The sequence below is a fragment of the Saccopteryx leptura genome, chromosome 10 (assembly GCF_036850995.1).
Source record: "Saccopteryx leptura isolate mSacLep1 chromosome 10, mSacLep1_pri_phased_curated, whole genome shotgun sequence".
NCBI classification, from domain to species: domain Eukaryota; kingdom Metazoa; phylum Chordata; class Mammalia; order Chiroptera; family Emballonuridae; genus Saccopteryx; species Saccopteryx leptura.
In genome coordinates, this window is record NC_089512.1 from 37551142 (window position 1) to 37772528 (window position 221387).

The following is a 221387-nucleotide window of genomic DNA, read 5'->3' on the forward strand; positions in this document are numbered from 1 at the left end:
GACGCTGTCTTTGGAAGAGTCTGAGGACCCTTGAGAACTGTGTTAGAAACACACTTTATAACGTGTGCACACGCTTTCCTGGCAGAAGGATCCAGTTTTCACCCTGGGAACTGCCCTCCTCTTCTCCCCAGTCCTGAGGAGTCTGTGTTCAAAACGTTTAAGGGCTGCTTGGCTAGATGAAGGTCCGGAGGTCAAGAAACGTATGGGACCCGGGCGGATCGCTCTGTCTAGTTGAGCGGGCTCCGGCTTGTTTCGGTCTACCGCCGTGGCGCGGCCGCTCGCCGAGAGGTCCAGCCTCGCTGCTGCAGTCTTGCAGCTCGGGGCACTGGGCAGAAGGGGCAGCCTCGGGCAGCAGGCGAGTGGGTGACAACTTGCCACCCTGCAGCCCCAAAGAGGGCCGAGATTGCGGGCGAGCTGCCCCCGCGCGAAGTGGGTGTGGCAACGGCTATCTGCCGGGAAGGGCGAATCCTGCGGAAGAGGCGGATCCGCCCCCGGGAGGAAAGGTAAAGCTGGCCGAGGCCCGTAGGGGCCTGATCGGTGTATTGCTCCGCAGCGGAAGATGAGGCTCGCCATCTGCACCCTGCTGTGCGCCGGGACCCTGGGTGAGTGGCTCACCAGGAGCAGAGGTGGGGGCCGGCCTTCCAGGACTGGGGCCGGGTGCTTCCGAGGGTCAGCTATGGCCGGAACTGCACTGCCTGGGTCTAAGGAGCCCCGAATCGGCCTCGCGCCTGGTGGGCCCCAAAGTGCCTTCGACCCACCTGGGAACCTGACTAACTTTGGTCCTAGCAGGAACCCCTTAACCTACGGCTGGGGTTCACAAAGCGTGACCAGCTGGCCAAATTCTGCCTGCTGCCTGATGTTATATAGCATCAGGATGAGCTAAGAATGGTTTTTACATCTTTGAATGGTTGAAAGAAAGTCAAAAGAATCGTTTTTGACACATGTAAGTTAAATGAAATTCACATTTCAGTGTCCATAACAAAAAATGTATTGGAACACGATAGTGCTCGTTCAGGTGAGCGTTGTCCATGGCTGCTTTCAGGCTTCAAGGGCACAGTTAAGTGGTTGCCACAGAGACTGTGTAGCCCACAAAGCCTAAAATATTGACTTAGGTAATTACAGGAAAAGTTCATAACCCCTGGCCTAGAGGCTGTTGAACCCGCTTACCATGAAGGAAACAGGGACAGAGGAGAAGGAATTTTCCCAGGCCTCACCGATTATTATTAAGAGGGACTAAGACGGAAGGACACGTCAGGAGTGCCTGACTTGTCAGGTGTCTAACCAAAAGGATATTTCCTGCTCTGAACTGCGCAACACCTCCCATCCCTACCACACATCAGGAAGGTAGAAGAATGTAGGAGAAAAACAACCACCCTAGAATGGAATCCACCTGTCATTCTGTGCTGTGTGACTTTAGGCTGTCCCTTGACCTCTCTGAGCTGCTTTCCTCATTAGTTAAGTGGGAATTGCTTTTTCACAGTAAGTACACAGTTGTTGTGAAAGTGGAATGAGATAATGTATCTAATGGCAGAGCTCTGGACACAGGTGAGTTATCACTGATAAAAAATCCTGCACACAAATGTAGGGGGCGCTATCCTGTGTTATTATGGGGTGGGCAGGGCTCTTGGCTGGGTAACTGTAAGGAAGGTAATGGTACAAAGTCAGTGAGTTCCGGCATGTGCAGAGCCCTCCTTGCCTCAGTAACTTGGTTTTGTCAGGTCTCAGGCTGTCTTAAATCATTTTTGGAGCAGGGTATCTTACATGGGGGAGAGGGCTAATCTAGGCAGGGCACAGGAAGAAGGCAGCAAAGGCAAGGAGTCCTGTAGTAGGCCCTCCCTGGCCCAGTACTGCCATAGGGCGTCACAGTGAGCTCTTTGGGGCTGGGGAGGCTGGAAAGGTGGAGTACAGCTCTGGTCCAGCTACCTGCGGCCCCAGGGAAATCCCGAGTGCGGCCCCCAGGCCTGTCCCAAATTCTTCTGGACAGGGTTTGGGCTGTTTGTTCTTCCTCTGTCTTCTCTCCTGGCAACGTCAGGGGCTAACCAAAAGTTTATTTTTCCGAATAGGCTCTGTGTTTACAAACCAATGGTAAGAGCTGCCTCCCGGTCTCTTGCCCTTAGCCTCAGAATGCAATGGAACTTGTACCCTCCATTGATCATGGACAAGTCCCTTAAGAGGGCGCCACTGCCTCTCCCACTAGAACAGAGACCGCCTGCCTTTCTCCCCTAGGGCTGTGTCTGGCTGTCCCTGAGAAAACTGTGAGATGGTGCACCGTCTCAAATCATGAAGCCAGTAAGTGCACCAATTTCCATGACAGTATGCAAAAAGCCCCTCTAGAGGATGGACCTCTTGTCACCTGCGTGAAGAGAACCTCCTACCTTGAATGCATTGAGGCCATCTCGGTAAGTCAGTGCTGCCTAAAGGAAGACGATCCAGACTTCCTCTTGCTCCTGTTGTTCTGGAGCAATTCTGTACTCACATATAGGAGGCTGATGTGTGGGGCAGTTAGCCCCCACTGTTAATACTGTTAATAAAGTCATTTAAGAAATGGAAACAGAGCAGCCATCTTTAACGTATCAAAGCAAAATTCAACATGCTCTGAAAGGGGGGGGACTACTTTGAGGCACTAAGTTCTTTGAAGTCAGGAAAAAAACAAGAATGTTTGTTATCAAAATGGTTATATAACCATGTCTGGAAGTTCCTGATACATCATGGGAAATAGATGAGTGACGCTCACAGGGAAGAGGAATACGGTGTCAGGATTGTGGATGATAGCTGCTCCCCTGGTTTTCGAGGCTTTCCAAAATCCTCTTCACTCCGTCAGCACTGTTCCTGCTCATGTGACCCTTTGTCAGACCCTGTGCTGGGCAGTGGGGCTGCAGTGGTGGATTTAAACACATGTGGTCCTTACTCTTGAGGAGCTTACAAGTTAGTTAGGAGAAAAGAAAAACATGTTAACAAGTAGACATGCAATTTCAGGTTGTGTGATATTCAATGAAAGGGACATGACAGAGCTCTGCTTGTCAGGGACAATCTCCCTGGGTGGGAACAATGAAGCTGAGACCCCAAGGGTATTTTTTTTTTTTTTTTTTTTACAGAGGCAGAGATAGACAGGGACAGACAGACAGGAACGGAGAGAGATGAGAAGCATCAATCATCAGTTTCTCGTTGCGCTTTGCGACTTCTTAGTTGTTCATTGATTGCTTTCTCACATGTGCCTTGACCCGCGGGCCTTCAGCAGACCGAGTAACCCCCTGCTGGAACCAGCGACCTTGGGTCTAAGCTGGTGAGCTCTTTGCTCAAACCAGATGAGCCCATGCTCAAGCTGGCGACCTCGGGGTCTCGAACCTGGGTCCTTCCACATCCCAGTCCGACGCTCTATCCACTGCGCCACCACCTGGTCAGGCCAAGGGTGAGTATTGATAAGCCAAGAGCCATGCTATTCCAGGCAGTGAACAACAGCATGTGCAAAGGGCCTGAGACAGGGGATAGCTGGGCTTGTTTGAGTTGCTATAGGGAAGCCAGTGTGACAGAGCAGAACAAACAAGAGACTAGAAAAAGCAATGAGGCTGGACTCAGCCAGATGGAGCTTGATTAATTCAGGAATCAGTGATTTGGTACAAATACTGAATGTGTTCTGTTTGTTTTTAAATTGGACCACAGTTACTATCATGGCTTAATTATAACCCTTGAATTATCTGTTTAGCCTCTTTATTTTTTAATATGCTAATAATAGAAAATAATACTATTTATGGATCCACCACAAGTTCTCAAAACTTCATTATTGCTAATAGCTTACTTCTAGGGCTACTTTGGAGCAGCACTGGAGTCTGTGGGAATGGCGGCACTTGGGGTGGTATGACCCACTGGCCCTACTTATAATGACCTATGTGTTTCTCCTTCCTGAGCAAACAGAATCCTAAGAATATTCTGCCTTTTATTTTAGTTTTAAGACTTATATGGATGACCGCATAGTTTTACTTCTTAAAAATAATTATAAAATAATATTACTGGATTGTCTTCGGATACTTGCTTTTTTCCTCCAGAATGTTATGCTAAGACTCAACCATGTTGTTGAATATGCTATTGTTCCTTCATTTCCAGAGCTCTACAATATAGTCCATTATGTTAGTATACCACACTTTATTTGTTCTTTTCAGGTCATTAGCCATTTGGACTGTTTTCAGTTTATTTTTAAATTCTAATCAGAGCTTAAGGAATATTCTTATACAAATTTCCTGGGACACAGGAATTAAATGTTTCTCTTGAATATATATGTAGGGGCAGACTTGCTGAGCAATGGGATATGAATTAGACTTTTAAAAAATGCCAGGCTCTGGCCTGTTGGCTCAGTGGTAGAGCGTAGCCTTGGCGTGGGGATGTCCCGGATTTGATTCCTAGTCAGGGTCCACAGAAGTGCCCTTCTGCTTCTCCACCCCACCCCCTCTCGTTTCTCCCTTTCTCTCTTCTCTTCCCCTCCTGCAGCCATGGCTTAATTGGAAAGAGTCACCCCTTTCCCCTCTAGTGCTGAGGATGGCTCCACAGCCTCCCTCAGGCACTAAAAAATGGCTCTGGTTGCAGTGGAGCAAGGACCTCAGATGGGCAGAGCATTGCAGTGGGCTTGCCAGGTGGATCCTGGTCAGGGCACATGCTGGAGTCTGTCTCTATCTCCCCTCCTCTCACTAAATAAAAATAAACAAACAAACAAATAAAATAATGCCAAATATATATATGATTTATAAACAAATACAATATGGTTATTTCAATTTCTACTTCCACCAGCAGTGTATGAGAGAATATCCCTATCATTCTTGGTGAATTTGGTATTTTATCATTATGAAATAATCTCTATCTTTGGCAGTGCTTTTTGACTAAATTCTGATACTAACATATCAATCAACTTATTTTTAGTTAGTATCCTCTTATGCCTTTTTTAATTTCTTTTTTCTTTTCTTTATGTTAAGTGAGAGGCAAGGAGGCAGGGAGGCAAGAAGACAGACTCCTGCATGCGCCCCTCCGAGGATCCACTCAGCAAGCTCCCTACAGGGTGATGCTCTGCCCATGTGGGGCTGCTTCTCCATTGCTTAGCAACAGAGCTCTTTCAGTGCCTGAAGCAAGGCCGTGGTGCCATCCTCAGCACCTGGGGCTAAATTGCTGCAAGAGGGGAGGAGAGAGAGAGGGAGAAAGAGAGAGAGAAAAGAGAGGGGGAGGGATGGAGAAGCAGATAATGGCTTCTCCTGTGCGCCTTGACTGGGAATCAAACCCAGGATTTCCACATGCTGGGCAGACGCTCTACCACTGAGCCAACTGGCCAGGACCTCCATTTCTTTATTTTCAACTTTCTGTGAGCTTATATATCAGGTGTGTTTTTTCAAACTGTCTATTGCTGGATTTTATTTATTTTTATTTTTGTATTTTTCTAAAGTGAGAAGCAGGGATACAGAGAGACAGACACCCGCATGCGCCCAACTTGGATCTATCCAGCAAGCCTGCTATAGGGCAATGCTCTGCCCATCTGGGGCATTGCTCTGTTGAAACTGGAGCCATTCTAGCACCTGAGGCGGAGGCCATGGAGCCATCCCCAGCGCCTGGGCCTACTTTGCTCTAGTGAAGCCTTGGCTGTGGGAGGGGAAGAGAGAGATAGAGAAAAAGGAGAGGGGAAAGGGTGGAGAAGCAGATGGGCACCTCTCCTGTGTGCCCTGGCCGGGAATCGAACTTGGGACTTCTACACTCCTGGCCAACACTCTACCATTGAGCCATCTGGCCAGGGCCTGGATTTTGTTTATTAATACAATCGGACAATCTAAATTTGTCTTATGAAGTAGATTAGACCACTAATAATTATTGTTATTGATAAATTTGAACTTATTTCTGACATTACTTTTTGATTTTTAGTCTTACTTTCCTTCTGATTTCTGATTTTTCCTTTTCTGATATTTAAAAGTTGAGTTTGTATGTGTATGTTCATTTACATTGTTTTCCTTTTATTCTACCACCCCATTGGTAGTGAATGTAAACACTGTATTTATATTCTTTAATTATTCCCTTTAAATTTTTACTGTATACCTTTAGCTTACCAATGCATTATAGTAAAAAAATACTGAGCTCCCCCAACAATAAAGGGATATGAAACATATAGCTCAGACTTCCCTTTTTCCTTTTTAGATATTACTATTTAATATATTATGTCTATTTTAACCTTACAATATAGATACTTCATGTATTTGTAGACACTATATGTAAATATAATTATATTTATGTGTGTGTGTGTGTGTGTGTGTACACACACAAAAACTTAGAAAGGGGTTGGGGAGAAAGAAAAGGAGAATATTTGGATTAGCCTACATTTTGCCATTTAATCTGTTTACCATTGTTTTTGATATTTCAGACCATCCTTCTGGATAGGCTTTCTTCTTGAAGTAGTCATATTGGAGATCCATTAGAGTGAAACTCTTGGTGTTATGCTCTCTCAGCTGCTTGCTTGTTTGTTTTCTCAGCAAATGCTTTAATCTTGCCCTTAATCCTAAATGGTGATTTTGATAAATGTATATTTATAATTTTATGTTTTTACCTTGTTTTAAAATTATTAAGTGACTATTTAGAGTCTTTTGTGGTTCCATACAAATTTTAGGATTAGTTGTTTTAATTCTGAGAAGAATACCATTGTTATTTTAATACGAGATAGTATTAAGTCAGTATATTACTTTAGGTTGTTAGGATATTTTAGCAATATTAATTCTTCCTATCTATGAGCAAGGTATATCTTTCCACTTATTTGTACCTTATTCAATTTCATTCTTCAATGTATTACAATTTTCAGAATATAGGTCTTTCAACTCTATGGTTAAATTTATTCCTAAATATTTTAAACTTTTTAATATGATTGTAAATGGGATTGTTTTCTTAGTTTCTCTTTCTGATAATTATTGGTGTATAGAAATGCAACAGATTTCTATATATTGATCTGTATCCTGCAAATGTATTGAAGTCATTTATTATTTCTAAATGTTTTTTTAGACTTTAAACATGTCTAACTGACTGTTGCCCATTCATTTACTTTTTTATTTCACAGTTACATTTTGAGGTCTAGAAGCATCACTTATTTTTTTTCATTTTATAACTTTCTGTTCTATGCTTACCCCTGTAATCGCAGCCTTCACTTTGTACATAAAATGAAATACCACATAAATAAATTGTAGACCTAGTGGAAAGGTACTTATAATATTTCCAGGTTATATAGTATTAGTTTAAGGTTGAGATTTAGTAGAAGGAGAAACTACAAAAACCCCATAAGACTTCCTCCAAAACTCCAGTAAGTAACAGCATAATGGAAGAAATAAACCCTTACTGCATGGATTCAAATCCTAGTTCTGTGGCTTACCAGGTCAGTGGCCTGAGGAAGTAACCTAAAATTTCTTTGTCTCTATTTTTTAATGTGTAAAATGCTGCTGAGTTAGAGAGGGGTGATCTGTGACATGTCTGAGTAGTCGATTAAGTGAAAATGAGACACAATGGAAGTAATACTCACTTAACACTTAGTTCAGGAGCAAGAAGTTAAACTGAGAGAAATGCTGAATCCATGAATGAAAGACTGCTGAAGTTATATGGGCCCAAACCCAGAAGCAAAAGTACTGAGTATCAAATCAGAGTGGATAAGAATGTCAAAGCTCTCCACTTCCCCATATGGAGGGCTTCACAGTGAGGTCTTTGAAGCCCAAGATAAAGAGGTCACCAAACAAAAGCACCTGTGTTCTCACTATAAACACGTGTAAGAGCATGGCCAATCAGGTGGACCTGAATATGTGACAGCAGCGTCCTTCAGAGCCTGTAGAGCCTGGGCTGTGCACCTAGTCTAGTGTGGGAGAGCCGCTTTCCCTCATGAGGCCTTCTAGGTAAAGCCTCTGTAAATCAAGTTGATCCTAAAGCTCACACATAGATTGCTGGGCCAAAAACTAGACTTCTCCCTAGGGAAAAGAAAAATAACCCAAAGATGATGTCAGAGTAATGGCAGTGTGTGAGAGACTCCTGATTCTCCCCTTGAAATTTCAACAAATTGAACAACTATAACATAGTGAAGGAACCGCAGTTGGGCTTGCAAGTGTGCCTGAAAGATCCATGCACTGAATGGACAAGGAAGAAGAAATCAAATACCATGGCTACACAAGACAGACATGTAGTTCAGAAAGAAAAAAAATATATCCATAAAAAAATCTCAATCACATGGAAACCTTGGAGTTAAATGATAGAGAATTCAAAATTGAAGTTCTGAAAATACTCAACGAGATGTGAGAAGACACCAATAGGCAACTTAATGAGCTCAGAAAACAAATTAATGAACAAAACAAATACCTCATCAAAGAGATTGAAACTTTAAAAACAGATAAAAATCTTGCCTGACCAGGCAGTGGCATAATGGATAGAGCACCAGACTGGAATGCAGAGGACCCAAGTTCAAAACCCCAAGGTCACTGGGTTGCTGGCTTGAGCATGGGATTATAGACATGACCCCATGGTATCTAGCTTGAACTCAAAGGTTGCTGGCTTGAGCAAGGGGTCACTTGCTCTGCTTTAGCCCCCCCCCCCCCAGTCAAAGCACATATGAGAAAGCAATCAATGAAAAACTAAGGTGCCACAAAGAAGAATTGATGCTTCTCATCTCTCTCCCTTCCTGTCTGTCTGTCTCTGTCTGTCCCTCTTTCTTTCTCTCTGTCTCTCTGTCTCTCTCTCTCTCTCTCACACACACACACACACACACATAGGACTCAATACATGAATTGAAGACTGAGGTAGCAAGTTTAGCTAACAGAACAAGCCAGATAGGGGAAAGAATCAGTGATAGTGAAGACAGGAAACTAGATATGGCTACAGAGAGACGAGGAGAGAGACTTATGAATTTAAAAAAACTGAGAGAGCTCTACAAGAATTGTCTGACTCCATCAGAAAGAGCAATATAAGAATAATGGGTATATCAAAGAAGAAGAGAGGGAGAAGGGAATGGAGAGCCTATTCGAACAAATAATTTATGAGAACTTCCTAAGCCTATAGAAAGAGTTAGAGCCTCAAATCCAAGAAGCAAACAGAACGTCGAGTTACTGCAACACAAACAGATCTACTCCAAGGCACATCGTAATAAAATTGTCAAAGGAAGAATCTTCAAGGCAGCTAGGGAAAAAAAGAATATAGCATCTAAAGGAAAGCCCATTAGGTTATCATTAGACTTCTCAGCAGAAACTCTACAAGGCAAAAGAGAGTGGACCCAAACATTCCAAGTATTGAAAGAAAGAATTACTAGCCAAGAATACTATATCCATCAAAGTTATCCTTCAAATATGAAGGAGAAATAAAAACATTTTTGTATATACAGAAACCGAAGGAATTTATCACCAGAAATCCCCCACTTCAGGAAATACTCGACCAGACACAAAGAACAAAACAAATCAAAACTACAAGTAAAAGTTCCAACAAGGTCACAATAAAAAACAAGGATAATCTGTGTCAACAATAACATAAAAGGGGAGAAGATAAGGATCAGCAGTAGCAGAGGGGATGGAGTGCAGAAGCAATCATAAGACAAAGGACTCTGGTACATATGAACATTTTTTTCTTAACCTAATGGTAACCACCCATTAAAAAGCCACAACTGAAACTCACAGCTTAGAAAAGAAGAAACATGGGAAAGAAGTAAAGAATACCACCAAACAAAAACAACTGACAGAAACAAAAAAGAGAAGAACCAAACCAGACAGAAAGCTACCAGAAAATAAAACATAAAATGGCTATAGGAAATCCTCAAGTGTCAACAATTACCTTGAAAGTAAATGGACTGACCTCACCAATGAAGAGGCATAAAGTAGTAGATTGGATCAAAAAGAAAACCCCAACCATATGCTGCCTTCAAGAAACACATCTAAGCTGCAAGGACAAAAGTAGATTCAAAGTAAAAGGTTGGAAAACGATTCTCCAAGCAAATAATATCCAGAGAAAAGCAGGTGTAGCCAAACTCATAACTGACAATGCTGACTTCAAGGCAGCAAAGATAACCAGAAACAAAGATGGACATTTCATAATGATAAAAGGGGACACTGTCTGAAGAAGACATAACACTTCTTAATATATATGCACTGAATTATGGAGCACCAAAATATATAAGACATCTATTAACTGATCTAAAAATAGAAGCAGACAAAAAAACAATCATACTTGGAGATTTCACCACACCATTACAGCTTTAGATAGCCCATCCAAACAGAAAATCAATAAAGAAATATTGGCCTTAAATGACACTCTGGACCAAATGGACATAATAGACATTTATAGGACATTTCACCCCAAAACATCAGATTACACATTTTTCTCTAGTGTGCATGGAACATTCTCAAAGATGGACCATATGTTGGGCCACAAGACTAACATCAACAAATTCAGGAATATTGAAATTATACCAAGCATATTTTCTGATCATAAGGCTTTGAAATTGGAATTCAAGTGTAAAAAAGAAACCCATAAAGATGTGTAAATTAAACAACATACTTCTAAAAATGACTAGATCAAAAGAAGAAATAAAAGCAGAGATCAAAAGATGTATACAAATAAAAAAGACAACATGACATATCAAAATTTCTGGATACAGTGAAAGCTGTAATAAGAGGGAAATTTATATCATTACAGTCTAAAGAAACAAGAGAGATCCCAAGTAAACAACCTAACATCACACCTTAAGGAACTAGAAAAAGAAGAACAAAGGCAACCCAAAGTCAGCGAAAGAAAGGAAATAGTAAAAATTAGAGCAGAACTAAATGAAATTTGGAACAAAAAGAACAGGTTAATTACAAAGAAAAAATTAATACAACAAAGAGCTGGTTCTTTGCAAAGATCAATAAAATCAACAAACCACTGGCTAGACTCACTAAGGAAGAAAGGAGGACTAATATAAACAATTCAAAATGAAAGATGAGAAATTTTAGACATCATAGATATACAAAGGATCATAGTAGAATATTAAGAAAGATTATATGCCACTAAATTCAACAACCCTAGAAAATAGATAAATTCCTAGAACTATACAATCTTCCCAGACTGTGTCATGAAGAACCGGAAAACCTAAATAAACCTATAAGCAGGGAGGAAATAGAAACAATTATAAAAAACTTACCCAAAACCAAAGTCCAGGACCAAATGGCTACACTAGTGAAGTCTACCAAACATTCAAAGATTTGGTACCTATCCTTCTCAAAGTCTTCTAACAAAAAGAAGTAGAAGAAATACTCTCCAACACATTTTATGAGACAACATAACTCTCATACCAAAACCTGGCAAAGATAACACAAAACATGAAAACTATAGACCAATATCTCTAATAAATACAGATACAAAAATCCTAAATAAAATACTAGCAAATCGAATACAACACATTAAAAAAATAATACATACTACTGAAAGTGGGATTCATTCCAGGAGCACAAGAATGGTTCAACATAGGAAAATTGATCAATGTAATACACCATATCAAGAAAACAAAAAACAAAAATCATGATCCTATTAATAGATGCAGAAAAGGCATTCGATAAGATACAACATCTCTTTATGTTTAAAATACTCAATAAAATTGGAATAGAACAGCAGTTCTCAACCTGTGGGTCGCAACCCCCACGGGGTCGCCTAAAGCCATCAGAAAATACATAATGCATATCAGGTATTTACATTCCGAATCATAACTGTAGCAAAATTACAGTTATGAAGTAGCCACCAAAATTATTTTTTGGTTTGGGGTCACCGCAACATGAGGAACTGTATTGCAGGGTCATGGCATTAGAAAGGTTGAGAACCACTGGAATAGAAGGAAAGTACCTCAACAAAATAAAGGCCATATATAACAAACCATAAGCTAATACAGGGGTTGGGAAACTTGTTGGCTGAGAGAGCCATGAACACCACATATTTTAAAATATAATTCTGTGAGAGCCATACAACGACCCGTGTACATTACGCATTATCCAATAAAAACTTGGTGTTGTCCCGGAGGACAGCTGTGATTGGCTCCAGCTACCCACAACCATGAACATGAGCGGTAGGAAATGAATGAATTGTAATACATGAGAATGTTTTATATTTTTAACGTTGTTATTATTTTTATTAAAGATTTGTCTGCGAGCCAGATGCAGCCATCAAAAGAGCCACATCTGGCTCGCGAGCCATAGGTTCCCAACCCCTGAGCTAATATCATACTAACTGATGAAAAAAGAAATGAAGGCTTTTCCTCTAAAATCAAGAACAAAGCCCTGGCTGGTTGGCTCAGTGGTAGAGCGTCGGCCTAGCGTGCGGAGGACCCAGGTTCGATTCCCGGCCAGGGCACACAGGAGAAGCACCCATTTGCTTCTCCACCCCTCCGCCGCGCTTTCCTCTCTGTCTCTCTCTTCCCCTCCCTCAGCCAAGGCTCCATTGGAGCAAAGATGGCCCGGGCGCTGGGGATGGCTCTGTGGCCTCTGCCTCAGGCGCTAGAGTGGCTCTGGTCGCAACATGGCGATGCCCAGGATGGGCAGAGCATCGCCCCCTGGTGGGCCTGCCGGGTGGATCCCGGTCGGGCGCATGCGGGAGTCTGTCAGACTGTCTCTCCCTGTTTCCAGCTTCAGAAAAATGAAAAAAAAAAAAAAAAAAGATAAAATCAAGAACAAGATAAGGTTGCCCACTCTCTCCACTCTTATTCAACATAGTTCTGGAAATTTTAGCCAGAGAAATCAGGCAAGAGGATGAAATAAAAGGCTTCCTTATCAGGAAAGAAGATATAAAGGTATCTTCTTTTTTTGCAGATGACATGATCCTGTATATAGAAAACCCCAAAGACTCCACAAAAAAACTATTAGAAACAATAAACCAATATAGTTAAGTCACAGGATACAAAATCAATATATAGGAGTCTATTGCTTTCCTATTTGCCATCAATGAAACATTAGAAAATGAACTAAAAAAAAAAACTATTCCTTTTACAATTGCAGCAAAGAAAATAAAATACCTAGGAATAAACATAATAAAGGATGTGAAGGACCTACATACTGAAAACTGCAAAACATTACTGAAAGAAATTGTAAAAGACACAATGACATGGAAAGATATTCCGTGTTCATGGATTGGAAGGCTCAACATAGTTAAAATGGCCATATTATGCAAAGCAATATACAAATTTAATGCAATCCCCATCAAGATCCCATTGTTATTTCTTAAAGAAATAGAACAAAAAAATTACCAGGTTTGTATGGAACCTGAATAGTAAAAGCAATCCTGATGAAAAAGAATGAAGCTGGAGGTATCACACTACCTGACTTCAAATGATATTATAGAGCCACGATAATCAAAACAGCCTGGTATTGGCAGAAAAAAGATATACTAACCAAAGGAACAGAACTGAAAGCCCAAAAATAAAACCACATCTACAGTATATGGACAAATCATCTTCAACAAACAGCCAAAAACACACAATGGAGAAAAGAGAGCCTCTTCAGTAAATGGTGGTGGAAAAATTGGAAAGCCACATGCAAATGAATGAAACTTGACTATGGTTTGTCCCCCTGCACAAAAATTAATTAAAAATGGATCAAAGACCTACATATAAGATCCAGAACAATAAATTATATAGAAGAAAACATAAGTAGTAAGTTTATGGACCTTGGCCATAGAGAACAATTTATGAATTTGACCCCAAAGGCAAAGGAAGTAAAGTAAAAAATAAATGAATGGGACTGTGTCATGTCAAACTAAAAAGCTTCTGCACAGCAAAAGAAACTGACAACAAAACAAATATACAGCCAACTAAATGGGAGATGATATTTGCAAACAACAGCTCCCATAAGGGGTTAATATCCAAAGTACAGTGTGTCTGTAAAGTCATGGTGCACTTTTGACTGGTCACAGGAAAGCAACAAAAGATGATAGAAATGTGAAATCGGCACCAAATAAAAGGAAAACCCTCCCAGTTTCTGTAGGATGATGTGGCAGCATATGTGCATGTGCAGATGATGACATAACACCGTGTATACAGCGGAGCAGCCCATGGCCATGCCAGTAGAGATGTGGACGGTACAGAGGAAAGTTCAGTGTGTTCTGTGGCTTGCTAAATTCGAATCCATGACCAAAGTGCAACGTGAATATCGGCGCGTTTATAACGAAGCGCCACCACATAGGAATAACATTACTCTGTGGGATAAGCAGTTGAAGGAAACCGGCATTTTGGTGGAGAAACCCCGTTCCGGCAGGCCATCAGTCAGTGACAAGTCTGTAGAGGCTATACGGCAGGGGTCCCAAACTACGGCCCACGGGCCACATGCGGCCCCCTGAGGCCATTTATCTAGCTCCCACCGCACTTCTGGAAGGGGCACCTGTTTCATTGGTGGTCAATGAGAGGAGCATAGTTCCCATTGAAATACTGGTCAGTTTGTTGATTTAAATTTACTTGTTCTTTATTTTAAATATTGTATTTGTTCCCGTTTTGTTTTTTTACTTAAAAATAAGATATGTGCAGTGTGCATAGGGATTTGTTCATAGTTTTTTTTATACTCCGGCCCTCCAATGGTCTGAGGGACAGAGAACTGGCCTCCTATGTAAAAAGTTTGGGGACCCCTGCTGTAGAGGCTATACGGGATAGCTACATAAGGAGCCCTTAAAAAATCTGTGCGTGAGCCCACATCGAACTGCACTGAACAGGTATGAAACTGGGAGGGTTTTCCTTTTATTTGGTGCAGATTTCAGATTTCTATCGTCTTTTCTTGCTTTCCTGTGACTGGTCAAAAGTGCACCATGACTTTACGGACACACTGTATATAAAGAACTCACAAAGCTCAGCAACAAACAAGCAAACAATCCAATTAAAAAATGGGAAGAAGGCCTGAACAGACACTTCTCCTATGAGGACATACAAATGGTCAACAGATATATGAAAAGATGCTCATCTTCACTAGCTATTAGGAAATGCAAATCAAAACTACAATGAGATACCACCTTATATCTGTTAGATTGGCTGTTATCAACAAGACAGGTAATAACAGGAGTTGGAGAAGCCTTAGAGAAAAAGGAACCCTCATTCACTGCTGGTGAGAATGCAGATTAGTACAACCATTCTGGAAGAAAGTATGGTGGTTCCTCAAAAAATTAAGAATAGAACAGCCATATGACCCAGCAATCCCTCTACTGGGTATCTACCCCCAAAACTTGAAAACATTGTTACATAGACACATGCAGCCTCATGTTCATCGCAGCATTATTCACAGTAGCCAAGACATGGAAACAAGCAAAGTGTCCCTCAATAGAGGACTGGATAAAGAAGATGTGGTACATATATACAATGGAATACTACTCAGCTATAAGAAATGATGACATAGTGACATTTATGATAACATGGATGGACCTTGAGAACATTATACTGAGTGAAATAAGTAAATCAGAAAAGCTAAGAATTGTTATGGTTTTGCACATAGGTGGGATATAAAACTGAGACTCATAGATGTAGATAAAAATGAATTGGTTACCAGGGGGAAGAGAGAGTGGGGGAGGGGGGTACAAAAGGGGGTGGAGGAAAGGGTCCAAAAAGGGAGAAATATACGGTGACAGAAAATGATTTGACTTTGGGTGATGTGTATACAACATAATCAACAGTTCAAATGCTATAGAAATGTTTACCTGAAACCTATGTACTCTTATTGATCAATGTCATTGTGTTAAAGTTAATTTTCTAAATAAAATTTAAAAATTAAAAACAAAAAGAACAAAAAATAACCCATTCCTTCCTCTATGAAGAAGGAATAAGAACATGGTGGCCAAATTCCCTCACGAGGGTGGTGGAGTCAACTGAAACTTGGGATACTGTGTGGTCTGGCCAAATCGATGGTTTCTCCAGCCCAGATACAAGAAGCCCTGCCAGACACCCCCACTTGACTGGGTTTAAGTTGGCTTTCCTAGAACTGAGGGCTTCATTGGTGTCTGGTCTATTCCCTTTCAGGTAAATGAAGCAGATGCTGTGACCTTAGAACCAGGTTTGGTGTTTGAGGCAGGCCTGGCCCCCTTCGACCTGAAACCTGTAGTGTTGGAGATCTATGGGTCAAAGGAAAGTAAGTTCTCCCTGGGGACCCAGGAGAGAGTTTGTGACTGCTGTTCTCTCCTGATAGATGCTTGTTCTCTCCTGGTAGAGTCTTGTCTTGTTTAGGCAGGTAATGGAGGAGCGAGTGGGCATTGAGGGGCCTTCTTGGCCACCACAGGCACAACTCAAGGCCTCTGTGGCTCTGGGCTGGTTATGCAGACTGACCCAAACCATTAGGGTTTAGAGCTGTATATAGACTTCTCCAAGAACCATGGGTGCCTTATTCAGAGGAGAGACCACACTGGAGCACACAGTCAGAGCTCTAACAGCCTGTGTCTTTTCTGAGAGTAACCTGACTGTCCCTGGGCCTGTGTCCCTGCGTCCCAGGACATACTTAGAGGGAGTCAGGACTGTGGCTTCCATGCCACAACTCCAGTTCCTGGTAGGCTTCAGTGGGTAGATGTAGGCAGACAACTTGCAAGGGCAGGGAAGGAAAAATCATTTGGGGCACATGTGCATGTGGCCTCTTGCCTGTGTTGGCCTGGAGGATTATCACAAATGCCCCGTCTGTGATCCTGTCCTTCCCTGAAAGCCTAGGAAAGTTATTCTGATCCCTCCTTCTTTACAACCCAACCTTGTGGGTTCCCCTTCCCTAGTCAGGAGCCCAGCAGTGATGAACAATGTTTCCCCGAGGCCCAGGTTGCGGGTCTTCCATTCACACTACTGCTTTGCAGATCCACAAACCCACTATTATGCTGTGGCCGTGGTGAAGAAGGGCAGCGGCTTCCAGCTGAACCAGCTCCAAGGCAGGAAGTCCTGTCACACAGGCCTTGGCAGGTCCGCTGGGTGGAACATCCCCATGGGCCTACTCTATTGGCAACTGCCTGAGCCACGGGACTCTCTTCAGACAGGTAAGCAGGAGGATGAGTGCCCTCAGGCAGATGTCTGTTTCTTAGGTGCCCACACAGGCCATCTTTTATCTTTTTTTTTTTTAATTTTTTTAATTATAATTTTTTTGTATTTTTCTGAAGCTGGAAAGGGGAGAGACAGTCAGACAGACTCCCGCATGCGCCTGACCAGGATCCACCCGGCACGCCCACCAGGGGCGACGCTCTGCCCACCAGGAGGCGATGCTCTGCCCCTCCGGGGCGTCGCTCTGTTGTGACCAGAGCCACTCCAGCACCTGGGGCAGAGGCCAAGGAGCCATCCCCAGCGCCCGGGCCATCTTTGCTCCAGTGGAGCCTCTGCTGCGGGAGGGGAAGAGAGAGACAGAGAGGAAGGAGAGGGGGAGGGGTGGAGAAGCAGATGGGCGCTTCTCCTGTGTGCCCTGGCCGGGAATCGAACCCGGGACTTCTGCATGCCAGGCCGACGCTCTACCACTGAGCCAACCGGCCAGGGCCCACACAGGCCATCTTGAAGTCATTCAGACACGATCAGGTGGTCAAGTGTGATGGCTCTTGGGGTGGAGGTGGGAGGTGAACTGGTTTTAAACAGCAGCTCTTGGCAGGTGTCAGCTGAGTCTTTTCTTCTCTGAGCCCCCAACACCCCAGCAGAGGCTGTCTGGAGGAGTCGGGGGAAGGGCATCAGGTCCAACAGAGGGTTGTCCACTTCCCTGGGGTGCCTTCTTTTCTGTGGCTCACATGTCTCCCATTCTGCTGAAGCTTTCTCTGGTGGCCATCTGCTGGCCATAGCTTGGCATGCACCTGTCCAGGTGAGTCTGTCATCTTCTGGGCATGGCTTCTAGGTGAGATCTTTCTCTGAGGTGTTCCAATCTGACAAGGCAGGGAAACTGTGACCTGAGACAGGCCGTGGTAGGTGGCAGGCACAGTCCTGGTTTGGGGGAGGGCTGTGGGAGAACAGGCATTAACCTGCCCCTTTTTGGAAACCCTGATCTTGGAGTGTGAACCCACTGAGGGGTTCACCACAGCCTGGTGTGCTGGTTTTGTTCTGGTCACTCTCTGTCCACTCAGGAATCTGGGCTGGGGGCTGTAGTCGTCTCCAGCCAGGCTGGCTCATACCCTGTGTCCACATCTCTGTGTTGAGCAGCAGTGGCCGATTTCTTCGCGGGCAGCTGTGTCCCCTGTGCGGATCGGACAGATTTCCCCAAACTGTGTCAACTGTGTGCTGGGAACGGGACAGACAAGTGTGCCTGCTCCAACCATGAGCCGTACTTTGGCTACTCGGGTGCCTTCAAGTGAGTGAGACTCCCTGCTCCTCCTCTTACTCTGAAGATGGTGAAACTAAGGCGCAGGGAGGGGACAGGGCTGCCCCAGACCACTCAGAGCAGCAGTGTGGAACCCGGGTCCTGAGGGCCTCCTGACCATCCCAAGGAGCGTCTTCCGTGTGCCCTTTTGTCTCTGCAGAGCCGCAGGTCTGCCTGTGTTGTCCCCTTGGACTCTCCTGGAGGGTGGGGTGATAGACCCGTCTCTGGGACTCCAGGATCCACAGACACAGGCTTAGGCTCCTTCTGGGTTAAATGCCAGGACCTCCCAATTTGTTTGTTTCTGCCTGAGCATCTTCCTATGTCTGGGACACGTGCCTGCCTCTCCCCACCTCCTTGTCAACCCTGTGAAGGCACCTCTCCCTGCTCCACGCTCAGTAAGAGAAATGGCCGCCACTCCACACCAGAGCTAAACTGGCCTGGAATCCAAGGCTACCCAGAGTTTTTAATCCTCCACGTAAAAAATTTTAATGCCTCAAAGAGTCGATGCCTTCTGCTCCTCCCTCCCACTCTTTCTCTCTTTCCTCTATCTAAAAATCAATAAATGAAATCTTTTAAATGAAAAATAAGTTTTAAACCTTTATTTTGGCCTGACCTGTGGTGGCGCAGTGGGTAAAGCATTGACCTGGAATGCTGAAGTTGCCAGTTCGAAACCCTCGGCTTGCCCGGTCAAGGCACATACGAGAAGCAACCACTACAAGTTGATGCTTCCTTCTTCTCCCCCCACTCTCTCTCTCTCTCTCTTCCTCTCCCCTCTCCAAAAGTAAATAAATAAAATCTTAAAAAAAACAAACACACAACCTTTATTTTAAAATATATGTTGCTTTTGCCTGTTTTTGAAGAGGAAGAGGGGGCTTCCTACTTTCATACCATTCCTTCCCAGAGTTGCCTGGGATGTAGCTTATGGGGCTCCTATCTGCTTCAGTTTTGGGCTTGGCTCTGGGGGTTCAGATGCCCCTCACACAGGGCCATCACCTCTGTAAGGACAGATGGAAGCCTGGGAAACTGTGGGTAAGGCTCTTCGAGCCTGTGGCCTGGGCAGAACCTCAGGGGGCTGCACGGGGGAGGGGCAAGGCCCTGTCTTGGAGAGTGGCCTGACTGCAGCTGTCCTGTTCCTCAGGTGTCTGCAGGATGGCGTGGGGGATGTGGCCTTCGTGAGACACATGACGGTGCTAGGTAAGTGCTGGATGGAGGAGAATCATGTGAGTCACACCTGGCCAGGGCAACTGGTTTTGCCTGAAAGTTTTCCTACATCTAGCACAGAGATGGGTGATGTCAAGATCTTTAGTGAAATAGGAGAGTGTCTGTATAAAATAATTTTTGTTCTTTGTACATTGTTTAGTGCTCAATTTATTCAGTCTATAAATCTACCAAACAGATTTTCTGAACCTTTAAACATTACTTAGCAACCAGTAAAACAAAATGAGTTTTTTTTTTTTAACAAAATGAGTTTTAATAGTCAAATTCCCTCAGTCACTAAAATACCATTTCAAATTTAATCACAATCTCCTGAATGATTCATTATAAACAGCTCCTAAATGTTCAAATACCTTCAGCAAACACACAAATTATCATAATGATTTCAGAATTCATTAGCACATGATACAATTAAGTTTGTTGCAAAAGCCTTATTACCACAGACAAAAATGTATTTCTTCTTAATATCTATATTAAAAAAACAAACAAAACCTTTCCAGAGTTTGGGTAATTTATCAGAAACAAATAAACAAACCAAAGAGTTTTTCAGACAAGTTGAGGTTATAAATTTCGGGTTTTACAACCAATTAAATTACTATCAGATGTAGAACACACTTGTACCACTCAGGATGTTTAAAACCAGTGTATATTCCCTATTCTAGGTTCATTTTAAAATTAATGTCTGCTACCTCAAGGAAAATTTTAAGTCCTTATTTTTTATGTGGGCCTCAGTTCCTCATAACCTAGTTCTTTTTTTAAAAATTACTAAGAGAGCGGTGGGGAGGCAGAGACAGACTCCTGCATGTACCTCGACCGGGATCCACCCGGCAATCCCCTTACAGGGCGATGCTCTGCCCATCTGGATCCGCTGCTCCGTGTCTTGGCAACTGAGCTATTTTAGTGCCTGAGGCAAGGCCATGGATCCATCCTCAGCCTCCAGGGCCAACTTTACTTAAACCATTAGAGCCATGGCTGTGGGAAGTGAAGAGAGAGAAAAGGGAGGGTGAGGTGGAGAAACAGATAGTCACTTCTTCTGTGTGCCCTGACCAGGAATTGAACCCGGGACGTCCACCTGCCGGGTGGATGCTCTTCTGCTGAGCCAACTGGCCAGGGCCTAGTTCTTTCTCTAACAAAAAATAGGAGTTTTGTGTGTTTTGTTTTCTTGTTCAGCCATTCACAAGTCATGTCTCCTCAATACTCCATGTTGACCTGGTTTGTTAGCATTTTGGTAATTGATGCATGTCTTATTATCAGTACTTTTATTTTAATTTTTGAAAAGATTTTTATTTTATACATTTTTTACTTATTGATTTTAAAGAGAGATGAAAAGAGAGACAGACATATCATCAATTTGTTATTCCACTTATTTATGCATTCATCGGTTGATTCTTGGATGTGCCCCGACTGGAGATCAATCCCACAACTTGGCATATTGGGACAATGCTATAACCAACTGAGCTGCCTGGCCAGGGTTTATTATTAGTAATTTTAATTGGTGGGTTCATCTATGAGTTTCATCTCCCAAGATCAAGTTCTCCCAAATAATTGTCATTGTTACCCGCTCTGGTTGCTCAAGTTACCACAGTTACGTCAGAAGGCAGCATCTTCTACCATTCGCCCTGAAGTCTTTGAACACATGCTCACTTTCAGTCTATGAGGGACTGTCCACTGGGATTTAGCGGTGAAAATGCATGCTGGTGGTGAATGACTAAGGTGGAAAAGTTATTTCTTTCTGAAACTATTATATTGAATGTTTTAATTCTAAATTAATAAATCACTTAAAATTTTTGATAGAAAGATTAAAGTAACATTCACAAGAACTCTCATTGTATTCCTTCTCTTTTGATTTGAGAGGGCTTCCATAACAAAGTACCTTAAGCAACAGAAATTTAGTGTCTCATGGTTCTTTTTTTTTTTTTTTTTCTGAAGTTGGAAACAGGGAGGCAAACAGGCTCCTGCATGCGCCCAACCGGGATCCACCCGGCATGCCCACCGGGGGCGATGCTCTACCCATCTGAGGTGTTGCTCTGTTGCAACCAGAGCCATTCTAGCGCCTGAGGCAGAGGCCACAGAGCCATCCTCACCACCCGGGCCAACTCTGCTCCAATGGAGCCTTGGCTGTGGGAGGGAAAGAGAGAGACAGAGAGGAAGGAGAGGGGGAGGGGTGGAGAAGCAGATGGGCACTTCTCCTGTGTGCCCTGGCTAGGAATCGAACCCAGGACTTCTGCATGCCAGGCCGACACTCTACCACTGAGCCAACCGGCCAGGGCCTGTCTCATGGTTCTTGAGACAAAATTCCAGGAACAAGATTTGGGCAGGGTCAGTTCCTTCTGAAGGTCGTTCGGAAGAATCCGTCCCATGCCTCTCTCCTTGCTTCCAGTAGTTGCTGGTAGTCTGGTGTTCCTTGGCTTATAGTCACATCACCCTGATCTCTGTCTTTCTTTTCTTTTCTTTTCTTTTCTTTTTTTGTATTTTTCTGAAGCTGGAAACGGGGAGAGACAGTCAGACAGACTCCTGCATGCGCCCGACCGGGATCCACCCGGCACGCCCACCAGGGGCGAAGCTCTGCCCACCAGGGGGCGATGCTCTGCCCACCAGGGGGCAATGCTCTGCCCATCCAGGGCGTCACTCTGTTGTGACCAGAGCCACTCTAGCACCTGGGGCAGAGGCCAAGGAGCCATCCCCAGCGCCCGGGCCATCTTTGCTCCAATGGAGCCTCGGCTGCGGGAGGGGAAGAGAGAGACAGAGAGGAAGGAGAGGGGGAGGGGTGGAGAGGCAGATGGGCACCTCTCCTGTGTGCCCTGGCCGGGAATCGAACCCAGGATTTCTGCACACCAGGCCGACGCTCTACCACTGAGCCAACCGGCCAGGGCCTGTCTTTCTTTTCATATGGCATTCCTCCCATGTGCATGTCTGTCTGTGTCCACATGTCCTCTTTTTATAAGGACACCAGTAATAATGGAGTAGAGGTCCATCTTAACTAACTACATCTGCAATGACCCTATTTCTAAATAAGGTCGCATTCTGAAGTCCTAGGGATCAGGACTTCAACATGTGAATCTTGGAGGGGGGACACAACTCAACCCAGAACACCTCTAATAGCTAGACAAGGGGAAACAAAGAGCTTGTTTTCCTTACAAGGCTTTCTGGTCCTTCTCTGTACCGATAGAATGCCCTCCCTGGGCTCCTAGGCCACCACCCATCCCTCAGCTCCTCCATCACCTTTCCCTGGTGGGCTCTGCCCTCAGGGGAGTGTTGCAGAGTGGGGGACCTGGATCGTCCTAGAATGGCCACATGTCAGCCTCAGAGTAGGCAGTTTGATGATTTACCTCAACTTTCTGAATCTGTTTTCTCTTCTCTAGAATGGGTTAATCACATCCCTGGCCTCCTCCAGCTGTTATGAGGATTAAATGACAAACAGCATGGAGGAATTTCAGCACAGTCTCGGTGTGCTGTGAGTCCTCAGTAAACATCTGCAGTCACCTTTCATATCAGCAGAGCCACCAGGACGAGGGGCAGTGGGAAGGCCCCAGGCCAAGTATGCCTCCCTGCCCTGTCCGTCTGCAGTGAGAGCCAGTCATTTCATCTCCTGAGGCCTCAGGCTCCTGATCTATAGAAACTATATTTGGAAAAGATTCTCTTTCAGTCCTCTGAGGGGTGTTAAAAGGATGATTAAAGAAGATAATTTCAGGGCTATAAACGAATGTTATTAACACTTCCTGAAGCAGGCAGTCTCCACTTGGAGAACTGCCAAATGGGGAGGAAGGCAGGAAGCTTTTCTGGGACAAAGAATAAAGGACAAGACAGAGACACAGAGAAAACATCTGATCGGCTGGGGTGGGCCACACTGTCAACCTTGTCTGAGGTGAGAATGGAAGAGAAAGGAGCATAGAGCCCAGAGCTGGCTTGGCGCTGGAGGACTGGCTGGCTACTGTGTGCCGGCCAAGCAGAGCATTATAGGGACATGAAAGTTATTGAAGTTTTGGTTTGTTGACATGGCATTCTGGGCAACAGTGGCTCGTTATTTTAACAAGGTCAAGTAGTTTGTGATTCACTGAGGAGGGAGGATCACCGCTGATGGCTTTGCCTGCAGTCTGTTGGCTCCTCTGGGCTTTCTTCCCCCCAGAGAACCTTGCATCCCAGGCTGACAGGGACCAGTATGAGCTGCTCTGCAGGGACAACACCCGGAAGCCAGTGGACAAATTTGAGGAGTGCCACCTGGCCAGCCTCCCTTCCCATGCCGTTGTGGCCCGAAGTGTTAGCGGCAAGGAGGACTTGATCTGGGAGCTTCTCAACCAGGCCCAGGTACCAAACCCACTGTCTTCCCTCCAGTTCAGTGCTTGGGTTGGGGCATTCTCCTTCATTTCCTTATTGCCACTCTGGAAGTCTTTCTGGGTTCAGGACATGGCCAGGACCACACCACACCTCATCTTCTTTGCTGACAAGCCACTCAGTCTGTGTATGTTATAGACAGCAGAGGCCACAAAACCCTCGCCTGGTATCATCAACCCCGTGGGCCAAAGACTCTGCAGAATTTCCTCGTTGCCCTGTTCAGGATGCAGTGCAGATGTCCCCCCTCCATGAAGTGTCCCCCTATTATCCTACTGGCATGTGATCCCCCCTTCTGACTTCCCTCAGTGACAGGTACTTTCCTATGACATTCCCCTCTCTGTCCTGTGTTGGTGGCAGCCCCCACCCCACCCCCCGCAAGCCAGCCCTCATTCATCACCCAGTCCCATCCTTTTTGGTGCTCTTGGCTCTGCACTGGGGGTTTGGAGATGAACTAGACAAAGACCTGCCTTTGAGCTGTTCACAGAGCAATGTGGACCCGTACAAATTACCACCAGAGGGGAATGCATGACCTTGGGGATATGGATTATGTACTTTGTGGAAGACAGACAGACAGACAGATTTGCAAGGTGTATCTGGGGATTCCTGGGTCCCAGGGAATAAGCTGTGTGTACCCCACAGAAGTGTGGAGGTTTGCCAGGGAAGGCAGCAGGTGACATTTGAATCAGGGCCACTGCGAAAGTAAAATGCAGACAGCTACAGTCGGGACCAGCTTTGGGGCAGTCAGTGGGAGTCATAGGCAAAGGGCCCTTTGCTTTTCTGGAGGCCCAATGATGGAAGGGACTTCTGAAAGCCTCTGGTGGCAGGACGGGGGTGAGAGAGGAGCCCGGGTTTCCTGACTTCCAGCCTCGCCAGCTGCTCCAGGATGAGGACCACCGGAGCCACTGGGGGCAGTCAGAGGCCAGGACTGGGGCAGCTGTCACTGCCCTCTGGGAACACGGCCCTGGAGAGAGGCAGCTGCCTAACCCCTTCGCACAGGTCTGGGGAGCAGCCCCTGGCAGTGTCCCTGAGTCTGCACGAGGCAGTCACGCTAGGATCTGAGTAGAGCATTCTTGAGAAAGACCTGAGAGCCCCATAGCCACAGGGCCGTGGCCACTGTCTTCACTCTGGGGCACTCGTTCCTTTTCCCCTTTTGTTCTCCTTGTCTGGCTTTTGGCTTGTTTCCTTTCGCCTCTCTATGCCAGCCTCCCTCCTTCACTGCATCTTTTACCCTTTTAACAGAAACGTTTTGGAAAAGACAACTCAACAGGATTCCAGCTCTTTGGCTCTTCTCTTGGGAAGGATTTGCTGTTTACAGACGCCGCCTGTGGGTTTTTAAGAGTTCCGCCTAAGATGGATGCCAAGCTGTACCTGGGATATGAGTATTTTGCTGCCATTCGGCCTCTAAGGAAAGGTATGTAAGGTCTGGAAGGGCGGCGGGGGGGGGGGCTTGGGGGGGTCATAGAGGCTTTCCAGTACCTCCAAGCCTCCCCTTCCCCAGCCTGCACTGAGCCGCAGAGCCCAGGGGACCTACCAACAGCACTGGGTTTTAATGAGGGATTTTCTGTTGAGCTGGGGAGAAGACCTGTCTTACCTTCAGTTATAAAGAATTTGAAGTAATGATGGTCTGGTTTCTTTGTATTAACCAGAGGTACCCCACCCCAAAACAGGCCTATTTGACGGGGGAGATGGCCTACCCTAAACTGAAGTGGCCTCTGCACCATCAGAAGAATGAGGATTTCAGGGGGTTTTAATCCAGCTCCTGCCTTCCTCTGGGTCCACAAGGCTCATTTCTTCCTTCCTTCTCTCTCCCCCCCTTTCATCTAGTCAGTCAATAGTTACTGAGCATCTACAGAGCCACTGTGTTAGATATGGGCATACTGTGGTGAGCAAAGCCACTGGGTGAGGGGTGAGCAAGCAGGCCCACCCAGAACAGAACACATGACTACCAGCTGGGGAACATTCCCTAGATGGGAGAGCCCAGCCTGTAAGAGAAAGCCCCAGAAGGCCCTGAGCTGGGCTGGTGCCCAGAGAGGCCTTGCTGGGGAGGCGATGCCCGAGAAGGTGAGGTCAGGAGGGAGGTTAGGGTTGCTCTGGCTTCACTGCTCTTTCTGAGCACCTCCCATGTCTCCTGGAGGGTGACAGGCGGGCATGAGTGGTGGTGCGGGCATGAGACTCCGCTGCTGTCGATGAGGACCCCATTGGGCAGCTGTTCTGCAGCTGGTGGCACTAAACCGCCAGACCCATCTTAGAGCTTCCTTCGGATCCTGGCTCTTCTCCACCCGTCCTAGGTGTGGAAGTCGCCCAGAGGGTGCAGTGGTGTGCAGTGGGAGACCACGAGAAGGACAAGTGTGACGAGTGGAGTGCCGTGAGTGGTGGCATCTTAAGGTGCACCGTGGAGGACACCCCTGAGGACTGCATTGCTGCCATTGTGGTAAGGAAGGCCCTGCCTCCACAGCTGAGCTCGGTCACTGCACGTGGCACTTCTGCCAAAACTTCCCAGACACCTCCCCATCAGCCCCGAGGCTGAGATGCAAGGGCTGTGTGCTGCCCCTACTCTCCAAAGCCCCTCCCCTCCATCCCACGGACCCCTTCAGCTCAGGCTGGGCAAAAACGAAAAGCCAGCCCAAGGCTCAAACTCATTTGGAATTCAGCTCCGGTGACCCGGGAGCCCTGAGCAGTGTCCCGCTGAGGACCTACGGAAAGGGGGGTGACATCCCAGGGTGGGATCAGGGACCTGTGGATTGTGAAAACAAATCAAACTTTTTAGTCCTTTATTTGAAAGTTTAATTTTTTTTTCCTAGTGATAAAAATATTACCTGCTGTAAGAGAAATGAAAAATAAGTAATATCACAACTTCATAACTCAGAGATTATTACTACATAATTTTTGAGTTGTGAAGCTATGCTACTAACTTTCCACTTCTCAATGAACAAGTAATACTTTTGTGATTAAAAAAAATGATAAATAAAGGACTGAAAAATTGATAAACTTAGGAGACACACAGTTTTAGGAAAGAAGATCCTACTTTTGGTAAACCTCCCTGGGACCAGCCCATAAGATTAAAATCTAGTAATTTATATAGTTTCTTCACTGTCAATTATAACGAGTAAATAAATTTATGTGCTTATAATATTGCCCGGCATATAGTAGCAGTCAATACATGTTAGCTGTTGTTATTATTACTTAAATTTTGAGTATAGTTGGTGTACTTTCTTGGGTAATGAAGTATTCACTTAAAATATATCTTAATGGCTGCATAATATTTCATCAAGTATTTCTGCCTCAATTCTAATTGTCCATATTTGAATTATCTCAAAATTCTTTACTATTATAAATATAGGAGTAAAGATTTCTGTTCTCTAATCATTAATATTTCTGAGTATACTTTTAATATTAACGACAGCTTAATATTTCTGTTTATGACCTCTTAACTTGCATTAAACTTATTTAATCCCCATGAGAGGCCTATGAGATAGATGTTTCACTCATTTTATGGATGAAAAAAAAATGTATGTAGAAAAGTACTCAGGGATATGTTCTTTGGAGTAGTCTGTGTGACATAGTGTGAGCAGAAGCTAAGGAATTAAACCACCTAAGTTTAAGTCTTAGTGACCATCTATTGGACAAGTTATTTAACCACTCTGCTTCAGTTTACTAATGTATAAAAGAGGGGAAATTATACTACCTACCTACCGTATTTTTCCAAGTATAAGATGCTCCCATGTATAAGACACACTTTAATTTTGGGGCTTGAAATTTTTTTTTAAATTATTATTAATTTTAATGGGGTGACATTGATAAATCAAGGTACATATGTTCAGAGAAAACATCTCCAGGTTATTTTGACATTTGATTATGTTGTATACCCATCACCCAAAGTCAAATTGTCTTCCGTCACCTTCTATCTGGTTTTCTTTGTGCCCCTCCCTTCCCGCCCTCTCCCACCTCCCCCCCCCCCCCCCCCCGCCCCTAGTAACCACCACCCTCTTGTCCATGTCCCTGAGTCTCATTTTTATGTCCCACCTATGTATGGAATATGTATAGTTCTTAGTTTTTTCTGATTTACTTATTTCACTCAGTATAATGTTATCAAGGTCCATCCATGTTGTTGTAAATGATCTGATGTCATCATTTCTTATGGCTAAGAAGTATTCCATAGTATATATGTACCAAAGCTTTTTAATCCACTTGTCCACTGACAGACACTTGGGCTGTTTCCAGATCTTTGCTATTGTGAACAATGCTGCCATAAACAGCTGGGGCCTGAAATTTGAAAAAAAATGTATTACATAAAGTTATTGAACTCAAGTTTTATTCCTCATAAAACTCATACAACTCTTCATCAAGTACAAAAAAGCAGAAAATGCAAGTAAAAAAATTTACAAGCACTGTATAAGATGCACCCAGTTTTTAGACCCTAAATTTTTCAAAAAAGGGTGTGTCTTATACATGGGGAAATATAGTAACTGGATTTTGTGAGGAATTCATGAAGTAATCACTGTAAAGTGTTTAGAAAAGGCTCTGGCTCTTAGTAGGAGCTTGGCAAGTTTTTCCTTCTACAGTTACTAGTGTCTTTTTTTTTTTTTTTTGTATTTTTCTGAAGCTGGAAATGGGGAGAGACAGTCAGACAGACTCCCGCATGCACCTGACCGGGATCCACCCGGCACGCCCACCAGGGGGCAACGCTCTGCCCACCAGGGGGCGTCACTCTGCTGTGACCAGAGCCACTCTAGCGCCTGGGGCAGAAGGCCAAGGAGCCATCCCCAGCGCCCGGGCCATCTTTGCTCCAATGGAGCCTTGGCTGCGGGAGGGGAAGAGAGAGACAGAGAGGAAGGGGGGGGGTGGAAAAGCAGATGGGCGCTTCTCTTGTGTGTCCTGGCTGGGAATCGAACTCGGGTCCCCCGCACTCCAGGCCGACGCTCTACCGCTGAGCCAACTGGCCAGGGCGAAATAAAGTACTTTTTAATTAAGGTATGTACATTGTTTTTTAGAAATAATGCTGCTTCACACTTAATAGACTACAGTATAGTATAAACGTAAGTTGTTTTGTTTTTTTATTTATTAAGTGAGAGGCAGGGAGGCAGGGAGGCAGAGACAGACTCCCACATGGGCCCTGACCAGGATCCATGTGGCAAGCCCACTAGGGGGGCGATGCTCTGCCCCTCTGGGGCTGTTGCTCCATTGCTCAAAACAGAGCCATTTCAGTGCCTGAGGCGAGATCATGGAGCCATCCTCAGTGCCCAGGGCCAAATTATTCGAACCATTCCAGCCATGGCTGCAGGGGTGGGGGGGGGGGAGAGAGACAGAGAAGTGGATGGGATGGAGAAGCAGATGGTCACTTCTCCTGTGTGCCCTGACCGGGAATCGAATCTGGACTTCCACATGCTGGGCCAGTGCTCTACCATGGAGCCAAATAGCCAGGGCCTTATGTGCAGAGGGAAACCAAAAAAATTGTGTGATTCACTTTATTGTGATATTCAATTTATTGCAGTGGTCTGGAACCAAACCACAGTATCACTGGGGTATGCCTGCAATGAATTATTTAAGTAGAGAAATTAATTAATTTAAAATTTTTTAAATTTATTTATTGACAGAAGACAGAGAATCAGAGAGAGGGACAGATAGGGAGGGAAAGAGATGAGAAGCATCAATTCTTTATTGTAGCAACTTAGTTGTTCATTGGTTGCTTGTTCATTGATTGCTTTCTCATGTATGCCTTGACTGGGGGGCTCCAGCAGAGCGAGTGACCCCTTGCTCAAGCCAGCAACCTTTGGGCTCAAGCCAGTGACCATGGGGTCATGTCTATGATCCCATGCTCAAGCCAGCTACCCTTCACTTAAGCTGGTGAGCCCTTACTCAAGCCAGATGAGCCCGTGCTTAAGCCGGTGATCTTGGGGTTTTGAACCTGGGTCCTCCATGTCCCAGTCTGATGCTCTGTCCACTGTGCCACCTCCTGGTCAGGCAGAGAAATTAATTATTTATTGAAAATATTTGCTGTACCAGGGCTCTAAGTATAATGCTAATGGGGTTATGGGACCAGAATTGAACTCTGCCATACAAAAGAAATCATGTTTCTTTTTTTTTTTTTTTTTAAATAAATTTTTATTAATGGTATTGGGATGACATTAATAAATCAGGGTACATATATTCAAAGAAAACATGTCTAGGTTATTTTGTCATTAAATTGTGTTGCATACCCCTCGCCCAAAGTCAGATTGTCCTTCGCCACCCTCTATCTAGTTCTCTGTGCCCCTCCCCCTCCCCCTAACTCTCCCCCTGTCCTCCCTCCCCCCACCCCTGGTAACCACCACACTCTTGTCCATGTCTCTTAGTCTCATTTTTATGTTCCACCAATGTATGGAATCATGTAGTTCTTGTTTTTTTCTGATTTACTTATTTCACTCCTTATAATGTTATCAAGATCCCACCATTTTGCTGTAAATGATCTGATGTCATCGTTTCTTATGGCTGAGTAGTATTCCATAGTGTATATGTGCCACATCTTCTTTATCCAGTCTTCTATTGAAGGGCTTTTTGGTTGTTTCCATGTCTTGGCCACTGTGAACAGTGCTGCAATGAACATGGGGCTACATGTGTCTTCACGTATCAATGTTTCTGAGGTTTTGGGGTATATACCCAGTAGAGGGATTGCTGGGTCATAAGGTAGTTCTATTTGCAGTTTTTTGAGGAACCACCATACTTTCCTCCATAATGGTTGTACTACTTTACAGTCCCACCAACAGTGAATGAGGGTTCCTTTTTCTCCACAGCCTCTCCAACATTTGCTATTACCCGTCTTGTTGATCATAGCTAATCTAACAGGGGTGAGGTGGTATCTCATTGTAGTTTTGATTTGCATTTCCCTAATAACTAATGAAGCATAGAAACAGATAAGTGTAGTCCTTGAGTCCATGTGGATCGCTGAGTGACAATGATATAGTGAAAGTATAGTGAGGGCACATCCAGCAGTCAGCATGGGTCTCATGAGAGGCCAGGGAGCATGACCTGGGTCGGGCTTTCTCCTGGGTCAACAGGCCAAATGCATGTCCAGTCTTCTAAACCCATGTTTATGTGGCAGGAGCTTTGGGTAAGCCATGATTTGGTTAATCACAGGGACATATGACACGAAGCCAATGAGTTGGAAACCGCTGAGGGTCAGTGGGACAGGATAACAACCTCACTGTTGTGCCCTTGATTTATTTCTTAACTTCAGAAAGGAGAAGCTGATGCCATGAGCTTAGATGGAGGATTTATGTACACAGCCAGCAAGTGTGGTCTGGTGCCTGTCCTGGCAGAGAACTACAGTAAGTGGACGAAGGTGTCTCTCACTGTTTTAGCTCCTCTGGGCCATCGACTTTGAGATGAGGAAAGAATTTAGTTCATTGTTGAGATAGCACTAAGTATTGCTGGAATGTAGGAACTTAGTAGATAAACATCCCCCTTCCCAAATGTCAGAACCAACTAAGATATAGACATAGAATTTAGGCAAATAAAAAGATAAAAATAACACTTTCATTACTGCAATAGTGATATAGGAAGGCATGGTGTAGAGAAGGCCACAGTGCTTGCCAAATTGCCCTAATTCAGGAGAAGAGATCTGTGGGCTTACCCCCTGGTGAAGGCAGAGGAAACATTTTGTCATAGGTGACGAGCTCTAAACCACCCTCTCCCCACTACCCTCAATAAAGAAAGAAGGGGCTGAGCCACGTGTGCTTTAGATCCTTTTGCCAAATTTATTAATCCAAAATTAACTCACGCCAGCTGCACTGGAAGACTGAGGGGTGGGCCACAAGGTCATGTTCTTTAGTGAGGATCCATCCATGTAAAAAAATAAATCCAGAAAAGAGCATTTCACCAGTATCATTTGTTAAACACCTCATCTGTAGGCAGTGAACAGGAAACCATACATTATCCTTTAAAATAAAACAACTCTGTAACACAAATAATGGTATGTCCATTTTACAGATGTAAAAACTAAGGCTAAGAGAAGTTAAATGTCATGTCTAATCTAGAATAAAGACTGCATCCAGGTCTTTCTGACTGAATGAAATGGTTCTTTGCCCTCCAACATATAGAGAATATAATGATTGTCTACCCCAGTCCAGAGCGCTGAAGGGAACAAAGACGTCAGGATGACTTGAATCACACAGCACATCCACAAGGACCTTTGTCAAGATCTTCAGTGGTCTCTGCCTCCCTTTCAGTGGGCATCTGATTTTCTTTCTCTGCATCTGACTAAGTGTTGGGGAGATTCTGGGATGAAACCCGATGTTCAAATGGCAAAGATTAGGGGAAAGAGAAGGCAAAACAGGGCTGCAGAATCTTACCTTGTTAATGATTAATGAAAAAACTGCTTAGTTGGTGTTTTTCCTCATTTTACTTTTAAATCTTATGATTGAGAAGCACATGATTTTGGATGAGTTTGTGACAATTTAATGCAATGTACTTCAATTCTTTTTCTTTTTAGTGTCAACAAATGTTAGTGAGCAGTTTGGGTCTAAGTGTGTGAATACACCCATGGAAGGTGAGTCAGAACCAGTAACACTGGGCCTCAAACATAAAGTCCTGTTCTTGGGAATAGGGTGAGGAACGCCTTAAAAATAAACAAAGCTTACTCGAGTTATAAAAAAAAGTGAAGAAAAAGAAAAGGAAGACACCACAGCTAACTGTTAAGGAGCAGATCTGTCATGAAGCTGTAATAAAAATAACTATTTGTGCCTGACTTGTGGTGGCACAGTGGATAAAGCGTCGACCTGGAACACTGAGGTCGCCAGTTCGAAACCCTGGGCTTGCCTGGTCAAGGCACATATGGGAGTTGATGCTTCCTGCTCCTCCCTCCCCCTTCTCTCTCTCTCTCTCTCTCTCTCTCATTCTATCTCCTCTCTAAAAATTAATTTAAAAAAAAAGAAAAATTAAAAAAAATAACTATTTGTAAGGTACTTTACAGTTGACAGGACTCCTGCTTGCACTATTCTTGTTTGCACTACTCCTGCCTGCTTTTCTCAGCAGTCCTCTGGTGTGCGAGCATCCCTGTTCCCTGCTATGCAGATGGGGAAAGTGAGGCTCAGGGACTGTGTCACTTGACCAGAGCCACACAGCCAGGAAATGGCTGCACGTGGGTTTGAGAAGAGGCAGCCTGACTGGAAACTCTGTGCGCTCCTGACCAACCACAGCGCTCCTGTCATGTGTTGCCTGCCCGTCTCTGCACAAAGATGGGGCAGGAGCCTATTCCTGACATTTCTGGAGCCTTGCTTCTAATGAAGATGAGGAGGATAATGAAATCACTCTTTAGCTTTTAGCCAGCTCAATGTGAATAGCAGAGGAGCCAACCTCATCTTTAGAATAGGAGGCCAGACGACAAGTCCTCTCATCTGTGTCTCCACATAAGCAGAGAGGGTCTGTATCTGTCCCTGAAGTACCGAATCTTGGGCATTATCTAGAGCAGTAATTCTCCATCTAATGTAGTATCTGGACCAGATGCATCAGCATCACCTGAGACCTTGTTAGAAATAAACATTCTTGGGCCCAGTCTAGAGCTACTGAGTCAAACTCCAAGGAGGAGGCCACTGCGCTGTTTTAACAAGCCATCAGCTGGCTCTCATGCCCGTTAAGGTTTGAAAATAACTGTGATGGAGGATCTTTTAGTGATCATTTGGGTTTGGAGTCTCTTTTTAATTTTTTGAATTTAAATATTTAAAAATAAAAACATAACCCCTGGATGGGTGCCTCCAGTGGATAAAGCACATCCTGAGGTCGTGAGTTTGATCCCCGGTCAAAGCACATACGAGAAGCAACCAATGAGTGATGAACTTAATAGAACAACTAAGTGGAGCAATGAGTTGATGCCCCTCTCTCTCTTTCCCTCCTTCCTTTCTTCTCTCTTTTTCTCTTTCTTCCCTCCCTCTGTTTCTCTCTCAAATCAATGGTGAGGGGGAAACAACCCCCCCAAAAAATATAGTTGGCATACAATTTTATATGAGTTTCAAGTATATGACATAGTGATTCGACATTTATGCATCTTACAATATGCTTACCACACTAACTCTAGTGACCACCTGTCACTATGCAAAATTATCACAGTATTATTGACATCTTTATCACCCATCCCTTCACCTTACTCCCGTCTGGCAACCATCAGTTTGTTCTTTATTTCTATGATTCTGTTTTTGTTTGGTTTTTAAAAATTTCACGTATCAATGAAATCATGCAGTATTAGTCTTTCTGTGTCCGACTTATTTCACTTAGCATAATACCCACTAGGTCCCCATATACAATATATATCAATCACATCTTCTTTATCCATTCATCTATCACTGAGACGCAGATGCTTCCATATCTTGGCTGTTGTAAATAATGCTGCAGTGAACATAGGGTGCACGTATCTTTTTGAATTAGTGGGGGTTTTTTGGGGGGTAAAAATGCCTGAAAGTGGAATTGCTGAGTCATATGGTAGTTCTAGTTTTAATTTTTTGAGGAATCTCCATAGTGTTTTCTATACTGGCTGCACAAATTTGTAGTGCCAACAATGCCTAGGGGCTCCTTTTCCTCCACAACCTCACTTGTTATTTGTTGACTTTTTGATAATCATTCTAACCAGTGGTGGGATTCAAATAATTTAACAACTGGGTCTTTGTCCTAATGACTGTGGTAAGTATAAAAAAAGATATACTGAAAGGTAGTTTATTATTGCATGCATTTAATATTTAAATAAAAACAATAAAAGAGATCCACAAAACTAGATTATAAGACTTTTAAAACAGTAATGGAAAAGTATTAAATAATACCTGACAAAAAACAATAAAACTGTTATTTAAGGTATTTCCAATGACAGTTTGTCACACCCTGATTGTTTGGCATTTTTTCTCTTTAAGTTATATGTTTGTTTACTGAAGTAACAAACATGAGGGAATTAAAATGTAGTATTTCATCAAAGGGTTAGTGAGTTTTATGAAATGAATAAATAAATATTACAAGCATAGTTCTGTCAAATTTGTTTCACTTATGGAGGGAATGAACATTACTACGGTGATTAGAATACACTGTTATTCAGATGAAAGTTTAAAAAGAGTAAGGAATGTAAATTTGTGATTTCCACATTGGGCAGCTGCCCAGGTACCCATCTTAAAGAACCCTGATTACAAGTGCCATTTTAACAACCAGTTTGCCAAACTCAACAAAAAATTAGGTATTGTTTCTACTGAACTGGTACGAACCGGCTGAATCCCACCACTGATTCTAACAGGTATGAGGTGATAATCATTGTGATTTTGATCTTCATTTTCCTGATGATTAATAGTATTGAGCATCTTTTCATATGTCTCCTGGCCATTTGTATGTCTTCTTTGGAGAAATGTCTCTTCATATCCTCTGCTCATTTTGATTGGATTACCTATTTTGTTGTTGAGTTGTAGGAATTTCTTATATATTTATCCCCTTATCAGATATATTATTTCTGAATATATTCTCTCATTTAGTAGATGGTATTTTTGTTTCCTTCACTGTGCAGAAACTTTTAGTTTGATGAAGGTCCCTTGGTTTATTTTTGCTTTTGTTTCCCTTGCTCAAGGGGATATATCCAAAAAGATATTACTAAGATTGATGTCAGTTTAATACCTGTGTTTTAAGAGTTTTATGGTTTCAGATCTTATATTTAAGTCTTGAATCCATTTTGAGTTTACTTTTGTATAGGGTATAAGAGAGTGCTTACTTTTATTTTTTGCATATATCTGTTCGATTTTCCCAACACCACTTGTCAAAGAGACTGTCATTCCTTCATTGTATGTATTATACTTGCTTCCTTTGTCATAATTGACTATACAAGTGAGGGTTTCTTTATGGGCTCTCTATTCTGTTGCATTCACTTATGTGTCTGTTTTTTTGTGCCAGTACCATACTGATTTGATTATTATAGTTTTGTAGGATAGTTTGAATCAGGGAGCATGGATTTGGAGTTTCTTGTGAGATAGGTGAGCTGGGGGGGGGGGGTCGGGGGGTTTGGAGCACCAGAGCACACGCTAATCCGGGGTAATCCAGGCCCTTCCCTGTTCACCCTCCACAGAGTGCTCAGGGTGCAAAGCTGCTCACTCTGCAGCAGCTTCCCTTCATGGGCAGCAGGATCCAAGCCCTAGGATGTGCTTCCCTCTCCTCTTTCTGCTTTCATGGCTGGCTTCTCTGAATTGTGTCTTTATCCCCACCCTAAGGGCTGGCATCTCATCAGCCATGCAGTCAATTGTGATTACAGAATGTGTGAAGTCAGAAAGAGCTCTTACTGCTTCAAGAGTGGTTGAAATTTCAGCAATTGCAGTGATACACAAATGCAGGTCAACAAGGATGCTTAGTTCAAAGTGGCTGACTGGGATGGAGAAGGTAGAGATGGAGAGGGGTTAATCCCAGAGCCACACACAAACCCACAAAATGGATGACAATAATTAATGCCATTTGTGCACAAAGAGTTACATCTCCAGAAGGCTCTGTAATAATATGTGGCTGTTGGGATGGTTTAATAGAGCACAGTCTGGTAGGCAGAGGCTTGCTGTAGCCTCAGGAGAAGCTGTTCCACCGAGAGAGGGCTCTGGTACTGCTTCTGCCACTAGCAGCATGGCTGAAAACCAATCGATGTAGCCTCCTCTTGCATTCCTAATGTACAGTATGCTCATATTAGCACATCTGAACTCCTTAAATGACTTTCTGAATGGGTATCACTGTTACTATTTTAATGAGGAGAAATCTAGGCTCCTAAATGTTAAGTGACTTGTCTGAGGTCATTTAGGAAGTAACTGTTGAGGCAGATGTTTGGCCTATTATGTGGACTCCCAACTTTTAGAGGCTCTAATATATGGAGACCTGAGCCACAACAGCAAGAAAGGGAGTGTGTGTGTGTGTGGTGGGGGGTCGGGGGGTGAGGGGGTCTTGGTGATAGGAACCACATTACCTTCATTTTTACTTTTTTAAAACTCTATTTCTTGGGGTGACATTGGTTAATGAAATTATATAGGTTTCAGGTGTACAATTCTATAACACATCACCTGTATATTGTATTGTGTGTTCACCGCCCCAAGTCAGGTCTCTTTCCATTGCACAATATCTTCTAATTCTGAAAGTTTATGATTCTAATCCTATTATAAATTCAGCTTTTCAGTTTAGGACTTACTCAATAAGTACAATTCAGTTCCATAATATTGAGATAGGAGTACATGAAATATTCAATGGTGTTCAATTAGAATCAGGAAGAAAAGAAGAAATCCCACTCCCACCAAAGATATTTGGCATTATTTTGGAAGCGAATGCAGTAAGATTTTCTTTTTAATTCAGTGAAAGGAGGTAAGGCAGAGACAGACTCCTGCATGTGCCCTGACCAGGATCCGCCTGGCAAGTCCACTAGGGGGCCAATGCTCTGCCTATCTGAGGCATTGCTCTGTTGATCAGCAGCTGAGCTCTTCTTAGTGCCTGAGGTGAGGCCATGGAGCCATCCTCAGCGCCAGGGACCATCACACTCCAATCGAGCCATGGCTGCAGGAGGTGAAGAAAGAGGGAAGCAAAAGGGGGAGGGGTGGAGAAGCAGATGGGCATTTCTCCGGTGTGCCCTGACTGGGAATTGAACCTGGGACTTCCACACACTAGACTGACAATGCTTTACCATTGAGCCAACCATCCAGGGCCAATATTATTTTAAGAAAGATTTTTTCTTAAATATTGGGGAAACCTAGATTAAATTGTTATTAGAAAATGCTATTGTGAACCTAGAAAATCAGAGACATAACCTTGTAAAAGAAGTCATTAAAGCTCTTTCTTTTGGACTTCTCTTCAATAGAAATATTTAAACAGGAACATACTCATAAGTACAAAGATTTATACCGATAAGGGGTTTGTAATTGGGAAAAACAGGTTACAACGTAAATGCCCACCAGTAGGGGGATTATAAAATATGGTCCTCCATATAGTGGATCATCACTTAGAGTCAACCAATAAATAGGATGAGAGAGCTATAGTGATTTCCTGAATCAGAAAGGTGTCTACAATATGTCGTTGAAAAAGAATAAAGGAGTTCGCAGAAAAGACTGTATAGCAGGATTCAACTGAGGAAGTATGAAGTGTGTGTGTAACACTTATGAATGTATGTATGTAGACACATCTGGACTGGAAGCGTCAGTCTGTTTGGCCTAGAACCTAATAATGACAGTTATTGCTGGGGCTTCTGCTAGAGTGAGGTGAGAGATTCCAACTATTCCTTTAGGCCAGGGCTGGCTGCAATAGCTCAAGACTACATTTTCAGAGGGCCCTGGAGCTATTGAAACTGCATACTGGTGTCTCTGTTGCAAGGTTACTATGCTGTGGCAGTGGTTAAGAAATCAGATGCCGACCTCACGTGGAGCTCTCTGAGAGGCAAGAAGTCCTGCCACACCGCAGTTGGCACTGCTGCAGGCTGGAACATCCCCATGGGCTTATTACTATACAACCAGACAGGATCCTGTAAATTTGGTAAGTATGTTCTGGGAGGTGCTGTGGCAGCCCCTTCCTCGGGCCTGTGTCTATGGACAGGAGAAATTCAGTTCAGTTAGTGGCAAGGGATGGTGTAAAAGGGCCAGACAGACATTGTGGGTGAGCTTCACACACCCTTCGGCAAGTCCTCCCCTTTCTCCTCACTGCCTTGCTTTGAGGGGATTGGTTTGGCCCAAAGGGCAGATCTTGGGGAGATACCCTATTCGTTAATATAAGTCTTGCAGCTGGCTCAGGAAACAAGCCTGGGGTTGCGAAGCAAGACTGGGGTGTGTGTGTGAGCCTGTGTATTGTTTTCCCAAATAAATTGGCTGCTTTTCAAAATTGAAAATCTTACACAGTAAGTCCTTAAGTGCTTTATCTTTTACTTAGATTCCAGCATTAGTCATTTTAGCAACATTCTTGCCAATCGGAAAAGGCTCCTGCTCTCCTGCTTTCCCCAGCCATCTGAAAAATCCCAGCCCTGTAAGAACCCCACTCCTTGTTCTGTTCTCCCTCTGCACCTGAGCTGTTGAACATGGCGGGAGAATGTCACAGGGAGGAACAATTCATTCCACGGGCAATGCCCCAGCTGCTGGCCTCCATAGGCCCCCAGTACTCAGGAGGCTCCTGCTTCTCTGCTCCATGCCCTGCACTTCCCAGTAGTTATCCTAATGTTACAACTGCCCACACCTCCCTCCCACACCATCTACCTCCCTTTCCCAGCAGATGAACTCATCTGCACCTGTAACTGGCATTTGAAACTGCCAGAAAGGTTCCCCCTCGATATCCCACTGCCACAGCTGTGGCCTCCTGATGGCTGCATCTGCTCCGCTGCCTCCACAACCCAGCCAGTCACGTACCTGCACCCTTGACTCCTCCATCTCCCTTCCTTACTTCCCTCTCCAGAGCCTCAGACCCTCTGTACTTCTCCCCCCTCTGGTATATGCAACAATTTCTTTCAATATGTAAACATACCTAATGTCTTCCATCTTTAAAAATCCTCCCTTTCCCCACAATCTCCTCCAGCTCCTGCCTTCTTTCTCTTCTCCTTTGCTGCTGACTTATTAGAAGCCTTGTCTGAACCACTCACCTCCCACCCACTCCCTGCTCTCTGGCTTTCTGCATCATTTCAATCAAAGAACTCTGTTCAAGGCTACCGGGACCTGCCTGTTGCTTAATTGTAAGGGCATGCTCTAGTCCTTTCCTCCCTGACCTCTATTTCTTCAGCTCAGCTTAAAACACTCTTTCCTAGCTTTTGTGAAAACACACTGGCTTGGTTTTTCTCCTACCCCTACAAAGTCCCCCTTTCCCAACCTGGTTAATAAATATTTGAGTTGCTTACAGCAAGTTTTTTCCCCACTCTAAACTCAGTCCCCAAGCACTCACACCCATGCCTACAGCCTTGATTACCATCTAAACAAATATCATATGTAGAGAGTTAGGCACAGCCCCTGGATGGTTGGCTCAGTGGATAGAGTGTCAGCCCAGTGTGCAGATGTCCCTGGTTCAGTCCCCGGTCAGGGCACATATGAGAAGCAACCATCTGCTTCTCTCCTCCTCCCTCTCCCCCTTTTCTCTCTCTTCCTCTCCCACAGCCAGTGGCTCAATTGGTTTGAGTATCAGCCCGGGGCACTGAGGATAGCTCTGTTGATTCGAGCATTGGCCCCAGACAGGGGCTCCCAGGTGGATCCTGGTTAGGGTGCATGTGGGAGTCTATCTCTCTATCTCCCCTCCTCTCACTCAAAAAAAGAAAGAAAGAAAGCTAGGCACATAATAAGCACTAGATACATGTTTGCTTCTATCACTATTATTAATATGATGTCTATATGTTGATATCAATTTTTTATCCCTATCATAGTTTTCTCATTGACTCCAGACCTGTGTATATTAACCACCTGTTTGACATCATCTACTTAGATATCTCAAAAGCACATTAAGTCCAACCTGTCCAAAACAGAACACATCACCTCCGCTGACGTGTGCCCGGTCTTGACCTGAGCTGCCTCGCTTGGTGGAGGACCCCACATTCCTTTGCCCCAGCTGGAAACCTGGGAGCTGTCGTCCTCCACACACCCACCCATCACTGGTGATCCCAGTTCTCTCCCCTCCACCTCCCTTGCTGCCCTTTGTGCTGCCCTAGTCCACGCTGCTCATCTTCCCTTGACTACTGCAGTGGCCTCTGGCATGCACCACCCCCATCAGCCCTGGATTCCATCCCCCCTGTTGTCATACTATTCTTTGCAAAGAGCCAATCTGACTCTGTCCTGCCTAGCACTGTCTAAAGCCCTTTGGAAGCTTCCTGTTTCTCTAAGGCTAAAGAACAAAATCTACACCAAAGTGTAAAAGGTCACTTGTGGTCTGGGTCCCTGCCTCTTCCCCACTCACTTGCTGTGGGTGGTCCAGCCCCAGGGCCTCCATTAAGATGTCTAGGCAGTTTGTCCCTCACCCTCACCCTAGGCCTTTGCAGATGCTACTTCCTTCACGCTTCACTTGGGTAATTCTTATTTATTCTTCATCTCTCAACTTCAGGCCTCTCCCTGACTGCCAGGTCTGCACCGGGTTCTTTTATCAGCAGCCTGTGGAACTCATGTATTTTTCCGCAGAGCAAGGGGGGAAACATGAACTCACTGTGTGATTGTTTGAGTTTATGACTGGTGCCCCACAACTTGGGTTCCAGGAGGGTGAGTCCTCACCACAGGGCCCTGGAGCCCAGCTCAGGGCTTGGTGACAAGGCCTCTCACACCCCCTTCTTGGACTTGGAGTGATGACGGGTGGACCTTGCAAAGAAGGGCAAGGCAGCAGAAGTTGGAAAACGTGTGGGACAGGTTCAACCAGCCAGGACTTCCCATTTTGTCCACTCTTAGGTTCAATCCTAGGACCTGTGCCCACTCTTCCTGTGCCGGGGCAGGGCAGACTTTCGTGAGCTCACAGACCCTTGTGCCTTCAGCTAGTCCCCCTTTACTTCGCTCCAGCTGTGACTTTTTAAGAACTATTCCATATAGTTCTTATTTAGAATAATATGGTACTAAACACCTGAAAATGTCTTTACATCATTCAGGCAATTCTAGGGACTAGAGTCTGAGGCTTTCCCGCTGACAGAGGCAGGAAGAGCTGACCTCCTGTTTCCTCCTGCACAGATGCATTTTTCAGTCAAAGCTGCGCCCCCGGGTCGGATCCAGGTTCCAATCTCTGTGCTCTGTGCGGCGGCGGCGGCGGCAGCAGTCCGGGCCAGGGATGTGCTCCCAACAGCCGGGAGAAGTACCACGGCTTCAGCGGGGCCCTCAGGCGAGTAGTGTCTGTGCTCCCCCTTTCTCTTTGGCACCAACCCCGTGAGCTTCTTGTCCTTTCACCTGTTCCATCATGCCAGCGTCTGCGTGCTGCGTGTAGGAGGAGCCAGGGTTCAGAGCTAGAACTGCAAATCCCCAGTGGCCCCGAGGACTCCATCCCTTTCTGGAGCACTCTCCCGTAGACCCAGCTGCCTCAGGCACCTGGGAGAGGCGAGATGATTCTGCAGGGTCACAGCCCTCGTTCTACTTTTGTTCCTTTCTTCGGGGTGATTGTGGACACGTCGTGGAATCTTTCAGAGCCCCAGTTTAAAAGCAAAGGAGGAGCACCCTACACGTGCTTCTTACACCTGGCAGTGAGTACATTTTTAAAAATAGACATTCTTGGGTTCCTTTATCCATTCAAGACAGATTTATTGAGTACCTAGTATGTGGCAGGCACTATTCTAGGCACAGGGTTATCGCAGCAACACACAGTCCCTGCCCCGAGCCCCCCAAGAGTAGGACAATAAACACATAGAGGAGAACCACTTTCTGACTGGGTAAGTGCTACAGAGGAACCGAGGTGGGTGATGTGGCAGTGACATGGGTAGGGGACCATCTTGGAAATGGTGGTCCGGGAAGGCCTCAGCAAGCAGAGGGACATGTGAACCGAGGATTACATATTGAGAGGGAATCTGGTCTGAGAAAAGCTGGAGGAAGAGTAATCCAGGAGGAAGGAACAGCAAGGACAAAGGCCTGGGGTGGGACAGATCGCACTGTGTGGGACCAGAGCAGAAGGCCCAAGGAGAGCACAGGAGGGAGGGGATCGGGCGGGTAGGGAGGCTGGGGCTGCAGGCACTGGCTGTCTTGGTGCCCTGCTGGGCTGGCTAGGAAGGTGGATTTCATTCTAAGTATGATGGGCAGTGTGGGACCCTTTGAGGCAACATGGTATGTTGTGTGAATTAGGGTTGTATGGCTGTTGTGTGGAGAATATGAGAACTTCTAGAAGAGACCCTTTTATTCTTCACACTGCCAGACTACCTTGTTCTGCCCTCTCCAATGTGTTGTCTCTTTCATAAGCCATCCATAAATTACATAATTTCACAGATCTCGCTACAACAATATATGCTGAGTGTTAAACCTAGGCTAAAATAGTTAATTTTTCTTTACATCGGAAGGTGCATTGGTATTAGGGTTGATAGTCCCATTTTGATACTATCGCAATATGTCATGGAGGACCTAGAACTGCATTCTGTCTTGAACAACTTCCTCTCTTTCTAAAACAAAGATAAACACACAAAGAACAGTCTTAGCTTCAGACACCTCATTATAGTTTCCCAACTTCAATAGCCCTTCATTCCTACTGACCTGTGACCCTCCAATTCTATGCCGCCTTCCCTGTCCTCACCCCTCTTCATGTCTTTTCCCCTCTCTGCACCCAGTGTGCATTCCACACGCAGCTGTGGTCATTATTCCCCTGCACATATCCTCCAATGCCTCTCCCTTTTCCTGGCTGAACCGCAACCTCGGTCAAGTCCAGCATTCCACTTCTTGGTGCCGGCACTTCCAGGCTGACTGGTCTCCCTTCAAAGGAACGAGAACTCACCTTAAAGGAGCCACATGGCCCTCCGTCCATTCACCATCCCGCTCTTCTAAAAGATGATTGCATACTTCTTCCTCTCACCAATCCTCCCACACTTCCTCCTCCATCTGTCAGACACCTGTTTCCCATTTCACCTGAGGAAATCGAAGCAGTCAAAAGATTGTGTCCCAGTGCCGCACCTGCGCATGTGCTGGCATCTGTGCCGATCTGCGCTGCCTCCCTCATCCTGGAGATGACAGGCTGTCTCCCAGCGCAGCCCAGCCCTGTCCCTGCATCCACTGCCTCCCCTCCAGCCTCTTGCAGGGTACTGCCCCAGCACGCCTCCCTTCTTCCTCCTGCACCACCACATTTTCTTCTCTACTAGCTCATTTCCATCAGCCTACAAACATGTTGATTTTTTTTTTCATGTAAAACATAAATAAATATAAATAAGTAAAACCTCTCTGGATCTCGCTTTCCTCTCCAGCAGCTTCCCAAGTCTCTCCTCTTTGCAACAAAATTCCTCAAAGAAATGCAACATCCTTACTCACTCTAATTTCTCTCCTTTCAGTCTCTTCAGAATCGGTCCACCTCCCCCAACCCCAACCAGTGGAATTGGTTTTATGGTTGTTTTTAAATCGTCTATAGAAAACAGTCCTCCTCATGGTTGGCACATAGGCTGGCTGCTCCCACCACACCTCCCCCGTGATGCACCACCATCCACCACGCAGCTGAAACGGCACTTGGACATCACCAGTGCCTTCTATATCGCTAAATAAACCCAAAGACCGGCTCTCAGTCGTCGCATTACTCGGTCTACCAACATCACTGGATCCACTTCCTCCTCTTGGATGCAGTTTCTTCCTTGGCTTCAGGACACCACACTCCCTTGGATTCCCCCCTCCCTCTCCTGTTACTGCATCGCAGTCTCTTGTTGATTCTACCTCACTGCCCCAGCCTCCAGGGGTCGTCAAACTTTTTATAAAAACCGCCCACTTTTGCAGTGCTGATCGACCTGGTCCCTACCGCCCACTAGTGGGCGTTCCAGCTTTCATGATGGGCCAATCGCGGCGCCGTTTGGTTGTACGGTAGGGACCAGGTTGACCAGCGCTGCAAAAGTGGGTGGTTTTTATAAAAAGTTTGACGACCGTGCGCCCCAGGGGGCTCCATCCTTCGATTTCCCTCTTCATGCCCATGGCTCTTTAGCCTCCATCAATGCATACGCTGACAGTTCCCAAACTGACATTCCTATTCAGCTGTCTCTTCGAAACACCAGATGAGACTCCCGACTGGTATATCCATCTGCCTCTGGGATTTCTCGTCCCTACCTCAAATGTAAATGTCCCAAACTGACCTAATTTCACACACTCCCATCCACACCAGTACCTCTTGCAATCTTCCTCCCAGTGACTCCCTCTCGGTGTCTCTCCCTTCCACGCTTGCTGATCCTCCCTGCTGACCTGACCCTTGGTGTGCAGGTGTCTGGTTGAGAAGGGAGACGTGGCCTTTGTGAAGCACTCCACAGTCCTGCAGAACACAGATGGTACGTGCCTGTTCTGTCCTCCCCTCCCTTGGAAAAATCTGAGTCTCTCATGGGAAATGACTTCCTAGTTGGGCAATCAAGGAAGTTTATTAACTCTTATGAAACTCTAGGGATTTGGTTCCTAACATTTTTTACTTAGGGAATGAGAAAATTCTTCATGCTCCGTCATACTTGACAGGATTGAGTTTTTTTGTTTCTTTGTTTGTTTTCAGTTTCTTTTATTTGTTTTGTTTTGAGAGAGAGAAAGAATGAGAGGAAGGGAGAGAGAGGGTGAAAAGTATCAACTAAGTAGTTGCTTTTTAAAAATTATTTTTTAGTACGTGAGAGGCAGTGAGACAAACAGACAGATTCCGACATGCACCCTGGCCAGGATCTACCCGGCAAGCCCCCTATGGGGTGATGCTCTGCCCATCCGGGGCCACTGCTTTGTTGCTTGGGCAACTGAACTATTTTAGCACCTGAGTCAAGGTCATGGAGCCATCCATGCTCAGCGCCTGGGGCCAACTTGCTTAAACTATTGGAGCTAGGGCTGCAGGAGGGAAGAGAGAGAGAGAGAGAGTGAGTAGCAAGAGGGGAAGGGGTAGAGAAGCAGATGGTTGCTTCTCCTGTCTGCCCTGACTGGGAATCGAAGTTGGGACTTCCAAATGCTAGGCCAATCCTCTACCACTAAGCTAACCTGCCAGGGCCTTGCTTTCACTTTTGTACACAGAGCTTCTTGTATGTATAGCTTTCATCGGGGACGCTGAAGCTAGCAACCTTGGGCTTTTCATACCAGTGACCTTCAGATTCAAGCTTGTAAGCTTTGGGATCCTGTGAATGATCCCCCACTCAAGCCAGTGACCCCCAGACTGACAGACCCATGCTTAGAGCCAGAGACCTTGGGGTTTTGAACCAACAACCTCAGCATTCTGGGCAATGCTTTACCCACTGCACCACCATCGGTCAGGCAGGATTGGTTATCACATTGGCCATGAACCCAGCTGACAAACACACAGAGGATGCAGTCCATCTGAGTACATCTGGCTCTCTTGACTTATAGGTATTCTTGGTATATTCTGGATACTAGTTTTTGACAGTTACATGTATTGAAAAATATTGTCCGTCTCTGAAAAATCTTGCCATTTTACTTTCTTAATGATGTCTTCTGATGAACAGACATTCTTAATTTTAATATAGGTAAATTTATCCATCTTTTCCTTTTTGGCAAATGCTTTTTTCATGCCTGTTGAAGAAATCTTTGATTTTAACAGGACTGAAAAAGCACTGATCAGAAAGGTTATGAATTTATGAGTTTATGAATGTTTCTCTTCTGTTTTATTTTAAAAGTCTATTGTTTAGCTGCTGTGTATCTCTGTAATTCTCCCAGACACTGGTAATTGGTCACATCTCCCCAGGGAGGGGACCTCAGTGAAAGCCATCAGTTGTCCTGGCTTCTCTTTCCCCAGGAAAAAACCCTGAAGACTGGGCTAAGACTCTAAAGCAGGAGGACTTTGAGCTGCTGTGCCTTGATGACACCAGAAAGCCTGTGACCGAGGCTGAGAACTGCCACCTAGCCATCGTCCCAAGTCACGCTGTGGTCTCAAGGGAAGATAAGGCAGATTTTGTTCGCAGAATGCTCTTCAACCAACAGGTACGGGCACCCGGATGCTCCGTTCACGTGCAGACCTGCACAGACACGGCTCAGCCTGGTCTCACACGCTTTCTTCCTGGGCAGTAGAGCTTGACTCTTGCAGCCCTTCCTCCGGTAAAAGTGGAAGTCAGGTGGCTGTGTTCACTTCTTTCTCGAGGGCCATCTAGGATATCAAAGTGGACTGGAAAAGTCTCAGATGCGTGGGCATCTGATGTGTCTTACTGAGACTCACTCAATTCTCTGAGCAGAATCATGGTACCTCTCGGGCTTGTTCTGTCACAGAAATAAGGGAGTTAGCTTAGTGCCCTGCACCCACGGCTGAACCAGTGGTAGGACTCAGCTGGTTCCCACCGGTTTGGCAGAACCAATACCTAATTTTTTGTTGAGTTCAGTAAACCGGTTGTTAAAATGGCACTTGGAATCAGGGTTCTCTCTAAGGAGGGCACCTGGCAGTCGCCCAATGTGGAAATCACAAATTTACGTTCGTTATTCTTTTTTAATGTTGCTCTGTGCATCAGCGTACTCTAAGCACCTGTAGTATTGTTCATTCCGTCCACAGGGGAAAAAAATTGCAAGTGAGGATACCAATCAAGAAGCAATATGGAAATATCTTAAATAACAGTTTTATTATTTTTTGTCAGGTATTGTTGCACTTTTTTCATTAATATTTTAAAACTCTTTCTTATAATCTAGTTTTGTGTACCTTTTTTGTTGTTCTTATTTAAGTATTAAATGCATGAAATAATAAACTACCTTTTGGTATATCATTTTTTATACTTAAAACAGTCATTAGGGCAGAAAATCAGTTGTTTAATTATTTAAATCCCACCACTGGACTGAACTGTATGTGGGAAACACAGAATGGAGATTATGCTATCTGACCTAGGTATATCTCCGTGTGTTTCCTGAACCTGGCCAGCTGCACACTGTTTTAGGCTTCATGAAAATTACAAAGCCAACATCCAGACAATTTATGACCTCTTCAGGCCACCAACAGGGGCTGACCCTATGGGGTGGTGTAAATAAAAAAATTTTATGGAAAACCCAGAGGCTTGTCTGCCTTTTGCATTAGCACACTCCGTTCTTGGAGGTGCTCCAATAGGTGATTTATCTCTTAGCATACACTGTCCACACATATTCTAGTTAAAGCAGTGTTTTTCAACCACCAGTCTGTGGACCGGTCTGCCAGAAATTTCATGCTGGTCCATGAAAGAGTTAACCACCTTGATGTTGTGTGAAGATTATAGATTCAATGATTTTAGTCAAACTCGTTTATGCTCAGGGTGATTTCTAACTTAGTGGTCCTGAAAGTAATCCTCCAATTCTCAGCAGTCTCCATGTATAAAAAGGTTGAGGACCACTGAGTTAAAGGAAAACCCAGGGAGAGCTGGCAAAACCAGAGGCTCATGGTCACAGATTTTTAAAGGGATGAGTCCCCTACAGGGTGAGCTGCCACCTTGGTTACAAGGGAAGTGGACAAAGGAAGAGAGGGGAGTGGAAGGAAAGGATGGAAATGGTCAGGTACCCAGGGAAGACCCAGAGCATAGAAGAGGCAAGGTAGCGAGGGCTCCAGGCAGCAGGAAGACATACAGATATGACCGAGAAAGTTGAAAACACCTGGCAATGACTGGCAGGATAGTGATACATGGCAAACTTGGAGCTCTTTCTATTTAGCACTTGCTTAACATATATCAGCTCACTATTTAGTGTTATTTTCTCCATTTACAAATGAGTTAATGGAGGCTCAATAAGCTCCGTAAAGAACTTCCCTGAGGTCACATGACAAGGAAAAGCTAGGGCCTGGGTTTGAACTCAGAGGCCCTGCTTTTTGCCACTTGAGTGTGGTGCCTCCAAAATTGTTGCTGTGTTCCAAGTTTCCTAGGGGCTGGAGCTGAGCAGTTCAGCAGATTCAGGTTTTTGAGGCCGAATACAACCCTGTGCTCCCTGGCACTGCTGGTCACTCACTGTCTGTCTGTCTGTCTGACTTAGGAGCTATTTGGAAGAAATGGGTTTGAATATATGATGTTCCAGTTGTTCAAATCCTCAGGCAAGGACCTGCTCTTCAGTGATGACACAGAATGTTTGGCTAATCTCCAGGACAAAACAACTTATCAAAAATACTTAGGGCCAGAATATCTTACAGCTATTGCTAACATGAAGCAATGCATATCTTCTGGTGAGTAGAATAAAACACTGAGGAGCAATAACATGGGGTCAGGTAAACATGTTTGTATTAAGGACCATTGCATGCTAAGCCCTGGGCCAGTACTAATAGGAACACAAAGATTCAGAGGGCTTGCTCCTGGCCCTGCAGGAGGATTCAGACTCACCAATAAGGTGACCCAGTTAAACAATAGTATAAGATACCAGTATGAAAAAGGCCAAATCACATGAAGGAGTCAGAGAGTGCAATAGAGCTTGAGATCATTTGGAAATTGAACTTGTTTATGTATGTATTTAATTTTTTTGCTAAAAAAAAAAAAGGTACGTATGTGAGCACTTCAGATGTAGGGAGAAGGTTGGGAAATGATCTCTCAGGGAACCGATTTTTCAAAAAATTTAACTAAGATGTAAAAAGTAATACTAATAGAAACAAATAAAGTATAGTTAACACTATCGTAGGTCCTTTCTAGCTAAAATGGTATAGCTGCCTCAAAGAGAAGTAAGTTAGAGAAATAAAATTAGAGCTTGGATAATCAAATTATTAGGGGTGTACCTGAATTTTTTTTTTTTTTGTATTTTTCTGAAGTTGGAAACGAGGAGGCAGACAGACTCCTGCATGTGCCCGACCGGGATCCACCCGGCATGCCCACCAGGAGGTGATGCTCTGCCCATCTGAGGTGTTGCTCTGTTGCAACCAGAGCCATTCCAGCGCCTGAGGCAGAGGCTATGGAGCCATCCTCAGCGACCGGGCCAACTTTGCTCCAATGGAGCCTTGGCTGCAGGAGGGGAAGAGAGAGTCAGAGAGGAAGGAGAGGGGGAGGGGTGGAGAAGCAGATGGGCACTTCTCCTGTGTGCCCTGGCCAGGAATCAAACCTGGGACTCCTGCACGCCAGGCTGACGCTCTACCACTGAGCTAACCGGCCAGGGCCTGTACCTGAATTTTTGATGAATGATTTAATGTGTTGTAGACAGCAAGAGCAGGGGAAATGGACAGTGTAGGTGGTTAAGGATAGCACTGACATTCCTGAGGGGACAGAGTTTTGTTTGTTTTTTTAAATCTTTGTTTCCTACCATTTACTTTTAGAAAATAGGAACAAAATTGTGTTGAGTGAACACAAGTAGTACCTTAATGTGTGTCTCTTGTATTGTGCTTCACAGAACTTCTCGATGCCTGCACATTCCGTGGAAGTTAAAAACTGATCAAAGCGGGCACTGCGGAGATGCTCAGAGCCTGCGAATATGATGGGGCTGCACTCTCACTTGTCTGCATGTGGCTCTGTGTTAACACTAGTTATCTTTATAAATATGCGCAACAGTTGATGTAAAAAATAAAACGAATAAAAATTGTCTTCTCAGAAAACTTCCTTAAATGTTCTCGCACTTTTGGGAGGGAGAAAACTATTTTTTTTGTGTGCTAGAATTGTGCTTCTGAATTTAATATTTATTCAATTGTACCTTTAAAAATTTATTGATTGATTTTTGAGAGGAAGGGAGAGAAAGAAAGAAACATTAACATGTTTTTCCACTTATTTATGCATTTATTGGTTGACTCTTGTATGTGTCCTGACTGGGCATCACACCCACATCCTTGGCATTATCAGGATGACACTCTAACCAACTGAGCTACCTGGCTACAGTCATGAGTTTGTTTTTAAAATATATTTTAACATGTAAATTTTATATGTCAAGTGAAATCAAACTCCTGATTCAGATTAATTGAAAAATATTAAAAGGACTGCAAGAATATAATTCTATCCTTTTATGGTCAACTTCCTGAAAATGTGATTTATACTCATTTCTTTTTGGTCAGTTTCTTATCAGAGATTTTGTTATATCTATGATTATCATAATTCCAGCTTATGGTAGTACTCAAGGAATGTTGTTGAATGGGAACCTAAGTTATATATTATTATTATTTTTTTTAAATTTTCAAATTTTTTTTTTACTATTTTTATTCATTTATTCATTTTAGAGGAGAGAGAGAGAGATTAAGAGAGAGAGAGAGAGAAAGGGGGAGGAGCAGGAAGCTTCAACTCCTATATGTGCCTTGACCGGGCAAGCCCAGTGTTTTGAACCGGCAACCTCAGCATTCCAGGTCAACGCTTTATCCACTGCGCCACCACAGGTCTGTTATATATTATTAAATGTCAGTTTTATTAGTGTAGACTTCTGCCTGTGAAAGAGTAACGAGCACAGGACTTACTGTCTTTCCATTAACAACTACAAAACTGGACAAAATATACAAAACAATTGTTTTCAAACATCGGACAATAACAGTGCAGGACTATGATCCCTGAAAGAAAGCAAGGAAGAGAGGTGAGTAGAATGTTGGCCTTACTTTTTGCCTAGAGGAAATTTCCAAATCACAGTACAGAGAGTGGGAACACAAGAAAGCTCATCACATTGAGTTGTAACAGAGATAGGAGTTTGGCGAAGCTACAGTGATCGGAATTTATATACAAAGGGATCTAATAAGAATCTCCTTAAGTCTTGGGTGAAATACTAATATCCATGTGTTTATGTGAAATTGAAGTCCATCAGGCTGGGCAAAGAATAACTGTGAGAGACCTATATGCTGACAATTCTCAGGGCTTACACAGGGCCAGGAATCATTCACATTCCTACCAGCCTAAGGATTTCACTCAAGGTCATGCCTTGGACGTGTGTCTAAAATTGCTGTAGATTCAGTGCTGCTCTATAACTGCCCCTTACTGAGAGTGATACTAAACTTGGTAGGATCAAGCCAATCTTCAAGTAACTTAACTGCCCTCTAAAATAAACCTCAGTACTCATTCAAGGGAGACAACACAATTTAAATATTCAACTATGTAGCCTGACCAGGTGGTGGCGCAGTGAATAGAGCGTCAAACTGGGATGCAGAAGGACCCAGGTTCGAGACCCCGAGGTTGCCAGCTTGAGCACGGGCTCATCTGGCTTGAGCCAAAAAAAAACCTCACCAGCTTGGACCCAAGGTCGCTGGCTCGAGCAAGGGGTTACTCGGTCTGCTGAAGGCCCGCGGTCAAGGCACATATGAGAAAGCAATCAATGAACAACTAAGGAGTCCCAACGAAAAACTGATGATTGATGCTTCTCATCTCTCTCCGTTCCTGTCTGTCTGTCCCTATCTATCCCTCTCTCTGACTCTCTCTCTGTCCCTGTAAAAAAATAAAATAAAATAAATAAATATTCAACTATGTAGTATATATAATGTCCAGCATCAAATATAAAAAAGACCAGATATGCAAAGAAGCACAAAAGTGACCTGGAATTAGGAGAAAAATCAACCAATAGAAATACACCTATAAACCACAGAAATTATTGTATTCAGTCAATGAACTTTAAAAAAGTTTACAAATGTTTAAATATGCAAAGGATTTAAATGAAAACATGATCATAACAAAGGAAAAATGTAAAGTTTAACAAAGGACCAGTGAAGCCCTGGCCAGTTGGCTCAGCGGTAGAGCGTCGGCCTAGCGTGCGGAGGACCCAGGTTCAATTCCCGGCCAGGGCACACAGGAGAAGCGCCCATTTGCTTCTCCACCCCTCCGCCGCGCTTTCCTCTCGGTCTCTCTCTTCCCCTCCCGCAGCCAAGGCTCCATTGGAGCAAAGATGGCCCGGGCGCTGGGGATGGCTCTGTGGCCTCTGCCCCAGGCGCTAGAGTGGCTCTGGTCGCAACATGGCGACGCCCAGGATGGGTAGAGCATCGCCCCCTGGTAGGCAGAGCGTCGCCCCTGGTGGGCGTGCCAGGTGGATCCCGGTTGGGCGCATGCGGGAATCTGTCTGACTGTCTCTTCCTGTTTCCAGCTTCGGAAAAGTGAAAAAAAAAAAAAAAAAAAGAACCAGTGAAAAATCTAGAGCTACAAAATTTTTGTTTTTTAAGGAATTTGCCTATTTCTTCTAAATTGTCCATTTTTGCCATAAAACTGTTCAAAATATTTCCTTATTATTCTTTTAATATTTTAGCATGTATCATGGTATCTCTTGTCCCATTCTCAATACTGGTAATTTGCATTTCCACTCTTATTTTTTCTTGATCAGTCTAGTTGAACTTTTCAAAGAACAAATTTTTGGTTTTATAAGACTATTGTTTGTCTATTTTCTATCTAATTTTCTTTTCTTAGCTTTATTTCCTTCTACTTACTTTTCATTTCATTTACTTGTTTTTTTCTTAGATTCTTAAGGTGCAAGCTTAAATTAATTATTTACAACATTCTTGTTTAAGTACTACTTTGGTTGCATTCCACAAAGTAGTATGTTGAATTTTCATTATCATTCAGGTAAAAAAATTTAATACTTCTTCTTTGATTTGTTTATTATTTAAGTTATTTTTAATTTCCAAATACTTTGGCAATTATCCAGATATGCTTGTTTATTGATTTCTAATGTAATTCCTTTGTGGTCAGAAAATATATTCTGTATAACTTCAATCCTCTTAAATTTATTTTTTATGGCTAGTAGATAGTTTATCTTGGTGGATGTTCCATGTATACTTGAAAAAAATATGTATTTTATAATTGTTGGATATAATTCTATAATGTATAGTTTTGTAATACAGAGGTGGGCAAGAGTAGATTTACAGTTGTTCATATAGAAAATGATACAATAACTTAAAAATATAGGCCCTGGCCGGTTGGCTCAGTGGTAGAGCATCGGCCTGGCGTGCAGAAGTCCCGGGTTCGATTCCCGGCCAGGGCACACAGGAGAAGCGCCCATTTGCTTCTCCACCGCTCCCCCTCTCCTTCCTCTCTCTCTCTCTTCCCCTCCCGCAGCCAAGGCTCCATTGGAGCAAAGATGGCCCAGGCGCTGGGGATGGCTCCTTGGCCTCTGCCCCAGGCGCTAGAGTGGCTCTGGTCACGACAGAGCGACGCCCCAGAGGGGCAGAGCATCGCCCCCTGGTGGGCAGAGCGTCGCCCCTGGTGGGCGTGCCGGGTGGATCCCGGTCGGGCGCATGCAGGAGTCTGTCTGACTGTCTCTCTCCCCGTTTCCAGCTTCAGAAAAATACAAAAAAAAAAAAAAATATATATATATATATATAAAATACAAGAATAAACTCTGTTTTGTGTATTCACAACTGTAAACTTATTTTTGCCTACCCTGTATATAGTGTAGCTCTATAAATAGTAGTTAGGTCAGGTTGGTTAATGTTCAAATCCTCTGTCTTAACTTCTCTGTCGACTTTTTTTTTTTTTACATTTTATCACTGAGAGAATAGGATTGAAATCTCCAACTATAAGTATAGTTTTTCTCATTTCTTCTTCCAGTTCTATCAGATTTTGCTTTCTATGTTTTGAGACTCTGTTAGGTGTATACATATTTAGGATGTTAGACTTGACCAATTGACTCCTTTATCAATTTGAAATGTCCCTAGTTGTCTCTGGTAATACTTCTCGTCCTTAGGTATACTTCATTGGATATTAATATAATCACTTCACCTTTTTTTTAAATTAGTGTGTGCTTGGAATATTTTTATTCTTTTACTTTTAATCCATCTGTTTCTTTATATTAAGGTGGGTTTCTCATAAAGAGCATATGGTTGGGTCTTCTTTTGCGCACATGAGATAGAGAGCAAGAGAAGAGGAAATGAGAAAGGAGGGAAAGAGAGAGACAGAAAGGGAGAGAAATGAGAAGCATCAACTCATAGTTGTGTTACTTTAGTTGTTCATTGATTGCTTCTCATATGTGCCTTGACTGGGGGGCTCCAGCTGAGCCAGTGACCCCTTATTCAAGCCAGTAACCTTGTGCCAGGGGTAGTCAACCTTTTTATACCTACTGCCCACTTTTGTTTCTCTGTAGTAAAATTTTCTAACCGCCCACCAGTTCCACAGTAATGGTGATTTATAAAGTAGGGAAGTAACTTTACTTTATAAAATTTATAAAGCAGAGTTACAGCAAGTTAAAGCATATAATAATTACTTACCAAATACTTTATGTCAGCTTTTCGCTAAGTTTGGCAGAATAAATCTTTATAAAACAACTTACTATAGTTAAATATATCTTTTTATTTATACTTTGGTTGCTCCAATACCGCCCACCATGAAAGCTGGAACACCCACTAGTGGGTGGTAAGGACCAGGTGGACTACCACTGCCTGGTGCTCAAACAGTGACCATGGGATCATGTTGGTGATCCCACGCTCAAGCCAGTGACCCTGCACTCAAGCTGATGAGCCTGCACTCGAGCTGGCGACCTCAGAGTTTCAAACCTGGGACCTCAGCATCCCAGGTCGATGCTCTATCCACTGTGCTACCACCGATCAGGCTGATTAGGTCTTTCTTTTTTCATTGAGTGTGACAAATTCTACCCTTTTTTTTTTCTTTTTTTTTTTTACAGAGACAGAGATAGACAGGGACAGACAGACAGGAACGGAGAGAGATGAGAAGCATCAATCATCAGTTTCTCGTTGCGCGTTGCGACTTCTTAGTTGTTCATTGATTGCTTTCCCACACGTGCCCTGACCGTGGGCCTCCAGCAGACCGAGTAACCCCCTGCTGGAGCCAGGGGCCTTGGGTCCAAGCTGGTGAGCTCTTTGCTCAAGCCAGATGAGCCCGCGCTCAAGCTGGCGACCTCGGGGTCTCGAACCTGGGTCCTTCCGCATCCCAGTCCGACGCTCTATCCACTGCGCCACCACCCGGTCAGGCACAAATTCTACCCTTTAAATGATGTGTTTAGTTTGTTTTTATATAATGTGATTATTGATATTTATTTTGTACCTGTCTCATCTGTTCTTGTTCCTTGCTTCTGCTTTGTTGCCTTCTACAGTCATACATCAGTGATATTGTGGGTTCTGTTCCAGACCACTGCAATAAAATGAGTCATAGTATTTTTGCTGATGGAGATCTTGCCTTCAATTTGTAAAAAGAAAAAAAATGCAACATTTGTAAAGTGCAATAAAGTGAAGCACAATAAAACGAGGTATGCCTGTATTAAAATATTTTTATTTATTTTTATTTATTTATTTTTTAATTTTTCTGAAGCTGGAAACGGGGAGAGACAGTCAGACAGACTCCCGCATGCGCCCAACTGGGATCCACCCGGCACGCCCACCAGGGGCAACGCTCTGCCCACCAGGGGGCGATGCTCTGCCCCTCCAGGGCGTTGCTCTGCCTCGACCAGAGCTACTCTAGCGCCTGGGGCAGAGACCAAGGAGCCATCCCCAGCACCCGGGCCATCTTTGCTCCAATGGAGCCTTGGCTGCGGGAGGGGAAGAGAGAGACAGAGAGGAAGGAGGGGGGGGTGGAGAAGCAAATGGGCGCTTCTCCTATGTGCCCTGGCCGGGAATCGAACCTGGGTCCCCCGCACGCCAGGCCGACGCTCTACCGCTGAGCCAACCGGCCAGGGCTTAAAATATTTTTAGTATTTCATTTTACCTTCTCTATTGGCTTATTAGCTATTTTTTATTTTTATTTTTCCATTGATTTGAGAGATCTAGAGTGAGAGAGAGAGAAAGAGAGAGAGAGGAGAGGAGAGAAGGAGGAGAGGAGATGATAGAAAGAAGGAGGGGAAGAGAGAGAGAGAGAAAAAAAAGCATCAACTTCTTGTTTCAATTACTAAATAGTAGCTGTTCCATTTAGTTGTGTACTCATTGATTGCTTCTCGTAAGTGCCCTGACCTGGGGTTGAACCCACAAACTCTAGAATGTCGGTTGATGCTTTAAGCACATAGCAACCTGGTCAGGGTGCTATTCTTTTATTTTTTAACGTCTTCTCCAACATTTGCAATGTATATATATAGCTTAAAACTAATGTCAAATAATGTTATATCACTTTGTGTAGAGTGTAAGATCCTATAATAGTACAATTCCACTTCCCCATTGATGTGTGGATTAGCAACCAGATTTTTAAGGTAAAAAAAATTAAAATAAAAAATTTTAAAGGTCCTTATTTATATCATTTGCCAGTTTCATGGAGTAAATACTTTCACCATGATGACGATTTCAAGCTACCAAATTGATGTCAAGGAATTCAGAGTTGGGAAGAGACGCACACAGTCGGCATTTGCACTCTTTGCACTCTTCCACTGACTTCCCTCTTTATCTCTTGTGCTCTTATTATCAAACATTTTACTTCTACCTGTTAGAAATTCCGCAATACGTTTTTATTATTTTTATCCGAAGCAATCAAGTATGCTTTAAGGAAATTTAAAAATGAAAAAGAAAAACCTTTACTACGTAACCCACATCCTCACTGTTTCTGAGTCACCTCATACCTTTGTGTAGGTTACAGATTTTAGGTGGTTTATGGGCATAGTTTTCTGAAATGCTTTCATTGCAGAGTAATTTCTCCCTTCATTTAATTTCTTTTTTGTAATAACTTTGTATGGCACTTGACCATAAGTACTTTCTGTGGCTCAATTTTAAGTGAAATTCGCTTTCCTAAACTTTAAGAATAGGCTGTTTTTAGGAAAAGTTTTCTGACTTCACAGGTAAACCTCTTCTGTTGTTTTGTGCATTATTCAAAAACGTAGTAGCTTGTTCTCTAGGGTTTCTTGATTGTATTCCTTTGTCCACTTTGGTCTGGATACCTGCTTTTTACTTCATCCTTGTTGTCCTTTTCCTTCACAATTTTGAACCTACTTCTAAATAGTGTCTCCTGCCTGACCTGTGGTGGCGCAGTGGATAAAGTGTCGACCTGGGATACTGAGGTCGCCGGTTCAAAACCCTGGGCTTGCCTGGTCAAGGCACATATGGGAGTTGAAGCTTCCAGCTCCTCCCCCTGTTCTCTCTCTCTTTCTCTCTAATAAAAAAAAAATGAATAAATAAAATTAAAAATAAATAGTGTCTCCTGCTCCAGGTTGCTCCGGGTCCTTTAGTACCTCTTGGGAAAAGTATTTTCACATGTAGTCTTAGGTCATCTCCCTTTAGGCTGCCCCCAGAAAGCCACAGGCATGCTTATCCTTTATGGTGGGGGTTCTAAGAAAACTATCTCCTGGAGTTTCACCTGCTACAGTGCCCTCAGGCTCCCCTGGCCAAAGCCTGGGAGACTGCTGGCTCTGATGGGCTTGATTTGTAAGACTTACAAGTCTCTGCCACCAGACTGCCCTACCAGGAGAACCAAATTTGAAGTCTTGAGTGGCATAGACCTGAGGGAGGAGGCTGAAGACTCTGATCCAACAGGGACCTGGCACTGGTGCTGGGAAAGAGCAGTCTGGTACCCCACCTCCACTTCCTTTCAATTCTAAGAACTTGCAAAGAAGACTACAGCTTCCAGTTAATGTTTAGCACAGGGGGCGGGAACCTATGGCTCGCGAACCAGATGTGGCTCTTTTGATGGCTGCATCTGGCTCGCACACAAATCTTTAATTAAAAAAATGTTAATAATATAAAACATTCTCATGTATTACAATCCATTCATTTCCTACCGCTCATGTTCATGGTTGCGGGTGACTGGAGCCAATCACAGCTGTCCTCCAGGACAACACCAAACTTTTATTGGATAATGTGTAACGTACATGGGTTGTTGTATGGCTCTCATGGAATTACATTTTAAAATATGTGGCGTTCATGGCTCTCTCAGCCAAAAAGGTTGCTGACATTTCAACATATTTGAGATACTAGTGGACCACTTTTGAGGAGTAATAAAAGCATGGGGCTGTCACCCTAGTCACACACACACACACACACACACACACACACACACTACTTGGTGTACAATTTTTGTGTATTCATAGCTCCAGTTCAGTGATTCTCTGAAGCCTTACACCGCCTGCCCCTGGGCTGAAAGAGTGGAGATAGAGGCTGGTTACCTGTTTTTTTTTTAAGGCAGATGCTATAATATGGTGCTAAGTGTTGTTAAATTACACACATAGACGAGTTGGATATATTTATGTCCAAGGTCTATCTGTGGTAACACTTAGAACAAGTAAAATGGTAAGATAACTCAATTGTTAATAGTTGACACCAATTTTCTTACAAATCTGGCGAGGTGAGAGGTTTACTTTGGACCAGCTGAGAAACCAGGTGGAATTTGCTCTTCTCTTCCAGGGGAGAACAGGGACATTAAACAATGGTGTTTGCTCTGGGGGCAATAGAGTGATCAGTCATCTGTTTGCTTTGGCCCCAGGAGCACTAGACTCTGCCCAGCTTAATCAACCAATACTCATAGGCCCACCTAGTGATCTCCAGACTTGGCTTCTCTTGGTGAAAGAGTAATGGGAAGTGAAATCCTTAAATAATCTTGGAAGAAATAGGAATAACACCCCCTAAGAAAGTGTGTCACAGGATGTAGGGACAATTAAAGACACTGAGTCCAAAGTCCTGTTCAAGCTTTGTCTGCCTTCTTGGGCACTTTCCCAGTTTTGTCCTCTGACTGGGCCTGTTTTCCTCTCTGTGAAAATGAGTTCATTGTACAAGGTGGTCTTTCAAGGTGTGTTTTGCTGAAGGTCTCATTAGCAATGGAAGGAGCCATAAAGAAATTATGTGAGGTCACTTCATGAATTCACTAAATGTGTAGTCAGTACTTGGTCCATGCCAGGTGTTCTGTAATAATGATAGTCATTTATATCTATTGATGACTGCTACGTGTTAGACCAGCACATTAACACATCTTCAAAATGACTCTATTCCTATTAGTTATGAGAAAACAAGGCTCAAACAGGTAATTTATCTAGCATCATGCAGCTCCTGAGTGCCTAGAATTCAAACCCAGGAATCTCTGGCTTCAATTTCACCCCCACTTTATTCCATAGATTGCACATACTATCCAGTAGCTTTCTTTGAGAATGGACACGTAATAAAAGGAATACATCGGTAACTTGGTGTATAGAGAAAAAGTGCTGCTAAGATCTGTTTGTTATATTCTCTGTGGTGCACTATCTAGGATCTAGTGGCCAGAGTACTCACAGGGCTTCCTGATGTGGTGTGACCTGCCGCGCTGGGCTCACAGTGCTATGTTCACAGGACTTCAACGGGGAGGATACTCGTTGTGAGACAAAAATAAGAAAGATAATGTGCTGGGCACAGAAATAGGTGGTTTACTATAATTGGTAATTTAGTTCCTGTAATAAACCTTAGAAGTAGGCATTATTATTTCCATTTATGAGATGGGAAACTGAGAATTAAGTAACGTGCTTAATTCACTAAACAACTGAAAGTCTTACTATAAAGAAATGATTGGGCCCTGGCCGGTTGGCTCAGTGGTAGAGCGTCAGCCTGGCGTGCAAGGGGTCCCGGGTTCGATTCCCGGCCAGGGCACACAGGAGAAGCGTCCATCTGCTTCTCCACCCCTCCCCCTCTCCTTCCTCTCTGTCTCTCTCTTCCCCTCCCGCAGCCAAGGCTCCATTGGAGCAAAGATGGCCCGGGCGCTGGGGATGGCTCCTTGGCCTCTGCCCCAGGCGCTAGAGTGGCTCTGATCGGGGCAGAGCGACCCCCCAGAGGGGCAGAGCATCGCCCCCTGGTGGGCAGAGCGTTGCCCCTGGTGGGCGTGCCGGGTGGATCCCGGTCGGGCGCATGCGGGAGTCTGTCTGACTGTCTCTCCCCGTTTCCAGCTTCGGAAAAATACAAAAAAAAAAAAAAAAAAAAAAAAAGAAATGATTGGATAGAAGCAAATTCTAAACCATACTAGCTTAGTGGTAGCCCCGTCTGGGAGAACCAGGGCCATGTTCTCCTCATGTCCTAATCTTTGCAGTTGTGATTATAGCTCATGTTCACTTAATGCCACTTCTACCTCCACCATGTTCCTACTGTGCACTGGGCAGACGATTTCCAATTACAAATCTGGGAATAAACTCTATCTGAGATCTTTATTTTATAATCCAGATTCCTTGACACACCCAGGTGTCCTGGCCCACATTATACCAGGCTCTCAGAATCCCTCAGCCTTCCACTGTGTGGCCTGTGAGAAGTCAACTGCCAGAGGGGCTTCTGGAGTGGGAACCGAAACAGCTCCTGGGACAGATAAGGCCTGTTTCATTTTGCCTGAAATCAACCCTGCCATGGACCTCTGATCTATAGCCCTGGCCCTGACCTCTAACCCTCTTCCCATCTTTGCCAAGACTGTCCAAGTGTTCTGCAAACAGTGTGCCAGAGAAGACAAGCTTTTCCTGCATGCCTACTTTTTATCAGGACTTTGTTCCTTTACACATGAGAGTTTCCAGAGTCTACTCAGCTCCAGGGTCAGTGGCCTCTGAGTTTGTTGGCATAGAGGATGGGTAGGGTTGGATTAAGTTGAACATTATACTACTGAGGAAAGGGTTTTCTTAGGAGGTCCTTTTGCTTGCAGAATGGCTATCGCTGGCTTTTGAAGTGAAGACAAATGGCTTCTAGTCATCCCCAGTACATTTTGGAAGAATGATGGAGTTGAGGGAAAGGAGCCCAAAGCTCTGTAACAGTGAAAGATACTGACCATCTCTGTTCTCTTACTCCTCATTCTGCACACGATCCTGGTATGTGTCTGTGCTTCACAGTCCTGTGTGACAGTGGAGACAGAGAAGAAGGCTTCCCTTTCATATTCCTCTTCCCTTCCCCTACCTTTCTCACTTCTCTTCCTGTTTTTTTTTTTTTCTGTTCTCTTCTTCAGTTAAAATAATATGTATTCACTTTCCTCCCTTCCTTTGCCTTGTGGTGGCCAGGGGCAGTGGAACTTCAGAGACTGGGGCCACGGGGGCAGCTGGAGGTTTAGGAGATTGACTGTGTACAGGGGAAGTGAGCAAAGAGCTGAAAATATTGAGACTCTTGGGACCCACGTTTCTCACAGCCAGAGAAGGGAGTTGCAGATGTGGGGCAGAGACTAGAAGATTTGCTGTGGTGTTCAATTGAAATTGGAGGGATCAGTGTGAACTCAGGGCTGGTCATGTGTTGTGGAAATTTGTTGATTTATTTGTCTATCTACTTATTGATTTCCTAGCTCTGTCTATTGAAAGATACGAGTATCAATTTCTCTCCAATAGCAGTTACCACACCTAGCACTCAGAATTTGGTTCCTAAATGCCATTTTGTTTTAAAAGAATAAAGGGTTTTGTTTTGTTTTGTTTTTAGAGAAATAAGTTTCTAGAAATAGGAACTCTAGAGCTGGTAAAAAGATAGGCCTATTTTATTCTGCCAGAAAGTGAAGTGCTTAAAAAATAATGGGACTTATACAAAATTCACAGGAGCAAGTTTGAAGGCCCACCTGGTTGCCCAATTTACAATAATCTGAACATCAAAATAAAGGAGGAGGATTCTGGGAAGATGGCAGAGTGCCAGGATTCTGTCTCCCCACCCAGACAACAATTGCACTGGTGGAATCTGATGTAAATATTTTGGGACTCTGGAGTCTACTGGAGGCTTTCAAGTTCCAGGGGAAGGCTTGGGAGATAAATTGCCATTATTTTCGATCAACTTCTGTCCTTAGCATGGCAGCAGCTACACATTCAATCAGGCAGCTGTGCATATATTCCAGGAGCAGCTTGCACCCAAGTATGTGGAGCAAAGGTGAGCCATAAGAATTCTGTCATGCAGATGTCAGGGCTCTGTGTTATTGTCACTATTTGCTGCATCTGAACAGGGAGGTGCCTATTCAAAGGAAGGAAACCACCGTTGTTACAATTCCCCTCATTGTTGTAAAACCCTCCCCCTCCAGTGCGAGCAACTTCCAGAGGACTGAAAGAGCTGACATCTTCTTTCCTTACCATTTTTTTCTTTCTTCTTTTTTGAGAACCAGACATTAAGTCTAGAATATTAGAAAACAACTGCATATTCAAAGGAAACTAGAAAGTTACTGCACACACCCAGGGAAAGGAGCAGGATCAAAAAGACCTGGAAAGACCTGAAGTTTACTTCTCAGGCTGATCCTCAGCCTCCAGCAATAAGGTAGCAAAAATAAACCAAACCGTCAACTCTTAGGAAGAAGGAGAATCTGATCTCCAGAGTTACTACATAATTTGATTCAAATGTCCGGTTTTCAACAACAAAAAAAATCACAAGGCATACAAAGAAATAGGAAAGTACGGCCCATTCAAAGGGGAAAAATAAACCAACAGAAACAGTTTCTGAAAAAAAAAAACACCCAACCAACAACCCTGATGATTGATCTACTAGACAAAGACTTTAAAACAACTATCTTAAAAATGCTAAAAAACAAAACTAACGGAAGATGTGAAGAAAGTAAAGAAAATGATGTATAAAAAATGGAAATACAAATAAAGAGATGGAAAGCCTAAAAAGAAACCAAAAAGAAATTCTGAGGCTAAAATATATAGAAACTGAAATGAAAATTCCCCGTTAGGATTCAAAAGTATATTGGAAGAGGCAGAAGAAAAGAGTCAGTGTACTGAAAAACAGGACTATTTAAATGATTGAATTTGAGAAACAGAAATTTGAAAAGATGGAATAAAAGTAAACAGAGACTAATGGAATGTGGGACACCATAACATGAGACATATTATAAGCAAACTGTCAAAAGCCCAAGACTAAAAGAAAAACCTAAACACAACAAAAGAGAAGCTATTCATCAGATCAAGGGAGCTTTAATAAGATTCTAACCAGAGTCCTCTTCAGAAACTTTAGGGGCAAGAAGGCAATGGTGGATGTATTTAAAGTGCTAAAGAAAAAAATGTCATAAGAATCCTATAGCTGGCGAAATTGTCTTTCAAAAGTGAGGGAGAAATTAAGATAGTCCCAGATAAAATCTGAGGGAGTTAGTTACCACTCAACCTGCCCTTCAAGTATTGCTAAAGGGGGTCCTACAGGTTGAAACCAAAGGGCATTAGGCAATACTGTGAAAGTTTATGAGGAAATAAAGTTCACAGTAAATGAAAATACTTGGGCAACTTTGAAAGCTAGTGTTATTATAACTCCACATTTTGTTTTCTACATACATGAGGCTAATGCATTAAAAAATAATTGGGCCCTAGTCGGTTGGCTCAGCGGCAGAGCGGCAGCCCGGCATGTGGAAGTCCCAGGTTTGATTCCCAGCCAGGGCACACAGGAGAAGCGCCCATCTGCTTATCCACCCTTCCCCCTCTCCTTCCTCTCTATCTCTCTCCTCCTTTCCCTCAGCCAAGGCTCAATTGGAGCAAAGTTGGCTCAGGAGCTAAGGAAGGCTCCATGGCCTCCGCCTCAGGCACTAGAATGACTCCAATTGCAGCACAGCAACACCCCAGATGGGCTGAGCATCACCTCCTGGTGGGCATGCTGGGTGAATCCCAGTTGGGCGCACGTGGAAGTCTGTCTGTGCCTCCCCACCCCCGCTTCTCACTTTGGAAAAATACAAAAAACAATTAGTTTATGTTTTTAGATACACATGTATAAAGATGCAATTTTGTGATAGCAACTGAAAGGGGTGGGGAATGGAGCTTTAAAGGAACAGAGTTTTTATAGGCTATTGAAGTGTCGATTTAAATTAGAGTGTTGATATGATTTCAACCTTCTTAAATTTATTGAGACTTTTTCTATGTCACAAAATATGGTCTAGCCTAAGGCAAAAATAAATGAATGGGACTATATCAAACTAAAAAGCTTCTGCACAGCAAAAGAAACCAACAGCAAAACAAAAACCGAATGGGAGATAATATTTACAAACAACAGCTCTAATAAGGGGTTAATAACCAAAAGATATAAAGAACTCACAAAGCTCTGTAACAAACAAGCAAACAATCAAATTAAAAAACGGGGAGCAGACCTGAACAGACTTCTCCCATGAAGACATACAAACAAGTAGATATATGAAAAGATGCTCATCTTCACTAGCTATTAGAGAAATGCAAATCAAAACCACAATGAAATACCACCTCACACCTGTTAGATTGGCTTTTATCAACAAGACAAGTAATAACAAGTGTTGGACAGGCTGTGGAGAAAAAGGAAGCTTCATTCACTGCTGGTGGAAATGTAAACTGGTACAGCCATTATGGAAGACAGTACAGTGTTCCTCAAAAAATTGAAAACAGAATTACCACATGACCTGGCAATCCCTCTACTGGGTAGCTATCCAAAAATCTTGAAAACATTGGTACGCAATGACACATGCACTCCCATGTTCATCACAGCATTATTCATGGTGGCCAACACATGTAAACAACCAAAGTTCCCTTGACAGACGGCTGGATAAAGAAGATGTGGTACATATATACAGTGGAATACTACTCAGCCATAAGAAACGATGATATATTGCCATTTATGACAACATGGATGGACCTTGAGAACATTATACTAAGTGCAATAAGTAAATAAGAAAAAACTAAGAACTATATGATTTTAAACATAGATGGATATAAAACTGAGACTCATGGACATAGATAAAAGTGAAGTGGTTACCAGGGGGAGGAGAGCAAAGAGGTCCAAATATACAATGACAGATAATGATTTGACTTTGGGTGATGGGCACACAACACAATCAATAGTTCAAATGCTATAGAAATGTTTACCTGAAACCTATGTACTTTTATTGATCAATGCCACTCTAATAAATTTAATTTATAATAAATAAATTAAGTAAAACAATATAAAAATACCGTCTATCCTTGAGAATATTAACATGTGCACTTAAAGAATGTGTATGCTGTTGCTTTTGGATAGAATGTTTTATAAATGTCTATTAAATCTCTCTGGTCTAATGTGTCATTTAAGGCCAGTGCTTCTTTATTCACTTTCTGTTTGGATGATCTATTCATTGGATAAGTGAGGTGTTAAAGTCCCCTACTATTATTGTATTGCTGTCTCTTTCTTTAGGCCTGTCGATACTTACTTTATATATTTTGGTGCTCTTAAGTTGGGTGCATATATGTATATATAAATATACTGCTCACAAAAATTAGGGGATATTTCAAAATGAATATGAAGCGATAAAAAAAGCATTTGATTTTTTTTTATTAAACAAGAACATCAGAAAAGCAAACGACAAGTCAAAGAAAGTTGTTTGATTATGCAAATGAGATGCAAAACCAATTTTTATTTCATGGTGAAAATGCACTATACAAAAGGCTGAAAGTACTGGAGTATCTGCACGTTCCCTGATCCCCTAATTTTTGTGAGCAGTCAGCAGAGTATTATATTATGTCTTCTTGATGGATTGTTCCCTTTATCATTCTATAATGTCTATCTTTGTTTCGTGTTACCTTTATTTTGGCCTGAAATCTATTTTGTCTGATATAAGTATGGCTACTTCCACTTTCTTCTGGATACGTTTGCTTGGAGTATCCTATTCTACCCCTTCACTTTGAGCTTATGTTTGTTTTTAGAGCAGAGATGGGTCTTTTGAAGGCAGCATATAGTTGGGTCTTGTTTTTCAATTCATTCAGCTACTTTGTGCCTTTTGGTGAGTTCAGTGCATTTACATTTAGGGTGATTATTGGCATATGATGACTTTCCATAGCCATTTTACCATTTGCTTTCTGATTGCTCTGTATCTCCATTGTTTTGTTGCTCTTCTGTTTCTGTTTGCTATTTTAGTTTGGTGATTTTCCATGATGTTTTTCTGTTTCCTTTTTTTTTGGTTTTGTTTTGTGTTTCAGTTCTGCCTTTTTGTTTTGTGGTTACTATAAGGTTTGTATAAAATGTCTCAAAGATAAAATAGCCCTTTTTCTTCTGATAGCATTCTATCTTCATTGGCCTATAAAAGTTCCATCCTTTTTCTCCTCTCCTCTTACTTTTTTGTCATAAATTATTCCTTTTTTGTTTGTTCATTACTAAATAAAGTAGCTATAGTTATTTTTTCATGTTTTCCTTTAACTATTAAATTATTAATTACACGTTTAACACCTTATACTGAAATAGAGTTGCATTGTCTGCTTCTGTTACCTTACTCGAAATTTTGTGTATTTCTGTCTTTTTGTTTCAAGTAGAAGAGCTCCTTTCAACCATTCTTGTAATGCAAGTCTCATCATGATGAATTCCAACAGCTTTTGTTTGGGAAAGCTTTTATTTCTTCTTCATATCTAAATGGTAACTCTGCTGGGCAGAGCATTCTTAGCTGCTGGTTTTTGTCTTTCAATGTTTTAAATATATGATTGCGGCCCTGGCCGGTTGGCTCAGCGGTAGAGCGTCGGCCTAGCGTGCGGAGGACCCGGGTTCGATTCCCGGCCAGGGCACACAGGAGAAGCGCCCATTTGCTTCTCCACCCCTCCGCCGCGCTTTCCTCTCTGTCTCTCTCTTCCCCTCCCGCAGCCAAGGCTCCACTGGAGCAAAGATGGCCCGGGCGCTGGGGATGGCTCTGTGGCCTCTGCCTCAGGCGCTAGAGTGGCTCTGGTCGCAATATGGCGACGCCCAGGATGGGCAGATTATCGCCCCCTGGTGGGCAGAGCGTCGCCCCATGGTGGGCGTGCCGGGTGGATCCCGGTCGGGCGCATGCGGGAGTCTGTCTGACTGTCTCTCCCCGTTTCCAGCTTCAGAAAAATGAAAAAAAAAAAAAAAAAAAAAAATATATATATATATATATATATGATTGCCCTCTCTCCTGGCCTGTAGAGCTTCTGCTGAGAAACATGCTGGTAGCCTGATGGGGTTTCTTTTGTAGGTTCCTGTCTTTTTTTTTCCTGGCTGCCTTAAGAATTTTTTCTTTGTCATTGACTTTTTGACAGTTTTAGTGTAATCTGTCTTGGAGAAGGTTTTTGTTTGTTTGTTTGTTTGAGAACATTAGGTGTTCTATGAAATTTGTGTACTTATATGTTCACTTCCTAGCCCAGGTTTGGGAAGTTCTCATCTTATTATTTCACTGAGTATGCTCTCTGTTTCTTTCTCTCTCTCTACTCCTTCTAGGATTCCCATTAACCTTATGTCACCCTTTTTAATGGAGTTGGATAATTTTTGTACAGTTTTTAAAAAAAGTTAGTTCTGTCTCTTCTTCCACCTGACTCATTTTTAGATTTCCATTTTTATGCTCACTAATTCTCTCTTCCACGTGGTCTATTCTATTTTCAGTGCTTTCTAATTTCATTACATTTATTGAGTTCTTTAGCTGCATAATTTCTGTTTAGTTCTTTTTTAGAGCTTCAATCTCTTTGGCAAAGTACTCTTCCTGTCCATTAATTTTATTCCAGAACTGTTTGAACTGCCTTTCTGAATTTTCTTGTATCTCATTGAGTTTCTTCAAGATTGCTATTTTGAATTCTCTATCATTTAGATCACAATTTTCCATTACTTTGAGTTTGGTGTCTTGAGAATGGTAATTTTTTTTTTTGTGATACCATCTTACCTTGGTTGTTTATGGTGTTTGATGGGTTGTTTTCTCTGCTGGTGCATATAAGCACTGAACACCATTCCTATTTAGGTAGCATTTTGATTTTAACAAGTCAGTAGGTTGATAATTAGAGGTTTTCATTTATGTTCCAGTAGATGGTGCCATAGTGAAAGACTGTGTTTTCTCTTGCCTGAACTGCTTGTGCCTCAGGGGTTGCTGTTGCCCTGTTGCCCTTGATGTCCCACTGTGCAGGGATGCTGTTGTGTGTGTTGGAGTCTCTCCCTGTATGACTGGGGTGGTGTGTGCTCCTGCTGTTTCTGAGTCATCTGGTTTTGGGGTACTGCCATCATGGTGAGGGAATAGGGTGGTCAAGGGGAACCAGGTTTGCAAGACTGTGGTGTGGCTACCTGGTTCCCTATGTCTGCCAGCACCACTGTGCTATGGCTGGGACACTGGAGACACATCTCACATCTCAGCTACTGTTACTGGCCCTTTTTTTTTTTTCCCTGAAGCTAGAAACGGGGAGAGACAGTCAGACAGACTCCCGCATGCGCCCAACCGGGATCCACCCAGCATGCCCACCAGGGGCCACGCTCTGCCCACCAGGGGGCGATGTTCTGCCCCTCCGGGGCATCGCTCTGTTGTGACCAGAGCCACTCTAGCGCCTGGGGCAGAGGCCAAGGAGCCATCCCCAGCACCCGGGCCATCTTTGCTCCAATGGAGCCTTGGCTGCGGGAGGGGAAGAGAGAGACAGAGAGGAAGGAGGGGGGGTGGGGGGTGAAGAAGCAAATGGGCGCTTCTCCTATGTGCCCTAGCTGGGAATCGAACCCGGGTCCCCCGCACACCAGGCCGACGCTCTACCGCTGAGCCAACCGGCCAGGGCCACTGTTACTGGCCCTTTTAGTGGTATAAGCACCACCAGAACCAGGGAAGGGAGCCAGATTCTTGCTTCCCTTCTTATACCTTTCTGGGCTGTGGTGTGGGGGCTGGATCACAACTCCTCCACTGTACCATGTATACTGGGGTTACGAGCTCAGCTGGGCAGTTGGGGAATCAAGGCAGCCAGAACCTTCCCTGTCCTTCCCCTTGTTCTGCCTCCCCTACAAGTTCCATATGCCCTTCTTTTGATGTATTGATGTGTGAATCTCTCTGGTGTCCCAGTGTGCTGAGCAGAGAAACCTTTTTAGGTTATAGAGGTCCCACTAGTAGTAGATTAAAGGAGAGAGACAAAGGAATATTCTGACTCCACCATGATGCTAATGTCACTTCTATCAGTAATTACTTTAAATGTAAATGGGTAAAATTCTCCCATCAAAAGACAGAAGTTAGGAGAATGGAAAAAGAATGACATGATCTAACTATACACTGAATTTAAGAGACTTCAAAGACACAAATAGATTATAAATTAAATGGAAAAAGATATTCCATGCAAAAGAAGCACAGTTGGTTATAGCAATATCACACAAAATGGTCTTTAAATAATATAAAAGCTTACAGGAGACCAAAAACCCCCCCACCATTATATATTAATAAATGTTTCAATACAGCAAGATGATGTAACAACTGTAAACATTTACACACCTAATAAGAGACCATCATAATACATGAAGCAAAAACCGACAGAATTGAAGGGAGGAATCGTTAGGTCTACAGTAATAGTTGGAGCTTAAATATACCACTCTCAAAATGAAAAGAAAAACCAGACAATAGACAAGGAAGGAAACAAGGACTTGCAAAACCCACGAAAACAACTAGATCAAGTAGAGTACACTGTCAAACAGCAAGAGAACACATATTTTTCTCAAATGCACATGGAACATTAGACCACTCCAGGTTAGGTCACAAATTAAGTATCAATAAATTTTAAAAGATAGATATGATACAAAGTATCATCTCTGACTAAAACAGAATGAAATTAGAAATAAACAACAAAAGGAAAACTGGAAAATTCACAAATTTGTTAATAAACTCAACTACCACAAATGAAATCGGGAAAGAATTAGAAAACATTTATAAATGAATGAAAATAGAAACAAAACATATCCAAACTATGGGACACATTAAAAACAGTGCTAAGTGGGGAATTTATAGTTATAAATACATTTAAAAAGAATAAAGATCTCAAATCAATAGCCTAACTTTACAATTTATAAAACTAAAAAAAAGAATAACTAAACTCAAATCTAGCAAAAGGAAGAAAATAATAAAAATGAAAGTAGAGAGAAATAAAATGAGGAATAAGCCTGACCAGGCGGTGGTGCAGTGGATAGAGCGTCAGACTGGGATGCGGAGGACCCAGGTTCGAAACCCCAAGGTCGCCAGCTTGAGCGTGGGCTCATCTGGTTTGAGCAAAGCTCACCAGCTTGGACCCAAGGTTGCTGGCTTGAGCAAGGAGTTACTCAGTCTGCTGAAGGCCCACAGTCAAAGCACATACGAGAAAGCAATCAATGAACAACTAAGGTGTCGCAATGAAAAACTGATGATTGGTGCTTCTCATCTCTCTCCGTTCCTGTCTGTCCCTATCTATCCCTCTCTCTGACTCTCTGTCTCTGTAAAAAAAATAAATAAATAAATAAATAAAATAAAATGAAGAATAAAATAGAAAAACTAGAGAAATTAATCCAAAAATTGTGTCTTTTTAAAAGATCGACAAAACTGGCAAACCTTTAGCTTGCTTGACTAAAAAAAACCAAAAGACTCAAATTACCAAAATGAGAAAGGAGTATGTAAAAAGAATTGTAAGAGAGTATTATAAACAATAATACTAAGTCATGAGAAGCCTAATCAATGGTGGCACGGTGGGTAGAGCATCAACCCGGGACGTTGAGGTCCCGGGTTCAAAGCCCTGAGGTGGCTGGCTTGAGCGCGGGCTTGCCAGCTTGAGTGTGGGGTCACTGGCTTGGCTTCAGGCCCCCGGTCAAGGCACATATGAGAAAGCAATCAATAACAACTGAAGTGCCACAAGTATGAGTTAATGCTTCTCATCTCTCTCTCTTCGTTTTCTCTTTCTCTCTCTCTCTCTCTCTAAAAAAAAAAAAAAAAAGACTAAGTCATGAAGAAATAGAAAAATCTAAATAGACCTTTAATTAGTAAGGAGACTGAATCAGTAATAAAAAAAATCTCCCAAAAAGGAAAACAACCTGAACCTGCTGACTTCACTGGTGAATTCTACTGAACATTTAAGGAACTAACACCAATTCTTCTTAAACTTTTCCAAAAAGTTAAAGAGGAGGGCACACTTCCTGACTTATTCTATGAGGCCAGCATTACCCTGATACTAAAGCCAGAAAAGAACACTACAGGAAAAGAAACCTATGGGCCAATTACCCTCTGAACATTCACTCAAAAATCCTCAACAAAATTTAGTAAACTGAATTCAGCAGTATAAGGGTTCTACACCGTGACTAAGTGGGATTTATTCCTGGAATGCAATGTGTGAAAGTGGTTCAACATGTGAAAACTGATTAGTGTAATATACCACATTAACACAATGAAAGGGAAAACCCACACGATCATCAAACTGACACAGAAAAAGCATTTAACAAAATCTAACATTCTTTCATGATAAAATAGTAACAAACCAGGAATAGAAGGAAACTACCTCAGCATAATAAAAGCCATAGATGAAAACCCTTAGCAGACATCCTACTCAGGGGTGAAAGACTGAAATCTTATCTCAAAGATCAGGAACAAGGTAAGGATGCTCACTTTTACCACCTTTGTTCAACATAGTACTGAAAGTTCAATTCAGAGCAATTAGACAAAAAATAAAAGTAAAGGCATCCAAATTGGAAAACAAAGTAAAATGATCTCTGTTGGCAGATGTTATATACTCTTATATGTAGAAAACCCTAATGACTCCACAAAAAATTGATAGAACTAATTAACAAATTCAGCTAAGTAATGGTATTGAAATCCAACATGCAAAAATAAGTTGCTTTTCTATATACTAACCGTGAAAATCCAAAAAAGAATTTAAGAAAACAATCCCATTCATGATAGTATTAGAAAGATTCTTAGGAATTATCTTAGCCAAAAAGGCAAAAGTGGCCCTGGCCTGTTGGCTCAGTGGAGAGAGCATTGGCCCAGTGTGCGGACGTCCTGGATTCAATTCCTGGTCAGGGCACACATGAAAACTGATCATCTGCTTATCTTCCCCTTGCTCTCTCCCTTCTCTCTCTTCCCCTCTTACAACCAGTGTCTTCATTGGTTCAAGCATCAGCCCCGGGCACTGATGATAGCTCAGTTGATTCCAGCATCGGCCCCAGACGGAAGTTGCTGGTGGATCCCGGTCAGGGTGCATGCAGGTGTCTGTCTCTCTATCTCTCCTCCCCTCACTTAAAAAAAAAAAAAAGGTAAAAGACTCTAAAACATTGTGGAAAAAAATAGAAGAAGACATAAATAAATATAGACATCCCATGTTTGTGGATTAAAAAATTTAATGTTGTCATGATATGATGCCAATACTACCCAAAGCAATCTATAGATTAAATGCAATTTCTATCAACCCAGTGACTTTTTTATTCAGATATAGAAAAAAAAATTCTAAAAGTCATATGGAATCTCAGTTGATTTTGAATAGCCAAACACTCTTGAAAAAGAACTAACCTGGAAGACTCACACTTCCTGATTTCAAAACTTATGGAACTAACTCATAATGTTACATCTATCAAAAGAGTATGGTACTATTTCTACAACGCCACAGTCCTTTAACCAGTTGTTCTATCTGGGGGATAATAAGCAGTAGTTCTGCTCTGCATTTGTTGCTAAAAAATAAATTCTTCTTCACAAATAATAAAGTTATAGTAAGATAATGCCAAAAAAAAAGTGTATGGTACTAGGATAAAGACAGACACATAGGCGAATGGAATGGAATGGAATAGAATAGTTTTAAACCTAAATATATAAAATTCTTAGAAGAAAATACAGGGCAGAAGCTTCATGGCTTTCGGTTTGACAATGATTTCTCAGATATGATGTCAGGCACAGGCAGCAAAAGCAAAAATAGAAAAACTGGACTTGAAAATTGCAAGTTTTGTGCATCAAAAGACACCATGAAGAGAGAAAAAAGGCAACCCACAGAATGAGAGAAAATATTTGAAAATCAGGTAACTGATAAGGGAGTAATACTGCAAATATTTAGAGAACTCCTAAAACTCTACAACAGAAAAACAACCAATTCAAAAATGTGAAAAAAAGAATTGAATAGACTCTTCAAAAAAAACTACAAGAATGGCCAATAAGCACATAAAAAGATGTTCAAGATCACTAATAATTAGGACAATGCAAATAAAATCTATAGTGAAATACCCTCCCTTACCTATTATCATATCTACTATAAAAAATCAGAAAGTAATAAGTGTTGAGGATGTGGATAAACTAGAATTCGTGCACTGCTGGTGGGGGTATAAAATGGTACAACCATTGTGGAAAACAATATGGAGGTTCCTAAAAATTAAACATAGAATTACCATATGTTCCAGAAATTCTACTTCTGAGTATATAGCCAAAGGAATAGAAAGCAGGGTCTTGAAGACATACTTATGCACCTATGTTTATAGAGAGAAGTATTATTTACAGTAGTAAAATGTGGGAGCAACCTGAGGGTCCATCAATAGATGAACAGATAAGTAAAAATATAATTTACATGTACAATAAAATATTATTCATTCTTAAAAAGGAAAATATTAACATATACTACAACATGAAAGAACCTTGAAGATACTACAGAAAGTGAAGTAAGCCAATCACAAAAAGACAAATATTGTATTGATTCCACTTAAATGAGGTACTTGGAGTAGTCAAAACCATAGAGTCAGAAAGTAGAGTTGTAGTTGCTAGGGACTGGAAGTAGGGCGAAATGAGGAGCTTTAATTTTGCAAGATAAAAAGAGTTCTGGAGATAAATGGTAATGATGGCCACACAACAATATAAATGTACTTAAATTAATATCATGAATTGTATATTTAAAAATGGTTAAGATGGGGCCCTGGCCGGTTGACTCAGTGGTAAAGCATCGGCCCAGCATGTGGATGTCCCAGGTTCGGTTCCCAGTCAGGACACACAGGAGAAGCAACCATCTGCTTCTCCCCTCCTACTCTTCCTCCTTCTCTCTCTCTCTTCCCCTCCTACAGCCATGGTTTGATTGGTTCAAGTGCATCAGCCCAGGGTGCTGAGGATGGCTCTGTGGAGCCTTCACCTCAGGTGCTAAAATAGCTCTGTTGCGAGCATGGTCCCAGATGGGCAAAGCATCAGCCCCAGAAAGGGGTTGCCAGGTAGATCCTGGTCGAGGCACATGCGGGAGTCTGTCTCTCTATCTCCCCTCCTCTCACTTTGAAAGAAGAAAAAAAATGATTAAGATGGGTCTGACCAGGGGTGGTGCAGGGGATAGAACATCAACCTGGGATGCTGAGGTCCCAGGTTTGAAACCTCGAGGTCGCTGGCTTCAGCCCAAAGGTTGCTGGCTTAAAGCCCAAGGTTTCTGGCTTGAGCAAGGGGTCACTGGCCCGGCTAGAGCCCTCCGGACAAGGCATATATGAAAAACAATCAGTGAATAACTAAAGTATCGCAACTATGAGTGGATGCTTCTCATCGCTCTCCCTTCCTGTCTCTCTCTCTTGCAAAAAAAAAAAAAAGGCTAAGATGATAAATTTTGTCATATGTTTTATGCTAAGTGAAATAAGTCAGACAAAGCCAAATACTATATGATTTCACTTATATGTGAAATCCAAAAAGCAAAATAAATGAACAAGCAAAACAGAAACAAACTCATAGATATAGAGAACAAATTGGTGGTCACCAGATGGGAAGAGGATTGGGAGTAGATGAATGGAAAAGGTCAAAGAGATTAAGAAGTACAAATGGTCAGTTATTAAAATAGTCATGGAAATAAATAAATGGAGAAAGAGAAGCACTTGTTTACTTTAGAATGCCAATTGATAAATAATATAATCAGGGGATCACTATTTGACAATATAGAGTAATAATTGATTCAGGCAAGAATCATCAACAGAAAATAAAAAAGAATCATCAATGAATGCTAAAACGGGGGGGGGTAAAATAATTACATAGTCTCCAAGTATCTCCCACAAACTACCCATTAGTTACAAAGGTAAATTTATACTGTAGAAACCTGTCAGACACCACCTGAACCAAGCAAACAAAGTTAACAGAAGCAGTAATGGGAGAAATCACTATTGTGCTCCTTCTAATGAAACACTCTAATGCACTTCTGTTAAGTTGCTGCCAAAAATGCACACCCTGAATCAAATCACAAGGAAACATCAGACAAACCCAAACTGAGGAGCTTTTACCAAATACTGTTAAATACAAAATAACACCATGGAGATATGCATCAGCTGAATTCACATATTCCAAAGGACACATCATGCAGTTTCTTCAGCAAGTAAGTACTATAAAAAGTAGGGGGACTGTTTTAGAGTAAAAGAGATTTAAGAGGTTTAGTCATGCAACACCTAGATCTTGTTTTTTAGACTCTAATTTGAACAAAATAACTTAAAAACTTTTTTAGACAGTTAGGGAAATTGACATTAACTGGGTGTTATGATGATAATATGGAATAGTTGTTCATTTTCACAGGTGTGATAAATGCACTATGATTATGTAAAAAAGAATTCCTTAGCTGTTAGAGATACACAGTGGGTGAAATGATATAATATTTACTATTCCAGAAAAAAAAGTGCAAGTGGAAGGATGGATGAAGTAAGATTGGCAAAATACTGACAATTGTCAAAGCTGGGTAAGGTACGAATAGATGTTTATTACATTATTTTCTCTACTGTTGTATATGTTTGAAAATTTTCATATATATATAAAAGTAGAAGGAGGAAGATGAGAAGAATCTGAAAAAGACCTTAAACCATAGCTAGTCAAGAGCTTACTTCTTAATATGAAAAAAATAGTATAAACACAAGAACTAGACTATATACCAACTGTGGTAGATATATGTCTACAAATCCTGAAGTAGTATTTAGTGGACTGCATATATTGATAATTTTCATTCCATATTACTAGCCCAGTATCGAGTTACAGAAAGCACTTATGTGATACTATTGGTAATTAATACTTGTGTTGTATTCTAGATCTTGGTGCTCAGATTTGGTCAGACAAGGTAAGAAAAACCAAGTACATTCTGTTCTTACCTTGTTATGTTACAGCTTACACAAGCAACCAAATGTCTATTTTAGGACTTTTTCATTTCCATATAAACTTTTGAATTATATTGTCAGTTCCCACCAAAAAATATAAAACACTTACTGGGAGTTAGATGGGGAGTATATTGAATTTACATGTTAATTTAGAGATAACTGACATCTATATAATATTGGGTCTCCACTCTATGTTTTGGGTATAATCCTTCATTAACTTAATGTTACTTTAAATTTTCCCAGTAGTATTTTATAGTTTGGTGTATTTTGAATTTTAGGCACCTTTTGATAAACTAATTCCTAGGTATTGTTATTATTTTACTACTTTAAATAGCATTTTCATGGTCTTTTTTACTTTGGGTATATAAATATAATAGATTTTTGTAAATTTACCTTGTTTCCAGCCTAATATTGCCTAACATTTACCTTTTTAATATTTAATTATTTCTTTAGAATTTCATACATGTATAATCATATATCTGTGAAAATGACAGTTTTATTTTTTCCTCTTCAATTCTTTTACATATTATATATTTTTCTTACCTGCCTGGACTGGCAAGAATTACAAGTAAAGATGTTAATAGAAATGATAATAGTAGACCTTCTGATCTTTTTCATGATCACAAAGGGAAAGCTTTTATTCACCGTTCTACCACTGAGTATGATTCCTTCTGTATACAAAACATTTCTTTTACATATGTTTATATATACACACACACACACACACACACACACATACATACTCTACTAGATTAAGCAAGTTTCCTGGGACAAGTTTGCTAAGAAGCTTTAAACAAATGGATGTTGAATTTTACCAAATGCTATTCTTTTTTTTTTTTTAAACAAATGCTTTTCTTGTACAGATATGATTATATAATTTTTCTTTTATTCTGTTAATGTGATCAATTAATCACACTGATTAATTTTTCAAATGATAACTTGCATTCCTGGAATAAACCAACTTGGCGGTAATTTAGTATCCTTTTTAGATATTGCAGGATTCAATTTGCTAATATTTTGTTTAGGATTTTTTGCATCTATGTTCATAATTTTAAAAATCTTTGTCATGATATCCTTGATGGCTTTTGCTTTCAGACTATACTTATTGGCCTCAAAAATAGCCAGGGAATAATAATCTTTCTTTTTCTGTTCCCTGGATGAGACGTGTAAGATTGTCTCGTTCTTAAATGTTGGTAGAATTCGTTGGTGAAGATATCTGGTCCTGGACTGTTCTTCATGAAGAGAATATTTCTATGGATCCCTTGAGAATCACTGTTAAGGGATGTCTGAGGGGTAAGAGAGAAAGAGCGAAATGTTGGTATATAGCATTTCAAATTGTCTGATGTTTTCCTAAACTGACCTTGCTCTTCGTTCCTGCTCATCTCGCCACACTTCCCCCAAGCCGCAGGTCTATGGAATAACAGGCCTATGAGCATTTGAGTCTGACCCAGACTCAGATCTTTCAGAGAAGGCGCTGGCCCTGTTGTTGGGCAGAGTGCAGCGAGTGGGGGGTGGAGGAGGGACTGCTTTAAGCAGACAGAGAGGCTCTTTGTTTGTTCTGTTTCTTTGTAAATGAGGCAACATTTGGAAACAACAAATATTGGTTCAGAGAACTAAACTAATGCCTTTCTGCCCATCACCCCTGCACGTAGACACAAGTTCAGCTTTCTCTAGAGAAGGGACAATCTTATTAAAATTTAAGTTTCATTCTGTTTATGTTGGAAGATTTGGGTAATGATTTGGTTTATTCTGTAATTGGAAAATCTTTCATATTCATATTCTCTCTTTCCTTCTTTCTTCCTTTCCTCCTCCCATTCTCTCCTCCTGAATAAAGAGAAAATCAGTATCAAGAAGGCAGCTGTGGCCTGACCTGTGGTGGCGCAGTGGATAAAGCGTCGACCTGGAAATGCTGAGGTCGCCGGTTCGAAACCCTGGGCTTGCCTGGTCAAGGCACATATGGGAGTTGATGCTTCCTGCTCCTCCCCCCTTCTCTCTCTCTCTCTTCTTTCTAAAATGAATTAAAAAAAAAAAAAAGAAGGCAGTTGTGCTCTGCAGAAGGCAGGGACACTTGGGAGATTTGAGTTCAAGTTTCAGAGCTCTGTGAATGAGGGGCTGTCCTCTTACTGTAGTGTCCACATTTAAACAATGAGGGGCTGATTTTATCTCGTAAAGGAGTTGGTCAAGATCACAAGATCTTGTCCCAGAACAGCGCGTGGCACACAAAAGGGCTGCAAACATATTTTCTTTCCATCTGAACATAAGCCCGTGTGTGCCTGAGGCTCTGCAGTTGGGGTACTCGATGGACCAGCCCTCTGCAGAGTGAAGCCTGGGGCTGTGTGTCTGTGGAGAAACGGCAGGGCTGGAGTGCCCTCTCAGACCCTCTCTCATATGAGCTCTGGGGCCTTTGTGTGTCCCTGTTTCCTAGGAGAAGGAGCCTCCCTGGTGAATGGGTATATATACTCCAGAACAAGATGCCTGATCTTGCCTCTGACTCAGCTGATTTTGGATAAGTTATTAACCTCTCAGGGCCTCAGTTTCCTCGTTTCATCTGTGAAATGGGGGTTTTAGTGCACCCATCACAGAGGGTTAGCGTCCAGTAAAGCTCTCAGTAAGTGTTAGCCATTATTAAGTGGTAAAAGAGGAACCAGGAGTTTCCTGGCTCCAGAGTGTCTCTGTTGTAGAATTAAACAACATAAGGGAGAGTACAGGCATCAATATCACAGGGCACCAAGGACATGAAACACTGTCATGTTAACCTTCACCTCTGTGCCCCCCCCCACTCATTACAGATGTGGGCACAGCCATACAACCATGGTCCTATATACATGTACACCCCACATTCAGCCTCCCCCCTGCCTCCAAGGAATGGAAGACACAGGGTCTGTTCCTGCCCTTCTCCTGAGCAAAAACTAGGGCTCTGGACCCCTGCCCATGTGAGATGATGTGGGACTTCTGCTGTCCGTGTCTCATCAGACCTTCCTCCAGTTCCCATGGGCTCTGCGCTTCTTCCCCTGCGCTTGTGTGGGCTTGGACTCCACTGAGGCAGGGCACAAGGTTGGCTCGTCTGGAGAGGGCTCAGCCTGGCCACATGGTACCTCCTCTGAGCGGCTCAGGCTAGGCTGTGGGCCTGTTCCCGGAGAAGCTGCCTCAGAAAGGCTCACTGTGTGAGTGCAATAGGGGCCTGGGAAAGAGAATCATGGTTCACTGACCTTCCTGGCCTCCACCAAGCTTCCCTGAGCTTGTGAATTAGCTCAACATTTGGCAACTCTCCTTCTTCCTTCCCGGCAGACTCTGCAAGCTCACTGTGAGGCCTAAGAAAGGCATCAGCTGAACGTAGGCATGCCTGCTCTACAGAATCCCCTCCCAGCCAGCTCTGCCCCTGACTTTTCCCTTCATCTTCACCTCTGTACCTCAAGGTCCTCACATGAAGCCAGACCCCTCCCCTCAATGCCTTTCAATCATGAAAGGGATAGAAATTTATAAAAGGATAAGTTAGTTTATATTAGTTTAGAAAGCTTAAATATATTCATTTGAAAATTCATATATATGGGAGTTGATGCTTCCTGCTCCTCCCCTTTCCCCTTTCTCTCTCTCTCTCTCTCTCTCCCCCCCTCCTCTCTAAAAAAAATAAAAAAATAAAAAGGTTGCACTTTTAAAAAAAAAAAGAAAATCCATATATAGAATACACAACCTCACTATTTTTTTCCTGATAATAATGTGCAATCAAAACTGTTTGGAGACCCCTTAGCTAGAGAGAGCCTGGGATAACCCAGGGCATTGAGGTCAGCCCACATCCTCCCCCGGGCCTTTTTCTTTGTGCTCATGTGTCACTTCGTTCTGAGTCTCACAGTCTTGACCGCATTCCTGGGCAGCTTACAGTGGGAGAGAATTGGTCTCTCCTTTGACTCTGTCCTGAGGCCAAGATGTCCAGCAGGCTGCATGAAAGGAAGAAAGATTTCCGGTCCAGGAGCCTTAGCTCAGCAGGGCACATGGGGGGAGAGCAGCTCTTCAGTGGGGCCGGCTACTAAGAGCCCAGGAGCAGGGGACAGACACCTGGGAACAAGGGAAGGGTGTTGAGCCTGTTGTCTTTGACTCGAAGCCAGCTTTATTCTTTTTGACACCCTGTCCCAGGAAGGTCTTTGCCTGTCATTCTCTCATTCTAGTCTGGTTCTGGGGCACTTCCCTGCCCTCTTCCATCTGCAGAATGAGCACATAGGATTGGTGCCAGACCAGCTCTGCCATTTAAGGATTCAGGAACAGAGCCTCACTCAAATCCCCGCCCCCCGGTTTCAGTTCCGTTCTTGGTACAGAGCGAGCACACATTAACAAGGGAATCTATTTTTCTTTAATTTCCTTCCAATCAGCACTTTTTGTGTGTGTGCTGGATTCCATCCACGGGTCTGACCAAGAGCTCAGGAAATGAGGTGATCGGCGGGGGCAAAGAATGAAAAAGAGGGATGAGGGGTGATTGTGCAAGCGGGCTGTGCAAACACAGGAGGTCAAAGATTGTGCTTGGTCCGCAAGGCCAGGCATAAAGGGGAGAGGGACACGGAGAGGCTGCGCAGAAGCCGGTCGCTCTGTGCCTGCTGCTCCACCTAGCACACCAGAGGATGAGGCTCGCCATCCCCTCCCTGCTGGCCTGCGCGGTCCTGGGTGAGTGCAGGGCAGGGCAGGCCCCTGACAGCCCGACCCCACCACACTGCCCCCTGGTCTCTGTGCTTGGGCTGGAAGCACCGGAGCCTTTCCTCAGCGCCTCCCCGTCAGCCTCTCTGCACCTGCTCTAGCGCTGCCCCCGTCGGCCTCTCTGCACCTGCTCTAACGCTGCCCCCGTCGGCCTCTCTGCACCTGCTCTAACGCTGCCCCCGTCGGCCTCTCTGCACCTGCTCTAGCACTGCCCCCGTCGGCCTCTCTGCACCTGCTCTAGCACTGCCCCCGTCGGCCTCTCTGCACCTGCTCTAGCACTGCCCCCGTCGGCCTCTCTGCACCTGCTCTAGCACTGCCTCCGAGGCAGCTCTGCTCCGGCTCCCGCCTGCTGGTCCTGCTTTGTGCCTCTGTCACTGTTTCATGCTCTTCTTGCTTCTTCCTCTGCCTCTTGGTCCAGTCAATCTTCTAACAGTGGAACACAATAAATTGGAGCACTCCCATCACTGTTTATTATATCCCTCAGCCAGGGCCTCCTTAGTCAAGTCCAAACAGTTAGGCGTGGCATCCAAGGTCTCCCTGGAACTGATCTCCTCCTCCTGGCAGTCCGGTACCTCATGGGAGACACCTATGCTGAAAATGTCCTGCTAATGATGCATGGCTGTCCAGGGGTTTGGAGCAGGGGATTTAAAGCCAGACTTCTTGGGTCCTCACCAGTGAGAAGGGCAGTGTAGCCTGGCCTGGGAGTGCAGATGAGGATAATTAAGGCTATGGACCCAGACACCAGTGGAGTTTGCTGTACACATCCCTGCAATGGGGTCTGTCACTGGATAGCACCTCTCATTCTCATTACCTCCTGAAATTAGTGGGCCCCCTTTGTCCTTTAACTTTTGCCTGCCACTTATGGTGTATTTGTCACACCTTTGGAGACTTCCATGTTTAGTCATTTGTCTCTTTTGAAAAAGTTTACCCTTGAGAGTCGGTCCCACATTTGCCGTTGCTGCCCCTCCCACAGCCCACCCCAGAGGACCTCATAGGGCTGTGCAAATTAAATGCACGACTGAAGACAGACTCCTGCCCACGGGAACACCGGGAGGGGCGGCTTGGGGAAGGTCTGGAGAAGTGGTTTGTGGGAGGGTGTGCCACTGAGTCCTGATGCCTTTTGTGATTTTCCAGGGCAAAGTTGGGATAAGGGATGGCTGGGGCAGTAAGTTACCTGTGGTTCTCTCTTATGCATTCTGGAGAACTGGTCATCCCCCCTCTCCGGCTTTGTGCTTTGTGGATATTCATTGGTTTCCCTGAGTTAGTTGATCCATGGAGAGTGGCAATAACAGAGGGTTTGGAGGACAGTGCCAAAGCTTAGGTGATGGGGTCAACACATCTGCAACCACATGGATTTCAGGAGCTACAGACACGGCTGGCTTTAGCTTCACCTAATTGTAGCCAAAAAGACTGGTGAAAATTGGGGTCATTGGAAAGAGAGAGAACCACTGAATGTGTGGCGTCTCTAGTTATTCCTGAGACAGAATGTGACTGACGAGTGTCACAGGAAAAGTCATTATCTCATCAGTCATTTGCCTCTGTCTACTGGTCAACCAGATGTAAATAAGTCAGAATGTTATCTCTTTTAGTTCCCTGGGCAGAGACCAAAGTCAGGAGGCCTGGTTTCCAGACCACTCTCAGCCACTAATAATAGGCTGGATGACACTGGATAAAACATCTCTCTGAGCACAGTTCCCTTCTCTTTTAAAAATTCCTACCTTGTTAGCTTCCTGAGTTGTGGTGTTGAACCAATGCCCTATCCCACTGGTGAGGCTTATGTCCCACTGCAGTCTCGTGATGGTAAGGGAAGGAGGCACAAAGAACACAAGATTGTGGTCTCCCATTGAGAACTGAAGGTCAAGCAAGCATCTCTCTGGCCAGCAGTTGGTGATAAGTAGAAAAATGAGAGTCATTAGGGTTACCGTCTCTTGTCCTCAGCCAGAATGTAGTGAAATCTGTACCCTTCATTGATCATGGACAGCAGTGGGAGGAGGACAGGTCAGAGGGGATGGAGCCTTCTGGTCCCTTCAGAGGGTGCTTCTGTCTCTCCTACTGGAACAGGGACCTCCTGCCTTTCTCCCCTAGGGCTGTGTCTGGCTGTCCCTGAGAAAACTGTGAGATGGTGCACCGTCTCAAATCATGAAGCCAGTAAGTGCACCAATTTCCGTGACAGTATGCAAAAAGCCCCTCCAGAGGATGGACCTCTTGTCACCTGCGTGAAGAGAACCTCCTACCTTGAGTGCATCAAGGCCATCTCGGTAAGTCAGTGCTGCCTAAAGGAAGACGATCCAGACTTCCTCTTGCTCCTGTTGTTCTGGAGCAATTCTGTACTCACATATAGGAGGCTGATGTGTGGGGTCGTCAGCCCCCACTGTTAAGAAAATCACTTCAGAAATGGAAACAGGGCAGCCATCTTTAACGAGTCAAAGCAAAATCCAATGTGCTCTGAAAGGGGGGAACTACTTTGAGGCACTAAGTTCTTTGAACTCAGGAAAAAAAAACAAGAATGTTTGCTATCAAAATGGTCATATAATCATGTTTGGAAGTTCCTGATACATCATGGGAAATAGATGAGTGACACTCACAGGGAAGAGGAATACAGTGTCAGGATTGTGGATGATAGCTGCTCCCCTGGTTTTCGAGGCTTTCCAAAATCCTCTTCTCTCCATCAGCATTGTTCCTGCTCATGTGGCCCTTTGTCAGACCCTGTGCTGGGCAGTGGGGCTGCAGTGGTGGATTTAAACACATGTGGTCCTGGTCCTGGCTGGCTGGCTCAGCAGTAGAGCATCAGCCTGGTGTGTGGATATGCTGGGTTCAATTCCTGGTCAGGGCACACAGGAGAAGTGACCATCTGCTTCTCCATCCCACCCCCTCTCCTTTCTCTCTCTCTCTTCTCCTCCCATAGCCATGGCTCAGTTGGAGCAAGTTGGCCCCGGGTGCTGAGAATGGCTCTATGGCCTCGCCTCAGGCACTAAAATAGCTCGGTTGCCAGCAACAGAGCAATGGCCCCAGATGGGCAGAGCATTGCCCCACAGGGGGCTTGCCAGGTGGATCCCAGTCAGGACGCATGCAGAAAGGAGTCTGTGTCTCTGCCTCCCTGCTACTCACTTAAGAAAAAAAAATTTAAAATAAATAAATAAATAAATAAACACAGGTGGTCCTTACTCTTGAGGACTAGTCAGGACAGAAGAAAGACATGCAAAGAAGTAGACATGAAATTTCAAATTGTGTGATAGTCAATGAAAGGGAAAGTAGAATGCTATGACAGGGCTCTGGGTGCTCCCTGAGTGGGAGCAATGAAGGGTGAGCATTGGTAAGCCAAGAGTCACAATATTCCAGACAGTGAACAACAGCATGTGCAAAGAGCCTGAGACAGGGGAGAGCTGGGCTTGTTTGAGTTGCTGTAGAGAAACCACGGTGACAAAGCAGAACAAGCAGGAGACTGGAAGGAGCAATGAGGCTGGACTCAGCCACATGGAGCTTGATTAACTCAGGAATCAGTGATTTGGTACAAATACTGAATGTGTTCTGTTTGTTTTTGTTTTTAAATTGGACCTCCGTTACTATCATGGCTTAATTATAACTTGAATTATGACATCTGTTCAGCCCTTCTTTATTCTTTAATATGTTAATAATATAAAATAATACTATCCATGGACCCACCACAAGTTCTCCAAACTTCATTATTGCTAATAGCTTACTTCTAGGGCTACTTTGGAGCAGCACTGGAGTCTGTGGGAATGGCTGCACCTGGGGTGGTGTGACCCACTGGCCCTACTTACAATGACCTATGTGTTTCTTCTTCCTGAGCAAACAGAATCCTAAGAATATTCTGCCTTTTATTTTAGCTTTAAGACTTATTATTTAAGCCTGGCTGGTGGTGGTGCAGTAGATTGAGCATCAGCCTGGGACACTGAAGGTCCCAGTTCAAAATCCTGAGGTTGCTGGCTAAAGCATGGGCTCATCAGCTTGAGAGTGGGTTTGCCAGCTTGAGTGCGGGATCATCGACATGATCCGGAGGTGGCTAGAGCTCAAAGTCACTGATTTGAGCTCAAGGTGGCTTGGAGCCTAAGGTCACTGGCTTGAGCGAGTGGTCACTGGCTTAGCTTGCCCCCTTCTGTCAAGGCACATATGAGAAGTAATCAATAAAAGCAACAAAAGTGAAGCAACTATGAGTTGATGCTTCTCATCTCTTTCCTGCTCCCCACTTCCTGTTTCTCTCTCTCTAAGAAACAAACAAACACTTATTAAGACTTATTTAAGAATGTTGAAGTTTTGCTGCTGCTTCTGATACTCGCTGTTCACTCCTGAATGTTATACTAGGACTCAGCCATGTTGTTGAATATAGCAATTGTTCGTTCATTTCCAGAGCTTTACAATTATATTAGTCCATTATATTAGTATATCACAACTTATTTGTTCTTTTCTGGCCATTAGCCATTTAGTCTGTTTTCAGTCTTTGTTATTCTAATCAGAGTTTAAGAAATATTCTTATACAAATCTCTTGGGACAGAAGAATTTTTTTATAGATTTTTTTTATTCATTTATTTTAGAGAGGGGGAAAAAGAGAGAGAGAAAGAATGAGAGAGAGAGAGAGAGAGAAGGGGGAGGAGCAGGAAGCATCAACTCTCACATGTGCCTTGACCAGGCAAGCCCAGGGTTTCAAACCGGCGACCTCAGTGTTCCAGGTTGACGCTATATCTACTGCGCCACCACAGGTCAGGCGGGACAGAAGAATTAAGTTTCTCTTAAATATATATATATGTCAGGGCAGACTTGCTGAGTCATGGGATATGTATTATTAGACTTTTAAAACAATGCTAAATGTATACAATTTTTATGCAAATACAATATAGTTAGTCAATTTCCACTTCCACCAGCAGTGTATGAGAGAATAATCCCTTCTATTCTTGGTGAATTTGATATTTTATCATTATAAAATAATCTCTATCTCTGGAAGTACTTTTTGACTAAATTCTGATAACTAAAATATCAACTTTCTTTTGGTTAGTATACTCTTATGCCTTTTTCCATTTCTTTATTTTCAACTTTCTGTGTGTTTATGCTTCAGGTGTCTACTGAAACTATCTATTGCTGGATTTTGTTATTAATGCAATCTGACAATCTCATTTATTTTACGTAGTAGATTAGACCATTAATTAGACCATTAATAAGTATTGTTCTTAATAAATTGTGACTTATTTCTGACATATTGCTCTTTAATTTCTCTTAGTCCTACTTTCCCCAATTCTTAATTTTCCTTTCCTGACTTTTAAAAATTTTTTCCCATTTTTTGAGAGAGAGAGAGAGAGAGAGAGGCATCAACTTATTGTTACATTTAGCTGTGTATTCATTGATTGCTTCTCCTACCTGCCCTTACTGGGGTGAACCCTTAACTTCTGTGCACTAGGACAATGCTTTATCCACTGAACCACTCGGCCAGTCTTCCTTTCCTGAATTTTAAAAATTGAGTTTGCACACATGTGTGTTCATTTGCATTGTTTATCTTTTTTTCCCACTTTCCCATCCAACTGGTGGTGAATTCAAAAAAATTATATTCTTTAATTATTTCCCCTAAATTTTTACTATATATACTTATAGTTTACCAAAGTGTTATAGTAAAATAATACTGGCCCCTAACCCCTCACCAAATGATAAAAGGACTCTGGAATATAGTAGCTCAGACTTCCCTCTTCCCTATTTAGGTATTTCTATTTAATGTTTCATGTCAATCGTTATTAATTCCACAATGTAGATACTTCATGTATTTGTAGACACTCTATAAGTGTATATTTGTGTGTATGTGTCTGTGTATGTGTCTATGTTAGGTGTGTGTACACACACCCAAAAACTCAGAAAGGGGAGAAAGATAGAGAGTACTTGGATTAACCTACATTTCTGCCATTTAATCTGTTCACCATTATTTCTCATATTTCAGACCATCCTTCTAGACATGTTTCCTTCTTGAAATATGTCATATTGGAGACCCTTTAGAGTGAATCTCTTGGTGTTAAAATGTCTCAGTGGTTTGCTTGTCTGTTTTCTTTGTATTAGATTTGATTTTCATTTCCCTAATGATTAGTGATCTTGAGCATCTTTTCATGTGCTTAATGGCCAGTCATATAATTTCTTTGAAGAAAACTTTAATCAAGTCCTTTGCTCATTTGAATTGGTTCTTTGTTTTTCCATTGTTAAGTTTTAGGAGTTCTCTAATATATTCTTGAGTGATAATTTTGCTGAATGTAAAATTCTAGTCTGACATTTTCACAGAGTTTAAAAATATTATTCCACTGTGTCCTGACTTCCGCTGTAGTTGTCGAGTGGCTTTGTGTTGTCTTGTCATTCTTTCAATCATCATCTCTAGATAATTTTGAGGTTTCATTTCCTTAGTCTGTAATGTTCCACAGATTCACTATGATATTTCCAGTTGTGAAAATTTTTTTTAAGTGAGAGGAAGGGAGATAGTGAGACAGACTCCTGCATGCACCTGACTGAGATCCACCCAGCAACCCCAGACTAGGTCCTACGCTTGGACCAACTGAGCTATCCTCAGCACCCAGGACCAAGGCTCAAACCAATCTAGCCACTGGCTGTGAGAGCGGAAGAGACAGAAAAAGGGGAGAAGATGGGGAAGAGAAACAGATGGTCACTTCTCATGTGTGCCCTGACTAGGCATCAAACCTGGGACATCCGCACGCTGAGCCGACGCTATGTCCACTGAGTCAACTGGCCAGCACCTGAATCTTGGTACTTATCCTACTTAGGGTATATTGGATCGATGGAGTCATGTTTGTCATCAGTTCTGGAAAACTTTGAGCCACTTTCTCTTTAAATACTGCCTTTTCTTCAGTGTCTCCATTTTTTCTTTTAAATTCTAGGGTTCCAAGATGACACATGTCAGGCTTTCTTTACTCTAGCCTCCATATCTTTTAATCTTTCTTGTATAATTTCCATTATCTGCATCTCTTTTTGCCAGCATCTAGTATTAGATATACGTAGCTTCCATTCCACTTTACTAATTTTCACTTTAAACATGTCTAATCAACTTGTTTCCCATTCATTTACTTTCTGATTTCAACAGACAGGAAGAGAGAGAGATGAGAAGCATCAGCTCATAGTTGTGGCATGTGAATTGTTCACTGATTGCTTCTCATATGTGCCTTGACTGGGGGTGGGGAGCTTCAGCTGAGCCAGTGACCCCTTCCTCAAGCCAGTGACCTCAGGCTTCTAGCCAGAGACCTCTGTGCTCAAGCCAGCAACCATGAGGTCATGTCTATAATCCCACACTAAAGCTGTGACTCTGCACTCAAGCTGGTGAGCCTGCGCTCAAGCCAGCAACTGAGGTCTTGAACCTGAGTCCTCACAAGCCACCAACTGAGGTCTTGAACCTGAGTCCTCAGCATCCCAGGTTGACACTCTATCCACTGTACCACCACCTGGTCAGACAGATATATTTTTTTTGTTTCTAGAAGCACCAGTTAATTTTTTTCTTTTATTTCTGGCAATTTCCTTTCTACAGGCTCAGGCTTGTGATTGCAGCCATCATTGTGTACATAAAACTAAATACCTCAGAGGTAGCTCTTCTCTGTTGCATCTGATAGTTCCAACCTCTACACCCCTTGAGGGCCCAAGTCTATTTTTCCTGTTGATGACCATGCATTGTGCTCTTATGGGTTTGGTTATCCACACCTAGGAGGTCAAGTTTGACTTTTAATGCCCACTCCCCACCCCCCACTGGTCCTCAGAATCCCTGCTGCTCTAGTGGACCCCATGAATTGGGTGTTGGCTCCTTGGTTCCTGAGAGCCTGAGGCTCCGTGATTCTTGCCCAGGATACTGGTATCTTGGCCGAGAAAGGCCCAACCTAATTTTCCTGGGAAAAGCTCCAGTTTGTCTGCTTATTTACTTTTATTGTACAATGTGTGTGGTAGGTAGAGAGAGTCTCTGCAGGTTTCCTTGTGATACTAAGGAAGCCTCAAAGATTGTTTCCTATCTGTGTCTAGTTATGGAATGAAAGTGAATGTATTTAGTGGCACTGAAATGTACATGTAAAAATGGCTAAACAGTAAATTTTGTTATGTATTTTATTACCGTAAAACAACAAAATAATCCCAGCATTAAAAAGAAAAGTTGCAGCTAGATTCATACATAGTTTGGCTTACAATAATATTTTATTTCATTTAGAAATAATGTCTTATTGCTTACCTGTAAACACAGGGCATGGCACTATAGTTTTTGCCTTGTAATTTTATCAGTAATAACTATTCATAGAGTACTGGCAAGGGCTTCTAAAAAAATTATTTTGATTAAAGATAGTTGTAGAAGAAAAGGTAGTAGAAATATTTTATTAAGAGTCTATAGAAAAAAACAGTGTTTCTCACTTTAGAAGAAAATAAATTATAGATACAGCGGGAATGTACTTAAAATACTTAAAGTAAACTATCCCACTTCCAGGAATATATCTTAAGAATACCAAAACATCAATTCAAAAGAATATATGCACCTTCATGTTCATTGCAGTATTATGTACAATAGCCAAGATCTGGAAGCAGCCCAAATGTCCGTCAGCAGACAAGTGGATACAAAATCTGTGGTACATTTACACAATGGAATACTATGCAGTCGTAAAAAGAAGGAAATCTTACCTTTTGTGACAACATGCGTGGACCTGGAGATTATTATGCTGAGTAAAATAAGCCAGGCAGAAAAAGACAAATACCATATGATTTTTTTTATACCAGGAATCTAATGAATACAATAAACTGAGAAGCAAAATAGCGACAGAGGCATGGACACAGGGGACAGATGGACAGTTGTGAGAAGGAAGGGGGAAAAGGGGACTAGATCAAAGAAAGTGAAGGGATTAATAAAAACATATATACATAACACATGATACAGACAGTGGCCATGGCCAGAGGGAAAGGGGGGTGGAGGTAGAGGGAAATGGCAAATGGGGGGACATGGGGGCAGAAAGGGACTTTGCTTGGGGCGAGGAAGGGACATGATGCAGTGTGTAAATTGTGTTATATTGAGTTGTACACTTGACACTTGTATCATTTGGTGAAGTAAATCAACCCAATAAATTTATTTATTTATTTTTTTTATAAAATATTTTTAATTTTTTATTTATTCATTTTAGAGAGGAGAGGGAGAGACAGAGAGAGAGAGAGAGAGAGAGAGAGAGGAGAGACAGAGAGAGAGAAGGGGGAGGAGCTGGAAGCATCAACTCCCATATGTGCCTTAACCAGGCAAGACCAGGGTTTCGAACCGGCGACCTCAGCATTTCCAGGTCAACGCTTTATCCACTGCGCCACCACAGGTCAGGCAAATCAACCCAATAAATTTAAAAATAAATAAAAATACTATTACTTTAAAGTTGAAGCAGAAACTAAAATAACAACAACAACCAGCAAGTAACAATGTAGTAGAAGAAATAAACCCATTAGTGGCTGTATTTGAATCTCAGCTCCATGACTTACTAGCTATGCTCCCTAGAAAAGTGACTTAAATTTTCTGTGTCCCCAATTTTTAATGTGTAAAATGCAGCTGAGTTGGAGAGTGGTGAGCTATGACATGCCTGAGCCATGAACAAGGAACCATAATAGAAGTGATAATCATTTAACATTTAGTTCAGAAGCAAGATGTTAAATCCAGAGAAAACCAAAACCATGAATGAAAGACTCCTGCAGTTATATGGAGCCAGGGCAGGAAGGAACACTACCGAACACTGAATCAGAGTGGAGAAGAGTATCATCAAAGCTCCACTCCTCCATAAGGAGGGCTTCACAGTGATGTCTGTGAAGCCCAAGATAAAGGGGTCACCAAACAAAAGCACCTGGGTTCTCGCTGTAAACATGTGTTAGAGACAGGCGACCTCAGTGAGTGATTGCAACCTCCTTCAGAGCCTGTGGAGCCCAGTCTGTGCGCCCGGTCTGTGCACCCAGTCTGGTGTGGGAGGGCCGCTCACCCCCACGAGGTCTGCTAGGTAAAGCCTCTGTAGTTCAGGTTGACCCTAAAGCTCACACATATGTTTCTGGGCAAAATCCAGACTTCTCACCAGGGAAAAGAAAAATAACCCATTGCTCCCTCTATGTGTGTGTGTGTGTGTGTGGGGGGGATAGGAACATGGTGGCCAAATTCCCTCACCAGGGCGGTGGTGTCAAGTGAAACTTGGGATACTGTGTGGTCTGGCCAAATCGATGGTTTCTCCAGCCCCAGCTACAAGGAGCCTCACCAGTCACCCACTTGCCTGGGTTTAAGTTGGCTTTCCTAGAACTGAGGGCTTCATTGGTGCTTGGTCTGTTTCCTTTAGGCAAACGAAGCAGACGCTGTGACACTGGATGGAGGTTTGGTGTTTGAGGCAGGCCTGGCCCCCTACAACCTGAAACCTGTAGTGGCGGAGTTCTATGGGTCAAAGGAAAGTAAGTTCTCCCTGGGGACCCAGGAGAGAGTTTGTGACTGCTGTTCTCTCCTGATAGATGCTTGTTCTCTCCTGGTAGAGTCTTGTCTTGTTTAGGCAGGTAATGGAGGAGCGAGTGGGCATTGAGGGGCCCTATTGTCCACCACAGGCACAACTCAAGGCCTCTGTGGCTCTGGGCTGGTTATGCAGACTGACCCAAACCATTAGGGTTTAGAGCTGTATATAGACTTCTCCAAGAACCATGGGTGCCTTATTCAGAGGAGAGACCACACTGGAGCACACAGTCAGAGCTCTGACAGCCTGTGTCTTTTCTGAGAGTAACCTGACTGTCCCTGGGCCTGTGACCCTGTGTCCCAGGACATACTTAGAGGGAGTCAGGACTGTGGCTTCCATGCCACAACTCCAGTTCCTGGTAGGCTTCAGTGGGTAGATGTAGGCAGACAACTTGCAAGGGCAGGGAAGGAAAAATCATTTGGGGCACATGTGCATGTGGCCTCTTGCCTGTGTTGGCCTGGAGGATTATCACAAATGCCCCGTCTGTGATCCTGTCCTTCCCTGAAAGCCTAGGAAAGTTATTCTGATCCCTCCTTCTTTACAACCCAACCTTGTGGGTTCCCTTCCCTAGTCAGGAGCCCAGCAGTGATGAACAATGTTTCCCCGAGGCCCAGGTTGCGGGTCTTCCATTCACACTACTGCTTTGCAGATCCACAAACCCACTATTATGCTGTGGCCGTGGTGAAGAAGGGCAGCGGCTTCCAGCTGAACCAGCTCCAAGGCAGGAAGTCCTGTCACACAGGCCTTGGCAGGTCTGCTGGGTGGAACATCCCCATGGGCCTACTCTATTGGCAACTGCCTGAGCCACGGGACTCTCTTCAGAAAGGTAAGCAGGAGGATGAGTGCCCTCGGGCAGATGTCTGTGTCTTAGGTGCCCACACAGGCCATCTTGAGGTCATTCAGACACGATCAGGTGGTCAAGTGTGATGGCTCTTGGGGTGGAGGTGGGAGGTGAACTGGTTTTAAACAGCAGCTCTTGGCAGGTGTCAGCTGAGTCTTTTCTTCTCTGAGCCCCCAACACCCCAGCAGAGGCTGTCTGGAGGAGTCGGGGGGAGGGCATCAGGTCCAACAGAGGGTTGTCCACTTCCCTGGGGTGCCTTCTTTTCTGTGGCTCACGTGTCTCCCATTCTGCTGAAGCTTTCTCTGGTGGCCATCTGCTGGCCATAGCTTGGCATGCACCTGTCCAGGTGAGACTGTCATCTTCTGGGCATGGCTTCTAGGAGAGATCTTTCTCTGAGCTGTTCCAATCTGACAAGGCAGGGAAACTGAGACAGGCCATGGTAGGTGGCAGGCACAGTCCTGGTTCTCGGGGAGGGCTGTGGGAGGACAGGGGTTAACTCAACCCTTTTTGGAAACTCTGATCTTGAAGAGTGAACACAGAGAAGGGCCAGCGGGGCCTGGTGTGCTGGTTTTGTTCTGGTCACTCTCTGTTCACTCAGGAGTCTGGGCTGGGGCTGTAATTGTCTCTTGCTGGGATGGCTCATGCCCGTGTCCACATCTCTGTGTTGAGCAGCAGTGGCCAATTTCTTCGCGGGCAGCTGTGTCCCCTGTGCGGATCGGACAGCCTTCCCCAAACTGTGTCAACTGTGTGCTGGGAAGGGGACAGACAAGTGTGCCTGCTCCAACCATGAACCGTACTTTGGCTACTCGGGTGCCTTCAAGTGAGTGAGACTGGCTGCTGTTCCATGTTCAGTGTCCTCAGGCTGAGAAATCCTCTCTGGCCCAGAGCTGAGCCCAGCCTGCAGTAGGAGTGTTCAGGAGGCCTAATCCCCTCACAGTGACTCAGTGATCCACCTGGGACTCCCCAGGCCAGGCCAGTGCTAGCTCCCTTCATGTGACATCAATAAAGAAGCCCCATTCCCTGGCCCTGGCCAGTTGGCTCAGTGGTAGAGCATTGGCCCAACATGTGGAAGTCCCAGGTTTGATTCCTGGCCAGGGCACACAGGAGAAGCGCCCATCTGCTTCTCCACCCCTCCCCCTCTCCTTCCTCTCTCTCTCTTCCCCTCCCACAGCCAAGGCTCCATTGGAGCAAAGTTGGCCAGGGTGCTGAGGATGGCTCCATGGCCTTCACCTCAGGTGCTAGAATGGTCCAGTTGCAACAGAGCAATGGCCCAGATAGGCAGAGCATTGCTCCCTGGTGGGCGTGCTGAGTGGATTTCAGTCAGACACATGTGAAAATCTCTGCCTCCCACTTCTCACTTCAGAAAAATACAAAAGAGAAAGAAAGAAAGAAAGAAAGAAAGAAAGAAAGAAAGAAAGAAAGAAAGAAAGAAAGAAAGAAGAGAGAAAAAAAGGAAGAAAGAGAGAGAAAGAGAGAGAGAGAGAGAGAGAGAAAGAGAGAAAGAAAGAAAGAAAGAAAGAAAGAAAGAAAGAAAGAAAGAAAGAAAGAAAGAAAGAAAGAAAGAAAGAAAGAAAGAAAGAAAAAAAGAAAGAGAAAAAGAAGCTCCTTTTCTGGGGATGCTTCCGTTTCCCCAGAGCCCTTGAATTTGGCCTGTGTGTCCTGTCCCTGGGATGGGCCGAGCCTGAGGGAACAGGCACATCCCTAGAGTCCAGGCCATCCTTCACTGGACTGGCCTTCTGGTTTCTGTAGCAGTGTGTCACTTGTTCAATGTACCGGCCTCTCCTGCTTCCCTTCCTGGCCTCTGTGCAGGCAGCTCACATGGCTCATTTCTTGCTTCTTCTTTTCCCTTGGATATATTCTAAAGTTTAATAGCCAGCTAAGGGTACTTTTTTTTCCCCCCTCAGGAGATACTGTGTCTTTAATCTCCATTTCAGAAGTTTGAAAACTGTTCTCTGTACTATATCTTCCACGCCTTTTTGCTGCTTTGGGGCACATGGTGAGGGACCTCCAGCTCTTGTGAGCTCATCCCTCCCACGTCGGTGGTACCCTAGATATCAGCGCCACCGTGCTTCCTCTGCTGTGGGTTTGCAGAGGCCTCCACTGGCCTCTCCCCTTGCTCCTGGCCAGCTAGTGTGATTAGACCCTCGAGCCCAAGGACAGGAGCCTGTCTTGCAGAAACCCTCCTATATATTTTTTTTTACAGGTGTCTGATGGAGGATGCTGGGGAAGTGGCCTTTGTCAAGCACCTGACAGTATTCGGTAAGTGACAGAGGAAGGATTTGCTGATCCCCTCCAAGCAGTGGGCTTTCTCTTCTTCCTGCCTCCTTTTCCATGCTCAGTAGTCAGGCATGAGCATAGCGTGAGCCTCCTTTATCACTGCTTGGGTTTCTACCTGTGCCTGTGAGGTCCCCGCCTGGACTCCTGGGCCTCTTTCCCTCCTTCAGTCTCCAGGATACAGGCACCCTTCCTTCTGTTACGTTTTGCCCTAGCACAGGATTAGGTGCAGGTCTGGCCAACCTTGGCCTTCTGAGATAAGACCAATTGTCAGGTTCGGGGTAGTCAGCCCTGCCCTGGGTATTAGAAGCTCCCTTGCCTCTAATTGGCTGTGGGATCTTGAACAAGTCAATCTCCTTATATTCTTGGCCCTCGGTGTTTGCTTCAAGCCTCTCAGCTTACAGAGTTTATGACACAGTGGGACAGCAGGGGAGTGGGAGGGGGTGGCAGCTCGTGGCTTTGCCCGCAGGAGGTTCATCTGGGCTTTCCTCCCCCAGAGAACCTTGCATCCCAGGCTGACAGGGACCAGTATGAGCTGCTCTGCAGGGACAACACCCGGAAGCCAGTGGACAAATTTGAGGAGTGCCACCTGGCCAGCGTCCCTTCCCATGCCGTTGTGGCCCGAAGTGTAGATGGCAAGGAGGACTTGATCTGGGAGCTTCTCAACAAGGCCCAGGTACCAAACCCACTGTCCTCCTTCCTGCTTGGTGGTCTCTGCTTGGATTTGGGGCATTTTCCTTCATTCCCTTATTGCCACTGTAGAACCTTCTGTCTTTAGGACATAGTGAAGATTGTGCCACACATCGCCCACTTATCTAAAAGTGCTTCCTTCTCAGAGTGGCACAGAGCCTAGTCCTGTATCATTGTCTGCCAGACCCCTACAGGAAGACCACTGACATGAAGATGCTCCTTACTCTTCCATTTCTTTCCATCTAAGTCAGGCCCAGGACAAGGGCACCCGTGGCTTTCCCCCGTGAAACCTTCCATGACCTCCCCAGAAGAAATGATCTCTTTCCTGATGTCCCATAACCTGACTGCAAAGGAGCTGCGTGCCCCACCAGCTGTACATCACTAGAGCAGAACGCCAGAAACGAGCCCACTCTCTACCCTCCAGCCCTCTTGTCCGTCTATCGAGAGTTTCAGTGGTGACCACACCGTGTCAGCATCTGACAGAGATACTTTTCTTTCAGTCAGTCCGCCATCAACGCTGCCAGGGAGACAGGCACAGAAACACATCCAGAAACAGGGTGTGGCAGACCCCCCAGTGGGCTGTGAGTGGGAAAGGTGATGGGTAGGAAAGAGAAGGCCCGATTGCTCTCTTTCCTGCCATCTTGAAAATTTCATGGTTTAATTTAGTTTACTGGGATGTTTGTTTCTCTTCAGTCCCATTTCACAACCTACTTTGTCACTGTAGCCATTCACTGGTATTTTATTCTAAACAGGAACATTATGGCCGAGGTACAGCTAATGAGTTCCAGCTCTTCAGCTCCACTCACGGGAAGGACCTGCTGTTTAAGGACTCTGCCCAAGGGTTTTTAAAGATTCCCTCTAGGATGGACTCCTGGATGTACCTTGGATATGAGTATGTCACTGCTCTTCAGAATCTTAGGGAGGAGACTCGTAAGTATTTGGGAAGGATCATGTGACCTTAGGAGCTTGGAAACCTGATGAGGGCAGGAGCTTGGAAACCTGAGGAGGGCAGGAGCTTGGAAACCTGATGAGGGCAGGGACCAGGGGTAGAGTCTGTCCAGGTACTGAACCCATCTGTCCTGATGTTCCTTTATCTGCCCTACCTGTTGGACAGATGCTAAATGGTATTCTTCATTATGAGATAGGCCTTCACATCACCAAAGGGCATTACAGGAAATTCATGCTTAAAATAATATTATTTTCTTTGTATAAATTAGGGCCACCCCAACCCCTTTGTGAAACCAATTAGCCTGGTACAAAGTAAGTCAAAGATAATGAAAGTACTTGAATATCAGCAGCCAGGACTATGGTCATGTGGCCTACTGAAGCTGGAGCTCTAGACAGGTCCATCCTGTTCCTGAATTTCCTTGGGTCACTGGAGGCTCGTGCATTCATCCATTTATTCATTCATTCATTCATTCATTCAACAGATTTATTGATTATCTGGCCATAAATTATGTTAGGTGCTGGGTATATAATGTTGAGACAAACTCATATTAAATTCTGCTATCATGAAACTTTCTTACCAGTGGAAAAAACAAATGTTCAATGAATAGTCATTCTATTGAATGATCAATTAAAAAGGAGAGATTTACTCAGAAGAAGAAAAACACAGAACAAAAGATCATAGCCTTATGAAATCATGAAAACAAAAACAGGTCCTGGATTTAAGTGACACTTGAGCTAAGTCTAATAGTTAAGTAGGTGTCCATTTATTCAGCAGATATTTATTACACTGACCACGAGCCAGGCACTGCCCTGAACAAGGAGGGTGCTGCGGAGAAAAAGACAGGCATGGCCCTTGCCTGCCTGAGATAAAGAACAGACAATAAACAGGTCGACACTTTATCCACTGAGCCACCACAGGTCAGGCAACAGAAAGTAAACAATGAACAAATAAATACGAACAGCTCAAGTGGTTAAGTGCTACTTCAATAAGAAGAGGGAAAAAAAAACTAGTCTGAAGAGCTAGAGTGCTCGGTGGTTGGTAGAATGGTTGGCTTCTCAGAAGAAGTAATTTTAAGGTAAATCTAAATGATAGGACATCAATCAAGAGATTGTTATTGCCTTTGCTTTCTAAGATGATTAATTCCTTGAACGGAATCTATTTGGGCAAATCCCAGCATTTTCATGGAGACAGTAACATTGATAACCAGCAGGCAGCTTCTGGTACCTCAGCTGAACTCCTCCTATTCTTTCTTATGCTCTAGGCCCGGACACTTCAAAGGATGAATGCAAGCGTGTGAAGTGGTGTGCCATAGGCCACCATGAGCGGGCCAAGTGCGACGAGTGGAGTGTAAACAGTGAAGGGAAAATAGAGTGTGAATCAGCAGAGAACACTGAAGACTGCCTTGCCAAGATCATGGTATGTCAGTCACTCCTGACTCCTTAGGGCAGTGCCTCTGCTGCTGCTGCTGCCTGTCCCTAAGGCTGAGCAAGTGTTCCTGGAATGATAGGAAAGCACAGGAATAATCAGATATGTGGGCAAGTCACTCACTGGGCAAAATGAGTTAGGAACCTTGCCCTCACTCTGGAGGCCCAGCCCCACAGGAGCTTCAGTCCTTTTGAGTTTGTGGATCTGATGGGCTCCTTTGGGCTGGGCTCGGCTCCACTCATCTGTCTTACAAAGGAGAATTCCTGGTGTCAGAGAGGTGTTGCGGGAATGTCTCTGGGACAGCGTGCCCTATTAGAGGACAGGCGGGCCGAATGTGATTCTTTGCTCCTGAGGAAACCGAGTGAGGCACTCAGAATTGATCATCAGTTCATAATGGTTTGGGTAAAAATGAGAGTGCATTTTATTATTTATAGCTGATCTTTTGGGGGTGCAGAACTAGCGATAGCTGTCTCCTTTGTCCTTCCTGGCCTGTGCTGGGAAGGCTGTTTCAAGAAAACATCTGGAAAGGCAGACAGTACAGGAAATGGTGTCTGTTCATCTGCTGTCATGTGCTGTGTCTTTGCAGAAAGGGGAAGCTGATGCCATGAGCTTGGATGGAGGCTACATGTACATCGCGGGCAAGTGTGGTCTGGTGCCTGTCCTGGCAGAGAACTACAGTAAGTAGAGAGGGTGCCTTTCAGTGTTTTATTTCCTCTAGGCCATGAAGAAAGGAGATGGGGGAAACAGCCGGATTCATACCATACTGGCCATTAAACTCTTGCTTACTGAGCACCTGCTATTTCCCCGGCTCTGGGTTCCATTATCTCTAATCCCCACAGTTATCTTGAAGGATAAATCTTTATACTATCCACCAGGGGAAACGGAGGCTTTGCACTGAGAAGTTCCAGCTAAAGAGACCCCAATGCACAGGACAGTTGTGATTCTCAGCTGCTATCTCTGGCAGCTCTTCTTTTTTTTTTTTAATTTTTATTATTATTATTTTACAGAGACAGAGAGAGAGTCAGAGAGAGGGATAAATAGGGACAGACAGACAGGAATGGAGAGAGATGAGACGCATCAATCATCAGTTTTTCCTTGCGACGCTTTAGTTCATTGATTGCTTTCTCATATGTGCCTTGACCGTGGGCCTTTAGCAAACCGAGTAACCCCTTGCTCGAGCCAGCAACCTTGGGTCCAAGCTGGTGAGCCTTGCTCAAACCAGATGAGCCCACGCTCAAGCTGGCGACCTCGGGGTCTCAAACCTGGGTCCTCTGCATCCCAGTCCAATGGTCTATCCACTGTGCCACCGCCTGGTCAGGCGTGGCAGCTCTTCTTGCTTGCAAAACTCACACTTCTCCTATTCCCTGGTGCAGAGTTCAAGTAGAGTTGGCAGGGAGCACTGTGGCCACGGGATAGACAGAGCAGGAAATCTGAAATTAATACTTTTGGGCTAAATTCCATAGGCCAGTGATTTAAAGTGAATTTGCACAATCAAGAGAGTCTGGGCTTTTTGGGAATTGGTGTTATGTAGTTTCCCTAGCTCTCTTTATTCTGATCTGCAACATGGCAAAGGCATGATTTCCAATCTATCAATGAGTATTTAATGACTCCTTCATTTTCTCTTCTCCAGAAACTGTTGGAGGGAATTGTGAAAACACTCAGGAAAAAGGTGAGTTGGGATTGGTAACCTCATGAGTTTAAGATAAATCCCATTGCTTTTGGGAAAGGGGAAAGGTAAGTTTAAATTCAAATTATAAGTAGGCGGAAGAAATCAATTTTGGAATGCAAAAGAATTATGGAAAGATAGTAATTGGTAATGATAGTTACTACTCTTTTATACTTACCATGACTTGCACTAAGGATTTCTCATTTAATCCTATAAATTAGGTCTTGTCATCCTCTAAGGATGCAGAAGAGGACCAATGGCTGAGTTTATAAGTTGTCTAGGCTTCTATATCCAGTAAGCAAACCCACGCCATCCTCACCACTCTTGACTGCCTTGCATTACATTAGCCCTGCACAGTTTCAGATGAGAGTTAGTACCAGCCAAGGAGCCTTGCATATTTGTGTCTGGCAGGGCTGAGGAGAGAGGCACGCACAGGCAGATGTCTAGAAGCATGCAATTACCCAGTCTCCCAGCCAGGGCTGGGTTCAGAAACCCAGGAGAACCTGACTCTTCCCAGAGGTCTAGTCGTGTGGGTCTGGAAAGATGGGGTGGGAGCAAGTCAGGAAGTCTTACAGCAGAGTGAGCACCGGATCCCTGCACTTAGGCCTCAGGTCATTTTCCAGCTACTAGTGTGAAAGTCTGTCCTTTTCCAGCTACTAGTGTGAAAGTCTGTCCTTGTGACTTCCCCTGATTACAACCTCCCAGCCTTTCCCAATCATTCTAGGAGCCAAGCTCAGAAGCAGAATACAGAAAGGCCTATTCTCCCCCCCCCCCTTTTTTTGGTATTTTTCTGAAGCTGGAAACGGGGAGAGACAGTCAGACAGACTCCTGCATGCGCCGACCGGGATCCACCCGGCAGGCCTACCAAGGGCGATGCTCTGCCCACCAGGGGGCGATGCTCTGCCCCTCTGGGGCATCGCTCTGCCGCGACCAGAGCCACTCTAGCGCCTGGGGCAGAGGCCAAGGAGCCATCCCCAGCGCCCGGGCCATCTTTGCTCCAATGGAGCCTTGGCTGCGGGAGGGGAAGAGAGAGACAGAGAGGAAGGAGGGGGGGGTGGAGAAGCAAATGGGTGCTTCTCCTATGTGCCCTGGCCGGGAATTGAACCCGGGTCCCCCGCACGCCAGGCCGACGCTCTACCGCTGAGCCAACCGGCCAGGGCTCCCCCCCCTTTTTTTTTAAGTGAGAGGAGAGGAGATAGACAGACTCCCACATGCACTCCAACCAGGATTCACTTGGCAACCCCCATCTGATGTCAATGCTCAAATCAGCTGAGCTATTTATCCTCAATGCCTGGGGCTAATGCTTGAACCAATCGAGCCACTGGCTGTGAGAGGGGAAGAGAGAGAAAAGGGGGAGAGCGAGGGGAAGAGAAGCAGATGGTCACTTCTCATGTATGCCCTGACCGGGGATTGAAGCCAGGATGTCCACACTCCAGGTTGATGCTCTATCCATTGAGCAAACTGGCCAAGGCAGAAAGGCATATTCTTATTTCATGGAAAATAAGACTTCTCGGTTTTCTGTTGTCAACAATTTGCAAGGTTAAATTAGAAAGTTGAAATCACAGTTGACGTTCCATTCCCAATTTTAAGGATCAGCAACTTAAAGATGTCAGCTGACTTGATTCTGACAGTTTTCATTTCACATATTTACTTTGGTGCAAATATTCTCCTTATCATAAAATATCTTACCAGAATATTCCCTGCAGTTTATTGGTCATATACTAATCTTACCTAAAAATTGTTAGGGTATACAATGTTGGAGTTACATGTAGTCTTCTGTATTCATTCCTCTGATGTTCCACCGTGGAGGGTGAGGTGCTGATTTATAACTTAGTAACTCTGTACACTTGGGAAGGGTCATACACCAACCATTGCTCTAATGATAACATATTCTTGTCCCTGGCTGGTTGCTCAGTGGTAGAGTGTCGGCCCAGCACGTGGAATTCCCAGGTTTGATTTCTGGTCAGGGCACTCAGGAAAAGCGACAGTCTGCTTCTCCACCCCTCTCTACCTTCTTCCCCTCCCACAGCCATGGCTTGAATGAGAAAGTTGGTCCCTGGGCACTGAGGATGGCTCTATGACCTCGCCTCAGGTGCTAAAAATAGCTCGGTTGCTGAGCAATAGAGCAGTGGCCCCACATGTGCAGAACAACAACCCCAGATGGGGGTTGCCAGGTGGATCCTGGTTGGAGCATATGCAGGAGTCTGTCTTTCTGCTTCCCTGCCTCTTTCTTTTTTTTTTTTTTTTTTTTTTTTTTTTTTTTTTTCCTTCCATTTTTTCTGAAGCTGGAAACAGGGAGAGACAGTCAGACAGACTCCCGCATGCGCCCGACCGGGATCCACCCGGCACGCCCACCAGGGGCGACGCTCTGCCCACCAGGGGGCGATGCTCTGCCCATCCTGGGTGTCGCCATGTTGCGACCAGAGCCACTCTAGCGCCTGGGGCAGAGGCCACAGAGCCATCCCCAGCGCCCGGGCCATCTTTGCTCCAATGGAGCCTCGGCTGCGGGAGGGGAAGAGAGAGACAGAGAGGAAAGCGCGGCAGAGGGGTGGAGAAGCAAATGGGCGCTTCTCCTGTGTGCCCTGGCCGGGAATCGAACCCGGGTCCTCCGCACGCTAGGCCGACGCTCTACCACTGAGCCAACCGGCCAGGGCTCCCTGCCTCTTTCTTGATTAAAAAATATATATACATATTCTTACTAGTTTGATTTTTTTCAATTCAGATTAATCTCCACCTGACAGAGTGACTTCTACTCCATCTCATTGGGAAGGGCCCTTTAAAAGACAGAAGGAATGATTCAGAATAATTTTGCTTCCATAGGGAGATGGCAGGCTATGGCTTCAAACAGATACTCTGGAGGGCCTAGAGGTGTTAATACATCCTTTATTTTGGTGTCCTTCTTGTAGGGTATCTTGCTGTAGCTGTGGTTAAGTCATCAGCACCAGATGACCTCACCTGGAACACTCTAGAAGGGAAGAAGTCCTGTCACACTGCAGTAGACAGAACTGCTGGCTGGAATATCCCCATGGGCCTGCTCTACAACAGGATCAACCACTGTGAATTCGGTGAGTGAATCCTGGGAGGTCACTGTAGTCAGGCAGGTCAGAATGAGGTACACAGGGAAGAGAGTGGTATGGTATAAAATGCTGTTGTGGCCCTGGTTCTATAGTAGTTAAACTTTGATTAAAGTGAACCTCAAGTAAATACCTAAAAGCGATAGTAGGGCTGGGTAGACAAATCAGAATGGTTGTTTTCCATTGCACATTATGGCCTACCTTTCTTTCTAATGAAAAAGAGGGGAGGTGAGCAGTCTATGCTGATATAATCATTAGAAACCCAGGCGCCTTCTCTCTTCCTGCTTTACCATTCTGAGTATGAAGCCTCCATCTTCAAGGTCACCCATAATTGCTATCATATCCATAATCCAGGTAGCCTCAAGGAGCAAGGAATAAGGAGAACTTAAAGTGTATGCCACCTTCTATTAACTTAATCAAGAAGCCATCCAGGAAATCTAACCCAACTGATGTAACACTCTAAAAACAGTTATGAACCAGATGAGTCCTGTGTGTGTGGATGGGAGATAAGATCACATTTATGCACCCAATTTGTTCTATGACACCAATTTGCGAGGAAGCAAAGAGTGGCTAGGGTGACATCCAGAAGTTCTGGCTCTCAACTAGCTGGGGCACCGCCTCTGCTCTCCTGACTCTCCTGTAAGGTTTACAGGCCCGGGAGAACAGCTGGGCTGCGACTAAAATTCCCCAGCCCTGTTATGAGCTTGGAGTCCCAAGTTCTATTAAAGCCTCTTCTAATAAATGGCAGAGGAAAGAAAACATCCAAAAATAGGTGGCACCGGTTCAGGGAGTGAAACCTTCAATTTTATCTCCTTTATGTTAACTTTTATGTCATTTCCATCTCTTCTCTCTTTAGATAAGTGATGACACTCTCAGGGTGCCCATGGAATTCATTCCATCTGGACTGCAATGGTCCCCAATTTCTATTCCTAGTCTTTAATTAAGTTTTTTTTTTTAAAGCCTACAGCCTGGCTTCTGAGTTGGTGGCAGGTCACAAAATAAATGAGCGTGTTCTACTTGCCTTGGGCCATACACATCTGTTACATGTTAGATGAAGGCTATTCATATTGACTTAGGAAAAGCTGACATCCTCTTGTCCTTGTGCACAGATAAATTTTTCAGTCAAAGCTGTGCCCCTGGGTATGAGAAAAGTTCCAATCTCTGTGGTCTGTGTATCGGCTCAGCAAGTAGTCCAGGAAAGGAGTGTGAAGCCAACAACAATGAGAGATACTACGGCTACACAGGGGCTTTCAGGTAAGTCTTATAACTCTGATATGAATACAATAATACCCCCAGCTGACAAGATTCCTTTTCAGGAACTAGAATGAGTTTCTTATGTTTCTAGCGTATTAGTCCTGCATGTATCAGGGGGCCGCATTCAGCAACCATATGTAGAACCCTGTGTAAAAGGGCATCCAGGCCCCTCCAGAGCATTGTGTCTAGACCTGGCTGTCACAGACAGCAAATATTGACACTGTGGTGCGAATCAGAAGTTCTCAACAAGGGCTGTTTGCCCCCCGGGGGACATTTGGCAGTGCCCAGAGATGTTTTTCATTATCCAAATAGCTGGGGTGAGGTGGGGCAAGGAGGGGAGGGGGTGCTACTGGCATCTAATTGGTAGAGGCTGCTAAACATCCTGCATTCATAGGACAACACTCTACAACAGAGTTATCTGGTTACAAGCGCCAATGTGAGGGAACTCTACCATAGCTGAATATAGGCGTGCTCTTCCATGCACATCTGCGGAACCTACGGCCATACTCACCTGGAAACTTACAGAAGTAAAGAACATGATTTCTACATTCCCAACTACAATTCGATTTCATGGAATGTTTTTCATTTTTATAGAGGCACCTGTGCATCTTATAACTTTATAGCTTTTAAACTATCCTTTCTGATTTAGGACTGTGTTATTAGTAGTTCATGAATCCATCAACTGTACAATGATGGTAGCATTGTGACTGAACTTCAAAGTATTGAAGGAAAGAAACAAAGGGTATCCCAATTCATCAGTTAGAACCACCTTGAGAGTTAGAGTAAGTACAGTTCACATCCTACACATTCTAATCTTACAAAGTAGACGGTAAGAAGTCACCTCACTGTAGCCTGACTGGTAGTGGTGCAATGGAGAGAGCATTGACCTGTGACACTGAGGTCCCAGGTTCAACACTCCAAGGTCGCCGGTTTGAGCACAGGCTCACCACCTTGAGCATGGGGTTGCCAGCTTGAGTGTGGGATCACCAACATGATCCTATGGTTGCTGGCTTGAGCCCAAAGGTCGCTGGCTTGAAGCCTAAAGTTGCTGGCTTGAGCCCAAGGTCGCGGGCTCAGCTGGAACTCCCACCTCTGTCAAGGTACGAATGAGGTGCAATCAGTGAACAACTAAAGTGCTGCAACTATGAGTTGATACTTCTCATCTCTTTCCCTCTCTGTCTTTCTGTCTCTCTCGCTAAAAAAAAAAAAAAAAAAGAAATCACCTCCCTGGAAAATGACTCTCTAATATCTTCTTTGATGCTAGAAAAATGATATAGCTCTCACTGTTGGAGAAATTGCCAGAATTGAAGATTTAGTGTTTGGAACTGAGATTGTGTAACTACACAGCAAATCAGAGGTTTTGTGTTTTTTCTTCATTACTTACATTAATAATATATGTACGATTAGTGATAATAGTAGATTAGTGATAGAAGGGAAATCACAACTGCTGATATCAGATGGCCAGCCCTAGATCTATAAGGTGGCCCTCCTGAATGACAGATGTAACTCACTGACTTCCTCTCTTCTTTCTCCGTCTGGCTCTCTAGGTGTCTGGTTGAGAAAGGAGACGTGGCCTTTGTGAAAGACCAGACTGTCACACAGAACACAAATGGTACGTGCACATGCTTCTCTGTTCTTATAAACTGGGGAAACTGGGTCCCCTTGTGTTTGGGAGCCGTGGTGGAAGTGCTGTGGACTCTGTCAGGCTCCAGAGCTCTGGTTCTCAACCGTTTTGTTCAGTGAAGAGAGAAGTTTTCACCTGAGTGAGCAGAATGTAAGGACTGTGAGGTTTCTATGACCCTGAATTCTCTCCACGGAGTCCTACCATGGGTGCAGGCGTTATGCTGCCTGTCGCCTAAATACTTCAGGGCACATTTCTTAGAACAAGGACTTTCTCTTATATACCTAAATTACAATTACCAAGATCAAGATATCTATATTAACATGGATTTAATACTCATCACTTCACATAGTCCACATTCAAATTTTCTGAATCATTTCAAAAGGGTCCCTTATAATTGCTTCCTATATTTCCAGATCCAATATATATTCCAATATATTCCATGTCCACTGAAAAAACAGTGGCACACCAGTAGGAATGAACACCGAGATCTTGAATTTTAGAACTGCTTCCAATAAAAGGAACCAGGGTCCCTTAGAACAATAGTGATTCTGGGGCTGGGCAGGAAAACTGTCCGGTGAGCTGGGAACATCACACTGAAGTGTTCTAAGTGATGGGACATGTGAAAACACACAGAAACCATTTTGAAGGACCTCCCACTGACAAATATAAGACATTCTGAGCATTAAAGGAAATAATAATAATAATAATGTAAAAGATAATAACCCATTGAATGAAATAAGAATACATGAGTCCATCCCGATTAAACAAATGAAGGTAAAAGGAGAGATCTTTCTTATTGTAAATGCAACTAATAAATGTAGAAATATAAAGTTAAAAAACTATCACTTGACAACCAATATAGCAATACTTGATTCAATCAAGAGTAATTATTGGATACTAAGACTGGTGGGTGAATATTGGATGGCTAAGACATTAAAACACCAAACAAAAATTTTTAAAAGGTGGTAAGAATGAGTACTGCACCTGCCTGCTCTGTGTCACTGTTCACAGCACCCACTACAGTCCAGGCAGCTGCTACTTCCCTTTCTTCCCTCATGTTTCCTCACCCCACCTCTAATCTTTCCAGAAACTCATCTAGAATAAACTAGTGTGGCACCAACTCCTCCAAGAAGCCTTCCCTGATGGCACAGATACATCCACAACAGAATCCTGTGTCTATATTGCTAGTATTACTGAATTTGTCACATTCTATAATAAACTATAGATACAGGAAACCTTTGAGCTCTTTTTCCCCCCTCCTTTTTTTTTTTTTTAAATTTTTTTTTTTTTTGCATTTTTCTGAAGCTGGAAACAGGGAGAGACAGTCAGACAGACTCCCGCATGCGCCCGACCGGGATCCACCCGGCACGCCCACCAGGGGCGACGCTCTGCCCACCAGGGGGCGATGCTCTGCCCATCCTGGGGGTCGCCACGTTGCGACCAGAGCCACTCTAGCGCCTGAGGCAGAGGCCAAGGAGCCATCCCCAGCGCCCGGGCCATCTTTGCTCCAATGGAGCCTTGGCTGCGGGAGGGGAAGAGAGAGACAGAGAGGAAAGCGCGGCGGAGGGGTGGAGAAGCAAATGGGCGCTTCTCCTGTGTGCCCTGGCCGGGAATCGAACCCGGGTCCTCCGCACACTAGGCCGACGCTCTACCGCTCCCCCCTCCTTTTATATCCCAACTCCAACTGTAGTATGTGGCATACAGAAATTGCTAAATTCTTACTTGAAGAAATATTGGTTTGGCTGATTTTTTCTTTCTTCCCTCCAATTATTATTATTTTTTTAAATTTACTGATTTTAGAGAGAGAGAAAGGAGGGAAAGAGAGAGAGAGAGAAATAGAGAAACATTGATTTGTTGTTCTACTTATTTGTGCATTTATTGCTTGATCCTTTTTTGTGATCTGGCTGGGGAATCAGACCTATAAACATGGCATATTGGGATGATGCTCTAACCCACCGAGCTACCTGGCCAGGGTCCTCCTATTATTTTTGCTTTTTTATTTAAGGGCTGTCCTTTTTCCTGCTACCACGTGGTAGCCTAAGACTGGTTCTTGTCACTTCTTTAGTTCTTTTCGTACTTCTTTTTTTAGGATCTAACTTTATTTTTATTTTATTTTATTTCTGATGTAGAAATTAATTTAATGGGGTGACATTATACTCTGCTGAGTAGGGCTCCCTTCTCTAGGCTTCAAGTCTCCACTATTTGCAACAGACTCCAAAAGCCTGCCCTCCGGAGGAGAATTTAGAGGAGGCTTAAACTCCACTCTAAAAGCATCCCAGTATATCTATTTGCCACATGGTCATTTTTATGTGCAAAGTACACTAGTGCTGCCGCCTCAACCTGTGTAAATTCAAACCCCTCATATTCTCTCAGAACCCAGTCCTCTTCCCGCAGCCTCTGCCCCTGTGGAGGACTTTACTAATGCCCTGCCAGGCCAGCTAGATTAGTCTCTCAATCAGTATGCTTTTTGTTCCTCCAGAATATGTCTTTACTGATTTTGTGGTATGTTGTACTAGAGGAATCAGGATACAAAAGCGTGGGGACTCTTTGATCTAATTATTTAGATATGTCTACATATTGTGTGTGTGTGTGTGTGTGTGTGTGTGTGTGTGTGTGTGTGTGTGTGTGTGTTGAACACAAGACTCGAAGAAATGCACCAATCTTGAAAGTGGTTGCTGTGGGATTATAAGCATTTCAAAATTTTCTTTCTTAAGCTATGTAGCATTTTAAAAATTATTTTTGAACAAAAACAAGGATTACTTTCACTGGAAAGAAGTTTTATCATGCATTTCTAGATGCCCACTGCACTGCTATCCTCCGAACCCAGACTGAATCTCCTCCCCTCTCACTATTCTTAACTGTCCTATTTCAGGCTTTGGCTCACACATTCACATTGACTTCCGTTCATAAATCCTCACAGACCCACTTTTCCTCCTGCCAAGCACCACGCTCCATCCCACGCTCAAAGCCTTTGGTGCCTGGGTGTGCCTCCCCTGTGCAGCCCCACTGCCTAAGACTTTGTCTCAGTGGGGCCGTTCTCCTTTCATCCATTAGGAACCCCAGGTTTGTACCTGTCCCTGAGTCTTACCAGTGCCCTCCATCCTCCCCCAGAGAAGCACTCCTTTTTCCTCCTCTCAATCCTACACACATTACAAGACACCGGTAAAACCCTGCCTCCTCCAGCTAGCTTCCCCTAATCAATGTCCTCTCACTGTGCTGGTTCAGAGCTCACACAGCATTTAGGAGTGTGTTCCACAAAATATAAAATGTTATTATATGTGCCCTGAATTTTTCCTTCTGGTATGTGTGCTATTTTCCCATCTAATCAGACCATGTCTTGCAGAAGGCTAAGAACATAGTTTTAAATAAATGCTTGAATTACATGTAGAAGAGATGGGTTTGGGGAGAACAATGATGGATCTCATTTGGAAGGCGCTGAGTTAGAGGGACTGGTAAGAAAGGAAATGATAAATGTTAGAAAGTAAGTGAAGATGTGTCCAGTTACTAGTCGGAAAGAGGCAGGCAATGGGAGTTTTCTATTAAAACCAAAAGTACACATTTGGGGAGTGTAGGAAACCAGTATTTTAGCTTTATAGATAAATATAAAATTTTATTAATAGTAAATTCATATATTAGTTGTTTAATTAAGTTAAGAAAAAATTGCAATACAGCATTTTAGGAGAGAAGTAAAAACTGGGAAGACATGTTTGAGAATTGCCTCTGGAGGAAGGAGCCAAAACCCTCAGAACGAGTGAGGTTTCCTTTTCCAGAGAGAATGCAGAGAAGATGAAGCAAAGGGCTGAGAATAGGAATCGGACCTGTGTGCACAAGAGAAACGTGCTCATTTTCACACAGAGTCAGTCTGAGTGAGTCAGACTCAAAACATTGCTTCCATTTTCGAAAAGGTTTCTAGGGAAAGTTCTTCTGCTTGTTGATGCAAGAAGATACAGCACAGACATTGTCATCCAGTTGAGGGTCACATTCTTCCTACGCTTGAGCTATGGGTCCAAATGCTCTGGAATTTAGTAGAAATGAAGAACTCTTTGAACAGCATTCAAAGAACATAGTCCACTCTGCCCTGGCTGGAATGGGGCAGGTTGGAAGGGGTGGTCACTAGAAATTCTTGGTGTGTCTCTTCCTCTCCACATAACTGTACATTTCTCTGGGCCACCGGATCCAGGCCCTCCACACACCGGTGGGTTGGTTATATTCCCCCGGAGAGGGTGCCTTGACAAAGCCATCAGCTGTGGCTGACCGACCTTCTCTATCTCCAGGAAAGAACACTGATGACTGGGCTAAAGGCCTAACGGAGGACAACTTCCGGTTGCTGTGCCCTGATGGCACCAGGAAGCCTGTGGACAAAGCTGAGGAGTGCCACTTAGCCCGAGCCCCAAATCATGGTGTGGTCTCAAGAGAAGATAAGGCAGCTTGTGTTAGGGACATATTACTTAAACAGCAGGTATGGATGAGCCGGGGCCTCCCACCCTTTCTTTCTGGGTGGTGCACATTATTTGGGGGAGCTCACAGCTAAATGCAGCATTCTCTTTCTGGAAACTAGAACTGAGTGTATGGATCAGGGGTCCCCAAACTATGGCCCGCTGGCCGCATGTGGCCCCCTGAGGCCATTTATCTGGCCCTGCTGCACTTCCGGAAGGGGCACCTCTTTCATTGGTGGTCAGTGAGATGTGTCGCTCACATACAGTACTACTTCTGATGACGCAGGACGCACGTGTCACATCACTTGTTATGGCTAGCAGTGACAAATATGGAACCGGACATTGACCGTCTCATTAGCCAAAAGCAGGCCCATAGTTCCCATTGAAATACTGGTCAATTTGTTGATTTAAATTTACTTGTTCTTTATTTTAAATATTGTATTTGTTCCCGTTTTGTTTTTTTACTTTAAAATAAGATATGTGCAGTGTGCATAGGGATTTGTTCATAGTTTTTTTTATAGTCCGGCCCTCCAACGGTCTGAGGGACAGTCAACTGGCCCCCTGTGTAAAAAGTTTGGGGACCCCTGGTATGGATTGTGGGACTGCATCTCCGAGGCCTGGCCCTCCTGGCCACTGGAAATTGCCCTCCTCTGTGGTACCCTCATTTCCCACACATCTGCATTTTTTTTAAATGAAGGAAACTAATTCTGTTTTCCAGACCTCCTTGACATAGGTCATGAAATGCAGATCTGTGTTTCCCTGCTTAGATACACTGTGAACCACTCCAACATCCAGAAAACCCAACACCCCTATCCTTACAGAGCTTCTCCCTGGCAGGAATAACCAACCCAGGCTGGCATTGGTGGGGAGGGGGGCTGTCTGAGGGTCCTAATTTTTTTTTCTGAAAAGTAGGGAGGTAGAGAGACAGACTCCCATATGCGCCCAACTGGGATCCACCTGGCATGCCCACCAGGGCACCCATCTGGGGCATTGCTCCGTTGCAACTGGAGCCACTCAAGTGCCTGAGGCAGAGGCCATGGAGCCATCCTCAGAGCCAGGGCCAACTTTGTTCCAGTGGAGCCTTGGCTGCAGGAGAGGAAGAGAGAGATAGAGAGGAAGGAGAGGGGAAGGGTGGAGAAGCAGATGGGCGCTTCTCCTGTGTGCCCTGGCCAGGAATCGAACCCAGGACTTCTACACGCCAGGCCGACGCTCTACCATAGAGCCAGCTGGTCAGTGCTGAGGGTCCTAATTCTAACGGCTCCTCTACCCACAAACAACATCTTCTCTTCAGCTATAGCTTCCTGACTATTGATTCATCATTAGTTTCTTTTTTAAAATTAAGATAGTTTATCTTTGTGAGGCCTCTTAAGGTAAATGATAATAATAATTCAGATTTAATGAAGATTCTTTAGGTGTTAGGTGGAATGCTAAACGTTTTGTAATTATCATTTCATTTACAATCTTAGGAAGCCTAGAATAATTAAGCCTCAAACCCAAGATAGGATCAAAGGTGTAATCAAACATGAACTTGTAACAACTACCTGTACCACCCCTCATTGGGTGGCTCACATTTAACCTCTTTGATAATAACACTTGGAAGGGACATGTTTCGGTTTCCTCATTTCCTGGAAGCAGCCCCCAAGGCCATGGCCAAGGAAGTGGGGTAGAGAGATCAAAGACACCAGGAGTGAGTGGATGGGTGGGAGGGACACCAAAGAGGGGGAGGGGCCAGGAGGGACCCTACAGAAGACTTTGGAACTCACGAAAGCATGGAGCTGGGGCCAAAAAATGCGTGAACGCCAGGTGAGGGAGGTGAGGAGATCCTAAGGCATCCTCTATAGCTTCCCTTTCTTTCCAAAGCCAGTTCCCGGGTTTTAGCCTTCTCCATCCCATCCATGTGTTCCTAGCTGCTTGCTGCCTCATGTCCTCATGTACTTTCTATTCATTTGACAGGAAAAATACGGGAAAAAGGAAAGTGTCTGCTCCAGCGACTTTTGTATGTTCCAATCTAAAACCAAGGACCTTCTGTTCAGGGATGATACAAAGTGTCTGGCCAAACTTCCGGACAAAACAACATATAAATCCTACTTAGGAACCGAGTATGTCACGGCCGTGGCTAACCTGAGACAATGCTCAACTTCGAGTGAGTAGGAGGAACAGCACGGGGGAAGCTGCAAAGCAAATACGGGCAGGGTTCTGGGTGGTGGGTACAAAATGAGAAGTGGGCTCCAGCCCCCAGGGGATGACCAATGGACATGATGAAACAACGAGGGAACAACATAATCCTAGAACATATTAAAGGCTACTGGTATGGGCAGATGGCAAGGAGGTGATGGGCTCCGGGCACTGAAGTAGTGAACTGCCTGAATCTGCAGAACTCCAAGGTATTACTGAGAAAAGGAAGAGGTTTATGCTCTGCACTGAAATCCTTTATTTTTATATAGAGGTGCATCGTCCCATATGGTAGCCCCTAGCCACATACAGTCATTTAAATTTAAATTAATTAAAACTAAACAAAATGAACCTGACCAGGCGGTGGTGCAGTGAATAGAGCATCGAACTGGGATGCGGAGGACCCAGGTTTGATTTGAGACCCCAAGGTCGCCAGCTTGATTGCAGGCTCATCTGGTTTGAGCAAGGCTCACTAGCTGGAACCCAAGGTCGCTGGCTTGAGCAAGGGGTCACTTGGTCTGCTGTAGCCCCCCAGTCAAGGCACATATGAGAAAGCAATCAATGAACAACTAAAGTGCCACAACGAAAAATTGATGATTCTCATCTCTCTCCCTTCCTGTCTGTCCCTATTTATCCCTCTCTCTGACTCTCTCTCTGTCTCTGTCAAAAAAACTCACAAAAAACTATACAAAATGAAAATCTTAGTCACACTAACCACAATTCAAGTGCTCGACATCTACATGTGGCTCCATTATAGGTGAGCAAAGGTAGCATTTCCATCATCGCAGAAAGTGTGAACAATGATAAGTTCTGGTAACTATAAAGTTGCCATACACACTACTCATCTAGAACACCAGTTTTCTCAGAATTAAAATAACAGTAAAACACACCTTTGCAGTATAGCCATGCTGGACATCATTCAATCATCGAAATCATTTGGAAGATGTGGGAGAATACCATGGTTATAGATAGGGTGAATATACATCAACTTTTGTGTGCATATAAGTGAGTCATGGTCCTCAAAATACTGATTCCCAGGCCCTGGGGATACTGATTCAGCAAGTCTGTGCCAGAGTCAGGGATTTTGCATTTAACAGCAGCCCCACATAATTCGGATGTAAGAAAACATGCTTGCCACGGCCACTGTTGTGAGCACCTAGGTTATATTCACCTAACCTATACCCTCCAAGAGGAGAGAGAGGTTGGCTCTGCTGTTCTCTGCTCCATCCCCAACCCCTAGTATGGAAACCGGCCTGTGGCAGGTGCCTCGTGCATCTTGCTATGGTAGTTCTTCCTCTGCCTAAAGAGGTCAGAGAGAACAGTCCTCTCGGACTCCTTCCAGTCATATGGACTTGGGTATGGGAGCTCTACTTATAAGACACGAGGTGGGGGATGATGTAGAGCAGGGAGATCGTGTCACCGTCCTTGGCGCAGGGCACCAGCTGGGGTAGGCACAGGGGCTGTGCAGGCAAGTGGAGAAGGCCGCTGAGCACGACTGGTCCAGGCATCGGAAGAGCAGGGCTATAGTCTGAATGCTTTCGCATCAGGTTTAACCGTTCGTTCACTCAACGGAAAATCAATATAGTAGATACTGACTGTCCCACCTTTCTTCTCTGCCCCTACAGAACTCCTGGAAGCCTGCACTTTCCACAAAGTTTGAAATCCAAAAGGAGGTCCATAACCTGATGGAGATGGGAGCTCACGTGACCCATCAGCTTCCCCTGATCTCGCAGGCCTGAGTGGTTTGACTGCCTTCCTAGTTCGATGTTGCCACCAGTGCAGGAAATAAAATAAAAATTTTTATTCGTTTTATCTTTTAAAAACTTTGTTCTTTCCCTAAATGTTTGTCCTGGAAGGATTTCTGTTATACTATCCAACTAGACACACGTGCAGCTGAGTCCTTCTTTCAGAGCTCAAGATGCATCTGATCCGTCCCCCAGCTTTGGCGGTGGTGCCATAGCCACGCCTTCTGGGTCCAGTCCCAGTGGGAATTCTTTCTAAAAGGGGTCTGCATGGTCCTTAGAACAGAATCAAGCGTGTCAGGCTGTGTGTGTCTGTTGCTAGGGACGGGGTAGGGAGGACAATGCAGAGTGGGTTATTGAGATGGACTGTTCAAGGGAGTACAGAAAAAGAATATAAAACATATATTTACCTATTTAAAAATATTTTTATACTCTGGTTTCTCTTCAGATCGTATAAATCTTTTGCCTTTTAAAAACATTTTAAATGAATTTTATCAGGTCCAGATTCTAACTGGTTGGAAAAGTGAATCACTAGGACATTTTCTAGCTAAAAATCATTCCTTGACCCCGATCCCCACAGCAGTCATTGCCCTGTCTCCTCCCTTTCCTTCGCAGTCAAGCCCCTGAAAGGTGGAGGCTCACTCTCTCCACGCCTCACCTATTATTAACAGCTGAACATCCGGAAATCAGTCTTCTGCTCCACTCATTTCTCTATAGCTAGGGCTGTGAAAATCAATTTTAGCTCTTTCATTCCTGAGTCTGTTTACTGGACTTGAAACAGCTGGCCAGTCACTCTTCCTTGGAATTCTCCCCAGCTTCCCTGCTGTGGCAGTTCCGCTATCCATTTGTGGTCTTTCTTTGGGCTCATCTTGTGGGCCCTGAAATTTATTATCCCCAGATTTCGTCACCAAGGCAGCAGTTTTCCATTCACATAGCTCTGACTAAAATTCCTTACATAGTTAGGTCAGTTATGGTATGTGTTCTCCATGTCTGGCCCTCCCCCCTTCCCTGCATTTTTAGTTCCTAACAGGGGAATTAGTGATTATTATCAAGGAGGTGTATGTGTGTGTGTGTGGGGGGGGCTGCATACAGAGAAGAGATCAGGACCATAAGAAAGAAAAGAAACAGAATGAGGTAAGATTACTATTAATTCTGAGTGTCAGTTTTAATTGATTATGCTATCTTAAAATAGTTGGTTTACTTACTTTAACATCACATCCTAAACATCCTTCTTTAATCTGGAGTCCCCTTTTTTTTTTGTATTTTTCTGAAGTTGGAAATGGGGAGGCAGTCAGACAGACTCCTGCATGCGCCTGACCGGGATCCACCTGGCACGCCCACCAGGGGGTGATGCTCTGCCCATCTGGAGCATCGCTCTGTTGCAACCAGCTAGTGCCTGAGGCAGAGGCCACAGAGCCATCCTCAGCACCCGGGCCAACTTTGCTCCAATGGAGCCTTGGCTGCGGGAGGGGAAGAGAGAGACAGAGAGGAAGGAGAGAGGGAGGGGTGGAGAAGCAGATGGGTGCTTCTCCTGTGTGCCCTGGCCGGGAATCAAACCTGGGACTCCCACACGCCAGGCCGATGCTCTACCACTGAGCCAACCAGCCAGGGCCTGAAGTCCCTATTGCCTACCTTTACTGAGGAAGTGCCTAGCAACTTAACTGTACTATGTCAGAGCACGTAGTTCAGCATAAAAAAGTCCAGCTGGGCCCTGGCCGGTTGGCTCAGCGGTAGAGCGTCGGCCTGGCGTGAGGGGGACCCGGGTTCGATTCCTGGCCAGGGCACATAGGAGAAGCGCCCATTTGCTTCTCCACCCCTGCCTCCTTCCTCTCTGTCTCTCTCTTCCCCTCCCGCAGCCAAGGCTCCATTGGAGCAAAAGATGGCCCGGGTGCTGGGGATGGCTCCTTGGCCTCTGCCCCAGGCGCTAGAGTGGCTCTGGTCGCGGCAGAGCGATGCCCCGGAGGGGCAGAGCATCGCCCCCTGGTGGGCAGAGCGTCGCCCCTGGTGGGCGTGCCGGGTGGATCCCGGTCGGGCGCATGCGGGAGTCTGTCTGACTGTCTCTCCCCGTTTCCAGCTTCAGAAAAATACAAAAAAAAAAAAAGTCCAGTTGTCTTGGATCAATGGGTAAGTTACTTAATCCCTGCTTCAGTGTGTCATCTGTAAAATTGGGATCATGAGTCATTGTGAAGATTAAAAAAATTAATAAATTAAAAGTATTTAGGACAGTGTCTTAAACGAGTAGGCTCTCATTAATGTCAGCATTATCTCATTACCCCATCTCTTCAGCCCCCCAGTCTTGCTTCCACACCCCTGCCTCTCCCCCACCCTCACACCGCTGTTCCCTCTGAGCTCACTCTACTCAAGTCCTCATCACAGGATCCTCTGCTTTAAACGATGCTGCTGACCACTTCCAGGACGTTTTCCTGCTGTGTCACTGCTTCTTCCTTCTTTATGGGCTCCTTTATCCTTCTCACTCTTCATGTTCGCCATGATTTCAATGACCACTTGTTTATGTATGACTCCCAAATGAAAATCTACCACCTATTGCTGAAACTTTACATTTGTTTCCTGTGTCACATACTTGATAGAAGATTTTTGATTTCCCAGAAGCACCTGAAACTCAATATATCCTAAAGAGAGGCAATTTTCATTCTGGCTCTGTTTCCAGTTCCAAAGTCTCTCCGAGTGAGTTTTTCTAACTCACTTTATGCACTGTGTTATTCCCAGTAAACCACACCAACAACTTCAGATGCAGTCTTTTTTTCTTTGTAGAGAGAGGGAGAAGGGAGAGAGAGAGAGAGAGAGAGAGAAGAATCAACTTGTTCCACTTAGTTTTGTACTCATTGATTACTTCTCGCACAGGCCTTGACCAGGGATTGAACCTGTGACCTCACTGCACCAGGATGACACTTTATTCACTGAGCCACCTGGCCATGGCCCACGTACAGTCTCGATATTTCTCCTTAACTCAGAATATCCAGTTAATCACCACATTCTATATACTTTCCTTCTAAACATCTCTCAAAAATGTGCCTTCCACACTTACCTCTGTCCCTAATTTAGACCCTGTGCATCTTTTGCCAAAACACAGCAACAGCCTCCCACTGGCCTCCCTGCTTCCAGTATTTTCTCCCTTAACCAAGAGTTCTCCATTGACCTGCCAATCATCTATGTCACCTCCGACTGAAACTTCTTTTTTAAAATTAGATTTATTGGGGTGACATTGGTTAGTAGGATCATCTAGGTTTCAAGTATACATTTCTATGATATACAATCTATATATTGCACTGTGTACCCACCACCTAAAGTCAAACCATCTTCTGTCAACATATATTTGGCTTCCTTTTACCCTCCCATCCTCTTCCCTTTGGTAACTACCATACTGTTGTCTGTGTCTATGAGTTTCAGTTTTGTATCCTACGTATGGGTGAAATCATACGGTTCTTGGCTTTTCTGAATGCTTTATTTTGCTTAGCACGATATTGTCAAGGTACATCCATGTTGTTGCAAAGGGCACTATTTCATCTTTTCTTATGGCTGAGTAGTATTCCACAGTATCCAATCTTCTATCAAGGGACGCTTTGGTTGTCTCCATGTCTTGGCCACCATTAATAACACAACTATGAACATAAGCATGTGTACATCTTTGTGAATAATATTTTTGAATTTTGGGGTGAGATACCCAAAAGAAGTATTGTTGGGTCATATGGTAATTCTATTCTTAATTTTTTGAGGAACCGCCATACTATTTTCCATAGTGACTGTACTAGTTTACATTCCATACCAGCAGTGCAGGAGGGTTCCCTTTTCTTCACGGCCTCTCCAACAATTATTACCTGTCTTGTTGATGACAGCCATTCTAACAGTTGTAAGGTAGCATCTCATTGTAGTTTTGCATTCTCTAATAGCTAGTGAAGATAAACATCTCATATATCTGTTGGCTGTTTGCATGTCTTTTTGGGAGAGTGTGTTCAGGTCCTCTGCCAATTTTTTTTAACTGGATTGTTTGTTTATTTGGTGTTGAGCTGTATGAGTTCTTTATATATTTTGGATATTAACCCCTTGTCAGAGCTGTTGTTTGCAAATATCATCTCCCTGGAACTTCTTATTGCATTCTGTAGAATTCTTCAACACAGCACACAGTCCCTTCAGGTCTGGGGTTCCTAGAACCTTTGCTACTTCATCTCCTGCCACTTCTGATGAAGTGACACCTGTTTAATGACACAGACAGCAAACTAGGCTGGCTACTTCTGGCCTGCTAATGTGTTTAATTCGGGCCACAAGTTTTTTTTTTCTTTTCTTTTTTCTTTTTTTTTTTTTTTTTTTTTTTTTTTTTGTATTTTTCTGAAGCTGGAAACGGGGAGAGACAGTCAGACAGACTCCCGATCCACCCGGCACGCCCACCAGGGGGCGATGCTCTACCCCTCCGGGGCCTCGCTCTGCTGCGAGCGACCAGAGCCACTCTAGCGCCTGGGGCAGAGGCCAAGGAGCCATCCCCAGCGCCCGGGCCATCCTTGCTCCAATGGAGCCTCGCTGCGGGAGGGGAAGAAAGAGACAGAGAGGAAGGAGAGGGGGAGGGGTGGAGAAGCAGATGGGCGCTTCTCCTGTGTGCCCCGGCCAGGAATCAAACCCGGGACTTCTGCACGCCAGGCCGAAGCTCTACCACTGAGCCAACCAGCCAGGGTCTCGGGCCACAAGTTTTTGAATGTGTTCCATTACATGCTGAAATTTGAAAAGTGAAAAACTTCCCATAAAAACCTGCCTTTCTGGCATCTCTTAAAAAAGCTGGAAGAACGGACCACTTTGGTCCCACATACCTGTGTGGCAGGTTGTAGCTGCCCCTTTGGGCAGGAATGACAGCTGCGGATTTCAACAGCTCCCACCTTCCCATTGATTTTCCTGGCTGCTTCCCTTAAGTAGACCTCACAGTGGAAGCCCTGGACTTACAGTGTAGGGCCACGGAACTGCTTATTTCCTTCTGCACAGGCACCTTTTCTCCTTTAATGCCTGCTGGGGCTAACTCATCCTTCTTGGCTCAGTTTCGGTCACTTTCTTTCAGAAGCTTTTCTCTGAACCCCTGACGGTCTAAGCATCCCTTTCAGTATTCCCACGTACATGGTCCCTGGGCCCTAGCGGGGTACCTCATTTGGTTAAGTATCCTCTGGACATGCGCAGGTTGCGGGTTCCATTCAAGTCGGGGCACATACAAGAATCAACCAATGACGGTATGAATGGGAGGAATAACGAATTGATGCTTCTCTCTCACACTCTAAAAGCAAAAAACCCAAAAAACAAAAAATAACAACAAAACCAACCCGTACATCCTTTGTCACATCCCATGCCACATTATATTCAGATGAAACGTCTGTGTGATGTTTGAGTTAGTTCCTCACAAGACTCACCTCAGAAAAAAGAGCGACCGGAAATCCTCAGCGGAGATTTCTCGAGCCATTAATCTTATTCATCCAGCATTCTGTCAACAACCATGAAAAGGGAGGCGACATTTGAATCTATCTTTTTTTTTTTTTTTGCATTTTTCCGAAGCTGGAAACGGGGAGGCAGTCAGACAGACTCCCGCATGCACCCGATGGGGATCCACCCGGCATGCCCACCAAGGGGGGATGCTCTGCCCATCCGGGGTGTTGCTCTGTTGCAACCAGGGCCATTCTAGCGCCTGAGGCAGAGGCCATGGAGCCATCCTCAGTGCCTGGGCCATCTTTGCTCCAATGGAGCCTTGGCTGCAGGAGGGGAAGAGAGAGAGAGAGAGAGAGAGAGAGAGAGAGAGAGAGAGAGAGAGAGAGAGAGGGAGGAGTGGAGAAGCAGATGGGCGCCTCTCCTGTGTGCCCTGGCCGGGAATCGAACCCGGGACTCCTGCACGCCAGGCCGACGCTCTACCACTGAGCCAACCGGCCAGGGCCTGGATCTAGCTTAAAGGATAAGAATGTCACTCATGAAATACCTGTGCCTGCTCTCTCCTTCGGTACGAGAGCACTGTACTACAACGCGAACTACAACTCCCATCAGGACTTCCGGGACTAAGGCACTAGGGGAGAAAATACGACTCAGGAACTACCACTCCCATGATGCTCCACTTCCGACGTCAGCACAGAGCGTAGGAACACGTTGCTCTTGCGGTGCTGGAGACCACGTATCCCAGTATGGCTTCCTCAGAGTCCATTCGAATGGGGAGTGATGGTGATGTTGGGGGCACCTTCCAGCCCTACTTAGACTCCTTGCGGCAGGAGCTACAGCAGCAGGACCCGACGCTGCTGTCAGTCTTGGTAGCGGTTCTCGCGGTGTTGCTGACGCTGGGTAAAGAGGAGGCGGTGGTTATGGAGGGTGCGGGGTGGGCGAGTCCGGGCTGGCACTGGGAGGATGCCGGGAGTAGAAGGGGGCGTCTAGCGAGGGAGACTCACTGTTTAGGCGAGCCTGTCCTCCTGCCTGAAGCAGCGGGAGCAGCACTGCGTCAAAGGGAACCCCTGCGACCCCCGAAGTGATATCCCGGCCCTTGGGGCACGGGTCACTCTTCCTTCATCGGCCCTTCTCGCCCGAGCGCGTGGTTCCCTCCTTGAAATGGTTTTACGACGAAGACTCACTGTGTCTGGAGTTCAAGTTTGAGCGTCCTGTGTCTGCGTGCTGAGAGATGAGGATACAGAGTTGTAAGACAAGATTGCACTTAAAGAGGCCACAGTCGGGGTAGGGGGTCCACACGAATGTTCACAGTTCATTGTGGCTGGTGCTCCATGGGGTCCCTAACAACAATAACACTTATAGTGGAAGTAATAGTAAAAGTAAGTTTCAGGTGATTGCGTTGTTCTGTGGTAGACTTCTGTTAAGTTCCCCACTCCAAATATCCACTCTTGCTATTACTGATAAGGCATAATTTTGGTTCTTTTTCTCTATTCCACAGTGTTCTGGAAGTTCATCCGGAGCAGAAGGAGCAGTCAAAGAGCTGTTCTTCTTGTTGGCCTTTGTGACTCCGGGAAAACACTGCTCTTTGTCAGAGTAAATGCTTTGATTTTCAAATCTCTCTAACTTTATAGGAAAATTTAGAGCATCCCATTATTTTTGTGAGGTCATGGTTTATTTTGGAAAAGAAGCTGATGCTGATAAATTGGGGTGTTAATTCCTGACTCACGTAGGAGGACAAAAAGACTCCTGAAAACTCATAAACTGGAATTTTTTTTATCATTTCTATTTTCTTACACTTGTCAGATACTGATATTGAGTCCTTATTCCACTTAAGGGTTTTATGTAACTAGTTTCACACCATGGCTAAGGATGACAGAATGATTGAAAAGATAGAAGACATTGAATTTTATATGGTGTATATTTCATTGTGTAATATACTTTCCTGATCGTTTGTCAAAGAAAAAGTTTTAAAAGGGTGATTCTTTGACATTAGGCTACTTAGGCTTCTTTTCACTAATATTTATTTTTACTCTATGTAATATTTTTAAATGTTTGATGTTTTGGTGTGTAGAGTAGCAGCAGTTTTCTCATTCTTTCTTTTGAGAGAATAAAATATTTTCCTTCCACTGAAGAAATATAATCTCTCTCTCTCTCTCTCTCTCTCTCTATATATATATATATATATATATATATATATATATTTTTTTTTTTTTTTTTTAAATTCAATGAGAGGAGGGGAGGCAGAGAGACAGACTCCCACATGTGCCCTGACAGGGATCCACCTGGCAAGCCCACTAGAGAGCAATGCTCTGCCCATCTGGTGCGTTGCTCCATTGCTCAGCAATGGAGCTCTTCTTTAGCACCTGAAGCAGAGGTCATGGAGACATCCTCAGCATCTGGGGCCAAGTAGCTCCAGTTGAGCTTTGGCTGCAGGAGGCGGAGGGGGAGAGACAGAGAAGTGAGGGGGAGGGGTTGAGAAGCAGGCGCTTCTCCTGTGTGCCCTGACCAGTAACTGAATCCTGGACATCCACACACTGAGCCGATGCTCTACCACCGAGCCAACCAGCCAGGGCCTAATCTTTATTTTTAATAATTAAAAATATTTATGGAAGGTTGGTATATTTCTCCACTAACAATTTGAAACTGTTACCTGAAAATAATAGGGGTTTTCCCTCTCAATTGAGTAGAGGGGGGAAAAAATTGCAATTAGATTTTTCTACAAGTAAAGGGAACAGAAAAATCAACATGGTCCTTTTCACCTGTTGCGAGCAACGTTCATTTATTTGAGTAGACACCTAGGAGCATTAGATTGAAATTACTCTCTTAAAGGTTTGCTGTTTAGATGTTTACTGTAATCTGCCTCATGTTGTTGTTATTTTTACAGTTGTTAACAGGCCTTTACAGAGACACTCAGACTTCCATCACGGACAGCTCTGCTGCGTACAGAGTCAGCAATACCAGGGTAAGGGGTTCCTAGAATGTTGGGAGCTTCACAATTTTACTTTACTTTGCTGAGTCAAGAAAGGACATTACTAAGATAAATTAGTCTGACAGTGTAGCTTATTTTTATGGATAAATATAATCTATGCAACAAATTCTGCTCTTGACCATCCAGGCAATGGATTTAATCTGCCCTCTTCTTTGTTGTATCTCGTGGACGCTGATGTTACATCACATTTTATTTGTTTTGTTTCGTTTCTGTGTCTCAAGGGTGAGCATAGAGCTGTTTTCTTTTTATTTATGTTTTAAATATATGTATATGGGACAAAAATTCAAAGAGTTAAAAAAGGATATTTGATGAAAAGTAAAAATGTAATATGATTAATAGAGCTTGGGTTTGATTTCTGTTTTTTCTCCATCATTTGTACCTACTTGATTTATGAGCTTCATAGTATTCCATTATGCTGTACCACACAATTAAGTTCTTATTTAAAAAGAGTCCTATTAGCCTGACCTGGGAGTGGCGCAGTGAATAGAGCGTCGGACTGGGATGTGGAGGACCCAGGTTTGAGACTCTGAGGTCGCCAGCTTGAGCGTGGGCTCATCTGGTTTGAGCAAAAAGCTCACCAGCTTGGACCCAAGGTCACTGGCTTGAGCAAGGGGTTACTCGGTTTGCTGTAGCCCTCTGGTCAAGGCACATATAAGAAAGCAATCAATGAACAACTAAGTACCATAAGAAAAAACTGAAAAACTGATGATTGATGCTTCTCATCTCTCTCCGTTCCTGTCTGTCCCTATCTGTCCCTCTCTCTGACATTCTCTGTGTCTCTGTAAAAAAAAAAAAAAAAAACCCCATTAACAAACATTTATTTTGTTATAATCTTTTGTTTTTACATACATGTTGCAGTGGTGGTGGATAACTAAAGAGTGTACATGAGTGTATTTCAAAAAACACTAATAAGGAAGGACTTTTTCTGTACCTCTGTGGCTCTAGAATGTCTGTGCCTGTGTAGCTCTAGAATGTTGCTAGTGATTGTTAAGCCAGTTATAATGCTTATTAAGTATACAGTGTTTGGAGAGTGAGTGGAAGGAGAGGTAGATGTATATAGATGGGTAATTAGAATGGTGATCTTAGACGCCTTCTCCCTTTCTTGTGTTCCCCGACTTTTCTGGTGCTTCCAGACTTAAACACTGTAAGCAAAGATAAAGAGATATTTTTTTAAATGTCTTAGAGACATTTTTGCTTTTTTCAATAATAGCATTCTTTTTGGCCCAGTCCTTTTAAACTCCCAAGGATTCAGATTTTGAAATTTCAGGTTTGGGCCCTAGCTGGTTGGCTCAGTGGTAGAGCATCGCCTGGCATGCAGAAGTCTGGTTCAATCCCTGGTCAGGGCACACAGGAAAAGCGACTATCTGCTTTTCTACCCCTCTCCCTCCTTTCTCTCTCTCTCTCTCTCTCTCTCTCTTTCTCTCTCTCCTCCCTTCCCTCCCTCACTCCCCCTCTCTCCTTCTCTCCCCCTCTTGCAGCCATGGCTAGAATGGTTCCAGCAAATTACCCCTGGCGCTGAGGATGGCTCCATGGCCTTGCCTTAGGGGCTGAGATGGCTCAGTTGATGAGCAATGGAGCAGCAGCCCCAGATGGGCAGAGTATCGCCCTGTGCGAGTCTTGCTGGGTGGATCCTGGTCAGGGTGCATGCGGGAGTTTGTCTCTCTGCCTCCCTGCTTCCCTGTATTTCACTTAATTTAAAAAAAAAAAAAAAAAGGAATTTCAGGTTTGGAAGATCTTTAATTCTTGGAGCACTTGTACCAGATTTTTATTAAAGTAGGGTATTCCAGGGTATGCCTTAGATCTATACTTTCCAATAGAGTCACCTGGCCATTTGTGACTGTAGAGCACCTGAAATGTGACTAGCCCAAATTGAAGGGTACTATAAGCGTAAATACACCAGGTATTGAAGACTGGGAGTGAAGAAAAGAATATAAAATGTCAATAATGTGTCTTGATTTTTTAATTAAATGTTAAAAGGATATATCACATACAGGTTGGGGCAAAAGTAGGTTTATAGTTGTGAGTACATGAAACAGCGTTTATTCTTATATTTGTTAGTTATTGTATTATTTTTTCATATGAACAACTGTAAATCTACTTTTGCCCCACCCTGTAGGTTGGATTAAATAATATATATTATTAAAATTAATTTTACCTATTTTTACTTTTTTAAGGTAGTTTGCAGAAAGTTTAACATTACATATGAGACTTGAATATTTCTATTGAATATGTAGAATATTCCCCCCCCCCTTTTTTACTCTTTCTCTTAACCCCTCCTTATATTTTAGATCTAGTCCAGTGGTTCTCAACCTTTCTAATGCCGTGACCCCGCAATACAGTTCCTCATGTTGTGGTGACCCCAAACCAAAAAATAATTTTGCTGGCTACTTCATAACTGTAATTTTGCTACAGTTATGATTCGGAATGTAAGTACCTGATATGCATTATGTATTTTCCGATGGCTTTAGGCGACCCACAGGTTGAGAACCGCTGATCTAGTCTCTCTCAGGATAGTATGATATATATCTAGTAATATCTCTTCTGGATTATTTATAGTGTTTGCTGCAGTGCTGTTTATGAAATGTGGTAGTGAGTCCCAACCTAGACTTACTGTATTTTTTAAAAAGGCTAATATACATCATATTTTTACCCATAAAAGACTGCACAGACTTAGTGACAGTCATAATGAATCTAGCTATATTTATGTCATATCTGAGTGAAGCTTACTACCTCCTGCTAAACAGTTAGGCTGGCTCTGGATAAGGCAGAACATCTGAGACATGATCTAGGGATCTGATAGTACATGTGCCAGAGCTGTATCTAAGGGTCTTATCATCGAGCTCAGCCACATCTGCATTGCACTGAACTCAAGAATGAAGGCCTGGAATGAATGGAACTTACATAGGTGCTTGAGTCTGTCATCTGGATCAAGAATTGACACAAAATATCGACAGAGTTGGAACAAACAAAAAGTGTCTGGTAGACATTTAAAATTAAATTATAGTGGAGATGTAAAAGAATGTTTTGTTTTAAAAAGTGGGTTACCTATAGTGGTAACGTGCTATATGGTAAAGTATAGTGGTATTAGTTTGTGAATAGTTATTACTGTTTTTCAGGTGTTTCCCAGCCTCAGATGGGCACACTTCTTTGACTCTCAGGGCAGGGCAAGTTTCTCCTGTACCCTCGTTTATTAAAGTTATAATTTTACAGTTTCATATATGTCATTTTACATTGATCTTTCTGATTATATTATAAGCCCTGTTAGAGCAGGGGGTATGTCTGTTTTTCATTTTTTTTCAACTGATGGTTTATAAATAGAAGACATTTGTGAACATTTGTTTGATTCATTAATTAATTAGAGTGAATATTGTTTTGATTAGTTAATTTGCCACTATTTGGTGCTTGAAATCTGATATGAAAGGTTTGTGTTGTAAATGGGAGTCAGGACTGAAACATTCATTTAATGCCATCCTTAGGGCCCTAGCCTGACCCTGATTGACCTCCCTGGCCATGAGAGCTTGAGACTTCAGTTCCTAGAGCGGTTTAAGGCTTCAGCCCGGTGAGTAGGAAGTGGAATGGGCTCCTCGGAAATCTGTATATCAAGACCACCCGTGCTGTTTGCTCTGATGGTATTTGGGAAGCAGCATGGCATCCAGAATTGGAAAGAGCACGGACTCTGGGGTCAGCTGGTTCTGAGTTGCAAGCCAACCTTCACGAGGGTTTTATGAGGATTATATGAGATAACATTTGAATGTTCAGAAAGTGTTAACCCTTGTTATTATGTTAGTAAAGTTTTCAGTTACTCTGAGGACAAATTTAATAATATGTAGAACTATTTAACTCTGAAAAAAGAATTTTTCAGAAACTTCTAGGTGGAATCCTAGTTATTTATATTCTTAAATTACCTAAAATCGATGACTCAAAAGTACAGAACAGTATTTTCATACTTCTTTTAATTTCGTTTTAATGTTACTGGTGCTTATTTCCTAAAATTCTTGTTCTACAGTTTTAGGTGTTTTATTCTTACTGAGTTTCTAACCCTGATAAAAACTTAAGAGGAAAATATACCAGCTTTCATTGATTTTTTTAAGACACGTTAGTATCTATAGAAACTGAAATGCTACTTACAGTCGATGGTGTCATTTTATAGTATTTTTTCTTTCTTACTTGTATCTGAGATAATGTCTTCTAATTGATGGAAATTTAGGTTGGATGGAATGAGGTGGTGGTTTTTTTACTTATTTTTTGAAGCTGTGTTGGTTTATATTTTGTTGTTGCTTCCTTGCCCACTAGATGGTGGCGATGAGCAGTCTGAGTTGAGAGTGTTGTGTGATTCTTTTCACGGATTATGCTTTTGGGGTTGTGTCTAAAATTCATTGCCAAACCCAAGATCAGTTAGATTTTCTCCTGTGTTATCTCCTAGTTTTATAGTTTGAAGGATTACATTTAGGTATGTGATCAATTTTGAGTTTTGTGAAAGGTATAAGGTCTGTATCTAAGTTCATTTTTTGCATGTAGATATCTAGTTTTTCCAGCACCATTTGTTGAAAGAGTATTTTTCTTCCTTTGTTAAAGATCATTTGACTATATTTGTGGGGATCTCTTTCTGGACGTTATTCTGTTTTATTAATCTATTCTTTCACCAGTACCACACTGTCTTGATTACTATACCTCCATAGTAGTTGAGTTGTGTCAACTATTGTGTTGGCTATTCTGGTACTTTTTGTCTTTATATAAGCTTTAGAATTAATTGTCAATACCCACAGAATTAGTTGCTGAGATTTTGAGTGGGATTGTAGTGAATCTATAGATTAAGTTGGAAGAACTGACATCTTGACACTGTTTAGTCTTCCTATCCATGAATGTGGAATGTGATTTTGTTGATCAGAGCTTTGAGTTTTTTCTCATGTAGGTCTTGTACATATTTTATTAGATTTATACCAAAGTTTCGTTTTTGGTTGCTAATGTAAATAATACTGTGTTTTTAACATCACATTGCACTTGTTTATTCCTGATATTTGAGACGGCAAATATTAACCTTGTATCCTACAACACTGCTGTAAATCGCTTATCCCTAATTGCTGAGTCTTTCAGATTCTCTACATAGATAATCATTTCATGTGGGAACAAACACATTTTTATTTCTTCCTTCTTAATTATAGACCTTTTATTTCCTTTTCTTGCTTAATGGATTATTCAGAAATTCCAGTACAGTGCTCTAAAAGCAATGATGAGAGGGAACATCCTTGCTTTTTCCTGGTCTTAGAGGGAAAGCTTTGAATTTCTCACCATTAACTGTATTAGCTGTGTTTTGTAGATGTTCTTTATCAAGTTGAAGTTCCCCTCCATTCCTAGTTTACTGAGAAATTTTATCATGAGTGGGTTTTGGATTTTGTCAGGTACTTTTTTGCATCTATCATATGATCATGTGACATTTTAGTTTTGATGTTATTGATTATATTAATTGATATTTGAGTGGTGAGCCAGCCTTGCATACCTGGGATAATCTCATTTAGTTGTTATACTGTGAAATATGTATTTGATTTTCCTCCTGTTTTTGGTACAGAGCTCCTACAACTCTTGTCATTTCCTAAGTGATGAGAGCAATAAAGGTGTCTTATATTATGTTAAAGAAGTGACTTTTGGGAAGCACCTAAGGATGGGGGCTTGTTGCATGGAGAACCAACCATGTGATTAGAGGGTTGCAACTTTTCAGTCCCATCCCGAGAGGAGAGGGACTGGAGGTTGAATCATTTGCCATTGTCCAATTATTTAATCAACCATGCCTAAGTAATTATGTCTATAAACACCCCAAAGGGTGGGGTTTGGAGAGCTTCCAAGTTGGGGAACCAGACTGCTTCCTCAGCCTATCTATCTCTTCATCTGGTTGTTGATTGTATCTTTTAATATCCTTTGTAATAAACCAGTAATTTTGTGAGTAAATGGGTTTCCTGAGTTCTGTAAGCCACTTAAGCAAATTAATTGGAGAACTTCTGATTTTTAGCCAGTTAGAAGCACAGGTAACAACTTGGACTTGTGACTGGCATCTAAGGTCTCCTCTAGCAAATTACTCAAACCCAAGGAGGGGTTGTGGGAATCTCCATTCTGTAGCCAGTTGGTCAGAGTTATAGGTGATCCACATCTGGAGTGGAGAGCAGTCTTGTGAGATTTAGCCCTTAACCTTGGAATCTTATGCTGTTTCCAGGTAGGTGGTGTCAGTATCAAGTTGAACTAAAGGACATCTAGCTGGTGACAGGAGCATTGCTTGGTGGGAGTGGAAACTCTCACCCCCTATATTGTCGTGTGTCCAGAACCCATTAACTGTGGTATATAATTCCTTTTATATGTTGTTGGACTGTTCGTCGTTATATTATTGAGGATTTTTACATTTATGCTTATGAGAGATAGTCATCTGTAATTTCCTTTTCTTGCAATGTCTTTGTCTGGTTTTGGTAATACTGCAATGCTGGCTTCCTAGAATAAGTACTCCCTTTGCTTCTGTTTTCTGGAAGAGATCATAGAAAATTGGTATATTTTATTTAAAAATTTTTTACTTGAATATATCTGACATATATCATTGTGTAAACTTCCTTAAATGTTTGATAGAATTCACCAGTGAACCCTTATGTGCCTAGTATTCTCTGTTTGGAAGGTTTTTAATTGATTCAGTTTCTTTAATAGATATAGGCCTATTCAGATTGTTTATTTCTTGTGTGAATTTTAGTAGATTGTGTCTTGCAAGGAATTGGATATTTCACCTAGGTTATCAAATTTGTCAGTATAGAGTTGTTCACAGTATTCCTTGATTATCCTTTAATGTCCATGGGATCTGTAGTAATATCCCCTTTCATTTCTTATATCAGGAATTTGTATCCTCTTTTTCTCTTCTTCGTAAGCCTGGCTATAAGTTTATCAATTTTACTGACTTTTTTTTATTTCAAAGAACCACCTTTTGGGTTTGATGCTCTCTATTGATTTCTGGTTATCAATTTAATTGACTTTTTTTTTTTTTTTTTTTGTATTTTTCTGAAGCTGGAAACGGGGAGAGACAGACAGACTCCCGCATGCGCCCGACCGGGATCCACCCGGCACGCCCACCAGGGGCGACGCTCTGCCCACCAGGGGGCGATGCTCTGCCCCTCCGGGGCGTCGCCATGTTGCGACCAGAGCCACTCTAGCGCCTGGGGCAGAGGCCAAGGAGCCATCCCCAGCGCCCGGGCCATCTTTGCTCCAATGGAGCCTTGGCTGCGGGAGGGGAAGAGAGAGAGACAGAGAGGAAGGAGGGGGGGGGGGTGGAGAAGCAAATGGGCGCTTCTCCTATGTGCCCTGGCCGGGAATCGAACCCGGGTCCCCTGCACACCAGGCCGACGCTCTACCGCTGAGCCAACCGGCCAGGGCTAATTTCATTGACTTTTGCTCTCACTTTTATTATTTCTTTTCTCCTGCTTACTTTAGATTAAATTTGCTCTTAATTTTTCTAGCTTTCTAAGGTAGAAGCTTAGATTACTGATTTTTAGCTCTGTCTTCTTTCCTTTATGCATTCATGCCATAAATTCCACAGGTGTAGAGTTTTATTTTGGGATTTTTCTCAAGAATCATTAAGGATATAGTTTTTCAGTATACTGCTGCACTAGTGCATGCTCACTGCCGGTCTCCTTTGTCCCGTCAGGGCTGTTGTTTTTGTTGTGGATAGTGCAGCCTTCCAGCGGGAGGTGAAAGATGTGGCCGAGTTTCTGTATCAAGTCCTCATCGACAGCATGAGTCTGAAGAACACACCGTCATTCTTAATTGCCTGCAATAAGCAAGGTACCATTATATTTTCTGGCAATAATAATTGAGGTATTTCTGGGACTGCTACCAAGAATTAATACAGTTATCTACAATAAAATTATTATTCAGGATGAGAGACAATTGCTAATGAGCTATAAATTGGAGGATTTTCATTCTTAAAATGTATTTATACTCCTGCATTTTTGTTAGTCTTCTTACTGGACTATTCTAAGGAATGACAAAGGAGTGACTATTACCAGTTTTTCTTTGATACAATATTTTTCTTTTTTTAAATTATAAGTCCTCTTTGCCTAGTTAAGTTCAGATCGACAATATCTCATATCAGATACTTATTAGTGGTGGGACAGGTGGAATCTCTCCTTTCAAACAAGTTTATCATCCAGTGCATTTCATCAGGAGGGTTTGTAGAAGTTCTTTTTCTTTAACCTGATAAACATTAAAAACATTTTAGTCACACCCAATAAGCCTAGACTTCAATTTCATTACTTCTAAAATGAGCAACACTAGTTAATCTTTACAGGCCTCTTTCAGATCTGAAATTGAGTCTTTAAAGAGCCCAACACATTTCTCAGAAGTGATCAAGTAATAAATCTAATAATGCCTAATCAGGAATCAGTCTTAGGATCATTACCTAAACTTTTGTAAATTTCTGCCATTCAGTATAACAAGAGGAAGTAATATTCATTTGGCTTCAACTGTGTGCCAAACCAGCACTTGTTTATTACTAATGTACACTTGATGCTATAACATTCCATTTTAATATCAGGTGGAAATATGCTTAGTTTACTTTTTTTTTTTTTCCTTTTTGTGTTTTTCTGAAGCTGGAAATGGGGAGGCAGTCAGTCAGACTCCCGCATGCGCCCGACCAGGATCCACCCGGCATGCCCACTAGGGGGCGATGCTCCGCCCATCCGGGGCATCACTGTGCCGCAACCAGAGCCATTTTAGTGCCTGAGGCAGAGGCCACAGAGCCATCCTCAGCACCCAGGCCAACTTTGCTCCAATGGAGCCTTGGCTGCGGGAGGGGAAGAGAGAGACAGATAGGAAGGAGAGGGGGAGGGGTGGAGAAGCAGATGGGCGTTTCTCCTGTGTGTCCTGGCCGGGAATCGAACCTGGGACTCCCGCATGCCAGGCCGATGCTCTACCACTGAGCCAACCGGCCAGGGCGCTTAGTTTACTTTTATATGACAGGTAGGGTATTTCTGTTGAAGGCTCTTGTTAAAATTACAAAGCTGGTAGGTTTTATTTTTGTTACACTGGCTTGACTTATATATATAAAAGATCTGTAAGGGAAGAAAAACTTTGTTACCAGCTTAATATATTTGTAAGCATTATAGGAAAACCCATACATACAAATGTAAAGGTTACTTTGATAGTGAAAGTACTAGTGATAAAAATCCTGCTTTAAAAAAATAAAAGGTGTGGGGGAAAGAAATTTAGTGGTTTATATAAGACTTTTCCATATGCACCTATGTACCAGAAGTCTTGGGAAGAGACTCTTCTGGTTTAAATTTTAACAGTGTCTTAATTTCTTTACAGACATTACAATGGCAAAATCAGCAAAGTTAATTCAGCAGCAGCTTGAGAAAGAGCTGTAAGTATGAATACAGTAGGTTCTGTCAGGTAATATCTGAAGAACAGCTTTGCTGCGTATAATATTCTTGGTTGGCAGGGTTTTTTTTCCTTTAAGCATTTTCAATATATTATCCCATTTTCTACTGGCCTGCAAGGTTTAGGTCTTAGAGGGTTTCCCTTGTTTGTGAATTGACTTTTTGTCTAGCTGCTTTCAAAATTTAATTTGATTATATTGATACTATGTCTCTGTAAATTTCTCTTTAAACCAGGTGTCCCCAAACTACGGCCCACGGGCTGCATGCAGCCCCCTGAGGCTATTTATCCTGCCCCCCCCTCCCCCCCCCCCCCCGCCGCACTTCCGGAAGGGGCACCTCTTTCATTGGTGGTCAATGAGAGGAGCACTGTATGTGGTGGCCCTCCAACTGTCTGAGGGACAGTGAACTGGCCCCCTGTGTAAAAAGTTTGGGGACCCCTGCTTTAAACAATTTGGGGTTCTTTGAGCTTAATGGATTTGAATGGTATGTCCCTACCCACATTTGGGGGTTTTCTGTCATTTCTTTAAATAAGTTTTTGGCTTCTTTGTGTTTCTCTGTTCCTTCTGGATCTCCCAAAATGATGTTCCATAAATTATATGAGCTTTCTTTACTCTTTTTCCTTTTTTTTTTTTTTTTTTTTTTTTTATTTAGTTCTGAAGCTGGAAACGGGGAGAGACAGTCAGACAGACTCCTGCATGCGCCCGACCGGGATCCACCCGGCACGCCCACCAGGGGGCGACGCTCTGCCCACCAGGGGGCGATGCTCTGCCCCTCCGGGGCATCGCTCTGCCGCGACCAGAGCCACTCTAGCGCCTGGGGCAGAGGCCAAGGAGCCATCCCCAGCGCCCGGGCCATCTTTGCTCCAATGGAGCCTTGGCTGCGGGAGGGGAAGAGAGAGAGACAGAGAGGAAGGAGGGGGGGAGGGGTGGAGAAGCAAATGGGCGCTTCTCCTATGTGCCCTGGCCGGGAATCGAACCCGGGTCCCCTGCACACCAGGCCGACGCTCTACCGCTGAGCCAACCGGCCAGGGCCTCTTTTTCCTTTTTGATGTGCTCCTTGGGTAATTTCAAATTATCTATCTGCAAGCTATCTGATTATTTCTTCTGCTTGATCAAGTCTGCTGTTGAAGCTCTGAATATGTTACATCAGTCATTGTGTTCTTCAGCTCCAGAGTATTTTTTTATGATTTTTATCTTTCTGTTGAATTTCTCATTTTGCTTATGTATCATTTCCTTCATTTTGTCTGTCTGTGTTCTTTTCTATCTCACTTAACTTTCAGATGATTATTATGAATTCTTTGTCAGGCAGTTCGTAGATCTTCATTTATTCAGGGTCAGTTTTTTTTTGTTTGTTTTGTTTTGTTTTTCAGAATTCACACTGGAACTCAGGTCTCTTTATTTATTTATTTTTATTATTATTATTTTTTTTTACAGAGGCAGAGATAGACAGGGACAGACAGACAGGAACGGAGAAAAATGAGAAGCATCAATCATCAGTTTCTCGTTGCGCGTTGTGACTTCTTAGTTGTTCATTGATTGCTTTCTCACATGTGCCTTGACCGTGGGCCTTCAGCAGACCGAGTAACCCCCCACTGGAGCCAGCGGCCTTGGGTCCAAGCTGGTGAGCTCTTTGCTCAAGCCAGATGAGCCTGCGCTCAAGCTGGCGACCTCGGGGTCTCGAACCTGGGTCCTTCCGCATCCCAGTCCGACGCTCTATCCACTGCGCCATCACCTGGTCAGGCCAGGGTCAGTTTTGGTGCTTTATTTTGTTTCTTTGGTAGTGTCCTGTTTCCCTGGTTATTCATGATCTTTGTGTTCTTGCATTGGTGTCTGCATTTTTGGAAAAGTAAGCACCTCTACTAGTGCTTATAGACAGGCTTCATAAGAAAAAGCCCTTCTCTAGCTGGTCCAGCCAGAGATTCTGGGTGGGCTTGCTGCTAGAGTTGTCCTTGGTCTGAAGCCTGGGTTCATGGAAGTTGGCTTTGGGCAGCCTGGAGCCTGCATCTGCCTTGTCCAGGCGGGGACTTAGGTCTGTAGGCCCTGGCCTGTGCAGGGGTCCATTGGGGTCGGCCTGGGGCCTGGACTCAAGGGGGGGCCTAGGGCTACAGGGCCGCCCGGTGCTGGGTTCCGCAGCAGAGTGCTCACTGCACTCCTCTCACCCCACATGGAGTGGATCTCGCCGTGCTACACTGTACAAGCTTGCAGGAGTAATGTAGCAATGTAAAATGCATCTTTTCTTATTTCTGTGCTATACTCAGGTGCTCTGACCTGTATTCCTTAGCTTTCATGAAGATAGTTTCATGCATGGATGGTTATTCAAGTTAATGTCTGTCAGAGGACTTGTGCTGAAACTCCTATTCTGCCATCTTGCTGATGTCACTTTCAGTGGTTTCTCTTCCTTCTGAATTGCATGTTGATCTCTTCACATACTCTTGCTGCTCACTCTCTTGATCCTATATATGGTTTGTCATTAGGCTAAGGAAATTGAAACAATTAGATGATTTGTTGTTTCTAAATATTCTGTTTTAATTGTTGGAAATTATCTTTGAAAAAAATGCCATCACATTATTTATGAATCCTTTTTAACAGTATAGTCGAAGTCTTCCCATGTTTAAAACACGTTTTCCTTAGTCTTTTTACTTTTCATTCTGAAGAGCCATTAACAATACAGAAGGAAATGCTTTATTGTAATGAAGTAAAATTTTTAAAAGTAAAGGTTAATAGTTAAATTAGGAGTCTGATTTTAGTTTAATCCTGTGTTAGTGAGAATTAGGCTCTATCAGCTTTGAAGCATTTCAGTCTTCAGAATAACAGGGTTTGCTGTATTTACAAGGCTTATGGCAAGAGCTGAATACATATAATGTTTGGGTCCCTTTTCCTTTTAAGTTATTTTATTACAAAGTATATATATAAAAGAATATAATGACACCTGTATTGAGTTTAAAGAATACTAAAAATGAATACCCATAAAACTACCACCTTGTTTAAATGCTCCTCCCAAAAGCTTTTTTGGTACACATATATGTCTTTCTAAACAAGATGTCATTTAGTTTTTTCTGTGGATTCTTTATTAATTTTCATGCAGTGTTACAGCACTAGGAAAGGCTTTATAGATGGGCAGCATGTAATCGTCTGCCTGTGAGTAGCAGAAAGGACGGGAGTAGACAGATGAGCACTGCTTATGCACTGTTTATTAGGGCCAGCAGGTGGCAGTAAAGTGATTTAAACGGCGAAGGTTTTAGTAGTTCAGGAGGTTGGAGAAACTTAGTAATTGTGCCAAATAGAATGTGAGAATCTGGAGATTGTGGATTTTTAAGCTCTATATCCAAATGACTCAAAATAAATATAAATACCCTGTCTACCCACACTTAAATTTCAGAAACTTACATTTTTACAACACTTAAAACATATTTAAAATAGACGTGCATATTTTAAAATGGCATCATGCAGGAGATCCTTGTGGACGGGGGCACTAGGCTGACAGAAGGTTGGAATGACCTGGGCCCTTTACTGCTGTCACCTAGCCATGTAAGGTTTGACCCCAAGCTCACCGTTTTGTCGAAGAGTATCTAGAAATGTAAATGCACAGGATTATTCAGTAGTCATAATAGCATAATTGGCAGTTTTATAAGGTGAAGTGTTTAGATGAGTGCTGAAATATTTAGGACATAACTTGATTTCCTAAAGCCTTTAATTGTGATGATAAAAATGAAACTGTTTTTGCCTCCTCACTTGTTTTTGTTTTGCCTCACAGCAACACCCTGCGAGTCACCCGCTCCGCCGCCCCCAGCACCCTGGACAGTTCCGGCACCGGCACAGCCCCGGCGCAGCTGGGAAGGAAAGGCAAAGAATTTGAGTTCTCACAGCTGCCCCTCAAAGTGGAGTTCCTGGAGTGTAGCGCCAAGGGTGGCCGAGGGGACCCCAGCTCTGCTGACATCCAGGACTTGGAGAAATGGCTGGCGAAGATCGCCTGAGGGGCGGAGCCAAACCACAAGCTGTGAATGTGTGATGTGGTGACGGACAGTCTTAGAAAAGGGTGTTGGTACGAACATTTCTCTGTTCTGGAAACCAATTATTTTTGAATCTAGCTTGGAATTTTGTTTTTTAAGTTCAGTTCCCTTTATTGCTATCAAACTTGTCACTTTTATTTGACTCATGTGCCTTCCCTTTCTTAAAGTGTGTGTGATGTCCCTTTAGTATTTGCTTGATGCAGGTCCAGGTCTTTGTGACTGTAACAAGCAGACTCCACACAGAGAAGATACTGTCATGAGGATGTGGTTATCATCTGAAAAGTTCTCTTATGCTTTGGTCCCTTTCTCCTGGAAACAGCTGTGTATGGAACCAGTTAATTTCCGGTTACCCTTGAGGCTCCCGGCCAGTACATCCTCTAGTCCTCTGTGAGTTCTCACATGTGCAGATGCAGTCACAGTATGGTCTCCTAGCACGTGGAGACAGGTAGAAAACAGCAAAGCTGTGTTGACAGTGGGTCTGTTCTTCATTGGCCCAGTGACTTGTCCACGCTCCAGCCTCATAGCACTTAAGATTCAAAAACATGTCACGAACCCTTGGAATAAATCATTCCCAGATGATAGACCTATAAGTGCTAAATCCCCAGATGCCAGGGGTCTTGGTGTGCTCTCGTGGTTTCCCCTAACTGGGGAGTATAGGAGCTTTAGAAGCTGTTCTGTTTTTCTTGGGGACTGAGGGCACCTGAGCTATCTTCATGCTGTTTGTTCAGCTCCTATTTTGTACTCTTAGCCAGAATGCCATGGAACAAATACAAAATGAAAGAAGTTATCTGTAAAAAAAATAAAATGAAAACAGTTCTGTAGATTTTTAATGTGCATATTCACTGATGGTTAAAAATCCTGCCTTTTCAGTGTTATTCTTTGCTGTCTTCAATATATGGCATTTTTATGGTTTTATAAATTGTTAACACATTTCTTGGTAAAAGAAAAAAACTGGCTGGAAGCAATTAAATAGAATGGGATACCGAGTACAAATGGGAGTGGGTATTAGGATTCAGGCCTAAAGACTGCAGTGTACCCAAGAACAAACTCTTCTAGCACTGCTTTGCACTCTGGGACAAGCCCAACTAAAGCTTGAAAGGAGACAATGGCTGTGGACAGTGGGAAGCTAATCCCAGAACAGTGTGGTAAGAGCCATACAGGAGAGGTACAGGGTGCTCTGGAGTACTCAGCAGGGGCACCTGCCCTGCCCTTGAGGGATCCAGAGCGTCAAACAATAAAAGCATGGAGCTGATAATGCCCCAGGGAGTAGGGTCCCCATACACACAGCAGCCCAAGCCTCTGCCTGCTGTCACTCTTCCTGTGGGCCTCTCTAGCTCTGGATGGCAGTACTCCAGCTCCCCTCCTGCCCCCACCCCCAAGCCCTGTGTCACACACCTTGCTGCTGGTGTATGAAATAAATGCAAGCTGAAACCAAGAAGTCGTTAGACCTTGATCCTGGCAGAGTTCTTTTTGAAAGCCTCTCTGCTACTAGTGTTTTTACTGTTCTTGGTACTTCTAGTTCTTGCCCTTTTCTTACTTGCCAAGCAGTAATTTCAGGAAGTAGGTAAGAACAGTGAACCGGAAATCAAAAAGGAATGTGATGAACGTGACATGTGCACGTAATCATAGTAGGTGCTCACGCGAGTAAAAACCATTGGCTTGGTGCTGCTGTTAAGAGGCATGGGTTCTCTCAGCGCTTGTTTTTTCTGGTTAATGAAGTATATATTTGACTTCATTGGAGGAAGCCGTGCACCAAAAAAGGGACTGAAGAAGGGGAGGTTGAGTTTACTCAAGGCCTAAAGATGATCATCTGAAAAAGGTAAGGTATGTCTCTGATTCTCAGAGGCCCTGCTTTTCTGACAGAGTCAAGCAAGCAGGGGACACTGGGCCTCTGGCCCTGCTTCCTACTGGACTACAGTCTTCTCCCACTCGTGGGTTTGGGCCACGATGAGGTCACGGAGACTAGTCCTTGGGGGCTAGGAGGGGGTCTCGATGGAGGTCAAGTATGTTCTTTACTCTGGTAGTGTTCTCTTGTGGTTATGAAGCTATTCAGCCGAAGTAGGCCCATTTCCTCAGGAGATGGGAGGCACGTACAGCCAGAGTGGGGAGAGGAATGTCAGCTCACGGGCACTGGCAGACTGAGCTCGGCTCGACAGCATAGATAAGACACGTGGTTTGAAACGCCTTGGGAACACGGCAGTGTCTGAGCTGCTGTGTGTGTGGGTCCCCACACCTGCTTCAGGCAGCAGCCATGTCACGCAAATGATGCCTGCTGACAGGTGCAGGACACGGGAATGCCACTGTGCAGGGGCAGCTGCGATGCATAAACCCTGGGCACTCCATTAGTAAACAGCCTGCTTCTGGGATGGAGTCTTCCACAGGGCATGGAGCACACGTGCAGACTGAGCAATCTAGGCACTTAGCCCACTGGTCTTTATTCTAGCCCTTGCTTCAAGCCCCTTTTGCAAGGGTTCTGGGTCCTTGATAGCCTTGCATGCCACGCCTGTTTCCTTGGGTCCTGGTTCCCTAACGGCTGCTGGTGGTGGAGGGGACCGGGTTTCCCGCTTATCTTTCCCTGTGGCCTCTGTCTCAGTGCCTCTGGGCGTTCTAGTGGTCCTGCCGTGTGTGAGGCACTTGACCATGGTCCATTGTGTTGAAATCATTTCAGCCAGAAGGTTATGCAGCTGTTTTTTTGTTTAAGATTTGAGTTTAGCACAATTATCGAAGCTTCAGTTGGTTTATGCCCACCCTCACCTGTGGATAGGAAGATGCTTACCTCTTCTCTCTTTCAGCCCTTCACGCGTTTAAAGAAAGGCGATTACTGCATTTGGCTTTTGCACAGGAAAGTAATCCCACTCTCGAACTGTCCATTATAAAGCCCTAAATTGTTGATTACTCACAAGAGCCTTGTGTGGTGTTCATTCAGAAAACGCTAAGCACTCTGCCAGGCCCTAGGAACACTGAACGCAGCACAATTCCTGCTTCTTGAGGTACATGGTCCCATTTGAGGTGAAAAAAAATATGCCCATTCAGTGTAGCTTCCCTTCTCTTCCCCATCTCTTCAGTGTGGTCTCCGTCACAGCGGTGCTGGACCACCGACTGCTGCGTGGCCCTGAGGTCCACCGCCTGAGTGCGGCCCTCACCTTTGCCCTCGACATCCCAGGTTCTTGGACACCAGTGCCAGCCAGCCAGCCCCAACAGGTCTGCCTCTTCTTCCTATGGCTTGTGTCTCAGCGCCTCCTGGGGTTCCAGCGTCTCCCTGTTAGCGTGAGGCACTTGTGTTGACTTAAGATCGTCTTGTTTCAACTGAACTAGGCATTTTTTTTAAAAAATTAGAGGTTAGCATAGGGTTATCAAACCTGGCTAGGCATGTATGTAGTGCCATTGAGATTATTCACTCCTGCTGCTGTCTGAAGTCATGGTGCCCTGGATACCGTGATCTTGGGGAATTCATGGTTCACCTTAAATCCTTGGAACAGCTTTCCTCTGGCTTTCCCCTGGTCCTGGCAGGCATGTGCGCTCTGGCTCTCCCTCTCGCCATCCCCCACACCTCCTCGACCTCACCTTTTTCATCTGGAAGCCAGGAAAAGGAAGGCGTATTGGGCAGGGACCTCTACTTCCTGTCCCTCCTACTCGGAGGTGGTTTCCTTGAGGTGGCAGACCACAGGGTATTCCAGAAACTAGAGCCTTTAAAGGAAAAAGATGTTAGTGAAGTTGAACTAGTAGAAGAGTGAGACCTGGTGGCACTGGCTTCCTCTGCGGCCTCAGGACTGCCAGCATGTGCAGGGCAGGGCAGTTCCGGGCCTGCCCACGGCCTCTGTGTTCTCTTTGGCCTGATCCCACAACTCTCCAGGCCTTCGGAGCATGTTTTAGTTGGGAGATGACTGAGACCTGAAGGGGACCTCTCAGAAATGTTCTTTCATTGGTGTGGCATGTGGCAGCTTGGTGTCACCTGAAAGCTTGCCTTTAAATGGCCTCCTGGAAATCACCAGAAGGAAGAGATAGCCACCCCCAGCCCTGGCAAGTGGAGGGCAGGAGTGATGAAAGGTATCCCACAGCCCTGAGTCTCAGTTCTGCCTGGAGTTCCCTGCCCATCAGCCTTTAGGCAGAATGAAGGTCCCGGAAGTAACTATGCCCCACGTTTGCCCCCTGGTTGGTGGAGAGCCCGGGTGAGTAGGAAAAGGCAGCAAAGGGCTTAAGGATATACAGAAATGGGAGGGTCTTCATGGAGCGTACACTTGAAGAAATATTTTCTCACACACACCCCCCCCCCCCGCCCCATATACGATTGCACCACTTAGAAACATTAGACAAGAGCTTTGTGTTGAGAATTAGGACAGTTTATTGTTTGATCAACATGCTGAGTCTTCCACATTTTACACAGATTTATGCCAAGTCAATGTGGCCATTGATGCCTGCTGAGCCAGTAAGAGATGGAAATGCCACCCTCTGTGCTCCTCAGGGCTAGTCACTTCATGGAGGTGCGTGAGGGAACAAGAGGGGAGAAGTTGACACACACCACGTGATAGGGACCTTTGACGCAGAGAGGCTTCTAGCTGGAAGGAAGCATCCAAACCCCACAGCAAGGAGAAACCATGTCCTGTAGAGAGTATCCCCCACACAGGTCTGGCGTCCAGGGAGTTTACACATTGATAACCCAAGGTTTTGGAACACAATATGTAGTTCATTTCAAACAAAAATTCAAAGGGTGCCCTGGTCTGTGGGTGCCCATGACAATCAAAGTAGACCCGGGGACTGGCCCTTCTTTGCAATGGAGGAGCCTGGCTTACTCAGAGACACTGGACAGAATGTCAGGTCCTAACCAGAGTAGAGATGGTCTGAGGAACACCCGCGCACAGCAGCCCTTTATGTGCAAGCGCACAGTCCCAACTGTACACAGGTCGGCAATGGATGAAGATGGCAACACCTTGGTTCTGACCACTTCTGACTAGCCGGGTGACTGTAAGCATGTCACCCTTCCTGTCTTGGTTTTCCTGCCTGTGGAACAGGGACGACTACGAGACCCCTGCCTCACACTGCTCTGGCCAGGTGACACATTCTCGGGGAAGAGGTAGTTCGGAAACTAATGAGCATACAACCCTGCTTGGTTGACGCAGACAGACAGACAGAATTCTGTGTAGCTGCCCCTCACGTGGCTCAGACACGCCTCACAGTCCTCGGCTACCTGCTCTCACATCCTGACATCTTCACCTGCCTTCCACTGTGTGAAGGAATGAGGCTGCTCTGCCTGCAGGACAGTGAAGCCGGCGGTGCCGTTATCGTCACACCTGGTACCTACAGGCTCCCAGCCCTGGCCGGCCACCAGGAGGATGGAGCCATTGTACTCAAGATGGGTCTGCATCCTTACCTACCACCATTGCAATCCTCATTTCGGTTGCCTGAGACACATGAACTGGCCTGGTCATTGCTCCTCGGACCTGGGGACATTAAGGAATGTTTAAAGATGCCAACAGGAAGAGAGAGGCGACAGCAACGGCTCTCACTGCCACCCAGGCCCAGGCCATAGCAGGGAGCCTCTCACCAAAGGAAACTTGCTTACAATCACCAAGCAAGCTCACCTTGGACTACACAACTGCTCTTCTAGCACTCCAGATGTTTTTTGCCACACTTTCATTGTGGCCTGTGTACATTTAAAATATGCTATCTGCTTTTTCCAGCTTATGCTAAAATTTTCAGCGCCTGTGAAACAGGAGCTCTGCTGACAGCTTTTCTTTGACATCCCCAAATTAAAAAAGGGCCTAAAGAAGATGGCCCCGCTCATCTCCCGAGTCGGCTAGTCTTTGAGGAGAGCAGCTAAACTGCTGGCTCACCTGAGCTCATTTCCTACCAGGACTCCTCCCTTGGCCTCGGGCTAGCCCATCTGGATTCAGCAAGCGTGTAACAGTCACTGAGGATGCGGAGGCAGTATCATGACATCTTCAGGGGAACCTGATCGTTTTATTATTGAACCTCCACTCTCTCAGTCAAGATCCTACCTATGAGCAAGACACTGATGGCACCTGCCCAAAACGAGAGCCAAAGAACAACACACTTCTGTGCAAGAGGCCTGGCTGCCCTAACAGATGCCAGGAAATGAGGGGTGGGAATTGGGCCTGAGAAGAGAAGGGTCATGGAATAGGATGGCACCACCAAGATGGGGGCACAAGATGAGCCAACTGCCCTCATCAGCGGAGGGCTACAGGGCGGGGAGAGCCTGGACTCGAGAGAGGGGCTGTCGTGCACGTGCTCGGGAAGGCAGGGCTCACGGAGGCCATGGCAAGCCAAACAATATCGACCGTGTCTCTTACTGCTCCTGTGGGCTGTGATGGACGTTTATGGTGCCTTGGGTATATCTGCACATGAGAAGGGCACTGAGTTTCTACTTTTTATTTTTTTTACAGGAATGTTTAAGAAAAGCTACTCTTTTTAAGTACCAAGAAAATAAACATCCACCATACATTCATTCACTGAGACCCAGTGCAGATCTCTGCAAATGGGGCTGTCCCAGAGGCCACAAGCAATGGCTCTCACTGCCACCCAGGCCACAGGCTGTGCCGTGGACTCCTATACGTTCTCACGAGGTAAGTAAGAATGCTTCCAACAAGCACCACTTGGGGGTGTGCCACGGCGGGGGTGCTGGCCCGCACGGCACGCACACCCGTGCATATAAGTACATAGAGGGAGAACTGGGGCACGGATTCCCACGGGCTCTTTCTGCCCGCAGTTTAACACATCTATGTAATTATTTTATTGATGGCAAGACAATCACAAGTTTTTTTGACAATATTAAGCACTTCTTATTTCAACACATTGCAGTACTTTTGAATTTACAAAACATCACAATGCGAGTTCCAACTTGAGAGCAGGAAAAACAAGAATATATGTCGAGCACATGTGAGACCTCTGTGAGAATGTGTGTGTGGGAGGTGTATGCACAAGTCTATCTCTCTATATAATTATGTACACACATAGAAAAACTAAACACGACATCAGAATTACGGTCGTACATTGGTCTTTGCCTTTAGGAAGAGGAGCTCAGCGGGAATTCTGCTTCCTCTTTTCTTCACCTGAAGATAAATTTCCCTTAAAGATCAGCTCTGACCTATAGTCTCCGTAGCTGCAAGTGTGTGAGGCCACTGGACAGAGAGCAGTGAGTCCTGCCAGGTTTCACTGCACTGAGTGGCTGCCATTTTGGACCAGTTTCTGAGAAGTTCCAACATGCATTGCAATAACTTGTTTGAGCACTGCTTTGTGGAAGAATTAACTCCCCCTATCATACCCCAGATGGTCATTTAGCTCACCTGTGACATGCCCAACAGCAGTCTAGAGGAAGAGTCAGTATCAGCTGGGCTTACTGTTTTTGGCCCGAGTTGCTGTCCACTGCCTGGCTTTGTGCAGGCTCAGGGTTGGTGAGTCTGGGTTTATTTGGAATACAGGCCAAGTGGGTTACCTCACTTAGTGAGAAGCGAGTTCTCTTCAGAGATTTTACAGGTCCTCAGACTTAGCCCTCCTCAGATATGAGTCAAACATGGCAAAGATGGCTCCCTCTGGGCAGCCTTCTGGAGACTCCAGCTCAGTCCTACCCTCAGGCAAGCAGAGTGTGGGTACAACAGCCACAAAGGTATGTGAACAAAGATTCTACTGCACTGTGTCTGTGGAGCAAAAACCCATCAAGACATCAACTTTTCCAGAACAGAACATAATAGTATTAGCAACCCGCCATCTAAGAACGTGCATTGTCAAGGTCAAGGTGGTGGGTCTGTGGACACCCCCGACCCCTGAGGGTACGCAATGAGTCCCTTTTTGTTCTTGCCTTATATTCAACCCAGACATGTGTGCTGAAAGCTGAAAGCTGGGCGGGTTGGTTACATTTCCAGAAGTGCACATGGCACCCCACGTCTTCGAACCACACACATCGACACTGCCCACAGTTGCCAACAGCACCCCATCCTTCCTTCCACTGACCTCTTGCTCTGCGTCTCACTGGGTGGACCAGAGAGAACACAAGGTTGCCTGTGGCAAGTGCCCTCCACTCCTTCAAGGCGACTCGGGGAGGGGAAGGGAGAGGCAGAAATCATGGCAATGGGGCCTGCTGCTGGGCTCCCAGCAGTCCACAAGACCCCAATGTCAGCTCCGGGCCATGCCTGAGGTCCCACTCTGGCCACAGAAGAAGGACAGTCACAGCTGCCTCCACATAGGCTGTTTTGTTCAATCAGTGTTTGATTTAACCAGGTAGGACCTGTTTGGTGCAGCCTGGTTGGTCTGGGCCAGATGGTACGGGATTGGAGCCTAATTAAGTCGCCCAGTTAATGTTTTAGTTTATTGGGCTAGGGGCGGGAGGGTGGGAGGAGGGCAGAGGTGATCAATAGTTCAAAGAGGAAAGGAAGGAGGAGGTGTGTGGAAAAGGTTATCTGTAAGTTTACAAATATACAAAAACAAAAAGCACATCTTTCAAATAAAAAGGACTACATTTTTATCTGGCAAAAAAGTTGTATACACATGATTTAAATTTTTTTTTAAATTTTAACAGTTTTTGGCAATCTTAATAAAGTACAATATATTACAACCAAACCAAAAAATAGTTGTTTAAGTAACAGCTGTTAAGAGTGACGTGATCCCTGATGCCCAGCCCCCACCCCACCCCACCCTACTCCTAGAGACAGAGAGAAAAGAAAAATCCTCCCATCTTGATAAGCTTGTTTCCCACCCCCCTTTAGGAAGCTAACCAATAGGAAGCAACACAACAAGCGAGTAGTGTCGGAGGAAGCCGGCAGGCCAGGCTGCATTAGCAGGAGCAGCCACCTTCGCTGGCTGGGGGCTCCTGGGGTTTGTCCAGCTTGATGTCGATCACTGCAGGGGGCTGGGCTAAGGAAGAGGATTCTCACAGAGAAGCTCCACCCTGCCTCACACCCTCCCTTCCCTGTGCTCCCCTCGGCTTGCCCGGCACAGCCCAGTCCCTCTGTCCCTCCACATACTCTGCTTGCGGGCGGGGATGCAGAGTCAGCAGCTCCCACCCCTCCTCGTCCCCGACCCTCCCACACCTCCTTACCCCTTTCCCAGAAGCCTTCCTAGAGACTGGGCCCTGGGACACTGGCTCCCAGCCCAGGCCTGGGCGTGGAGAGCCTGGGGCCAGGCGCGGGGCCCACATGGGAAAGCGCAGGACCACATGGGCCTTGCCCTAGCTGGCTGCAGCAGAATGGACCCCTCAAGCTCTAGTCAGTGAGTGCCACTCAGACTCTGAGGACACCTCTGTGAGAAGTCCCATCCCTGGGGAAGGGCCTCAGCACAACCCCCCTCCAGTCTTCCCCCTGGTGCCCAGGGGACTGGAGGGTGGAGAAGCACCAGTCAGAACTACCAGAGGAATAGGTCCAGGGTGCACAGACAGGTTATTCCCTCTGCTCTCACCAGGCTGAAAACCATGGTGCCTGCCAGGCCCGATCACAGCTGAGGACGAGGCCCTCCACAGTGCACAGAATGCCTCTTCCTGGGCCGGGCCTTGGGGCCTGCTGGAGCACTAGCTGGGGCGGGGGCGGGGGAGGGGGGAGAGGTGTAAAAACGCCTGCTATGGGAACTGTTGCTGGCATCCTAGGGGTGTTTCTGTGGCCCCTATTTGAGGACTATGGGAGAAATTCTTTTGGCTTTAAGTACAGCCAGCCCTGCTTATCCATGGGGTCTGCATCCATGGATCCAACCAATTGTGGATCAAAACTACTTGGAAAAAATATGTTACATTGTTGCTGACATGTGTAGACAAGCCTGCAATGGTTGCATCTGCACTAAACATATATGTTATTTTTGGTCATTGTTCCCTACGATACAGTTAACAACTATCTACAGCATTTACATTGTATTAGGTATTGTAAGTAATCTAGAGATGATTTCAAGTATACAGGAGGATATGCATAGGGTTTACGCAAATACTACACCATTTTATTTAAGGGACGAGCATCCGAGGAGCTAGGTATCCATGGGGGATCCTAGAACCAATCCTCCCGCAGATATAGGGGGACAGCTGTACTATAAAAAGTCATACTTCTGGCCCTGGCTGGTTGGCTCGGTGGTAGAGCGTTGGCCTGGCGTGCAGAAGTCCCGGGTTCGATTCCCTGCCAGGGCACACAGGAGAAGCGCCCATCTGCTTCTCCACCCCTCCCCCTCTCCTTCCTCTCTGTCTCTCTCTTCCCCTCCCGCAGCGAGGCTCCATTGGAGCAAAGATGGCCCGGGCGCTGGGGATGGCTCCTTGGCCTCTGCCCAAGGCGCTGGAGTGGCTCTGGTCACAACACAGCGACCCCCCGGAGGGGCAGAGCGTCGCCCCCTGGTGGGCGTGCTGGGTGGATCCCGGTCGGGCGCATGCGGGAGCCTGACTGTCTCTCCCCGTTTACAGCTTCAGGGGGAAAAAAAAAAAAAAAAGTCATACTTCTTCTAAAGACCAATTTTCCCTCCTTGCAACCTTTTGGCCATTCAGCCATGGCATGTATTTTGAGTATGACTTCATCTCTTCCTTCTCCTTGCTTTCCTACCTTTATTTTCCTATACCCTGATTTTCTTATGTGGATGTACTCATACACATATATTTTTATCTTGTTTTTTTTTCTTGTTTTGTGTGTTGTGTGTCTATGTGTGCATATATATACATAAAAATATTTTTCATAACATGGCAAAGTACAAATAAACAAGTAAATAGACAATAAACAACTGCCTTTTCTGTAACTGGGCAAATCAAACTACCTCTCTGAACCTCAATTTCAGCTTCTGGGTTTTCAATCTGGGGTGGACCATGTGAGTGGCATGAGGACACTGTCCTAGGAACAGTGTGGAGTTCCGGGGCTGTGCATGGCTGGGTGGATGTGGGGGGAGGCATCTGCGGGGGTTGGGGGGCTGTCTCTTAGAGGAAGCTGAACCCCGTTGTAATCGTATCTAATGTAAAGAAAGAAACCTTCCCTTCAGAGGAGATTCTACCTGTATCCATGAAATACAGATGGCTGTTCACTGTAAATAAAGGCCATATCACTGTCTCACTCCCTGCCCCACACCATCACTCCATACACATCCCTCTGCTACCCCCACCCTGCTGGGGGAAGTAAAAGTTGAGGTGGTTCCCGCTGGATGGGTCTTAAAGGCCTCGGACGGAGTTCAGCCTGGCCCCTGCACAGACCCGGGAAGGCTGGAGGCCCGTCCAGCGTCCGTCCACTGCTCTGAAGCACTAAGTGAATAACTACCTGGTCGATGGCTTCTCCAGCACACCTTTCAGTCACTCATCAGAGAAAAAGGATACTCCCTTCTTTGCTTTTCTCCTGGACATTTTCCATTCCGGGCAGAGCTGACGCCACACGTCGGAAGAGCTGGAGAGAGGGGGAGATGCAGCGTGAGCCCTCGCCACAGAGCCGTCCTTCCTCTCCTGCTCCCCCTGGGTCTTCACCCTCCTGCCTCTACTACTCCTGACCCCGGCTTTACTATCCTGTCTCTGCCACTGACCGCGTCCCGAAGGGCAGGGGCTGCCCTGACTTCCCTCTCCCCCACCCCCAGCGCCTCTCCCCCAGCAGGTCAGGGGGTCACAGGAGCACGGGCCATGGGGAACAACAGGGACCTACCCCAGGGCAGTAATGATGGAGACCCCGGGAGACGAGCCTTTAGAGGGCTTCTGTCTCACTGCCCACGCAGTGACCCAGTGTGGGGAGCCAACTTCCGGTCTCTCCTTTAGACAAAGGACCCTCTCCTCGGGGAGTCCCGCAAGTTCCTGGGCATTGAGGCCACTGGGCACTGGGGACCAGGGCCACAGAGTCACAGCAGAGAAGGACTTTTCTGAGAGTACGACAGGAGTGTGACGTGGTAATGTGGATTTGTGTGGGTATGGGTGTGTGATGCGTATACTGTGTGTGTGTTTATGTGCACATGTGGGGTTTCTGCATGTAAATGTGCATGGACAGACTGTGTGTGGGGGGGTGTGCTGGGGGAGCGGTGGGCAGGGGTGTCAGGTAGTTGCTGGCAGACATGAAACCTACGAGGTGACACTAAGTACAAAGCAGAAGTATAAAGCACCAGAAGATTCAAAATATGCCCCACTCCTCACAAACACCAACAGCAGGAACTCAGTGCGCTCTGGGCTTATAGTGCCTCTGTGAGCTCTCTGAGGACAGGGTGAGTCTTCTTCATGGCTTCGCCCAGAGCCCAGCCTAGCAGAGCACCCAGGCTCGGTGAGGGCCCGATGGGAGCACCCAGGGCCAGAGGCAGTGGGGCCCTGAGTGGTAAGGACACTGCTCTGCCTGGCAGGGGGTGGGACCCTACGGGTAGGCTGCAGAAAGGGCTCCGGAGCAGGGCAGGCAGAATTGGACGAGGATGCAGAGGGTCTGGGACACTCATCTGAGCTTTCTTTGCGGCCTTGCCCCCAGCCAGCCCTACTCGGCCTGTCTGAACATCGAAATGGTCACAGCCAAACTGACAGAGGCAGCTCTCGGGGGTCACATGTGGGTCCCTGAGAGCAGATATGATTGTGTTGAGAGTCCCGGAGTGGGCACTGTATGGAGACTCCTCTGAACTGCCCAGGGTTTCAAGCGGCCACACTGAGTCCTGCTCAGACCATTACATGGCTTCCAGAGCCTTCTAGGAAGGGAAGCATCAGGGTCTCCCTGGCCCTGACTCTTGCTCAGACCATTACGTGGCTTCCAGAGCCTTCTAGGAAGGGAAGCATCGGGGTCTCCCTGACCTGACCCCTGCTCAGACCATTACGTGGCTTCCAGAGCCTTCGAGGAAGGGAAGCATCGGGGTCTCCCTGGCCCTGACTCCTGCTCAGACCATTACGTGGCTTCCAGAACATTCTAGGAAGGGAAGCATCAGGGTCTCCCTGGCCCTGACTCTTGCTCAGACCATTACGTGGCTTCCAGAACATTCTAGGAAGGGAAGCATCGGGGTCTCCCTGGCCCTGACTCCTGCTCAGACCATTACGTGGCTTCCAGAACATTCTAGGAAGGGAAGCATCGGGGTCTCCCTGGCCCTGACTCTTGCTCAGACCATTACGTGGCTTCCAGAGCCTTCTAGGAAGGGAAGCATCGGGGTCTCCCTGGCCCTGACCCCTGCTCAGACCATTACGTGGCTTCCAGAACATTCTAGGAAGGGAAGCACCGGGGTCTCCCTGATCCTGACCGCTGGTGCAGACCATTACATGGCTTCCAGAACATTCTAGGAAGGGAAGCATCGGGGTCTCCCTGGCCCTGACTCTTGCTCAGACCATTACATGGCTTCCAGAACATTCTAGGAAGGGAAGCATCAGGGTCTCCCTGGCCCTGACCCCTGCTCAGACCATTACGTGGCTTCCAGAACATTCTAGGAAGGGAAGCATCGGGGTCTCCCTGGCCCTGACTCTTGCTCAGACCATTACATGGCTTCCAGAACATTCTAGGAAGGGAAGCATCAGGGTCTCCCTGGCCCTGACCCCTGCTCAGACCATTACGTGGCTTCCAGAACATTCTAGGAAGGGAAGCATCGGGGTCTCCCTGGCCCTGACTCTTGCTCAGACCATTACGTGGCTTCCAGAGCCTTCTAGGAAGGGAAGCATCGGGGTCTCCCTGACCCTGACCCCTGCTCAGACCATTACGTGGCTTCCAGAGCCTTCGAGGAAGCACCGGGGTCTCCCTGGCCCTGACCCCTGCTCAGACCATTACGTGGCTTCCAGAGCCTTCGAGGAAGCACCGGGGTCTCCCTGGCCCTGACCGCTGGCGCAGAGGCTACCTGCCCTCTGCTTCCCCACCCCCGATGATGTTCCGTTGGGGTGTAAAGAGCAGCAGCCCGTGTCCCCTGTACGCCTCTGGGGACAGGTAGCTCCGTCCTCCAGGACACGCCATGGCAGCCCAGGCCTTATACCAAAGGAGGCCGGGAAGGGTGGGAGTGAATGGAGCCATGTTGCAGTCACTCCAGTCCTGGAGCTTTGGGGCTCATCCTGTCTCTGCCCGCTCCTCTGCCACTGGCACTGCCCACGTGGGGCAGATCTTCACTGCATCCAGGCCTAGTGCTGCATGGCCAGCCTGTCTACTGTCCCGGGCACGAATGGCAGCAGCCGGGCAGAAGTGACGGCCCAGCCAAGCCGTGCTCCTCACTCAGCGATCCCCCCTCAGGCCACAGGCACTCCCCCGGCCCCACCTTTGCTCATGCTGCTCCCTGGCCTGGGACGCCCTCCCACCTCATCACCGCTCCAAGCCCTCTCCTTCCTGAAGGCAGGGGCTCCGAGCCTTTTGGGAACCACAGACCCCTCTGGCAGTCTGGTGACACCCACACACTCCTTCTAAGTGTGTGACATCAATTACACAGGAGCATGAAGGAAACCTTTTAGTATTGAAATACACTTTCTAAAATCTTTAAAGAGACACACTGGTGATGCGGCATTAACCTGTTAACCGGCAAGAGCTGGCAGTGTGTCTAATAACCGCCGAGATACTGAAGTACGGATGGCTGTCAAGTTCAAGATACCGCAACACGGCGAGGTGATAAGAACACAGCTGTGATCTCTGTGTGATAAAGCCACAGGGCTGCTCCTGTGACAGTCTCGCTGCCTACACTCACGGCGGAAGGTAACCACGTAAAGGACAGCTAGATGTTAGTGCCGACAAAGCTGCAGTGTTTCCAGTCCACATCCTGCTGAACTGCCCCCGTGACTCCCCAGGCCTGAGGACCCTCGACGTCTCCTCTGATGATTCTGGTTCACCAGGCCTGCCCCTCCTGAGAATCGTAGGGCACCACACGCATGGGTGGGCTCCTTTCTCCAACCTTGCCTGGCCCTCCAAGCCCTGAGCACCGCCAAGCACAAAGCGTAAACGCCTGCACCCCACCCCCAGTCGGTAAGACACCAGGGAAATAGTGCTTCTTTCAGCCCTCTGGAAGTGGGTGACTGGACACTCATAGCATGCTCCAGGGCCATGTGGCGGGCTCCTGTGTGACTGGACACTCATAGCATGCTCCAGGGCCATGTGGCGGGCTCCTGTGTGACTGGACACTCATAGCATGCTCCAGGGCCATGTGGCGGGCTCCTGTGTGACTGGACACTCATAGCATGCTCCAGGGCCATGTGGCGGGCTCCTGTGTGACTGGACACTCATAGCATGCTCCAGGGCCATGTGGCGGGCTCCTGTGTGACTGGACACTCATAGCATGCTCCAGGGCCATGTGGCGGGCTCCTGTGTGACTGGACACTCATAGCATGCTCCAGGGCCATGTGGCGGGCTCCTGTGTGACTGGACACTCATAGCATGCTCCAGGGCCATGTGGCGGGCTCCTGTGTGACTGGACACTCATAGCATGCTCCAGGGCCTTGTGGCGGGCTCCTGTGTGACTGGACACTCATAGCATGCTCCAGGGCCATGTGGCAGGCTCCTGTGTGACTGGACACTCATAGCATGCTCCAGGGCCATGTGGCGGGCTCCTGTATGATGCCTAATGATGACATTCTCCGGACACCGCTGCAGGGCCAGTGTTCTCTCCTTCTCACGTATGATTGGTATCTGGAGGCAAGCTTGTTCCCCACTAGGTGGGTTTACGGGTGCTCGGGGTGCCGGCCCCCCAACCCAGACACTAGCGTGTGGAGGAGAAGCAGGGCTGAGCCCCAGAATGACCGTGCTGGAAGGCATGCGTGGGCCTCACGGCTAAGCTGGGCCTGGGATCAGCACCAGGTGCATCCTACCTGCTTGACGTTGTAGCCGGTCTTCGCACTGGTCTCGATGAACATGACGCTCAGTTCTTTGGCGCGTTGCTCCCCCTCCTCGATGGTTATCTGCCTGCAGGGGAGGGGAGGGGGACATCGGGTCAGTAGGGAAGCGGCCCCTGGTGGGGGGGAGCAGCTGAGATGAGGGGTCCCGCCCAGCAGGACGCTCCAACCCCTTCTTTACTACTTTTGTAGTGTCTTCCAGTCTGGGAGCAGCCCTGGTGGCAGGTGGGAGGGTGGTCCCATACCTGCCTTTCCCAGGAGTCGCCACTGCCAGAGACTACAGTTGTAAAGTGCTTCCAGCCACCTACAGTCTCTCTGGATGGTATAAACAGTCCCATTTTCCAAATGGGAACACCAAGGTTAAAGTGACTACCCCAAGGTCACCTACTTAGCAAAGGGACTAGGCCTTGAGCCCCATTTTCTCCACTCTGAAAACAGGATTCTAATAAAGTAGGCTCTAATTCAGTTCATTTCTTAAACGGTCAGAGTACATTTCAGGAAGCCCGCCGTCCATGACCTCTTGCTTTAGCTAACTGAGTTGGGTCCCGAGACAAGGGGACAGATATATGTAAGTGGCCCCTATGTCAGCCCTTTGCCCTGGAGCAGCCTCTTCAGAAAAGCTGTCACAGCTAGACACAGCACCAGGCCAGACATCCTGAGGTTAACATGTGGGACCAGGATCCGCGTGCCTACACCCACACCGGTGTGGGCATTTCACGGGGACAGAGACACAAAGCACAAGCAGAAGCTGACAGGAGCCCGAGGGACTGCTGTGTCTGCAGCTGTGTTGGCTGTGGCCACGCCCAGACCACGCACTGCTGGGCCGGGCCAGGTGCACGGCCCCCCACGCAGGCCACGCCTGGAGGAGCTCCCCTGCATTGCCCCTGCTGCCACTGCAAGGTGGGGCCTCAGAGGGGACGGGGTCAGGGGTCTACCAGAGGCTTTCAAAGCCCCCGGCAACCCAACAGGACCCTCTCCAGATGCATGGGACAGGTCAGACAGAGAGGTGCTCACTACCCATGCATCCAAGACTCCCTGAGCAGGAGGAGTGGCAGAGGCGTGGAGTGGGCCCAGCCTGCCAGCCCCGGTACCTACCTCTTGTCGGCCAGGTCTGTCTTATTGCCCACCAGCATGATGATGACATCGCTGCCCCTCTCCGTCCTGACGTCATCGATCCACTTAGAGGTCTGCTGGAAGGAGTTGAGGTCTGGAGGTGGGAAGTGAGAACAGAACTGGGAGTGAGATCCAGCCCCCGGCGGGAGAGGGCAAAGGGGAGAGGTGGAAGGCGGGCAGGAGGGACAGGCAGCATGCATCCTCAGACACCTGGGAGGGGCCGGAGCACAGGCCACACAGACCAGTGGGTCCAGGCCTCCTTCTACAGGAGGCCCACGTGTCTGTGGAGCTGCTGCCCCAGGGCCCTGGAGAGCCCCTTGCATTGCTACGCCACCCTCTAGGGGACAGAAGTCACCCTGACTGGCAGATCACAGTGTCATGATTTGCCATGTGAACTAGTTGTTTAGGGACAGATTTGAGTGTCAGACCTGGGGGTTTTTTTTGTTTTTTTTTTTGTTTGTTTGTTTTGTTTTTCTTTTCTGAAGCTAGAAACGGGGAGAGACAGTCAGACAGACTCCCGCATGCGCCCGACCGGGATCCACCCGGCACGCCCACCAGGGGCGACGCTCTGCCCACCAGGGGGCGATGCTCTGCCCCTCCGGGGTGTCGCTCTGCCGCGACCAGAGCCACTCTAGTGCCTGGGGCAGAGGCCAAGGAGCCCGGGCCATCTTTGCTCCAATGGAGCCTTGGCTGCAGGAGGGGAAGAGAGAGACAGAGAGGAAAGAGGGGGTGGGGTGGAGAAGCAAATGGGCGCCTCTCCTATGTGCCCCGGCTGGGAATCGAACCCGGGTCCCCCGCACGCCAGGCCGACGCTCTACTGCTGAGCCAACCGGCCAGGGCCTCAGACCTGGTTTTGGAGGCTTTGGAGTCACCAACTCCAGAAGGCTGAAAGAAGCATTGTTTCTCTAGTGTCTTACTGACTGGGGGTGGAGTGCAGGCATTTATGCCTTGTGCTTGGCGGTGCTCAGGGGTTGGAGGGCCAGGCAGGTTGGAGGAAGGAGCCCACCCATGCATGTGGTGTGCTACAATTCTCAGGAGGGGCAGGCCTGGTGAACTAGAATCATCAGAGGACACGTCGAGGGTCTACAGACCCAAGGAGTCCACGGGGGCAGTTCAGCAGAGTGAAAAATGGGTGCATGGAGTTGGCTGTACTTGGAAACAGTGGAGGGGGGGCACAGCAGCCCCTAGGGGAGGGGGGCCCTACAGAGCAGACTGTGGCCCGGAGGAGCTCAGGGGGTCTTGGGAAAGGCCAGAGGGGAGTCCGAGAAGAACCCTGGGGTCTCTAAATAAAGGAGGGGCTAAAGCCCAGAGAGGCAAGGCGGTTTCAGGGACGCTCTCTCCTCAGTTGAAGATGTAAGACCTTGAAGAGGAGCAGTCGTGGGGCGATGCCCCCCACTCAGCAGCCCGCACACCCAAGGGGAGGGGCGGCGCCTGTTTCCCTCAGCCTGACCCTCTTCTGCTCCGCGTCAGGCTGCGTGAACTCAGCGCCCACCTGTACGCAGATGGGCAGGGAGTCTGTGGTCAGGGAGAGGGTTGGGTTGGAAAGAGGTGGTGGGCAGAGCCAGGGACAGCAGGCTGGGGCAGTACATTGTGTGTCCTCCCACCATTGGGGTGACTGCTGCCCAAGGGCTTGCCAGGTCCGTCCTATTATACCTGCCTGGGCAGTGAGTCCCTGCACCCATCCTCTGAACCCAGCCCCCTGGGCCTCTCTCAGGACTGTGCCGTCACTCTCAAGGACAGCTGCTTTGGCTAGAAGAGCCACTGTGTGTGACGGTGAAGCCACCCACAGTTCTCCCAGACCTGCTCAGCCTCCCCTTCCAGGGAGCCCTGCGAGGAGCGGGCGGGCCAGCTGACAACACCACAGCGGCGGGGCCCAGCTGACCCAGAGACCAGCGTCTTCTCCCACCCCGGTACACATGCACACAGAGCCTGGAAGGGTGCAGAGGGGCTGGAAGCAGGACCAGCCTTGAGAGCTTCTCTGCTCACCTCTACACACAGGCCCTGCTCTGAGGAGAGCAGCCTGTACACCATTCTGTCGCAGGAGGGTGGCGGGAGGTGGAACACAGGCTGATGTTCAAAGGCAACTCACCCCCACCCTCGGGCACCTGCCTTCCTGCATTCAGAGGATAAGCACACATGTGCATGTGCTCACACAGAGGCGGCAGCCTGGCTGAGGCTCCCCTGGGTCCCGGAGCCCCTGTGAGCCACCCTCCCTCTGGCACCCAGGACCCACACTCACTTGTGATGTCATACACCACTACAGCCACGGTGGAGTCCCGGATGTAGCTGGGGATCAGGCTGCGGAACCTCTCCTGGCCCGCGGTGTCCCAGAGCTGCAGTCGCACCTGTCGCAGGGAGGGCAAGGGGGTCAGCGGGGGCCAGGGAGGTCCTCGTGGTGAGGGCGGGGGCTGGGGGGAGGTCCTAGTTCTGTGATGTTGGCACTGCCAGCTCGGGGGCAGGCATGGGCTCTCAGGGGTGCCCAGCGAAGGGTCCAGGTGATAAGCCCAAAGGAGCCCTCCTTGTCCTCCCCATTCTATAAAGTCAGGCACTCACCGTACGATCCTCCAAGTACATGGTTTTTGACAAAAAGTCAATTCCAATGGTTGCCTGTTAGAGAAAAGCACAGAAAGGTCAAAACTGAAAGGTCTCAGTGATCAAGGCAGTGACAGCCAGAAAAATGGGGGCTGCCCACGCCAAGTCCGGGGTGGGTTCTGCTCCATTGTCCCTGCCCCCCCCCCCAAGAGTGAACCTTCTCATCTCTCCCAGAGGAAGTGACTTTGAGCTAAATCAAGATGAGGACAGGGGATTCCTAGGGAGTGATATCAAAGGGAACGGGATGAGAGAGCTGAGTGAGGCCTCCCCAGGAGCAAGGCCAGAGGGCCAGCTTTGGAAGAACAAACATCATCTCAGGACTTGAGATGACTATTGGAAAAACCAAAAGAGACCTACCTTCAAGTCTACATATGGGAAGTAACCCTTCCAAAAAAATTAGCTGTCCATAATTTAATTGCCCATTAAAATGAAACAGCACCCTTCAGAGGAAGGTAAGAGAATCCAAGAATCTCTACACTGTATTATTCACGATCTCCCCTGCACAATAAAAAAGGATTAGACATATAAAGAGGCAGGAAATTCAAGCCATAATCAAGAGAACAATTCAACAGAAACAGACCCCAGATGACCCAGATATTGGATTAGCAGACAAGACTTTAAAATAACTGATATAAATGTTAAAGTTTAAAGGAAAAGATTAATATGGTTGGTGAATTTCAAGAGATATAAGAAAACACTAAAAGAAAAAAATGGAAATCTTAACACTAAAAAAATGCGATACAAGAAATAAAAATACTCTGGTTTAAATAACAGCAACTAGGACCCTGCAGAGGGAAGGTCAATGAACTTGAAGAGAGGCCAAAACAAACTGTTCAAATGGAAGCACAGAGAGAAAAAAGACGCAATAAAAGAACACAGGATCAAGAACTTCTAGGACAATATCATGTGATCTGATATACATGCTATTAGGCTCTCATAAAAAGAATTTGAAACAAAATCAGCAAAAAATTTTTTGAAAAAATAATGGTCAAAATTTCCTCAATTGATTAGAAATGCCAACCCACAGTCCCAAGAAGCTCAGTGAATCTAAAATAGGATAAATACAAAGAAGGCCACACCCACACATGTCATAGTCAAATTGTCAAAAACCAAAGACAAAGAGAAAACCTTACTAGCAGCCAGAAATATAAAACACATTATGTGCAAGGAAACAATGACAAGAATGATAGTTGCTTTCTCTTCAGAACAACTGTAGGACAGAAAACAATGAAACAAATCTTTAAAGTTCCAAAAGAAACAAAAACCATCATGTCAACCTAGAATTCTAGAGCCAGTGAAAACGTCCTTCAACAAGGAAGGCAAAACAAAAAACAATTTCAGACAAGGGAAAGCTGTGATAACTTGTAAACCGGTGGGTCTTTATTACAGGCCACGCTTTGGGCTGAAGGGAAATTTTACAGATGGAAATTTGAATCTTTAAAAGAAGAAATATAAGAGCACCAAAAGTGGTAAATCTATGGGGAAATATAAAAACACGTGACTTGTCCTTGATCACCTCCTGCTTCTGTTCACATCAGCATTTGTTCATAACATTCTCCCATTTTGCCCCTGCTACATCCTTGGCACAAATCACTCTCACAAGTTGACCAAAAATCCCACTGTACAATAGGAAGTATAAATCACTTCAAATACTTGGCTTTACACTGTAATATAACAACACTGATAGCCGCTGTAACAACCACTGAACCTCTGGCTACTTATCATTTTCCAGCTATTGTGCTAAGTGCTGCACATGCATTATTTGATCCTGATAATCTATGTTATGGGTTATGTACCTTAGTAATTGTATGTCACTGGTAAGAAAACTGAGCACAAAAGATGTTGTTTTCCTAGCATTAAGAGCTGGAAGTGGCAGGGTTAACATTTAAAAGGCGTTTGCAAAGTTGTCTGCATGTGCCCAGCCTTAGTCCCCCATTCCTCTGGGCTCGGAGTATTTGCTCCTTCTTGTTTTCAAAGCAAACCTCTCCTTGGGGTGCTTTGGGCCCTATTCCTCTGTCCCTGAATGATACTCTCTCAGCCATCTCCTCTCTCTTCTCTGTCTCTACTTTTATTTCAGGTATCTCTCTTCCTTTCGTCCAAACAACATTCTCAAAATTCTCACCTTTAAAAAAATTCCTCCCTGTCACTAAGTGGTTCTCTAGCTATCTGTCAATCTCTCACCTCTCTTCAAGTGGTATGCTTCTTGGAAAAGGACCCTAAACTTATAGTCTCTACTTCCTCCCCTCCCACCCATTGCTTAAGATGGGGCGGTCTGGTTTCTACCCTCTGCCCATTGAAGCTGCTCTGGCTATGATCACCAGTAGGTCTTTCATCTCCAAGATGTAAGGACACTACATGCCGGACTCTACTTGATGTGCATGACCCTGAAGACCAATCCTTTTTCTTGACATTCTCCCTTCCTTTGCATTTCATGACACTGCTTGTTTCTGGTTTCCCTGCCTCTCTAACTGCTGACCTTTATTGGTTCTTTTGCAGGATCCTTTCTTTTTCTCAATCCCTAAAATGCTGGTGTACCCCAGCATGTTTTTTGTCAGGGGACCACATTTACTCTCACATCTTCAGACAGAATGTGTTGATGGCTTCCCAGCCTACACCCAGGCCTACCTCAATCCTGAGCCTCAGATCTAAGTATCCAGCTGCTTATTAGACATTGACACCCTGCACGGAAGCCATCATCTCCCGCCAAACCTGCTGCTTCTACTTTTCCTGTCTCCATGCGTGGCGCCTCCACCACCCTAGGTGTCCACGCCTCTGGAAGCCCTCCCAGACCCTTCCTCTTCGCTTGCTCTTCATCCACTCCCCCCTCATCAGATGACTGACTGAGCTGACTGATTACCTTTCACCTGTCCACTTCTCTCCATCCCCAGTTCTGACTGCCAATCTCTCTTACCTGCATAACCTGAACAGCCTGCTGACGGTCTCTCTGCCCTCAGGCTCTCGCAGCACCGGGGTTATCTTTCCAAAATATAAGTCTGACCCCAACCCTCCCTCCTGCCCCTTGCAAACAGTCTACACACTTCAGTTTGGCCTCCAAGGCTGTTCAGGCCTGCCCCTCACTTCCTGTGGCCTCATTTCCCCCTTACCCTGCTTACACTTTATCCATTAATAATAATGCTCTGGTCAGGGATCCACATGCACAAGTCACCTTCTATTTCTGTGCCTCTTTCAATGCTGTTCCCTCCCCTGGGACACGCTTTCACGTGCTTGCTGCCTATTCAGAGTTTGAGATTCGGCTTCTCTTCCCGATACACCAAGTTATGGGTTCTATCCCCCATCAGGGCACAGGTAAGAATCCACCAATGAGTGCATAAATAAGTGGAACAACAAATCAGTGTTCTCCCTCTCCCCCTTCCTCTCCCTCTCTAAATAAATTTAAAAAAATTTTTTTTAATTCTTTAAAACCAGATTCAGATCCTCTGCAAGTAATTTTCTGAGCTCTTAGGTTGGCCTCAGAGCCCCTCATCTTAATGGTTTCTCTACTAAATTGTAAAGATCTCATATTGGTCAGTGTCTCCAGTGGCCAGTGGTTCTCAACATGCAGTGCATGGACCAACTGCTTCAGAATCACACCAGGAACCTGTAAAAATGCAAATTCCTGAGTCCCATTCAGACAGACAGAATCACAATCTCTGGGGTGTCTGTCTGGGAATCCAAATTCCAGACAAGCCCACAGATAACTCATTTGTGCCGGAAAGTTGACAACAACTGCCTAGACTTTGAGCTCATACTGTAATGAGTCTGCGAAGCCATGGCATCCAGGAGGAGGGACAGACTCCCCGCCTGGGTGGGAGACAGGGGGAGGCGCACGCATGCAGAAGACGCTAATCCTAGATGAAGAAACCAAGGCTCAAGCAGGGCCAAAGGCAGTGTGGGGAAAGGCAGGGTTTGGAGCTAGGTCTCCCTAACTGCAAAGCCCCTGCTCGTGACTCTTCGGTTTCCTAAAATCCTCTGATTTCTGAAGTTGTCACTGTAGCCTGAAGCTGTCATTGAATTTGCATGGGAGTCACATCCTGTCTGGATGCGACATAATGCAGGATCCATTCCTATTGTCAGAATCTTATGATCATTAGCATTTTAACAACAACAGAAGTCCGCTCTCTAAGGACAGAACAGAAATGAGAACTTTTATGACAGCTCTAACTGGGCCTTGGTTACCAGAAAATTTCTAGCTCCTTGGCAACATCTATTTTTCCAGACATTAGGCACAAGCAGATGGCCCTACGCTGCTGCCAGGGGGAGCCCACTTCTCCAGGTAGGCCAGCTCTGCAGAGCGAAGGTGGTCCTAGTCCTCCCTGGGCAGCTCCCTTCTGGCAAGCAGTAATTACTACTCATTTACTCAGTCATTCTCGAGTGTGCACTATGTGTTACATTCAGAGCAGAGCAAGCCCTGGCCCCGCCTATAAGGAGATTTTCTCTTCCCCGTAATGCTCTTCCTCATGGTTAATAACATTCAGAGTTCCAGATCAGGCCTTGAACTTCCAACACTGTGAAGGAGGTAAGATGAGCACATAGACCTGTGGTCCATGACAGATGGAAAGGACCAGTATAGTATAGGCTCTAAGAAGAGCAGGACCTTGCTTCTGCTTCATGTCTTAAGGAAAGATGAGGCAACTACGCAAATCCTAGAGTGGATACTAACATTCCAGCAGGTGGAGACAGGGGAGTAGTGGACCATGGGAAGCGCGGGGAGAAGACCCCTGAGAGAAGGAATGGGAGGATTCTGATTTGGGTAATGGCAGAGTTCCTATCAGACCAGTCCTCTTGCAGATTATTACTACAATAAACTCTGAACCAAATATAACAAACAACTATCTGAAAGCACTGGAAAGTAACCAAAAGTGGGTGGCCTCTTGAGGGGAGTCAACACTTAAAAGAAGGGAACAGCCCTGGGTGAGGTTCCTATTTCTCTGTCTTTTCCGAGGGCAGCCCCACTGGAGCTGAGCGTGGCTAGAACTTGGCAAGTAACCCACAGTCTTACTGGCTGAGAAATGAGAGGGCAGACTGCAAAGCTACCACAGAAGCCAGAAATAAGACAGCCATGCCGAGGGCACCCTAAATTCTGCATCTAAATGTTGCTAAATCTGATTGGCCCAACCAGCCTACCTATGACTGAAAACAAAACAGACAAACAAACAGATCTAAACAGAATTTTAAGTTGCGGCCTATCACAGGGGAAGGGAATAGAGAATTTGGGTCCAACCAATACTCTTTCAAATGAACAAACAGAAATCCAAAGTCTTAATCACAGTGTGTAGGATATAATTTAAAATTACTAGACACAGGAACTAAAAGCCATATTCAAGAAAAAAAAGAGATTAACTGGAGTCCAACCCCAAAGTGACCCAGACACTGAAAGTATCAATCAAGTATTTATTTTTTTTAAAGAGAGACAGGGATTGGAAAGGAGACAGATGAGAAGCATCAACTTGTAGTTGTGGCACTTCAGTTGTTTATTGACTGTTTCTCATACATGCCTTGATGGGGGGGGGGGCTCCAGCTGAACCCTCCAGTGACCCCTTGCTCAAGCCAGCAACCATGGGATCATGTCGATGATCCCACACTCAAGCTGGTGAGCCTGCACTCAAGCTGGATGAGACAGCGCTCAAGCCAGTGACCTCAGGGTTCCAAACGTAGGACCTCAGTGTCCCAGGTCGATGCTCTATCCACTGTGCGACCACCTGGTCAGGCTCAACCAAGTGTTTCTTAACAGATAAAATAATTATGCTCAAACAAATAAAGAAAAATATAAAGAAATTGTAAAAGAACAAATACAAATTTAGAACTAAAAAATAAAATATCTGAAATGCAAAATTAATGATGGGCTTAGCAACAGAGAGGTGATAATAGATGAAATAGTAAAGTTGAAAACAAATCAATAGGCAGTATCCAAAATTGCAATATGGGGCCACTAGACCAAAAGAATAGCTAGGGGGAGGAGACAAGATGGCGCTGGAGTAGGCGGACGTATCAACATCTCCCTCCCAGAACCAAAGTGGATTACAAAATAATTTTAAGAACTATCATCTGGAAAAACCAACTTTGGACTAAACTAAGAGGACTCTTCAACCAAGGAACACTGAAGAAGCCACACCGAGACTGCTTAGTGTATCCCAAGGTTCTCTTTACCACACCACAGTCGCAGAGCTCCAGGGAAAAGCAACCTGGTCTCATCTCTCCAGGCAGAGGAGAACAGAAGCTCCATCTCCACACATGCTGCAGATGGCTTTTCCAGTCTACCTGAATCATTACCAGCTAGAAGCAGCAGTCATTGGGACTTGGACGTGAGCTGCAAAGTATAGAATTGTGACAATAATTCCAGTGCCATGCGGACTTTTCCTGGATGTGGACTTTTCCTGGGCTCCTGCTCCTTGTGACAGCTCCTAACAGACTGAGCTGGGGTTGGGTTGCATTTTTCAGGGATTTGGCATGGTGTTGGGGCCAACTTGGACTTGGTGAACATGTTAAGGACACTACTCTTTTATGGATTCTTGCTGTATTGGCCAAGAGTTTGCTTAAAGGCTTTAATCACTGTAAAAAAAAAAAAAAAAAAGAGAAGACTAGATAAAGAAGATGTGGCACATATACACCATGGTATACTATTTAGCCATAAGAAACTATGACATCAGATCACTTACAGCAAAGTGGTGGGATCTTGATAATATTATATGGAGTGAAATAAGTAAATCAGAAAAAAACAAGAACTGCAGGATTCCATACATTGGTGGGACATAAAAACGAGACTAAGAGACATGGACAAGAGTGTGGTGGTTATGGGGGGCAGGGGGAGGGAAGGAGGGAGAGGGGGAGGGGTACAAAGAAAACTAGATAGAAGGTGACAGAGGACAATATCTCTTTGGGTGATGGGTATGCAACAGAACTGAATGACAAGATAACCTGGACATGTTTTCTTTGAATATATGTACCCTGATTTATTGATGTCACCCCATTAAAATAAAAATTTATTTATAAAAAAAAAAAGAATAGCTAGGTATGCGGGTAGTCCACACTCTTCTATAAAAGGCCTTAGAAACCTTGGTGATTCCCTGTGACCTGCAATGACTGACACTCCCTCTTAAAGGTCAGCACAGGTCACACGGGTGTGTGTGTATTGACAGGAAGGTACGGATGAGTACATGAGTAGACACATGGGTGAATGGAGATACACCCATGTGCATGCAACTATATATTCACATGTTGAAGTATGTGTATGTGGGCAGGACTTGGGTGGATAAGTGTGGGGTAGAAGGAGGTACTTCTGCTTTGAAGGTAAAGCCCAGATCGATGACACTTATATAGCCTGGAGGCTGAGAGACTGAGGTGACTAGGAGCCATCATAGGGCTTGGGCGGGGAAGGGGGACAGACTTCTGCCAGCAGCAAACTTAGGCTCCCTGTCAATGACCCCCCAGGGTAGACCATAGCCACTGCAGAAGATACAGCATGAAGTTAGCTGAGTGCCCCACCCAAATGGACCAGGGTGGGATCTTGGGCCCAGAGGGCCCCGGCATATATACAGTGGCCTCTATTACTGCTTTGGCAGGGTCTGGATGCTATGGGGTGAATAGGAGTTTTCTTTTTTAAATATTTTTTTAAATTTTATTTATTCATTTTTAGAGAGGAGAGAGAGAGAGAGAGAGAGAGAGAGAGAGAGAGAGGGAGAGAGAGACAGAGAGAGAGAAGGGGGGAGGAGCTGGAAGCATCAACTCCCATATGTGTCTTGACCAGGCAAGCCCAGGATTTCCAACCAGCGACCTCAGCATTTCCAGGTCGATGCTTTATTCACTGCGCCACCACAGGTCAGGCCAGGAGTGTTCTTGACAGCCAATCTGGCCCTAAGCTTCTCCAGTCTAAAATAACTTCCTTCAAGAATCAGTGGATCACATGAGTTAGACAACCTGAATCTATTCTGTATAAAAAAATCCATCTGACTGAAGGATTTCCAAGAGGAGGTGTGGAAACCCACCCTCTAATAACATTTCTCAGTCCAGTTATGTGAAACACAGCCCCATGAGGTGATCTCTAGGATAAAAACGGACTATGATCAAGTGTTTCTGGGAAAGGCTGCATATTCTGTCCCCTAGTGGAGACCCACAAAGCACACTGGCATAGTAAAGGCTCTGAGAATTTCTGCACTGAAGAAATATGAACCCAATGATTCCCAAGCTTCTTTGCCCTGGGAACCTTTATGCTTATAATTTCTGTTAACATTCTAGTGTTCCCAGAGCTTCAGGAAAGGCTGACCTTCAAAAAGGTGGGTTCTGAGGGAGACCATATCCCTCCTTCAGCTTCCCTTGGAGTCTTGGTCAAAGCATTCATTTTTTGTACTTTATTTCCATTTACGAGGTATGGAGTAAATTGTTCTTGCTGGTAATTATGCCACAAAGATGTAAGGAGTACATCAGGACAACAAGAGCAGCAGGCTTGGCTTTGGGGACTCTCCTGCCAGTCCATGTTCCCCACACCCCCTCTCCAGCTGTGCCGCACGAGCCTCCTGAACTCCCCATGTCCCTCTGGGGAGGCTGGGCTGCACTCCGCTGTGATTAGGTTGCCCCAGACCTGGTAATGCTTATTTAATCCTTTAAATCATCTTGCTTGCAAACTGTACTTATGAAAAATGTCAGGCACTTCATTTCATACAAAACACGAGGAGCGTAACAAACACAGATTTCCTAGCCACATCCACATTTATCTTCTGAAGGTGGGATTAAGCGGTGTCAACGGGCTCAGACACACTGTGCAGAATGGTAGTACATTACATGCCTCCCTCTGCACAAAAGCTTCCATTGGTCTAGCGGATCCCCGGGGAAAGGGATGTTCCCTGAGGCACTTGTTGAAATCTTCTTTGCTATGTGCATTTATTATGAAATATATTTTGCATCACATTCTGACAAGACACAGTAATAAAGTCTGCAGTGGAAATCTGCATGGTAATTTGCATAAATTGACTCAAGACTCTCTTTTCAGGAAGAAAAATCATGAAAAGGAGTGTGTATGTCTTCTTTTAGCCTTGGCCTGGCCTTGGCCCATGGCTGGGGAAGCATCCCTAAGTGGCAGAAAGCAGCTGGGCCTGACAAGCCCCTGACAATGAAGCTGCTGTCTGTGCTCCACACCACTAGCCATCAGATGAGAGAAGCAGGGTAAAGTCATGCAAATTAGCATGCAAATGAGGCTGGCAAAACCTAAGGATTCAGACTGGCAAGTGGGTGCTGTGGGGAAGGAGACTGCGGCCTCTGGAAATCACGCTGGGCAGGCTCTGTCCTTGCCAGCAGCTCTGCGCTCTGGAGGCGGGGACGCGAGCTCCAGAGGCCACTACACATGTACCTGGATTCTTTCAGACACCTCAGCTTCCAAGTCTACACGGCCCTGGCGGCCACTTTCCTCTTAGTGGAGAGTGGCTTAGTCAACACCCAATTAAGGACTTATTGATTGCTCTTTTATGTCCTGGCTGTGGTCTGAAACATCAACCAAATGATAGGTACCTTCGAACTTTAAATAAGGGGTTAAATTTAATCAAAATCTATCAATCTGTTCAAAACCCACAGATACCCATGACATATGGCCTGAAACTCCCCAAAAGATCTGAAGGGCAACATATGGATTCAAGTGCACAAGCCCTTCCCTAATAATTAGGGCAAAAGATGCTCCAGGTAGTGGACTTCTGAAGTTGTCTAAGAGCTACCTATGTATAATCTACAAAGTGAATTAGGAAGGATTACTAAAATACGGGGCAGAGAATGTACCATGGGTCCATATAAATATAGCAGGTACTACTGGGAGACTTACCATTATCCAACCCACGTATTATCTATGGCAACCTCTTGCTCCCTTGCTTGCCTAGAGACCATAAAAGTGAAATTCTGCTTTCCCAGGCTAAGGGTGAAGGTGAGACCCAATTCAGGTCGATAAGACACAAAGCAATCTGCTGGAGGGAGAGGCCGTTCGAGGGAAGCTGCTGCTTTCTCTGCCTTGGATGCAGAGGTGATGTCTGGAGCAGTGTCAGTCTGCATGAAGACGGGAACCCACACAGCAAGAAGGCGGCATGGACTGAGAGCTAGGGCCTGGGGGCTGATGGCATCGCTGCTCAGCTCTGCCTCCTCAGGCCTCTCCACACTTCTCACACCTGGGAAACCAAAACCTTGCTTTGTTTATGCCACCATTAGTCAGCTGTCTGTACAGGTGACCATATTCCTAAATGTATATACTCATTAAAAGAGAGGAAGCACCTGACCGGTGGGGGTGCACACAGAATAGAGCGTAGACCCAGAATGCTGAGTTCCCAGGTTAAAAACCCCAAGGTCGCTGGCTTGAGCAGGGTATCCCTGACATGATCCCATGGTCGCTGGCTTGAGCCCAAAGGTCGCTGGCTTGACTGGAGCGCCCCTGGTCAAGACACGTATGAGGAACAATCAATGAACAACGAAAAGTGCTGCAACAAGTTGATGCTTCTCATTTCTCTCCCTTTCGGTCTCTCTCTCTTTTGAGTGAGAGAGTGAGTGAGAGAAAGAAAGAGAAAAAGAGAAAGGAGGGGGAGACAAGGGCAGAGGAGAGAAGGGAGGAAAAGAAAGATGTCAGAGCAAAGGCAAGTCTGCCCTCCCTCCTGGACCAAGTAAATGTCTAGAGGGAGCACCTGGATGCCTGGCAGTGCCCTAGCGGGTCTCTGAGGGCAGGGTCACCTCGCCAAGCTGACCGGCATTCAGGGGCATCTCACCCCTGGACCCTGTGCATTGACCTGATGCCTCTTGTCTAACCGCACCTCCTCTTCAAGGTGAAGCACTGGGCACCTCCCCACGCCCATCAGAGGACCCCTCTCTCGGCTGTCTCTGCTGCTGTGAGCTCTGTGAAGGCTCCTTCATCTCCTTACAGTGGCCCGCTGACAAAGGTGCTCAGATCTTACTTCCCCAGGCCCCGTGCCTCTCCTGTTCCCTGGCCCCAGCCGTGGAGGGGACAGAGGCCGGTGTGCATGGGTGTGTAGGTGTGTGTTCAAGGAAGATGTTCGGGCTGGACCCACACCCAGGTCCTCCTTCCTCACTGAACCCCTCTTCAGGCCCACCAGCAGAGGCGACGTGGGGGCATGTTAGATGTGGGGCCTGGCTGCCCGAGCCTGGCAACCCCCAGACCAGCAGCCTGAGTCTGGCTGGACAAGTGTTAGCAGAACTTGCTGTTCCAGAAAGAGTTTAGAGGATCCGTTCCCACACAGGACAAAGCACTGCTCTCCACTCACCGTGACCCTCACAAAGCCCCCTCCCCAGCCGTGAGGGCCAGCTGGAGCCCTGCCCCTCTGAAAGGCTAACCCCAACTGTCAAACTATCAGGTTGAACCGTCAGGGTGGAGACAGACACTGGTCTGGGGGCTGCAGAGCAGAGGGTTGGGCACAGTGTCAATGACCAGACCTCAGTAAACCTAAGGACTTGATTAAATCAACTTACAACATCACTCAAAGAAACATCCTGATCATTTTGAAAAACCCTGTGAGAACAAAAAGTCATGCTGCTGAGATACGGTCCTGGGGAAACGGTTGCCCCAGGTAAGTGCAGCCCATGAAGGGCCAGAGGCACCTGGGGGCCTGCAGGGGTCCCACTGGGGGGGTGTCCGTGTGTGGGGGGTCCATGCAGGGAGGGGGGGCGGGTGGGGGCAAATCATTCTGAGGCCTGAGCCAAGAGTCTGGTCCCCAGTGGGACCAGACAGGGAGGTGACAGGGCTCAGTAGTGGGTTGAAGAATATCCTCCCAAATTCTGTCCACCTGGAACCTCAGAATGGGACCTTTTTGGAAAAAGGATCTTTGTGGATGTAATTAATTATTAAGGAGCTTATGATGAAAAATCACCCTGGGTTTAGGATGGGCCCCGACATGCAGTGTCTGGAGTCCTTACGAGTGGAAAAGACAGGACACACAGCGCCACGAAGAGAAGGCCACCATGCGAGCTCGGCAGCCCCACCCAAGGCCCGCCTGCGGCCACCAGAGACTGGAAGGAGCAAGGAGGAGGACTCTCCTCTGGAGGAGGACTCTCCTCTGGAGGAAGCTGGCTGAGACCGGAGGGAGCAAGGAGGAGGACTCTCCTCTGGAGGAAACTGGCTGAGACCGGAGGGAGCAAGGAGGAGGACTCTCCTCTGGAGGAAACTGGCTGAGACCGGAGGGAGCAAGGAGGAGGACTCTGCTCTGGAGGAAACTGGCTGAGACCGGAGGGAGCAAGGAGGAGGACTCTCCTCTGGAGGAAACTGGCTGAGACCGGAGGGAGCAAGGAGGAGGACTCTCCTCTGGAGGAAACTGGCTGAGACCGGAGGGAGCAAGGAGGAGGACTCTCCTCTGGAGGAAGCTGGCTGAGACCGGAGGGAGCAAGGAGGAGGACTCTCCTCTGGAGGAAACTGGCTGAGACCGGAGGGAGCAAGGAGGACTCTCCTCTGGAGGAAGCTGGCTGAGACCGGAGGGAGCAAGGAGGAGGACTCTCCTCTGGAGGAAACTGGCTGAGACCGGAGGGAGCAAGGAGGAGGACTCTCCTCTGGAGGAAGCTGGCTGAGACCGGAGGGAGCAAGGAGGAGGACTCTCCTCTGGAGGAAACTGGCTGAGACCGGAGGGAGCAAGGAGGAGGACTCTCCTCTGGAGGAAACTGGCTCTGCCACACGGTCACTCTGGACTTCTAGTCTCCAGAATTGTGAAAGGACAGTTTCAATTGTCATGGCAGCCCCAGGGAACGAATTCAGACCCTGGAGGTTAGAGAGGAAAGCTCCGGGCAGAGCAGACAGACTGCCGAGTGGGGAGAGGTCCTCTGCCCGTGAGGCTGGGTGGACTCAGCCATTCTGTTCCCTTCACAAAGGCTCTATGGGACCCCAGAAGTGCCCCAGTGTAGGCAAAGCTCCATGGTCCTCCAGAAACGCTCCTCCACTCTGGGGAGCAGCTGCGTAAGTTCCTGCAGGCCGGGACCCTCTCCTGGGGGCAGCCCACAAAGCCGGTTTCCTAATCTGTGCTGTGACGGGAGGTCCATTGCTCCAGCCTTGGCTATAAATTCATCTCTATCAACTCTGAAAATTTAAAAATGTTAATGCCTGAGCTGGCCTGTGCATCTCCTGGCCAGACCCCCAGTAAGTAATATTATCGTGTAGCCAAGACAGAGGACCTATGAAGGACCCCTGAGAAACCCCAGAAGAGTGCTGCTTCCAAATCCTCCCCCCCTCTTACTCTCAGCAGCCACATGCAGAGGCCTGAGACCAGCCCTAGCGCCACACTGGCTTGGTCTCAGGTCTCTGCAGGTGGTATTTCAAGCCGTGGCCCAAGGTGTGTTTCATTGGCCTATGGGAGGGGACGGGGCTTGGCCCACACAGAGGGTCAAGTCTCGCCACAGTGCAGGTGCCAGAAGGTTTCTTCTATAGCAAATTTGGAAAGTAATTTCTTAGTTGGGGGTTTATACAAGAGAACTATAGAGACATGACTCTCACCAGGATGTCTGCCAATCTTAATTTTGTGCTTCTCCCAGTGAGTGGGTTTTGATGGGGTGATGGGCGGGGCGGTGAGAGGCTGGGGAATGCATGTGCCAAGAGGAGAACAGGTACATGTGTGTAGAGGGTGTGCCAGGCAGGAGGCAGCAGAGCTGCCCTCCAGGGGCCCACAGGCTGACGAGGTGCCACCCCCCAGGGCCTACCAGCTGGACAGGACCCAGGAGAGGTCCAACAGGGGAATCCAGCTCTGCATCTGCATGGCCAGGTCCTCACGGGTCCTCATGCCAACCCCTCGGGGGCTCAGGCATATTCAGCCCCAGGAAGAGGGAGGACTCGCTGACTGCCACCCAGATGAGGCTGACCCCTCTGCTCTCCACGCTGAGGGCGGAGCCACATTCTATGGCCAGGTCATTTCCTCTCACTGTCTCTCCAAACAAGGAAGCACCTGACAACTATCTGTTGTCAGAATGAGTGAATGAGGGCACACAGAAAGGACAGGAAGGAGGGAGGGGAAGTTTGTCCTGGGGATTGGCTGGGCATCACAGCTAATTGAGGTGGGGGGGGGGGGGGTGGCAGGCTCTGCTGGGCTCTACTGGCTGATGGGCAAGGTTTTCTGGGGGGTGGGTGTAAGTAATCACCGTGTTGGGGGGCAACTAAGCATCTCCCAGAGCCCTTGGGGATCTGGGCTACTTCCCAAATGTCTCTGCTACCATGTTAAGAAAAACAAAGTAACATTTCTCCCTTTCCATCTCCAGAGAATTCATTAAGATGAGCCTGTGGATGGCAGAACTGCAGCTCCAGTCTCCTAGCCTAATTACCATCTTAAAGGGGATTGGGAGAGAAGCTCCACCTGCTCCTGCAAAAACAGTAAGTCAGAAAAGCTTCCCTGGCGGCTTCCTCCCGGTTCTCTCCACGCTGACATGGGCCTCTGTGGCCTCTCGGTCTGCTGGGGTCTAAAACCAAGGCAGGCAGCGTCTCTCCAAGGTCACTTCGATACCAACAGGCACTTGACACCAGGTATGGCCGAGTCCTGTGCGGGGCCCATGAGTGCAGTGTGGGTCCAAGGGGTCGTGGCCTCAGTCACGCCCAGAGCACACAGGAGTTCCTGCAAAGCCAGGAGGCTAACTGAGCACCTAGGACAACCGGCCAGGGGAGAGCTCCGAGCCATGGAGGGGGCAGAGCACAGGCAAACATGCGCTCTGAGCCTCGATGAGTCAGAAGAACATTTCACAGCAGAGGAGAAGGGCATTCCAGCAGAGGCAACACCAGGAGCCAAGGCGTGGAGCTGTGACAGTGTCACTGAGTGGGGCCACAAGCAGCAGGCCTGCTGGACCATGGGATATGTGACAAGACGTGCGCAGTGGCAGATGAGACTGCAGATAGAGGTGGGCTGAGGCTCTGAGGGACATAAGCTACACGGGGAGGAGTTGATCCATGTCAATGAGGACCACTGCCAAGGCCCTAAGGGCACCATTACCACCTACCACTTCCAAGAACATCAAACAGCCAAGAGTCTCGCTGTGTACAATGGGACACCAACAAGAGGCATTGCAGGTATCATGATATTCAAAATTATCAAATAATTTAAATAATATCAGTGAGTTATCTCCTCTCTCTCTCTCTCTCTCTCTCTCTCTCTCTCACACACACACACACACACACACACACACACACGCACGCGTGCACGACTACCAAGTCAGTCTCCAAAACCGTCGTCTGTTAGACGAATCCCCAAGACAGACTGATGAAGTAGAAGTCCCCTCCCTGGGCGGCGAGGCCTCTGCTAAGGCTGCGGTGGCACAAAGCCCCAGCCTGGAGAGCACATGATGAGACGGTGCGGCTGTAGGGCCAGTAGCTGTCGCCATGGCCCTGCAGGTTCCCACTGGATTCAGGCAGACGGTAAAGGAACAGTGGAGCCAGAAAATGGTAGGTCATTGCATTTATTAGAGTCTCATAACGGCGGACAAGCAAACAGGCAGGGAAGACCGCTTCCCTCTCACTCTCCGACTCACCCTGGACTCAGGCCCCCCACCAGCCTCAGCACTCCCCATCCAAACAGGCCGGGCTGAAATCTCAGGGCTCCCAAGCCCCTCAGCACTCCTTCTCTCACTCTACTCTCTCTCTCTCTCTCTTTCTCTCTCTCTCTCCCTGGACTCTCTAGCAAAACAGACTGGGGGGGGAAACACCCCTTCTCCAGCAAACAATCGCCCCTCCTCAAGTGGCAGGCAATTGGCAATTTGCAACCTGCCGCCCTGAGGACAAGCGCCCGCAGCCTTCCATAGACTGTCCACACAGGGCGCTGCCCCGCGCCAGTGCACCACTGAGGTAAAATACAAGCGAGCAAACCTAACACACGTTTCACACTTGAAACACACTGGTTTGCCCAACAGTGGCCAAGATCACCATCCCCCAAGCTGGCGCCCGGGGCTGTGCACAACACCCAGGGCCCCTCTCCCGGAGCTGTAGGTTCCGACCCTTCAGGCAATTCTTACCAAGCCCACCAGTCATCTGGCATTTCAGATGACAGCAGAGGAAAAGCAGGAAGTGAGAGAGTCAAGAGGGCAAGATGATGAGTGGTCCAGGAGAAAACAGACGGAAGACACGGAACTGTGATGGGCAGTGAGCTGTGTTCTGCGTCCTCCGTCAGTCCAGGAAGGCACACGGACCTCTTAGCACAGCCGTCCCAGTGTGTTCTGTAAATGTCTCTCCTCTGAGGACTCGGTGACAAAAATATTCCATGACCAGACAAGTCTGGGAGATCCCGCACCCTACACCCCTCCTTCAGTACAAAACCCTACACTGATGTAGTAAATAAAGGCTCTGAGAAGGCCTGCAGTAGAAAAGCTGGTTTGCTTTTGTTCACCAGTGTTTCCTAAATCCACACAAGTACTAAGCCTTCCTTCCTGCCTTTAGTTCTCAAATAACACCTACTTCACATCCCTTAGAACGAGTCATTCACAGCACCCACTGGCTTGGAAAAATGCATGTTTGTCTGTTTTAAGGAAGAAAATATCTTTTTTTCTTAAAAATAGCAGAAATAAAATTGGTACTTTTGCAAAAAAGCGATAGTAACAGGGAAAATTCACTTCATTTGCACAAACCTCCCACTCACCAGTGATGCCAGGAAAGTAAAATGTTATCGACCCCACAGAGCTCAGCCTTTGGGTCACTTGGAGCCACCCCTGGGCCACTGGTTGACCCTAGACCACTTTGAGAGCGAGGAGCAGAGAACACTCTGTCCAGCCTCCTGCCCACATAGAGCAGTTCGAGTGCATCACATCAACCTCTCCAGGGAAGGAAGTCCTCAGCAACCGTGTGTGCGTGTGTCTGAGTGTGTGCACACGTGCACGAGATCCAGCAAACAGAACCGTGCTCAAGGAACAAGTTCTACGACTGCTATTTCACCTCCATTATTTTGCATCTTGTTCATCCTCCTCCACGTGACTACCCACCCAACTAATCAAACACTGTAATGGTTAGAACTGCCCACGGGCAGCAGGATGACACAGACTGAAACTTGTCCTTTCTCTACTGGAAAACGCTGTGGGTTTTTATTGCCAAAGTTTGGATCTGCAGAAGTTCCCAGGGTCTTTACTGGGTTGGGGCCCATACACAGATGAGAAGCTCCTTCAAGACAAAACAAACGCCCTGGGCTCCAGGAACACCCTGCTCTCATCTCAGGATTCGCACGCCCCAGAGACAGGCCAGCACGGTCTCCAGGCAAGTGTCATGGCTGCAGACACTAAGGGTGGTGGGAAAACGGGCACCGAGGGCCTCACCTGGTACGTGTTGTCGAAGCTGTCGTACATGAACCTTGTGATCAGAGACGTCTTCCCAACTGTAAAACAAGAAGAGAGCGGTTCAGCCATGGCATCCGAGCTACTTTCTTCTAAACACATTTCATGTGAACAAAACCGATAAAAATAAAAAGCCCAGAGGAAAAGTGAGAGGTGGAAGCAGAAGTGAAAGGAAGACCCAGAGCAAGGCTGCCGAGTCTACACCGGGTGGGCTGTGGGGGAGTTACTGCCAGCCACCGAGGAGGAGGCCTCTCCCTGCTCCGTGAATTCTTCCCACCCTAATCCACGTTTTTCTTGACCCACTAGATCCTAACTGATGCGAGAGCCATATATGAAGAATCAGAGTGGGTGTACGACGGATGCTACTCTCACACTGGCCCACGTTCACCGGGAAATACTGCCTTGTCATTGGTCACAGGCTGGGATGGAGGCAGGCTGTTTAGTTCCCATTCATTCAGCCTGGAGACGGGTGAGGAAGGTGTCTTTCTAAGGAACCAGCAGGTAGGGGAAGTAAATGGGACACTCCCCATGTCTCTCATGGGCAGGACTGGTTTTTGTGGAGTGTGCCTGACCATCCCGCTGCTCACAGGATGTTTAGTATCCCTGGACCTTGCTGGGTAAATTCCAGCGAGATCCTGTCATTGTGACAACCCTGCCTGCCTCCCCATGCTAGCAAATGCCCTCTGAGTGGCAATAACACCCCAACTGAGAACCACTGTTACGGCTAAGAGAACCAGGAAGACTCTTTGGAATCTCACAAGTGCTCTTAATTGCCCAAACTGCAGGGTTTGGCTTCTGACCTAACCTCGAGCAGGTCCCCTGGGGCCTGGCAATAGCAGAAATGCCTACTATAGCATTTCTATCATCTGGGAGGGGAGGAAGGGTGGGTGGTAAAGGAACAGCTGTTGGGTCAGGCCCGGCATGGAGTGCTCCTCTACACTGTCCCACTGGGTCTGCCATAGCCCTGGGGGCTCAGAAGACACTGGCCCAGCTGAGCTTGGCTCCCAGTCTTCTGCTCCAGGCTCCCAGAAACAGACAGCCCTGGTGGGAAAGCAGGAGAGCCAGCACCTGAGAGGTTTCCATTCTGCCATTCTGATTCTCGGGCAGGAGGTCCTCAGGCTCGGCCTGGCAGGGTGGCTGGTCAGTGCCTGAATGGAGCAGGGCACCCCACCAAGCCTCCTCTGGGAAAGGTCTTTTCCTGTTCTGATGTCTCAGTAGTACGGCATATAACACACAAGTGTAGCCATCTCCTGATGGCCAACATTTATAACAGAAAGACAACTGTCTTCTGCTGGAAGAAACATTGATGGACTGTGGTTGAGGCAAATTTAGGCGGCTCCATATTAGACTGGAACTGGTGAGCTGGAGTCAAATCTTACCTGGGTTTGTTTGTTTGTTTGTTTTTGTGACCAAAACAGAGAGAGTGACAGGGACAATCAGGAAGGGAGAGAGATGAGAAGCATCAATTCTTCATTATGTCACCTTAGCTGTTCGTTGATTGTTTTCTCATATGTACCTTGAATAGGGAGCTACAGCAGAGTGAGTGACCCCTTGCTCGAGCCAGCGACCTTGGGCTTCATGCCAGGGCTTTTTGGGCTCAAGCCAGCGCCCAGGGGGTCATGTCTATGATCCCACGCTCAAGCCAGCGCCCTGGGGGTCATGTCTATGACCCCATGCTCAAGCTAGCATCCCTACACTCAAGCAGGATGAGCCTGAGCTCAAGCTGACAACCTCAGGGTTTTGAACCTGGGTCCTCTGTGTCCCCATCTGATGCTCTATCCACTGCACCACCACCTGGTCAGGTTGGGGTATGGTTTAGCTACATCATTCTGAGATGGTCCCTGCCCTCTGGACCTCAATGACTCTTCTAAAAACGGACACAATAACATCAAAGAGGTCAAAGGGCAGTGGTAGAAATGAAATAAGATAATAAAAGTGCCAGGCACAGAGGAAATGCTTAAAATTGGAAGGCAGTAGCAGGTAACTTAGATAGCTGAGGCATTTTCCTGAATATCAGATAAAAACAAAAACAAAACACCGTCATTACTGTACGAACCTTACCCACCACATCGCATTTGGCTGTTGCTGATCTATATTCTTATAGTAAAACTAATCTTAAGTAGAGCACTTTCCTGAGTCTTGTGAGTTGTTTTGGTGAATTATGGAACCTGAGGATGGTCATGGGAGCCCTCAGATTTGTAGCCAATTGGTCAGCAGTTTGGTGTCCTTGGGGACCCCAGTTGTGGCTGGCAGTAGAAGTGGGGGGCAGTCTTGCTGGGGATTGTGCCTTTAAACCGGAGGAGTCTGACGCCAGCTCTCGGTGGGCTGTGCCAGGAAAGGCTGCAGTTCAGCGGCTGGTGCCAGAGCAGTCACAGTTCTAGAAACATATCTCTGGGGTGAGCAGTAATACACCTAAGATCTCTTCTCATTTTACAGGAAAACTGTCCTTTGAGCTTTTGATGGGCATTTAACCTGTAAAGTGCTTTCCAATTGCTTTAAATCTCCCCTTAAATTTCACATGAAGGTGAGATGCAGGGGTTTCCCACACGGAAAGGCCTGGCTGGAAATTGCTAAGGGGACCCCAGAGCAAAAACTCAAGTGATACTGAGCCAGCCAGAGGAAGAGGAAATCGGAGAGAACACAGCTTGCTCCTTTTCCAAAAGAAAGCCATAGCCTCCTCCTCGGGAAGAGAGGCATGGCAGGGCCCACTGGTAACTTCACGAGGTTGTGACACCTGGCATCTTACTCCTGGGGGGAAGGGACACGCATCAGGGAGCAGGGTGAGGAGAAGGCGGGAAGATACTGGGTTCATTTCTCCCCATAGGTTCTCCCCTGGGGCAGCTGGGCAGACAGGCAGGACAGATGGTGGAATCACAAGAAGTCACAAGGGGACAGGAGGTTGATGGAGTAGCTGAGGACTTAGAAACCCCTACAAGAGGGTCCCCCTCGTCAAGTCACCCCTTCTCAGGACACCAGCCAGTGGCAGTGGATTGCTACTGGCTCACAGGGGAGAAGGAGAAAAATCCCAAGAAAACAGGTTGCTAAATGGGACTGTGCAGGAGGAAGAGGTGTGGGGTCTTGGCCACCACCAATATTTCCTGAACATTCCCACAATAACTATCAAAGGCAACACGTGTATTTACAGAGCACGTTCCGGTCACAGCCACCGTCTGTGCCAGGCACAGAAGGCCGTGAAGGAGGAAACAAAAGAGACGAGACACACCTGCTTCCTGAAGCTGGCAGGATTCCGTGCCTGCAGCAACGCTGTCCTGAGCCCCTAGCTCCGACCTGTTTAGTCCTCAACCCTGAAGTGGGTATTTGTGTCACCCAGGGGAAGTGAGTTGGCAGCTACTTGCCCTGGGCCAGAGCTCAGTGGGACCAGGATGAGGCGGCCTGACCAGAGACTGAGCTCCTATTTCTGATCCTTCTTTTTTTTTTTTTTTTTTTTTTTTTTTTTTTTTTAAGAGAGGAGAGAGAGACAGAGAGAGAGAAAGGGGAGGAGCTGGAAGCATCAACTCCCATATGTGCCTTGACCAGGCAAGCCCAGGGTTTCAAACCGGCGACCTCAGCATTTCCAGGTCGACGCTTTATCCACTGCGCCACCACAGGTCTATTTCTGATCCTTCTTGGCATCGTTGAGTCAAACTGAGTTTCAGGATCCAGCAGGTGATGACTGTCATCACTGTGGATGTCCTGGAGTTCCCAGGAGCAGCCCCTGCCAGGCCAAGGCACCTTTCCTGGGGGCCAGCTGCAGGTGAGGGCCTCTCCCCACTTGGGTGGTACTTGCCCCAATCTGGAAGATAAGAGATTGGGAACTGAGGTGGGGCACAAGCAGGGCTTAGAAAGCGTGGGTGGGCAGGTTTGAACGCCCGGGGCCCAGCACCGCAACTGAGTCCTGGACGGGATGGCCAGATCATTGACTCGCTGCCAAAGGGAATTTCTTACTATTCCTCTAGGCCCACTTTTCTCATTTCTCAGAGCAGAAGCCCTTCTCTTCCCTGACTCAGAGCCTCCCCAGGACACCCAATCCTCTTTCCCAGGCTACCAAGACAATATGGCTCAGAGCCCTTCTCAACTTGTCAGCTCGGCCTTTCTGCTGAGGCCTCTTCGATGGCTCATCCTTCCCTGAGGCACATATTTGCACTCTTCATTGCAGGCACGTGGTCAGTAGGTCCTGTTCCTGCCTCCAACTTGAACAAGTCTGATTGCACGGCCTCCACCCTGACCTTGACCCCAGGGAAGAACTCATCATGCTGTCTGAGACTTGAACCTGAGAGAGTTGCCCTCCATTGTCTCTGGAGGCTTCCTAGGGTCCCAAGACAGAGCTTATAAAAAGAAGCCCCAACCCTGGCCGGTTGGCTCAGTGGTAGAGCGTCGGCCTGGAGTGTGGGAGTCCCAGGTTTAATTCCCGGCCAGGGCACACAGGAGAAGCGCCCATCTGCTTCTCCACCCCTCCCCCTCTCCTTCCTCTCTGTCTCTCTCTTTCCCTCCCGAAGCCGAGGCTCCACTGGAGCAAAGTTGGCCTGAGCACTGGGGATGGCTCCATGCCTCTGCCCCAGGCGCTAGAGTGGCTCTGGTCATGACAGAGCGACGCCCCGGATGGGCAGAGCGTCGCCCCCTGGTGGGCATGCCGGGTGGATCCCGGTCGGGTGCATGTGGGAGTCTGTCTGACTGCCTCTCCGTTTCCAACTTCAGAAAAAAAAATACAAAATAAATAAAATTAAAAAAATAAAAATAAGCCCCTTGCACACCGCTGCCCAGGGTCTACCCTACCCTGGCATCACAGAAAGGACCTAAGCTGGTAAAAGGGCTCCCCTGTGCCAAGCTCCTCTCCCCCTTACTCACCCCGCACCCAAGTAGAAGTTACTGGAATCTCGATACGGTGAGCTTCCACAGTCCATCTACCTGGCTACTCCCTCAGTCTCACCACAAAGAGCAGCAGGTCCGCTGGAGCCACCACCTGACCGGGTACTACCACCGGGTTGTAGCCAAGGGGAGCCCGAGGGCGCAGCAGCACTCCACCAGCTCAGGGAGGGACAGGCACATGGGAGGGGCCAGAGCCACTCCCCCGAGGTCCCGCTGCCGCCCCACTAGCCCTGCAGCCTCGAGAGAGCGGCCCTCCCCACACAGCTCTGTTCTCAAGGTCACACTGTCCCAAATCCCCTCTCACACCGGTCTGGGACACCAGCACAGCAGAGCAGAGTTTATTCTGAAGGCAAAGATTCAGCTCTACTGGCAGGATCTTATTAAAAACAAGCAGACAAATCATTATTGAGCTTTTTTTTTTTTTAATCTCGACGCGTGGCTCAGCAATATTCTTGTAATCTTCTGGTAGCTTAGTTTCACGTGATTAAGCAAAGAGATGGATTTTTCCTTTCAACCAAATGAGGGTGAGAAAATTCATTACCGAGTACCAGGAACCTCTAGAAAGAAGGGATGGAAACTAACTCTTACTCAGCCTCTACTTAGTGCCAGACAAGAAACTCTGGCACTTGATCCTCATTGGATCCTTGTCACGATCCAGTGAGTGAGTTCTTCTCCCCAATGTCACAGAGCTGGTAAGCAGTGGAGCTGGCGTGCAGACCCAGATCCGAGGCCCAAGTCCGCCTCGTGCATGACGTCGTGCTGGTTTACAGGAAGGTTTGACCAGCAGCAAAGCAGGAGATGACAAAAGGCAGGGGCCCAGGTGGCCGGGCAGTCAGGAAGGCCACAAGGAGAAGGCAGGGCAGTTGCCAAGCTGTGAGAAGGCGTAGGGAGAACAGATATCCCAGGTGGAGGGAACAGTGTGAGCAAACGCACAGAGGCAGAGAGGTGTAAAGCTTGTGAGAACAGACAGGCGGCAACAAGCCGGGGCACTGGGGGCTGGAGGCCGGAGCACGTCCAGGGAACCATAGGGGACCCACCTGGAGACCTCTACATCTGAGCACTGTCTCAAGGAAAATGGAGCCAGACCAGGTGTGTGAGGAGAGGGCTAAGTGACAAACACTATTCAAGGAAGCACCACGTGGCCAGAGGGTTGATTTAAACCAAAGTCCACCAGGGGAGCTAGATTCAGGTGCAAATACTTCAGATGTGAGGCAACCTGGGCAGGCACTGTCCAGAGGCGGACAAACAGGCAAGGTCACTCGCTGCTGGGGAACCGCAGCGGCTCCCTGAAGGAGATGACATTGGGATGGCTCTTGATGGGTGGAGAAGGGGCATCAGAGAGTGGAACGATGTTCCCAGGAGAGGGACTGGTTGGCATCAGCGATGTGAGGCTGACGTGTCCTCTGCACACAGCTCTCACACTTCTCTATAACTGTCACACGAAGCCACACCCACCCAGGGCTCCTGGGCTTGGCTTGTGCCCAGGCCACAGGCTGACAGCTAAGTGGGCCGTGAGCCCCCAGATTCCCACACTGACACTGGCTCCCTCTATGAAGGACCCCTCTCCACCCTGTCATCTCTATGGTGGCGGGGGTGGGGGAGACTGCCATGATGGCCAGAAACTGAGCAGATGTGAGGCAGAGCACAAGAAGTTAGCTGGAGACTCACTCCAAGTCCGCCAAGACCTGGCAGTGTGCACCACTCACGAGGCAGCCCCCTTGCCAAGCCCAGCCAGAACCTGGGCTCACAATCTGCTCTCAGGCACATGTTCCCATTTACCACCCACGCCAGCTTCCACACCAGCTCCGAGGCACTGCTGGACGGTCAGTGGGTCCTGGCCTGGTCCTCCGTGGGGTCACAGAACTGGGCCCAGAGTAGGAGGCAGAAAACACCCGGAGAACACACTGCCACTTCTGGCCACCCTGGTGGGCTCCCTGCCTCGTAGAGGCCTGGGAAAGAGTCTGTCTCCTTGGCCCATAAACCCCCTTAAGTCAGCTCCAGGTCTGAAATGTCTGCAGTTGTCAGAAGGTGGCGCCCAGAGGTAAAGAGGCAAATCTGCTTCCTCAGGCAATGGGCTGGCCGACTTGGTTATGCTATCAGCTCTGCCTGCCGAGCACAGCACAGGGGAATGCTGAGTGCTGGGGAGGGCCTTCCGGCAGAGGGGCTCCGTCTTCGCCCTGCAGCTGGGAAGGAGGCCAGACCATCCTGCACCAGCTTCCCTGCCCCATAGGGGCCTCGGGAGAGAACTCCACCAGACCCTTGTAAACCTGTGCCCACCAAGTCCCCATTACTGGCCTTACAGTGGGGTGCACAGCCCCCAGGCCCTACGGTAACAAGAACTGGTGGAGACATCAGCTTCAACTACCTGATCCTTGTTTTCTTTTGTTCTGTTTTCACAAAACAGAAAATCCAGCCCCAATCTTCCTGCAAGGAGTGGGGGTGCCGGGCTCCTCCCTCCACACCCACCCTGGCACCCAGGGCGCAGCCAGGCAGCTCCAGCCCGGGGCTCCGCCCCTGCCTACCTGAGCCCTGAGGGGCTGCCTGGCTCGCCGCAGGCTAAATGAGGAAACACGGGGAAAAATCCCATTTCAAACTGTTCCCCCAAAGACTCAGAAGGTAATTAAGAAATATGCAAAGCTCTTCATCGGACACTTTAATTAAGTGTGTTAATTCCCTCTGCCAGAGGAAGCTCAGCCACCTGGGCCTCACCGAGGGACTCAGAGAAGACAGAGCGGAGGAGGGGGAGGGAGGAAGGAGCAGGTAGGGGTTGGCAGGACAGCGCTGGGCTGGGCGGGGCTGGGCGGGGCTGGGCTGGCCCTTTCTCCTGCTCCAGCTGGGAGGCTGCGCCGAAGCTGACCCTCTTGCTTCCCCACTGTCTTCTACCCGCCATCGCTGACCCTCTTGCTTCCCCACTGTCTTCTACCCGCCATCGCTGACCCTCTTGCTTCCCCACTGTCTTCTACCCACCCCACGTCCTCTGTCCGAGCCCAGTGACCCCAGGATAGCCTGCTCTGAGTCCGGCCTGTGCGGTGTTGCAAATCCTCCCACCCCACTTTCCCCCACCATCTGCTGGAAAAGAAAAAGTCTGGGGTCCAGGAGGAGGTTCTGGCCTCATATGTGTCCCGGGCTGGCTATGGCCCTTGGACCTGTCATGGTCCCCGCTCAGGCAGGGTCTCAGCTTCCTATCGGAGTAAGAAGAAACAGGATGAGTGAGCCCTAAACATCAGCACAACAGTCCACGCTTAAACCACATAGAAAGGATGAGGGCAGAAAAAGGAAAAGCAAAATGAAGGTCCCTTGTGACCCAGGAAAGCGAGGATTCCGGGTGGGGAGTTCTCCTAGTGTCTGCAAACCCACAGGGCACTCTCAGGATGCTTGGTCTCCACTCCCTTCACTCCTCCCGAACACCTTTACTCAGCCCAGGGGCTTCCAGGGCCACGATGGCCTGCCAGGGCTACACATGACGGCCAGAGCTGGGGCCTTGGAGCTTCAGCCTCGGTCTCCCTTCCTGCACTGATGCCCTGACCCACCTCTTGCTTCTTTCCTTAGAGGTCTCGGCTTTGGCAGAAAGAGGAGAGTTCCATGGAAACAGGAGGCCATGGGGCCAGGCTGAGAGAGGCTCCAGACTCGGACGGCCACACTAGCAGCTCTGGTCACCACAGGGGAGGTGTGGCTACGACTCCTTCTGCCTGATGGAGTGCCCTCATCTTTGCTTTTCTTCTCTTCCTCTCCAGCTTCCCTTCACTTTCCAAAGCCCCCAAGGCCCAGCTGATGGTCCAGTCTTGGCCTCAGCCCCTCCCTCCCCAAGAAGGCCATGAGCTTTTAGGACACTATAAATCAGGGGTCCCCAAACTTTTTACACAGGGGGCCAGTTCACTGTCCCTCAGACCGTTGGAGGGCCAGACTATAAAAAAAACTATGAACAAATCCCTATGCACACTGCATATATCTTATTTTAAAGTAAAAAAACAAAACGGGAACAAATACAATATTTAAAATAAAGAACAAGTAAATTTAAATCAACAAACTGACCAGTATTTCAATGGGAACTATACTCCTCTCACTGATCACCAATGAAAGAGGTGCCCCTTCCAGAAGTGCGGCAGGGGCCGTATAAATGGCCTCAGGGGGCTGCATGCGGCCCGCGGGCCATAGTTTGGGGACCCCTGCTATAAATCATCCCCTCCCATCCCACACCATGAGCTTCTAAGAGAGTCTACACCTGACCTGAGATTACACCTGATTCCTCTTCTCCCCGAGCCCAGAGCAGACCCTTCCAATTATTACTCTACATATTAACTGTCTACACAAATCAGCTGGATAAAGTACTTTTCACTTGTTTACAATTAAGAATTTTAAGATAGGCCCTGGCCGGTTGGCTTAGCGGTAGAGCGTCGGCCTGGCGTGCGGGGGACCTGGGTTCGATTCCCGGCCAGGGCACATAGCAGAAGCGCCCATTTGCTTCTCCAGCCCCCCCCTTCCTCTCTGTCTCTCTCTCTTCCCCTCCCGCAGCCAAGGCTCCATTGGAGCAAAGATGGCCCGGGCGCTGGGGATGGCTCCTTGGCCTCTGCCCCAGGCGCTAGAGTGGCTCTGGTCTCGGCAGAGCGATGCCCCGGAGGGGCAGAGCATCGCCTCCTGGTGGGCAGAGCATCGCCCCTGGTGGGCGTGCCGGGTGGATCCCGGTCGGGCGCATGCGGGAGTCTGTCTGACTGTTTCTCCCCGTTTCCAGCTTCAAAAAAATACCAAAAAAAAAAAAAAAGAATTTTAAGATAGGCCCTGGCCAGTTGACTCAGCAGTAAAGCATCCTGTGGATGTCCCAGGTTCGATTGCCAGTCAGGACATACAGGAGCAGTGCCCATCTGCTTCTCCACCCCTCCCTTCTCGCTCTCTTTCTCTCCCTCCCCCTTCTCCTGCAGCCATGGCTCCATTGGAGTGAGCTCGCCTCAGGCACTGAGAATGGCTAGATGGCCTTGCCCCAGGTGCTGAAAAATGGCTCAGGTTGCAAAGGAGCAAGGGCCCCAGATGGGCAAAGAATTACCCCCTAGTGGGCTTGCCAGGTGAATCCCAATCAGAGTGCATGCAGGAGTCTGTCTCTGCCTCCCCTCCTCTCACTAAAAAAAAAAAAAAAAGAAGAAGAAGAAGAATTTTGAGATAGATCTAAGGCTAAGGAGAAATAAGCTAAAAAGAGAAGGCTGGAGCAAAAACTTTGTCGACAGAAATACATCTTAGCACAGAGGCTGCCAGTTCAATCCATGGTTAGGGCACGTACAGGAACAATGTTCCTGTCTCTCTCTCTCCTTCCTTCCTTTCTCTCTTAAAAAAAATAAGAAAGAAAAGAAGAAATACATTTTGTAACATCTTACTCAGGTCATTGAAGCCAGACTAAGAAATTGCCTTATCGGCCCTGGCCGGTTGGCTCAGCGGTAGAGCGTCGGCCTGGCGTGCGGGGGACCCGGGTTCGATTCCCGGCCAGGGCACACAGGAGAAGTGTCCATTTGCTTCTCCACCCCCCCCCTCCTTCCTCTCTGTCTCTCTCTTCCCCTCCCGCAGCCAAGGCTCCATTGGAGCAAAGATGGCCCGGGTGCTGGGGATGGCTCCTTGGCCTCTGCCCCAGGCGCTAGAGTGGCTCTGGTCGCGGCAGAGCGACGCCCCGGAGGGGCAGAGCATCGCCCCCTGGTGGGCAGAGCGTCGTCCATGGTGGGCGTGCCGGGTGGATCCCGGTCGGGCGCATGCGGGAGTCTGTCTGACTGTCTCTCCCCGTTTCCAGCTTCAGAAAAATACAAAAAAAAAAAAAAAAAAAAAAAAGAAAAAGAAATTGCCTTATCTCCCTGGCAGTCAAAGCAAAAAATTAAAATAAAAGTAAAAAAAAGTACATGACCAACTGTGATCTTCACAGTACTCATGAGATAAAACCAAACTACTCGTTGAGCTTTTAGTAAGAGTTGAACAGCATAAAGTTCTTGAAGAGTCTAGAGTAGTGGGTTTTAACCATTTTACACCTGGGGACTGGGGAAAATAGGACAATTATTTCGGGGACCACTAAGACAGAAACCATCCTGAGTATAAGCAAATTTGACTATGATCATTGGTTCTATAATCTTCATACAACATCAGGGTGGTTAAATCTTTTGCAGACCAGCATGAAATTTCTGGTGGACTGGTCCGTGGACCAGTGTTTGAAAAACACTGGTCTAGAGTGCTGAAATCATATTGGCCACTTAAAGGGCAAATTACATGTTTATATAATCAGCTGTAGCAGCATCACTGATGAAAATCAGGGATGCTAACACCCCCTGCCCGAATCAATGTTTGCAATCATGGGCCCAGACCGATGTACCCTACAGATTAATGACTATGTGAAAAACCAAGGGCCCAAGATTTCAGCTTCTGATCAAGATGGAGTAATAAGGACTAAATTTATCCTCTCACCTGAAAGAACCAAAACACAGACAGAATATATGAAAGAATGATTTTCAAGAAACTGGACATCAGGTGCTAAAGTACAATGACCCCTGAGAGGCGTGAAACAAATGAGGTGAGCCCCACAACTGCCCCCAAACGATCGCCTTGAGAAACTTTCAGGCGGTAGCACGGGGATGGGGGTGAGGGGTGGGGGCTGGGGGAGGGAGACAGGTTGAACCCGATGGGATTCCCTGAGTCAAGGAGACAGAGCTGAAAGTCTGCAGTTCATAGGACAGAGTAGCAGAGAGGAGAGAGGTGCACAGAGAGAGAATTCCAGAGGTCTGCAAAGGGGCTCCTTCAAGTTTTCAGCTGAGGACTGGTTAGTAAATGTGTGTAAGGAAACTACTCAAGACTGTGAAAGGAGCCCCTCCAATGGATGAAAGGAATCAGCACCTGGCATCCACCCAGGGGTTGGGAGAGTGCCTGTTTCTGGAGAGAAAGCCTATCAACCTGGGGACATGGGGGAGAGGAGTCAAAGGGGCTGTGCCTCATTAGTGGGTAATAATTAGCCCCAGACTGAGCACCGTTCTGGTCCCAAAGCTAACAAATCTTAAGAATATTTATAGGAACACAAAAACTATCCAGTATACAACATGGCAAAAGTCACAATGTCTAGCATCCGATAAGAAAATTATCAAGTAAGCAAAGAAACAATAAAATATAACCACGGGGGGAGGGGGGACACAACCAATTGAAACCAACCGCAAACTGACACAGATGTTAGAATTAGCAATGACATTCTAAAAAAAGTTATTCTAACTGCATTTCATGTCTTCATAAAGTTTAACAGAGATGTGGAAATATTAAAAAGGAGACAACCCAAACTTCTAGAGGTAAAAACTACAATGCAAGAGATAAAAAAATACAATGGTGGGATTAACAACAGATTAGACATTGTGGAAGAAACTATCAGTGAACTTGAAACAGACAGAAAAAGAATAAAAATAAATGACTGAAACACCAGTGAGTTGTGGGATGATGTCAAATAGTCTAACATATGTGTGATTGGTGTCCTCAGAGGATTGGCTGGGGGGTGTGGGGATGATAACAGGAAGATATATTTGAAGAAATAATTACTGACAATATTCCTATTTGAAAACTATGTACCTACAGATCCAAAAAGTTCACTGAACCCCAAGCAAAAGAAACATAAAAGAAATCAAACCAAGGCACATCATACACAAATTACACAGAATCATCAACAATAAAAAAAAAATCACAAAAACAGCCAGCGGACAAAAGACACATCACATCCAGGGAAACGAAGATAAAGAGGACAGCGACTTCTCCTCAGAAACAATGTAAGCAAAAAGTAAAAAGAAAAACGTATTAACTTAGAATTCAGTAACTTTCAGATATATAACATGTAACAGCTTTCAAAAACAAAGAAGAAATGCTTTTTAAACATACAATGCTGCCCTGGCCGGTTGGTTCATGGCTCAGTGGTAGAGCGTTGGCCTGGCGTGCGGGGGACCCAGGTTCGATTCCCGGCCAGGGTACATAGGAGAAACGCCCATTTGCTTCTCCACCCCCACCCCCTCCTTCCTCTCTGTCTCTCTCTTCCCCTCCCGCAGCCAAGGCTCCATTGGAGCAAAGATGGCCCGGGCGCTGGGGATGGCTCCTTGGCCTCTGCCCCAGGCGCTAGAGTGGCTCTGGTCGCGGCAGAGCGATGCCCCAGAGGGGCAGAGCATCGCCCCCTGGTGGGCAAGAGCATTGTCCCTGGTGGGCGTGCCGGGTGGATCCCTGTCGGGCGCATGCGGGAGTCTGTCTGACTGTCTCTCCCCGTTTCCAGCTTCAGAAAAGTACAAAAAAACCCAACAACATACAATGCTGACAGAATTTATCAACAGCAGACCCTCATGACAAGAAAGGTCAGAGCCCGTCCTTCCGGAAACAGTGAAATGACACCACATGGAAATGTGGATCTACATAGAGGAATAAGGAACACAGAAAATGGTCACTACGTGGGTAAATAGGTAAGATTTCTTTCTTATTATTAAAATGTCTTTGTAATTGAATATTTAAACAAAAAATATTACAAGATGTTGGATCACAGACCCAGGAAGATAGAAGGAAAATCTTGTTACCTTGACAGAAACTATACAAACCAGAATAAAATGAAGTGACATCTTTGAAGGACTAAAAGAAACATACTGTCAGTACAGAATTCTATACCCAGCAAATAAATCTCTTTTTAAAATGAAGGGAAGATAAAGAAAATCCAATGCCAAGATACCCATTCTAGCAGATCTGCAACACAAGAAAGGAGGTTTTTTGGCAGAAGGAGCAGGACACCCTCACACTCACACTGCATCCAACATAGTCACGATATGCACTGAAAGTCTGACAGGTGTAGACTTTAATCCTGGTTCTGTCACTTATTTCCTGTGTGATCTTGGGTTAGTTACTATCCCTGAGGCTCAGCTTCCTCATATTTACAATGGGGGCAGAAATGCCTACCTCACAGAAGCGTTACGAATCCTCTGAGAACAGTAAAGAGTTAACATTCTTGGTGAAAGGCATATGAAAAGTCTTGGTACTATTCTTGCAATTTCCTATAAGCCTAAAGTTATGTCAAAATAATGCTTATTTTTTATTTTTTTATAAATAAATTTTTATTAATTTTAATGGGGTGACATCAATAAATCAGGGTACATATATTCAAAGAAAACATGCCCAGGTTATCTTGTCATTCAATTATGTTGCATACCCATCACCCAAAGTCAGATTGTCCTCCGTCACCTTCTATTTAGTTTTCTTTGTGCCCCTCCCCCTCCCCCTTCCCCTCCTTCCTCCCCCCATAATGATTTTTATTTTTTAAAATGTGTTATTTACTCATTTTAATTTTTTATTTATTCATTTTTTTTTTTAGAGAGGAGAGGGAGAGACAGAGAGAGAGAGAGAGAGAGAGAGGAGAGACAGAGATAGAGAAGGGGGGAGGAGCTGGAAGCATCAACTCCCATATGTGCCTTGACCAGGCAAGCCCAGGGTTTCGAACCGGCGACCTCAGCATTTCCAGGTTGACGCTTTATCCACTGCGCCACCACAGGTCAGGCTATTTACTCATTTTAGAGAGAAGGAGAGAGAGAGAGAGAGAGAGAGAGAGAGAGAAGGGGGAGGAGCAGGAAGCATCAACTCCCATATGTGCCTTGACCGGGCAAGCCAGGGTTTTAAACCAGTGACCTCAGTGTTCCATCCAGGTCAACGCTTTATCCACTGTGCCACCACAGGTCAGGTCAAAATAATGCTGATTTTTAAAATGATGCACACATCCATCTCTCAGATTCCTGGCACATTCAGGAAATACTGTGCTGGTAAGTTAAACATTCTGGTCAACATACCATTTTCCTAAGGAAGTAGAATAGAACTGTATGTGGCAGCAACTTACTCTTCATAAAAAGCAGGACCTAGCTGGGTACTGGGGAACTGTGAGCCCTTCTAGCCAAAGGCCAGGAGGAGATTGAGCAAGTCTGGATAGATCAGCACAGTGGGCAGAACCCATGAGTAACCACCATGTGTGCATGTGCACTGAGATACATGCAAACACACACACACACACACACACACACGTGTGCGCACGTGTGTGCATGCGCTCAATGAAGCAGGCACCTGGTGTGCGGGAGCTCTCTAGTTCCTCTGCTGTCTTAGCTGTGAAACTGAGAACCTTACAAAGACAACATCTTCAGGGCTTCCTAAAAACTGCCCGAGATCTGACCACACAGCTTGTGTGGGCTGCCGAGCTCCTCACAACCACAGTCAATCCACCCACTGTCTGGATCCTCTCTGTCTCACCGAGTGATCTCAAGCACTCTTGTCAGCTTCAGGCAGGTGAAGGGTCTTTCCTCCGGGTTCCACAGCCGCACCATCACCAGCGCCCTCTAGCTCTGAGGGCTAGCCGCCCTCCAACACCAGCTCAGAAAAGGAGCTCCTGCCCACAGTGCACAGCTACCCTCCGTCCTGGCTTTCCTGGATAGCCAGACGGGTGGGTAGAATGCAGTCTATTTCAATTGGTTTGGAGCTCAGCCCAGCTCTAGCCAGACCCTACACATGCCAATCATGTCCATGTGTCTAAGTGGCTGCCTGGGTGCTGTGAAGAATTAATTCATAGCGAGTATACGTATGTTTGAGAGAAGTGTGTGTATGTTTTAATTCACATCGCCAGCTGATCTTTTGACAAGGCTAGAATTAATGCAATTAGGTAGTTTATGTAACTGATAAGAACTCTTGGCCCATCCACAGCATAGAGTTTAGTGAAGTAAAATATATGCTCATGTTTATCCTTTTCTAGCCAAGCAAATTGCTGGTGGCATTGATGTTAAAAGCCTCACTAACAGGGAGAGGAGTGGGGCAGTGGCAATGAGGAGGGAGAGTGTTGAGAGGCATGGCTTGTGTTTCCTAGATTGCAAAAGGAGGTCCAGTCAGAGGGGCCTTCTGACAACGGGCCCACAGCTCCCATCCATGGGGCCCTAGCTATGGCCTGGCCATGAGACCGAGTTCACTCGGGCAGGTGGAAGGTGGCCTCCCGGTTGCAGGCCGCTGTGGGCAGGGCATCTTCCTAGGTGCCTACCCCATCTCAGAGGAGCCCCTGGGCCGGACAGCCATGGTGCTGACTCGGAGGTCTCCGGAGCCTAGGGGGCTGTTCCTGGCACTTCTGCTAGCCCAGCCTCCCTTCCCGCCCTCACACAGCCTGCTCAGTGCCGTTCCCCTTGCTGTTTTGACAAAGAGGAAGTGGGCACAACCCCAGGCCCTGCACCTCCAGAGCCAGCTGGTAATAGAAGAATGGACGTGCAGACCTCCCTCCTCATCAGCCAACAGAGTTCACTCAAAGAGTAGGGACAGCCTTCCAAGTGATGCTTAGTGTTCTGGGGTAGAAAAGGCACTCTAGATTCCAAGGACCCTGGGCCAGGAAGTGGGTACAGGACCACCCAGCAGGCAGGGAGGAGCACTGTGTCTCTATCACTGTTTGGAAGAGAAATGACTGCTGGTCAGGCTCTCGGGTGGCCAGAGGGCCAGACTAGGGGAAGGGAGTAAGGGGAACTGGGTCAAGACCCAAGTCTACTCCCTGGACTTGAGCCTGGGTGATGAGGACAAGGAGATAAGAGCCAGGCTCACCTGTTCCCATCCCACAAGCTCTGGGTCTGTAAGGATCACTTCTTACAGGCAGCACCACAGATGGCATGAGCCATCAAGAACTCTGGTGCTGGTCTGTCCAAGTTGCTCACTGAGCTGAGGAGTTGTGAAGGCAGAGAAGAGGGGCCACTTGCCCAAGATCACACAGCACCAGGGTCACGACCAGACAGTGTCTCTCCTGGTGCATGGCCAAGAGCTCCAGCTCAGAGGTTTCTCTGAGTCCACAAGGTTTCCCCAAGTGTGCCCGGGACAGGAAAATCATGGCTCTTGAAGTCCCAGTGGAAACACACAACAAGGGAGGTGCCAAGGAGCAGCCAAGAGTAAACCGTACCGAGGTGAAGAGGCCTGGCTTCTAGACAGATCACAGATCAGAGTGGCTTCTGAATACCAAGTCCCAGCAAGAAGGCACCTAGAGAAGGTCTGATCACGACAGGAAGAGTCAGAGGCACAGGAAGCAGGAAGGTTTGCTCAAGGTCATGTGAAGGGAGAGCAGTAGCAGAGTCAGAACCAGGACCCAGCTCCCTGGGTCCTCCCTCGTGCCTGCTGGGGGTGGCCCCAGCTAGCTGCTTAGCCAGGAGCAGGTTACAGCCCCTCCCAGATGCTCCAACAACTCCTTGTCTGCAAAATGAGAACATCTCTAAGGCATCTGCTTCCTATCTGTATTAGTTATCTGTGCTGTGTAACAAATACTACAAATTTAGTAGCTTAGAATAACATACATGATTGGCCTTGACTGGTTTGCTCAGTGGATAGAGCATTGGCCTGGCATGTGGAGATCCTGGGTTAGATCCCTAGTCAGGGCACACATGAAAAGTGACCATCTGCTTCTCTTCCACCTCCCTCTCTCCTTTCTCTTTCTCTTCCCCTCTTGCAGCCAATGGCTCAACTGGTTTGAGCAGCGGCCTCGAGTGCTAAGAATAGCTCAGTTGGTCCAAGCATCAGCCTCAGGCGCCCAGGATAGCTCAGTTGATTTGAGCATTGGCCCCAGACAGGGGTTTCTGGGTGGATCCTGGTCAAGGTGCATGTGAGAGTCTATCTCACTATCTCCCCTCTTCTCACTTAAAAACAAAAAACACGATTATGTTACAGTTCTGTGGGGCAGGAGTCTGGGCATGGCTTTTCTGGGCCCTCTTTCAGGGTCTCAAAAGGCTGCAATCATGGTATCAGCTGGTCTATGTTTCTTTCCAGAGCTCTTTCCAAGCACCAGTAGTTGCTGACAGAATTCAGTTCCTTGTGGCTGGAGGACTGAGGTCCCATCCTCTTTCAGGCTGTGTGCCAGAGGCCGCTCTTATTTCCTAGAGGCCATCTACAGGTCCTTGCCAGGTGACACCCTCCCAGACCCTCTCACAACATGGCAGCTCACTTCTTCAAGGCCAGCAAGAGAAGTCTTATAAAGAAATAATCATGGCAGGGACATCCCATCACCTTTGTCATACCACATTGGCTAGAAGCATGTCTCAGGTTTCATCTGCATTCAAGGGGAAGGGACCATGCTTGTATGTGACTCACTGGGGGTCACCTTAGGTCGTGTCCACCACATCATCACCCATTCGCAGGTTCCTAAGAGATGCTGCCTCTACTTTTCACTCAGCCCGTGCCTCCTTTCCTACGGTGGTCAAGTAGCTAGTTCACCTGCAATGCAGCCTCACAGGTCTCTGCCTGAAGACTGAAGCTCCCAGCCGGCCTGGATGGAGGCTGTGCGTGGGCAGGGGCTGGCCCCTGCTGTGTCTACCTCACTGTGGAGTTTTGTACACTGCTCCGCCCAGTTCTCCCACATCACACCCAGTCCTCTCCCAAGCTGAGGAAAATGAGCCAACATTGCCATCCACACCAGAACCTTGGCTTAGAGTGGCCCTTTCGCTGCATGACGGAGGCAGGCCAAGCTCTTCTGACCCATCATCTGGGGTTCTGCCTCTTCTGATGTGGGTGGGAGAGAAGCAGGATGGGTAGACTCGCCGGCACCTTCCCAGGCCTGCATTTCATATTCTGATCTGGGCAGAAGCCTGCAGTATTTTGGCCGGATGTGGGGGAGTGCAGGGGATACTTAATGGATTAGAATCAGGGGAGAATTTCTGGATCTCGGTGGTACAAGTAGGATCTGTTAATATCCTAAAAATAAGTGGCTAATTTGGGAGCAATAATTTTTTTTCTCCCTAAAAAGAAACCCTTCCCAGAGGTGCTCTCTACTCAGAGAAAAGCAAAACTAAACAAAGATCTCCTGGCCCCAAGACTGGACCTGACCACAGCAGCACAGCCTGGGAACGGCAGGGTCCCAGTGGAGCAGAGCCAACGGCCTTGGGGAGGGAGAGGCAAGGCTCTGTCTGCTCGGCCGCCTTCAGTGGCCCTGGGAGGGTGAGGCTGAAGGACGTCCTCCCTCATCACCAGGGCGAGGTGAGGGCCCTTCTCTCCACTCCTCCTGCTGCACCTGGCTGCAGGTGCTCAGTCCTCGGCACAGCAGCAGCCCCACTCCTCACCTCGCCCTCCACCTCCACGCGAATACTGAACTGGGCCCTTCGCTCCAGTGTCTCGAGGCACAGGAATGCCTCCGTGGGAAACTTCAGCCTTCAGTTCTATTTGGTCAGAACCTAGGGGTGGACAGCGCCATTGCCTAGAGCTGCAAACCTCCCTAGCTTTTCCAAAGCCCCAGGGCGAGGCGAGAAGAGCCCTGTGCCTGTGGCTCGCCTAGGTCTGTCTGTGTCTGGTGGCAGCACGCCCTCCTGGCACAGGCCTCTCGCAGCTCCCCTCCCCGATTTCCTCTCCTAGCCCTCTCTCCCTCCGCTGGAGGGGAAATCAACGACAAACATCTGTTCTAAATGCTCCCCTTTACCCTCTCCAGTCTGTGCGGTGTTTACTCCCTGCTCAGCAGCAGGGTAGGAACCAAACACTTTTCTCTACCTCTCAGAATCAGCCGCTCCCAGAGGGACCAGTCTCTGGTGCGGAGCCCACAGGTGCAGCTCTCCAGGCCTGAACCAGAAATGGATCTTCTGGTCCTGCCTCTGCCCCAGGGGTGGGGGCAATGGAGGAGCAGAGGGAGTTCACGCAGGTCAAAGCTGGACTGAGTGGCTGGTGGCCAGCTTCCAGGCTAGTCTTCTTCAGGCCACCATCCCTGGCAGGGGAGAACCCCCGCTGAGCACCGAGCCCGGAACGGACCTCCTTACTGCCCTGACCTCACAGACAATTAATCTGGCATTGCCAAAGGGGCCATGGGTGGAGACTGAACCATGCTCTGATCCCTGATGATGCATAACAGGGTATTCTCCACCCCTCAGCCTCACTGGCAAAGGGGTACAGGTGGTGCTCAGTAACCTCCATGGGCAATGCCTCGACAGAACACAGGAGGAGAAGGAGCAGAGGTCATCAGGGCTTTGGAGCCGGGAGTTTTAGGCCTTGAGAACAGACCATGAGCTGGCCTGTGGGCAGGTCACTTCACCAACTGACCTGAACAGGCTGCCTCTTCTGGGCTAGGGCTGGGTTCAGGATGGCTGTCCCTGCCTCCACTCTGGCTCCCTGGTTCTTGCCCTTTGCTTTTTATGCAGCCAGCTTAAGATCTCTGTCCCCAAGGCAGAGAAGGAGGTCTCCCCTAGACATCACTGCCTTCCGAGTCCTCAGGGATCCCTAAGCTGGCTGGGAGCTGGCAGAGCAGAGCAGGGGAGTCTATGGTAGAGAAAGCACAGGATGTGAGTCCAGTGTCCCCGGAAGAGGAGCCCAGCAGGGAAGGGAGTGATAGGAAGCTGCCCAAAGGGCCAGGGGAGCTCACACCCAATGGCCATGGGGCAGAGGGAGCTCACACACCCAATGGCCATGGGGCAGAGGGAGCTCACACACCCAATGGCCATGGGCAGAGGGAGCTCACACACCCAATGGCCATGGGCAGAGGGAGCTCACACACCCAATGGCCATGGGCAGAGGGAGCTCACACACCCAATGGCCATGGGGCAGAGGGAGCTCACACACCCAATGGCCATGGGCAGAGGGAGCTCACACACCCAATGGCCATGGGGCAGAGGGAGCTCACACACCCAATGGCCATGGGCAGAGGGAGCTCACACACCCAATGGCCATGGGGCAGAGGGAGCTCACACACCCAATGGCCATGGGGCAGAGGGAGCTCACACACCCAATGGCCATGGGCAGAGAGAGCTCACACACCCAATGGCCATGGGGCAGAGGGAGCTCACACACCCAATGGCCATGGGCAGAGAGAGCTCACACCCAATGGCCATGGGCAGAGGGAGCTCACACACCCAATGGCCATGGGGCAGAGGGAGCTCACACACCCAATGGCCATGGGGCAGAGGGAGCTCACACACCCAATGGCCATGGGGCAGAGGGAGCTCACACACCCAATGGCCATGGGGCAGAGGGAGCTCACACACCCAATGGCCATGGGGCAGAGGGAGCTCACACACCCAATGGCCATGGGGCAGAGGGAGCTCACACACCCAATGGCCATGGGGCAGAGGGAGCTCACACACCCAATGGCCATGGGCAGAGGGAGCTCACACACCCAATGGCCATGGGGCAGAGGGAGCTCACACACCCAATGGCCATGGGCAGAGGGAGCTCACACACCCAATGGCCATGGGCAGAGGGAGCTCACACACCCAATGGCCATGGGCAGAGGGAGCTCACACACCCAATGGCCATGGGGCAGAGGGAGCTCACACACCCAATGGCCATGGGCAGAGAGAGCTCACACCCAATGGCCATGGGCAGAGGGAGCTCACACACCCAATGGCCATGGGGCAGAGGGAGCTCACACACCCAATGGCCATGGGGCAGAGGGAGCTCACACACCCAATGGCCATGGGGCAGAGGGAGCTCACACACCCAATGGCCATGGGGCAGAGGGAGCTCACACACCCAATGGCCATGGGGCAGAGGGAGCTCACACACCCAATGGCCATGGGGCAGAGGGAGCCCACACACCCAATGGCCATGGGGCAGAGGGAGCTCACACACCCAATGGCCATGGGGCAGAGGGAGCTCACACACCCAATGGCCATGGGGCAGAGAGAGCTAACACACCCAATGGCCATGGGCAGAGGGAGCTCACACACCCAATGGCCATGGGGCAGAGGGAGCTCACACACCCAATGGCCATGGGCAGAGGGAGCTCACACACCCAATGGCCATGGGCAGAGGGAGCTCACACACCCAATGGCCATGGGGCAGAGGGAGCTCACACACCCAATGGCCATGGGCAGAGGGAGCTCACACACCCAATGGCCATGGGGCAGAGGGAGCTCACACACCCAATGGCCATGGGCAGAGGGAGCTCACACACCCAATGGCCATGGGGCAGAGGGAGCTCACACACCCAATGGCCATGGGCAGAGAGAGCTCACACCCAATGGCCATGGGGCAGAGGGAGCCCACACACCCAATGGCCATGGGGCAGAGGGAGCTCACACACCCAATGGCCATGGGCAGAGGGAGCTCACACACCCAATGGCCATGGGCAGAGGGAGCTCACACACCTAATAACCAGCTTCTCACCAGGCAGCACATTCTGCCCTGAGCAGCTGGCAGAGGGGAAGAGTCTGGAAGGGCTGCCAGCAGTCCCAGAGCACCCCCTTGACAGGACAGAAGCAGGGGACCCAGGGCATGGTGAAGACAGGAAGGACAGAGGAGCTCGATGTGGCCGGTTCTTGTACATCTGAGTAGAGTGTGACCTTGTAGAGAAGATCAAAAGCTTCTCCTCTACAATCCTTCACTGATCCTGAGTCCTCTCTCTACAGAAAACAATCAAAATATGCATCCCCAGTGGGGCTGAACTTCAGAGCCAGAGGAACGGCTGACACCTCTCACCGCCCTCCTCTAATTTTATCTCCAGAATGTTCCCAGCCTGTCTGGTTCAGGCCGCCTGGATCTCCAGCCTCCAGTCAGACCACACCCCACCTTCATCTTCTAAGCATGTCCCTCCTTAATCAAAACCCCCAGTGGGCCCTCACTGCCCGGAGGGAAGACCCAGCTCCTGCATGTAGAAGCAGAGTCCTCAGGGGCCTGATGTGGCCTGCTGGTCCAGGTTCAACTCCTCCCACCAGGCTGTGCCCACCCAGGCCAGAGTCCAGCCACCTTGCTGGACTGAAAACCTCCAAGCCTTTCACAACCTGGCCCTCTGCTCACCATGCTCCCCTTGTCCACCAGTGAACTCCTGCTCACTGTGTATGTCCTCTGGGAAGCCTTCCCTGATAACCCCAGCAGACCAGGCCCACGGACTTTCTGTACTGAACATTCATACTGGCCAAGACTTACTACCTGCTTACCTCGCCAAGCACTGTTCTAATCACAACCCCTCAAAGCCTCTGCCCTGCAGTCCACCTGGGCTGCAGTCCACCTGGGCTGAGCTCCTCAGGGAAGTATCAGAGCTGTGGAAATGAGATGCTCTTTTGTGAGCAGCTGTGGGTCCAAACGAGCAGGGAGCCGGTGAGGGTGCATCTGTCCCACTTGCAGCCAAGATGGGCAGCAGGGAAAACATCTACCAGAAAGTCAGAGACCTGGGTGCTCTTCCCAGCTCAGCAGTAACCACTCTGGGTCCTGCACTCTGTGCAAAAGCCTTCACCTGGCAGAGCCTCACAGTCTTCACTTATAAAAGGGATATGTAGTGCCTGACCAGGCAGTGGCACAGTGGATAGAGCGTCGGACTGGGATGCTGAGGACCCAGGTTCAAAACCCTGAGGTCGCCAGTTTGAGCGTGGTTTTATCCGGCTTGAACACGGGCTCACCAGTTTGAGCACAGTGTCACTGGCTTGAGCATGGGTTCATAGACATGACCCCAGAGTTGCTGGCTTGAGCCTAAAGATTGCTGGCTTGGGCAAGGGGTCACCTACTGTGCTGGAGCCCCCCCCCCCCATCAAGGCACATATGAGAAAGCAATCAAAGAACAACTAAGATGCTGCAATGAAGAACTGATGCTACTCATCTCTCTCCCTTCCAGCCTGTCTGTCTGTCTGTCTCTCTCTCTCTCTCACTAAAAAAAAAAAAAAAAAAAAAAAAAAAAATTAAAAAATTAAAAGGGGATACATAGCTCTACCTATCAGATCACATAACTGTGTGTTTGCCTTGCAACTCACGACACAAAAATGACAGAGCAAAACCTCACACCCCTAACTATCCTGCCCTCACACATCTACAAAGGAGGCATTGTGTCACTATTTCATTAGCAAAATTACCTATCACCTGAGCGTTTACCATGTGCCATGCACTGATGTATTCAGTCTCCGTGAAACCCAAAAAAAGTAATAATCACCCTAGTGTCTGGTGAGGAAAAGGAGCACAGCGTGGTCCTTTTAGATCCCAACACCATCCAGACAGCGAGGGGCGGGGCTGGGGAGGAAGCCAGCGTCTCAGATGGAGTAAGTCATATATTTATTTTGAACTTCGTGGATTAGTCTGCGGGCCGCACAAAATTGTTCGGCGGGCCGCGAGTTTGAGACCCCTGGAGTAAGAGATGGGTTGGAGTAGGAGCTAGGGCCGGGCAGTAAGTTGGGCTGACCAGGTGGGGACACTGCATACCATACCCCTCTTGGCACTGGCCCTTTCCCAGCCTTCTCTTGCTTACCACCCACTGGCAGGCTGCAAGAGGAAGTGTCCTAGAGTTTGAGTACCTGGGAGCTGTCACATGTCCCGATGTCCTCATCATAGGTCCTCTCTATATGAAATAGTAAATGCCTGCCACCAGGAAGGGTAGCACAGCCCCATCCCTGTTGCCTGGCAACCTGAGCCAAACACATCCTCAGGTTGATGAGCACCCTGGGGGCACACGAGCGAGGGCTGGGCTCAGGGAGGTGGGCCAAGAATGCCTCCCAGGAGGAGAGGTAGCAGGCTGGAGAGGACCCTACACTGGGGAAGCCTGCAGGTAGAAGTTCCAGGGGTAAAATGGCTAGACACCCGGATCCCACACCCTCATCCCTGTAGCCCCTCTAACCCCTCTGGCCAGCAGCGCCGTCTCCAGGCTGGGACTGCAGCCATCTTGGCGTCATGTTCTGAGCAGGCACTGAATTATAGAACCAGAGTTAGAGCTCCACTGGCTGGAGTGGTCACTCAGTCCAGTAGCCTCTGATCACACAGCGAGAAAGCCAGAGATGGGATGGGGCTTATCCAGCCACACGACTGGCTGGTGGCTGACCCAGGAGAGAATCAGGGTTTCCAGAGTCCTGACACCTCCAGGTCTGGGAGAGGATAATGCCGGGCACTTAGTTTGGTTGGTTTTTCCCTTTTTATTAATTAGCTCTCAGCTGAAACCTGGGTAGTGTCTTTCCTCTGCGCAGCTGGCTGAAGGCTTACTTAAGAGGGCTTTAGTAGCACCATATTCTCTACCAACTCCCTTCGAACCACCCACCGCCATGTGCTGGCTTGAGCAAGGGGTCAGATGAACAGTTCATTCAGTTAAGGATGGAGTGCCTGCTATGCAACCCACAATTGCAGCTTCATCAAACTCCCACAGGTAGACCCAGCTTAGAGCCCCCTGCCCTCCCTGCTCAAGGCTCCAGTGCCCTCACCAGCCTAGGGGAATCAAAGGACTCCTCCCACCCTCCCCCACGCTGTGATCTGCTGGCTGCTCCTCAGCAGAAAGCTTGACACATTCCCTAAGAGGCACTTATAACCGACCTCATGTCCACAAGGCAGCAGTGGCCCTCTGCCCCATCCTCCCCACTCCCTGGCTTGAGTTTGCCTTACAGGCACAAGGCACAACAGATAACTGTTTTCCCTAGTGAGTGGATTTGAATTCTAATCCTGCCACACCAGCAGTGAGTCCTTGGGCATAACCAGCCCTCTCTGATCCTCTGCCTGCAAAAGGGTAAACCCCTCGTTTAACACAGGTGCCCCATGCAGAGCCTTGGGCAGAGTGGGTGTTCCTAAATGCCATTTGAAGTTAACTGGAGGAAGGATATGGGAAGCCACAAGTGTCAGCTCCATTTTGTCAGAAAGGACACTCAGTCTGGACCCCTCCTTACAAGGCCCTAGAATGTCAATCCTCCCTATGTATAGATGTGACTGAGCCACTCCCCAGCTGAGGATCGTCCTCTGGTCCCCACTCCTTTCGAATCAAGTGCCAGCTCATGGCCGAGCCAGCTTCTGTGACTCACCCTCACCTCAACTCCAGCCACAGGGGAGGCTGGTTCCCTCAGTGCTGAAAGCCCCTTTCTCTGGGGAAACCACACTAAGGCAACACGCCCCTTCACTGAGTGTCCAGGTCCAGGAAGAAAGCTGTGTTCTCCAGCATGGAAGATATACAAATGGGGTCTCCCTCTGCCCCTGCACCCCACTGTCCAAGCTGGGGTTCCAGGCTGCTATTCTTTTACTGCATTTCCTGGAAGTAGCCTTTGCTTTAAAGGTTCTTTTCTACTCGCAGGGGCAAAGTATAATCTGCTTTCTCCTGGACCCCAGCCTGACCCTTGGGTGGGACCCGTCCCAGAACACGTGGTTGAGTCACCACTGGTCTTGTTACCAAAAGACTAGGCTCAGTCTGCTTTTCTACAAAAAATAAATCATTTTATAAAATTGATAAAGTATTCATAGAAGTGAACACTTATTTTTAAAAAGATCTCACTTAGTTTAAGGCCAAAGTTCTAAAAATAATAAGGGAAATTGGAAATTGCAAGCCCCAAGAAAGAGTCAAGAACCTCTCTTAGGAATTCTTAGGTGGTCTGAGTCTTCACCCTTTCCTTCCCTGTTCCAGGAAGCAGAGACTGGTCTTCCCTCTCCATCCCCTCAGGACTTAAGTTCCCAGGCCCTGCCTGGGGCCCTACCATCTCCCGGTAGCCTGTCTTGTAGCTCTAACAAAATCTGTCCGTATCAGGGTGTGTCGGCTACTTCTCCCTGGCAACCTCTCCCACCTTCTCTCCTCTGTGGTGAGAAACAGAAAAGGATGGCAGATGGGCAGTGGGAAAAATGCCCAGCAGTTTGTTAGCCGTCCACCCTGATGTTGGTGGATTTTGCTGTTCTCTCTAACCTCTTATCATCTTCCTCAGAGGTTCTGTTCAACAATTTTTCTAAATTATTTACATTGAGACCATCAGTCCTGCACATGCCACGGTTCATCCATTCAGCAACAGTGGAAGACGCGGGGTGGGGGGGACAGGGACACTGCAGCCTGGATGGGACACAGATGAGACGGCCCCACCCCCATAGACCAGCCTGGTGAGTCTGCAATGCCAGGGCAACATCTATAAAGATAAACACTCATGGGCTGATTTTAGGGATGTAGTAAATAACAAAAGGACAAGGAGGTTCTTTTGTTATATTTTAATGGGATTCATTCTAATCTGGGGTCTGATGATGATAATAGGATCATGCAAAAGATGGTAATCGCTATTACATCTGCATAATCAGAATGTAGTAAATTTGTTTTTTTTTTTTTTGTTTGTTTTTTTACCATTTCTGGTTAGTTCTCTTGTCCCTGCCCTCCGCATTGAGGGTGCAGCTTTTCTCTTATGCCAAGTCCAGGTGAATTCATTCGCATCTGAGTGTCTGACTCTCGCCTCACACATCCCTCTCCAAGCAAATGAAGCAGAGGTTCTGAGTCTGTACCCAACATCTAAGGTGCCCTCTCCCATCCCAGACTCTGAGGATGGGAGAGAAACTGGGAGGAGAGAAAGCAAGGCCAAGCAGCTAAGGCGCAGGACAGATTGGTGACTTCCCCCCAACCTCACCGTGAGCTCTGCTGGCACCAGGCCTGGATGTGGCCCTTCCTTCCCACCTCTCACGGCCTTGCTGCTTTCCCGTAGGGACGGTGCTGAGGATGGGGGTGCCCTGAAAATGAGACGATCTAATTGTCTGTGAAAGATTCTTAAGTGTTGCTGGTAAAAATCTGGTTTGAGAAAGCAGCAGGTGTCAGGAGAGGAATCCCGTTTCAAAGCTGCCTGGACTTGGGTTACTCTAAGGATGGGCCATCAGCAAATCTCACACAGCAGGACAACCTCCTCATTTTCGAATTGAGATAATCACCGAACACTTTCCTGAAGAAGGGGAAGGGAAATGATGACTAAGTCTCCATCCTCTTCAGGTTCTGAACCTTGCCCTTACGGGGCTTAAAATTCACTTAGGGTCTTTGTATTTAGGAAAAAAAGTTAATAAACATTAAAAAGTCCTGACCAAGACAACAGAGAAGTCACGGAGCAACATGTGATTGTTTTTTTTAAAAATGCTCAGGAAAAAACAAGCATGATGAGTGCCCAGGTGGGCTGGGCACAGCAGAACCAGTCTGGGAGTTGGGGAGGAGAGAAAACTTCTGGTATGGGCTTCAGGCACCACCACAGGCCCGCAAAGGCTCCTTGTGTGGTTGTGGGTGGTGTGAGGGCAGGGGTCAGGCTAAGCCAGGCACAGGCTGGGCAGGGTGAGCCCTCCAGACAGTGAGAGGGGCCGATAAATGCTCCTGACCTCGGAGGAATGAGATGAAAGTGGAGGAGAATTCCTTTCTCACACTAACAAGCCAGACACCTGAGAGTCACTACCCCCCTCCTGCTCCTCCACCCCACACACTTACTCTAGAGCCGGGAGAAGAGTGGAGGCAGCCGGAGGGGGTGGGGCCCTTGGAGGACCGACTCTCTGCACTCGGCCCTAAGGAGGGCCAGCCGGTCGCCTACAGAAGGAAGCATCTCCTCCTCTGCTCTGTGCTTCCGGAGCAGCTGCCCGGCTCTCACAGACCTCTACTGTAACTGTACCCACAAATGCCTGTGCTCCCCAGTGGACCATAACTTCCATGAGGCAGAGAGACACTCGGAGATCTGATTAAATAAACAGATGATGGAAGGGAGGAGGAGGAGAGAGAGGGTGGTGGGGGAGGGAGAGAGAGACGAGTGAACAGATGACTGAAGGAGCAATGGCACTGCACACAGGGTCACTGTGCTGCACAACTCCAGGGACATCGTTCACACTGTGCTCAACATGGACGGCACCTTTAGCAGCACAACTGGCAGGGGCAAGACTGGGAGGTGGCGGGCAGAGGGAGAAGCTGGCCTGCTGGACTCGGACTGGGAAGGCAGCCTGAACATGTTGTGTCCATCAGTCATCCTGCTTCAGCTGGAGGAGTCTCAGGGAAGGAAGACCAGAAGAGGCCAGCGCACAGCTGCTATATCCACATCCCTCCTCCTCACTCCGCACACCGAGATGTACCCAATGCCCCTCAGAATGCCATCAGAACTTAGGATATGTGTCCCATAGGCCAGCTCTCCTTCATAAGACACCTGCTGGTGCCCATCTTCTCTGGATGCCACCAAATACCCTGTTGGGACTGGTGTGTCTTACCCCTCTGCCCCCACCACTGCCATCAGCACAGGGCATGGCCAGCAGGCTCAGGGAGTCATCCAAGTATCAGGAGGACTGCACAATGGTTCCTACTGCAAGGAAACCGCTCAGCCTGGGTCCGCAGCACCCTCCTCCCAATCCTGCCCACTGCCAGGCTGACACTGGCAGCCAGCCTGTATTCTGTGGTCCAGGGGACAGCAATCTTTCTGCTGCCAGGAATGGGGACCTTTTCATGGGCTGGAGGGTTCTCTCCTGAGTGGCTCCTCGAGGGCTTCCCACTCTAACCAGGCCCCTGGCACCTCTAAAGGCCTGATGCATCTCCTCATCACCAGGCTCCAGGCTGGGTACTTCTTTTTGGAATCCAGCTGTCCTCACCCACTTGCCAGGCACAGGAACTAAGAGAAGGCCCCATCTCTCCAGCCCCCTCCCCTGGCCCCTTTCCAGTGCACTCAGCTCATATAGGCAAGCCCAGCTGCTCTAGAAAGCTCTGTGGAGCTCAGCTCGCCCAAGTCTCCTGTGAGCTGAAGGTGAGGCAACCACCGAGGTCACACAGGGAGGGAGAACCAGTATGGGGCTAAGGCCAGAGCTCAGGGTCTCCCTCCACCGCAGAGGCTGCAGAGGAGGCTGGCACAAAGGACCTACACAGGCAAAAGAGCGTGCAGGCAAGATGGAAGCAGTGGCTGTGTGAATTCCCCAGCCCCGCCAGGCTCAGAAATGCACATGTCCCCTGCCAAACTCAGAGACCCTGAAAGCTCTGTAAAACCTAAGGTGACCCACTGATGGCACACCCAGGCAGGAGGAGGTTTTTCAGAGCCTATGACTCCATGCTAGGAGGGGCAAGAGTGGCCAGTAGCCAATCTCACTGATAGCAGAGCCTTACATCCCTAATGACCCAAACCACTAGCACTGCATTCCTACCAGCTCACCCAACTGAGCCCCAAGCCTGACCATATAGTGGCAATCCTCACTCTCAGGAAGGCTCCCCTATTCTGGGCTTTCCTAATTCAAGGTCATCTTGTTTCCAATGACATGTTAGTGACTGGGAACAGGAGATGTGGGTTCCAGCCCAGAAGTGCTAACAGCTCACAATGGGACTCTGGGCAAGCCTTCCCCTTTCCCGGGACTCAGATGTCCCACCTAAATATGCCAGGAGGTGGGGGCCCCATCTCGGAGGCCAATGCTCTCATTTCTGTGACGTTAGGAGCAAAGGGGATCTGCAGGACTCACCAGAGACCTCAGTCCATCAGGAGTTCTGAGGGAGCCCTGAGTTTTCACTCAAACTCACCGGAGACATTCTTCTCATCAAAGCCCAGCCCTTGACTAAAACATGTCCATATGCTCGCTTCAGCAGCACATACACCAAAACATGTTCAAACTTAGAACAAACGTTTGTTGAGAATCTACCTCTGAAAGGGAACTACAGAAACATGAAGGAGTAACAGGATTGCCCTCAAGTAACCATTTCACAGAGACGGAAACTGAGACTCAGCAAGGCCTTGAAATCTGCTCTTGGAGCTGAAGCTAGGCATTTAACCCCCAGGCTGCCCGATCCCCGTAGAGTTCTCTCCTGGGCTCCAGGCTCAGTAAGTCTAGCACTGAGACGTGAAGACTCTAAGATCCCTTCAGGCCCAGGGAAACTTGAACTCTGAAACTGGAATCTATTAAGATCAGAAACTCAGAGTCCAGGACACAGGACTGAAATGCCCTATCCCCATGTTAGGGCCTGACCACTTTCTGATACCCTTGTCTTTACCATCTATCCCAGGTAATGAATGGGCAGCAGTAGACAGGATATTGCCCTGTGACCTCCACACCTCACATGTATACACACCACAGTAAACTGCTCCCTGACCTCACCAGGTTTTCTCAAGGTTGCCTGCGTTTGGGCCCCTTGTACAGAAAGGCACCAACCAGGTGAATTGGACTGGTCTGTAGAGCTAGAGCTCGGAGTCCCACCCCCCCAGGCACTGCCTTCTTCCTGAGTGGAGCTGGGCAGAACCTGCAGCTCCAGGTCCAAAGGCTTCGGGAGGGATGTTCCGGAGGAGGGACCACTCCTCCCTACAGGTGGCACAGGGTTCCAAGCTCTTCAACCTGGTCTTCCCATCTAGGGACCAACCTGGGTTTCAAAGATGCTTTCCCAGGGGAGGCTGCTGGCAGCATGAAAGCCGTTTCTCTCCCACTCTCCCCCCCCCCACCCCTGGTCGGCTACCACTGTGACCTCCCCTCCCCCAAAGAAGGGCGGTGAGCTGGGAGGTGGTGGTGGGGAGAATCCGCCGCCAACACTGTGGGGAGGGGTGCTGGGAAGCTAGGCAGGGCGTGTCACCTGATCCTTTTCTCTGTCCAGCGCCAGGCTTCACCGCGGCCTCTTGGTGCGAGGCGACCCTGTACCATCCCCAAACCAGCTTCGCAATGGGGAGTCCTCGCTGTCACCGCCCAGACCCCACAACCCTAAAGAGGCTAACACGTGCTGGTGAAGGGCAGCGGGTCTAGAACCTTCTGTGTCCAGGGGAATAGCCACGGGACATAAGCCAGGGGAAGTATAAGCCCACACGACCCGGACTCGTTCCTTCCAGGGGAAGCAGGTGTTGGTCTTTCCCACCTCCACCCCCGCCCCAGACCCTCTGCCCCAAAGCCTGGACGCCCGAAATGACGCATGGTTGCGGGCAGGGTCCGCAAGGAGCCCCTCCGGTGCTTTGGGGTAGGAGGGGAGGCAGAGGCCAGACCCACCTTATTCCTCTAAGAGGCGAATCTGTCCTTCCCCCCACCCCGCTGTCAGCGCCCCTCCACCTGCCCGATCGCCCGCAGCGGGTGCCGCAATGCGAGCGAGCCAGCGAGCCCAGCGCCCTCACGCCGTGGCCGCCCGGCGCCGCCGAGCGAGCCGACGCCCTCTGGCCCCCCGTCGCGCCGGACCTGCGCCTGCACCCGCACCCCGAGTCCCCCCACCCCAGATCCCACCGTTACCCCTGGCTTGGCCCCAGTGCCTTCCGTCTCTATCCTTGGACCCTCCCCTGCCCGGCCCCGCCCGAGCCGACCCCGACCTCCACTTGCCCATCCCTGCCCTCTACCCTGCATGGAGGGGCTTTGCTGAGATGGGGCCGGGGGTCCCACAGGGGTGGGTGATTCAGCGGCGGGGGTCGACTCGGCGCCAAGCCAAAAGAATGAGCGGGGTACTTACCGCTCTGCTCCCCTAGGAACACCAACTTGAATTTTCTCAGTGGGTTCCCAAAATCTCCCCCTGCGGACATGGTGCTGGCAGCCAGGGCCGGGCGAGGTGGAGGAGGAGACGCGAAAGAGCAGGGAGGGGAGCGGAGGAGGGCGAGGGGAGGCGGCCGGCGGTGCGGGAGCCAGAGGGGGAAGGGCTGGCTGCGCGCGTCCCTGCCTCCCCAGCTGCGTCCCGGCCCCGGCCTGCGGCTGCGTGTCCGGCGGCGGCGGCGGCGAAGGAGGAGGAACAGACGGAAGAGGAGGAAGGCTGGGTTGGGCGGTCGCGGGCGGCGCTCGCTGCGGTGCGGGGGACGCGCTCGAGCTGCCCGAGGCGCCGCGCGGACAGTGAGGCGCGAGCGGAGCGGGTCGCAGGGACGGCGCGCGGGGCGGAGGAGCGCTCTCGGGAGCCGCGCGGCTCGGCCCCTCCCGCCTCCCGCCTCCGCTGGCGCCTGCGCTCTGCACGCTCCCCAGCCTCTGATGTCATGCGGGGCTCGCCGAGCTGCGGGGCTTGGGGGTGTTGGTTCGCCTACCCAGAGCCCGCACCCTCGCAGGAGAGAACCGCCTCGCCATGCCTTCGACAGTCTCCGTATCGGGCCGTCTCTTGGCCTTCTGCGTCTGTCTTCACCACTCTACCCCTCTTTGAATCCAGAAAAATGACATGAAACTGTCAGAAGACATTTGTTTCTGGTCTTTAAACCTTGATCCAGTCCCTTCCTCCCTCTCGCGCGACACAGATGCACAGCGCGGCCCCCCGAGAGGGCGGGAAGGAAGGGAGACGGGGTGAGGCAGGGTGTGGTGGACTGTCTGCAGAGGGCTCTCTGGCCCGCCCTCCCCTCTCTAGGCCCAGAGCCCTCCTCTGGGCGCCTCTGTGGGTTATAGGTGTCCTCGCAGACCTGGCTCATGGGAGGGGAAGCACCAGTTATAGACGCACGTACCTCAAACCAATGACTCCTACACATAAATTTATCCTAAATCAGCCGCTCCATGGGATAGAAAGAGCAATGTCGCCCTTCACTAGAACAGTGCCCTGGCTTTCTTGACCCTGGGCTGCTGGGCTGACACGACTCCTCACCCTAACAATCTGGACAATGAGCTCCCAGAGGACAGGGCTGCGACCTCCCATTCGCCTTTGTATTTTCCTGATCCGTTAAGGCACACAGAATAGTGCTATGCAGATGAGAACAGGGAGCAGATGCCACTCAGTAGAAGCACTTCCCATATTCTGATTAATCCAGGTTTTACAAAACGGCCTCTTACTGCCCTGCCACCATGTGGTCTAGGTTTTTTGTTGTTGTTGTTTGTTTGTTTGTTTGTTTGTTTTTTAAAGGGCTGTTCATTTTCATTGTTGTATAGTGTTCCATTGGGTGAATATGTCAGTCTTTTTTTACATCTGTTGTAGAGGGGCATTTCACCTGTTTCCAATATTTGATTATTATAGATATTGCTGTTATGAAAATTCTTCTACATGTCTTTTTGGTGAATACTATATATTCTAGATACATACCTAAATGTGGAATTGCTATGTCATACAGTGCATATATTTTGAGATTAAGTAGATATTTCCAGCTTCCCAAAGTAGTTGTACCAAGCACCAATGGTATATGAAAGCTCAAATGTTTCACATCCTTGCCCACGTTTAATATTGTCTTTTAATTTTAGATATTCTGGTGGGTTTGTAGTGATTTATCACAGTAGTTTTAATCTGCATATTTTTAAACTTTTTTTAGAGTTTATTTATTGATTTTTGGAGAAAGGGGAGAGAGAGAGAGAGAGAGGGAGAGTGAGAAAGAGGAGGGAGAAGTGGGAAGCATCTATTTGTAGTAGTTGCTTCCTGTATGTACCTTGAATGGGCAAGCCCAGGGATTCAAACCCGCAACCTCAGCTTTCTAGGTTGATGCTTTATCCACTGTGCCACCACAGGTCTTAAACCGCATATTTGAAACCTAGGACTTAGAGAACTTATCTTTCTTCAATGACTTGTATTTGTTTATGCCCAGCTCTAGGAAATTCCAGCAAACTAGTATATTTTAAATCCTATTTCAGAGGCTGAGATGATTTACCGCTGGACTGAATTCTCAGAGAGCCGGTCTACTTGCAGTTGGAACTTACCATGCTACAGTGATTTGGGTCCTCATCTCCAGCACGAGTCTTAGATTCTAACTTTTTATCCCATTCCTTTGAGACGGACTCTCAGCCGACTTGTCCAGCATTAGTAAATTCCCCCAGCGCAGAAGTCCTCCTGATGTGCAGCATACTTCCTGGGTTTCCATTTTCTCCAAGATCTAGTCCCATTATATCTTTTTTTTTTTTTTCCCCCTGAAGCTGGAAACAGGGAGAGACAGTCAGACAGACTCCCGCATGTGCCCGACCAGGATCCACATGGCACGCCCACCAGGGGGCGATGCTCTGCCCATCCTGGGCATCGCTATGCTGCGACCAGAGCCACTCTAGCGCCTGGGGCAGAGGCCACAGAGCCATCCCCGGCGCCCGGGCCATCTTTGCTCCAATGGAGCCTTAGCTGTGGGAGGGGAAGAGAGAGACAGAGAGGAAGGAGAGGGGGAGGGGTGGAGAAGCAGATGGGCGCTTCTCCTGTGTGCCCTGGCCGGGAATCGAACCCGGGACTTCTGCACGCCAGGCCGACGCTCTACCACTGAGCCAATCGGCCAGGGCTAGTCCCATTATATCTTGACTGCTTTGTATTCTTTCCAGTATCTTCAAGTATATTTTTAAGAACTGTGCCTAGTTTATCTTGGTGCCCTGAATGAATTACTTATTCTTCCATTAGAAGAGGCACAGGTTTCTTTGTGTGTGTGTGTGTGGGAGAGGGTTGTTCCCTCTTCATTTTACCAACATCCTTTCTCATATCTTCAAATATATTTGCATTCAGCTGATGGTAAATATTTTACAGTGATTTTACTCCTCAGGTCTCTACTGATTTTGGCTTATAATAAGCTCGTTTTCCTTGAGGTTATCAGCCGCCAGTCTGATGATGGGTAAGGGATATGCTGAAAGTCTGTTTTTGTCCCTGTTGGTGATTGTGAAGGTAGGAACGGGGATGAGCCCCAGGACAGAGAGCCTCGGGTCCAGAATTGCTACTCAATATCCCTTTGGCTTTCATTTAACAGAGAAATTTCCCTAGTCTGAGATTACTCTTTAAATTCTTTGGGGGGAAAAAATTAAAAGCAGCGCTTAAAAAAGATAAGATCTTTAGAATGGTTAGCCACTACTCATTAGAATATCAACTGTCCTTGAAATGGTCTTCTGCCATCCATGAGGGTTTGGAGGATAATGGGAGGGAAGAGTAAATGCCTGGGCATCTGGTCACCTGGCATTTGTTTCTATCGGAATCTCAACTCTGTGTGGCTCTGATGTCACTGGCGTTCCTGAGCAGCCATGCTTCTGCCATTGAGTTCTTTCTTCCAGGAGCAGAGGCCACCAGTCATCTTCCCTGGGGTATGTGGGAGGGAAGAACGAGCAAAACTTACAATCTCTCCATTTCCCTTTCTTCCCTCCTCTTTCCCTGCCTCCCCCACCTCCGAGGGCTACTAACTTGTCATTAGTTCACCCCAGCTTTAGTCTCCTCAGGGGGTAGTCATAGTTTCATATTAGTTCCGCCATCTCATTTCTGTAGGTTCTTTGTCATCAGGTTGTTGTTGTTTGGTTGTTTTGGAGGCAACCAGAATACAGGGCAAGTTCACTCCCTCGTCAGGCACGAGTGTCTCCCTTTCTCCTCCTTTCACTCTGTATCAGGGGTCCCCAAACTGCGGCCTGGCCCGTGGGCCGCATGCGGCCCCCTGAGGCCATTTATCCGGCCCCCACCGCACTTCCAGAAGGAGCACTTCTTTCATTGGTGGTCAGTGAGAGGAGCATAGTTCCCATTGAAATACTGGTCAGTTTGTTGATTTAAATTTAACAATTTAAATAAATTATTCTTTATTTTAAATATTGTATTTGTTCCCGTTTTGTTTTTTTACTTTAAAATAAGATATGTGCAGTGTGCATAGGGATTTGTTCATAGTTTTTTTTATAGTCTGGCCCTCCAACAGTCTGAGGGACAGTGAACTGGCCCCCTGTGTAAAAAGTTTGGGGACCCCTGCTCTATATCATTATGATTAATTTCTCTTTTTCAGCTACCTCCTTCCTTCTCCTTTTCTTTTTCAACTCTAGGTTTGATTAGAGTTTTCTCATTTCTATTTTGCAAATCAATCTGCAAGAAAGTCTTCAGAATTTATTTTTATTTCTATATTTTTCACGAGTAGCATCCATTCAGTCATTCTAGCTGTGAATCACACCTGAGTGAGAAACTGGGTTTCTTACTCAACTTCTTAATGAGGTCCATTGAAGTGAAACTTCCAGGCTGTTTAACCTATACTAGAGGCGGCGAAAGTAAATGTTAAACTACTGTATGTGTAAATTGACAAGTCATATTCAGTGTTGGCTAGATGGCCAGAGAGCTCAGCAGTGGGTGGATTGATGGAAGATTGTTTCCATATAAAAATATCAGACCAATGTTGGAGGAGGCCTAAAGGAGTTGAACTGTGGGCCAAATTTCTGCATCCTGGTCTGCAGTTGTAATCTTTGCTGATGGTTCTTCAACAAAGAGAGGATTGGTTACTGTAAGATTAGAAGTTTCAACAATTGGGGAGATTGTTACAGAGGGCTCCATGTTTAATAGGACACCGTAAGACTCATAGTCTCTGTTGCAAAAATTAGGGTATGAGCTCACAGACCTCCTTATTGTGCTCTTGGAATTCTCTTGGTGTTGTGGTCTTCTCTTAATGACTGAGAAATGGAATGAGATTAAGAGAGAATCTTAGAAGAAGACCACTCCCTATTCTGTAGAAGGCCTGGGTTTCAGTGTTATCAGTGATTGGGTGAATTGGTAAACTGCTTGAATGAATTGGAAAGACAAAAAGGATCCATAGCAGATGTAATGGAATAGTTTGTGAATGGGTGGCTTTGTGGGTGAGAAGCTGGTAGATGAATGTCTGGATGAGTGGATATACCTATGTATGTATCTATATATGAGTGGATAGATGGATGTTGGAGTAAATGAATGTAGATATATGGATATATAGGTGAGTAGAGTATGATGGGTGGATTGGTAAATAGAATAGATAGATGTCTGGATTGATCAATGGTTATGTATATAGTATGTATATAAGTTTACACCATATGTGTGTGAATGGAGTAATGAAAAGTAGGTAGGTGTATGTTTGATGGATAGATGGTTGTAACACATGGATAGATAGATGGGGAGTGATAGATAATGAACAAATGTATAAGTGAATGGGGGCAGTGGATAATGGCTAGATGCAACAGGGTGAGCTTTGAAATTAGGGCTATATTTGCATCCTACTTTGCACACTAGCTGGATGACATTGGGCAAAATCTTGTAATTTCTGTAATGTCTGGGAAAATTTAAATATTCAAGAAAAAATAAGTCATGCCTGACCAGATGGTGGCGCGGTGGATAGAGCATTGGACTGGGATGCAGAGGGCCCGGGTTTGAAACCCTGAGGTCACTGACTTGAGCACAGGTTCTCTGGCTTGAGTACAGGCTCACCAGCTTGAGCGCAGGGTCACTGGCTTGAGCATGGGATCATAGACATGACCCTATGGACACTGGCTTGAGCCAAAAGGTTGCTAGTTTGAAGCCCAAGGTCGCTGGCTTGAGCAAGGGGTCATTTGCTCTGCTATAGCCCCGTTGTCAAGGCATATATGAAAAAGCAACCAATGAACAACTAAGGAGCCTCAGGGAAGAATTGATGCTTCTCATCTCTCTCCCTTCCTATCTGTCCTTCCCTATTTGTTCCCCCCACTCTGTCACAAGATAAAAAAAGAAAGAAAAAGGAGAAAAAGAAGCCACAAGTTGGAGTGAAAATTTTAAGAGGAAATAGTGTAGAAAATAAGTACTTTTGGCCCTGGCTGGTTTGCTCAGTGGTAGAGCATTGGTCCAGCATGTGGATGTTCCAGGTTCAATTCTCAGTCAGAGCACACAAGAAAAGCATTCATCTGCTTCTCTAACCCTCCACCTCCTCTCTCTCTCTCTCTCTCTCTCTCTCTCTCTCTCTCTCTACCTCTCTTTCTCTCTCTTCCTCTCCTGCAGCCATGGCTCAATTGGAGCAAGTTGACCTCAGGTGCTGAGGATGGCTCTGCCTCTGGCACTAAGAAGAGCTTGGTTGCTGAGCAATGCCCCAGATGAGCTAAGCACCATTGGTCTGGGTGCATGTGGGAGGCTATCTCTCTGCCTCCTCTCCTCTCACTGAATAAAAAATAAATAAATAAATAAAAGAAAGGAAGGAAGGAAGGAAGGAAGAAAATAAGTACTTTTGAGGATAAAAAAGAGTTGATAGATAAATATGAGCTGTGAAGGATAAAAGTCTTATTTGAAGTTAAATTTCTGTAAATCAAAATGAAGATTTCAGTAGTGCAGGCCCTGGCTGATTGGCTCAGTGTATTGAGCATCAGACCAGTGTATGGATGTCCCTGGTTTGATTCCCAGTCAGGGCACACAAGAGAAGCAACCATCTGCTTCTCACCCCCTTCATCTTCCCCTTCTCTCCCTCTTTCTCTCCTGCAGCCAGTGGCTCAATTGGTTGGAGCATTGGCCTCAGGCACTGATGATGGCTCAGTTGCTCTGAGCATGTCAGCCTCAGGCACTAAAAATAGCTTGGTTGATTTGAGCATCAGCCCCAGAAGGGGTTTGCCAGGTGGATCTCAGTTCCAGCACATGTGGGAATCTGTCTCACTATCTCCCCTCCTCTCACTTAAAAAAAAAGATTTCAGGAATGGAAAAGCTGATGTACGATTCAGAAACATTTAACAGTTCAATAATATCAATACAAAACATTTTATAAACTATAGCCACAAACTAAAACATAAATGCCATGTATGTTTAGATATTAATATCACAATATGTGAAGATATTGGGGAAGGGAAAAGAAGGTTCTGGATCTAATATCCTGATCTTTTATATCAGGAATTCTAATGACAATGCCTAAATTGACAGAGAATATAAAATGATTACTGTAATCTCAGTGTATTTTGCCCTCCAAAATCTCTTTTTGTAATTATAGAAGGATCTTCAAAAATAAACTCTTGAGGTGAATAAACATTTATTTGAAATTTTACAATTCTTTCAGATTCCTTTGGATTTCTCTTTCAAGTTTTAAATGCAAATCAATTTAAATGCAATAACATTACAAGTAGTATATATAAAACAATCACATATTTATCAAAATATATCAATATACTTATTTAGCCTTTCTGGAACATATGCATGGAAAGATTCTAGAATGATACCCTTCTAACTGCTAATTATTTATGAGCAATGGCATTTGAATTCTTTAACCTCTATGAGTGCTTGAATAATTAATAAGTATGTATTCCTTTTACAAAACTCATACTGATTTTCCTTCATATAAGAGGGATTTTTTTTTTTTTTGAGAATCAATTCTCTGCTTACCTTCATCTTATCATCATTCCATTGAGTAGTTTATCCGCAGATGTGTTCTCTAAACTTCCACTCTAGGGTTACTGTTAATTCTCTTTAATATGAAACCCTTAATCTCGAGTCCATAGAAACTGCAATGTTTGTTTTATTTTGTATATTTGTTAGAGAAAAAGTGTAGTTATCAAGATGCTTGTTATAAAAAATATATATACAAATGTTCATTTAGAGTTGTGAACTCCATTTATAGTAGGAAATTAAATTCACTCACAACCCCATGACAAGAAATCCTTGCCTACATCCCTCTGATCTTGTTATAATTAATCTGAGAGTATAAAAACTAAGTAGAGTCTTTGGAGAATAAGACATTTAGTGGTAAGCTTTCTCCCTTAAAAATATTCATGCAAGAATTTGTAGCATATTCATTTTTTTTTTTTTTTAATTTTTTTTTTTTTCTTTTTCTTTTTCATTTTTCTGAAGCTGGAAACAGGGAGAGACAGTCAGACAGACTCCCGCATGCGCCCGACCAGGATCCACCCGGCACGCCCACCAGGGGCGACGCTCTGCCCACCAGGGGGCGATGCTCTGCCCATCCTGGGCGTCGCCATGTTGCGACCAGAGACATTCTAGCGCCTGAGGCAGAGGCCACAGAGCCATCCCCAGCGCCCGGGCCATCTTTGCTCCAATGGAGCCTTGGCTGCGGGAGGGGAAGAGAGAGACAGAGAGGAAAGTGCGGCGGAGGGGTGGAGAAGCAAATGGGCGCTTCTCCTGTGTGCCCTGGCCGGGAATCGAACCCGGGTCGTCCGCACGCTAGGCCGACGCTCTACCGCTGAGCCAACCGGCCAGGGCCGCATATTCATTTTTAAGGGAAACACGGAATGTCTTCTATGACAATTACGGAGTCACGGGGCGTGGATGCCTGGCTCCCAGGTGTAGGGCTTTATCCGGGGGATGCTAGGAGCGCAGCAAACTCCCCTGCCAGCTCAAAGCTAAGACAGGGCTGATTTTACTTCATAACCTAGTTGCTGGCGAACTAGGTTGAGAACCAAAATCCTAGAAAGCTGTCTTGAGGAAGTTTCCTTTAACAATTTAGGGTTCCAGGCCCTGCCCGTTGGCTCAGTGGTAGAGCGTGGACCTGGAATGTGGAAGTCCCGGATTTGATTCCCAGCCAGGGCACACAGGAGAAGCGCCCATCTGCTTCTTCACTTTCCCCCTCTCCTTTCTCTCTATCTCTTTCTACCCCTCCCACAGCCAAGGCTCCATTGGAGCAAAGTTGGCCTCCGCCTCAGGTACTAGAATGGCTCCGATTGCAGCAGAGCAATGCCTCAGAGGGGCTGAGCATTGCCCCCTGGTGGGCATGCCAGGTGGCTCCCGGTGGAGTGCATGCAGGAGTCTGTCTGTCTGCACCCCCCCACTGCTTCTCACTTCATAAAAATACACGCACCCCCATCCGTGTTCATTGCAGCATTATTCATGGTGGCCAAGACATGGAACCAACCAAAGTGTCCCTCCACAGAGGATTGGATAAAGAAGATGTGGTACACATATACAATGGAATACTATTCAGCCACAAGAAATGATGATATAGTGACATTTACAACAACATGTAAATGAGAACATTACACTGAGTGAAATAAGTAAATCAGAAAAAGCTAAGAACTATATGATTTCACACATAGGTGGAATATAAAACCGAGACACATGGACACAGATAAAAGTAAAGTGGTTACCAGACGGAGGGAGTAAAAAGGGACAAATATATGGTGGCAGAAAATGATTTGATTTTGGGTGATAGGCACACACACAATAGTTCAAAAGCTATAGAGACCTGAAACCTGTGTACTCCTTTTTTTTTTTTTTTTTTTTGACAGAGCCAGAGTCAGAGACAGGGACAGATAGGAACAGACAGACAGGAGGGGAGAGAGATGAGAAGCATCAGTTCTTCATTGCAACTCCTTAGTTGTTCAGTGATTGCTTTCTCATATGTGCCTTGTCGGGGGCCTGCAGCAGAGCGAGTGACCCCTTGTTCAAGCCAGCAACCTTGGGCTCAAGCCAGTGACTATGAAGTCATGTCTCAGATCCCATGCTCAAGCCAACAACCCCTCGCTCAAGCCAGATGACCCTGCACTCAAGCCGGTGACCTTGGGGTTTCAATCTGGATCCTCTGAGTCTCAGCCCAACACTCTATCCACTACGCCACCACCTGATCAGGCAAAACCTATGTACTCTTATAGATTAATGTCACCCCATTAAGTTTAATTTCTAAATTTAAAAAAGAAAGAAAGAAAATAATAAATATTTAAAGAAAAAGAGTTTAGGACTCTGGCTGAGAGGAGGTGTACTAGCTTCCTATGGCTGCTGTAACAAATGACCACAAATTTAATTAGAATTTGTTCTGATCCACAGAGAATAACATATTTATTCTTCCAGTTCGAGAGGCCAGAAGTCTGAAACTAGGCCTCTGGGCTAGGATCACTGGGCTGAAATCACGGGGCTGAAACTAAGTGGCCAGCAGGCGGTGCTCCCCCTGGAGGCGCCCAGACAACCGCTTCCCTGCCTCTTCCAGCTTCTGGTAGCTGGTCCTGGTTTTGTGGCGGCTTCAGTCCAGTCTCTGTCTCCATGGTTTCCTTAATTACGCTCTCCTCTTCTGTGTGTGATCTTCCCCTGCCTGCCTCTTATAAGGACACTTGTGGTTGTATTTAAGGCCCACATGGATCATCCCCGATAATCTCCCCCATTTTAAGATCCTTCACTTAATTACATCTGCCGAGTCTTTGGCGAATAAGGTAACACTCACAGGTTCCAGGGATGAGGGCGCGACATACCATCCTTTAGCCTATCACAGGTCGTAAGATGAAGAAAGAGCTAAAACAGTTTCCTCTCACACTGTAGAAATGCTGGTTTCCCTCTGAATGCTGTGAATGTGTGAACTCACTCTGATCCGAACTGTGAAGCTTCCACCTGGCAGGTTTCGATCCGTGCCCCAGACCGAGGCAGAGACCCCGGGTCTCCCCAGGGGTCTCCTGGCACCCCTGTTCTCCGCCGCCTCCCTTCCTGAGGTCTCTTTGCAGCTGGGGGAGACGCCCGTGCTAGTTGGCCCGAGTTTTTGCCCTTTTAGACCCTGAGTGAGGACAGGAAGGCTGAAAGGGGTTCTAAAATTCATGGCTAGGAGACTGGACTTTATTAAAAACCCCAAAATTTGTTATTGAAACAGGTAGCTTGTGACTATAAATTACACTATGTATTAATAATTAAGCATTCATCGAACAAGGAAATACTGTGCTCTGACACGAGAGAACAAACATATGCAGACTTGGGGGAGTAAGGAGCTATTAATTATAACACTTTACGGTCCAGATGAATTTCAAACAACAAAGATTAAAATGTTAAGATAATTTATGCTGAATACTGAAAATGATAATCCTATTTTTTCTCACATATTGAATAATTTGTTTTCTCCCCTATTAGACAGTGCAGACTGAGAAAGGAGAGTAAGAATAACTTCCTTTTTTAATTTTATTAAGTCAAAAAAACCCAGACATTTTATTTGAAGCCATCTCTGTCTAAAATAAGTCACAGGGCAGGTGGCACCTTGCAACTTAGTAATGTTGGCCCTCACTTAAAATTTATAAATATAAAGGTAAATTGGTAAGAGTTTCACAACTGGAAATGCTTCCCATTTGAGGTTATTTTAATACAAAGCCCACTTATTTTAAAAGATAGCAACATGTTACTGTATACTAAAACCATGTGTATTGAGTATTACTCAAAACCCCTAATTAAAAGAACTTTAGGAATATCAAATCTTAGGTGTGATTTTACTTTAAGGGTGATTTCGTGTTTTATCCCTGGGGTGATGGTACAGTTATAATAGTGCCTAACTGAGATACGTGCATGACATTTTGACACTTTATACTGTGAACTATAATACATAGAACTGTACAGCTCAATGAATTATCATGAAACAATGCACCCACCACAAGTCCAAGAGGTAAACATTGCCACGATCACAGAAGCCGCCCTCATGCTTTTCCAGGTATTAAGTTTTCCTTCCTTCTGAAATATAGCCATTCTTTCTGGCTTATAGTAGGACAGTTTAGTTTGCCTGCTTTTGGAATTCCTGGATATATATTCTTTTGTGTTTCAGTTTTTGACTCAGAAAAATGTTTGTAAGAGTCATCCATAATGCTGTGGTTACTATCGTTCATTTATATTTACTGGTCTCTGTATTCTATGTGTGTGTTTATGGATGTGTGTGGTGGTGTTTCCAGGTGGGACTACTATGAATAACATTTTTATGAAATGTCTTGTACATATCTCTTGGTGCACATGTAAAATGTACTTCTGTTGGGCATATGCCTAGGAGTGGCATTTCTGGGTTACGTATGTATGTGTTCAGCTTTTGTAGAAAATACCAACGTTTTCAAAATGACCATACAAGTTTACACTTTTACCAGCAATGTTTGAGAGTGTCTATTGCTCTATATTCTTGTCAACACTTAGTATCATCAGTCTTTTTAACTTTAGCCATTCTGGTGGAGATGTAATAGAATCATGTTGTAGTTTTAATTTTCACTTTCCTTGATGACTGATGATATTAAGTACATTTTATTATATCTGTTGGCCATTTGAATATCCTCTTTGGTGAAGTATCTTTTCAAGTCTTTTTGCCCATTTCTCTATTGGGTAAATCTTTTTCTTACTTACATGTGTAAGGAGTTTTATGTACAGATTCTGGATACAAATCTTTGGTCTGTTGATAAATTGGAAATCTTTTTCTTCTCTGTGGCTTGCTATTACACTCTTTTGAATGGTGTCATTAGTTAAAAGAATATTTAATTTTAATGTAGTTCAATTTATCAGTCTTTTTTTTAATAATTAGTACTACTTGGATTCTGAAGTCAGCACAGATTCCTCTCCTCTTCTACCCAATCATCATTTGGCCCTGACAATCTTCCCTGGTCATTATTTCTCAAACACAGCCTGGCCAGGTCTCCAGTCCTGGTCTGGTCTTTTCCCACATCCACCTGGATTTCTCATGGCTTATCTTCACTCTCAAAGGCTGTGTGTATGATGAAAATTCAAATACTTTTGATCTGGGGACCACAGCTACCCTAAGAGTACAGGAAGCAGCTGAAGGGCTGGCCTCTCCTCAGCTCCAGTCCTTCATTATGAGGCTGGAGTGCCCAGGGTTTTTCAACAGAAAACCTTTGAAACTCTCCCAATGTTTGTAGTGAATTTAAAAACATAAATGTCATGTAGGCCAGTTAAAACCCATGCACCGGGCCCAAAGACACACGGTCTGCTTTATAAAAGGTACATTCTGGTGCAGGGACAAGCCATGGTACACCAGTACTCCGGGCAGCGCTCAGCCTGGCCGCCAGGAGCCTGTGGGTGTCTGGGTTAGTCCTGCTGCTTGCTGGTCCTGCCTCTGGCTCTGGACCCACTGGAGCATCCCAGCTCTGATCTCCAGCACCAGTCCTCTCTACCCAATGGCCATAATGACAAGAAAGATGCCTCCCCTCCCTCCCTTTGCCAGCCAGACTCCCTTTCTCAAGTATGCCTGCCCCATTGGCCTTTTCAACCCAGAAATCTGGTTGCATCTTGCCTCTGTTAAAAGTGTGTCAGGGGTTCCGCATTACCCACAGGTAGTAGAACCTCAGTTACTAAAGGAGGTATGCACGGTGCATCCTCCCTCCAGAACCTACCTCCCACTACACTTCACCTCCGTCAACTTGTAACTGTGCATTACTTGCCTCCTGTCCTCAGGCAAACGTACACCAAGCTTTCTCACCTCTAAGTTCACTCCTCAGTTCCCTCAGCCCAGAACACCTCCGTTCTAGAAAGGCCCCCGATTAACAAACTTGCCCCTTCAAGGTCAGCTGGAGTTCACTTCCTCTAGGCTTGATTCCCAATCTCCTAGGGAACCTGCCTGTATCACCTTGGTGATCCACCACATGCCCCCACATACCCCTGCATTGCCACACAGGTATCCTCCTGTCTGTCTGCACTTTTCCTTCCTGGCACTGCTGCACCTGTAACTGGTAAGCCCGTTACACCACACAATTGGTGTACCTTTGTGGTTATATCTGTTTTCCTTCCTAAACTGTAAATTCCAAGGGGGAAGGGATTCTGTTTGTGTTGCACTTGCCCAGTGCCTGAGTCTGTGACAAGGATGGGCACTTGGACACTCCCCAAGATGGACAGTGCCCAGGATACAGGCATAGGTTTCTCTCTGATGACCGCTCCTAACTCCTGGCTGGGTCCTAGTCGATGCTCTGGCAACAGGAGGAAGGAGGATGGGAGGGTACACTGGCCTGGGAGACTGCCCTGCCCATGATGAGGGGAGCGTGGAGGGCCGGGGAGGGTGTGTGTGCCCGTGTGCCCGCTGGCACTCTTGGTGCTCCCTGGCATCTTTTCCTCTACTTTGTTCTTTAATATGTTAATTACACGTTTGTCTTGTAAATATAGATAAACAGATTAACTGGTGTTTTGTTGCAGGGAATGGAGAGAGGAAAAATTTTCATGATCGTGTCCGGTGAGCAGCCGCAGGTGGGCTCAGACCCGGAACACTCTGGGGTGGCCAGAATAGGGGGATGCGGGAGTGGAATGCATCCCGCCGGGCGGGGAAGCTGAGTTGTTGGAGGCTCCGGGCCAGATAGCCCCGGTGGGAATGGGTAGCACAGCGCAGGGTCGGACGCAGAGCTGGTCTCCCTCGCGTCCTTTCGCCGGCAGGAGTGGCACCTCCTCCTTAGTCTCACTGTGGGGTCTCTGCCGATGAGGCGGCGCCCCCTGGCGGCCGATTGTCACTCCGCCTGGTTTGCTCTCCGTAGACCTCTGCGTGAGCCAAGACCGAGGTAGGCTGTGCCTCAGGTCCTGGTCTGTGAGCATGTCATAGGGCTATAGGAGCCCTTTTGGAATCTCCGTGTGGCTGGAGAGGTGGCTGGGGTCGAGTAGTCAGACAGCGTCAGTGTAAAACCCGCCTGAGTCCTTTCCCAGTGTGAATCCAAGGGAGAGCTTTTGCCTCATTCTGATCTCTCAGGTTCTGAGGTGTACCAAGGACCAAGTATTGAACAAATGATGGCCCTGGCCAGCTGGCTCAGTGATAGAGCATCAGCCTGGCATGTGGATGTCCCAGGTTTGATTCCCGGAAACACAGGAGAGGTGACTATCTGCTTCCCTACCCTCCTCCTCTCCCTTCTCTCTCTCTCTATCTCTCTCTTCGCCTCCTACAGCCATGGCTCAGTTGAAGCAAATTGGCCTTGTGCACTGAGTATGGCTCCATGTCCTCCCCTCAGGGGCTAAAAATAGTTTGGTTGCTGAAAAATGGAGCAACAGTCTCAGATGGGCAGAGCATCCCCCCATAGGGGGCTTGCTGGGTGGATCCTGGTCAGGGCACATGAGAGAGTCTGTCTCTCTGCCTCCCCACTTCACAGTTAAGAAAGAGAAATGTTGGTCCCCACCTGGGACCACCAAGGTCACCTTTATGGATCTGGTGTCCATAAAAAGAGATGCTTTGTGTATGGCACACGGATGGACCACAGAGCCAAGAGAAGGGGAGTTAGCAACACATTGGGGCCTCAATAGATGCCCCTTTGAATTAGCTGCCCCACGTTGGTGAAACTGAGCCTCTGACTTCCAGTTCCAAGCCTGAGGTTTCAGTGCCCAGGTGGGGGGAGGTGAGGAGGAAGGGATGGGGTAAAGCAGCTCCCACCCCCCCCCCCGGGCTGGGATAGCCTTGAAGCACTGGCCAAGAGGGAGGCTGCAAAAAGGAGGTTCCTGCAAGCATGTGAGTGTGCAGGGAGGACAGAGGCGACTGCCCCTGGAGGGTATAGCACAGCCCATGCAGGAGTCTCTCCCAGGAGGCTCCGGGAGGGAACCGGAGCTAGGAATGCCTTCTCAGGATTTGCTGGTTGGGCGCTGAGGCCCTTCTCCTAGGCCCTGAGTGGGAAGAGGTAGCCATGGCTACTGACCCAGGAGCAGGACCAGGCTGGCCCCACCATTGCTGGCTTAGTGTAAGCCAGCCCTTAAGACCCTGCAGGTACCTCCGAGCCTGGCCCCGCCTGGCTCTCCAGGACTTACCTCTGCTCTCCTTCGTGAGCCCCGCATCCAGTGCATCCTCAGAACTTGCACAGGATTTCCTACTGCCTCACCTTTGCCTGCAATGCCTTCTCCTGCACCTTGGAGTCTCTTGAAATCCAGCCCAACCCCCAGGACCAGGATGCAGCCTCTTCCCTGATCTCGCCATTGAATGACCTCATAGCACTTGTACTTTGTCCTCTATTAATATTAAGGTCTTATTCTTGCTTCTAATTAAAGACAGGGAGGTTGAGTTGATCGTCTTTTGTCCTGTACACATCGGGTACTAAATGAATAAATGAAAGCACAGTGACTTTGTAGAATAGGACTAGTTGTGCCGGCCTCCCAGGGCTGGTGGGAGCTCTGGGTGAGACTCCCCCACTGTGGATCGGTTCACCCCCATCTCTTTCCCAGAACCCTTGCCTCGAGCTCCTTTGCCTCCACAGCCTCCCAGATCCTTCGGTCCTGACCCCATCACGTCTCCCATCTCAAGGGAATCTTTCCCTGTCCCCGCGTTCTCTCTCTCCCAGCCGCCACTCCACCTCTGCCTCCTCTGAGGGAACCTTCTTCCCTACCTCCCCTCCCCTCTGCAAACCGCCTATGGACTCGATCTCATCTGCAAATCATCTCACCTCCTTGGGGAAACTTTGCTGGCTATACCTTCTCTCCCAACAGCCTGACAAAGGGACCTCGGTGTCCAGTGTGCCCCTGTGTCCATCCTGGTTCACCCCAGTGCTCGAGGATTCTAGTGCTCATCCATCTCTGATGATTTGAGCTCATCAGAGGCTCATCCTTCCCCATCCCACGGCAGTTACAGAGGGACGTGCAACTAGCTCCGGCCAATGGGCTTGGAGAAGAGATGAAGCATGTTACTTCTGGGCCACAAAGTTTACCTACCAGTGCACAACTTTCAAAGACTTCCTGCCCCTGCCTCACCAACAGTGGCCTTGTGTTAAGAAATGGAGGTGCCTCAGGATCCAAGCAGCCTGCATTACTGAGCCACCACCGCCCTGGAGAGTCACCTGGACCTGCAGTGGACTTTAGCTGAGCCAGATAAGAATTCCTGTTATGTCATGTGACAGATTAGTGAGGTTGGTTACCATAGCATGGCCAAGCTTATCTGAATTACCCTTAAAGGGGTTTGTTAAATGGATGGCTCTGTGAACTGTGAAGATCTGTGCATATTTTAGTTATTATTATCAAGGTGTAGCAGGTGCCTGGGGGGGGCAAGGACTTCAGGAAGGTGGGGTGACCCCTGCGCAGTGTGGCCACACTGCAGTGGGGGGTGGGGGTGAAGAGTGGGTAAATGGGCAGGGTGTGTCCTAAGAGAAAAACTTGTTCTCACTTATAATTTGCCAAGGGCTTGCCCAAGACCTGTTCACATATTTAATCTCTGCGAAAAGGTTGTAACTCTGGTGCTACGGGTAGGAGATAGACATTTCTCCCAGGCATTTCATTCCTGTGGTTGTAAAAGATAGGAGTTCTCTCTCAAATTCACAAGATTTCTCTCTCTCTCTCACTCTTTCTCTCTGTCCCTCTCTGCCTCTCTCACACACACAAACACACATACACACACAGCCCCTACAATCAATTTGGGAATCTGTAATATAATATTTTATTATTTTTTTTTAATTTTAGAGAGAGAAAGAGGGTGGAGAAGTGGGCAGCATCACCTCGTAGCACTTGCTTGTCATATGTGCCTTGACTGGGGAGGCCCAGGGTTTCGAACCAGGGACCTGAGTGTTCCAGGTCAATGTTTTATCCACTGCGCCACCACAGGTCAAGCTTAATATCAATTTGATACTGACTGCATTCAGCTCCCGCTTAACTGTATCTCTCCATCTTTGAGACTCATTGGAAAAAACTTCAACGTTGTGGCTTTGCTTCCTAAGCAAGAATCTGCTAACGCATCACCAGGTGGGGGATTGTCCCCTTGAAGGTCTGTCTAGGTGCAGATCTCTCAGGGTCTTTTCCTCTGGCAGCTTGTTCTTCTTTGTCCCTTTTCTCTGCAACTTTCCTTTAAATCCTGGAGCCGTAGGGCTCAAGTGGCCCTGGTTAGTGAACAGTCCTAACAGTTTGGCTGCTTGAAGACTGTGGGTAAATGAAATAGTACTCGGTTCTTCCCACGTCCATTACCAGCTGATTCCACCGCCTCCCTGCCATGGGCGGGTTCTTCCCACGTCCATTACCAGCTGACTCCACCGCCTCCCTGCCATGGGCGGGTTCTTCCCACGTCCATTACCAGCTGACTCCACCGCCTCCCTGCCATGGGCGGTGAACTCGGTGGGAACAGAGAGACCTCGCCGCCGGTTCAGAATGACTCAGGAGATACAGCTGGTGCTGGAGCTGGACCAGAGCCGCTGGACCGCCTGGTTTGAGTTCAGGTCTGACCAGTTACTATTTGCATAAAGTTGGCCACAGTGGTTACTTCATTGATTTCAGATTCCTCATCTTCAAATGGGG

The 221387-nt window shown here is 46.7% G+C and overlaps 3 protein-coding genes and 1 non-coding gene across 4 annotated transcripts; 3 read left to right on the plus strand and 1 right to left on the minus strand.

Annotated features, from left to right (window-relative positions):
- The first annotated feature begins 291 nt into the window (after positions 1-291).
- LOC136381907 (inhibitor of carbonic anhydrase-like) lies at positions 292-49832 on the plus strand. Its single transcript, XM_066350473.1, has 17 exons — positions 292-602; positions 2227-2399; positions 15983-16091; positions 16795-16971; positions 18107-18254; positions 19402-19457; positions 23605-23783; positions 25050-25221; positions 26099-26241; positions 31024-31114; positions 32278-32334; positions 38130-38288; positions 41426-41573; positions 44615-44679; positions 46125-46309; positions 48299-48485; positions 49631-49832. The coding sequence occupies exons 1-17, from the start codon at positions 560-562 to the stop codon at positions 49663-49665; spliced, it is 2127 nt and encodes a 708-aa protein (XP_066206570.1). The 5' UTR covers positions 292-559; the 3' UTR covers positions 49666-49832.
- Positions 49833-80230: 30398 nt separating this feature from the next.
- Positions 80231-135664, plus strand: LOC136381906 (serotransferrin-like). The gene is given in 25 exon segments (XM_066350472.1): positions 80231-80381; positions 82497-82669; positions 90722-90830; positions 91533-91709; positions 92397-92544; positions 93928-93983; positions 94496-94674; positions 95441-95618; positions 96899-97053; positions 97649-97739; positions 98693-98731; positions 101635-101793; positions 102912-103056; positions 104604-104668; positions 108955-109139; positions 111070-111259; positions 112097-112112; positions 119097-119171; positions 119173-119342; positions 119941-120035; positions 121327-121404; positions 124908-124990; positions 129101-129237; positions 130762-130816; positions 134586-135664. Coding segments are annotated over 25 exon segments (3021 nt in total). The 5' UTR covers positions 80231-80338; the 3' UTR covers positions 134806-135664.
- TRNAV-AAC (transfer RNA valine (anticodon AAC)) lies at positions 92748-92823 on the plus strand. Its single transcript has one exon. It is a non-coding gene; the product is annotated as a tRNA-Val (tRNA).
- Positions 135665-143497: 7833 nt separating the features above from the next.
- Positions 143498-203810, minus strand: RAB6B (RAB6B, member RAS oncogene family). Its single transcript, XM_066351896.1, has 8 exons — positions 203367-203810; positions 171464-171522; positions 154196-154249; positions 153882-153987; positions 151625-151736; positions 150506-150599; positions 146114-146180; positions 143498-143691 (listed from the first exon to the last, which is right to left on the minus strand). The coding sequence occupies exons 1-8, from the start codon at positions 203434-203436 to the stop codon at positions 143627-143629; spliced, it is 627 nt and encodes a 208-aa protein (XP_066207993.1). The 5' UTR covers positions 203437-203810; the 3' UTR covers positions 143498-143626.
- Between the last annotated feature and the right edge of the window lie 17577 nt (positions 203811-221387).

Bases quoted from the DNA above. Each gene is read 5' to 3' on its own strand.
- LOC136381907 (XM_066350473.1), top strand. From the start codon at position 560: ATGAGGCTCGCCATCTGCACCCTGCTGTGCGCCGGGACCCTGG. The intron at 2,400-15,982 runs GTAAGTCAGTGC...ATTCCCTTTCAG, and splicing joins AATGCATTGAGGCCATCTCG to GTAAATGAAGCAGATGCTGT. The intron at 32,335-38,129 runs GTGAGTCAGAAC...CTCTGTTGCAAG, and splicing joins TGTGAATACACCCATGGAAG to GTTACTATGCTGTGGCAGTG.
- RAB6B (XM_066351896.1), bottom strand. From the start codon at position 203,436: ATGTCCGCAGGGGGAGATTTTGGGAACCCACTGAGAAAATTCAAGTTG. The intron at 154,250-171,463 runs GTGAGGCCCTCG...TTTCTCTAACAG, and splicing joins GCTTCGACAACACGTACCAG to GCAACCATTGGAATTGACTT. The intron at 153,988-154,195 runs GTGAGTGCCTGA...TCCCTGCGACAG, and splicing joins TGTACTTGGAGGATCGTACG to GTGCGACTGCAGCTCTGGGA.